The sequence below is a fragment of the Amblyomma maculatum genome, chromosome 1 (assembly GCF_055883805.1).
Source record: "Amblyomma maculatum isolate TAMU_Amacu chromosome 1, ASM5588380v1, whole genome shotgun sequence".
Taxonomy (NCBI): domain Eukaryota; kingdom Metazoa; phylum Arthropoda; class Arachnida; order Ixodida; family Ixodidae; genus Amblyomma; species Amblyomma maculatum.
In genome coordinates, this window is record NC_139344.1 from 214,923,846 (window position 1) to 215,182,911 (window position 259,066).

The 259,066-nt window shown below is 44.8% G+C and overlaps 2 protein-coding genes and 1 long non-coding RNA gene across 7 annotated transcripts; 2 read left to right on the forward strand and 1 right to left on the reverse strand.

Moving 5' to 3' along the window:
* The first annotated feature begins 11,370 nt into the window (after positions 1 to 11,370).
* On the forward strand, positions 11,371 to 207,245 carry Obsc (Obscurin). Of its 5 annotated transcripts, none has more exons than XM_084590270.1 (96): positions 11,371 to 11,486; positions 32,591 to 32,652; positions 34,185 to 34,804; positions 106,610 to 106,728; positions 106,909 to 107,049; positions 107,561 to 107,731; positions 111,406 to 111,475; positions 111,569 to 111,661; positions 111,756 to 111,848; positions 112,374 to 112,538; positions 113,832 to 113,969; positions 114,904 to 115,069; positions 115,192 to 115,407; positions 117,951 to 118,067; positions 118,965 to 119,201; positions 119,664 to 119,829; positions 122,869 to 123,044; positions 126,609 to 126,705; positions 127,029 to 127,207; positions 129,906 to 130,035; positions 130,132 to 130,307; positions 131,361 to 131,466; positions 131,699 to 131,874; positions 132,079 to 132,184; positions 132,721 to 132,899; positions 132,982 to 133,090; positions 137,718 to 137,896; positions 138,016 to 138,121; positions 140,179 to 140,357; positions 140,835 to 140,940; positions 142,890 to 143,062; positions 144,349 to 144,454; positions 145,749 to 145,921; positions 146,402 to 146,507; positions 146,634 to 146,806; positions 147,138 to 147,258; positions 147,508 to 147,680; positions 147,891 to 147,999; positions 148,155 to 148,330; positions 148,740 to 148,848; positions 149,624 to 149,796; positions 150,047 to 150,158; positions 150,632 to 150,801; positions 150,924 to 151,059; positions 151,263 to 151,432; positions 151,521 to 151,647; positions 151,804 to 151,973; positions 153,021 to 153,153; positions 153,306 to 153,475; positions 154,510 to 154,645; positions 155,498 to 155,667; positions 156,149 to 156,287; positions 156,756 to 156,925; positions 157,294 to 157,429; positions 158,336 to 158,505; positions 158,584 to 158,719; positions 159,794 to 159,963; positions 160,311 to 160,443; positions 161,524 to 161,699; positions 162,321 to 162,438; positions 163,273 to 163,448; positions 163,557 to 163,662; positions 164,615 to 164,793; positions 165,237 to 165,430; positions 165,523 to 165,675; positions 166,006 to 166,244; positions 168,560 to 168,676; positions 169,383 to 169,558; positions 173,283 to 173,354; positions 174,762 to 175,196; positions 176,821 to 177,027; positions 178,043 to 178,173; positions 178,470 to 178,626; positions 180,412 to 180,693; positions 181,619 to 181,724; positions 184,233 to 184,433; positions 186,742 to 186,880; positions 187,565 to 187,737; positions 187,842 to 187,868; positions 188,955 to 189,107; positions 189,341 to 189,386; positions 189,508 to 189,588; positions 189,886 to 190,097; positions 190,354 to 190,498; positions 192,343 to 192,574; positions 193,026 to 193,177; positions 194,494 to 194,626; positions 196,617 to 196,751; positions 198,588 to 198,749; positions 199,529 to 199,703; positions 201,483 to 201,765; positions 202,656 to 202,842; positions 203,839 to 203,914; positions 204,038 to 204,187; positions 204,750 to 204,941; positions 206,902 to 207,245. In XM_084590270.1, the coding sequence occupies exons 2-96, from the start codon at positions 32,604 to 32,606 to the stop codon at positions 206,939 to 206,941; spliced, it is 14,823 nt and encodes a 4,940-aa protein (XP_084446396.1). In that variant the 5' UTR covers positions 11,371 to 11,486; positions 32,591 to 32,603; the 3' UTR covers positions 206,942 to 207,245. The 5 variants fall into 5 exon arrangements, with proteins under 5 accessions (XP_084446396.1, XP_084446397.1, XP_084446398.1 ...); XM_084590271.1 differs by having other exon boundaries at positions 118,002 to 118,067; XM_084590272.1 differs by lacking the exon at positions 113,832 to 113,969.
* A 10,365-nt stretch (positions 207,246 to 217,610) lies between these two features.
* On the forward strand, positions 217,611 to 223,977 carry LOC146205585 (uncharacterized). Its single transcript, XM_084607473.1, has 3 exons — positions 217,611 to 217,835; positions 217,922 to 218,081; positions 219,163 to 223,977. The coding sequence occupies exons 1-3, from the start codon at positions 217,611 to 217,613 to the stop codon at positions 219,225 to 219,227; spliced, it is 450 nt and encodes a 149-aa protein (XP_084463599.1). The 3' UTR covers positions 219,228 to 223,977.
* Positions 223,978 to 252,244: 28,267 nt separating this feature from the next.
* LOC146205586 (uncharacterized) lies at positions 252,245 to 253,850 on the reverse strand. Its single transcript, XR_014703205.1, has 2 exons — positions 253,760 to 253,850; positions 252,245 to 252,315 (listed from the first exon to the last, which is right to left on the reverse strand). It is a non-coding gene; the product is annotated as an uncharacterized LOC146205586 (long non-coding RNA).
* Between the last annotated feature and the right edge of the window lie 5,216 nt (positions 253,851 to 259,066).

A 259,066-nucleotide genomic window follows, 5' to 3' on the forward strand; every position in this document is an offset into this window, starting at 1 on the left:
TGGCGCGCGTTTAAGTGTGGGATTGGCAGGAACGCTAGACAAGGTGCGACTTCTCAGGCTTTCGCCTTTCACTACTTTAGTCGCCGAACTGGTAGTGCTGCTAGTAGATGCACGTTATAAACTATCAGACAAATTCGTACCTTCCTCTCCTGCTTCTGTCGTCGATTCTGCTACCGAAGACATTGACCGCCTTTTCCGCCTAGCTGCTTCTTGCGCTCGTCGCTTGGAAAGCCGTTCTTCTCGCTCTTCTTCTGTCTCTGGGGCTCGCTTTTGCTTCCTCTTTGCAGCCTGCCTAAGCGCTTTGACTGTAGGCGGCATCTTATGGCTTGACGAGAGGAGCGGAGTCAGGCCGTAACTGCCACCGCGCAAGGCGACGATAAGCCCCCGCTCTTACGCAAATGGTATGACGTCACGCAGCGCGCAGCGCCACTGGTGAGAGGAGCAGAAGTCAGGCGGTAACTGCCACCGCGCAAAGCGACGGCGTGAGTTGAGCCCCGCTCTTACACAGATGGTATGACGTCACGCAGCGCGCAGCGCCACTAGTGAGAGGAACGGAGTCAGGCCGTAACTGCCACAGCGCAAGGCGACGGCGCGAGTTGAGCCTCCACTCTTACACAGATGGTATGACGTAGCCAGGTCACGCTAAAGGTCAAGCGTGGCTGCCACCGCCGCGCCTTTTGACGGGCTGAGGTGGTAGCTAAAGTAGTATTGCTTCGCAAGAAAAAAAAAACTGCCATCCGGTATGTTTGATGCAATGAAATTTTCTGGCCTTAGAGCGGTGTACCACAGAAAACGTGTGCAAAACGACATTCAGAAGAATGGTGGTTGCGTGCCGTGTTTTTCTATAATCCGCGCTCCTCTTCCACGGAATTGGCATATTCTACAGCTTTTTTTCCCCCAAATATTCTTAATCTACAAGCAGTCACCTCTAGGTCGATCTCGCGGCGAATGTCACAGCATTCTTCAACCGCAAAATCTGAACGTCAAATTCCCGGAGTAAATTAATCGTCGCATTTTGGGCAGCCGGCTCAGTCGCTCAGCGATACGGAAGAAAAGTTGCCCCGTTATCACAATGAGAGTGCTCTGTTTACGAGGAGACGTTATAAGCAGATAGGTCATGAGGGTGTTGCCTGGCGCAGAGTCAAAGGGAAAGCAGGGAGCTTTGTTTTCTTCACGATAAATGTTCGTGCACAGCATTTCTCGCATGACGTTCTTGGCTCTTTTGTTTATTTTTCGCCACCCCGCCTCTTTTGGCGGCTAGATCGCCGCCTGAGCCTCGCTGCCGCTTTTTTTCCGGCGCACGGGGGCGGGACTGCGAATGTTGCACTGTAGCCGGCGTCGCGGTGCGCAGTGCGCTGGCGGCACGCGGCTGCCAGACGCAGCCGGCTCATCTTGGCAGCAGTGCATCGGAGGCTTGCACTCAAACGCTGTCCCAAAATAAAGCGACGGCGCTCGGCGTAACGCGACGGCAGCTGGCGGCGACAGAAAGCTGCTTATGCGTCACGCGAGCTTGACGAGAACATTGTACCACAGGATGAAAGGACTAACAACGAAAACGAAGCGCATGAAGATGGGCGGGCATGGTGCGAGAGGAAAGGGAAGGAGCGTATTCAGCTGATATCACGCAGAGGCATTTTTCAATGTCCTACAAAGGGTTGACGTTCCTCTACAACATCAGCCTACCTCCTTCTCCTTGCCAGAGAAAATCGCTGCAGCGGCCGAAGAGGGGCACTCGACATCTGCATCAAACTCTTCCGTACTACCTGCCGAGTAAAGCCACTAGGAATTTAGAGTGTTGGCTGGGCGTGCGCGAACATATTCAAAGAAACCCCCGAGTTTAGGGTCAATTCTGAGTGTCGAAAAGAAGCGCCACGCAGAATCCGGTAACACTGAAGTAAGAAATAAAAAGAGAAAAAGAAACGAGCGCGCATGATGGGAGAGCCGCATAGAGCTTATCAGCCCCGACCCCTAAAAGTCGCCCGATGAAGAAACGCTTCCGTCAACCTGCCCGCTCCTCCCCTCTGAATGCTGTCTCTTCCGCTCAGCTCTCGATCGGAAAAGAGCTGTGGCAAGACGGAGAAGAGATGGAACTTGGACAGCGTCCCAATGGTTTTTAGTATAGGAAAAGTGCTCCAGTTCGTGTGCGAGTAAATATATATTTTGTTTTTGCCGCCACCACGTCGCGGCGTTAAAGGCGGATAGCAATTGCACTCCTTGATCTTTGTTTTATTTACTGAATGCTGTACTCAGTAAGCGTGCAGCGGTAGTTTCTTGCTCTAGACGCTTCAGAGCGACATGCATATTTTGAAACCGCCACCGATCGCAGAATTGCAGTGATCAGAAGGAATTATCGAAAAGGTTCATCTAGTGACGGATTAGGCTCATTTACAGCCTTTTATTTTATGTGCGCATGTGTAAGACAGCAGGCTAAACATAGAGAAACTGGACTTCCAGATTAAGCTTACGAGCATTTGTCTCCAAAGACGGTGGCATTTTTCCTCAAAGGTAGGGAATGAATGCAAAGGGAACTGATTTTGTGCAATACGACAAAGGGTGCAAAATATCGCCAGAATATTACGGAAGCCTAAAGATTATGGAAATGCATGAAAATCGCCTTGGTGAAGTGACGTTTAATTGCACTGTGTTTTAATACTTTTCCCGTGAATCAATTCGAGCAAGTTCTATATTTTCGTCCAGTTGTGTTTCGGAAACAAGCGTTAGTGCTGTTATATATCGAAAACATAAGAAATTTTCGTACAGTGCCTGGGAGGATTTGCTGGTAACTTCAGGCATACCTTATCTATGATCATTAAAATCTTAGAAAATTTTGCTACAACCAATTTCTGCACTCAAAACTAACCATGAAAGCTAGTTTGTTACTTTACCAGCAGTAGATAGGAGTAATTTGATGAGTTGTCCTCACTCCGTTACCAGCGTGTACATTTTCACACTCAGTGCGTACCTTCTTTCGGACAAAGAACACTTAAATGCCTCGTTTTGAACTCAGTGATTCCTCACATGTATACCTACATAATGGCAGTATAAGAGCCCGTTAGCTTTACCAAACGAGGCTATGCCACCACTACAAGCAAACAAGCAACGAACTGAAGCACTAGCTCTGCAGCAGCCACATGAAACTAAGCAATGCAGTGTGTTCTGGGCCGATTAACGTCACTTCATTAGGTTGCAGAATATTTATAGCTTACTTTTCACGACGCGTGCAGTGTTTAGCTCTTGTATTGGAAAACATGCGGCTATCCAACACGAAACGACCCCCCCCTTTTTTTTTTCTTTTAGCAAGGCACACTACATCTAGCCACTATTGTTAAATGAAGGCTATATTTCTTAGAAACACCCGCCATATTCTTTGAAAATATGCCGATTTATCGCTCATTATGGGTCAGTGGCAAATAACAAAGATCATCTCTTATGGAAGAGGCAACCTCCGTAATTGGGAATAGTTTTGTTCGATGCAAATAAAACAATAATTGGGAAAAGCGTTGTAAAATTTGATTTTTTTTTTTTTCCGGCCGGGGGAAAAAAAAAAAAAACGGCGTTACTTTTAAACCATTTGCGTTTAGTGGCATGCAGTAATGTTTTTAGGCAGCAATTTGAGAGCAATTAGAGAGCAATTTCACAAGGGTAGGGGCCCTTTGCCCTCGTCTGCGTTGCAGCAAAAGCTCTACTTTGTCTCCAGCTCACTGTTGACAGCCTGCCGCTGGCTGCTGGTTTACACAAACCTTTGCAAGAACTGAAACGAAACAAGCGGATTAAAACTCTATATTTCTTTAGATTGCACGCAGCTTCGGTACCAGAAACAACTCGCTTCCCTGAACAAAAGCCGTTGGTGCGCACCTCTTCGTGGCTTGCAGCCACAGATATGATGACTCGTGCGCTAGGTGTGGAACTGTCTGAGCACACTGAAAACTGGCTACGGCTTTGATGTGAACAGAAATTTGGCAGTATTCAGACTAAAAATTGATAATCGCACCATAAATGCAAAAAAACATGGCTCAAACAAAATATCTCACGCGTAATACGCTAGTACCATTTGCCAAAATATCAGGCAAACTTTATTTTGTATGCAGTTAATACGACTCCTATCCGAAAGCATCCGAAGTCACTGGCGCAAACGAAGCGTATCTACCGAACTGAAATACAACGTGAGAAATATTACATGCGATGTTATCTGCATAGATGCCGATGAAGAGTAATGCTCATGTGAAGCCGTCTCTGTCACCGCTCGTGTTTTCTAGATAGGTTAAATTGAATCAGTTCTTATGATTGCTTTCTTGTGAGGCTGGCCGAAACGAATTTTCAACCTCTGCCTGGCAACGTGGCCTAATTAAGTGATAAAAGTAATTGCTCATACCTTGCCTGACAGAGCTGTCCAGAAACTGAGATCCGGGGGTGCTTCAGCGAAATAAAAAGAAATGTCTTTCTAATACCCCTGTCACACGAGCAAGTTTAATCTCATTCGCATCTAATGACATTAGCATCTAATGTCATTATCTCCTGCTATACGAGAAAATTTCATGTCATTAGGTTCGAATGACATTCTTCATCGAATGAGTTTGGGGAACTCATTCGCATTCGATAGCGAACCGAATGTATACTCTTGACGCCGGATACACAGCAGAAACAAGTAACGCAACAACATATTCTGCGCACAGTGAAGTTTAAAAATTATAATTCTAGAGTTTTGTTTTAAAACCTGTTAATTTAGGAAATTAATGGCACTGCACGCTCTCGCGGAACGTCATTACTCCCGATCACAGCAATGGTCCAGTCATGGCAGCGACTCACGATCATTTTGGGCTCTATTCCTTGGTGGCCGCATCTCCCCGTATGTTTATCTCGGAACTATTTAAAGTTGTGACTGAGCGCCTCACAGCTTGGACATCAATTGCTTGCTCTAAGTGTCTCCGTGCGTCTCCGCACTGTGTATCCACACTCCGCAGTGTTCCGCCATATTGTTTGTTTACATTTATCGAATTTGTGAGTGACGCGTTACTTGGCTTGGACTTTTATGGCTAAAGTGCTACAGCAGAGCCAAAAGTAATGTTTTTCGCTTGAATTATTGCGCAGAAATGTTTTGATAAGCTTTAAAATGTTACACAGTGATTTCAAACGCCTTTTATGCGCACTGATGTTCCTTAAATGCAGTATTTTTTTATAGCTGATCGTAATTGCCGCCATTTGCGAATGACATTATATTTTACCGTGTAGCACCGAAAGAAACCGAATGACATTAAATCTGCTCGTGTGACAGAGCCTGCCTAAATACTCCCCCCCCCCCCCCCCCCTTTTTCTTTTTGGGCACCGTCCTTAGATGGTGTTTGGAATCAAGTACTATTAGCTTTCCAGATGCAACGCTCTGAGCTGTGGTGACGTAACCAAGTGCACGATCTAAGTGAAAATGCAAACACCTGTTTTTCTTAGCAAATACTTTGAAAGCATGCAGAATGCGCCTGCTCTTCGCGAACTTGTCATGTAATGAGGGAACCAGTAAAGCGGAGACTCGAAAGTCATCCAATATGTTTTGTAGAAGTCTGTGGATGTTCGCGAGAGAAAAATAGGCCACCAGTGTGAACCTTTCTCTACTTTTCCATTTCCCGTATTCGGTCTTTACACGCGGACATTCTGAAACCCCATCATTGCAAAATACATTTTCCTGTGTGCTGTCCAATCTCTGTGCTATCGTGTTGCCAGCAGCGGGAATGTCACACTGAATACATTCCCGAACAAAATGTGCTATGACAAGCGCCGGAGGCGACATTGGTCGAGGCTCAAGGTGAGCATCGAAATTTTCTGCTGGCTGTACTTAGTATTGAGGAGTTCTGCTTATTTGTTATATTGGAAAACTCTGTCACCGCTAAAGTAGGTGACGGCAAGCAAAGACGCATCTGTGGAGCGACGCCGGCAAGCTCACGCAGCAAACAGGTGTCCCGCACCGTGTCGTGTCGGCCCAGTTTCGCGGGGTTCGAGCACCCGTGTCGACGGAGAACAGGCGTTTCGCCCCAAGCTGCAGTACTGCGCAGGAGACTGCGCAGCAAGCGCTCTTTTGAGGTCTGTGTGATGAAGTGTTATGCGACCAAAAAAAAACATATGCAAGGGGAGCGACAAGGGCGGGCGCGAAGGCATTCCACTGGACGCATTCCAAGCCGCCGGAGGGCTGTTGCCAGAATAAGCGCAGAAAGATAAAACGCGTCGGCCGTAGTAAAATGCCACCTCAACGGTTGTGTAACACCGCGCCGCTGCGCGTCTGGAGAATCTAAGACCACGTAACGAAGGAAGTCAAACCAAATAAAGATCTCGGCTTTATTGATAGACATGAAAAGCGTCCAGCGGAAAACAAGTTCTGAAGATAAAGAAAGCTGAAAATTGAACAGTACTGTAAGCGTAGTAGAATAGTCGATAGTTACGCACAAGGAAGCTTGAGAACAGGGAGCGCAGCATGTATCTCATCACTGAACTTTAAGCGCAAAAAAAAAAAAAAAAAAATATATATATATATATATATATATATATATATATATATATATATATATATATATATATATATATATATACATTTTTTGGAGACGCACGTACAAAGATAGCCAAGCTGCGATGTCCATGTATTTATATGTGGCTTTCGAGAAAACAATGTGCGCGTCAACTTGATCTTGTGAGGATAGAAAGCGACAAGGCCTGTAAGGCCTATTGTTAAAGTTATAATAGAAAGTGATCATGAAAAATGATAAAGAAAATTATACAAACAAGGTAAAATAATTTGATTGCTTATCTAGAATTGTATTTAGTAAGCTTGACGTCAGTACTCGTAACCGTTGAAAACATTTCTAAATATTTTAACTTCTCTCAGGAAAAGAAATTTCCTTTGAAAGAAAGAACACAGTAACTCGGTTTCTAGTGAAGGCCGTTGCTGCGCAACGCGTCGCGTACACTGCACCTCATGCAAATAACATTCACTCGTCAAAAGTTGGACGTGCTCTTTGTATTCCTTTCATTGTGCTGCTTGCTCAGCTTCAATCTGAATCTACATGCCGGACGTTCTTATGCCTCACTTCCGCGGATACGGAACGGACAAGGATGTGTCCAGCTCAACTGTCGCTGCAGAACGAGCACTTTTTAAGAAGAAAAAAAGAAGGATTTCGGGCTTACAAAAAGTGTATTTTTCATACACTCAGATTTTTTTTTTTTTGACACCATTTTAGCGGTGCTTTGACTATACTTATTTCCGCGCCCGATTAGAACGTCGTTACTTTCTCTTTTCAGGAAAAAGTCGGGCAGCTTTTTATTGCCGCTTCCCGATGCCAGATCGCCTTGTCAAGGTACCAAAAGTTTGTGTGACTCCGCATACTGTACAAAAGAATGTTATAACCGGTCACCGGCAATGTGAAATGAGTTCTTGAAAAGAAACAAAGGTAAGAGAAATATACCTATATTGGACGACAGCGCTTGAATAAATCGTTAAATTAGCTGTAACGATAGGCACACTTAATAAGGTGGCGGAGCCAAAATAGCCGAGCCGTTTATTAACATCTTAGGTGTGGTTAGGTACAAGCAAACACTGATAGGAAATCACTTGTTTAACCTCCGGACCTCTGGACAAAGCACTGTTTCGGAAAACGTTTTGAATAAACTGGTATACCGCTTTCAGACAGCTGCATTACCTTCGTCTGTTGCCTTTGCCTACGCTCAAGTGGGTGTCAGTGACATACTTTTTCCCTTGTATGGAATTAGTTCGAACAGAGTGTTTTAGCTTAGCGTGGTCAGTGTTCTGATACTTTTATTCGCTTAAAGCAATGACCCGGCTGTTTCTGCTCAGACATGATTTATTACTGTTTATTTGGTGCGCAAAACTTAACACTCGAGTTTGCAGCAATTTTTCTCCGATTGATTGAAGTAACCATCTGTTGTGCGAAAGGTGGTGCTACCGAATTAAAGAAAAAGTAGCATTAAAAAGTAAACACTTCTTGCAGGAACAAGGTTAGAGCTGAATAAAAAGTTGCAATAATTCGCTGAGATATAAAGGCCCATATGTCTCAATTCGTGTTTTCTGGTAGCCCTACAAGAATTCCGCACATATGCCCATCGTCAAAAGTTATGAAAGCCCAGGAATGTAATTTATTTCTATCAATACCATATTTAATACAGATTTAACAGTGCACTATTTAATTTGTACAATCGCAGTTAGGATGCAAATATTTATTCCAAGATGGATAGAAAGAAGGTGATTAAATTAAATATTTTTGCCGAAATTGCCTTCCATAACGTTTTGGCAGTGGTTGTATGGTGCCATTTAAACTGCCTATCTTAAGTAGTAAGGTGGAAAGTTGGGCAAGTCGAATCTGATTCATTGGGATTTAGCGCCTAATCATTGAGGCTTTAAGGCTTTTTACATTTCAAGATAAGGAAATAACTAGCTTACCTAGACCACATGTGGAACTAAGTTCTTCGCTCCCTTCGGTTTTTGGTTTCTGTGATTGTGACTGGGGAGTTTCCTGCTTTCTGTATACCCATACCTCATGTTACTCAGCGCCCTCATCAGGTGTATCTTGTCTTACGCTGTTCTTGATATTATCATGTTTGCTTCTTTTTTTTTAACCTTTTATGAGCTGGATATATATATATTTTTTTATTAAAGTTATAGTTGCGAAATAGCGGTCCTGTTGGGTTTTTCTCCTGCCTTGTTACTCGTTTTTCGAGCTAACTTCACCATAAACGCCAATCTTAAGACGACACTACACGATTAGCAGTAACTATCACATTCTGATCTTCGTATTATAAGCTTAGTTGCCGATGTTAAAAAAAAAAAAAAAAGAAACGCTCAAGACGTAATGCTAAAACGCGACTCTTGAAGGAGCAGGCATGCTGGCTGTTTGCACTGGAGGTATCCAGAAGGATGGTTCATTCGCAGTCTTACTTCCGGTGGTGTTAAAGTGACAGTTTCTTGAAGTTGTCACATCTAATTTTTTGCATACTTAAAATTTTACTTTGCATCGAGTATTGGTATTATTTTCCGGAAAAAAGAATGTTTCGAGTAAAACATGCCAAAAGTAAGCTAAATGCATTAGAGGAGCGAAATTTCAAAAACAAAACAAAATCATGCTAACAGTTTAATACAGTTATGTAAGAGCAAAGCATTAGACTGTGCTCCCTTGTGGTAAGCAAACGTGAGCAAGCCCACAGATAGCATTGACAAAAATCTCATCAAGGAGGATTGCGTCGCAGGCCTATAGCGAGCTACTACCTTGTAAAATTCACTGTAAGTAGACTTTCAACTAAGAGGTGCTGTGTGCTTTGACATGGTACTTTTAACAAAATAACATTCCATATGTTAAATTAGAGATATTGGTAAATGTAATTTAATGCAGTTTTACTGCTGTTAATTTCCTTATATCCCTGGGTGCAAGCCTCTGTAGCTGCATATGGTAGGTTTAATTAGTGTTTGATTAGATTTGATTTGTGAAATTTAACGTCCCAAAGCGACTCAGGCTACGAGAGACGCCGTAGTGGAGGGTTCTGGAAGTTACGACCACCTGGGGTTCTTTAACGTGCATTTACATCGCACAGTAGACGGGCGCCTTGCTTTTCACCTCCATCGAAAAGCGGCCGTCACGTCCGGGATTCGATTCCGCATCCTTGGGCACAGTAGTCGAGCGCCCTGACCACTGCACCACCTCGGTGGGGCATGTTTGATTGTTGTGACAAATAACTGTTACCAATATGAACAGCTTCGTGAGATGTTCCTATTGAGGACCGAACAATGTTGAAGAATGCGTCCTTTATTGCACCACATAATTCGTACTTAAACAGGGACACCGTACATTAGAAGTGATTGTGAACGAGGGATCTGTAGCGATACCAAAACGCCAAGTTTCAGTTTGTTTGTTTTTTCGATTGGAATGTTTGGTATATAACGTCACTAGATAAACTTGAAAACTGAATAGTATCGTACATGGGTGTTGTACATGGATTGTGACATAAGGCAGTGAGAGCGGCCTGCTTCGACAACTGTAAGATATGTAGACCAGCAACTCGCAGGTCTGCAGTACAGGAAAAAGAGAGTACAACCTAGATGAAGCGAGAAACTACACGCCCATCCCCCTAACTCCCCAACAGCGGCCGAAAACAATCCTCTTCGTTCAAATAAAGACTTTATTCATTCATTCATTCATTTTTCTCGCGTAACAGGCTCAGTAAAAACATCAAATTTCAATAATAATTTCTCTTTAACGCGAAGCTGTCAAGTACCGAAACTAACTGGGAACTGTAGCCTTAAGACACCGCAAGGTTTGTTGTTAGCGTAGATCCGATTAGAGGTGAGAGTTTTGGATATTACAAATTGAAGCATGTGTACACACAAATTTGTTTTTTTTTTTTTTTTTCCAGTGCGCAGCCACTGCCAAAACTGCCTAGTCACAAGGTTCAGTGACGAGCCGTGTAGCAAGAAATTTTTACTGCTTCGGATTATTCAAGGGAGCGAAGACATCTCGTCCTCAACCCAGAGGGACTCGTCAAATACAGAGATGCCTAAAATATACCGCTACACGGCTCATTAAAGAACCCTGCGGGCCTGATAGTTTCGGCAAAGGCTCGTGCGTTACCGCGAGTATACATAGACGAAAACATGCAAAGAACACACATGCCTGGTCTGAACATACTATAGTGGATACACCCACGCATACAGTGTACAACCGCAGCACATGCACACAAAAACAAACATGCCTGAAAGCATTCATTCATTCGCATCGGCCATCGACGCCACGATCTCGTGCGCAGGCAAGGTGACTGTCGTAACCCAGCGAGGCTGCATCCTCTGGAAGGGAGGCGTTTTGAGAAAGCGGGGCCTATCGAGGAAGCCCCGGAAGCTCGTCGACGGAGACCTGTGCCTTCGTCGGCGGAGCGGCGGCAGGTGCGGGGAGCCACCCTCTCGCCAGCTTCGCGTACACAGTGCGGGGGCTGTTACACCGGGTGCCTGACCATTCGCCGGTGGCGGCAAATGGCTGGCCCGCCAAAGCAGCCGGCCGTGAGCCGGCGCGAGCTGCCGACCAACCAGCCGAAATCTGTTGGCTTCCCAAAATACGCGCAGAATGAAACGCAAGACCCGGCCTGTGAGGCACCACCTAAAATAGACCGCTCCAGGCCTAGACGTAAGGCTGATGTCAGGCCGTCGGAAAATAGCCGCTAGTCGGCAGAGCCGAGGGTCGTCTCTGTTTTGCCCTCCTCCGCTCTGACCCTCCTCGAGGATCCAGGGACCGCCCCGGCTGCTCCAAATCTGGCTCGAAGCGGCAAGGAAGCAGGCACCGCCGCAGACGCAGTGCCCGTCTCTGCTAAGCCTAAGTCGTGCGGCCGTCCCCGCGGCCAAAGCTCAGGACAACACCGGCGCTGCTGCGCGCCGACTGCGGCCGACTCGGTCTGCGTGCTGTGGGCTTGTCGAATGTGCTGGATTTCCTCGTGTCGCCCCAACGGAGCGCAAGGTGAGGGACGCTCTCCGCGCGCGCAGGTGCCCGCTGCTGGGCTGCTTGCCGCTGACCCGAGGTACGCTGTCAGCCACTGACAGCAGTGTCTTGGGCTGCGAGCCTTTGTGTGCTCTGCCCCCCAGGCGTCGTGGACGGTGCTGAGATGTTTGCCTTGCCTTCAGCGCTCGCTCAGCAGGCCTCTCCTCTGAGCAGCTTTCGTGTGTTTACACTGTTATGGATGAGGTGGTATTCTCGGAGCCAGTGTGCGACCAAAGGGCCCTTATATATTGACACGCGTTTTCAATGCTAGCGACGCTGCCGAGGAAAGCGATATTTTGGTGAATTTAGCTTCTGAATTTTCAAAGTTGTCTGAGTACGGTGATGACGTCTTATTTTCATTGATCTGCAAGTTGATGCACTCTTGCGGATTATGTAAGACGAATGGGGCTCACTTTTACCACAGCCATATCTAGGCCTGAGGTTATTTGCTCGCAGTTGTACGCACTAATATGGAATGAAGTGCGGTTATCGCCTGCTATCCTGTTATCGTCGTCCGCGATATAATTGTTACGAAGCCCATCATCTGTTGTTCATAAATGTTAGTCTGCATATGTGGAAAGCGTGCAGTTGTTAGCTGCCGTTTTAAAACCAGCGTCAATTCCAGCGCAGATTATGAGTGCTATTGTTTCAATGCTATCGCCTCAGAAATTAGTTAAATTGACGGTCGCAATGAATTTACACTAACGGTCATCGTTCGCCCTTTCATTCTTGCGGACCCCTTCACTTTTACCTTGGCAGGGATCACGTGAAAACATTAGTTTGTCAAGAAATAATTGCGTCCCTTTAATGGCTTTGCTCGTTAGGTTCAAATATATCTCCGAGCATCCTCACCGTCGTTTCATTGCGGTTCGAGACGAAACATTGCCTCTATTGGTAAGCTTAAAGATATTTTCCCACCCGTGCCATTCTTTTTGCTTGTCCATTTTTTTATTTAAGTGCGCAATACATAATAGCCTAGTTTTCTTTAAAGATAGCTACCCTGGCGTTCTCGAGTACGTATCAAAAAGATGCACTTATACGCGTAGTTTGTTTCTAATATACCTATATACTTGTAAACACAAAAGACTTTTATGGATTGCCGAGAGACTGCTCAAAATGTCATGAAAAATAATTGATCGTGCAGAGCTAGTGCTAAGGCCAGGCGTCCTGTTCTTCCTTGTAACACCTGAAAACTAATTAAATATATATATTTTCCACTTCGTGTCCCACTGAGATGGGAGTTGTTAGGACCAAATTCAAAATGATTAAAGCTCTGCCGTTATACTACTTTACATAGTCGTCAATATATTGCTGCTTACCAGTCAGCTAAACCGCATGTATATTTGCAACGATAAAATAAGCAAAATTTTTTTATGATCTGCATTTACCGTCTAGTATTTACTAGTCTGCCCGAAAATAAATTTGAGGCATCCACCGTCACGCCTAGTTCCCTGTTCTCAAAAATGAGCACATTTCTCGAGTCGATACACTAGCGTGCCGTTTTCGAAACTAATTGTACCATTTTACGATTCGAAACAAGCGCATTCACTCATTTTGTTTGTTTTATCATGTAGACGTGGCTAACTACCAAGTCAGATTTAGGGGCGCCTGAAGGTTCACTTGGCAATGTACCAGCTGAAATACTAACACGTCATACTTTACTGTGGGCAAAGATATGCCCTTGAATTTATTCATTTGTCATCCTAAAGATAGCGACGGGAATTCATAGCATCCACTTTCACATGAGGCCGCTACACAAGTAGCAAAATCGGTTTCCATTTATTCCCGAGGACTTTGCTTACACTCCCCCTTCCACCAGTGCAGGCTAGCAAACCGGTTTCTTTTACCGGTTAACCTCCCTGCCTTTCCTCCTCTTCATCTTCTCCTTCCTCTCGCGCTTCTAAGTTTAACTCTTTTTACTCCAAGTGGTTAGATGACGTTAAAATTCTGACCAAAGAGAGTTACTTTAACCGCATAGAGTATATCACGCTAGAATATTTATTGGAGCAAAACCGCAGTTACCGTCTTCTGGACGCACTAAGCCTACTCTCGAGAACTGGCGGCTCACTTCGGCCGCCGTGGTCAGTTCAGTGTCATGTGCAGATTTCTCGGACATCACTTGTATTTATGAAGATACTGTGGAATATTGTAAGACAGTATTATGAGGGCATTGATGGGAATGGTGTTACCTTCAGATGCATACCAGGATCAATTGCTTTTAATGTTTCTCCTGCTCTCGCATCGAGTACGATTGCCACAAAAAGCCAAATGGGTGCATTTTTTATCACACAGAGCAGAAAACTAAAGCGTCCCGAATGAAGCTCTGCGAGTATACAGATATTTATGGTGCAGTCTTACGATATGCAGAAAACTGCGTTCATAACCAACTTTCAATGTAAAAACAATGCGCTTGTCCATAAATTCTAGGCATGGTTCCTTGAAGAAGAGTTTTGAGACTTGTTTTTCGTAATGAAATTTCTTAAGCGATTTCCTCCTCCCTTTCGCTTTCATATGTTCTCGGAAATGATAGAACATAACAAACGAATGCGTACAACAGTAGCCAAATTTGTATCATATGCACATTCCACGCGCTTTAAAAATAGTTTATTTAGACCTTGTTTTCAAAGATAATCTCCAGGCTAGACGCCGAGGTGGCGCCTCATTTACTGTAACGTCACTTTGTTGCAACAAAAGCGTCCAGTAAGTTCGTGTTGCGACGTACAACTCCTCACAAGGTGACTTGGCTCTTTCTCTGTCGACCTCACAGAGAACGAGACACCCTCTTGTTGATTTTGCGTTTATATTCTACGCCTCACGAAAGCTGTAAGTTATGTTCAGAAATAGTAAATAAATGTTTGACGTTGGTTTATAGGGCCTCACTTTCCAAAGCGACTCAGGCTATGAGGGACACGCTAGTGGTGGGCTTCGGAAATTTCACAACCTGCAGTTTAACGCGCGCAGACATCGCACAGTACGGGCGCCTCGATTTTCTGCATCGAAAAACAACCGCTGCGGCCTGAATTCAATTTCGCGTCTTTGAAATCAGTAGTCGAGCACCACGACCACTGAGCCACAGCGGCGGGGTGGACTAAACGTGCGCACGTCGGCTCCGATAAACATTTCACTGACGAGTGGCTGCCAAAGCTCGCGGGCCTAAAAGAACTGTTTAAGGGTGTTTGTTTCACATGCATTTTTGTTGCGCACGTAAGCATGCACGGTAAACACAAGCGCTCTTTTTTCCTTCTCTTGTGCTTGCCGGGCATTTCTTCTCGCTATCAAGCAAAGTGTGGCAGGTATTTCTGTTCGCTCTGCCTCTTCGTCGTGTTTACGAGTTGTGTTTCCTGTTAGCGAAACCGAACACTGGCTGCTTTCTTTAACCCCGCTAGAAAAGTAGCGTGAAGCGTCAACGAGGCTGCAGCCGCGGGCGTAGCAACACGGACCGGCACACTCTCCGGGGTTAAAAAGAGATCTGGAGCGCACCCGTATTTTTGGCAGCGCCTAGTGGCGGGCCCGTGGCTGAATGCGAGGCGTGTCACGATATGAAAGACCCAGTAATAGCCCGTTCAGGCCAAGTGTTTGCGGGGGAGCCGCTGCGTGCTGAAGCTGCGGCCTTCGCCATCTGGAGCATGACCAGCTCGTGCAAAAAACCCCGCGGAGGCAGATCAGGGCGCCAAGGTTGGGCGCCTTGATAGCGGCGGCAGCGGTGCGACAGCCAATGAGCGAGCGCAACGTCAGCGGTGTTTGCCGGCTGCTCAGGTTTAGACCGCGAGATTTTGACCCGAACCGCTGAAAGCCTGAATCAGCGCTGTTCGGTAATCAACGCACTAGTTTTCTGCCAGCTGTTATTTCCAAGACTTCATTACGAAAGGAATACGACCAATACGTTATTTTTTGCTATATATCAATTTTTTTCTTACATTCCCTGCCGCTAGGAGGCGCGGTTATCACCGAGAGGTCACGAAGTCTTTCCCAATTTTTATCTTTATCTGATTGAATAGTAGCACCAGTTATACCTCCGCAGGTGAAACTGAGGTATTCACCATCGTAAACCGTACTGCTAGAATTTCACCCACTTCTCTCCCCAACTAAATACTTGTTGGTAAGGTTCAAGTATTCATAGTTACCTCATAAATTTTGAATGTTTAAGTTGACTGCCGCTCATAACGCACGGTGTTGGGCCATGTTAGTACAGCTTCTTCGGACGAAGCCAACGCTTCAGAGATTTGTCGAAATCGTATCGTGCATGCGTCCAGTTAGCTCTGCTGTTACTTGCAAGTAGTGCTCATTTTGATGCATAAGTGGCTGTGAGGTGAAGTAGTTAATGAAATGACTTGCTGAAAAATAGGTCCGCTCGCACGCAACCAACTTATTTTCTTTGCCTGCTCTGTTCAAGTCTCCAGTACTTCACTAGAGTCTAAGTTTAGGGCTTAAGGATCAGTAAGGGCAGAAAATGACTTCAAGAAGTTCGCACTTTATATCATGTTAACTGTGTTGGGTGGGAGATAGTGCGAAATAGATAAGTATGACCAGTGTCATCGCGTAGTAGCTAGCGCTCACAAAATGCAGCGGAAGGTGTCCCCTGCGGCGTAAGTGAATTTACTATCCTACACAAAACCCACAACTATTCGAACATTAAGGGCAAGAGGAAGTCGAATACATGTTTCAACAGTGTTATTTCATTGTTTATTATTGATTTTTAAATAAATAAATAAATAAATAAATAAATAAATAAATAAATAAATAAATAAATAAATAAATAAATAAATAAATAAATAAATAAATAAATAAATAAATAAATAAATAAACGAATGAATGAACGAATGAAGCAGGATTCCAGCAAGAAAGTAAAGTTGAACATGCCCGCCAAGGCAGAAGAAGGCGCGCGTGTTAGTTATTTCAGGCTAACAATGTCTCAACGTAACGCAGTGCATGGATGCGCGCTAAAAACATCAGCTGGCCTGCCATTATTCCCCTATAGAGCCTGGCATTAGTACGTACGATTTCATCAAGGAGCCTTAGTGGTCAAAATTATGATATGCAATTCTAAAAAATTCCGAGAGCACTGTGGAATGTATACACTGCAAAAATGCGAAATCCTGAGCGTTGCTAGTGCACATGGTGCATCACGTTTGCTCTCGTTATTATTATTAACAAAATGCACCGTCATTATAATTGCTAATGCCATCATTGTCATTTTCACTAACTGGTGCGTCATTGTCATCGCTAGTATCATCCTCACTGTAGACAAGGAGAATTATGACGTGCGTTTCACGACCCCAGGCGTTGCGTAGTTGGTTAAAGCGCTCTTCTGGAGATCCGAGGAATGGAGGTTCGATTCCTGGTGTTGAATTTTTCTGATGACGTTAGTTTCAGTTTTTGGGCGATGACGTCATTTGGCCGACAACATGACCGAACGAAACCGACAGTAAGAGCCATTAAAGACTTTCGCCTTAATAGCTGTGGCGATGAATGCTGTCTATTTTCTACATTACATCGGCATGTTACTGTTCTTCTCCAGCGTACGAAAGACAGGGATGGTGCCTGCGAGTGCAGTTCTACTGCGGGGCTCCTTGGTTTGGGGCAGATTTTGACTTGCTAAATTTTCAAGCTATCAATTAAGGATAGAATATAGTGCGCCATTCCTGTGGTACTATACTGTTCCGAGGTGGCCTGGATTAGGAGTGAGGCAGCAACCTTGCAAGGGAACAAGGCAGTTTTTCGTCCGCAGCGGTGTGCCTTAATAAGTTGACTACCGATTAGGAGAAAGACAATGCATTAGCTTTACAAAGGTTGGATAGAAAGAGTAAGGTTTCAAACTTCTATTAAATTGCTTCTCTGTCGAGATAGAGAGAAGAAAGGAGAAACAAGGAGATTTAGCAGGTGTTCATCTATTTAATGCTTTACATATGGGGATTAGGCAAGGGTAACTAAAGATAAAAAGGACAGCATAAGTGTCATTATCTATGCGCATACAGTCGTCCGAACAAGCATGTTAAATTTCCAATCAAGAACTGCCTTTGACGACCTACACGGCGAATGAAAGGCGAGGCGCTTCCAAAAGTGCTGTGAGTGTAAATGAGTCCACATATTACGATACTGTCTCCACTTGAGCAATCTATCCAAACTGCGTTTACACGTCGAAAAGAGATCGAGGAATACCAACCAGCTATTGCCTTCTTTGCTTTGTAGTTATTTCGTGTTCTTTTTCTCTGCGCAGCCCTCGTATGATGATGCAAAAAAAAAAAAAAAAAAAAAACTCTACTTTTTCATTTTGATTTCTCTTAAAAAAGATATCTTGCGCATCGTAGCGGACGCAAAAAGATGCGGGTAAATATTTTTCCGCGCAAGAATTTCGAAATGAGATCTTCTCCGCATTCAATTGTACGCGTTTACCTTGACGGTGCCATGGAACCGCGGTCGGCGACCGTGCGCTTCGAGTTCTCCAACGCCGAGTGTAGCTAACGAATAACCACGTAACTTAGCCGAGCTCTACAAGAATATTCAGTGCGAGAGCTCCTTTATCCAGCTGTGTTCGCTCGAAGAAGCTTACTTCTTCTTTCGCATTAGCGTATGAACCATATCAAGCCTCATTTTCACCACGAAGATGATTGGGTCGAAATGGCATGTGCGCTGGTCGATGGTGACCGCTGTTTTGATGCTTCTATACGCAAACACTGAAAGGAGTGTGTCCCTCTGCCAATTATTTGCTTGCTGCGACACCCCAGAATCGCATAGGCGAAAAAGAGGCGTGAAGACGGCCTTTTTTGTATATTCATTTAATGGCCGTTAACGGAGACGACACGATGTTGGAAACAGGCCAAGTTATGTAAGCATTGACGCTCCTTCTGTGCCTGAGAAATGAAGGGCAATAGAAAGTCCCTTGAAGCCACTTGAAATGCGATAGAGTTCGAATCTTTCGTTGAATTTCCTTTGTATGTTTGCGTCATTTTTATTGCTGCTTTCGTCAGCACATCACCTGACACTCATCGGTGGCCGAGGTAGGTCGCCGAACTATTTGGGTGGGCCAAGAGACCACTTCTAAATTTGACCTGAGTTCTCTTTTTTTTTTTTTTTCATTAAATACAGACTACATGATTCCGAGGCATGAGGAAAAAACAGCCAGAAAAAGGCAGCTGGACAGAGCCTTACGCCACCGTCTCGGCATTCGTGAAGCAGAAGCACCGACTTGGTATGCGTGATGTTTTTAAAGGAAAAACAAATTCGTCGGTACAAATTTAGCAGTTTATTCTCACAGCAAAAGAAAATTACAGCCAGATTTCACTTAAAATTGCACAAAATGAAATAGTGTAATCATGATCGTACAGGACATTTTCTTAAGCATTAAATAACTGGTAAAATTGAGAAAGAGTACATAAGGATACCTGGACACATCAGGCAAAATAATTTGCATTCAGCATTGATTTTAGCCTTTATCAAAGGTGAGTGAAAGATGAGCCTTGAAGGTGATGTTAGTTTTCAATGTCGTGGCCATCGAACCACTTTGACATTCTGGGTAATCTGTTTTTCGGCATTTGTTGACCCCATGTCGTCCTATACGGGACATTCCAAGACCTTTATTGCATGTTCAATAGGCTGGAATCGCCCTTTCTGTCATTCCGAATTCCTTAGGAAAAGTAGAACCGTTATTTACTTTTTGCCTTAAGGCTTTCCACAGTCGGCAGTGATATAATGGTTTAATCGGGGACACATCATAGTTCTGAAACATGTGATGTGTATGAAAATAGCTGAGAACATGTTCAACAATTCTTAGGAACCTTTTCTGTAACACATGCATTTTCTTCTGGATTCTCCCGAGTTGCTGATGCCCAGACTATATGACCATAGCTAAGTATGGAAGAAAACAGGGCGTTATATATAGGCGCCATAATACTTCGTGGCGTTATTTGGCGATTTTGGTAAACTACATAGACGACTTTAAAAAGCTTGGCTGCTGCTGCAGCGATGTGTATATTCCAAGACATAGTTTCTTGGATGACTACACTTAATATAAAATTTGGTACAAAATCCACGGCAGTGGAAATAAACTCTATCAGCTGTTCTAGAATAACGTTTTTACGTTTACTACGAAATAACATGGTTTCTGTCTTACATGGATTTATTTTTGGACCATTTCATTTCTCCCAAAGATGCAGTAAAGACTGAATCTTTGGGAGATATCTCCCAAAGATTCAGTCTTTACTGCAAGATGTTGTTATCGTTTCCAAATTTATTACTCCTTTTCACCACTTGAAAGAATGCTGGGGCCATCAACGTAAATAAAAAAAATGTGTCGGCGAGTACGATAGGTACTAGATCATTAGTGCATACCCTTTGTCAAAAGAATTGTTTGTTTCTGAGCCTTCCCAGTATTGAAAATATAATGAAGGTAAGAAGATTGCCAAAGCGACAGACTTATGGCTCCCACTCAGAAAAAACGCCGTTTTCTCTCGGCTTCCGGCTTCCTGTCGCGAAAATCTTGATTGATCTACATGGTCATGACGTCACAGCCACATAACCTTGCGCGGGGAATTTCAAACACACACACACACACACACACACACACACACGCACACGCACACGCGCGCGCACACACACACACACACACACACACACACACACACACACACACACACACACACACACACACACACACACACACACACACACACACACACACACACACACACACACACACACACACACACACACACACACACACACACACACACACACACACACACACACACACACACACACACACACACACACACACACACACACACACACACACACACACACACACACACACACACACACACACACACACACACACACACACACACACACACACACACACACACACACACACACACACACACACACACACACACACACACACACACACACACACACACACACACACACACACACACACACACACACACACACACACACACACACACACACACACACACACACACACACACACACACACACACACACACACACACACACACACACACACACACACACACACACACACACACACACACACACACACACACACACACACACACACACACACACACACACACACACACACACACACACACACACACACACACACACACACACACACACACACACACACACACACACACACACACACACACACACACACACACACACACACACACACACACACACACACACACACACACACACACACACACACACACACACACACACACACACACACACACACACACACACACACACACACACACACACACACACACACACACACACACACACACACACACACACACACACACACACACACACACACACACACACACACACACACACACACACACACACACACACACACACACACACACACACACACACACACACACACACACACACACACACACACACACACAGACACACACACACACACACACACACACACGCGCGCGCGAAACGTGGCGTCTTATGCGGAACGAACGTGGTTAAAACGTGACATGTATAACGAATTAAGAGTCGCCGCATGTCTCAAATGATTTAATTTGATAAATACAATTATGTCACTTAAATAAAAATTGCAGGTACATTGCGTTTCACGCAAACTCTGAATCCACGTCTCTATGCTTCGCCTCACAAGATGTTTGCAGCACTGCGAGAGGCAGGGGCACCTCGGTCCAATCAAGATCACGCGCACTGCAATAGGCAATTGTGCTCCTACGCGCCTCTCGCCCCCCAAATTGGGGGGGGGGGGGTGACAGTAGGAGTACAATTCGTTATTATAGTGCACAGGGGCGAGAGGCACTTAGGAGCACAATTTCAGGGGCTCCTCTGCCTTTCGCAGTGCTGCAGATATCTTGTGAGACGAAGTATATTTCCGTGCCAGGCACGCTGCCGATTAGGCCACGCACGGCCCGCTTGAACGGATTCTGAACAAGCGGGGATTTTTACATGTATGCCGTGCGGTCTTTCATGTAAAGTAGTGCGTTACGACTATGTGCTAATGAGTATAGGCGTAATTAGAGAGGACCACAGACCAGTATCGATATCATCCCCCGAAGGCGGAACTTATTTTTCTCCCTTATTTTTGGTACTGCCCCCCTCAGGAGTGTAACACTTTCACGAATGCTGGAGGCGCCGCATTACATGATTTAGAACACCCCCCCCCCCCTTTCTCCCTCGGCTTTACATGTACGAAAGGTATAGTCTTAAAAATCACGGGCCCGAGAAAGCTTCCCTGTGGTTTGCTACAATATAAATGCAATGGATCTGAAATTGAATCATCGGTATTCCCTGTTTGCATTCGGTACTGCTAATAGGACTGAATGCGACAAGCAGGTTTCCCTCGATAACCTTAATATTCAATTTATTTTTCATTTGCAGAAATTCAGTGGCTCATGTGTCTAATGCTTTCGTGTAATCGACAAGTATTTCCATACCTAGCTTCGCACTCCGGTCAATGATGCTCTGTGAAGGGTGCTTTGTGGTCGCGTGACCTCTACGGCGTCACCATCATCTCAGCTCAATCAGGGAATGTCTCCTTTTAGGGCGAGATGTTTTGGTGCGCGAAGAACTCTAATGCTCTCGCCTTAAAAAGCGCGGCATAGGAGTGCGTTTCGTAAGCTAGAAACTATACCGACAGAAAGATCGGTAAAGGCCTCCTGGTATTACAGAATATGCGAGAAAATGTTTGCTTGGTTTATGGTTTATGGATTTTAACGTCCTATAGCAACTCAGACTTCGGGACTTGGGGTATTTTAATGCGCACTGATATAACACAGTACACGAGCGCCTTGCGGTTCGCCTCTACCGAAACGCTGCCCCCCGTGACCAGGATAGAACCCTGGTTCCTTGGCTGAGTAGTCGAGCGCCCTAACCAACTGAGCCACCGTGGCGGGTCGCGAGAAAGTGTGGCCAGTATAAATGTGTCGGCGTTATGTCATTGTAGCGTCATATTCTTGCATGAAAAGATATGCTTTCAGAAAGCATAAAACTAATGTAGACATCCAAAACGCGATATCCTATTCATGGCACGTATAATAGTGTGTGTCGAGACGAAGTCCTTTTTATAGCACTGCTGTAGCTTATCATTTATGTGGTGTCATCATTATATTAATTGTTGTGACGAACTAATTCTTTGAAGATAATTGCCATCAAATGAGTGAATTTCTACGGAAGCTTAATTACATACATCTCTTTCAATAACTTGAGATATGAAAGGGTATTGTCCCCATTTGGTCTATTGCAATTCTAATTTCAGCACTGGAGTTGCTTCATGATTCGGCGCTTAGTAGCTTTCACAAATTGTTTTTAAGTTCCAGAAATTCAATAAAACGGCCTGGAAGGCCGACCAGATCAGACATGTCTTGCTGATGCGACCTGTACTCTTCCATTTCATATTCACTTGAGCAGCTAAATTTACATTTCAGCACCTCTTCACTAACTGAGAAGTGTCTAGCGACAGCTGATGCCAGTTATGCTAAGTATGGCAGCCAATATTTATGCACTGCGACTGCGAAAATAGAACATGTGCATTTAACTATGTGCGGAGTCTGCTCGGTTGCAACGCACCTTCTGGCGTGGGAGACTGATCGGTTGACGTTCGCTAAATGTCCTGGGTATTGACACTACGAGTCCTGGGTATTGACACTACGACGTTGTGTCTGTGGCCTCTGATAAGATGGAAGACTAGGGAAGTATGTTGGAAGAGCGCCCCGCATTTGTGAAATTGGTACTATCAAATTCTCAGTAAGCTACATATCTACATTCGCAGTAATAGGTCGGCAAGCCTGAAGTTGCATGTCAATAAATTTGTTGTGTAACAGTTTACATAACCTATGTAGCACAAAGTTGTCTATGAAGTAGGGGCTCGTGCTGGGCCAATGAAGGCAGCCCAGAAGGGTCCCGTCTGGTCTTCCCACTTGCGCCTTAACCGGTCTCAATTCGTACCCGCGTAGGCAGCTTAAGTAGGGCTGCCCACATTCGGCCCATATATCCGAATGTGGACAGCATATCAAAATCACTAATGGGTCTTACTCTGTACATGCCGGTGCCATCCTTGATCAACGTACGTTTTAATGCTCCTTTTGGTCAACTCCTCCAATATCTCAATAGCACCAGCGTGGGCTCTACAGAGGTCACCCCAATTTAGGCTGGCCCACGTGTTGCCCTCATGGGTAGAAGCTGACATTTTCGGGTCCCACTAACCACCAAGTGTGAAACATTAAGTGCTATTTCTGTACTGGTATTCTGTACTGAGCAACATAGCAGAAGTTTATTCCCTAAACTAGAATAATGTAGGCTGGCGCTCTTTGCCTCCTAAATGTTGACGTGAAAATTTTATTTTTGCGCTCTGTGTCGAATAATAATGCTACAGGGAAGATTCGGAGGTAGTCCAATACATACTTATAAAGCGGAACAGTCACTGCCGCATAATGTCTGGCAATGCGTAATTGACAGGTGCAAGAGTGAATTAAAGATGTAGTATTTAGCAATGACATAAGTATGCTTAGAACTCTTATGGGACACCCCCAGAAGAGGCAGTTACCGGCGCATATGTTGCATAAAAGTTTACCCTTCAATATAGGATGGAGGTGTTTCGGAGGGTTAAGCCCGTCTACGGTCAATTTGGGGCTCATTGTGGCCTTCCATGTGCCGCCCCAATTGGGCTTATGTTATTTTTACCATATAAAACCTTAATATATGTTGCACTTGCACGCAAATACACCTTTTGTAAAAAGATTGGAGCCCAAGGGGTCTGTTTCTAATCTGTCTAGTGGCGCCTCTAGCATTCGTGGAAGTCGTTCACGTTGGAGAGAATAGAACAAAAAATTCTTCTTACCTTTCATAAAGTTGGAACTCAGAGAAGGCATTACGAACCACGCGGTGTAGCTCAGAAGCAAACCCCATTGGCTCTAAACTTTTGACAAAGACTATACCTCAAAAATAAAGGCCCATATGGACAACGTCCAGGTATGCCCGCGTTTCAGCCCCGCCGCGGCCCATGCGGGACCTATTCAGTTTGTTAGTGGGCAGCTCCATTGGGCTAGCCCATCTCCTATCTTCTTAATGCCCCTTCCCCGCAAGAGATCGATGTGGGAAGGAAGTGAGTATGACCGCTTTCTAGCTCCGCCACAGACCAAGGGGCAGCCGCATTTGGGGTAGCCCAGTATTTTTATGAGTAAAGCTCAGCCACAGTTCCGTCAAACCTTCCATCCAGTACCCATAAAGGACCCGCGTAGGCAACCTGCGGGCATGTCCCTTTCTACAGCCCATGCGGGACTTATTAAGCTTTTTAGTGGGCAGCCAAATTTAGGTTAACCCATGTTTTTTTTTTACATAATGCTCGAATTGGCTTTGCATCTGCCCTAAAGTTCCTCACGAGGAATCCTTGAGGGCCCGATGTGGGAATATGTGCTCAGTTAGCTCGTGGCATGCCTATATATTATTCCCAAATGGGATAAACAAGGGCAAGCCCAATTTCGCCCGCTTGCTCCCTAAACGGGGCCCTTATGGGTATTATAGTGTTTGCCACAGCTCAACTGGCCCGTATGAGCCCCAGGGGGGCCCCGGTTTGTGTTGTTCTTGGGAAGTTCATTCAATGAAAGAGGTAGTTTTAAACCCCTATATGCGCTCAACCATGCTTCAAACATCACATATGGGCTGGTTAATTACTTGCGCTTTTGTTACGGGTAGTCAGAACCTTTTGTAATTTCTCGCAGCTAAATGGGAGGCTGACAGTGTCCAGAAGGGAGCACAGGCATATTACTCAGGAATTTAGGTTGTCTGGCTCAACCGCTGTTATTTTCAGCGTCATGCCGGCAAGGTGTCATACTTTAATACTTCTTACTTGTAAAAGAAAAAGAAAACAAACATTATGGAAAACAGAGTTGCATGGAGGAAGGCTCTGTGGAAAGAAGTAACCAACAACACCCATAACAAACGCGTTCGTATGCAAGAGCAACGAGAACACCGAGGAAAAGGCTGATGATTCACTGATTATTAAAAGTAACACCGCCGGCTGTGAGGTAAGTCGAAGCTGAGGACTCAGCATTCAATTTGATCATCTCGACTTTTTTAGCGCGCACTCAAAACTCTTCCCCCTAGCATTTTGGCATTTCGCCTGCCCCAAAGGGCCGCCTCTTCCGGGACTGAGTAAGTGAACTTGCGCTAGCCAGCTAAACGATGCAGGCACTTAGTCACCACCATGAGCTCAAATGGAAGCAAGCACGCTGAATGTTATTTAATTTCCCAGCTTTTCATTTCTGAAAGTTTGGTGCCATGTTGTTTTAGTGATTGGAGCAGCGTTCTTAAGGCATGCAAATGAAAGCCAAAGAGCAGGCGTATTTCGCACCACGGAGGTGTAAAGTGTCCAGCCTGTAGCAGCCACTTACGTAGGAACTCAGCACTCCACTCTTTTCATTGAGACCTCGACATGGTGCCAGTTGCAGAATATACTTCTACGAAGCGAAACTCCCAGAACGAATCAGGTACGCGATGGGAAAGCAAGAAAGAAAGGACAACAAATGGATCATATTGCGATATGGAGATATTATTTTAATCATCTCTAATACAACACCGACGTCCTAAGTGCATGTATCCCGGCTTAAAACTACGTGTTGCGAAAAACATGTTGATACGGGGTTTATTGGGTCAGTTGTGGAGGTTCTCGCGGGGCTCGGGCTCCGCTCTAAGAGCCAAACGCCTCGCCGCTAGCTCTGACCACGTCTGTGGCAGGGAAGACCGAAACACCGAGGCACAGCCAGCGGGCCAAGCTGTTTATTGGGAGTGCCTAATTTTCATCCTCGGCGTCGTAGCAGCCCCACGCGCTCCGGCGATGCGGCGTCGTCTCTCTGGATGCAGATGCTGTCAGCAGAGATGAGAGGAGATGAGGAAGGAGGGGCCGCCCGGCGCGCTACGCCAGTTATCTCATCCCCAACCTCCTCCGCCACAGCACCGGGGGAAGGATGCTAGGAGGGGAAAGATGAGGGGAATGTTGAATTCCCACACAGTACTAACTGACATAACGTCGCGTTATAAAATGACGCTGGGAATTTATTTAGATTGTTGCCAGGCATTTGATATGTTAAAGCACGAACTGGTGCTCAATAGGTTAGGAAGGCATGGTCTCTGAGGAACTCTAATTACGCATGTATACGATTGTATGTTTTGTCACGCTATCGCTTTGCAGAAATTAATGACAAGAGATCGCTAGCCATGCAAAATAAAACAGACCTACCGGAAAATAGTATTCTATGATCAGTTCTTTTCTTAAATCAAGGAAATGACATAGTACTAACTAGAAGCCTGTGTAAATTTATTCGTGCCGACGACTGCAGCGTGTTTCTAGCTTGACAGGACGCGACACGAATACTGAGTGATGCTTGATCTGCATACTATGAAATTATTGAATGGTGTTTGTGAAACTTCTGTTTATTAAGCCGATTTGTAGCAGTGTTAGAACTGATGTTTGGGCGAATTGTATGTTACTTTAAGAAGAACAGCGTGACATAGACAAGGACGGGAGGAACGTGGATGCCTTCATTCCGTTATTGTCTAAGTCACAATGTTCTTGAAACTGAAACAAAGCTTGTTTTTTTTTTTTTTTTTTGCAATTAAGGGATGGTTATTGAGAACGGAGACGGCATTATGTTAGTTAACTTTAAATGGCAAATGAAAAACCTGATAGGACTCTGGCCCCAGCACTTTCGCGACATTTGACCTTAATCTAGTCGGCTCAAAAGTGATAAAGCGACCAGTATTTCAATTAGGACCCGCAGTCCTTTTCCATTCAGTTCAAAAGGTTCCTGTAGGGTTCTAATTTTATTCACATCTCAATCACCCTGCCATGGGTGCTTAGTGGTTCGGGCGCTCGACTGCAAAACAAGGACAGGGGATCATATCCCGGCCACCGCGGCCGCTTTTAGATGGAGGCGAAAAGCAAAGAGCCTGTGTACTGTGCGATTTGAGTGCGCGTTAAAGAACCCCAGATGGTCGAAATGTTGGGTGACCTTCACTACGGCATCCTTCACATTCTGAGTCGAGTCGGGGTGTTAAACCCTATAAACCAAATCAATCCACACCCCAGTTACTGCACACTATCTGTGGAAGCACAACAGCACACAATCTTCTTATGCTCACCTTGTTGCAAAAGAAAGCGATCCGGGCCATAGAAATTGTTTCCTTTCTAGAGCACACAGTCACTCTTTCATAAACACATGGTAAGGCTACTCTTACAAACTAACCAAGAGCATTAGAACTGCAGTGCGGAGTTGTCAAGAAGTCTTGTTAATTTACTCGTACTTGCGGACATCACACTTGTATCGCTATCGTCATCAAATGTTCTGGAAGACTCCATTTCCGCGGACAGAGGATGAGTGGAAACGCATTTCATACGAATACCTATCGTGCTTAATGATGCCCCGCCGCGGTGCAGTAGTTAGGGCGCTCGACAGTGGTTAGGAGGGAGATCGAATCCCGGCCGCGGCGGCCGCTTTCCGACTAAGGCGAAAAGCAAGGCACCCGTGTGATGAGATGTCAGTGTACGTTAAAGAACCACAGGTGATTGAAATTTCCGGAGCCTTCCACTATGGCGTCTCTATAGCCTGAGTCGCTGCGGGACGTTAAGGCCATAAACCAAAACCAACCAACCATGCTTAATAATGCCATTTTTAGGGAGCATAAATGTGACATATTTTAGTAAACAATGTGTTTTCAATAACATTTGCAGCAACTGAATACTTTTTGGGGTCGTTCGATGTGTCCTTAAGTTATTGTATCGCCCATTGATGTAATGCATGAATGACGTTTCAGTTGTAATACTTTATTTGCACCAAAATTATGCATGTGTATCATTGTGGTTTGGCGATTATATAATCTGTCTGCTCTGATATAAAATATATTCTTTGTCGATGCTGTCTCGGCAACAGGAGGCTTGGTCATACTGTGTTTGCATTTCCCCATTTCCCCATTTCCTCCATCTTCCCTTTTCACTTTTGGCAAATAAATATTATTTGATTGGTAATATTGTCTTCATAGTTGACGTTGATGATTGAATTTGCGGTAAATGTTGAAGTTTGGTTTACAGCGACTGTGTTGAAGAAATAAGAAAGAGAAAATTCAAGCTCCAGCTTTAAACCTGGCCCCAACGTTTCCCGCAATCTCCAACTGTTTTATTTGTTGTTGTGGTGAACAAATGCACTTTGAGATGGACCAGGCCTTCCCATCATAAACATGATAGTGTGTACGGAAGAAAGCTAATAACGAAGAAGACGTCAACGAGCTAGCGGCATGGGAGAAATTATAGGAATTTAGGGTCTCGCTGCATAGCAGATATGTATTCCGGTTTTACCGGAAGACCTTAGAGTTCAACAGATCAATGATAACTCACGATTACCATCACAGTACGCAAAGGGAAATTAGGTGGTTGGGGATAGCTAGACAGTGCACTGATGAGCTTTCTCGGAATGCAGACTGCATAAAGAAACATGCGCGTGGATAGAAGTGGCAGAACAGGCGATCTAATTAATAATCCCTAGGTAATTGGAATAAAGAAGAGACCATATTTATTTAGAGAATCGAGCAGGCTCTAAATAATGTAATAGCCTAAAAGCGCTGGAGAAGAGACTAGTAATCTGCAAAAATCAGGTCCACACGCTGAGAGACAAGGACATCATTGTCATTGGCAATATAGAAAATATTGTTACTTTAAGCGTGGTATTATGCGCATACCTGCGCATATTCTGCGGTAGCCGAAAATCATAGCGATTATAACGGAGGTAGCGCTGCGAAAGAGGTGCTCAGCCTACTAGTAAACGCGAGTAGAGAGTGTTGCAAGAAATGCAAAGGGAGAAAATGACCGTTGAGGTTCAGGTAACTGCGGAACTCATGAAAGGCGGAAGGAAATATCGTGTTAGAAAAACTTGTTACTGCGTAACTTCAGAGGATCTCAAAGGAACCGGAATCTTTGAAGAACGGTAGCACTATCTTAATACATGGAAAAGGGGGAGGTCAAGAACTTGAAAATCTACATACCGAGAAACTTATTTTCCGCAGCCTAGATGATATTTCCTGGGGTAAATGCTAATCAAGTTACAGCAATGAGAAATTGCTGTCAATCAAAATATCATACTGGCTTTAGGAAAGGCTATACTCGTCAGTAGACCGTATTCACACAATCAGTCAGGTGGCAGACAAGTGCGCAGAATAAAACCGGCCCTTATATACAGCCTTCATAGGTTATGAGAAAGCATTTCAGTCATCGAAAGCTCAGCCATCATGCAGACAAAGCAGAACCAGGGTGTAGAAGAGGCATATGTCAAAGCACTCGAAAGTAACTATAGCGGCTGCACACCCGTCATAATAGTCCTGCAGAGAGAAAGTGATGAAATTCCAATCGAAAACATTATTACGAAAGGAAACAGTATGTTTACAATACCACTTGTTTAGAGGAAGGATTATCGTGCATTCGTCGGGGAGAGTTCGCAATAAAATGTAATGTAGAATGCCTTAGTAATCTATGGCACTTCCACGTTGATGGCATTGCATCGCTAAGGCATGCATTGCAAATCACTGTCGATGACGTAGACATGCAGACGGAACGGTAGACTTAGAAATCAATATGAAAAAATCTAATGTTGAATAGTCTTGGAATGGTACAAACTTTTACGACGGGGAGAAAAGCATTGGAAGCTGTCAGGGTGTACATGTGCTCAAGGAAGGTGGCGAATTGTATGTAGATCAACAGGATGAAATAAATAGAAGCCTAAGAATGGACGGTGAAGCATATTTGTCAAGTGATCTCAGACCATGAAGAGCAGCTTACCCCCAAATGAAAGTACAGAGTGCTTATATTATTTTACCTATGTGATGGGAGCTTGATGAGTAACGCAGACGCTTGAAATAAAAGTGACAGCGCAGCGATCTCTTAAAGGAAAATGAGAGTTACAGTGTTAAGAGACAAGAAGAGAATAAAGCGGGACAGGTAGCAAACGCAATATCATGTTGTCTAGTCAAAATCAGCTTGACCTCGCCACTGGTGAACAAAGCGGCGGCACTGTAGTCCCCTATTCTTGAACGCTTTGCTAGGCCGTTTCTGAGTGCGTCTACGAACAGAATTGTTAGAGTGCGTTGTGCCTTGGCGCTAATGAATAATACAAATACATATTTGCAGTACTGCGACAATGCTTTAGGCGAAAAATATTATTACTGAAAAATACTCGAACTCCATGACGACTGAACCGTTTCTGGGGGCGCTGCCACCGGAGACTTCAGAGGGTCGCTCCTGGCGAGGCTGCTGTGAACCGGTGGAGACTCTCACCGACTCACAGTAACAGGGTTAATTACACCGATATCAGAGAGGCCTTCGTCCTGCAATAAATAGGCTTATACTCTCATTATGATTTTGATAAGTGTATCAAGGTAGCGCAAAGAAACGCGCACCAGCGCCACATAACGCAGCAGCATTTCTCTTCAATTCCTCTTCTCAAGGAGATGTGGTATTATGGTTAATGCTAAAATTCACCAAGTACAGGGCCCTGAAACTTCAACTGAACCGTTTTAAAAAAGTCTCCCTCCTCAAACGAGGACTCGTTTTGCGGTGAAACATTGACCATAGTGCTTACCTATGGTTTGGCCGCGTATATTGAGAAATCAGAACCGCTTGTGAGGAAGCAAAAGACGCCAACGCAGACTTTCCGGCGAAGTGCAGTGCTGTCGCCATCTGGATAGCCGCGCGCATTGCAATGCTCGCCTCGGCAGTTCTCTGTCGTGACGCTTTCCTCTACCCACGCCAGATGGTGCCACCAGTGCCCTTTGCCAGAAAGTCTGCGTTGGTGTGTTTTTTCACCAATCTCATCCCAGAAGGTTGTGGTTTCTTATCATGCGTGGCCAAACCAGGTAAGCGTCATTTTTAAGCTCACACGCTACTAAAGGCTCCACAACGCGCACAGTTTCACCGCAAAGGAGCCTCCGGTTTCAGAACGGTTCCGATAAACTGCACAAAAACTGCATTGCTTTTAGATGATTGAAACGAATTAAATTGGCTTTCTAACTTCCATCATTTACTGGCAACATTACGAGAAAAATAAGACAGTGTCGTCTGCTGAGTTGTCCAGTGCAAACCTATGGCTCGTTGTCTCGTGGTAAAAATGTCGACTGCATACTCTGTTTTTCATCTAAGTATATGTTTAGCGGTCATTTCTGAAGTGTTTATTCTGTCGAGGTTTATTTCCTCCAAGACTGGCTGGTTTGAGATGGCGGACCCTGCTCCTTTTAATGTGATAGCATAAGACTCCACATGAAAAGAAACACCCAGCGGTGTGAGAACATTCCCTGCTTCGTCAAGAGGTTGGGGACGTCGCAGGGTCACGTGACTTATAACCGAACTATGTCTGTTTGGCGGTGTGCGATTTCATGATACTTCGTGACTTGGCAGAGTTTGCAGGTACGCTGGTAGCGTGTAGATGAGCGGTGGCGGGCTCGGCTATAGTTAGCAGCTGTGCTTGATAGTGTGCAGACATATCTAGACAGCTCCCCATATCAGACTGAAACGGAGTCAGAATTAAAGCCGCCAGTGGAAAAACAGTCCGAAGTCGCTGAGTTGGATCCGCAATCTACTATAAGTGCGTTAAAAGTGCAACGACACAAAAAAGTGACGACGAGCTCGTCGGGCTGCAATGAGAGTATCCTGTAGGAGCAGCGACATTTTTAATGCAGTCACATTTACTATCGAGGTGACTTAAGCATCGAGAGGCGGCAGCTTTTCGAGGGAGGCAAAAAGCAAGGCGCCCGTGTGTTGTGCGAAGTTAGTGCAAGTTATTGAACCCCAGGTGGTTGAAATTTTCGGAGACTAATCCACTACGGCGTCCCTCGTAGCCTCATTCGCTTTGGGACGTTAAAACCCTACAAATCTAATCAACATAATTTGTTCTGCACATTTAACTCATGCTTATAGTTTCCACATATATTTAAATGTATACGAATTGTTGGCACAAGTAAGCTGCATGGCGCTGCAAGTTTTATTTCATCAGCATTTGGTTACTCATTCATACTTCCAGATAGGTGCTGAAGATGTCTTACTCAAGGTCATCATACTCAAGATCTTCGAAGTTCAGCGAAGGTGAGTGAACATGCCAGTGCAGTATTTAGTCAGTACCATTTCCTGCTTAGTTCAGAGACACGCGAAGTGCAGTTTGTGCAAAGTAGAATGTAGTCTTCGTAATGCAAATGAAAACAGAAATTGCTATGGCCATTACGAACTTGGTAAAACGAGGAGATTCTGGATTAGTGAAGTTATATTGGTAATAATGCGCATTCACAATACAATATATATTATACCCAGATTTATAATGTGTAGCATTAATATTTACGTATGACTAAATTACCTACTTAGTTACGCTTTGCGAGCTGCCATTCTTACATTACCTTAGTTTACATAGATGTTTGTCGAGAGGTTCATGAGCCAGTATAATGATATATTTATTGTCGAATTTTGTTTTTGTAGCATATATTTATCTATTTTATCCAACACAAACAAGAATGTATTTTCGTAGTGTTCAAGCGTGACGCAACACAAATGACGAGGGTAAAAAAGGCAGCACGGGAGCCGGAACCATAGTACGACCGATCATCAGCTTATCTAATTCTCTGTGGTGTTAAAATATCTGCTGATGGTGTTACCATTAGCTTTCAAATACTGCATTCTGGGCTATCACATTTAATAGTGAGGCAGCTGTGGAATATTGTAAGATACTATTTTTACCACTTTTGGGAATAGTCCACTGCTCTAATACGTAGAAAAATTCTGCTTTTAAACCTTGTCCTGTGCTTTTACCCAGTAGTTAAGACTACCATGAGAAACAATGGGGGTCGTTTCTGATAATAAAAAGCAGAAAGCTGGAAGCGTCCCGAGTGAGGATTTGCAGAATTATTGATTGTTATGGTGAAGTCTTGCGATCTACGAAAAAAGAAAATGTGGCCATAAACAGCTTTCCATCGAAAAATATGCGCTTTGCCAGAATTTCTAGGTGCGAATACGTGTTAGATTGTCAGTTAAGCTTCCGAGTATTCGTCATCCACCCGGGGACAGGGAAGCGGCGGAAAACGACGAATCCTTGAGGACTTCTCCAATATGCACCTGTGCATATCAGGTGGGGAAGAAAAGGCCCAGACGTTTCCTCGATGGAAAGTAATCATAATTTGATAATTACCCCAAAACGTCGTCGCATGCTTTCTGTACAATCTTAATGAGTTGATAGCCTGCGATGTCTTCCCATTGAGTTTCACGGAGTCACCAACAGCTTGCAAACGGAGTGCGAAAGAGTCTCATAGCACGCCAGGCTTCTATGTAGCAGGTGTCAAGTTCGCATTTTGTTTTACTGATACTGTACGCGACTACGCCATACTTACAGTACTAGATTCTTAGATTTTTTTGCTATTATACGGGCAAGAATGCAGGCAAGTATCTTCTTGTGGGCAGCCTCAGTCGTAATAGCTGCTCACCATTGGTGCCTATCATGCCATGTTCTTACTCTTTATTCTTCGTCGCCGTGTCATGAAATATCGAGATGCCGGTCGAAGGCGGTTATACATGCCAACCCTTTTCCACTTGAGCACGCTTACAAACTGCAATTCTGTCACCCTTCGGCGCAGGGCTGTCGGACGAGAGATCCAGCCGGGCCTCCGCACGCAGCTCTTCGCTGCTGGACTCGGACATCAGCAGCAGCATGACGTCGTCGCGGCGCGTGATGCGCGCCACGTCGTACGGTGACGAGGGCGGTACCAGCTTCTCGTCGTCCACGGTGCGCCGGAGCTCGCGTCTCTCGGCTCTCGAGGACGACGACATCGGGTCAAGGATGCAGAGCAGCAGCGTGCGCACTTCGAGGCTGAGCTCCCGAAACGACGACGACTTTGGATCCACCGCGATCTCCCGACGGCCTTTCGCCATATCGAGCGGCGACTCTTTCGATAGCAGCCGCAAATCCTCGCTCTCGTCCAGCATCCTCGGCGAGTCGGTCGACAGCTCGGCGTCGCGAGCCCTGCGGCGCCTGAGCAAGGACGACGACAAGGAGATCTTCACCAGCAAGCGCTCTAAGCTCACCTCCAAGTCGTCCTTCGACGTCGATGAGTCGAGCGCGTCCGTGCGCTACAGCAGCACCAAGATCACCAGCAGCATCGAGTCCAGTGACCTTGGGGGTGCCGCCTACTCGGCCACCAAGAGCAGCTACAGCTACAAGGACTCGGCTGGCTCGGCTACCGAACCAGAAGCTGGGGTAAGTCATTTGCTCCGTCAGAAAGCATCGTTTAATACAGTAGGCAGTGAGTTACACGTCACGGCGCACCTTGCGTGAGCTAAAGTCCTCAACCTGAACCAAGCCGGGGCCCAAGCACGCGGGAGTGAAAGTGAATTTTTACTATGGGCAGTCACTGGAGCCCCTAAAGAACATTGTTTGCAACATAATAACATTTAGTGCGTTACATTTGTTTCCCGAAGCCTTTACCTGCTGGAGAGGAGGGAAACATTTCGAAGAATGTTTCGGAGTGTCCAGACATATTTGTAGCAGTAGCGGCAGCGCAACTGATCATAAAATTTTGACCATGGCAAATTTGACAGTTGTGGCTTGAAAAGAGGGAAAAAAAGGAAGCAGTGAGGCAGCAGTAGGGAACTTCTTATCGCCAATGTTTCTTAAAAGACATTTACGTAAAAAATGCCGTACGTTTTGTTGTTGCAGTTTTATTGGGTAAATATTTTCCACATGGACTAAAACGCTCGAAATTAGGTCCTCGAGAAAGAGAGACCAACGAAAAAGAGCGTGTTAGAGGTTCACTCATCGCGTTGCTATGCATCGGCTCATCCTTGCTCCTAAATCGCGAGCAGCCATACGCACTGCTCGTACGTTTTGCAGGCACATGCAAAAATATCGTTCGGATCGAGTAAGCACGTATTAAAAAACATTCTGCCATTTTCAATTTCTTGCGACGTTATTTAAATACCTAAGTCATTTCGCGTACCTCAATGTGTTATTTGGAAACAAAGTAATGTATTTTACTAGTTAAATACTGTATCAGTAGGAAACATAAATGTGCCCTGGCATATTAGAGGTGACCGTCCGAAATAGTGGTGAAGCTTTTTTACGATCGCCCGTAACAGTAAGTGCTTGGAACAGATTGAACAACATAGTCGTGCATGCGCACATTCATGGCTGCCGCACAGAAGTTCATTAACGTGCGCTTGCATCTCGCAGCACACGGGCGCCTAGCTTCTCGCCTCCATCGAAAAGCGGCCTCCGCGTCCGGGATTCGATCTCGCATCTTTGGGCGCAGTAGTAGAGCGCCCTAAGCACTACACCACTGCACCGGGATGGTACCTTCTCCTAATCAACTTCCCCGCCTTCTTTCTTTCATCTCCTAAGTACGCGGGATCGAATCCCGGCCTCGGCGGCAGCTTTTCGATGGAGGCGAAAAGCAAGGGGCCCGTGTGCTGTGCGACGCCAGTGCAGGTTAAAGAACCCCAGGTGGTCGAAATTTCCGGAGTCCTCCACTACGGCGTCTCTCATAGCCTGAGTTGCTTTGGGACGTTAAACCCCACAAACCAACCTTCTTTCTCTCATTGCTTTTTGACAGCACAAGTTTCAGTGAGACACATGGAATCCGGCTTGTGTCCTCGCCTTAGATGCCTGTAGTTGCCAGTTCGGGAGAGCATTCCTTTCGTCATTTTGCTTCGCGTTATGTTTGCATGTGTTGATAACATGAGTTGTTGGGCGTCTAGAAACGCGTCGGACACTTAGCATGAAATGCTTTCGCTTTATTTCTACACTTATCTTTGCTCTGCGCGTAGGTGCCGCTCGGCTCGCCTCCTCTAAATCACACGGCGAGCGCAGCGCGATGCTATGTATGCGTTGCCCTGCACTCGTCCCACCACTAATTCTATGCAGCCCATAAAATTTAAAAAAAAAACGAGGCATGCACAAAATAAACCGATCCTGCAATTTGTATTGCTCATGCCATCGCCCGCAAAAGTCGCCAAGTGCGCACAAGTTCCATACACTAGAATGTTTAGGCTTAGGTTGTTGCCCAAGGGAACGGCGGAAGTTACTTATATTATAGAAACGCAAAGCTTTCGTGTCGTGCAGTGGTTATATGCATATAACTGACAAAGTGCAACATGACTGAACATTTTGCAAAGACTACATCAATAGAGCTTAAAAATTCGCACATGGCGTATTTGACTGTCGCGACACCATCTCCGAGTTCCTTTGGGGCTTTTCATGAGGCCGAGGCAGTGATCAAACTAGTGAAACTAGAGGCGCCATTATTACATCCTAACTTTTAAACAAACCACTTCTCTCACGAAGTTTCAATTGTCAATCTTGCCACGTAAGCATGTCGTAGACGCATTCATCTCCATAAAACTTCTTGAGCTTGGCATATTCGTTGAATTATGCGTACAAAAAGGCATCAAGATTGTGTATAAATATTTTTATACCACCTATATTCTTATGCATGACCTATTTTATAATGACTCGTTTGTCAAATAAAGCTGCTAGGAAAACATGCGCTCTACGTTGCACTTGCCTTGTACAAAATGGTACCTTTCTCACGAGCTGTAAGGCGTTGCGTCAAAGATGGTCAGCTTTTCTGTGAAGGTCGACGCAAATGGATAACTCTTCATAGCCCTTGCTGAGTGTGAACTCGTTCCAGCGATGCAGTCGCGTAGACAAACCAAAGAGTTGCGAACTTGGTTTACACTTCGCATCGCTTACCTCAGTGATGGCAAAGCTACTTTTGCAGCAGTGCAAGGAAGAGTTCAAAAGCTGGGCAAAGCTACTTTTGCAGCAGTGCAAGGAAGAGTTCAAAAGCTGAAAACCCGACGAGGTAGGACTCGATCGCTGTGGCGCATGAGGTAAAAATGCAAACTCCCGCCTGTTAAGCTGCTCCAAGAAAGCGCTCTAACTGAGTCAAATATTCCCCACTCTTGGAGGTCGGTACAACAACTAGCGGAATGCTGAAGTATATTTCCTGAAGCAACTGGGTAAAAAAGCTTTAAGCGAAGATGTGCGCGGATTTATTCCTGTATGGAGTATGTACCTGTATGGATGGAGTGTGTACCTAAATGTACCTGGTTCGCTCCCGGGTTTCGGTACCATAAATTGCAGAAGAAGGAAGGCACACCACTCGTTGCTAGCCGTTTTTTTACTGCGGTCCCAATATGGCGCTCACTTTGCTTCTCGAGCTCCACGTCCTTGCGCTTCCCCTTCCTTTTCGTCCTTCTCAACCATCAGGCTCAAATCTTTAACAGTTATCGCACTTTTAGCATAGTTCATTTGAATGAAGTCAATAGTCCCCGAAACCAAGAAAGTCATAAGGCAATGGTTTATTTATTATTTGTGGTGTCGATAAATGACAAATTGTGCAAGCATTTTGACACGAAAGATAATTCATTAGAAAGTAAAAGAAAAACAACTTGCTTGTGGTAATGGGATCCGAATGCACGACCAACTTTAACCCCAAGACCTCCTTCCGTGGCCTCAACGTGTGGGGTCGGAAAATTCGGGGGCACTAAGGCCCCGTTTAGATGTGACGCGATAGTGCTAATGGGTCTTGTCAGGAGCCTGGGGTCCTGTGTGCATATCACATCGCAGACACCGATACCCATTCAATTTTTGTTTATTTACCGCAATTCACACAAGGCCTGCCTTCAGCCAAGATGAACGAAAGTGCCTCGATGGCCTTTAAACGATAAAAAGGGAAAGCCTCGATGACCTTGAGATGGCATCTCTGACTCTAACCCAAAGGAAACATGTTCGATTTCCATCTCATTATCCCAACTTTATTTTCAGCGCAATTCTTTAATTTATATTATTACAGGTGATGTTTGAGTCGTACTTTTAATACCAGTTTATCTGATGTTTTATTCACTTCAAATTTCGTGCGATGTCATGACCCTCTCGACAAATTTAGATTTCATGGACAGAACAACGCCGACAATTACGCCGAGTTTTTTCTATGAACGAGTATCGCGTTAAAATTCATTTCGAACACTACACGTGGTTGGGTATGGGATGGTTTGGAATGCCACTAATAAGGAGAATGATTAAATAAAGCAGAAATCTGGGCGAGTTGGTGAACGTTCATGATGCAAAAAATAGCGCGAAGAACACACGGACAGAAAGGACGACGCAGACAAGCGCTAACTCGCAACTAAGGTTTATTGCTGATAACACGCAATATGTACATGACACACGGAAAAACACAGATCAAAACAGGTTCCCTCGGGAACTAGTCACGGGTAAAAAACCAACGCAGCAACACGTGTCACTCACCAAGGAAAGAACCGGGAAGAAAACATTTGTCATTAATGCTGCAACGCGGAAGCTAAAAAATCATACTCACAATCGACCAAGTTTACTGACGGCTGGCTGATAACAGATCGGGACTGATACGTATGTGGTAGGCCTCCACAATTTCGCTAAAAGACAGGTTTGGCAATCTCCCAGAGCATTGCCGTGCGTGTGGGGATTGTCCGGGTAAAGATAGAACACAAGCGATTAGTTGCAAACCTATCTTTGAATGCGCATGCATACTTTTCAAACACCCTGATCAGCTGGTCCGAGAAATTGTGGATGCCTCAGTTCAGTTCAATCGTTCAGTCGTGTCCGACTCTTCGTGACCCTGTGGACCATGTCACGCCACGCTTTCCGGTCTCTCACTATCTTCCTAACATCACATAACTTCATCTGCAGTGCCTCGAGGATGCCATCTAACCATCGCGTTCGCTGCCTACCCCTTCTCCGGTGACCCTCAACCTTTCCCAACATCAAATCTTTCTCCAGCGACTCCTCTCTTCTCATCAGATGACCAAAGTAGCTGAGCTTTAACTTTAGAATGTGGAGGCCTACCACATACGTATCAGTCCCGATCTGGTATCAGCCAGCCGTCGGTAAACTTGGCAGATTGTGAGCATGATTTTTTAGCTTCCGCCATGCAGCATTAATGACAAATGTTTTCTTCCCGGTTCTTTCCTTGATGAGTGACACATGTTGCTGCATTGGTATTTTACCCGTGACTAGTTCCCGAGGGAACCTGTTTTGATCTGTGTTTTTCCGTGTGTCATGTACATATTGCGTGTTATCAGCAATAAACCTTAGTTGCGAGTTAGTGCTTGTCTGCGTCGTCCTTTTTGTCCGTGAGTTCTTCGCGCTATACTTTACATCATAAGCAGAATGAAGCTCACATAAATTCTTTGGCGCTGTCTGCCCGATAACATACAGCGACGGATGCTTCCTGCAATAATTGGCAACACGCCGTCATTCTGCGGTGGTCAAAGCTGTCAGGATCCGTGGCATTAGGCTCGAGCAGCAAGCTGTGCTGAAGTGTGCGCCTATTTTATGACAGCGACTCGGCAGTACTGGTGATCAAACCCAGCACATCCTGCGTGCCAGCCTGATGCTCAAAGCACTCCAATGGAAAGCAGAATCCGGAGCCACCTACGTTTCTGTCGTCGCGTTGCTATAATTCTCAAGGAAACGTCTCCATGCCTGTAAATGTAGCTTCTCAGCATAATGAGGCTTGATGCGGAAAAGCCATTCTGAAAGCTCTTACTCGGAGGCGTTCTTTCCTGGCTAATGGGCTATTTTGCTCTTATGCATTGTCACTAACAGCTCGTAATAAGTGAAAGTACATATATATTTATAAACAAATAACCTGAATTAAACATAATTGGAGCTATACAGTCTAGAGGAGATCCTGCAATGCTGCAGCTGCAGAGACCCGCTCAACCATACAAACTATGAAGACAGACTGATTTTTTATATTCGTACCATTTTATACGAGTGCTTTATTCACAGATAATGTGTTGTTTTATCACAGGATAGTGTAAGGTGCTCTGTAGTCAGCATGCTAATAAAGCCAGCACTTGTAATGAAACCATAAACCCAGCAGCATAGAAAGTATGGCTGGAGTTGCCGATTTATTATTTTCTTCTCAAGCTAGAAATATGGACGCAAAAATGATAGCGCGCTATGTATGAAAGCAAACTGAACAAGTGCTGTGGGAGGTGTCAGGCCGAAAAGCAAGCCAACTTTTTGACGAGCGAACTCGTCTTCGTTTGGACGAAACATGTAATGCGAGAAGGAGGTTTCCTTTCGCTCGCTATTTAATCATAACCACCGCTCATGCTTCTCACTCAAAATGCGCCTGCAAATTTCGTTACTGTATTCCCACATTTTGTTTCCCGGGCCCGTATTCTGCAACTTCACATTCGTAATTTATGCCTGGCAATTACTGTAATTCAACTTCAATCTGCGATGCCGTGTCCGACAGCTGTGGCCATCATCCCACTTAAACTCACGTCCCAGTCCACATCCCCAGCCTTCAAGCAATGCCCCTTTTTAAGAGTAGAAAACATTATCCTCCTCCACATTCCGCTATTCTCCTTAGAGTAAAAAAAGAAAAAAAATGCTACCACCTCCTTTGCATAGGTGGGGATGTGTCAGCATGACGTAAACATAATTAACACGTTCATGACGGGTCTTGAACTAGTTGAATTTGAAGTCTTCACTGATGGTTATACAGATAATCAAGAAATATTAGTGGTTGATGTCAGTGTGGAGGAAGTGGCTGATGAAAGGAAGAGGTTGATGTTCACGCTGACTTCTGTCGTCCGGCGCATCCTGCGCTCTCCACCGTAGCGTTATTTCCATTGAAAATTTTGGTCACGGAAAAGTAAATAGAAAAGTAAATAGCTCAGCCAATGGGTAGATGTTTTTGTATCGATCCGTAAGTTCATTAGCAAAATGAAAGCAACAGCGTTGATGGTTTGGTGATGTTTCACTGACAGCAACGGGTTTCAGTGAACCGTAACTAAACGTCCCACCTCGCGATTACTAGACCTGAATTTTAAGAACAGGTCTACTAGTCGCGAGATGACGACTTCTATTTCAGCTCAGTGATTTAGACGGGAACATAGTTCGGCTCTATGTGAGAAAGATTGCGGTGAAATGGACTAGTTGGTGTAGAACACACCATGGACAACGACGTGGATGATATGAAATGCACGAGACAGAACGCATAATAACAAATGTAAAAGAACTGCAAGTTTTCAAATTTATCGTTCCAAAGCCACACGTAGGATAACTACACAATAACAGCTGGTGGTGTATATTGGCAAGATAACAACCAATCAAAGAGGAAGTATGCAGAAAGAAATGTTGGCCCCCAAGTTAGCTCACTGAAAAAATAAACACTAAAATTTTCAATTTCAAAACATGTGGTTGCTGCTTTGTTGTTTCTGTGTAATTTATCTCTGTTTATGGATCTAGCTCACCAATCATCACTGTCATGACTGGCCATCATCGAACGCCGCACAGAACGGTAACATTCATACAGCAATATGCCTTCATTTTTTTATATATTTTGCAAGTGACTAGATTTCTCAGTTGAATGGACATTTATCTTTCTTAATGTCGCAGGATGTTTTTTTTTTTTTTTAAGGTTGACCATTCTGAGGCGCTTATTTATTGGTTCTTACGCAAAAGTGGTGCCCAGAATATTGTTGGCTTTCTTCTAAAGGAGACGCATTTTACTGAGCTTTCTTAGGTCGCGACAATTTCTGCTTATGGACGTTCTGAAAACATGTAACGGGCACTGGCCCAGAAGGGGAGGACAATGGAAGACGACAGATTATACGATCATCTAAAACAGGTCTAATGAGCGCGCAGAACTACAAGATAGTCACACCCGAAAGAAATGACAAGGATCAAGTCAGAGTGAACGCTTAAATTATAAAAGGGCATCTAATAGCGCGAGTTAACTTGAAGTTGCGTTAACATGCTACTCTGAAGTACAAACGGTGGTTCGCTTAGAATACAGGACCTCATCGTTCGAATACAAAAAAAAAAAAAAAAGAAAGAACAACACATCACAGCATCTTCTGATTTTTCAGTGTTTCTTTAGGTTTGCTTGTCGGACATAAACAACAATGCGGCCGGTGTGAGCGCGCTCCAGACTACGGAATTCGCCAATGTGAAATCCAGAAGTTGTTTAAAATCAAACAAAAACTAGTGCAGCAAAGCAAGCACCTCGCTGTGCATTATATACCTTATACAAACAATTCGCTGCGCCCGCTTCGTACGCTACCATTGTGTTTACTGTCAGCGGAAGGATAAATGAGCACATATCAAATAGCGTGACAGACTAGGTCAAGAGGATTTTCTGAGCATTTGCTGCAGCTGGGAAAGGGAAGCACAGGTGAGGAATTTGTTTGCATTCTGAGGCATTATGGATCTTCTATATTCCTTTTGCGCAGGTATCGCTAATGCGGTCGTTGTTAAGCATAACGATAGAAACTAAACAGCTGGACACAATTCGTTTATTCGGTTCACGCCCTAAGCAGGGCTTATTCCGGCTGTTAGTCCCAGGCCTGTCTTCTTCAGGTGCTTCTTCACTAACCAATTTTTATCCCGTCCTATTAACGCGGCGAAGAAAACGCTGAAAGTGCGCCACCAAATTCTTTATGGGTAGCGTGATGAAAAAACAGCCAGAACTAACGCCTTTTTTATTTCGATGTTTACATACCACCTAATGGGTATTTAGGGAAGGCAAGGGGAGGGAAAAATGCTGTCAGCTACAAATAGTGTCCACACAAAGGAAGCTGCATGTACAGACAATAGATAAATGAAGCAAGCAACGAGAAAAGGCACGCCTATCAAGCGATCATTGGGCCTTGTATGCCTGAAACACTCTAGAAACGAGATGAAAAAAGTAGCAGAAGAGACGCTAGGAATTGTGACCGCAACGTGGCCGCTACAAAAAACAAAATCAACAACGCGAAAAGACAGCAGAAAAATAGACGACCCAAAAGAGCCACAAGCAAGACAAGCATTATTGTAATCAGAAAAAGGATTATATATATATATCGGGTCTTGAATATTTGGGGGCTGGGATTTAAAAAATTCCTATGCAAAATCTACTACCCCATTCGAGCTGAAATAACGTTCACAAAGTAGCAAAAGATAGTCTACGTTATCTGATAAATGATTCAACATCGGTACTTGCCTAGATTTTCCGAAATCGAGAAAAAACTGCTCTCGGCGGCGTGCACAATTTTTGCAGAAGAGAGTCGAAAAGCTATTTTAACATGACGCGCCATCTGTCGGGCAGCGAGGCAAGCGCGCCAACGGCCGGGATGGAACTTGTCTCACTGTTCGACAGATGGCGCATCATGTTAAAATAGCTTTTCGACTGTCTTCTGCGAAAATTGTGCACGCCACCGAGAGCAGTTTTTTCTCGATTTCGAGAAATCTAGGCAAGTACCGATGTTGACTCACTTATCAGATAACGTAGACGATATTTTGCTACTTTGTGAACGTTATTTCAGCTCGAATGGTGTAGTAGATTTTGCATAGGAATGTTTTAAATCCCAGCCCCCAAATATTCAAAACCCTGTATATATATATATATATATATATATATATATATATATATATATATATATATATATATATATATATATATATATATATATATATACACGAGTCGCTCATGGAGTAATATATATATATATATATATATATATATATATATATATATATATATATATATATTACTCGAATATAATAATCTTTTTCTGACCTGAAAAATATGCACAAACTTGGTTTTGCGCCATAAACTGTAGCACGTAACGTTGTAGTTTGGTAGGGAAGACAATGTCTGAATGGCAGCATAACAGCTGCGTCACAATTCTGCCCTAAAGAAGGTGGGCGTTTGGAGGTACAAACTGTCTAATTCGGGGATTTCTTCGGTTTAATCAGTTACAGGAACAACTGTTCTGAAACCTTTGGAAACAAGAATATGAAAGAAAGACTACGTCTTGGTCGAAAGTGGGTGCAAGTATGAATACATCAGAGAAAACACGCAGACCATTCGAGGGCGGCACATGATGGCAGTTGCTGCGCTCGAGTCCTTGGCTGCTGGACGTTTCCTTGACTAGCTTCGTGGTTTGCGAAGCTGAGGCCGCCACTTTCCCTTAGAACTGGAAAGCATGCGTGGATATTCCCCGCAAAGCTCCTCCAGACACAGACGCTACTATCGCATTTTCTCGCCATTGCAGGCTCGCGTGTCAGGATACCAAACTTTCTCGCAGCCATCGCTTGGGATCGCTTTCGTACTAAAATGCTACAATGAGGATGACGCATGTGCTGTATGTGGTAACTCCAGTGAAACAATTGACCATGTTATACTCGAATGTAATGGAATCCATCCGGAAGTCAATGCAGGCGCAGTCACTCTTCCTGAAGCTCTTGGGTTATGAGATACCAGTGGCCGGGTGAATAAACTGGCGGTGGAAACTAGCAAAAAACGACTGGAAGATTGGTGGCTTAAAAGCAGAAAAGGGACATAACGTTAATAATGTAGAAACAAAAATTCAATAAATAGAATGATGGTATAGTTAACCAAAACAATAATTAAGATATAGGGAGAAAAATGAGCATGATAGCTACTGCTACCACCCCGTTCCAAAGGGGACGCTCCTATATTCCATCCATCCCAGCTATGCATATCTTAATGACTGCAAAGTGACACTGTGTAATATCGGTAAGCAATGGCTCAAAAACTCAAATTAATCCTCATTCAAGAAATTGTTGGGATCCATGGCTCTGTGCGACGAATGCAATACATTCTATGGTTGGTATGAGATCATGTGCGGCTGCATTGCGGGGGAGAATTTATATTTCAGACTTAGCTCTGACTAATTCTTTTCTCAATTAGATTTCGATCAACGAAAGGATCAAGCAAGTTTTTGTAAAGGGTACTCAATGTCGATGATGTCCATATATCAATCAGGGGATAGAAAAATGCTCGGAATGTAACCAACTCCTATGCATGACGTTCATTGATAACGAAAAGGCATTTGACTCGGTCGAAACCTCGGCAGCCATACGGGCGTTGCGAAATCAGTGGGTAGATTAGCCGTATGTGAAAGCACTGAAATATACAGTGGCGGCATGGTAAATATATAGTTATGCATAAAGGAAGTAATATATTCCCTATAAGGAAAGGTGTTAGGCATGAAGACACGATCTCCGTTGTACTGTTCGCAGCTTGCTTAGAGGAAGTATTCAGAGATTTGGAAGGGGGAAGTTAGGGATAAGGAATGGTGGAGAATACCTCAGTAATCTGCGATTTGCTGATGACATTGCGTTGTCAAGTAACTCAGGGGGTTATTTGCAAAGAATGACTGATGACCTAGACAGGAAAAGTAGAAAGGTAGGCTTGAAAATCAATATGCGGAATGTTAAGGTAACGCGCTCAACAGCCTCGGGAAGGATCAGCACTTAACAATAGGTGTCGATGCACTCAATTAACTTTATGAGATAGGAAGTGCGCAGAGTGTGTCAGAGAAATGACAAGTGTGAATGATAGTCTAGTGGAAATCAAGAAGAAATGCGCATGGGCAGGGTATGTAGTGCGAAGAGAGGTCAACTGGTAGTCGCTAAGGGTAGCAAATTGGATTCCAAGGGAAGGAAAGCGTAGCAGGGGACGGCAGTAACTTGGGTGGGCGAGGTTAAGAAGTTCGCAGGGGTCAAGTGAATGCAGATAGCACAGGACCGGTTTAATTGGAGAAATATGGAAGAGGCCTTTGCCCTGCAGTGGGCATAGTCAGGCTGCGGCTGCTGCTGCTGCTGCTGCTGCTGCTGCTGCTGATGATGATGATGGTGGTGATGATGATGATCATAATTATTGTCTTGAACTCTTTCCTTCTTGCAAATGAGAGCTATTGGTTCTTTTTGGAAAACTCCGGGGCCCTATTCTTGTTTTGTTGATTCTGCTCCTCGCCTTACATTTGGTGAATAAAGTATTTTACTAAACTTCCATACCTATAGGCGTGAAAGATGCACCAACAGATGCAGAAACATTACAGAAAATTGTTATATGCCTTCAAAACCACCGAATGTTTTATGCATTTGATTTGTTTTGTTCTTGCAGCTGAAAACATCTATTCGTCTTGTACGTAGCAATCTCAATAAAGCCTACACATCACTGCCAGAGCACCCGGAATTTTCGTTGTGGTGAACACTTTGTCAATCGCCAAGCGTATACGCGGCGAAAATTCCTTCAGGGTGCCTTCCTGACATACCTGTTTGTTCACGGGTTGGTACTGCGCCAGGTGGAGGTCGAAAGTGGCGATACAATTTCTCAGACTGTGTAGAGACGAAGCTGACTCCAGCGCCTTTTTAAACCCATGAGGATTACCAAGTGTGCATTTCATGTTCATTCTCAGTCTGTCATTTAGGTTAGAATGATTATTTTAAGTCATATTGATACCAAAAAACATTCAGTCCTGACACCAACAAAATGATTTCGCTTACATAGTGCTCGATCCCGTAGCAGTGCACGCTTCGCACCGACGATAGAGCGACCTCATTCACGAAAGGTATGGGCAGCCTGATCGCTTATTGTGTCCATCTGTCGAAACCCTGCTAGTATGTTCATGTATAATTTTACGAATGTCTGTGATTTTCACCTCACACGTAGCGTGAGCTGAAAGTCACGAATGAAAAAGTGCGGTTGCAGCATTCATCAGGCACTTCTGATTAATCATTCCAGCATTAGGGGGAATTTTTCCTCCTTCTATAGCTTCAAGAATAAATATTTGATTGTTCCACTTAAAACTGGCGTCTTCGGCAAAATGCACTGGGGTGTAGCGCACTGCAGGGCGAGTTGGTCCTGCATAATCGCAACAAGGACAGGACAATATGTTTAAGGAACGTCGTCGGCGAGCATCGCATCTTTTCTTCTTTTGTCCTCTCCTTGTTGCGCCAAGACTATTCTAAGAGAGGAAAGCAATTCTGTTTAGAAACGACAAGTTACTTTGGCTGAAGTGGGTAAAGAAATGAAATGGCCTGGAATCTACGAAAACTATATGTCGCTTATGGAACCAACTTCCGTGCTTCATGTTTGTCCCTGCTGATTTTTTGAATGCTAGTTGGAGCATACACATATAAATTTACCTCGACCTCGTAGCAGGCACCAATTTACTGGTAGCTTGCTAATTTTGCTTTAAAGCTCACACATAGTTGCGCACAAGATGATGGCCCCGACGTCACGTGATCATTTGAAGATTGCAACACTTTCAAGTCGTCGTGCGGACGCCAGTCGGTAAACACATTGTTTATCGTAAAGAATGAAGAGCTGGTAAAAAAAAAAAAAAATTCAGTACCCCATACGTACCTTACGGTGTTTACATAAATATCTTGTGTTCACACATAACGCCTTATATTTATGTTTCTGCTTCCACCGCCTGCCACCCTCGATTACGGGGTCATATAACCACCTCTTTGTTGCCGAGTTCAAACTGGTGTAATTTGGGAAATGATGATACTTCGGTGAAGAAATTCCACAAGCGAAATTATACGTGAATTTCAGGTTGGGAGCTGAAAATAAAAAGAAGGCAGGAAGAGAAAGATGAACCTTACCCACGGGTTTGGCAGCGCAAGCTTCTTGCAGTTAGTACTGGACTGGCAATCCAGTGACACTGTTCTGGCACTGAAAGGAGGGCCCTAGTTCATTTCACTTGGGAACTGAGAGTAACGACATCTCACAAATTGATTTTTAGGACAGGTCTATGGCAGTTCGTCAAAGCGTGTTGCCCAGTATAAGAATGACAATACCTATTTGTGTAAAAAAGAAAAGCGCAGAATTTAGCTGCATATTCTTTCTTACATTAAAATTTTCACGAAAAGAAAGTTTGTATTGTGCTCTTGGTCGGCTTTTACAAGCACACGCTGCTGTGAGAAATGATAACAAGCAAATAGTTAATTTGTTACCGCGAACATGAAAGAATTGTCCTTCCGCTTCACATTGATGATGAAAGTTTAGCAGAGGAATTCTGAATCAGTATAGACGGTAAAAACGAAAACGGTGTGATTCAGAATATGATGGACAGTAATGAATATGAGTTTCCAACAACGCACTGAAACCTAAAAACATCTAAAATATTACCGTTTTCAGCATCAGTCAGGAGTGCTTAAGCACATATAACCTTGTCAAAATTTACCCAGAAGTGTCACGTTCGTACTTTACTTGGCTGGCGTCTCGCCGAAAGCATGGGCTAGGCGGCATGCAGTGAAATTATCCATAGAGTGAAGTTCAGAAGTTTATATCTGCCAAATGATATTAATTGAAAATTAAGATACAATATTTCTGCTATCGTTAAACCTCTAAACTATTGATGCAGGGCCCTGAATTTGAGAAAGATAAAACTCTATTCCCATTGTGAGCGAATAAAATTAGTTAAAATCGTACGGTTTCTTTCACTTTGTGCATAAAATCTCGCGGCGCTTGGCGTTATTTAAAGCGAATAGAGCAGCACACTGGGAGGTTGTGAACTGATGAGGAACTGATAACTTTCAGAGGACAAGTATACTTTTGTGAGAAAGCCTTAGTATAAGGTTCTTGCTTCCCAGCATTCCCGCGGTGGTTGAACGATTGCAGGGACAGTTTCACGGTGTAACTAAAAACTGACGTAAAAAAATAAAGAAAAAAAACGCTCGCCGGCTGTTTATGTCACAGCCACGGTCGCAATTCTAACTCTCCCTAGCTGGTGCTGCCACCTGTCAGGTCCTCGATGAGACAGGCACTGCGCGGGACCCATGACGTCATGAGTTGAGGCAGGACCACTACGGCTTCTGGCGCCGCTTCCCGATTCGCGGCGCAGCAAGGGTGCCTAATTTTAGCCGTGGACGCATGAAGACAAATAAACCTTACCTCTTCCAAAAGCACCGCAAGAAAGAGGTGGCCGCCTCGAACTGTTTCTCTGTTTGCTCCATAGGTGTCGCACGAGCACCGCGCAAAGTGGATCAGAAAGCCGGAAACGCTATTACAGAACTATGCAAACATTTTGTGCATCCGTTATGCCAAGCTTTTATTTAATTTGGCACTGCTCGGAGTGCAGTTTTGTTTCCTTTTCTCTTGTGGCTATTTAACTAAATCGCCATGCCATTGAAATACCGATGCGGGCCGCAGCCTTTTCTTAAATCTGCTGCATTTGTTTTTTAATTATCCGTCGTATTATCCGATTACATTTAAACATAATTCTAACACGGTAAATTGAACCTCAAAAACAGATGAAGTGCTAGATTTCAAATGCGGCTTCGAAGTATGCATGTCCTGTTATGTGAGGAGTAGTCTCAAAACTTTCACGAAATTACATGTTTAGAGGCATGCATAAAACTCGGAACCTTTTTGTATCACCAAAGGCACAGCGAAAATCTTGACGGAGTCTATTGGCCCTCAATCGCTTTATTAAAAAATAAACTATCAAGAAGAGCCATTTTAATCTTAATACCTCACGAAATCGATGCTCAGTTTTTTTTTCTATATAAATATTACATGTAATTAACCACCCAAAAAGCTCAGCGAAAAAAAAAAATCAATTTACCGCGGACATAATTTCTCTGCATGCATGCGTGCCTGGCGCGAGATTAAAAAAAAAAATGTTATTAGCTCCACCCGCAGGTAAATTTTTGGTAAGCAAAATCTATGTGTTTGAGTTTTGCTTCTTCTCTTTCGAACATATTTGCCTTTCAAGCCTAGTAAATGACCTTTGGGAACACGTCCAGCTGTATATTTGTTAGTAATGCACTATACGGATATATTTTTGGGATCGTGTTTCCATAACTTTTCTCGTGGGAGGGGTCTGCGTAATTAGTCGGAGTATAAGCTCTAGCCAATCATGAAAGTCACTGAAATAAAAGTGCAGTCATGAAGACAAGCTAGCAGCATATCTTATGAATATGGCCTCTATTCTAGCTTAATACACCCGTTCTTATTAACTGCTGCTTTAGCTTCCGGCTCTCACCATTGAGGTGTGCTTGGCCTGTCATTTTTTTTTTTTTTTTCACAACACAGTAACTTAGCTTTTTTGTCGTCTTATTCTCTATTTCCAACCACGTTCACCCAGTCTGCTTCACGGCAGATAACCACAACATTGACCTACAAGCCTCGGCATGTCACCTGTTGCGCTTCATTGAGCGGGCGCTACGTCTGTCCTTTGCAGCCGCCGATAAGTCTCCAAAGCTCTGCAAATAATGAAAAAAAAAAAAAAAAAACGCAAGTCAGTGAAAAGCAGGGTCATTGGGAGTAACATATGTTGCCTGCTTCCGTGCAGTATCCGTCAGTACACCACGGTCAAAAGCAATGTGATACCTTCTTCGAAATATTAGGCCTAACAGTAGAAGAGACTTTCCCGATGGACTCGTATAACTGTGTTCAGAGTAGCGCTGGTCAATCGGGCAACTTTGAGCCTCTAAAAATATTTTGATGAAAAATGTTTTTAGTGACATCGTATCGACCTCATCGGGGTTATCGCATGTTTATTTGCTAAATGGAGCCGGAAATGTGCCGCAGTGCAGATTGGCGGCTACTGTCTACATTAAATCTTTCTAGTGAAGACACACGCACATCGTGCATGAAAACGCAACTTGAAAGTAAAATATAAATTGCGCCGTGAGCTGTTCAATGAGGACACTTGAGCTTCTACATTTGGCTCAACCAGTTGAGCTCGAAATATTTTCTGATGTGGAAAAAAAAATCGGTTTTGCTGGTTTGCTTGAAAACTTCTATGTTGGATTGAGGTCATAATCGTCAGCCTTGTCGTGTGCTGTCAGCTTTGTTATAGGAGTGTTTGATTACAGCTTTAATGCATTCGATGGGGAAAGAAAGAAAGCTGCCCGAGAAGCAAAACACAGTTTCTTCTCTCGAAAATGTTTTGCGTTGATGTGCTGCATTGATAAAAATACTGTGAACCTTGCCGAACTTAGAAGCGTTGCTAAAGAACTGATCTTTATTGAAAAAATAAATAATCTAACCTCCCCTTTTCTTTACCTTCGTGATCTTATTTCTGGAACGCTGTATGGTATTTCCCGTTGAAATTATTAGACAACCATTATTCATTATACTGGACGTCTTTCTTGTTCTTTATAAGGACAGAAAGTTAAAAAAAAAAAGGCAACGGACTTTAGATTAATTGTAGCCCCGTGGCTATATTGCGGGCTAAGGTGGACACCAGATAGAATGCACAATGCTTCAATGAGTTGGCAAACACTGAATACCTCAATTAACTTTCCAATTTGCAGTTTAGAAGATATGTTGTCTTGGCAGAATTGGAGCACGAACACAGAAAAAGAAAAAGGCAGGGACAGACGCTGTACGTGTGTCTCGTCTTTTTCTCTGTCCGTGTCTTGTAGCGTTGTTGAACCGCTAATAATCAACCTCAACTAGCCCAATGTGCCGTCCTTCTTTTTCATCGAAAGAAAGGTTGCTTGAACGGATGTGTTGCGTGCTTTTCGTTGTATATTTCATTTCACTAAACATTCACCTAGCGTCTGGTATTCAGTCCTATAAGTTCCTTCTTCTTTTGGAATGTGCTACTTGTTTTTCTCGGGCTATTTAGAATGTCTCAACCCTAATTGTTGCGATGAGACAGCGTCAGTTGATTTAGTACGCACTGTTATTGTGTGTTTGTCAGGAAAAGTTTCTTGCAGCATTCATAGCAGCTACCACTACCAGGTGAGATTCTGCACACGATTGCGCACGATCCCCTTTTTCCGATTGTTCATTTCTAAATAAAATTCAACTAATGTTATTGGGGAGTATTTTCCGCTTTTGGGGGGCCACTGTATTTCGGTTGCATTTCTATCCAGTAAAACGGTAACACCAGTGACTACTATTGAGAGGTAAAAAAATGCACTTAGGTATTTATTGCTATGTGCGCTGAATACCAAAGTTATGTATGGAGGCGGAGAAAAAAGGGAGGGTAGCTTTGTGTTGCGCTGGTTTTTCCTTTTTTTAGGCGAAATGTTTTATTCGGAGTCTTCCCTGAGGGGATAAGAGTTTAGATGGTCACTTCAGGTCACACGTCATCACGTGACCTTTTTACGCGAAACGTATACAGCGCCGAAAAGCGATCGCCGTTGCTGTTGCCGTCTCCGTAACCCATTATTAAGAAAAACGGTGGAGAGAAAATACACATGAAAATTCGTCTCAAATTTATGACGCAACCTTTCTTTGCGCAGCGTTCAGGGTGACGTCATACCATTTCGCCTCTCATTTAGCCTCCATGTGGGAGTCGACGTGGACGCTATAGCTCGCAATAGGAATTCGAACCCACGACACGTGTACCGTGGACATGTGTACGTGTCCGCTTAGAAATGAGATAGTGAGCATTCCTTTCCCCCAAAAGCAGCGCAATAATTTAGAAGCATTCGCGGAATAAAAAGAAGGTGTTCAAAGTGTTTCGCATCTACTCTAAAGGCGAAGCTTTTGCGTCTCCTTAATTTTTTTAACTCTTTATATTTCGTAATGGGGTGCACTATTTTGCCTTCAGAGACCAATTTTATCACATTTATTATTGCAAGAAACATAAAAACGACGAGCCATTAAGGGTCGGACGTCAGTTTAAACGAGAAGATAATTTCAATCACACTTTTTTATTTTTGCGATTGCTGCACTGTAAAAGCCAACTTTAGTTAAGAGGAGATACCGTCGAACAATAATGGCTGGAAAGCGAGTGACATCTCGTTACAAATTGTGCAATGACTTGCTTGCTGCTAGTGCAATCACGATTCGCTCTTTGCGGTTTCATTAATGTCCGAAAAGCTAATCTCAAAGACGACTAGTAAAACGTTTTTTAATACGCAACAATATTAATAGCGCATAAGTATCGTTTGTTTCTTGTTTAGATGAGTGCATGCTGCGCATTTTACGACCACAGTGTTCGTAACAACAATGTAAAGCATGTTGTTATTTTTTGCCAGAGGAAACCTGGGGGGGAGGGGGGGGGGGGGGAGATGATCTTCGTTCGGAGCCAAAAACAAGGCAACCATAAATATCTTAGACGCACATAGCAGGCTCGTTACCTCTAGAGTTATTCATAAGACTAGCAAATACAACGAACGCCTTAGCTGCAATTAATAAACTAAAAGCTCTGGAGTTTGTTTAGCAAGTTAACCGCTTGCCTTCAGCGCCGAAAATTCAGTAGAAATTCGCTGTCACGACTGTGTCCAGCAGAAAAATAAAACTCAACGACCAAAATTCACGCAAGCAGTGATAATTTAATGGATAATCTTGTTTTGTAGTTGGAATCAAGCGAGCACAAAAACCCTGAAGCATTCTGAATAGTCATGCGCATATCGAGAAAGGCGCCATTGTGATTCGCTAGTTAACCAAGTTTGCGACTACTGTGAATCTAATTACATTATTTGTAGCCCAAAATAGTTACAGTGAGCACCTTTAGATACCCATCTATAGAACTGATAAGAAATAAAATCAAAAGCCCAAGAAATATCCATAACGGTTTAGCAGGTCCAGCTTGCTGGCTCGCCACTTTTAATTCTGAGGCGACTGAGGGATACTGTAAGACATTGTTATATAGTTAAGCACATATGTTTCCGATGCATGGCAAAAATTTGCTTTTAGATTTTCTTCGCTCGCAATGAATAATTGAAATTGCCATAGAAAACCAAGGAGATGAGTTTTTGAACATAACTGCGAGGAAAGTGTGGAATATTGAAAGATAATGTTGTGAAATTAATCACGGGAATGATCTACTTTTCCGATGTGTAGCAGAATTTTGCTCCTGAAGTTTGTCCTGAGCTCACGACGAGTAAACTACGACTCTCACAAAAAACCAATCGGCCGCGTTTGTGCACAATAATAGCAACAAACTACAAGCCTGCCGAAGGAAGATCTGGTAATATATTGGTTGTTATGATGAACGTTTATAATATATGAAAAACAAAACCTGTGTTCAAAAACGCTTTTATACAATTTGTGTAAAATTTCTGGATAATATTCCCAATCCGCTAAGGAGCAAACGAGGTGGACCAGAAATGCCTGCAATAAAACTACAACGCTGATCATAACTTCACAACCCTCAAAGACGCCAATTCATGCGAACTGAAGTTATGTCATAAAAAGGCTCAGTACAAACAGCACTGCAAGACGGGAGACATGAAAGAGACAACATGCAAGGCCGCCGCAGAGTTGTTCGTGCGTAAGGTCAGTTCGCGGTTCTCCTGCACTTGCCCATTCACGGTGTTCAACCCACACAAAAACAACCCAACCATATGCGCTAAAAACATGTGAAATTTGGAGGCTAATGAAAGGACTTGAAATTAAAGTCATGACAGCGCAAGGAGCTTCGCAAAGAGAATGATTAATGAGAACGAGAATGAGTAAAGAGAGAAGGAGTAATGAAGAGGCAGGAAGTGAGCGTGGTGGGTGTACGAAGAAGCGTGAGTAACTGATGCCCCAGCTCAGGTACAGAGAAGGGAAATGCAGAGATGTGCGAATAGTACTCTTTTCAAATTCGGTTTTTCCGTACCTAATCGAATACGAATCAAATATTGTAGCGAATATTCGTTACTTTTACGACTATTTGCCCAAAATTAATAATCGTGCGAAACAGCGTAGCGCTAGCGAAAGCTCTACGGTATGGCGCTGCTCGCTATGAAGTTGTTGGTGATTTTAACAAAATGGATGCCACACAGTCTTTGCTACTCTGAGACTACTTCGCCGGCATGCTCAGGCGCCATTGTCTAGTTCTCCTATAAAAATATACCCCAAAATTCATTTTACGAAGACAGCTAAATAAGCCGCTAAGTGCCATAGCGCAATTTTCCTGGTGCCCGCTATTCAGAGAAAGAGAGAGCAGGAGAACAAGAAGTGTCTCAACTATAGTATATTCTTGCATGATCCTGACGCCGCAGTACTTATCAGGCACTGAACATACATGTTTCTAAAAAGATGGCTTCTCTGGAATAGAAGGGCGTATGTGAATGCGAGGCGCTATTAGTTTAGAAACACTGCGGAGCACGCATGACTAACATACACTTTTCAAGGTGCGAAGGGTTTTGCCTGAATGTCTCTCTATGACAATTATTACTACGTCATGTCTGTATAGTGATACGATGCTCTAAGGAAAAAGTGGTGGAGGTGAGTCGAATTCTATCTATTCTGATTCTTTTTGACTTAGTTGTTGCCCAACACTTCGCTCTGACTGGAATCAGTAAGAAGTTCGGTTCGTATGAATGGAATAAAGTCGAACAAAAATAATTATGCCATTGTAGCATTGCATTCATTACGTGCCTGCCACCCCCTTCTCACAAAACAGTGCTATGTGAATGCGAACAAGCCTTTGCGAATGCGAACCTTCCCGTTATTTCGTACTTTCTCTTGATTTTTCTGCTTTTTTTAAGAGGCCGCACGAAAGCAATATTTTTGCTCATGCCAATGCTTCAGGTACATTAAAGTCAACAGCGTGAGACACGGGGACAGATAAGGAGACGACCGGCGCTCGTGTCAGCTTCTTGTTTCTCGCTGTGCATAGCGCTGCCCACTCCAACGGCACAACAGTTTCACACACACACACACACACACACACACACACACACACACACACACACACACACACACACACACACACACACACACACACACACACACACACACACACACACACACACACACACACACACACACACACACACACACACACACACACACACACACACACACACACACACACACACACACACACACACACACACACACACACACACACACACACACACACACACACACACACACACACACACACACACACACACACACACACACACACACACACACACACACACACACACACACACACACACACACACACACACACACACACACACACACACACACACACACACACACACACACACACACACACACACACACACACACACACACACACACACACACACACACACACACACACACACACACACACACACACACACACACACACACACACACACACACACACACACACACACACACACACACACACACACACACACACACACACACACACACACACACACACACACACACACACACACACACACACACACACACACACACACACACACACACACACACACACACACACACACACACACACACACACACACACACACACACACACACACACACACACACACACACACACACACACACACACACACACACACACACACACACACACACACACACACACACACACACACACACACACACACACACACACACACACACACACACACACACACACACACACACACACACACACACACACACACACACACACACACACACACACACACACACACACACACACACACACACACACACACACACACACACACACACACACACACACACACACACACACACACACACACACACACACACACACACACACACACACACACACACACACACACACACACACACACACACACACACACACACACACACACACACACACACACACACACACACACACACACACACACACACACACACACACACACACACACACACACACACACACACACACACACACACACACACACACACACACACACACACACACACACACACACACACACACACACACACACACACACACACACACACACACACACACACACACACACACACACACACACACACACACACACACACACACACACACACACACACACACACACACACACACACACACACACACACACACACACACACACACACACACACACACACACACACACACACACACACACACACACACACACACACACACACACACACACACACACACACACACACACACACATATATATATATATATATATATATATATATATATATATATATATATATATATATATATACCCCTCGGCGGCAGCTTTCCGGCGGAGGCGAAAAGCAAGGCGCCCGTGTGCTGTGCGATGTCAGTGCACGTTAAAGAACCCCAGGTGGTCGAAATTTCCGGAGTCCTCCACTACGGCGTCTCTCATAGCCTGAGTTGCTTTGGGACGTTAAACCCCACAAACCAACCTTCTTTCTCTCATTGCTTTTTGACAGCACAAGTTTCAGTGAGACACATGGAATCCGGCTTGTGTCCTCGCCTTAGATGCCTGTAGTTGCCAGTTCGGGAGAGCATTCCTTTCGTCATTTTGCTTCGCGTTATGTTTGCATGTGTTGATAACATGAGTTGTTGGGCGTCTAGAAACGCGTCGGACACTTAGCATGAAATGCTTTCGCTTTATTTCTACACTTATCTTTGCTCTGCGCGTAGGTGCCGCTCGGCTCGCCTCCTCTAAATCACACGGCGAGCGCAGCGCGATGCTATGTATGCGTTGCCCTGCACTCGTCCCACCACTAATTCTATGCAGCCCATAAAATTTAAAAAAAAAACGAGGCATGCACAAAATAAACCGATCCTGCAATTTGTATTGCTCATGCCATCGCCCGCAAAAGTCGCCAAGTGCGCACAAGTTCCATACACTAGAATGTTTAGGCTTAGGTTGTTGCCCAAGGGAACGGCGGAAGTTACTTATATTATAGAAACGCAAAGCTTTCGTGTCGTGCAGTGGTTATATGCATATAACTGACAAAGTGCAACATGACTGAACATTTTGCAAAGACTACATCAATAGAGCTTAAAAATTCGCACATGGCGTATTTGACTGTCGCGACACCATCTCCGAGTTCCTTTGGGGCTTTTCATGAGGCCGAGGCAGTGATCAAACTAGTGAAACTAGAGGCGCCATTATTACATCCTAACTTTTAAACAAACCACTTCTCTCACGAAGTTTCAATTGTCAATCTTGCCACGTAAGCATGTCGTAGACGCATTCATCTCCATAAAACTTCTTGAGCTTGGCATATTCGTTGAATTATGCGTACAAAAAGGCATCAAGATTGTGTATAAATATTTTTATACCACCTATATTCTTATGCATGACCTATTTTATAATGACTCGTTTGTCAAATAAAGCTGCTAGGAAAACATGCGCTCTACGTTGCACTTGCCTTGTACAAAATGGTACCTTTCTCACGAGCTGTAAGGCGTTGCGTCAAAGATGGTCAGCTTTTCTGTGAAGGTCGACGCAAATGGATAACTCTTCATAGCCCTTGCTGAGTGTGAACTCGTTCCAGCGATGCAGTCGCGTAGACAAACCAAAGAGTTGCGAACTTGGTTTACACTTCGCATCGCTTACCTCAGTGATGGCAAAGCTACTTTTGCAGCAGTGCAAGGAAGAGTTCAAAAGCTGGGCAAAGCTACTTTTGCAGCAGTGCAAGGAAGAGTTCAAAAGCTGAAAACCCGACGAGGTAGGACTCGATCGCTGTGGCGCATGAGGTAAAAATGCAAACTCCCGCCTGTTAAGCTGCTCCAAGAAAGCGCTCTAACTGAGTCAAATATTCCCCACTCTTGGAGGTCGGTACAACAACTAGCGGAATGCTGAAGTATATTTCCTGAAGCAACTGGGTAAAAAAGCTTTAAGCGAAGATGTGCGCGGATTTATTCCTGTATGGAGTATGTACCTGTATGGATGGAGTGTGTACCTAAATGTACCTGGTTCGCTCCCGGGTTTCGGTACCATAAATTGCAGAAGAAGGAAGGCACACCACTCGTTGCTAGCCGTTTTTTTACTGCGGTCCCAATATGGCGCTCACTTTGCTTCTCGAGCTCCACGTCCTTGCGCTTCCCCTTCCTTTTCGTCCTTCTCAACCATCAGGCTCAAATCTTTAACAGTTATCGCACTTTTAGCATAGTTCATTTGAATGAAGTCAATAGTCCCCGAAACCAAGAAAGTCATAAGGCAATGGTTTATTTATTATTTGTGGTGTCGATAAATGACAAATTGTGCAAGCATTTTGACACGAAAGATAATTCATTAGAAAGTAAAAGAAAAACAACTTGCTTGTGGTAATGGGATCCGAATGCACGACCAACTTTAACCCCAAGACCTCCTTCCGTGGCCTCAACGTGTGGGGTCGGAAAATTCGGGGGCACTAAGGCCCCGTTTAGATGTGACGCGATAGTGCTAATGGGTCTTGTCAGGAGCCTGGGGTCCTGTGTGCATATCACATCGCAGACACCGATACCCATTCAATTTTTGTTTATTTACCGCAATTCACACAAGGCCTGCCTTCAGCCAAGATGAACGAAAGTGCCTCGATGGCCTTTAAACGATAAAAAGGGAAAGCCTCGATGACCTTGAGATGGCATCTCTGACTCTAACCCAAAGGAAACATGTTCGATTTCCATCTCATTATCCCAACTTTATTTTCAGCGCAATTCTTTAATTTATATTATTACAGGTGATGTTTGAGTCGTACTTTTAATACCAGTTTATCTGATGTTTTATTCACTTCAAATTTCGTGCGATGTCATGACCCTCTCGACAAATTTAGATTTCATGGACAGAACAACGCCGACAATTACGCCGAGTTTTTTCTATGAACGAGTATCGCGTTAAAATTCATTTCGAACACTACACGTGGTTGGGTATGGGATGGTTTGGAATGCCACTAATAAGGAGAATGATTAAATAAAGCAGAAATCTGGGCGAGTTGGTGAACGTTCATGATGCAAAAAATAGCGCGAAGAACACACGGACAGAAAGGACGACGCAGACAAGCGCTAACTCGCAACTAAGGTTTATTGCTGATAACACGCAATATGTACATGACACACGGAAAAACACAGATCAAAACAGGTTCCCTCGGGAACTAGTCACGGGTAAAAAACCAACGCAGCAACACGTGTCACTCACCAAGGAAAGAACCGGGAAGAAAACATTTGTCATTAATGCTGCAACGCGGAAGCTAAAAAATCATACTCACAATCGACCAAGTTTACTGACGGCTGGCTGATAACAGATCGGGACTGATACGTATGTGGTAGGCCTCCACAATTTCGCTAAAAGACAGGTTTGGCAATCTCCCAGAGCATTGCCGTGCGTGTGGGGATTGTCCGGGTAAAGATAGAACACAAGCGATTAGTTGCAAACCTATCTTTGAATGCGCATGCATACTTTTCAAACACCCTGATCAGCTGGTCCGAGAAATTGTGGATGCCTCAGTTCAGTTCAATCGTTCAGTCGTGTCCGACTCTTCGTGACCCTGTGGACCATGTCACGCCACGCTTTCCGGTCTCTCACTATCTTCCTAACATCACATAACTTCATCTGCAGTGCCTCGAGGATGCCATCTAACCATCGCGTTCGCTGCCTACCCCTTCTCCGGTGACCCTCAACCTTTCCCAACATCAAATCTTTCTCCAGCGACTCCTCTCTTCTCATCAGATGACCAAAGTAGCTGAGCTTTAACTTTAGAATGTGGAGGCCTACCACATACGTATCAGTCCCGATCTGGTATCAGCCAGCCGTCGGTAAACTTGGCAGATTGTGAGCATGATTTTTTAGCTTCCGCCATGCAGCATTAATGACAAATGTTTTCTTCCCGGTTCTTTCCTTGATGAGTGACACATGTTGCTGCATTGGTATTTTACCCGTGACTAGTTCCCGAGGGAACCTGTTTTGATCTGTGTTTTTCCGTGTGTCATGTACATATTGCGTGTTATCAGCAATAAACCTTAGTTGCGAGTTAGTGCTTGTCTGCGTCGTCCTTTTTGTCCGTGAGTTCTTCGCGCTATACTTTACATCATAAGCAGAATGAAGCTCACATAAATTCTTTGGCGCTGTCTGCCCGATAACATACAGCGACGGATGCTTCCTGCAATAATTGGCAACACGCCGTCATTCTGCGGTGGTCAAAGCTGTCAGGATCCGTGGCATTAGGCTCGAGCAGCAAGCTGTGCTGAAGTGTGCGCCTATTTTATGACAGCGACTCGGCAGTACTGGTGATCAAACCCAGCACATCCTGCGTGCCAGCCTGATGCTCAAAGCACTCCAATGGAAAGCAGAATCCGGAGCCACCTACGTTTCTGTCGTCGCGTTGCTATAATTCTCAAGGAAACGTCTCCATGCCTGTAAATGTAGCTTCTCAGCATAATGAGGCTTGATGCGGAAAAGCCATTCTGAAAGCTCTTACTCGGAGGCGTTCTTTCCTGGCTAATGGGCTATTTTGCTCTTATGCATTGTCACTAACAGCTCGTAATAAGTGAAAGTACATATATATTTATAAACAAATAACCTGAATTAAACATAATTGGAGCTATACAGTCTAGAGGAGATCCTGCAATGCTGCAGCTGCAGAGACCCGCTCAACCATACAAACTATGAAGACAGACTGATTTTTTATATTCGTACCATTTTATACGAGTGCTTTATTCACAGATAATGTGTTGTTTTATCACAGGATAGTGTAAGGTGCTCTGTAGTCAGCATGCTAATAAAGCCAGCACTTGTAATGAAACCATAAACCCAGCAGCATAGAAAGTATGGCTGGAGTTGCCGATTTATTATTTTCTTCTCAAGCTAGAAATATGGACGCAAAAATGATAGCGCGCTATGTATGAAAGCAAACTGAACAAGTGCTGTGGGAGGTGTCAGGCCGAAAAGCAAGCCAACTTTTTGACGAGCGAACTCGTCTTCGTTTGGACGAAACATGTAATGCGAGAAGGAGGTTTCCTTTCGCTCGCTATTTAATCATAACCACCGCTCATGCTTCTCACTCAAAATGCGCCTGCAAATTTCGTTACTGTATTCCCACATTTTGTTTCCCGGGCCCGTATTCTGCAACTTCACATTCGTAATTTATGCCTGGCAATTACTGTAATTCAACTTCAATCTGCGATGCCGTGTCCGACAGCTGTGGCCATCATCCCACTTAAACTCACGTCCCAGTCCACATCCCCAGCCTTCAAGCAATGCCCCTTTTTAAGAGTAGAAAACATTATCCTCCTCCACATTCCGCTATTCTCCTTAGAGTAAAAAAAGAAAAAAAATGCTACCACCTCCTTTGCATAGGTGGGGATGTGTCAGCATGACGTAAACATAATTAACACGTTCATGACGGGTCTTGAACTAGTTGAATTTGAAGTCTTCACTGATGGTTATACAGATAATCAAGAAATATTAGTGGTTGATGTCAGTGTGGAGGAAGTGGCTGATGAAAGGAAGAGGTTGATGTTCACGCTGACTTCTGTCGTCCGGCGCATCCTGCGCTCTCCACCGTAGCGTTATTTCCATTGAAAATTTTGGTCACGGAAAAGTAAATAGAAAAGTAAATAGCTCAGCCAATGGGTAGATGTTTTTGTATCGATCCGTAAGTTCATTAGCAAAATGAAAGCAACAGCGTTGATGGTTTGGTGATGTTTCACTGACAGCAACGGGTTTCAGTGAACCGTAACTAAACGTCCCACCTCGCGATTACTAGACCTGAATTTTAAGAACAGGTCTACTAGTCGCGAGATGACGACTTCTATTTCAGCTCAGTGATTTAGACGGGAACATAGTTCGGCTCTATGTGAGAAAGATTGCGGTGAAATGGACTAGTTGGTGTAGAACACACCATGGACAACGACGTGGATGATATGAAATGCACGAGACAGAACGCATAATAACAAATGTAAAAGAACTGCAAGTTTTCAAATTTATCGTTCCAAAGCCACACGTAGGATAACTACACAATAACAGCTGGTGGTGTATATTGGCAAGATAACAACCAATCAAAGAGGAAGTATGCAGAAAGAAATGTTGGCCCCCAAGTTAGCTCACTGAAAAAATAAACACTAAAATTTTCAATTTGAAAACATGTGGTTGCTGCTTTGTTGTTTCTGTGTAATTTATCTCTGTTTATGGATCTAGCTCACCAATCATCACTGTCATGACTGGCCATCATCGAACGCCGCACAGAACGGTAACATTCATACAGCAATATGCCTTCATTTTTTTATATATTTTGCAAGTGACTAGATTTCTCAGTTGAATGGACATTTATCTTTCTTAATGTCGCAGGATGTTTTTTTTTTTTTTTTAAGGTTGACCATTCTGAGGCGCTTATTTATTGGTTCTTACGCAAAAGTGGTGCCCAGAATATTGTTGGCTTTCTTCTAAAGGAGACGCATTTTACTGAGCTTTCTTAGGTCGCGACAATTTCTGCTTATGGACGTTCTGAAAACATGTAACGGGCACTGGCCCAGAAGGGGAGGACAATGGAAGACGACAGATTATACGATCATCTAAAACAGGTCTAATGAGCGCGCAGAACTACAAGATAGTCACACCCGAAAGAAATGACAAGGATCAAGTCAGAGTGAACGCTTAAATTATAAAAGGGCATCTAATAGCGCGAGTTAACTTGAAGTTGCGTTAACATGCTACTCTGAAGTACAAACGGTGGTTCGCTTAGAATACAGGACCTCATCGTTCGAATACAAAAAAAAAAAAAAAAGAAAGAACAACACATCACAGCATCTTCTGATTTTTCAGTGTTTCTTTAGGTTTGCTTGTCGGACATAAACAACAATGCGGCCGGTGTGAGCGCGCTCCAGACTACGGAATTCGCCAATGTGAAATCCAGAAGTTGTTTAAAATCAAACAAAAACTAGTGCAGCAAAGCAAGCACCTCGCTGTGCATTATATACCTTATACAAACAATTCGCTGCGCCCGCTTCGTACGCTACCATTGTGTTTACTGTCAGCGGAAGGATAAATGAGCACATATCAAATAGCGTGACAGACTAGGTCAAGAGGATTTTCTGAGCATTTGCTGCAGCTGGGAAAGGGAAGCACAGGTGAGGAATTTGTTTGCATTCTGAGGCATTATGGATCTTCTATATTCCTTTTGCGCAGGTATCGCTAATGCGGTCGTTGTTAAGCATAACGATAGAAACTAAACAGCTGGACACAATTCGTTTATTCGGTTCACGCCCTAAGCAGGGCTTATTCCGGCTGTTAGTCCCAGGCCTGTCTTCTTCAGGTGCTTCTTCACTAACCAATTTTTATCCCGTCCTATTAACGCGGCGAAGAAAACGCTGAAAGTGCGCCACCAAATTCTTTATGGGTAGCGTGATGAAAAAACAGCCAGAACTAACGCCTTTTTTATTTCGATGTTTACATACCACCTAATGGGTATTTAGGGAAGGCAAGGGGAGGGAAAAATGCTGTCAGCTACAAATAGTGTCCACACAAAGGAAGCTGCATGTACAGACAATAGATAAATGAAGCAAGCAACGAGAAAAGGCACGCCTATCAAGCGATCATTGGGCCTTGTATGCCTGAAACACTCTAGAAACGAGATGAAAAAAGTAGCAGAAGAGACGCTAGGAATTGTGACCGCAACGTGGCCGCTACAAAAAACAAAATCAACAACGCGAAAAGACAGCAGAAAAATAGACGACCCAAAAGAGCCACAAGCAAGACAAGCATTATTGTAATCAGAAAAAGGATTATATATATATATCGGGTCTTGAATATTTGGGGGCTGGGATTTAAAAAATTCCTATGCAAAATCTACTACCCCATTCGAGCTGAAATAACGTTCACAAAGTAGCAAAAGATAGTCTACGTTATCTGATAAATGATTCAACATCGGTACTTGCCTAGATTTTCCGAAATCGAGAAAAAACTGCTCTCGGCGGCGTGCACAATTTTTGCAGAAGAGAGTCGAAAAGCTATTTTAACATGACGCGCCATCTGTCGGGCAGCGAGGCAAGCGCGCCAACGGCCGGGATGGAACTTGTCTCACTGTTCGACAGATGGCGCATCATGTTAAAATAGCTTTTCGACTGTCTTCTGCGAAAATTGTGCACGCCACCGAGAGCAGTTTTTTCTCGATTTCGAGAAATCTAGGCAAGTACCGATGTTGACTCACTTATCAGATAACGTAGACGATATTTTGCTACTTTGTGAACGTTATTTCAGCTCGAATGGTGTAGTAGATTTTGCATAGGAATGTTTTAAATCCCAGCCCCCAAATATTCAAAACCCTGTATATATATATATATATATATATATATATATATATATATATACACGAGTCGCTCATGGAGTAATATATATATATATATATATATATATATATATATATATATATATATTACTCGAATATAATAATCTTTTTCTGACCTGAAAAATATGCACAAACTTGGTTTTGCGCCATAAACTGTAGCACGTAACGTTGTAGTTTGGTAGGGAAGACAATGTCTGAATGGCAGCATAACAGCTGCGTCACAATTCTGCCCTAAAGAAGGTGGGCGTTTGGAGGTACAAACTGTCTAATTCGGGGATTTCTTCGGTTTAATCAGTTACAGGAACAACTGTTCTGAAACCTTTGGAAACAAGAATATGAAAGAAAGACTACGTCTTGGTCGAAAGTGGGTGCAAGTATGAATACATCAGAGAAAACACGCAGACCATTCGAGGGCGGCACATGATGGCAGTTGCTGCGCTCGAGTCCTTGGCTGCTGGACGTTTCCTTGACTAGCTTCGTGGTTTGCGAAGCTGAGGCCGCCACTTTCCCTTAGAACTGGAAAGCATGCGTGGATATTCCCCGCAAAGCTCCTCCAGACACAGACGCTACTATCGCATTTTCTCGCCATTGCAGGCTCGCGTGTCAGGATACCAAACTTTCTCGCAGCCATCGCTTGGGATCGCTTTCGTACTAAAATGCTACAATGAGGATGACGCATGTGCTGTATGTGGTAACTCCAGTGAAACAATTGACCATGTTATACTCGAATGTAATGGAATCCATCCGGAAGTCAATGCAGGCGCAGTCACTCTTCCTGAAGCTCTTGGGTTATGAGATACCAGTGGCCGGGTGAATAAACTGGCGGTGGAAACTAGCAAAAAACGACTGGAAGATTGGTGGCTTAAAAGCAGAAAAGGGACATAACGTTAATAATGTAGAAACAAAAATTCAATAAATAGAATGATGGTATAGTTAACCAAAACAATAATTAAGATATAGGGAGAAAAATGAGCATGATAGCTACTGCTACCACCCCGTTCCAAAGGGGACGCTCCTATATTCCATCCATCCCAGCTATGCATATCTTAATGACTGCAAAGTGACACTGTGTAATATCGGTAAGCAATGGCTCAAAAACTCAAATTAATCCTCATTCAAGAAATTGTTGGGATCCATGGCTCTGTGCGACGAATGCAATACATTCTATGGTTGGTATGAGATCATGTGCGGCTGCATTGCGGGGGAGAATTTATATTTCAGACTTAGCTCTGACTAATTCTTTTCTCAATTAGATTTCGATCAACGAAAGGATCAAGCAAGTTTTTGTAAAGGGTACTCAATGTCGATGATGTCCATATATCAATCAGGGGATAGAAAAATGCTCGGAATGTAACCAACTCCTATGCATGACGTTCATTGATAACGAAAAGGCATTTGACTCGGTCGAAACCTCGGCAGCCATACGGGCGTTGCGAAATCAGTGGGTAGATTAGCCGTATGTGAAAGCACTGAAATATACAGTGGCGGCATGGTAAATATATAGTTATGCATAAAGGAAGTAATATATTCCCTATAAGGAAAGGTGTTAGGCATGAAGACACGATCTCCGTTGTACTGTTCGCAGCTTGCTTAGAGGAAGTATTCAGAGATTTGGAAGGGGGAAGTTAGGGATAAGGAATGGTGGAGAATACCTCAGTAATCTGCGATTTGCTGATGACATTGCGTTGTCAAGTAACTCAGGGGGTTATTTGCAAAGAATGACTGATGACCTAGACAGGAAAAGTAGAAAGGTAGGCTTGAAAATCAATATGCGGAATGTTAAGGTAACGCGCTCAACAGCCTCGGGAAGGATCAGCACTTAACAATAGGTGTCGATGCACTCAATTAACTTTATGAGATAGGAAGTGCGCAGAGTGTGTCAGAGAAATGACAAGTGTGAATGATAGTCTAGTGGAAATCAAGAAGAAATGCGCATGGGCAGGGTATGTAGTGCGAAGAGAGGTCAACTGGTAGTCGCTAAGGGTAGCAAATTGGATTCCAAGGGAAGGAAAGCGTAGCAGGGGACGGCAGTAACTTGGGTGGGCGAGGTTAAGAAGTTCGCAGGGGTCAAGTGAATGCAGATAGCACAGGACCGGTTTAATTGGAGAAATATGGAAGAGGCCTTTGCCCTGCAGTGGGCATAGTCAGGCTGCGGCTGCTGCTGCTGCTGCTGCTGCTGCTGCTGCTGATGATGATGATGGTGGTGATGATGATGATCATAATTATTGTCTTGAACTCTTTCCTTCTTGCAAATGAGAGCTATTGGTTCTTTTTGGAAAACTCCGGGGCCCTATTCTTGTTTTGTTGATTCTGCTCCTCGCCTTACATTTGGTGAATAAAGTATTTTACTAAACTTCCATACCTATAGGCGTGAAAGATGCACCAACAGATGCAGAAACATTACAGAAAATTGTTATATGCCTTCAAAACCACCGAATGTTTTATGCATTTGATTTGTTTTGTTCTTGCAGCTGAAAACATCTATTCGTCTTGTACGTAGCAATCTCAATAAAGCCTACACATCACTGCCAGAGCACCCGGAATTTTCGTTGTGGTGAACACTTTGTCAATCGCCAAGCGTATACGCGGCGAAAATTCCTTCAGGGTGCCTTCCTGACATACCTGTTTGTTCACGGGTTGGTACTGCGCCAGGTGGAGGTCGAAAGTGGCGATACAATTTCTCAGACTGTGTAGAGACGAAGCTGACTCCAGCGCCTTTTTAAACCCATGAGGATTACCAAGTGTGCATTTCATGTTCATTCTCAGTCTGTCATTTAGGTTAGAATGATTATTTTAAGTCATATTGATACCAAAAAACATTCAGTCCTGACACCAACAAAATGATTTCGCTTACATAGTGCTCGATCCCGTAGCAGTGCACGCTTCGCACCGACGATAGAGCGACCTCATTCACGAAAGGTATGGGCAGCCTGATCGCTTATTGTGTCCATCTGTCGAAACCCTGCTAGTATGTTCATGTATAATTTTACGAATGTCTGTGATTTTCACCTCACACGTAGCGTGAGCTGAAAGTCACGAATGAAAAAGTGCGGTTGCAGCATTCATCAGGCACTTCTGATTAATCATTCCAGCATTAGGGGGAATTTTTCCTCCTTCTATAGCTTCAAGAATAAATATTTGATTGTTCCACTTAAAACTGGCGTCTTCGGCAAAATGCACTGGGGTGTAGCGCACTGCAGGGCGAGTTGGTCCTGCATAATCGCAACAAGGACAGGACAATATGTTTAAGGAACGTCGTCGGCGAGCATCGCATCTTTTCTTCTTTTGTCCTCTCCTTGTTGCGCCAAGACTATTCTAAGAGAGGAAAGCAATTCTGTTTAGAAACGACAAGTTACTTTGGCTGAAGTGGGTAAAGAAATGAAATGGCCTGGAATCTACGAAAACTATATGTCGCTTATGGAACCAACTTCCGTGCTTCATGTTTGTCCCTGCTGATTTTTTGAATGCTAGTTGGAGCATACACATATAAATTTACCTCGACCTCGTAGCAGGCACCAATTTACTGGTAGCTTGCTAATTTTGCTTTAAAGCTCACACATAGTTGCGCACAAGATGATGGCCCCGACGTCACGTGATCATTTGAAGATTGCAACACTTTCAAGTCGTCGTGCGGACGCCAGTCGGTAAACACATTGTTTATCGTAAAGAATGAAGAGCTGGTAAAAAAAAAAAAAAATTCAGTACCCCATACGTACCTTACGGTGTTTACATAAATATCTTGTGTTCACACATAACGCCTTATATTTATGTTTCTGCTTCCACCGCCTGCCACCCTCGATTACGGGGTCATATAACCACCTCTTTGTTGCCGAGTTCAAACTGGTGTAATTTGGGAAATGATGATACTTCGGTGAAGAAATTCCACAAGCGAAATTATACGTGAATTTCAGGTTGGGAGCTGAAAATAAAAAGAAGGCAGGAAGAGAAAGATGAACCTTACCCACGGGTTTGGCAGCGCAAGCTTCTTGCAGTTAGTACTGGACTGGCAATCCAGTGACACTGTTCTGGCACTGAAAGGAGGGCCCTAGTTCATTTCACTTGGGAACTGAGAGTAACGACATCTCACAAATTGATTTTTAGGACAGGTCTATGGCAGTTCGTCAAAGCGTGTTGCCCAGTATAAGAATGACAATACCTATTTGTGTAAAAAAGAAAAGCGCAGAATTTAGCTGCATATTCTTTCTTACATTAAAATTTTCACGAAAAGAAAGTTTGTATTGTGCTCTTGGTCGGCTTTTACAAGCACACGCTGCTGTGAGAAATGATAACAAGCAAATAGTTAATTTGTTACCGCGAACATGAAAGAATTGTCCTTCCGCTTCACATTGATGATGAAAGTTTAGCAGAGGAATTCTGAATCAGTATAGACGGTAAAAACGAAAACGGTGTGATTCAGAATATGATGGACAGTAATGAATATGAGTTTCCAACAACGCACTGAAACCTAAAAACATCTAAAATATTACCGTTTTCAGCATCAGTCAGGAGTGCTTAAGCACATATAACCTTGTCAAAATTTACCCAGAAGTGTCACGTTCGTACTTTACTTGGCTGGCGTCTCGCCGAAAGCATGGGCTAGGCGGCATGCAGTGAAATTATCCATAGAGTGAAGTTCAGAAGTTTATATCTGCCAAATGATATTAATTGAAAATTAAGATACAATATTTCTGCTATCGTTAAACCTCTAAACTATTGATGCAGGGCCCTGAATTTGAGAAAGATAAAACTCTATTCCCATTGTGAGCGAATAAAATTAGTTAAAATCGTACGGTTTCTTTCACTTTGTGCATAAAATCTCGCGGCGCTTGGCGTTATTTAAAGCGAATAGAGCAGCACACTGGGAGGTTGTGAACTGATGAGGAACTGATAACTTTCAGAGGACAAGTATACTTTTGTGAGAAAGCCTTAGTATAAGGTTCTTGCTTCCCAGCATTCCCGCGGTGGTTGAACGATTGCAGGGACAGTTTCACGGTGTAACTAAAAACTGACGTAAAAAAATAAAGAAAAAAAACGCTCGCCGGCTGTTTATGTCACAGCCACGGTCGCAATTCTAACTCTCCCTAGCTGGTGCTGCCACCTGTCAGGTCCTCGATGAGACAGGCACTGCGCGGGACCCATGACGTCATGAGTTGAGGCAGGACCACTACGGCTTCTGGCGCCGCTTCCCGATTCGCGGCGCAGCAAGGGTGCCTAATTTTAGCCGTGGACGCATGAAGACAAATAAACCTTACCTCTTCCAAAAGCACCGCAAGAAAGAGGTGGCCGCCTCGAACTGTTTCTCTGTTTGCTCCATAGGTGTCGCACGAGCACCGCGCAAAGTGGATCAGAAAGCCGGAAACGCTATTACAGAACTATGCAAACATTTTGTGCATCCGTTATGCCAAGCTTTTATTTAATTTGGCACTGCTCGGAGTGCAGTTTTGTTTCCTTTTCTCTTGTGGCTATTTAACTAAATCGCCATGCCATTGAAATACCGATGCGGGCCGCAGCCTTTTCTTAAATCTGCTGCATTTGTTTTTTAATTATCCGTCGTATTATCCGATTACATTTAAACATAATTCTAACACGGTAAATTGAACCTCAAAAACAGATGAAGTGCTAGATTTCAAATGCGGCTTCGAAGTATGCATGTCCTGTTATGTGAGGAGTAGTCTCAAAACTTTCACGAAATTACATGTTTAGAGGCATGCATAAAACTCGGAACCTTTTTGTATCACCAAAGGCACAGCGAAAATCTTGACGGAGTCTATTGGCCCTCAATCGCTTTATTAAAAAATAAACTATCAAGAAGAGCCATTTTAATCTTAATACCTCACGAAATCGATGCTCAGTTTTTTTTTCTATATAAATATTACATGTAATTAACCACCCAAAAAGCTCAGCGAAAAAAAAAAATCAATTTACCGCGGACATAATTTCTCTGCATGCATGCGTGCCTGGCGCGAGATTAAAAAAAAAAATGTTATTAGCTCCACCCGCAGGTAAATTTTTGGTAAGCAAAATCTATGTGTTTGAGTTTTGCTTCTTCTCTTTCGAACATATTTGCCTTTCAAGCCTAGTAAATGACCTTTGGGAACACGTCCAGCTGTATATTTGTTAGTAATGCACTATACGGATATATTTTTGGGATCGTGTTTCCATAACTTTTCTCGTGGGAGGGGTCTGCGTAATTAGTCGGAGTATAAGCTCTAGCCAATCATGAAAGTCACTGAAATAAAAGTGCAGTCATGAAGACAAGCTAGCAGCATATCTTATGAATATGGCCTCTATTCTAGCTTAATACACCCGTTCTTATTAACTGCTGCTTTAGCTTCCGGCTCTCACCATTGAGGTGTGCTTGGCCTGTCATTTTTTTTTTTTTTTTTTCACAACACAGTAACTTAGCTTTTTTGTCGTCTTATTCTCTATTTCCAACCACGTTCACCCAGTCTGCTTCACGGCAGATAACCACAACATTGACCTACAAGCCTCGGCATGTCACCTGTTGCGCTTCATTGAGCGGGCGCTACGTCTGTCCTTTGCAGCCGCCGATAAGTCTCCAAAGCTCTGCAAATAATGAAAAAAAAAAAAAAAAAACGCAAGTCAGTGAAAAGCAGGGTCATTGGGAGTAACATATGTTGCCTGCTTCCGTGCAGTATCCGTCAGTACACCACGGTCAAAAGCAATGTGATACCTTCTTCGAAATATTAGGCCTAACAGTAGAAGAGACTTTCCCGATGGACTCGTATAACTGTGTTCAGAGTAGCGCTGGTCAATCGGGCAACTTTGAGCCTCTAAAAATATTTTGATGAAAAATGTTTTTAGTGACATCGTATCGACCTCATCGGGGTTATCGCATGTTTATTTGCTAAATGGAGCCGGAAATGTGCCGCAGTGCAGATTGGCGGCTACTGTCTACATTAAATCTTTCTAGTGAAGACACACGCACATCGTGCATGAAAACGCAACTTGAAAGTAAAATATAAATTGCGCCGTGAGCTGTTCAATGAGGACACTTGAGCTTCTACATTTGGCTCAACCAGTTGAGCTCGAAATATTTTCTGATGTGGAAAAAAAAATCGGTTTTGCTGGTTTGCTTGAAAACTTCTATGTTGGATTGAGGTCATAATCGTCAGCCTTGTCGTGTGCTGTCAGCTTTGTTATAGGAGTGTTTGATTACAGCTTTAATGCATTCGATGGGGAAAGAAAGAAAGCTGCCCGAGAAGCAAAACACAGTTTCTTCTCTCGAAAATGTTTTGCGTTGATGTGCTGCATTGATAAAAATACTGTGAACCTTGCCGAACTTAGAAGCGTTGCTAAAGAACTGATCTTTATTGAAAAAATAAATAATCTAACCTCCCCTTTTCTTTACCTTCGTGATCTTATTTCTGGAACGCTGTATGGTATTTCCCGTTGAAATTATTAGACAACCATTATTCATTATACTGGACGTCTTTCTTGTTCTTTATAAGGACAGAAAGTTAAAAAAAAAAAGGCAACGGACTTTAGATTAATTGTAGCCCCGTGGCTATATTGCGGGCTAAGGTGGACACCAGATAGAATGCACAATGCTTCAATGAGTTGGCAAACACTGAATACCTCAATTAACTTTCCAATTTGCAGTTTAGAAGATATGTTGTCTTGGCAGAATTGGAGCACGAACACAGAAAAAGAAAAAGGCAGGGACAGACGCTGTACGTGTGTCTCGTCTTTTTCTCTGTCCGTGTCTTGTAGCGTTGTTGAACCGCTAATAATCAACCTCAACTAGCCCAATGTGCCGTCCTTCTTTTTCATCGAAAGAAAGGTTGCTTGAACGGATGTGTTGCGTGCTTTTCGTTGTATATTTCATTTCACTAAACATTCACCTAGCGTCTGGTATTCAGTCCTATAAGTTCCTTCTTCTTTTGGAATGTGCTACTTGTTTTTCTCGGGCTATTTAGAATGTCTCAACCCTAATTGTTGCGATGAGACAGCGTCAGTTGATTTAGTACGCACTGTTATTGTGTGTTTGTCAGGAAAAGTTTCTTGCAGCATTCATAGCAGCTACCACTACCAGGTGAGATTCTGCACACGATTGCGCACGATCCCCTTTTTCCGATTGTTCATTTCTAAATAAAATTCAACTAATGTTATTGGGGAGTATTTTCCGCTTTTGGGGGGCCACTGTATTTCGGTTGCATTTCTATCCAGTAAAACGGTAACACCAGTGACTACTATTGAGAGGTAAAAAAATGCACTTAGGTATTTATTGCTATGTGCGCTGAATACCAAAGTTATGTATGGAGGCGGAGAAAAAAGGGAGGGTAGCTTTGTGTTGCGCTGGTTTTTCCTTTTTTTAGGCGAAATGTTTTATTCGGAGTCTTCCCTGAGGGGATAAGAGTTTAGATGGTCACTTCAGGTCACACGTCATCACGTGACCTTTTTACGCGAAACGTATACAGCGCCGAAAAGCGATCGCCGTTGCTGTTGCCGTCTCCGTAACCCATTATTAAGAAAAACGGTGGAGAGAAAATACACATGAAAATTCGTCTCAAATTTATGACGCAACCTTTCTTTGCGCAGCGTTCAGGGTGACGTCATACCATTTCGCCTCTCATTTAGCCTCCATGTGGGAGTCGACGTGGACGCTATAGCTCGCAATAGGAATTCGAACCCACGACACGTGTACCGTGGACATGTGTACGTGTCCGCTTAGAAATGAGATAGTGAGCATTCCTTTCCCCCAAAAGCAGCGCAATAATTTAGAAGCATTCGCGGAATAAAAAGAAGGTGTTCAAAGTGTTTCGCATCTACTCTAAAGGCGAAGCTTTTGCGTCTCCTTAATTTTTTTAACTCTTTATATTTCGTAATGGGGTGCACTATTTTGCCTTCAGAGACCAATTTTATCACATTTATTATTGCAAGAAACATAAAAACGACGAGCCATTAAGGGTCGGACGTCAGTTTAAACGAGAAGATAATTTCAATCACACTTTTTTATTTTTGCGATTGCTGCACTGTAAAAGCCAACTTTAGTTAAGAGGAGATACCGTCGAACAATAATGGCTGGAAAGCGAGTGACATCTCGTTACAAATTGTGCAATGACTTGCTTGCTGCTAGTGCAATCACGATTCGCTCTTTGCGGTTTCATTAATGTCCGAAAAGCTAATCTCAAAGACGACTAGTAAAACGTTTTTTAATACGCAACAATATTAATAGCGCATAAGTATCGTTTGTTTCTTGTTTAGATGAGTGCATGCTGTGCATTTTACGACCACAGTGTTCGTAACAACAATGTAAAGCATGTTGTTATTTTTTGCCAGAGGAAACCTGGGGGGGAGGGGGGGGGGGGAGATGATCTTCGTTCGGAGCCAAAAACAAGGCAACCATAAATATCTTAGACGCACATAGCAGGCTCGTTACCTCTAGAGTTATTCATAAGACTAGCAAATACAACGAACGCCTTAGCTGCAATTAATAAACTAAAAGCTCTGGAGTTTGTTTAGCAAGTTAACCGCTTGCCTTCAGCGCCGAAAATTCAGTAGAAATTCGCTGTCACGACTGTGTCCAGCAGAAAAATAAAACTCAACGACCAAAATTCACGCAAGCAGTGATAATTTAATGGATAATCTTGTTTTGTAGTTGGAATCAAGCGAGCACAAAAACCCTGAAGCATTCTGAATAGTCATGCGCATATCGAGAAAGGCGCCATTGTGATTCGCTAGTTAACCAAGTTTGCGACTACTGTGAATCTAATTACATTATTTGTAGCCCAAAATAGTTACAGTGAGCACCTTTAGATACCCATCTATAGAACTGATAAGAAATAAAATCAAAAGCCCAAGAAATATCCATAACGGTTTAGCAGGTCCAGCTTGCTGGCTCGCCACTTTTAATTCTGAGGCGACTGAGGGATACTGTAAGACATTGTTATATAGTTAAGCACATATGTTTCCGATGCATGGCAAAAATTTGCTTTTAGATTTTCTTCGCTCGCAATGAATAATTGAAATTGCCATAGAAAACCAAGGAGATGAGTTTTTGAACATAACTGCGAGGAAAGTGTGGAATATTGAAAGATAATGTTGTGAAATTAATCACGGGAATGATCTACTTTTCCGATGTGTAGCAGAATTTTGCTCCTGAAGTTTGTCCTGAGCTCACGACGAGTAAACTACGACTCTCACAAAAAACCAATCGGCCGCGTTTGTGCACAATAATAGCAACAAACTACAAGCCTGCCGAAGGAAGATCTGGTAATATATTGGTTGTTATGATGAACGTTTATAATATATGAAAAACAAAACCTGTGTTCAAAAACGCTTTTATACAATTTGTGTAAAATTTCTGGATAATATTCCCAATCCGCTAAGGAGCAAACGAGGTGGACCAGAAATGCCTGCAATAAAACTACAACGCTGATCATAACTTCACAACCCTCAAAGACGCCAATTCATGCGAACTGAAGTTATGTCATAAAAAGGCTCAGTACAAACAGCACTGCAAGACGGGAGACATGAAAGAGACAACATGCAAGGCCGCCGCAGAGTTGTTCGTGCGTAAGGTCAGTTCGCGGTTCTCCTGCACTTGCCCATTCACGGTGTTCAACCCACACAAAAACAACCCAACCATATGCGCTAAAAACATGTGAAATTTGGAGGCTAATGAAAGGACTTGAAATTAAAGTCATGACAGCGCAAGGAGCTTCGCAAAGAGAATGATTAATGAGAACGAGAATGAGTAAAGAGAGAAGGAGTAATGAAGAGGCAGGAAGTGAGCGTGGTGGGTGTACGAAGAAGCGTGAGTAACTGATGCCCCAGCTCAGGTACAGAGAAGGGAAATGCAGAGATGTGCGAATAGTACTCTTTTCAAATTCGGTTTTTCCGTACCTAATCGAATACGAATCAAATATTGTAGCGAATATTCGTTACTTTTACGACTATTTGCCCAAAATTAATAATCGTGCGAAACAGCGTAGCGCTAGCGAAAGCTCTACGGTATGGCGCTGCTCGCTATGAAGTTGTTGGTGATTTTAACAAAATGGATGCCACACAGTCTTTGCTACTCTGAGACTACTTCGCCGGCATGCTCAGGCGCCATTGTCTAGTTCTCCTATAAAAATATACCCCAAAATTCATTTTACGAAGACAGCTAAATAAGCCGCTAAGTGCCATAGCGCAATTTTCCTGGTGCCCGCTATTCAGAGAAAGAGAGAGCAGGAGAACAAGAAGTGTCTCAACTATAGTATATTCTTGCATGATCCTGACGCCGCAGTACTTATCAGGCACTGAACATACATGTTTCTAAAAAGATGGCTTCTCTGGAATAGAAGGGCGTATGTGAATGCGAGGCGCTATTAGTTTAGAAACACTGCGGAGCACGCATGACTAACATACACTTTTCAAGGTGCGAAGGGTTTTGCCTGAATGTCTCTCTATGACAATTATTACTACGTCATGTCTGTATAGTGATACGATGCTCTAAGGAAAAAGTGGTGGAGGTGAGTCGAATTCTATCTATTCTGATTCTTTTTGACTTAGTTGTTGCCCAACACTTCGCTCTGACTGGAATCAGTAAGAAGTTCGGTTCGTATGAATGGAATAAAGTCGAACAAAAATAATTATGCCATTGTAGCATTGCATTCATTACGTGCCTGCCACCCCCTTCTCACAAAACAGTGCTATGTGAATGCGAACAAGCCTTTGCGAATGCGAACCTTCCCGTTATTTCGTACTTTCTCTTGATTTTTCTGCTTTTTTTAAGAGGCCGCACGAAAGCAATATTTTTGCTCATGCCAATGCTTCAGGTACATTAAAGTCAACAGCGTGAGACACGGGGACAGATAAGGAGACGACCGGCGCTCGTGTCAGCTTCTTGTTTCTCGCTGTGCATAGCGCTGCCCACTCCAACGGCACAACAGTTTCACACACACACACACACACACACACACACACACACACACACACACACACACACACACACACACACACACACACACACACACACACACACACACACACACACACACACACACACACACACACACACACACACACACACACACACACACACACACACACACACACACACACACACACACACACACACACACACACACACACACACACACACACACACACACACACACACACACACACACACACACACACACACACACACACACACACACACACACACACACACACACACACACACACACACACACACACACACACACACACACACACACACACACACACACACACACACACACACACACACACACACACACACACACACACACACACACACACACACACACACACACACACACACACACACACACACACACACACACACACACACACACACACACACACACACACACACACACACACACACACACACACACACACACACACACACACACACACACACACACACACACACACACACACACACACACACACACACACACACACACACACACACACACACACACACACACACACACACACACACACACACACACACACACACACACACACACACACACACACACACACACACACACACACACACACACACACACACACACACACACACACACACACACACACACACACACACACACACACACACACACACACACACACACACACACACACACACACACACACACACACACACACACACACACACACACACACACACACACACACACACACACACACACACACACACACACACACACACACACACACACACACACACACACACACACACACACACACACACACACACACACACACACACACACACACACACACACACACACACACACACACACACACACACACACACACACACACACACACACACACACACACACACACACACACACACACACACACACACACACACACACACACACACACACACACACACACACACACACACACACACACACACACACACACACACACACACACACACACACACACACACACACACACACACACACACACACACACACACACACACACACACACACACACACACACACACACACACACACACACACACACACACACACACACACACACACACACACACACACACACACACACACACACACACACACACACACACACACACACACACACACACACACACACACACACACACACACACACACACACACACACACACACACACACACATATATATATATATATATATATATATATATATATATATATATATATATATATATATACCCCTCGGCGGCAGCTTTCCGGCGGAGGCGAAAAGCAAGGCGCCCGTGTGCTGTGCGATGTCAGTGCACGTTAAAGAACCCCAGGTGGTCGAAATTTCCGGAGTCCTCCACTACGGCGTCTCTCATAGCCTGAGTTGCTTTGGGACGTTAAACCCTACAAACCAACCAAGCATATATATATATATATATATATATATATATATATATATATATGTGCGTGTGTGTGTGAAGGAAAGAAGCCAACAGTCGGCGAGGCCAGGGAAAGCATTGGGGATTGTACTTTGTCTTCTTTTTTTTTTAATTTTTACTTCGATAATCACATAAATTAGTATTGCAATCTGTTTAGGGGAAAGATGATATTAAACACAAAGTAGAAGAAAAAACAACGTGCCAATTGTGGGAACCGAACCCACGACCTCCGAATATCGCGTCCGGTGCTCTTCCAATACATCGGCCGCTGTTCCCCCTGCTACTTTCTTGGGTATTTATGTTGTCTGTATACGAACCTTTGAGAGTGTTCACCAGCGCCACCCTCAACCATAGCGGCGGACGTGGTACGTCCTGTATATAATGCCGCGAAACCTTCAAAACTGTATTTGTTGTTTTTTAACAGCCGCCGGCATACAGGCTTATCACTCTGATTCTGGACCGCGTATCAGTTCCGTAATCTTTGTTTGTTAATGCTCGATGTCGCGAGTCACACCTTTATCACTTTCTTTGTCGCGAACGATGCGCCGAGATCTGTCTCGAAGATTCCGATCACTCGTGTATGTTTCTACATAGTTCCAGGTTGGGCTACTAACACTTTGCGACGTTATCTAGATTGTTAAGCAGCCTTTAAATTGAGCGTTGACGAGTGCGACGGGCATTCTTTGTTCGACGATCGACGAGCACGGTCGTTGCTATCGCCGCCGCCGAGCTGCTTAGTTCTTTTGCGGGCGCAAGTCAGCCCAATAAAGAGTTAATTTCAGTACCATCAAGCCTGCGTCTTCATTTGTGTCATCGACCCTGGTCACCACCACGTGACAATATATATATTCTTCAGCAAATTTCCTAAGCTATAGCGCGCTTGAAGCATTGACTTCTTTTTCATGCCATAGCTTTCCGCATCCGGGACCAGTGTTAACGATGGCGGCAGTGCAAAGTCGCATGCGTCCTCTGGTGCAACGAAATGCATCAGAAGAGCAGTTTGTGCCAATCTCTCCGGTCAAAGCGTGTCCACTTACCGCCCCGTAAAGAAGGCGTGCCTGTCAGCGCTCGCAGGTGTCCTGTCATGCGGTTGTGGATTGGGCCGCAACCTTGGTAGGCCGTCGCGAATCAATCTGTCTCTGCTGCATGTGTCGACTGGCAAGAAATTTGAGCGGTTGCTCGCCGCTGCGCTTGGTGGCCTAAGGAGGCCCGTGAAGCAGCTCCGCCGCTCTGCCGCGGGGGTGCATGGTTAGCACCTCTGCGTCTGTGAGGTTCGCGGGCCGCCCGCGTTGAGTCCTGGCACCACCGCGGTATGTCCGCTGCGAGCTTGCCAACTGCACCACGCCATTCTCAGCTGCCGTGCCAATGGGAGTCCCTCCAAGAACGTGTCACTTTGCCGCCCTTATGAATTCTACCTTCTGCACGGCTCAGAGCTGGGACACTTCAACCTAACGGTCTTGCCGCTTGAAAGTTACAATACGCTGTTTAAGACTTCTTGATGCGCATTTCGTCTAGTACTGAGACGTCCGCGATTAAACATTGCTTTTAGAAAAAGGAAAGGTTTTGGCATACTGCCCAGTCGACTCGACCCGTCGATGCCCGCGCGAGATAGCGTGCCAACATTTTGCTTCCATTTCAATGGTATTAATTGGTGTCACATAGCTAAAAGGTTTTGTGACCATCATACAAGGTGTTAAGGAAGCTAAAGCTTCCTTAATGCTTTGTAATTGGACCGAAGTTTTCATTTCATAATTAATATTGGTTTGGGGGGCTCCATCATGCTTCACAAGCTCGCGTGACAGATAGTGTGTTCAGATAAGCGCAGTTAATACAGAACGCACTCGCAGGGTGCCTCCAAAAGCACGACACAGACTGAAAAGCCGTGGTGATCATAAAACACTTAATCATTGTCTGGCACTTGCATGGCGCATCAAAGAGACTCAGAGATGTTGACGGCAGCGAAACTAGCACCCAGCGTCTGATTTCCCTGTTTGCAGGGAAGCGCCTGTGCACGAAAGCTGCAGAGCAGTCAACGGTAGTTGCAAATTACTGTGACGATAATATGCAACAGAGTGCCAATAATGATACCGATGCGTCTTGGCCAGGTGCTGAACGCAATTCAGCCTTTGGTGACATAGCGTGATTCTTTTGTTCAAATGGCACGAAAAAAAAAAAAAAGCTTTTGAGTAGTGACGATGTGGGCTGGCTCTTTCTTAATCTGGTACACGTTCAAAAGAGTTGAAACACGATGCAGAATCACAAGAAGAAACAAGAGGCTGTTTTCCCCTCTCCGTTGTGCTTTACCACGTTGTATCATTCTTCTGTATTCTCAGCAACGTTTAGCCCTTTGTTCCATTCCGCTTGTGTAACAACGACTTGTTCGTTCTTTCCGCAGTGTATTATCCGTGGGTCGTTTTTGCCGTGACCTGAGCATTTCAAATCGTATTGTTCTAATGTTGGTAGCGCGCGAGGCTCAGTGTCAGCAAACAACCTTACGAGTAGTTTTTGAAAAGGAGTTCCGAGGTTATTTCGCTTCCATGGTTAGTGCGAAATGTATAAATTAATACCAAACTGATGCACTAAGCTTACAAGTCGTCGTAATGTTCTACTCGCATCAAGCTAAAGTGTCGTAATTAAGGTCATTAAGCATTCGTGCAGAGGCATCGCCTGTCCCGCCGGTTACTGTTAGAAACATTGCATCTAGTGGCAAACCATTGAGTTCGATTACGCAGTTTATCTTCGCGCAGTCAGAAGCGCAACAAAATATAAGGTATATATTTAAGCCCAGCTTTAAGGGTATAAGAAGCGATAGCGGCCTGTGCTTGTCTCTAATTGCAGACACATTTATTAGCGAACGGTCGTAACGCACCGCTTTAGGTGAAAAGCCACGCGGCATACATGTAAGCTTCCGCTTCTTCCCAGTCGTGCGAGCGGGCCTTGCGTGGCATCACGAGCAGTGCCTCTGGCTCGTCGATTCGAAGTTTGCGTCAAACGTAATAAACTTGAGATTTTTCTTTGAGTGGCATAATTGTCTTTTTAAAGTTAGATCATTTGAGACATGCGGAGACCTTCAATTCACTACACATGTCAGCTTTTACTCGCATTCGTTCCACACGTGTCACGTGACGTCACGTTTCACCTGAGCGTTGTGGGTTGCTTGAAATTCCCGCTTGAGGGCACGTGCTGTGACATCATGACCCTGCCGACCAATCGGGATCTTCGCTACACAGCGTCTGACGGTGACGGGACAATACGGACTTTTCTGCTGGAAGGAAGCCGTAAGGCTTTCAGTTTAAAAACTTATAGAAGCTTGTCGCACTGGTCCATCGGAATTCAATATCGTTGAATACGCAGCCTGTTAAGTTTCGATAACAACTTCACTTCAAACGACAGCTGAATATGCATGCCGCGAAAGTGCACAGTTGCTCGGCTGATCAAAAAATGACAAATAGTAACAAAGCAAATTTCGTGATGTATTGTGTCCTCTTGGACGACATATGAAGACATCTATTCGGTAGGTTTGTTTCAACTTCGCCAAGTTAGGACTACATTAACGTCGTATTCTTAAAATGATGTTCTGCAAAGCAACCATAGGGACAAAATATTCGGTGGAAGGCTAGACGGGGACGAGGCACAAAATATAGATCCACTTTTATTTTTATCAAATCCATGGCGACAAACTGTGTTTAGCACATAAACGACTTTCATGTAGCACTTGGTGCAGAAATAGAGGGCATAACTTCGTGATGGGCAACAGTGTGTGACAGTCGCTTGTTTCGGGTTTTTATGCCGACGCGTGAAATTAATAGTGTGCCAAAACACTGTCGTAAGAGCAGAACTTTTCTCAGCCGCGCAAACTTCAGGCAACATGCTTCAATGACGTCAACGCCTCTGTCGCATTCATGGGTTACTAAGGCCTTTGCCAACGACGCGCGAATTCTTAATTCTATGTTTAAACCATGCTTGCGGCATTGTTTTTCGAAGACTGAGACTTCAAAAGTTTTTAGTGCTAGCTCGCTGCGTAGTGTTACTCCGTCTCACAAGCTGCTTTTAGCGCCGCAAAATGTATGGGTGACATGTGCCAACTAGGGAGTCCCGCACTATGCATGGTTGTATTCCTACTGTATTTCTGCACCGCGGTCGAAACCGCCCGTATTAATACAGTCATGTAGTGCGCGCCGTTCTTATTGACCTAGGCTGCCCTCATCTTGTGAAACAGTACACACGGTTTTGACCAACGCTTTTTGCTTTGGCAACAACACTGCGAATTAGCTTCGAGTCACTTCCTGCTTGATGAATTCAGGGTGGAGGCTGTTTTTAGTTTCAGAAAGCCAAGCGCCGGCGCCTTGCACTCTGTAGGATGCCTTATCGAATACGCATCGTCCGCAGTATAGGGCTACCGGCGCCTTTTCAAACACCGTGTCAGTGATACCGACAGCGCCTTGGGGCTCACTATTATCACCAGCATCCACTTAGCTTGCAAATGTCGAAACCGCACATAGATATCCATTCTCAGCGCCTATACCTCATAAGTCTGTGATAAGCCGAGAACAAGAATTACACTGCTTTCAAAGAGGTGCGCAAAAGCAGCTGATGGTAAGGAGCGCTCTATAAGGTATACAGGAGCAAACGCACTGGGGGACATTGTACGCTATTTCTCTCACTTCTACATGGCGCAGGACATCAAATATGAAGGCATCAATTCTTGGCGAGAGGCGCAAATGCTGCAAAACTTCTTCAGAAACAATATATTGAACCGGGCACAAACTGTTCCGACATTACACTTGCTTCGAAAAACGAAAAATAAATAACCCCGCCGGGGTGGAGTAGTGGTCACGGCGCTCGACTACTGTTCCCAAGGACGCGGGATCGAATCCCGGCCTCGGCGGCCGCTTTTTGATGGAGGCGAAAAGCAAGGCGCCCGTGTGCTATGCGATGTCAGTGCACGTTAAAGAACCAGGTGGTCGAAATTTCTGGAGTCCTCCACTACGGCGTCTCTCATAGCCTGAGTTGCTTTGGGACGTTAAACCCCACCAAACCAAACCAAACCAAACCAAACCACCAAAAAATAAATAAGCGGAGGGTATATCCTTCCAGCGCTTTGGCGTACAGGTAAGCACGAAGAGCAATGACTAGTCAGTGTTGTGGGAAGATATATACTTGTCACCAATATGTTTATCTATTCGGTTTGTGTGATGAATTCGTCGCTGGCGCATTCACGCATTAGTACAAACACGGTTTCGTATCACGCAGGCACACTGAACTAGATAGAAACGAATCTTGTACAGCGTTAGCGGACTGAACTTTGGTTTTTCGCGAGACGAGAGAAGAACGGGTGACGTGTTTGCAGCTTTGAATAACCGTAACATACGAGTCTATATTCGTGTGCTTCATGATGCTATTCGGTCAGGAATGTAATGTGAGCTTGCAAATAAGAACATGAAGGAAGCTCATCCCCATGAATAAGTTGCACATTCTTAGGGCCTGATGCTAGTAAAACATCTTCTCCAGGGTTGTTCGAAATGTCGCCGGTGAGGGGACTCAACGCAGTGTGCGCCGTATCTGCACCACCAATCCCGGTACTCGCGTCAAGCTAATGGTGCTGCATGACAAGGCCAAGGTCCCTATTTACCTCGGCGGGAGGCGCACAAGAAAAGAAGCGCACTGGCCGTAACTGGAGTCCCTTGTTCTCGAGGACCTGTTTGCTACGGCGCCCGTCTCCGTCGTGCCCCTCGTCGACACTTTTCTTTTTCTACCACGTGGAACTCACCCAACTTTTTCTTTGCATTAGCATTTTCTCTCCCTCTTAATAGCTACTTTCGCAAAAGTTATAACTGGTAAACGTGTTGTGCAAGCGTGACTCATATGTTCTGTATTAAAACGCACAATGCATCTCTCCTTTTCTACGCGTTGCATGTTAAGAGCGGAATCAGTCGTCCTTATATCATAGCCTATATGTGATGCGCTGCGTATAAGGAGGGTGAGACATAGCCTTATTCAATTCACAAGCCTTTCCATTAGGAAGTTCTGAAGCTGCAAACACGGTACCTAGTCGAGAGCCCAATCGAGAGCAGAGGACAGGCGGCGTTGTGCCCTGTTCGGGCTGTTCAGTTGGAAATAGAGTGAGATATCACTACCCGTTTCAGTGTTTGGGACCTATTTGAATGTCACGACAGTCTCTTTAAAGGCTTCCGTGTGCGTAACACAGTTAATGTCCTCTGCTATATCTTAAAAGTCATGTGCGTGTTTAGACCACCCAGTGACGTTAACCGATAGTTCCAATTTCATTTAGGTATCAAGAACGGAGTTTTTAGAATCTTAAAACTCGATGAGTGTTAATATTCTCGAAACAACAACAAAAAAAAAAAAAAAAAAAAAGAAACTGATCTCTGCTGTCTCGCGCAGAAACAAATGCCTAGAGTTCGCCAGCCATAATTCTGGTTCTATGGTGTAGCTGTTGCTTTGTGGAACGCCCTTTATTTGACTGGGTTCATGCACTGAGGTCAGAGTCGACATTTATTAATTTACGGCGTAACTATGTTTATTTAAGAGACCAGGTTTTAATAATTCTTCGACACTTACCTTTAGCCTGTTGTGTATTTTCTTCAGCCCCGCATGAGATGAAGACAGCTACAACAGCGTAAGCCTAACTTTATTTTTTGTTTTTAAATTAAGGCCACAACAGGATATTTGAAGTTTTGAGTAATCATTACTTCTATGCCCTTTTCACCCTGCTACGTACCAATGTTTTTTTCCTTCTGTCGTAGGTAAGCTCTTGCGTGCTCTCGAACCTGAGACCCCGTACACAGTCGACACAAAAATCTTGTTGAGCCCAATGCACCACGCGGCGGAAAATCCCCCAGACCACTGCACCTGTACTCGTCGTGGCGGCGCGACGGAACAGTTTACGGTGTGCGGCCCGTTGATTTGCAGACATAAGCGCAGCCAGGAAGCAATTACTGCTCACCATTTGGTGTGCAAAAAAGACGCGGCTGCTGCACCATGACGAGATCGCTTCCGCACTATCTGTGAACTACGCAAGGTTTCTTGGACAGATAGCACATCGAAGATGTGGGTATCGCCAAATTTTACTACCACCATACTCCATTACAACAGAGGTCTACGTCGCCGATTCTGTGAATAGCAGCAGGAAGCGAAATAACGCTCATCTGTTCGAATTTACACGACACAGTAAAAACAAAATAGAGACCTCACAGTGTCATCATATGACTAAATGCACCCAGTGATATACCTCTCCCATTCTCTCCTGCGTTTGAATAGTTGCTTACTTTTCGTATAGCTGTTACACCAGCACACTGTTCGCTTCGTCTCCGAATGTAGGCTGTTAGAATCGACCGGATCCCTTGCACAAGCAGCAAAGGGAACGAATTCATTGGTTTTATTGCGACAGCAATACTACTCTAGGTTTCGAGCCTTCAGCGTAGCGCGGCCGGTAGCCACGTCTTACCCACGTGATGCTGTGACGTCACACTCCACGTGGGCTGGCAGGAGCTGCCAACTTGTGTCTCTCGTTTCACACGGGACGGTAATGTCAGAATCAGCCTGCTAGGGCCCGGTCATTCCGTTACCCCTATAGGCCACTAAGGCACGTTCATACGGCTTGGTTAAAGCGGGGCTTTATATGTGAGCTGAGGAAGAAGAAAAAGAGAAGAACGCTCGGAAAACCGCAGCTAATGCTTTCGCTCAGTATTTGGTTCAGCAGCGTTGAACCCTTGTAATTTTTATTGTCAAGAGAGAGAAAAACCTCGGTGTGGGCAGGCCTATGGCAACTCTCAGAATCATTTGTGTTGTACGTATTGCACTCGGTAGTGTTTAAAAGCTGCTGGCTTTCAGTTTGTTATTCGCACCTATGGTTTGAAATGATGTAAGTTTACACTCAGCTAGGACAAACTGGGGTTTGCATGAATCTATGATATAAGCGTTTTAACGGAAAATAATGATACTTCCACTGGGAATGGGGCCTTTGGTAGCTAGAAGAAGCGAAAAAATTAAACACAGGTGTCGCCGCCACAGGCCGCATTCGCAAATCGTTCTGCATCAAGTCAGTACTTTCTTTTTTTCTTTTTTTTTTACGCGAATCTCTGAGTCTGGGCTACACTGCAGTTCATTTCCAGACGATGATCACGGGCTATTTCTTGGTACTGATATCAAGGGTTCAAATCGAGGAAGGTGGGATTTTCAAACCCAACTTTCTGGACAGTAAATGCGTTCTTTGCTGATGAATCAATGTCAACATAACTGAAAGAGCCACTCAGACGATGTTTGCTTAGAACCAAATATATATGTGGTTTTACTCGGTTGCCATTTAAGGAGTAAATAAGTACATGTAGATATCAAATCAAAGAGGAGCATATCAGAATAGTCTTGCGCACTTGCCACCAATACGGGTGGCACAGCAACCAGTTCTCGCAGGGAAAGTCACATTGTTCGAATGACCCGCTGCCGTATCTTGACAGCGCTTGACGTGCGCCAACAGGTGCGCGCCCAAAGTGGTGCCAGCCACGCAGCCAGGCGGCCGCCATCCGTCAGGGAAATGACGCCACGGCGGCCGCCGGGGAGCGGCTGGCGCATTTTTCTCATCCCGCTGCCGCACGGCACGTGGCAGGAAGGCGCGCGATAGCGCCTAATGCCAGCTGTTCGCAGCGATTCCATCAAGCTTACCAGGCGCAAACAGATCATCACTCTTCATGACCCAACCACTGGCCGGTCTTTGCCAAGGCGAAAGTAGTTACCGCGAGCACTTCTGGCGTCTGGCCTCCTGGCTCCTCCATCCCCACTGACCCGCACCAACATCCCTGGCTCACTCTGATGGCACACAGAAGATTAAAGAGTGCACATCCGGTCCCTTTAGAATTGTTAGGCATCACGCAGTCTGTCTGGTCGGTGTCAGTGTACGCTTCGCGAAGGCACACACGCACACAAAAAGCAAGCAGCTGACAGACGTGTTTGTCGAGAAATCGCGGCGTCCTAATTAGCAGTCTCTGCAAAAAGGAACAGGGGGTTATACTAGAGTATCTGCTCAGGAGTCAAATATAGACACCCGTACAGAGGGAAGTGGAGTAGAGTAGAGGGCGCGTGGTCTTGTCGTAAAAGTATTTTTACCCCAGTTCATGCAGCTCCTGTGGATACCCCGCTTCTTTTTCGCATTCCTGTCAGCATAAGCACGGCCCATTGAGCCCCCTTTTAAAACGATAAAAGTACTCACTGTGTGTCAAGCGCGTCATCTCGGTTTCAAGCAACGTTTGAACTAATTCTTTTGCATGCGTCCTCCCCAGTGCGCAGATACATATTTTTAAACTGCACAACTTCGTAAACAGCCGTGTCGAGGCATCCGCAACTTAAACGGACATTAGACAAAGCGGAATTGCTGTGTGTTATTCTAAGACACTGTTTGATATACTTAGCTTAATGAAAAGCTTCTGTTCTCTTCTGTGTGTCTTCTCGTTGGGTTTTTTTTTTTTTTTGAAAGTTTGAAAGTGAAAGTTTATTAGATTGAACATATTTACAAAATGCATAAAAATACAGACAAATCCTTGCGCAAATCTTTTTAGAAACTTTCTTGCGTTCTCGACACCTTGTGCCGTAACGTGAGCTTATTGAAGTTTTGAGGTGCCCATCCTATGAAAGAAAGCCTAATATGCCGCGTAGGCTAGCTATAGTGTTTCATAAAATGGTGCAAAAGTTCCTTGATCTCGACAAGACGACATGTGTACCGTACGAATATACACCAGAACAAAAACATACACGGAAAAGGGCATTTAAAGCTGCTGACGGGCTGTCGAGGGGAAAGCATTGAGGTCCCATCGTGCGTTTGTATGTCGACGGTTGGAATCCCTGTCATCAGGTAGCCTCAAACATGACTGGCAGATGTATGCTATGTCTTATTGAAATTGTATTACATCACTCGGAACGCGGTACGACGAACGCTTGCGCCACAACGTTGACACGAAATTCCGCTGTATATACAACGAACGGGGCCGTCACAGTCGGAGCTACTGTCTCTGGAACGCGAGTCTGGCAATTTTCAACTAGAATCATAATGTGATCAAATCATTGCCTTATAGCACACACGAGAGACCTCAAGCCAAACTTTCGCATGCGCTTCTGAAACTATACTGGCTGATAAGAAAACTACGCGCTTAGGCTGCCGCTCGCGGGTCGAAGGGACATTTGTCTCTGGTAATACACATGGTGTCGGTTCGCATCCCTGTCGCAAACTAGCCTCCAACTTGACTAACAGATGGATGCTAAATGGGAAGCGAAATGGTGTGCCACTATACACTGAACGCTGCACAATGCACGGGATTTTTCGCTCGCATGCTCTGCTCTCCCTGCTCATGCCACTCATGTTGCAAGTAAAGGTTTCTCCTTAATAGGGAGGGAGTGAACTTGCGCCTCAAAGGAGAAGTCAGTGGGATAAGAAACGCGATAGCCGCCTGTGTCGGTTTGTTAAACTATAACGCGATGAAATTATGCGTAACATACAAAAATATAATAAACTGTACGGCCGTAGGTTCACACCAAACCGGTATCAGTTGCGCTTTCACGAAATTAGCAAGAGCTCCGCTCATAACACTGTCCCTTTTGTTTGTATAATCACTCCACGTCTGCGTGTACAAAATGAACCATTTATATACCCGATATTATGAATATCCAATATATCCTGAATATCTGAAAAGGATGTTCGCCCGATATCCTGCGCAAAGAAAGACATGAATGCATGTTTGTCGGCTGTCCTGCTTCAATGATACTTCGATTGCCATTCGTCGCTGCGAGACTGAGCTGATGGATAATAAAGTTTATGTGCTAGAACTGCTTGCTTACTATGTGGCATACAGTATCCAAGGTTTCCGACTGGATTTCCAGCCCGTGCAGTTTCTTAAAGTGCACCCACTGGCGAATATCTCTCAAACAAACAAGCAGGCTAAGCTTGCCGGGCTCATCGCACCATCCCTCCCTTATCTCGAGACGACTGAGAAGCCACACATTGCAACGGAAATTTTTCTTTGCCATTTCTGCGTCTAGACAAAGCGGATGGCAGCCTAGTTTCGTTTAATATTATCCCATATCTGCTAACTGCACTGAAAACGATGTCACCCTAACAAGTTTTTATTCAACAGTGTATGCGATGATAATTGAATTGGTATTATTTTTTTTGTGGAAGACGCGCCAAAGAAGACGTTGAAGAGGTTCATGTAAATAATTTTGATTACATGGCCGCACCGTAATATGTTGTGTATTAATTTCCTTTCCCTTTAGCATTTTCATTATTCTCGTCAGACATACCTCTATACGCATTGCAGGCAAACTCCTGAGTCCAGAAGATTCATCTCGTAAAATGACTGCTCAAGCAGATGAAAATAAAGGTGAAACTTTTAAAACTTCGGATAAAAATTAAGCATAAAAAAAAAGCGATGGGAGCTTCCAATGGCTATCAACTCCGTTCGTCGCGAACTCGCGCTCTTCTTCCGAAAACGTGCCGGCCGGCTCTCACTTTTGCCGCGTGCCGCCCGCATTGCAGAAAATACGAGAAGTGAACGCGACGAGTATTTAGACACTTCAAATACTCGTGAATGTCTTTCTCCGTAACAGTCTGCTATGCCTCGCACTCTTAAGTTGCGATGAACAAGGTTTGTGTGCAGTCCTGTACTTAAATGTCTTCCTTTCGAAATCTCGCAGTGGATGGAGTCAGCTGCCAGCCATTGTTAGGGACACCAACCGCTTTCGTAGAAAACTTCTAGAGGGCACTTTGGACCACCAAAGCGCGATGAGGTGAAAACCATTATAGCGCGGTGGATCGTAGCCCTCCACTACGGCACCTCTATCTCCTTCTCTTCTTTCACTCCCACCTTCCTCCCTTCCCTTACGGCGTGGTACATGTGTCCGCGGAGAATTGTGACAGACACTGCACTGCGCCTTGTACATCCTGTAAATCAATTTCAAACGCCTGCTGTACAAACGCCTCATAGATCCGGGTCTGCTTGTGTTTGCTGTGTGGTATGGCGTACGAGGAAGAGGCAAATGAAAGGCGCCGCACGGACGCCTGGATTGGACGCCTGGATTGGACGCCCGGCGGGGTCAGCTTCACATATGCATGAATTGCCTGGTGACGTCATGGCCTGCCGTGAAGGTACAGTGGTGAGCAGCCTCGTCTAGAGCGCTCCGACGGCGCTGTGCGGAGCAAGTCAGCGACATCTAACGTTAGCCTCTGGGTTTGAGTAATGCGTCCAGTGCGCATGCGCGGCAAATCAAAGCGATGCCTGCTCACCGCTTCCTTATCCAGCCACTCCGTTGCGATCATCTTTTGCGCCGTTAGGGCCGCGCTGCCTGCATTTGTGAGGCTGTAACGGTCGCCAGCGTGTAGCGATGCCGCACTGTTCCTCGAGTATCAAAACGGCCAGATAAGCAAACGCGAGCAATAGCGGATTAACGCACGTTCCTGCATACACAGCACTCGCCGCCCCGGTGATTTCCCTTTGGAGGATGTCAAGTTCCTAGATCTGTACGGATGCCAAATGCGGTATCCCATGTATAGGATAGGTCAATGCAAAGACGTGATAAAACATTACGCCTGCAACGCATTACGCAACCAACTAGGCCCAATTCTCGAACTCTTAGCCTGGTGCGTGTCTAAAACGTACGATCATCCTTTATCACTTGCACTTGCTTTTGAACGTAGCGACTACCAGATATCACTTGCTCTTGCTTGCCCAGCTGCTTCGTGATTCGCGCGAAACGCGTTGGTTTTCCGACCGCTGTTACTTATCAGGCGCGTACCTGGCGGCATGATGCGTAATCACTGAGCGGAAATGAGGCCGTCAACACGCGAGCAGGCACCGCCTTAATTTGCCCACGCATGCGCACGGGACGCATAACTCAAAACCAGGGCCTAACGTTAGATGGCGCTGACTTGCTCCGCGGAAGTTAGAGGGGCTTTACCGCGGAGCACCGTCGGCGCGCTCTAGGCAAGGCTGCTCACCACTGTACATCGCGCGCCCGTTGTCAAACACAGCCAGCATTTCATTGAACGCAATAAAGTTCACCGGCGTTCTATAATTCGTTTACAGGAAAGGAAAGTCGCAGCATCTGTCACTCGCTGAATCCCGCTATCATCCTCACGGTAGACAAGGGAAATTATGAAGAGCGTTTCACGATCCGGAGCGTGGGCAGTGGTAAAGCGCTCGACCGGGGATCCAAGGGCTGGAGGTTCGATTCCCGGCGGAATCAAGGTTTATTAGTTTTTTTTAACTCTCGCTCTCGAAAGCGTGACACTCTCTGCCGACAGCCTCTGCTGACAACGATGAGAGCTTAAAGGCTTCCGCCTTAAAATCCGCTGACCGCATCTCTCCGACAGTACACAAGCCCGACAATAAAAGGAAGCTTTCGCGCATTGTTGTATTGTTACTTGCCAATGTCTGTATTTATTTTTGGCCTCCGTTCTTTTTTTTTTTTTTTTTCGTAGTCTTTCTTTCGTTCTGTATATTCTTTCGCCGCCGAATGCAATGCACACATTTGTTTTACATTCCCTTCCTATTTTGCCTCTTTTATGGTACTGGCTCTCTGAAAATACTGGAACAAGCAAATAAACAAATGAAGTTCCTGGGAAAAGTAATGTCAATTTCAGATACCGTAGAAGTACGGTAACGTATACGGCTGTAAGAGCACGTGTGAGACTACACAATGGAGAGTTTTAGCACAGCACTGTGGCCATTATGGCAGCGCATTGACATTGCTATACCATTGCCGATGCCGGGCTTTCCCAGCCGCCGCGTTTTCCGTTATGTCACAGTGAGCGTTTACCGTGATTCGGTGCCAAATCTTTCTCGCGTTAGAGGCGTTCCACTTCATGCTGTTTATTGCGACTCAGTTGGTTGTGAACTGCATGCGCAGAACGTTCGTACCCGTTAAACGTCCACAAAATTGACCAAAAGCTGAAGGAATTCGTTAGCATTCTTATTCAGCTGCTTGAGTTTTAGGACCTTTTAAGTTTTCGTGGTCAGTTCTTGGTGCTCATGCGGATGTAGTCTTGCAACATTTGGTGTTTGCTAATATATCTACACAGCCAAGAAAAATGAAGCAAACCATTTAATCCTCACCTCGACGTGAGCACAACGTGCAATTGAAAGCAATGGACTAAGCAGGTCATCCGTTATATTGCTCTGATTAAGATCTCATCACCAAAACAAAATTAAAACAGCACAATGATACCGCTAATAAGTCGGCAACAATCAAATGAAGAAGTAAGCTTAGGCATTACAAAAGCTATAGTGTCACGAATGTTAAATTAGATTCTTCAGTACACTGTTCACCGCTGGCCAGTCCAAGCAAGCGCAGATGCGAGGAGATGCAACAAACAGCCCGGGATACACTTGCCTTCTCTGTCGGCGGCGTGTTGTTTAGGCTGGGGTGCGCTTCCGCGAGCGAAGGAAGGCACACGCGCGGCGGAAGCGGCAGCAGCTTGGGACGAACCTAAGAGCTGCGCCAGACACCTGTCTATTGCTGGGAGAGCCTGCTTTTGTTGCTCCCCAGCCCGGCGCCAAGAGTTATTTTGTACGGTCTTTCTTGCTGCTGCTCTACGGGCACTCTTCCCCAGCTTCTCACCTGAGGCCGGCGTGGCGGACTAGCGACTTCGCCAATGTCTAGGCCAACAATAGCTTGAAAGGGACGCATGTATACAGAGAGCTGGTGCCTTTACTGACAACCCTATACAAGATGAACACGCTAGTTCGGGAAGTCACGTTTTTGTCATGGGCTCCCCTATTCGTGCTAAACTTATCGGGACGCTGCTAATGAAAGGGCTTTATGATGGACAAGCAGAAACAAATTTTATTGAGCCGAAGCTGCGAAAGCAACAGCCTACTCTTACCAGAAGAAAGCTGCGCGAAATTAACGTCACTGGCTTTTGCAGCAGTTCGGGCGTCGCAGAAAAATAAAGATGCAATTACCTCTACGTTAACCCAGAAATGCGGCGTTATAGACGTCACAACTTGCTTTTCACGTTTCACGTAGAAAATTGCCAGCCTTCGTCTGTTATCCTTCGAAATATGGATTTTTGTCATTCGAACGGGGGAGGAAAAAAAAAGAGGGGGGGGGGGGGTAGTATTTGAGTATTTTGGCGAGCGTTTAATACCTTTCAGCAAAACACCACTGACAATTACGGCACTACTTTGTAAGTCTTAACAACTCGTACACAGGTGAATTTTAAAGACTACGCCAAGTGACCCAGCGAGATCTGAACGCTACTTTGCGAGTCCCATCTATATCGCCAGCCTGTAGCCATACTTAAAGAATGGCGCGTTAAAATTTTGCGGCTGTTGAAATCAGGATCGCATAACTGACTTTTTGATGTGATCTGTCCTGATGGGCGACTTCAAGTTATGCCCGCTCAAGGAGCCGCTTCATGGATTCTTACTGTTGAACTGGGCGAAAGCAACCGCAGCTACCTTCAATAAAGCGCATAGCGCTGAGAATTAACAATCCATTACGCAGTAAGCAGACCGCCGGATGAACATAAAACGGCTGCCACTTTACTGCGTAAGTTTCCACCGCGGGGAGGGAGAGGGATGAGGCGTAGCGCTAAAGTAATAGCTGGCAATAGCCTTGCCCCTTCGTCCTTCGTTCGTTATTTTCGAAAGAGCGTCAACCCACGGCGCGCGGGAAATGGCATGCGGTTATGAAACGACCACAACGGTTATACATATTTATAGGTCTGTATACAATATATCACGGCAGTTAGCAATGCTGAAACTCGACGTATTTAGGCGCGATTATCGCTGCTTCGAAACTAAAACCCCAAGTTAGATTGCATGTAGTTTTGAAACGTTGCCCAATATTATCTCGTTCGCACCGTGTGGCGCTTTTTTAAACTCCCTGCACGTTCCCCTGCTTTCCCTTGTTTCTGTAGCCAGCTAGAGGTGCCCTAACATTTTCTGAAGCTAGCATGGGAAGATAATTTGCAAATATCCGTGCGCCGGCTGGCTCCAGAGCTCCGTCGAACTTGTTTTGGTCTTCCTAGAAAGGAGCGATACAGTTTCAGTGTAATTATCTTTTTTTTTTTTTTTGTTGGCACTGAAAACTGCGTCCATGTATTCCGCCTTCAAGTGACTCAAAGTCTAATAGCAGGCTAGTCCTTCCGCGTCCAACATAACCAGGAACCTTTGGAGTTAATCCGCAAAGTCACAAATTATATTTTTTTCTGTCTATTTATATGGAGCAATAAAACAAATGAAACGTGTACGGTTGATTCATGAGCAGGAAAACCGCTGAGCGCACGTCGCTATGAAGAGGTTTAATCTGGGGAGCAGTCGCTCGCTCGGTCCTAATTAGGTGCCCCTGGTATGCCGGACCATCCTGCGCACTGTCAAGGACGGGTCGCCACAGTATAATTGTGCTGCGGGCGATTCTTCTGGGGACAAAACGCACCCCTTGGCGTATGCTAAATAAAGTGGCGCCTGGCCTGTGCCAAGCTCACGCATCGAGGTGTGAAGCGGCGCCCCAGACAGAGTGTCGCTGGGACAGGAGCCAGGAATAATGCGTTGCATGTATATGCAGTGGTTACCGCGCTTGTTTGGCAATTTGGCGCGCCGTCTGTCATGGTTCCCGGCGCTGGATCACAGCCGAATGGCAGCCACGGCGCTTTATCACGCTACAGTCGGTTTCCTCTCAATTTCAGGACACCTTTTTGAGAGGCGGTGTCAACGACCGTCAAGGGGAGATGAATGTTTTCGCTTTTCTGAATGAGATCCTCTCGAGTGGGATATGAAGCTGTTCCAACTAACTTTTCCCGCGTATCAGTGCGGAAGTCTAAGCTCAAGGATTCGACTGATCACGTGAGGTAGTAATAAACTCACGAATATGTGTCGTAAATGTCCTTTTCGAGGTGGTCCGCACTGTAAATGACACCGACGTACAGACTGTGCTATTATAGCCTTGCGAGTTTGCGTCCACCCACTTGGTGCCCTTAAGCAGCGGGTAGCGTAGAAAATGGAAGTTGCAAGGTGCCCCATGGGCTTAGTGTTTGTTTTCAGAGACAAACTAATCGACTGCTGTTTCTAACCTGCGGTTGTGATCGGAGGTCATATTTTTTACAGCGTTTCGGGCGTGAAGGAGATGCCAACACTTCCTTTCGGAGGCATCTTTTCGCCGAGTACTTCTATGAAGTCGCCAGCGCAAGGCCGAGACCTGTTTCACTCAACTTAACGCAACCACTTCGCTCTGACCAGCTCCGCATCTTCCTAAAAATGCCTCCACGACGTTGTGTGCGGTACTAGGAGGTGTAGCGAAGATTCCTCGCACGGGGCTGCGTTGCAACACTTGAGCCGCGAACGCGCGATAAATAATCGCTTATTCCGCGCAGCCAATTAACGCGACTGTGAATTAGAGGGAGTGAAAAACGGAGCCGATAGGCGACGGAGTGCCATGTAAGCAGCGTTGGACGGGCTGTTCTATTTGAAGGATGGCGCATGACTTGAGCTAACGGCATCTGAGGAATGCTTCTTCCGAGTTTTCAAGGCTGATGCAGCGGCGATAGATGGTTGCGGAGGGGAAGCGCCCCGTCGGAACCCAGCCTCGTTTGGAGGCCGGTTAAATTTGGCCGAATAAGAATTGCTATCTCGCGCTGTTTGTCCCGCAGGGTGAGTAAGCTGGCAAGATCCAATTTGTCGTTGTTCTTTTTTGCACCAGAACAGAGATGCGGTGGAGCTAAATTTAATCCCCGCTTCGCGGGCCAATAGGGTGCGCCGAAATAAGATTGTAAAATCTAGGGAGGAGCACCCTAGGGACTTGAGACCAGCGTTCCCTGTTTGTCGCGGGGCCCGACTGAATTCTTGAGCTTTGGAGAGCGTCCATCTGCGCCAGAGCAGCTGCCCGGCTCCGATTGGCTGAGACGGAGCGCACGCCTCGTGACGGGCCGCCACCTCCCTTGATTTGCTTGTGCTTTCAAGCCCGAGTCACGCTATATGAGGCAGCGTGGTGTTTTGCCCCTTCGAACTTTGCATTCAAGAGCCGAGCCTAAGCACAGGTAGCCGTACTCGTCCCAGTGCCGCTACCGGCCCCCCTCGCCTTACCCTCGTCCTGAAAGCCTCGCAAGCCCACCGCCATGAGTGTGGAACTGCCGCTTGACGAAGAGGCCAAGAAGAGGCTGCAGCAGCGGCGCAGCAGCAACGTGCGCAGGGTGTCCGGCGTGGACCTTTCCGTTCACCACTACGTGCCTTTCATCCCCAAGCGGAAGGCGTCCGTCAGCAGCGGCTGCAGGATCACAGCCAACAGCGAGGTGTTCGCCGACTACAAGCACATCTTCCCCTACATCACGGAAGACGGCAAAACGACGCTGGTGACCGAATATGACTTCCACAACAAGATGTGTCGTAAGTACAAGGCGCTTTTTGGTGACACATACATCTACCCCGTCTTGGGCATGAACTTGACAGTACAAGAGGATGCTCTTTGCGAGCTCACCAGGGAAGACAAGAAGTTCCTGGAGTTTCTTGTCCTCCCTGAGGTTGAGATCATGATACCCGGTGGCATAGCCACTATACGCACTAACAACAAAAGAATTGGCCTTTTTATTGTTGGCAAGAGGAAAGACATCTTTCCCGCAGGCCTCAAAGTGATCAAGAACAGGGAGATAAAGCAGCTTGAAGAGAAGTTTGAGACGTGGTCACCGATGAAAAATTTTGCTGTTCCCGATATTGGTGAATCGACAACAAGTGATCACGTCGTAGAGCAGTGCGTTCTAGGCATGGACAAGCCAAATGTGAGGCGCATTCGCGACGTCCTCGGTATCGTCGAAAGTGAAGAAGAATTTCTCGCCAGGATGGAAGCTTACGGCATCTTCCAGACGTACGTCGAGCAGCAGCTCGACTTGGCCACGTACTACGAGAATGTCAGAAACCGAAAGACCCGCTTCGTCGACACAGGTGACTGGAGAGAATACAAAGACGACGAGCCATTCGATTGGAGCGAGTGGGACGCCCAGAACGAGCGCCGAAACACTGAGACCAGCGAAGACAGCGGCATCGCGCACGATGACGTTCCCGGCTCGCCGAATGCGGTCGTCATCTGCGACCTACCGAAGTGCAGCTCGAACGGCGTGCCTGATCGAAAAGGCTCCCAGCAGGATGACGAGATGCCTCCGCTCGTCAGAGCTAGGGACGACGACGATGTCTTCATCAACCACAACGGTGCAAACTAACCTCAACTGCGAAAGCTTCTGTGTGCAGCTTGCGGTGGCTGTCAGTGAGAATTGCCCGCAGAATGGATACACTTCGCTTCATAGAACAAAGCCCCTACGCTCGTGCCAGCCTCGTGAATGGGGACTCTAGCTCGGGACGCTTGAAACTTTCGCTCGGTGTTTCTCTGTGTCTGCTTTTAACTCGATTCGCAGCTTCGCACCTCTGCGATCATTGTACAATCATTATGCATTGTCTTTGTGCCATACGTGACGCTTTGTCAGTTTTCGAATAAATTTTCTTTCATTCCTTCAATATTTCACTTATTTCGCCTTTAAGTTGTGAAAAGCTACGCAACACGTGAATCGCGCAGGAAGCGTCGCTACAATGTCCCATATTGCGAGAGCCTTATTCTGAGGTGTTCAGCTCCGCAAACACAACAGCAAAAGAATGAAGTTCTGATCAGTTTTTTCAATATATATAGCGAAAATGGAGGAAATTACACATTACCGGCATCTTTTCGAAGTGTCTCAAAAGCGATCGAAAAGTGGATACTGCCTTCATTTATTTGTAACGCTACAACCACAGCCCGCAGCCAACTTTGCCGCTGCGTATATATGCAAACATACCAGCTGTTAAGAATCTGAAGAAGGAGTGAAGAAGGGATGCATCGTAAGGCCAACATTTAGCTGTTTACTCGTTGTGAGCAGCGCAGTCCGCCCAAAGGGTTGCATCATTAAACACGGCGAAGAAAGACGGCCGCCTCCGAGCGAGGTGTGGTGCTCCGCCACCCAGCGCAGCCCAAACAATTACTTGGGGTTGACACCTGGAGCGGTACCTGCCCACTCCCGACTGGCTACAGTCGATGTTTTCGCTTGGCAAAAAAGCGCGGAACACAAACCAGGGGGCCCGGAACCTGGATTTATGCCAGAAACGCGGCTTGTCTCCGTTCTCCTGACTCGGCTGGCGCCAGACTCCTGGCGCGATGAGTGTCGCGGGGAAGCGCGTCTTTTCCAAGCACATGCCTTTGTCCGCGACCGTCTGCATTCCGCCCTTGTGCGCGGACTCGGGCCGTGTCCCGCTCCGTGTGCGGTCGCACAGATGTCGCCCGGTGGATCCCATATGCTAAGAGTACGGTACTCACCCTCTCCGGCAGCGAGGACTTGCCATTTCTCAGCGCTTTACATCAAACCGGAACGGCGCCGCGGAAGCACTGCAGTCAGCTCGCAACTCTCGCTCGCGGTGTCTCGCCTCAGCTCGTCCTTGTGGGTGCTCATAATACTCCGGCAAATGAAGCCCTTGGAGCAATTTAGAGTCGTGAGTCATACTTCTTAAAAACGGTAACTCTCCAACTTGAGCAGGTCTCACCATTCATGGTTATAACTGCGGAATATAGCGAAACGATTGCCGCTGAGAACGTCTGGCGCCAGGGTAGACCGTGCTTGGAGCACATGTGCCGACTCGCTTCGACTTTTGCCGCTCCCGCCCTTTGATACTGGGGCGGTGCCAAGTGTTGGAGTCAGACTCCGTTGACGACTGACGCACCTTTGATTGAGGTGCTCGGCCTTTTCACGCTGGGAACGCAGCACACACACAAAAAAAAAGATGGATGGCACAGTTGTAGACAGGACAGGAGCCTGCCCAGCTTAAATCTGTGCTTCTTTTTTTTTCGGCGCTGTTTTCAAAAATATTTTATCAACTAGCCCAAACTAAGCTTCTGTTTTCACGTTGGACTTTCTCATAATGAGGAGTACTCTCATCTTTGTCAACTTCGTACACTTTGAAGGGGCAAGTTTTATTCACTACACAGAAGATGCGAAAGAAAGCTGTCATGCACGATGACTTTGATACAATGGTTTACAGCGCCAGCTATAGTATAACGCCTTCCGTATCATGAAGCGCTTCGGCGTGAGTTACTAGTTAGCAGGTCTGCTTTCTTTCCTCTTCTTTTTGGTTGTATAGGGAGCTTGTATAAAGCGATGCATACTGGGTAATCCGCCATGATCTTGTCGTTGGAAGCAGATGATGAAGCACGGTACTACCACTGCATGGTCGCGTAGTGCGCGCAGACGATGCTGGCGCGATAGGAGAGGCCGACTTCGGGTTCTTCACAATTCCAACAATACGCCTGCATGAGGGCGAGAAGGCAAGTGATTCCTCTAGCGACGCCGACGCGAATGGCTCTCACGGGCCAACACACGTACGCGAGAACGACACCAATTCGGGCAAGTATAAAACTACTCGCTAGAACTAGAAATCATGAATGCCGGCGATGTCGACGGGCGGCCAGGTCCAGACGCATAGGGCAGTCAGTCGTCGCGTAGCTTGAACAGGTCCGCGTCGCACTGCAATTGCATTTCTTTGCACGCACGTAAGGGCAGCGCACGAAAAGCCGAGTATTTGCTCGGTGGACCATCGAAAATACAAGGCACTTGCTCAATTCACCCTGGCTGCGCTGCTCGCCGTCTGCTGCCAGCGACATCATCATGGCGGATTACCCGGCATGCATCGCTTCATGCAAGCTCCCTATACCGGACAGCGGAGAAAAAGTGTGCACTTGCGCATCAACGCAAAGTCTTATTTCATTTTCTTAATCAGCGAAATTTTTCTCTTGATGAGAAACGTGCACGACACACGTAGAGCACCGGAAGACAAACTAGGCATAAGAAAACATTTTGCTATCCCTAATTCAGCATTGCAATGCCGAAAAGTGTCGCCTAGAATCATGCCTGACTTTTCTGTGAGTAAATTTATAAAATTAACACTTTAAAGCACCTAAGTGCTATTTGTGAAAGAAAGTGCCTAAAATTATGTTGAAATTATGGCACACATTTTTATTATTGTTTGTTATCCTGCGGTACATGATTCCACGTATTAGCATGGATGACAAAAAGGACATGTTGACCGCGCAGAATGTCAGTCTGAGCTAATTATGTTTTCAATCTGCCTGAATGGCTGGTTTGTAATTTAACGAAAGTAGATTATGGTAATGGTTGTTTGTATTCGATGTCAAGCTGTTCAATGCATCCCCTTTAGGTAGTTTAACCAGCTGAGGCTATGCAACTATACAAAAGTGGTTTTCTTATTTCACCCGACCCTAGAGCTCAGTCCAATCAGTTTTTTGTAGAAGCTATTCCATTTAGCAATTTGCTAGCTCACGTCTTCTGCGCCATGCCGGGCAAGCTATACTGTCCAGCCCTTATTTGGGAGTCATCTGCTGCGCCGTCTGTGTCCCGAGATTAAAACTCATAGAACCACAATTCCCGAGTACAGTTGTACAAATTCAGTGTCATATGAGCGCAGAAACATGAATGAGTCACTCGAGTCTCTTACAGTTGTGCGGCTGTAGTCTAAAAGCCTTGAGCGTGTGCCGATAATTGCGTCCATGGTTTCTTCGTCGCCGTATTTTAATTTCTCATTTATTTTTATTTTGTGAGATATAAAAATCAAGTCATCGGTTGGCATTGGCCTCAAGCTCGAACAGAGTCGCCACCTTGCGACACAGCAGCAAAACCTACTCAGTGTGGCACGGCCGGTCTCGAGGGAGAGAGCGCTTCTCTTCTCTCGCGGCCTCTCCAATGGGGTCTGTTTCCACCGCCCGCCGCGTCTCGGTGGGGTCGCCACCGCCCCACTGCTGCTTCTCCGCTACAGCCGTTCACGCGCAAAGGAAACGCGCGCTCGCTTTTAGCTTCGACCGCGTCGGCTGCAACCGGCAGGCCCTGACATTTCGCCCCTTATGGTTTATACAAAGTCCGTAATCAACATAGAACATTTATCGTGTACGAGGAATAAAATACAGTCAACAATCCGCTCAAGCGCGCGCGCCTTCGTCAGAGCGGCCGTGCACGGTCGAATGAAGCTTCGGGTACACTTCAACATTCTTTACCCCTAAGGTTTGTACAAAACTAAATTTACCAGGCTATGCAATGTGCCTTTGAATGTTTTAAGCAGGCGTAGAGTGACCTGACGTGAGTGCATGCATGGTGAACTGTTTGGTGGAAATTCTGTCAACCGCTACCGTTTTCGTTTAGATCAAAAGAGGCACCGGCAAAAATTCATGGCGGGTCTCAGATTCAGAGTAAATAATAAAAATTTACTCATATAGTAAAAATTTCACTTGTCTAGTGGAGTGGGCTGTTCTAGCTTCGTTAAAAACATATCAGTTGGTTGAAAGACCGAAGATGTATATGTAGTCTCGCGACTACTTTTAATCAAGGAAATGGGCATAAACAGTTAAGCAGAATTGAAAAGAGCGGCAAACAATAAAAAATTTGTCCTTCAACGATACATTGCACTATATATTCATCAATTCATCAAAATGCGACCTGCGTCTAGAAAATTCAGTCTCAAAATCTTCCTGCACGGCTTCTGCACATAATGGGTTGGCCTCTCGGTCTTTCCTGTCACTTTCCTGGTATAATTAATTGAGAAGAAGAATTCTGAGAAATTTTTCAAATGTCAAAGAAGCGGACCTAATAACATAGCTGTTGTCAATTCCTTTTCGGGCAACTCAGTGTTGAATTCTGAAATGCTGACTGAATCAGGATCTTAAGTACTTCGAGAACATTTGTGTGTAGTAGGTGCACGGCAACGTTTTCGAAAACAAAAAAAAAAAGCCTGTCCAATAAGGCAACAAGCTCTGGTTTCGGATAATGCAGTCCACTAGAATATTGTCCTCGTAGAAGAGTGTACTACATGGGGCTGCTTCTTTCTCTAGTTTAAAGAAGAATAGCGCAAGCGTCACACCCGAAGTTGATTAACTAAACGATATATCCAGCGACGTAAGGTAAACCGGAATATGTGACAGCGGGAAATGTGATGGTAGGAGATGCCATCACTTCCTTCAGTGCCTTGATTTTGCTCTCAGATGAAACGTCCGTCTTGACAATGTAGTCATGTAGTCATGTGCCGCTAGCTGTGCAGCGGCACATGACTCGCGAGCGACAGTGCAGAACCAGGCAAGAGCCACCCGCCGCCGCTGAAGCAGACGCGGAGCGAACAGTGAGCAGGTCGCGCCCCTTGCGGTGGCGGAGAGCGCAACTCAAGGAGAAACGTTCCCGTTGTTCCCGCGGCGATTGAGAAGGCCGTAAGAAAGAGCGCGCGCTCTCCCCCGAGACCGGCCGTGAGTGTGGATGCGCGCTCGCGTCGTTTGCCAGCAGTGTTTGTTTCGCGATTCCGGAGAGATTTTATTTACCTGCCTGCCTCTCACGACTGAAAGATGAGCAGGCTGTCATCCCACGCTACAGTGAAGGCAATAATTGTTCTCATCGAGTATTTATTATTGCATAATGACATTCACAGTCGGTCTTCGGCGCTCGAGGTTCTTTGTCGCACGGCGTCTCAAACCCAGCGACGGTGTCGGTAGGTGCCGTGTCAAAACAAAACGAGCGGCTTGCCGACGTCCATACAATTTAATGCAACCGCCTAGAAATTGTAGACTGTAGCTTCATTTGGAATCCGGGAGCTATTAAAGCATGAGCCGGCCTGAACACGCTTGCGACCAGACGCAGATTTGCAGGCCATTTTGTGCCCTGCGTGCGATCAAGTGGTTTGAGTGCTCCTCCCTGGCCACTTTGGTCAAATCGCTATTCGGCCAAGCGTCGCTGCTTTCTTCCGTGCCAAGATATTGTTTATGATAAGCACCAAATTTCAAACGGGCTGAACTATCTCTCTTCCGTAGCTCCTTGCTTGCTCATGTTTACTTCGAGGGTAAACGGACTTGATAGTCGGAAGAATAAGTAGAAAATCCATTTCTTTCAAAACTGATTTATATCCAGCCCCTGTTGTAATAATGATCCTACAATGTTTCTTTGAATAATTAGGTGACTGCTGGATATTTACAGTTCCAAAGAAATCATTCCCTTAAAGCCCTTTGTCCAAGCAAAGCAGCTCTCATGCATGCCCTTATTATTTGCAATGTCTTCGCAGCGACTGGTATTCGTAGCTTGCATTTCAACTAAAGCTATATTTGCAGAAGGCGGTAAATTTTTGCGATTTCGTATTTTACTCTCATATGGCCAAATACAGCAGAATTTTTCTCAATCATTACACTGCTAATTTACCATTTATCAACGCCACACAGATTAAAATTTCTCACGTGCTTTCTTTCGGATGTTCTTTCTTCAGTCACTGACATTAAGTGCAAAAAGTACACTTCTCGTAGTGAGTTCACCGAACGTACTTACTCCACTTGGCGTACTACACGTGCCCAGTCAGCTTTCGTGTGCGACCAGAGTTTCTGTACTGTATCGGCGTGACGTCATTTTGGCGTGACCTCATTTTGGGGTAATAGCTCTCAGCAGGGCCGGCTTTGCATAACCAAAGTTGGTGTGCAGTCGTAGCAAACCCACCGGGGTAGTATACGCTGTCTGTGCTATACATTTAATCAGCTTAATTTTTGAGTTCTAGGCTACGTGACGAACCAGGCTGTGTCTCCTTTTTTAAGACATGCCAGAGCAGGAACCCTGCATCTGCGTAGGCTTGGAAGATGCTAGCATAGCACCTATTACCGTCCCGGATTTCGACGTGCCCTGCAGGGCTACAGTCGTTGAAGACAGGCGCAGCGGCTTCGTCTCAATAAAATAAACGTGGAGGAGGAAAAGCGCATAAGTAGTACAAAGTAGATTTCAGATGGCAAATTTACGCACAGTGTAGCAGCGTGTCAGAACAGTGACACTTCTTGACGAGGCAAAATGCATTCGCTGTAACTGACTCTAAATTGCCTCTCTTACATCCGTACATCGTCTTACACACGCGCACACTGGTGAAAAACCGAACAGAAAAACAAAACTTCATTGGTAAAGTGTAACGCAATGAAAATATCACGCCAAGGAGCTCTTCACAGCAAAAAAAAAAAAAAAAAAAAAGCGTGCAAAAAAAGGCCGGGAAAGTAAAAGACGGGTGGTTGTTCGCCTTCTACAATCCGTGTTTCCTTTCAGCAGCATTCACCAAGTCTACGCTTTCTTTTTCTAGAACTTTTTTCTATATTCCCTCCCTATCCGCGGCACATATAGTCGCCAGAAAAACTTGTAAACACTAGTAAAAAAGAAAGAAACATGCTACTATTTGCTACTTTCTTTGGACAAAAGAAGACCGTAGCCCCTTCCAGAGCTTATATTGAGAAATGATGACAAAAACAACACGCGCAAATGATGGACGCATGATCGACCTTAAATATCGCGTGTTTCCTGTAGACCACTAGGTATGCTTCTGCGACTTCCACGGGAGCGTGATAGAAGTTCCGAAAGGAACAGAAAGATCTCAGAGACAAGGACGCTGTACCGTCAGTGAAGTGTACTGCAAGACTGTTAAACCGATTTTGTTTTTCAACAACAGGCTGTACGTTGCACCCTGCTCTTCGCGTTAGCCTTCCTGCTAGTTCATTCTTTAACTCGTCAACTCAGTTGCGTTTTTACATGTCGTGTAGTGGCACTCACCGTCTTACCAACCTGGCGCATCACGAAACACCGCCCTTGAATTCTCGGATACCTCCTTCAGAAGGCGTAATACAGGCAATTACTTTTATTTTCATAGCTGACATCGCATCCCCCGCTTCCCGCGCTATCCTACCCACGCTGCAGGTTTTTCTTTAAGGGTTGGCCAGCTATAACTTCCTCCACTTCGATGCTTTTTTTTTTTTTTTTCACCGGCATTTTCCTGAGATCTTTCATAAAAGCGGCTGACATCCGCGCTTTTATTTTCTTTTTTTTGACATCACGCTCCTTTACAGCTAGCTACTCGGGTTAATTTTCGTGCTTGCGTACACTTGTCAATACTGAGCTTGAATGCTGGCGGGAAGGATGATAAACTTTACGGAGCCATCACAACCGTTCTTCGCTAAGGATTCCTTCGCTCGCGGCGTTATTCATCGAGGCTTTGCGTACACGCTCAGATATTCAAGCAGGAAAAAGTGACCACCGCGAGCATATTTCGCTTGCTTATTGAAGGGGATCGCATATCGAGGTTGATTTCGCGTTGTCGTTCAGAAACATATCGGGTAAAATCTCGCATGCACCTTTTTTATTACTACTATGACAGCCAGTCAGTCTTCTTTTGCTCTGAAACTCATCTTAAACAATTAAATGATACATTTATGTTATTTACGTCTTTATGCTTTATGGGATTTATGCTTTTATGTGATGTGCGATGTCTGTGCACGCTAAAGAACCCCAGGTGGTCGAAATTTCAGGAGCCCTCCACTACGGCGTCTCTCGTAGCCTGAGTCGCTTTGGGACGTTGAGCCCCATAAATTAAGCCAAGCCAAACCTAAAACTGATTGTATGGCTTACAGTCTGCAGCTTTACAGCCATTTCAATCTGTATAGACAGCTAATGATAACTGTCTGGCTATTGGTCTACAGCTTCAGGAGCATATGGTTTTCTAACTCGATAAAGAGATTTTGTATAGTTCAGAAGCTATAACCAAACTGGTATAGAAATTTCTATACCTGCTTGTAGATATGTTAACTTTGGGGTGGAATATAAAATCTATAGATAGACATAACCGGCCATAAACGTTTTCACTGTAGCGCACGAACCATTTTTCTATGGGGCTGCAGATATTTAAAAGAGCATTACTGGTCAGGTGGCTAATTAATTTATGCACTTTCCTCTCGCAGATAATCGGTGGAATCTACGAGGCCATCCTCGACTACAAGCCCCTTTCAAGTGACGAGGAAGGACTTCCGCTGAAAGAAGGCCAAGAGGTGGAAGTAATAGATACTTCGAAACCTCGAAAGTAAGTTGCACATTGTTACGGATAATGCATCACCTTGATGTGCAATTCAGCTAGTGTCTCTCTCACACGAGGACAATGGTGATGCTCGTAATATGCCAAGCCCGCACTTTAGAAATAAACGAGGCAGGACTTACACGGGATCACAATCTTGAAATAATTAAAATTGACTTCGTTTCACAGATGGCGCGTACGGACGAGATCGAGCCGAACCGGAATATCTCAGGAAGGCTGGGTACCCTGCTGTTACTTGGAGAAGAAACAAGGCGCTGTGATCGAGGAACAGGTTGCTCCCAAAGACAGGGAGTCGTATGCGAAAAGAGAGTAAGCTCACTATTATCTACCAGGACATATTTTAGTCCAAGTCCGTTATAGTACAGATTTAATTCAGCAACAGCGCTATTAGCTAGTATTATTACTGTAGCTGCTTTTTTTTTTTTTTTTTTTTTTTTGCTGATTAAACTGTCACTTAAAAGCGTACGAAACTTCTTATTCCGCTGTTGCTTTCGAGGCTCTGAGAAGTTTATGCATCGTGTTGTTCTGCATGTAGGGTTCTTCAGTGCATAAACAGCCCATGCATTAGATGCACAGTTCAGTCCATAAAATAATATGCTTGTAAAGGGATGTTATGAAATCGGAATGATGATTCGAAAGCAATTGTCCGCCTAATGACGTAATGCGTGTTATACACGAAGTATACGAAATACGGGTCTGATTAAAACCTAACGGCAATGTCCCCAGAAAGATTCCAGCTTGAAGACCTGCAACTTTTTTGAACAGGAACCAGCTACGTGGGGGTCTTTACTAGGCATCTAATATTCACTCTCCTCTTTAGGGCGGTAGTGAAGGAACTCGTTGAAACCGAGGAAGACTTCTCAAGGGACATGCAGCGTGTTGTAAATAATTATTTGAAAGAGATGGAAAACCCAGTGATGCCAAAGGAACTGAGAGACCAGAAGGACGTCCTGTTCAGCAACTTCAAGGACATTTGTGACTTTCACAATACGTGAGTAGCTTACTTTACGTTAGTAGCTTCGTCCATAGCACCCTCGAAATCGAGCCATTCAGGGAACTGGATGCAAAAAAAATGGTTGTCATTTCATAATGAAGAGTTAAATATTCTATAAAAAGACAGACCTGCACAGCACCCTGTCACTGTCGCCACTGCATGCCTGCTTTTAATGCAGCTTCACAGAGGGATTATAAGGATACAACTTTATTTCCAACGTTATATATAATTTTAAATGTGTTTTTCTCTAAAATGCGCATACATTATTACTTTGTCTACTTAAAAAAAAAAAAAATGAACGGGAATGAAACGCGGAAATAAAAACGCCACAGCTCTCAATCGAATACAGGCTGGCCAACGACTAGTATTCCTAACCGGCAATGTCAAACAAAAATTGTACATTCAAGTGGAACAGCATATACAAGTGGGCGATCCCGTACGATAACTATACGGTGCTACTGGTTGCTTTTCAATTAAACTATGGCTTCTGTATTGATGAGTCCCAGATGTTCCCGGTGCGACACTCTTACTGTCGCAGTTAAGGGGGTGGGTTTTTATCGATATTTTTTTTTTTTTAATCTTTTGCTACCAAACGTTCTGCGCCTTACGTTAATTATATTTTCCGCATCGCTTCTTTAGCGCGGCTGTGACGCTAGCTGCAATGGTGAGCTTCAGGTTAGTTCGATCCCAATGGGATCTTCAAATTGCGCCAAAATCTCGGCACACGGATATTTCAGAGTAAAAGCTCTACATCATAGGGAAATAATACAAACACGATGTATGTCTAAAGCCTCGACTTTTAACCTTAGGCCCATGAGGATGCCTTAGCAGGTGGTAGTTTCCAGGTGACATTGCTCTGCGCCCATTGGTCGGCTGTTTGAGCGACTTCACCTGTCTTAAAGTAACTAGTCTTTGTATTTGCTTGCATTAAACGTGTGCGACGTCAGCAGTGACGTATGCGTGCTGTTATTTAACCGTATAAACGCACGTGATGAGCCGGCTGAATCCATTCTGCTTTAAAAGGGTAGCGAGCCTGGTCTTTGGCGGCAGTTGTCCTATAGCTGAGATACGCCTCGCCAAGCGGCGTGAAGATTCAATGGGCCAGAAGGCAGTAGCAATGTCGTCTACATATACCATATACCATGATAAATTATACCAAACTATCGTTTTCGCACGTTAGGGTAGGTTTAGGCACGTTGAACTTCTGCAATTTGTTTTTTTTTTTTTCTCATCTCGCCTTCATCAAAATGAAACCACTGCAGCCGATATCCAACTTGAAAACCGTGATCAGTAACACATTGTCATAGCCCCTGAGTGAGCGCCGCGAGCATGCGCACGATGCAGTTTTGCTCAGCGCAATCACATGCGCGCCAAATTCAATCAAGCACATTCAGAAATGAAAAAGACGTGGTCACTCGCAAATGATTTAAGAGGTGTACCCAAACATGGTGGCCATCAGCCATTACTTATTTCCCAGTTTTCTGCAGATGGCGCAGCTGTCTAAAACGAATTTAACACATTCTTTTCGCGCGTTTCTGGTACTAGTAAACCACACCCTGATTTCTGCACATTTAGAAACAGTGCATGCAAATATGCTCATCTGCCACTTCTCTCAGAATATGATCTCAGTTCAATCCTTTTTTTATTCAAAATTTAATAAATCACGTGGCGTAGACGGCATTACTGTAGACTAGTTACGAATAAATGTTGATGCTGTTAAGTGCGTGCTTTTAACATTGCTGAACCATATTCTAGTTAGTGGTGTTATCCCCTTAGTAATGAAAAAAGCCAAAAGTAATTCCTCTCTTCAAGGGAGGCGCACGAAACAAACACGAAAATTATCGTCTAGTTTCAGTTTTGCCGTATATCTCTCAAATATTAGAAAAACATCTGCTGCTAGTCATGTCCAAGTATCTCGATGCTAATAACATTATTTCAAGTGCGCAATACGGCTTTATACCAGGCAAAGGCACACAGGCTCTCTTAGAGAATATTTCGGACCTTATAATTTCAACTTTCGACGCTAACCAGGTTGTATGCGCTCTCTTTCTTAATGCTAGCAAAGCTTTAGACAGTGTATGCCACAGCCTTTTATTAACTAAGCTCTCACTGATAGGATTTCGTGGGTCTTTTCTAAAACTTCTCACTAACTTTTTGAAAAACAGAACTCAGTATATCTCTATTTGGCAGTATGACAGTAATAGAACTCCAATTAAAGCCGGAGTACCTCAGGGATCAGTATTAAGTCCACTTCTCTTTAATCTATACGTCAATGACCTCGCCGCTGCTATTTCTGCCTATACCTTTGAGTATGCTGACGACACAGTTATCCTGTCCCAAGGTTCCCGCTTTTCAAATGCAATGTCCCGTTTGCAAGATGAACGATTAGTGTCATGAACTGGTTCGATAATAATGTAATTAAAGTAAATGTCTCCAAAACGAAGCTTATTTGTTTCCACAATTCCTTGAAGAGAGTCAGCTTAAACCTTCCACTACTGGTTCACCCTTCTTGCTCTCCTAGTAGCTGTTCGCCTGTTTCTTGTGTGTCTTGTGTAAAATACCTGGGTGTCTTTTTTGACAGTGACTTGCCTTGAATTCCCATTTGGCTTACCTATGCTCAAGGCTTCGTGCTGCTTCAGAAACCTTATACAATATTAGATATTACATGCCACTGTCCGTTCGTAAAATGATTTTACATTCCTTTGGTTATAGCATACTTCGTTACGGAATTGCGGTGTTTGGTCACTGCGTGTTTCGATGGGAAAAATGGGAAAATAGTATAAATTGCATCCTTCGAAATATTTTGAAAATTATTAGTTATGATTTAGAATTATCTGCCGGAACTGACCTTTTCAAAGGCTTAAGGTGCTTACATTTTCGTTCCCTTCTTACAGAAATGGTCATCCTTCGATATTTCTGGTTACACAAGAATAAAGTGGAATATGTTCCTTCACGTTGTCTCCGGCATAAATACCGTTATCAGGTGCCTCGCAGTTCCACCAGATACGGCCAGCGCACTCGCAGTTTCTACATACCATCATGCCTCAATCAACTGCCACCAAGTGTCTTCCGCGTGAAAACAAAGTTTAATTTAAAACAAATCATTCGTCATATTAATCTTTAATACTTTAGTCTCCGACCTTTTTAAAGTTCACCTTTGTCCTACATAACTGCATAAATACATAGCTAGGCTAAGCAAGCTAATCACGAATAATGTTTGTTTTGTCGTCCTGTACTCTGCTGATATTTGAATATATCATGTTCCATTTATTTGTTTCATTTTGAATTGTTACTGCTGCCGAAAATCAGTTTTTTTCTTGCCTTCGTTACTGTGTACTAGAAGTGCTACTTCATATTTTATTTTAGCTCAGGTTACGTGCCTTGTTTGATTTGTTTTTTTTCTCTTCATTGCTGTCAGTTCTTTTCTTGCATGTTCCTACTTAAGTTATTTCAAGTTATACTGTAATTTACAGATAGTATAGTTTTTTGCCGCTGCCTGTCGGCCCGCCCTTCAAGCCTACTGTGGCTTTGGCAGGCCAATGGTGTAATGCTGGTAAAACTCTGTAATAAAGTGTATTATTTAATATTATTATTTCTTTCAAAGCAATCATTACTAGGAAATCAGCGAGCATACATTTGAGCTTTCGCACTCTTTTCTTTCTTTCTTTCAGGGAACTGATTAAAGGTGTTCAGTTCAATGCCAGCGAGCCCGCCAAGCTCGGTGTTACATTTCTGAGGCTGGTAAAAATCACGTAATTCATATTAGCGCAGACTTTTAGTTCCAGTTCAACCGTGAAATACTTTGACAAGCATCCAATTTTTATTCTCCTCCAGGAGCGTGACTTCGATAAGCACGTGAAGTATTGTGAAGATTTTCCCCGTGCACAAGAACTGTTACAATCGGGACCGCTTAAAGAGTACTTCGATGTAAGTACGCGCATACAGACGCCGAGCCAGCACTAGGGGGGAAGTATCCGTGAAATGAAAATAACAGCTTCTTCTCCGTCTGTCTTTGCTGTAGGATTACAGCGTCAAGATAAACGATGATAAGACTCTCTCGGATCATTTGAAGCTACCAATTCAACGCATTAACGATTACCAGCTGCTCCTGAAAGTAAGTTCTCACATGAGTTGGTGTATGCAAACCATTTTTATACGTCTCTTTCTATTTATCCCTGAGGGTGGGACTTGCTTAGTTTTCAGTTTACGTCGTGCCTACTTAGCTGTGTGCAAAGGTTACGGCATCCATGCGGAAATCTAGAACGTTAGGCCTTTCCATGCTTAAATGGAACATTACTGGCGTCTGTTACACCCTGGATACAAAGAAGTCAAATGCCTGTGTAGCTAATGAAGCTATAGCGACATTGGAAGCGGTATAGTTTAAATTTTGTTGTTGGGCGAGACAGTAGGTAAGAGTAAGTCCTCTTGTTTTTTACCGTTGCTGTATCTACTGTTATTGAATATTCAATTCATGAAGCACCAGAGCGAAAATTAGACGCAATGTCGCATAGTGAACACGAACGTCGAGATCACGAGACACTGGTTGTACGCACAGATAACACGAGTGCCAGTGCATGTTTGCTCATTTCCTCTTGCTTGATCACAGTGTAAGGATGCGCAATTTTTTCCCACTCTGCAGGAACTTATCAAGTACACAGCGCGCCTCCACGAAGACTACACAGACTTACAGAGAGCATTAGATTTCATGCAGGCCATTCCTCAGAGGGCATCTGACCTTCAGTACATAAATGCCATCGAAGGTTATCACGGAAACATCCACAACTGGGGAAGAGTCATCAAACACGTCAGTACAATTTTACTTGAACTAAACCTTTAACGCCTGACTTGCTAGTAAAAAGGACTTGAAATGATTGCTACAAGGAGAAAACGAAATTATTGCTGCTGTAACTGACTCATACATGTCGTGGTGGCTGTATTCTATTTTGCGAGCCTTCACGTGTGTTTTTGCCGGATAATATGGCAGACACATTAAACAGATGCGAGCAGTACTTTCAGCGTTTTTTTTGGTGGCGCATAGATGAATGACGAGTACATATTAAGGCCTGCAAGCTTGGAGTACAGCCTTTTCAAATGGCATGTACTTAGTGGCAGTAACATGTCTGGCGAAAGTTTGGTGATGCCTCAAAAGACAGACTGGCACCGAGCGCACGGCCTTTATAACATCTCTGATCCAAGCTTGCAGCAGTTAATATCTACATGTCGTTATCTCGTCTTTCTATACGAACATCAGTTTACTGGGTGGTATAAGGCTAAGAAACCTGCCGCGTTCTGCCCACGCGCGACATTGCAACAAGAGTCGACTAATATGTGGTCCGCATTGACGATCTTTCATTTATATCTTGTCTCTCTTAAACTTCATTTTTGTTTTGCATGCGAAACTACGCTGCAGCTCATTGAAATCGACTCTGCATCTAACAGATATAATTTTCAGACGTGCTATAGGAATGCGCGCGCCTGCTAATGCTTTTCTTACATAGTGTCCTTTGCAGAATTATCTCAGCAACAATGGCTTCTAACGCAAATAAGGAAACTGTATTCATGTTATAGTAAAATCTTCCTAAACTGTGCGCTTCGGTGCCACAAAAATGCTCACATATATTTTGCTTTGCACGGTGTGGAAACTCCTATAATGTTGCCACAGACAAACGAGACAACGACATGCTTATTCCCGATATGGCTAGGGCGCATTTGATAAGCTTAAAAAACAAAGCATTTGAGAGGTGAATATCGCTTGTGGGAACTGTTACACGACACCGCATTTCTGGCATGTCTCACATTAGTCTAGAAGTTTCACATCTTACAATTGCAGCAAATTCTTGTTCCAAGACTGTGCGATTAAGAAAAAAAAAATAAGGATCCCTTGAAGGCCTCACTGCTTTGTAAGACCAGAGATCATAATAAAACACACAAGAAAGATGAGCGTAAACTCCATCCATTCGAGACAAAAATAAGGATGCAGTATTATTTCATACACTTGTACGCGTAAGCTACCTTTTAGACAAGAGCCGAGTATGCAGCCATGTGCTGCCATTCTAATATTTCTAGCGCCAACCTTGTTTATTGTGTTTCGGCACAGGGATGGTTTGATATTATCGACGCAAAAAACCGAGAACAGCTGCGCTATCTTTTCCTCTTCAAAGGAAGGTTGTGCATAACTGAAGTGAAGAAAATTAGAGCCAACCGAAATATCTACCTTGTCAAGAATGTGCTCAAGGTGAGGACGCGCTGTGAAACACATTGGCGTTGCGTCCGTCCGTTGTGAGAACCCTTCCCAGGTGACACGTGTTCCGAAAATGAACTGCCTCCTGCATTCACCCTTCTCAGTGTTGCCAACACACAGGCGCAGTCGCTTGACTCCTGCATGGGAACGGAAACCGTGTGTGTCGACTGTGTTCTGTCCTGTAGTGCTCGCCGTCAGCTTCCTGACATGCTTATCAGGTGCGTTGAAGCGTACTGCCTTTATGCGCTGCGGCTGGTACAGTCAGCAAGCTGTAGGGACCGTCAGCGTATCAACTACCTCTCAGTACTATCGCTTTATTATCTGGATGCTATGTGTAGCGGTTACTTCCTGGTAACAGGAGGCGCTGTTTTTGCATGCTACGTAACATTCGGAGAACTGATTCTTTCTTCTTTTTAACAGCATGTGCTCCGTGCGGCATGACGAAAAAAAATTGTGTTCTGTGGCATTTTCGCAATTTTATGCATAGTGGAGATTATGCTTGAACCTACGAGCTTGCATAAAGGAGGATTTCGACCTGGGCGGGTTACTCACTCCCTGTGTAACGTTATTAGCCGACTACTTTGTAGTCTTCACTTTAGCTCGTAGCCACTAGTTCTATAAAAGCATAAAAGAGCCCTTACTAATGTTGCTTCAGGAACTATTACTAGATGACAAATGAGCCTTAATTAGGTGTTTTAGTTAAAGCGCGTTCATATGAAAATCGCGCATTTTTTGCTCTCGCGGCGTTAAAACAGCACGCGTTACTCTTCATCTAACTTCATTTTCAAAAGAATAAAGCCGTGGATTAGGCTCACACAAAATTTCTGGAAAATGGGCCTTTCAGTAGTTTTGCCACTCTAGCGCGAAAAACGTACATTTGGCGCAACAAACGCTGTCATGGACGCCCCCTTCCATTTTTCTTCTTTAGACTTCAGAGTCAGAAATTGTCGACACTGGAGATGATGACGCTACGCTCAAGATCTTACAAAAAGACTCTTCAGGTCAAGATGTGCCTATCACGCTCCGAGCCAAAGATATCGAACAGAAAAAGGAGTGGGCGCGAGAACTGCAGGCCTCCAGAGTTGCCAGCGAAGGTAGGGTTCCCGTTTCACTCAGACGGAGCATATTTTCATATCGGGTGGCTGTCGAAGCCACGTGCAGCGTCATGATGGAGCAGAAATTCACTCAACTGTGCCCGTGTCTCATTTGAACGCAGTGGTCGAAGAGATGCAACTTGACGACACGTCCGAGCGCCAGCAGGAAAAGAGCAGCTACAGCCGCACGACCTCGCTATCCGAGTCAACAGCGGTGCCCGTGAGCCCCGACCCTGCGTCGGCTTCTATGCCCAGGGCCGAGATCTTCGAAGCCAGCAAGGAAGCCACAAGTGCCGCCACTCATAGCATCCGATCGGGCTCCGTCACTTCGATTGACGGTACGTACGCGAATTCTTTTGTCACCATATTACTGGGGCAGCCGTTTTGAGGCGTCAACTATTTGAGAACCAAGTTTGCAGGGACTGAGGGGGCCGAGGGAAACAAAAAGGGAAGGGGAGGGGGGGATGGAGAGATGGTTGCTTTCAGCTTCCAGCACCTTCTGTTGAGAGCTGAGGTCCAAGAATCATCCCGCCGCTTCTCTCCTCGCCCTATAAATTCCCCTCGAGATAGACTTCCGGTGTTGCTGGAACCTTGCCAACCAATTGAGTGGAGAGCTGGGCCAGTTGGTACATATTGGTAAAGATTACAACCAGCGGAAAGACGCGCGTCTTTCCGCTGGTTAATTTTTGCTCTTGCCAACAAAGAGAGCTGTTTTTTTTTTTTTTTATGAACAAAGGTAAGCCTTAAGCTGTCGTGGCATCATTCACAATTTTTCCTGCTCCGTAGCATCTCTGTCATGCTTCCTGATGCCTTCACTGTCTGTGGGAATGACAGGATAAGCTCAAAAGCGTGGAATGTGGAAACAGCTAGTGCGAGCAGTAATAAAGGCTTGACATAATTTAGTCACAAATCATGTTGTCTCAGCGTGCCGCAGGCACTCTAAGGCACATAATGTTATTTTACTGCGGGTTACGTACAGGTATTACTCCTAAGGCTATAATAACACATCATCCCAACCTTCTGTTGTTCTTCCCAGTGAGACCTAAGATACTAAGTTCTACATCCATACTACCGTCCTTACCTGTGGAGCTAAGTGCATTGTAGGGGACTTTGTTGCGTGATTAAAATGGCGTTAACGGGAATTGAAAGTTCGTTTATTGGCACGCCCCCCTTCACGTTATTCGTTTGTGATGTTGCTTCGCTCCGGTGTGCAACATTATACGAGCTCGCAGACCTTGCATTCATGTTCAAGCTTGTTTAACTTGTGTTCGGGCTAGTTGGTTAACTAACTAATGGAAGCATATGTGGGCGCTTTGTAGTGAAAACTGGCACAAGACACAAGATAAGAGCCGTGCTGATAGTTTTTACTTGTCCGTTCCTGTGTGTCCAGTCGTCTCTATGCAGCGCCCGCAAATGTTTCCTTCCATCCCTAGGAACAGACTTGCATTCGAATTAAAAAAAGGTGGCAGTGTTCTTAGAAAACTTTTGATGCTCCGAGCTTTGAGCCGAAGCCGAGAAAGGGCAGAGCAAATGGACGAAGAAGCAGCAGTGAACGAGCGGAACAGCCGGGCTTTTACGAGCGTAGAAAGAAGCGTGTTAACCAGTGCGTCACAAAAGAAAAACGTGCTTAGCAGAAATGCCGAAAGGATGGAGAAAGCCGAGCAGGTAGAGAAACGCACGAAGGATAACATCTAGTTTCGGCGAGAACCATCGTCGAGCGCGATGTTGTCGAGCCCAAGCGTAAATAGGCGCTGCGACAAGGACTCCGTCAACGACGTGGGCCGAATTTGTGTACAGTTGGAGAGGCAAAACGTAACCCGACTACTCGCCGAGCTGCTGGTAAGGCAACTTTGTACTGAACGCTATATGCGTGCGATGGTTAAGGCGAGCATAAACGTCAAAAACGCTTCACATTTCGGAAATAGGTGCTGCAGAATTAACGCCACACTCATCGGCAATCAAGTATTGCCATTACCGCCAAACGTCATCATCGAAAAAATTCTTGAAGTTCGCCAAGTGGTTTGGTTTGTGGGGTTTAACGTTCCAAAGCGACTCAGGCTATAAGAGATGCCGTAGTGGAGGACTGCGGAAATTTCGACCACCTGGAGTTCTTTAACGGGCACTGACAACGCACAACACACGGGCGCCCTGCTTTTCGCCTCGACCGAAAAGCGGCCGCTGAGGCCGGGATTCGATTCCGCTTCCTTGGGAACAGTAATCGAGCGCCGTAACCATCGCGCCACCCCGGTGGGGTAGAGAGCTTCGCAATGGGGTGACTAATGCTGCCACATTTCAACTAAAATTAACGCTGCGATTTCAGTAATGTTATTTACGGAGGTCTGCTCTAGTGGTCTTACTGCAGATAGACGTCTGACCTGCTAATCGTCGATTCTGAATGTATCTGCTTTAGTGCTCGATGTTGAATGAATGTCATGTAATAGCTTTGTATCTTCTGTGATATTTTCATTGCTCCAACGCTTTTAACAGGGTGATAAGAAGTACATGCAATGTCATGATTACTAGCGCTGTCGACTCTTGTTTCTGAACTTCGCGCTATATACCGCTAAAACTGTTTAGAGGACCAGTCCCGAAGTAGCGCCATGTTTTTCACTCCGCCCAGTGCGCACATGGTCACTAAACAGCACAGTAAAAGTAATAAAATTTAAGCGTGCACTGAGCCACTCCAAAATGTAAGCGTTCTATTTGACCTCAGCTGTATCCAACTTTAATTACCTGTTTCAATATGCATTAACTCTCCAAACGACTGTTCTTGAAACGAGAGCCAACAGCCGTTGCCGAAGGTATCTATTTGAGTAGGTGCCTTCGCCAAGTGTTAGTTTAATGCATTGAAATGTACTTCTGGTGTTCTGGTGCTTTTCAGAAATTCAATCTCTGAATTCTTTTGCTGAAGACGAATCTGTTTATTTAACAGCATCCAAGAAGGATGCCACAGGAAAGCCGCAGTTCCGCAAGGCTCTTCGTGGCCTCACCTGCTCACGTTAGTTTCTTCTCTTTTTTTTTTCCTAATCGTCTGTGGGCATTTGTGACGTGTGTTCTCTGTGTTTGTCTTTCTGGCGTTTCTTGTTTGTAGTAGCCATAGCAACGTGAGATGACGTTTCTGAAGTCCCTTTGTTTTAACGCTAATTATCCTGCTTCTGTAGTCCATAGTCCCTAATTACGATAATAAACAACCTAGTTTTTGAGTTTTTAACAATCTGCATGATACAATAGACTGATCTTTGGGTTTGCTTAACATTGAGGTTACTTCCTGAAGGATTGCTTTTTGGCTCTTTTATTGCGGTCCTCTTCCTCTACAATAATGAAATTATTTTTTGTGCGGTTTGCCTACAACAAAAGAAATGACAATAAACTGTTGAGAAGCATGTTGACATTCTTATCTAAAGCATGACAACAAAGAAAAGCTAACCATACGCTTGTGTTTTGTCTGAGAATACATATGTCTTTTTTCATGTAGAGATAAAAAAAATACGATGCTGTGTAATTAAATAATGACCGTATACTATACAACGAGCGTAACGCTGAAAATTTTATCCCAGCTTAAGTCAGCTAAAGGGGAAGTGAAATATATCGCTGTTACCGTCTGCTAAATTGTTGTATACATTTCTAGTTGGACACCACTTAATCGTATAGTTGTTCATGCCTCGTGCATTGCTTATGTCCCATTTTTCCACTTTATTTATCATAGCATTCAGCGCATACTGTCTATTTTCGAACATGCAATGTAGGTAACTAAATTTCTTCATCAGTTTTACAGAAGTTTTCGCACATAATTTTTGTCATTGACTGAACAAAACGCAGTTCCTCTTTGCTCATTTTTTTTTCTTTCTCATGAACGCTGCCTTAACAACGTTTCTATTTTGCCGCTTTTGTGCAGAAAATGACAACACCTTTTTGGAGTGTGAGGTGTCTTCCCCAGAAAAACCAACCATTCAGTGGCTGAAAGACAACATTCCCCTGAAAAAAACGTCGCGTGTTCAGCTAAGTGAGGAAGACGGCAAGTACAAACTGTATATCAATGATGCGTCCTCTGAAGACTCTGGAATGTACACCATTATTGCGTCCAACTCTGAAGGAACAACTTCGTGCAGCGCTCCCCTCTACGTGAAACCAGGTGAGGCCGTTCTGTTTTCATATGCAGTGTAGAGGTGGTCGCCCGTTGAATTTTGGGGCTCTCGGGGCCGCCTCTTCCACAAAATTGTACAATGTCCACAAGATAAATCAATTCGCTTTTAGGGAACCTGTAAGCCAAACTATTACGTCGCGCGTTGATGCTCCGTGTCAGTCTGTTAAGGAATTACGTACCGTATTTCTTTCTGTTTAGTTTCGACAGGATTGTGGCCTGCAATTTTTTTTTTTTTTTGTACTGTGTAGCACACCACTGAAATGTTGTGGGTGGCGATTTTGTGTCGTAGCTTCCCACGGACTACAACAACGTTTAGTTGACCTAATGCAAGCACATATCATAAATGTTTCTTTCAGTCCGTCATCTGCAGTACTTCATCAGTGCAGTAATTTTCATGGGGATTCCTACATTTTTTATTGACACTTCCTGATGTCCTTTGTTCTTCGCCAGCACTCAGCGTTGCTAAACCTGACTCGAGACCTACAAGTCCCGGTGGCACGATACTACCTCACGCCCCGGTCTTTAAGGTCAAACTGAAGGACACGGAGCTCTTGGAAGGCACCTCTGTCCGGTTTGAACTGGTCGTACGAGGATGTCCAGAACCCGAAGTGACATTGTAAGTCAGTTTCCCTTGGTTTTGGCAAAAGCAGCTCGAATGACATCTAAAACACATTAAGGTCAGCAGTGACTGAATATGTCAGACTGAGTATGTTTTTTTTTTTTCTTTTTTATCAGCGACACATGGTTCAGTTGCTTCTCATAGTCTTCACTTAAGGGGTTAACTGCATCAAGAACGAAAACGTCTTTTTTTTTTTTTTTTACAACGATAGCTTTATGACCTACATTATTCGGGTTTCGTGTCGGTCGTCTTAACGCAAAACCGCAGCGCTTCCTAGCGACCACGCCGCTAACTAGCTGACCAGGATGAACTGAGTCTCATCGACTGGCACAGCTGAGGCGTTCGGAAATGGAACGCGATGAGTAAAAATTACAAGAAGAAAACAAGGAGGAGAAAAGAAATAAGCATCGCCTTGGGCGACCGAAGTGATTATGTTGGCTGTGTGCAAGCCACCGTACACGAAACCTTGTCCAATAACGAATGCGTTCCACTCCATATGCTCTCGCGGAGAACGCGCACGTTGTGCACGATATATCTTAAGTTGTCTTTACCAGTTACATTAGTCGAGGTTTGCGTGAGAAATCAGGTTGTTATGAACGCTTGATAGTGAATATTAAGGTTCTTTTGCTGAAGGTGTTTTCATGGTTATTTTGTTGCCTTACTGCTTGCCACCTCTGCTTGAGCACTCCCGTAGCAGTACCTTTTAAGCAGATAAAATTGATATATTGAGAGCAACAGCTGGCATCAGGTACATATTTTTCCAATCTGGCATCGAGAGGGGACGAGTTCAATGCTCTGAAGAAAAAAAAAAAGGAAAAAGAAATAACTCGTGAGCTACGGGTACGCGCCGTATACAGTGACGCCTCCGCCCGAGCGTTTGAGAGGTGGTACTGAAGGAGGTAGTCCATTCTATAAGGACCACGATCCCCTTTTCATTTCGGATCCATTTGGTCGTCTGGCATTAGTGACTTGCTCCGTGATGTAAACGAGCCTTTCAAGTATCCGTGGGAAATGACCCAATCAGTGGCTGGCTGGCGACCGGGTCTCATCACTGGCTGGATATTGTCGCCAATGATTACCCGACGCATGTGACGAGTGGAAAATGCTATCGTCTACGTAATGACCTTGTGGTTTCTAAGACCGGTCGTTTGCTGCTTTCTCTTGACGCTGGCATCAAGCTGACGTCTCTTCAAATGAAATGGAAGATATATAATCGCTCCTTATCGAATACGGCCTCATGCTTCACGTGGCGTTTACTGCGCTTTCCGTTCTCTTTTAAGGGGTGTTCCACACCATTTACCAAAGCGGGCCCAAAAGAAGCCTCCTTAGCTATCACACCACAGCACATAACATATCACACAGCGACACTATTAATGTTTTCACAGCATAAGCCTGGTCTCACGTATTTCTCAGTTTTAATTTTTGCAGCTTTCTGATTCAAAAAACACACGCTCTTGAATTCTGTGTTATGAGCTGTATAAATATAAAATACATCAGTTATCAAGCCCTATATTACGCAGAATTCCGGACAAATTAACTAGGTGTAAAAATAACACAATAATCTATTGACGAGTATGGCAGCGTAAGAAAGCAACAAATCTCCAACTGAGAACCAATCGTTGACGTTCCAGGTGCCTAGCAGGAGTAGCTCATTGGAAAACTCCACTTCCAGCTCCATAAAGGTCTCACAGTGGCTGATGAGGTCCCGAAGCACGTCAGATTTGAGAATAAGTGACCGACGATGTGAGCAGGAACGCCAGAGAAGCGAAATTTCTCGATAATGGGGACAGTGTAGAGACTGGTACCATCGTGGGTCCAAATGCTTACGCGAACACTTCCGGTAAATCCGGGATCCAGGTGACAGTAGAATCTACGGCCCAGCTGTCATATGAGATGTGTGGAGTGACGTAACTCCCATGGAGGGTACTATGTTTAGAACGGTGCAGTTAAAAAATAGGAATGAAAGAAAAACACGACGGAGATTTTTTTTTTTTTTCTTTTCAGAAAACAATTTTTAATCTACGTGGCGCGGAAATATGTTTTATGAGTTCACAAATATTTTGACATTACGAACTATTTCGTGGTCCCCATGAACTTCGAGTAATCAGGTGAAAAGCTTCAAATGCTTAGTTTAAGAATAAGAATAATGTTTATTTAACATCTTGAGAATGTTAGGTGCACCGGCAAAAAGCCAGTGGAAAGGCTTGACGAGGCCGACACACCCTGCAGAGGCATTGCAATGGTACATAGCATAATATCTCTTTTACAAACAAGAACAAACATAAAACAACCAATTTTTCATTATCTATACATGAGTTCAGACTATTTATTAGTTGATGCGGGAGAGTATAGCTCAGCATTTGGCAGCCGTAATTTGTTCGGATCTTAGGTATAAGCCATTTGGCTGTCGTTCGTGTAGCGTAAATTGACTATTTGCGTTGCAATCCTGACAGCTTTATCCTCAGGCAGTTGTTATTGTGAATACCGGTTTCATACCGCGGCAAGAGTAGAGTTTCGTATAATTGTGGAAAGCGGAAAATTCGAAGTTCACAGAAAATTGCTGCAGTGTGTCCAAGTCGGGGAGCATTCATAACATTTCGAACGGCTTTCTTTAGAAGGCGATATAAGCGGTTAATATTAGTAACAGACGTGGTATCACACTAAAAAGCACCGCACATCAAAAACGTTTGGTAACAAACTCTCATTTCGTACAAAATGCGCACGAATACTGGAAAAAGTAAAAGCGAGACTTAATAAATGTAGCAGGAGAAAACAAAGGCGCATTATTGAAGCATATTTTAAATGCGCAAAAAAAAAAAAGGAGCCAGATGACACCAGCGCAGCATTTTTGGCAAAATACTTATATCTAACTTGTTGGCAGACTTCCAGATGTCAATCATCGTTCAAAATATGTAGTGGCGTACTTGCTGGTCAGAGAAACAGTCATTTCCAGAGAAGGCTGCACTCGAAGCAGATGTCAACATTTCGTTTCGGCTTTGAAGACCCATGTTCATGACATGTGCCGTTTCTTCTCAGCTACAAGAATGGGAAGAAGCTCGTAGAAGATGACCGAGTCAGAGTTGTGTTTGAAAGCAAGGAAGTATTCGAACTCATCATCGACCACATTTCTTTCGAAGACATGGGAAAATACACGTGCGTAGCTGTGAACTCGGAGGGCAAAGATGAGTCATCAGGAACGATAACCGTCACAAGTAAGTATGCGTCTGCGTCTGAGCAGGACGTGCCACTGTAAATATTTATTTGTCCCGCAATGGTTCCACGTATTTCACTGTTGCTCACTGTGAATGTCATTTCATTGTCGTTGTGTACGTAGACTTATTCATAAGAATATTCTAGTTCTCTCTTCAAAGACAAGCAATTAATTTTTGTGAAAGTAAACAAAATCAAGCAAATTTGTATTCAGCTATGGCTTCATCGTCAGTTCAGACCGTGCCGCAGCTAAATCCTATCAGAACGCTTACATAAAATGGCATAAACATATGACGTGACCTTTTGCCTCCCTGTTGAACGAGTGTCTCATATATAATAATGAGTGACTTTAAAGTCTGTCATTTGTGAACGACAATGAGTATTTATTGCTCATCTTATGATTATTTTTTGTCTGCTGCATGGTAATACTACCGAGAGAATTGCACACTGGATATGTTTTGACATACTGCCATAAGCAACGCTCTAGTTGTAGAAGGACTGTAAGAAGGGCATTCCGGTGAGTTCTCACCACATCATTTTGTATCAGAACTGTGTGAATGTTCCTGGAATAAAATTCCCTTGCGCGCTTTCGTCCTTTAAAGGACGTACTAAGACGCTGGAGTTCAACCGATTTTCTGCTCCATTGAGTAGGTTCTGTATGAAAAGTGAGCTATGAACTTATGGAGGGCTTTTCTATTTCATGGTCAATTAACAAGTTCAGAATAACTCGAGATTCATCGTAAATATTTAGCATCAGCTACATTTGTATCCGATTTTGTTTATGGCTGTTTGCCCAATTTCTTTTTCTGTAGATCTGCAGTGCCTAGCATCATAAATATTTACTCACTCATATACAGAAGGGCGCATTTCTCATCACAAGTAACGGAGCGCAAGAGGCACCATAGAAGATTGGAGACTGCTCCCAGCACTCTTCGATTGGTTGGAAGCAATTTTTAAACGAACTTTATCTAAGCAACACTGTTTTTTTAAGAGTACTTCAGTAAAACGAGAGCGATATTGCCCGCTATAGTCGACTACTGACGGCTACGAGAATAGATGCAGTTACAACAGCATGCCCTGACAGCTATGATGGCAATTGGTTTTTATGCTTCAGAAATCAAGGACAACCATCGGGCGGCTTTACGAATAATGTGTGGCTAGGTGGTCCAAAAAGGAATAAAAAGCGAAAGCAAATTCAAACAGTAAATGAAGAAAGTAAAGACATCCCACCTTGACACAGAGCGAGAGTCAGGCGGAATGTTATATTCCTTGGAATTTCTTCCATTGAGCCATGACAGTAGCTATGCATTTCCTCGACCTGTACTGCGACGCGTGCGCGAGAATATGTAATGAGTTTATCATGTTAACCATAATATTTTTGATGGAATCATTTTGGGACATTCACGGTAATGAAATGTGCCTGTATGGTGACCTTTCCATACCAGTGAAAGTGAAAGGAGACAGAAGCAGTTGTCGTAGCATCGATTCATATGGCATCACAAACGACATAAGAACGCGGCTCGTTCTTCTGCTCCTGCCTCCTTGTCTATGAGAAACCTTCATTACAAGCACCACGTGCGCTGCCGTACGAGGGGTGCTCAAGAAGTTGTCTGTCCTTGGCTGGCCCTATCATATTAGCGATGGAAGTGAAACGTGTTGCATTTACACTAAAGATTTCGGTGTCTTCCTCCTACGCAGTGCACCACATTTCAATAGTATCCAGCAGTGATGACGCATTACCGCCACCCCTGCAGGTACTGGTCCCTGCATGGCATGACACGCGAATGGAGGCGCAGATATTTCACTTTTTCCTCCTTACAGCGTTAATCGGGCGCTATCGGACAACTGGCTGTTTTTTGAAGATGAAAGAAGATATGGAGTTGACGTGCTTCGCGTCGCAAGAAGAACTCACCAATGCAGTTGAGGACACCAATTGGTGTCCTAAACAGCCGCCCTCGTTTTGCATCGACAGCTGTTAAAGCCATTTGTTTCCCGAGATCTTAGCTTTGCCAGAAGGAAGGATTTACAAGCGGGCAATGCGTGCCACAAGGACAGGAACAAAGTGGCGAGGACTGAAGCAAGTTGCGATGAGGCGAGAACAACCAGCAGATGTGGAGCACAGTTCGGTGTGATGGCGTGTCGCTATAAGAACAAAATAAGCTGCTTGACACTGACGCGATACTTATACGGCGCATTAGGTGGAAAAGCGAAGTAAACTGCCGATTGAGATGATATAAAAGTAGCGATTTCCAGCCGTATCACACTAGTATTCTCTATTCACGACCTACATGTACCACTCATAACTGTCGTTGAGCTTCGAGCTACAGGTTGTAACTGTAAAATGAAATTTATTTTTTAGCAATGACATGCACAGACCAGAGCACCGGTCTAGGAGTGGTATTAACGCTGATAGACATTAGATAAGCCAAGTCGTTCATTGAAATAAAAGGATGCTTTCCAAACTTTCAGTTAAAAGAAAGCTTTTAGTTCCATCGCTTAAAAAAAAAAAAAAATCGGCGGAACAGGCGGTGAAACCTCCTGAACACTCCTCGTACAGTGAACTTCCGGCCATACTGACGTCGACGATTGTCCACGTGTTCCTCATGAGTCTACGCATTGCTTTTCTCCTTGCAAGTGAACTCGTGCACATGCTGGCATGGCACTGCTTTTCATTTTTCATATACGCATTTTTTTGCACAAAGAAAGCAAAGCTAATCGGCCGGATGACCGCTACTAAAGACAAAGCATGCATGAACCACCAGAACAAGGTAACATTTCTGTCGCTTTTTAAAATGAGATCACAGCTCGACATAAGATTTGTGGTTGAGCTTTAACGAATATGTTGTCCTGTGTTTATCGCGCCAGAGACAATTATTGCACCTGGCGTGGACAGTGACAGAAATGAACTTGTTTAGTGGCTTTCCTTTGCTTCATCGCTTTCGAACGCCTTTTTTTTTTTTTTTTTTTTTTTTGAGAGCTAATCGTTGCATTCAACAAGGCGTCGCACTTTTTTTTTTTTTTTTTGTGCCGAAGCAACGAAAATAGTAACACCTTTGCCTCAACAAACGCTTGCGAGCTGTTTTTTGCTTCTTTAAAAATTTATGCGTGGTTTTGCGTACATGCGCACGCATAACCAAGTCAGTTAGCGCTTTTATAATCTTCGCTCTTCTAGAGCTCCAAAAATGTTCTTGAAAGAATATTGAGCAGACAAGAAGGCACAAGTCCCGCTCCAAAATTTAGTTCAATGCATACCGACAGTAGTGCACATATTAGGCTCCTTTAAAATGCGTGCTTTTCACAAGCATTTTTGCGAAGCAATACATACTTATCCAGGCTTATAGAAGAGCTTGCAGTATAAAATCTGCAATTTATTTACTAACGTAGTGTGCGATGCTTAAAATGGAAGATACCTAGCTTCTTGAATATGTGCGCTTTACTCCTAGTCTATGTTGCCTTACCCCGCAAAGCTGTGAGATTGGTGTCTTTTGTTAGCCATTTGGTTACGAGAGTAAACGTTTTAAGGAATTGTTTATTCAATGCGCTGTGCATAATTTTGACCCCCACAGAAGACAAGATATTATTCCAAGGGCTAACCGCAGATGATAGCGCTGCTGAAGGATCAGGTCCCCTAACACCTCCACCGAAGTCACCCCTGTTTAGATGGTAAGGTGGATTCTTTGAAAATAAAAATTTCTAAATCTATGGTTTGGACAGCTGCATAGCAGTTGTCATAAGCTCGGATTGTAAAAAGTTCCAGATATTAAAGTAATGATCAGTTTGTTGATATTGGACTCCTTTTGTCTTGATATCACGATTGGTGCCGAAAAAAAAAAAAAACATGAGCTAGAAAGCACTATTACAATTAAGCAGTCATGCTTTCTTGCCTAATTTCAGAGACTGTACGACATAATATAGACGATATTATTGTTATTACATTTCTAGTGACTCGGCTGCATCACCAGATTCGGTTTTAATTATCATTCTAGGTTCAAGGATGGTCAAGAGTTTGAAGCCAGTGAACGGTTTCAAGTCACATTTGACGATATCGAGGACACGCTATCGTTGGTCTTTCAACATGTCACGCCAGATGATGCTGGTCTCTACACGTGCGTTGCCAGCACATCCAGTGGGAAAATTTCCTGTAGTGCCGAACTAACAGTTCAAGGTTTGGCAGTTTTCATTCCCGAACTTTTAACTCATAGGCTTTCCAAGCACTTCACGTGTTGGTTTGGTGTGCCTAAAATTTTTACACCTTTCCTCCCTTCAAAATATATTGACGTTTACAAGCCCAACTGATTCAGAACTGCTCCCCTCCAAGAAGGAAAAGAATATAAACACATTCACAGATTGCGTACTGCATATAGGAAGTGAGGTGCAGCAAAATGAGCCCTTTTACCAACCTGCCATGAGCTGTGTAACCTTGATTGATGTGTACGTTTTAAACAATTGCTATGAATAGAAAGTCTTTCTCATCAACATGCCGACCGGTCCTCACTGTATGTGTTGATAAGGAGTATGCTTGGTTCTTTACGTCACCTTGTTGTCGTCACCTCACCATAACTTATTTCCTTCTGCATTTTAGCACGTTTATGTGTTTGTGCATGGTTGTTGACTGTACTGAATTAACAAGATCACTAGTACAGGGTGCTTATTTTAAACAAATTTATCAGGATATCAAGCAGAGGGACCAGAGGGCGAGAAATGCTTAGTTAAGACTTGCCGCAAAAAAAAAAAACAAAAAAGAAAAGAAAACTTCTTGTAGTCAACGCCTTGCGGGGATCGACAGTATGTATTTTCTAATAACCAAGTTGGTGTCAAGCGCTTGGATGTCGCCATTTACTTTGGCACACAAATACAATTTTTAAGTCTAGAAGGTTGATCCTAGAAAATTATCATCTTTCGAGGGCGCTTACATCCAGCACTTTTGAATTGTATGTGTTAAAATAAACACCCTACCCGCTGCTTACATGTGGTGCAGTCTGTTGGCATGAAAATAATACCTGCGATCACATTCACCTCACTGTCCACAGACCATTGCTTTCGGTGTTGTTGCTGTTGTTTACACTGCGTGTAGTTTTGAATCGCGCGTTGTTCGCTCATGTTAGAGCCGCATGGTAGTCGTGTAAACTAGAATTTAAAAGAAGCGTCTGGTGTGTTGTCTGTAGAAAGCACAGACCGCAACAGTGCTACCGGGCCCGTTCTATAAGTTGTCGCCAATATCATCACCTGATTACAACCAAGTGGAAGCTGGTCACACTTGTGGAATGCGCATGGATTAGCTACATGCGGATCTTCTGGGGATAACCGTTTTGGTCATTATTATTATCATTCCTATGTTGGTCACGAGATAGCGTGGAACGATTTGTGTTCCTCAATTGTTCGGGCGCAAGTCCGTTAAAAAATTTTTTATTTCCTAATAATTCATTAGTGAATATCTCTAAGAAAACGCCCGTAATCTTGCGGCCTTCATCACTATCCTGAAGCCATTAAAAGTAAAAATAATTAGGTTAGCGTGAACCTTCAACATCAGAAACGTTTTCCTTTTTCTTGCGGAAGCTTTCAACTTGCAATCGTCATTTTAATATCAGAAGATGCCAAAATGATATAATGAAGAAACAATGAGCGATTAATTTTCAATGCATTGACCTCAAACGACAAAAATGCATTCGCCTTGTGAAACATCATCACGGGTAGCAAAGCAGCTGAGAAATGTGTTGCATCTTCAAACTGACTTTCGGACCGTGGGACAGTGAACTATACCACTCATCTCGTAGGCCCTCAGGGCAAAATTCCGTGAATAACGACATCAACTTATACTGTAAGTAGCTGTATATATTATCTCATCGGAAGCAAGTGCGGGCCCTGGTAGTACTTTGCTCTCTGTCAAAAAGTTACAGATCGATAGCCAAGATGCGAGCGTAAGCTGTCGCTCCCAGATTAACTGAATCCGTGGCACTGCGCCTGCGTTTACAGATACGGCTTTCGACTGGCCTTACCCTAAACTGATTCGTATATGTAGAGCAATGTTTGTTATCTGTTGTAAGCATGGTAGTTTAGAGAAATAGTGAACTTTCCCGCCGTTGTCCTTGCTGTCGGCAACATGCTTAATTAGAGCCGGGTAGTTTACATGCTAAAACATGTTCAGTAAAGTAGTTTTTGATCTGAACCATACTACAAGATCTTTACAGTTCTTTGGGAGTTCTATAAAGACTTAAATCAGCTAGTCTCTCATATGAAGCCTCTCACAAAGAATATTTTTTACGACGCAATTTCCAGCCTCAGTGCCTTCTTTTTTTCTGCTCACACATTATGTATGCTGCATACTGTATGAGAGAGATAGAGAGAAAATAAACTTTATTAATATTAGGTAGTTACTACAAATGGTTCACCCAGGTCCCCGAAACCATTGGCGAATTCGGCCGCCCAGGCCTGTTCGATCCGCTGGCGCCTAAGGCAGAGTTCTGTGTGAGCCAAAGCCACCTTCCACTGCTCATGGCTGAGTTCCTGTAAACGGGGAGCAACCGCGATGCGAGAGGCTATCTATGGAGTTTTTCGAAAACGTATACGAGGAATGGATAACGTTCCGGCTTAAAATAGTTATTTTTACTCTATTATAGCTGGTATTCCGTAATTTTGCATCTATTCAAGATTTGCCCTTTTTATCTCTAAAGACTGACACTTTTTCGAACAGAATGTAAAATTTTCAGTGGCTAGTCCAGGCACAAGATTTTGCAGCCAGATGAGTCCACTATCGCCGTCTAGCGGCCGATATTTGCGGTCAGCACTGTGAAGTATATTCTGGCTTACCTGTATGCCCAGCGTCGCCCTGAAAGCCCGATTTCCCTCCTACTTTCTACACACAGGTTCCGTGATTAAAAAGGCTCCGGAGGCTCCTACAATAACTGCCAGTCTTTCCGACGTTGAAGTTAATGAAGGCGCCTCTGCGATGCTGGAGCTCAAAGTGAAAGGATATCCGAAGCCGAAAGTAACGTGGTAAGGTGTCTTGCACTTGGTGCACAGATCTACACGAGCCATTTCCCTCTGTTTTGGAATGTGTGTTTTTGACGCAGAAATGCATATTATTCACAGGAAGCACGAGGGAAAGGTGATCGAAGCAGGCGGGCGATACCGGTTTTTGTTTGAGGACGAAGAATCTATGACTTTGGTCATAAAGAACACGAAGAAGACCGACGCTGGCATATACAGCGTAGTGGCTGAAAACGAGTCCGGAACCGCCAACACTGAATGCAGGCTGACTGTCAACTGTGAGTGAATAGGAGTAGCTTGTGCATTCGTACTGAATTGAAGATAATTGAAATAGTTCGAGTCAGTGTCAAACGTCGGATATATTCGCATGGTGACGAATTCCAATGGAGACACACATACTCAGAAAAATGACACCATACAAGACTACTTGTTTCGTTTCGAAATGAAAGAGCAACATTTACAACCCGGTCTCCCTCTTTTAGTTCTCAGGCACTGTCTTTAATATCAGACGTAAAGTGGCTATCTCACACAATGCGTTACCGAAGGTGCGTTGGCACCCATGTCACCCATACTGTTTTTCCATATTTTTCTTTAGTAGGTCAATAATGTTTCTGAATTTTAATGTCTTTGTTTACACAAGCACACACGCACACACACACGCACGCACGCACACGCGCGCACACACACACACACACACACACACACACACACACACACACACACACACACACACACACACACACACACACACAAAATCTCTTCGCCAGATTAGTATTAGATCATGAGAACTGTAAAAAAGCACGAAATGCGGTACCCTTTTAGACCAGTTTAAAACTAAACTTCCACGCGACAATGGTGAAATGTACTGAAGTTGGCAGATGACACTGAATTATGCTGGTGTTCTCGCATCTTTTTACCTTTTGCAAATCTAAGGATCCTTAGCCGTCGCAAGATTTCGTGCTCGAACACTATAGTTCAGTCTCAAATAAGAGACATCTCTAACATAAAACTCGGCAGTTAATAAAACATTCAGCGAATTTACTCAGACATCGTTAATGCAGACGGTCCTTGAATTTCACCACAGGGTCTAGAAATTTCATTTCTGTTTCCTTTTCGATGAATAAGCGGCAGGAGATTGAGGAGAGAAATTTAAGGACTTAGCAGAAAGATTGTACAGTCACGTATTCCACGCTTTTGCTTCTAACTCCGAAACAAATACGTCTTAATCTAAAAAATGGCTTCGTGTTCAGTCGTCTTGAAGAAAAAAAGTGTCGCTTACGTATGTACATTTTGAAAGTTACTTCATAATCGATGCCTTTTTTTTTTTTCAGCAACTCCGACGTTTAAAAAAGAGCTGAAGGACGTTTCGGTCATGACCGATGATGTGCTGAAGCTTGACGTTGAAGTACAAGGAACCCCGGCTCCAGATGTGAAATGGTGAGATACCATAGCCGGCAATATACTGATCTCTGTACCAGAGTACTACGGCAGTTACGTTCAGGTTAAATTATAGTTTTGTCTTCCCAATCCTGGTGACTGGTTGAAGCCACGTCACGCCCCTTACCGGCGTTGGCTCACGTGACCCGGTGGCCGAGCGCGAAAAAAAATGGAATTCAATCACATGAGCAGAAGATAATCAAGTCTGATTGCTGGGTCTCGTCTTGTACAGGTACAAGGACGGACAAGCAGTGGTAGAGGATGACCGCATTAAGATAACTCAGCCGGCCGAAGATGCCCATCAGCTCATCATTAAGCAAGCCAAGGTGGAGGATTCAGGAAATTATTCTTGCGTCATCAGCAACACCATGGGAACACAGACAGGATTCTCAGCTGTTTCTGTCAATGGTACGCATTTTTTAGTGTTCAAGGAAAGCTGCCTTTTTGTGTCAGTTGTATAAAGAAACTGAATGCTTCGCATAGTCGGGACAAGTCTTTTATTTTTATGGATATTTATTTATCTTTCCTGGGTGTTGCTACACGCATCATACACCCCATAAAACTTTATATTCAGCACGTATATCTAACTGAACTCTCGTCGGTTTCGTTCAGCGCCACCGAAGTTTTTGCAGAAACTGAAGGACTACGAGGCTTCTGAGACGGAAAATGTGACGTTCCGAGTGAAGATTTCAGGAAATCCAAAGCCGAACGTAAGCTGGTGAGTGCTAAGGTGTAAACCGTGTGATACGTAGGCTTCTAAGGTCCTTAAGTACGTATGGCATCCATGAGCTTCAAGTAGGCCTGTTTTTATTCTATTCAGCGCTTCCTATGAATTGCTTTGACGTCGTGTTCTGGAAAAAAAGAAAGAAAAGAAACGAAAACATTAAAAAAAAACCTATTAGGATTTGAAAGGAAACATATATGCATACTGCAAGCTGCCTTTTTCTTCTGCTCCGCTCAAGGAAAATTAAGTGTGATGATACAATGCACCTCCTTGGTCCGTTGGGTATACCCACCCATCTCTAGCACTACCATTGGCGACTTGAATGAGCCGAACGTTCGAATGATCTTATCCTTATTTGCAAGCAATCGTTGTTGCCAAAGCGATGAACCGTGTATTGCTTCGGACGGCTTGCAGATATTTACTCTCACGTAGTTCTTAAAATAAAAGTTGCGGGTTGAGACGCTCTTAGGTGTTTACGTGTTAGAGCGCGTTCTTCGTGCCGCAGACTCTAATCATACCCGTCTCCGCAGGAAGAAAGACGGTAAACCTCTGAAACCAGACGGGCACAGATATCAGACGCTGGAGGAGACTGAAAACGTGCACTGCCTCATCATAGACGACGTGCACCAAGAGGATGCGGCGCAATACACTGTCGAAATTGCGAACGAGTACGGAGTTGAAACTGACAGTGCAGCTTTGACAATCACATGTGAGTTATCACAGAATATGCTCTCTTTGTGGCATCTTCCACCCTCTCGCCTCAAAAAATTATGAGTACTATTTGCTTTCAGGCAAGCCGAAATTCAAGAAACCACTTTCTGACGTCGAGTGCTGCGAAGGGGAGACAAACATTAAAATCACAGTGGAAGTCGAGGGCACTCCTGCTCCGAAAGTTAAATGGTAAGGCAGCTGAATATTTTGTCACATACAAGTCTTCTGCATATGCATAAAATCGATGTCATTTTAGGAACACAGCGTGAGTGCATAATTCGAAAGAGAAACTACATCCATGTGCCTCACACAACAATGCAGAGGAACAATTGGCGAAGTGAAAAATCGCACATGAAATCCTTATGGGAGAGCAGTAGGGGAGTTAAGGTAGTGTTAAATCTGGCTTTTCAATTTTTTTTTCATTGTAATTTTCCTGATCAGCAGTGCCAGCAACAGAAACATTTATTTAGCCCTAAAGGAAAGGGTTATTTATGGCTTCCATGCTGGGTGGAGTCCTTGTTCTAGGACCCCGATTGCCTACGCGATCCGGCACGTCCCCATCAATCAGCGATTGTTGGTCGCTCGGGTCTGCGCTGGACAGGGCAGCCTCCTGGGAGGAGAGTGAAGGGTGGGAGATGGGTTAGTGGAGATGAACGCCTTGGACGACTAGGCTCCTAGTTGACATGAGGCAGAACCGCATACTGGATTCTGAAACGAGCCTAGTCATTCAAGGCGTCTCTTGCCGCGATCCACCACTCCGGCTCCTCCAGGCGCACAGCACAGTTCCCGGCCCCTGGTCCAGCGTACTTACCGAGTATCTGGATGTCTTTCGACCCTCGTCCCTTCAAGCACCGGTCATTCGCAGCGTGACTCGTCATATTGTGACGACTGGGCCTCCCGTGTTTTCTCGCGCTCGTCGCCTTGCACCGCATCGCCTCGCTGTCGTCAAACAAGAATTCGAGCATATGCTGGAGCTTGGCTTCATCCCTCCCTCCTCCTGTCCTTAGGCATGGTGCCCAAAAAGAACGGCGACTGGCGCTCGTGCTGCCATTACCGGGCACTCAACAAGGCCACAGTCCCTGACCGCTACCCGATTCCCTATATCCAGGATTTTACATCGGCACAAGGACTGCAAAATCATCAGCAAGATTGATCACGTGAAGGCATATCCCCAGATTCCTGTGGAGCCCTCGAATATTCTGAGGACCGCCATTATTACGCCTTTTGGCATGTTTGAATATCTGAGGATGCCTTTCGGCCTTCACAATGCAGCCCAGACCTTTCAGCGTTTTGTTGACCAAGTCCTACGCGGTTTGACGTGCTGCTTTGCCTATCTTAATGTCATTCTCGCTTTCAGCCCTACGGCAGAGGCCCACAAGCTCCACCTGCGTCAAGTCCTCGCAAGTCTCGGCCGCTTTGGTCTCGTAGTCAATGGACCGAAAAGCGAGTTTGGCGTTGCAGAGTTGAACTTTCTCGGCCATCGCGTGAACGCCCATGGCATCCGCCCGTTACCGGCCCGTGTCACCGCCATTACTCAGGTTTCCCGAACCACCATCACCAGGCAACTGCGTGAATTTCTTGGCCTCGCCAACTATTACCGGCGCTTCATTCCTCGCTGCGCTGCAATACTGCAGCCTCTTCACGACCTTCTTTCGGGCCACAGCAAGCCGGCAGCTCTTGTCGCTTGGAGCGTTACCGCTGACCGCGCATTCAACGACATCAAAGCTGCCATCACCGGCACCACGCTCATCGTCCATCCCAAATGTGATGCGCCCACATCTCTCATGGTTGACGCATTGGACACTGCTCTCGGCGCGGTCTTGCAACAGTTTGTGGCTGGTGTTTGGCAGCCAATCGCCTTCTTTTCCAAGAAGTTTGCGCCCCCTGAGCGCCGCTACGGCACCTTTGGCCGAGAGCTGCTAGCAATATTCAGCCATGAAGTACTTCCGCCATTTTTTTTTTTTTTTTTGAGGGATGCACTTTTCATGTACTCACTGACCACAAAACCCCTGAAGTCTGCGCTGGCATCCAGTTCCTCCTACGCTCCTCGCGAAATCAAACCTGAGCGCACGCCTATATTTCCGAGTTTACCTGCGAGATTCGTCACCTCAGCGGCAAGTCGAACATAGTCGCTGACGCTCTTTCTTGTGCTAAAGTCACTACGACGCACAATGAACGGCCAGTCATTGACTTCACGGCTATGGCTGCTGCTCAAATAGCCGACACCGAGATGCAACGGCTTCGCACGCGCGACACCTCTCTGGTATTGGAGGACGCCTTGCTTCCTTATTGCGCCGTTCCTGTCGTGTGTGATACGCTGGCCGTTCGCCCTCGCCCCTACGTTCCTACATCGCACCGCCTAACCGTTTTTGGTGCCCTCTATTCTTTGGCCCATCCTGGCATTCGCGCACTTCACCGCCTTGTTACGGCTCGTTATGTCATGCGTCGCTCAACGTCGACATTCGCCGCTGGTCGCGCACGTGCCTGAGCTGTCAGCAAAGTAAACTGCACCGACACACTGCGACTCTTTTGTATCCTTCGCGTCTCCGGACGTCCGCTTCAGCCATCTGCACGTCGATACTGTCGGTCCTTTTCCCCCCTGGGGGAACCACTGCTACCCGTTAACCTGCTTTGACAGGTTCACAAGATGGCCTGAAGCGATGCCCCTTCTGGACATTACGGCAGAGTCGATCGCAAGAGGACCCATCACACTCTGAATAAGCCGCTACGGTGTCCCTTGTATCATTACGACTGATCGTGGTCGTCAATTTGACTCAACATTATTTGCCAACCTCTCTCGGCTCCTCGCCGTCAATCACATTAAGACGACTTCTTACCACCCGATTTCCAACGGTATCATTGAGCGTTTTCACCGGCAGTTGAAAGCTTCACTTAGGGCTTCCGCTTTCCATGCACCATGGATTGAGCGCCTACCCCTCGTCCTGCTTGGTCTCCGCACCGCACTTCGCAGTTACTCTTCTACCTGTGAAGCAGAGCTAACGTTTTACTACTCTTCGTATCCCTGGCGAGTTCTGCGAGCCCTCGTCACCCACGCCTGCTGACGTCACAGATTACGCCTGGCGTCTACGTAGCGCTATTAGCACTGTCGTTCCATCATGTGAGCGCCAGTATTGTCGTCGTATCCACGTCCCCCCCCCCCCCCCTCCCCGACCTTCAGCGCTGCACTCACGTCTTTGTTCGCCCACGACGCCGTAGATCGACCCTTACGGCCACATTACGATGATCCGTTCTATGTGCTCCGGCGTGCTCGTAAGCACTCTCTACTGCGCATCAACGGCCGAGAGTATATGATATCCGTTGATCGTCTTATACCCGCCACCTTGACTCAGGCGTCATCGACAACTGTGCCACAGTACCTCCTCCCGAACGTGCCAGTTCTCGCCGCGTACGATTCGCACCCACAGTATCCGCACTTCGCCATTCCCCTTGGCTCATGGCTTCTTCGCGAGAAAAAAGGGGGGGGGGGGGGGGGGGGTTGTAGCATGCCATTGTGGTCCGGCCGCAGAAGACGACAGCCTCAGCACGCATGCCAAGCACGCGCAGATTGTTTTTCGTGGCTGCAGGACTGAATGCCGGCGGTTTGCTGTCCAGTTCCCGCCTCGCTCAGCGGGTCCTGTTAAATATATTTGTGGAGACCCAACAATGAGTGTCTGTGGTTCATTTTGGTTTTGTGGTGGTTTCTGGCACTCACAGAGGAATACAGAGTTGAATTCAGGTAGTTGCTTTGCGGACATTACTTGGGGTACTGTCTGGGTAAGAAAGGGCGCTCATGAAAAAGGCTAAGATACGTGAGAGTTTGGAGCTGGCGCCAGACGATGGCTATGGCCCCGCTGAGTGGTGAGGCAGTGGAAGTGCCATGTCATTGTGTGTGTGTGTGTGTGCGTGCGCGTGTGCGTGCGTGCGTGCGTGTGTGTGTGTGTGTGTGTGTGTGTGTGTGTGTGTGTGTGTGTGTGTGTGTGTGTGTGTGTGTGTGTGTGTGTGTGTGTGTGTGTGTGTGTGTGTGTGTGTGTGTGTGTGTGTGTGTGTGTGTGTGTGTGTGTGTGTGTGTGTGTGTGTGTGTGTGTGTGTGTGTGTGTGTGTGTGTGTGTGTGTGTGTGTGTGTGTGTGTGTGTGTGTGTGTGTGTGTGTGTGTGTGTGTGTGTGTGTGTGTGTGTGTGTGTGTGTGTGTGTGTGTGTGTGTGTGTGTGTGTGTGTGTGTGTGTGTGTGTGTGTGTGTGTGTGTGTGTGTGTGTGTGTGTGTGTGTGTGTGTGTGTGTGTGTGTGTGTGTGTGTGTGTGTGTGTGTGTGTGTGTGTGTGTGTGTGTGTGTGTGTATGTGTGTGTGTGTGTGTGTGTGTGTGTGTGTGTGTGTGTGTGTGTGTGTGTGTGTGTGTGTGTGTGTCTTTTCAATACTCTGTTATGTTCGTGTAGGTTAGCAGTCCTGAGCTTGCAGTCCACACAAATGTTCCTGTGCCTTCTCATCAATTTCTTTGCCTGCCTTCTCCGCTAGGGCGGTGACCTAGCCTCTTCCTGCTCTGAAGCCCAGCGTATAAAATCTTGGGCGAGCCGCGCTCAGTGGCAAGGAGAGGGGCATGGCATGGGGCCCGTCCGAATGAAGGGAAGGTTGCTTGCATGGCAGTGTTGTGGAACGTGTCTCTCCTATGCAGATAGGATGCCAGTATTCTCGACATGCTCTGATCAGTGTACGAAACGTGGCAGCATATTTCCTCCCCTTTTACATCCATAACTCTCCACTTTGAACTACGTTGCTTCATATTTTATACAAATCTGTAAATTTGTGATGTCGTTTTTTCTAGGTCTCTTAATGACTCTGTCATATGTGAGGACAATTCCTTCAAATTTGAGTCCGTCGAGGAAAGCGGAAAGTATACGCTGATAATCAAGGAAGCGAAATCTGACATGACTGGTGAAATGGTTTGCGAAGCGGCAAACGTCAAGGGCAAGGACAAATGCTCTGGGACATTCACAGTTAAATGTGAGCCAACCTTTATGCCTTAGTAATCACTTTTCTCCGTGTAAAGCTTCACTACAGTTCGTACACCTTACTGAATTTGTGTGCATGATAAGCCTAACGAGTGATCTCCTGTCTTTTAGCGAAGCCAAAGATTGTAAAAGGATTAGACGACGTAAACGTCGAAGTCGGGGAGTCGGCGACATTTAGTGTCAAAGTGGTCAACGCAAAGGACTCAAAGGTGAAATGGTGAGTACAAGTTAATAAACTTGTAATCTTTGAACGTGGTTATCGTTAAAGTCCTATCCTACTCTGGATGCCTGCATCTGCATTTCGTAGGCCAAAATAGAAAATTTGGAGGGCATCCAAAATGACCCTGAATAAAGCAAACTGTAACTATTATCGCTGAAAAGCCGACACTAAGTTAAATTCATCTCATATGTTGCACAAAGCATTTCGTGTAAGTTTAGAAAGTGACAGAGTCACGTCACTTAACATGGTATAAGAAGATAATACGAAAAGGCAACATGACTTCGCAGACTAGCAGCTGGTGCCGTCCCTTTTAAGGGGAACAAATGATCCGGTTGGTGTTCAATAACGATAAACAATAGCTCTCAAGACGATCAAAAAATAGAGATGTAAAGTCCTGTTCTCGTCTCTTTCTGCCTGATTTGTTGCTGTTTTTGTTGGCCTCCTGAAGAATGGCACATACTCGCCACGGGGGATTGGCCATTTTAGGTATATGCCATTTTTTCTTATTTTTCCCCTTATTTTTCTTCTCTTCTTCTTCTTCCTTTTCTTTTTCTCTTTTTATTTTTATTTTTCCTTTTCTTTATCTTTTTCTTTTCCTTTCTCTTTGCCTCTTTCTTTTCCTTTCCTTTATTTTCTTTTCCTTGTTTTTGTTCTTGTTCTTCTGCTTCTTCTTCTGCTGCTTCTTTTTCTTGTTCTTCTTCTTTTTCTCCTTGTCCTTATGAAACATGGCATCCACCCATATGGGGGTTTCGCTTTTTCTTTAAGTTCATTTCTTTTCCTCTTCTTCCATCCAGTTCTTCATCTTTGAACCCAAATTGCATGGCGTTATTAAAGACCCAACGTTTCAAACACTACACTTTGATGAATGAGAGTGTTCCTCCCATAACCACTTTAGTATGATATTGCTACGAAGATGACGAAGCAGGCAGTAACGCGGGGCGGAGCGCTCGCGGCAGGCCCGCTGGCCATTAAAGCATATTTCATCGTCATGTCATCACGTCTTTCTCTTTCTTGTTGTGTGACCGTGTTCCATCGCTTGTCATACCACCACGTAACATTTGGTTGGAGGTGCGGTTCATCCCCTTCCTCGCCTTGCACCGTTGAAACCAACCGTACGCTGGGTCCATCGGCCGAAAGCCCGTGGAGATCGCCGCCCAGCTCTTCCCCAGCCCTTTTTGCTCAGACCCGACCAGCCGCTGTCCCCAGCCTCGTCCCCAGCCCTGACCAGAACACACGACGACCAGGAAGAGCCCAAAGCCGACCCTACAGACCCTACCGACCCCACGACGAAGCGACCTCACGACCACTCGAGCGAAGACAGCACCCCCGCCCAAGCCGTTCGGCGTGTCCATGAGCCTTGGCCTTCGGCAAACGGTGAAGACTGGATTTGATGCTCCATTGCAAGCATTCTTCCCATCTTCGCATTCATTGTGGTGTCCAGCGTTTCATGTCCCAATCCTGTGTCTGTGTTCATCGTCACGTCATGCATTGGATTTCTAGCAATCGATCGGGACGATCGCTCGGTGGCCCCGGGTAATGCTAGGAAGATGACGAAGCGGGCAGTGGCGCGGGGCGGAGCGCTCGCGCCAGGCCCGCTAGCCAGTAAAGCATATTTCATCGTAATGTCATCACGTCGTTCTGTTTCTGTTGTGTCGCCGTGTTCCATCGCTTGTCATGCCACCACGTAACAATATTCTTCATGTGGTTAGCACAGTGCCCTAAGCAGAAAAAAAAAAAAAAGCACAGACGCCCAATTAATATACGTTAATGCTATGACGCGCACTTTAATTTAAGGGCGAAAAATTACGCACAGAGAGCGGTAACGGGCTTGTCATTATTAAGAAGTCCCTTTGAAAATACATTACTGTTTAATATAGGTGCGAATACAAAAATGAACTCTTAAACTGCAAATCGCTAGGTATGAACTGCTAGGCAATCACAACTTGGAACCACACATAAGTGCTCGGACACTGCACTTCATGATGCTTTAAATATTTTAGCTCCTAGTTTTAATATTTACTTTTAATTAATACACCTTATTATTCATTGTTCAGGCTAAAGGACGACTGCGAAGTCATTATTGATAACAAGAACATCTACGCCAAAGAAGAAGCGGACGCCTCTTTCACGTTAGTCATCAAGTCTGTCACGCCCGAAGACGCTGGAAAATACACATTCAAGATCAAAAATGAACTCGGGGAAGACTCGAGCACAGGACGCCTCAGCACGCAAAGTATGTATTTCATATGCATAACTGAACTTCTGCACTGAATACCGCGCACGCGGGTCGCCGATGGCGGTAAGCATACACGAAGTTAGTGCCGGCATCAGCAGGGCTGTGCTTACTTTTGAAGGCCACTCATGGGCTTAGAATATGCTAATGTAAACGACAAATATGCATGTAGTCATTATTGCTACTACTTGTACTTTCCACCTTTCTTACTTTGTATCAATAAATTTCTAGTCAAAGGTTTTCCGCAGGCCCCACCGGTCGCTGATAAGAAACCTTTACCCTCCGACATTTTGCTCAAGGCTCCTCCCTTTGCAGTTCATGTTCTCACTTTTTAATAATCGAGCTTTTTTTATTCAGGGTGATGAACATCGTCTTACTTCGTGCATCGTTCCTGATATCAATTTTTTTTCGGAAAATTTAAACTAAAGATCTAGATTTTTTAGTGAAGCTGACGTGATGGTGCATTTTTCTTTCCAGAGAAGCCAGAGTTCAAAAAGAAGCTGCAAGACCAAGAGATTTCCGAAGAAGACGTCGCAGAATTTACAGTGATAGTCACCGGGGAACCAAAACCGAACATAAAATGGTTAGTCCTTTTGCGAGACTTATTGCAGCTTTAGGTTCTATTAACGTGTAGGTTAATGTTTTATATCTCGTTACTATTTTTGACAAAGCATCAGGCTCGAGAGGTGCCATTTCTGAAACCGGTGATTTTTTTTTTTTTTTTTTTTTTTTTTGCCATGCATTTACGCCATTCCGTAACTAAGTTTTTAAGCTCTGGAGCGTTTAATCGGTGTCTTTTGAGCTAGCGACAGTCGCGGCTATATCGGCGGCGTAAAGTAAAACGCAAATACAATATTTTTCCTTGCACCAAACGTTTCATAAAAAGACTCCTCATATTATCATATTCTTTTATCCCGCTGTCAGCATGCAGGGTATGGAGACCACTTGAAACGCGGGAGCTTTACACCGAGGTGGCTAATCAGCAGGAGTCTTAATGACTTTTTAAAAGGTGAAAGTCTTTAATGCCTCATACTCATGGCCGCGTCCAGCGTCCTGTCCTAATATAGCTGTCAATTATCCTGACAGCCACGCCGGGCTCGTGAGAAACATATCTTAGTTCTCCTTGTCTAGCATCATGCCAGCGCGGTTGCCATGAAGACCGCCACCACTAGTTAGTGGTAGATAGTGATCGATAATGATAGTTAGGGGTAGTTAGTGATAGTGACAGTGATAATGGTTATGACAGAGATGACTGATTATGACGTCCTCACCTGATGACGTCATGACCGTATGGGACGTCATAATGACGTCACATCCGACCATGTCTAATAAGCGGAACTGACGTCATACTGGCATCACATCCAGTCATGACGTCACGACTGGCCATGACGTCGCCAGGTGATTCACGCATATACGAAGCTGACCCCGCCGGACGTCCGATCCAGGCGTCCCTGCGGCACCTTTCATTTGCCGCTTCCTCGAACGCCGCACCACACAGCATGTATAAAAATAGACGCAGTACAGCAGACATCGGCGGCGTTTGAAATTAGTTTATAGGATAGAAAAGGCGCAGGTATCTGTCACAATTCTCCGTAGACACCTTAACCTATACGTAAGGAAAAAGTGGAAGGTGGGAGTGAAAAAAAAAAGAGAGAAAGAGGTGCCGTAGTGGAAGTCTTCGCCCCACGGCGCAATAGACGCTTTCGCCTCATCGCACTCTAGTGGTCCAAAGTGCCCCCTATAATTTTTAATGATTGCTTTTAAAGTGCATATTGCAATTTCTAAATTAAAGGGAATCCACGCGCCAGCTGCATCTTGAAACGAGAGGGAAAGAAATCATTGCGAGTTCCACGAACAGAATTACTTTTCCTTGCCACCTGACCTCATTCCAAAACTGGGCGGCAAAGGAGCGACGCTAACGTCGGTGTCTCCACCTTCACTGGTGACGCGGCACGTCGTCATTGAAGGATCTATCACCAAGAGTTTCTCTCTCTTCTCTTTTCTGGGTAGGATAATTTCGCATGTGGAAACCTGCAGTAGTTCTTCCCCCCTCTCATTTCAACGTGCAGCCGGTGTATACGTATGCATGCTTCCCTTTAATTTCGCTATTGGTATGCACACAGTAATGTCCACAATTAAAAAGCTCATATAAAATATTTTGTTAATCCTCAAGTGTACAAGCACCCACATTTCAATTGAATCCCACGTCTTGCAAGCTAACTGCAAAATGAACAAAATAATTTGTCACTGTGAGCCCCCTTGCCCCCCCCCCCCCCTTTTCCGCCCTCTTTTTTTGTTTTTATAGGAAAATGTTGTGCGCGTTAAAAAAAAATACCCTTTCTTTATTCAAAGGAGTCAATTTAAGGGCACGATACACATTTCAGTGGGCTTTATCACGCTCTTGGTGAGAAAAATAAAAATAAAACTGGTCATTAAAATTATAGCCTATTTCTCTCCAGACCGTTTGTATGGAGAGAAAACCATAAATTCATGCTCCTCGTGCTTATGACCAGGGCTTCTTTGTTTCTTCAGGCTGCACGGAAAGCGTGAGATCAAGGAAAATGACGTCTATCAGATCACGTCCGACGGAGACACGTACACGCTTAAGGTGAAGCAACCCAACAAAGAACTCGCCGGAGAGTATACGTGCGAGGCTCAGAACACGTGCGGAAAGGAATCCTGCTCCGCGAGCCTGACAATTCACAGTAAGTGGACACTGCGCATAGCCTTGTTGACTGCAAGTACAACTCGCAAAATGGCAGTTATTCGATGTCGAGCAAGTTGCATTTGCAAAATACTTGCTTGTGAAAAGTACGCTTTTGATTTTGGTTCCTCTTGGGAATCCGTTAATGTGATCTGTTTATACAGAAACCCAGCTGCGCCTAAGCAGTGACAGGTGTGCTATGTGCGCATGCGCAGGTGAATCGCGGAACACGTTGAGCTAAAATTCTCTTCAGCAGGAGCACCACGACGCACGAAGTCATCTGCGTGCAGCGATTATTCTAGTTCCTGTAGCGGTCAGGGGGGAAAGCGTCACTAACCAGTTTCATTATGGTGTAGTGGAGCAAGCCTCCCGTAATTATTTGGTCAATTCTGATCGAACCAGTTGGCATTTGGCTTCCCCAAATATGGATGATTTTTATTTCTTTATTCGATGTGAAATTAAAGGGCAGCGGAAGGTAGACCTAGCAAAACTGTTTTCTTTTCCTTTTTTTTTTTTATTTTAAAAGCACAAAGGTAAGTTTGAAATGACAACGCAATTCCGGCTTTCTGGGACACCTCTTGATTGCGAAAAACGGTGGGATATTGAAATATATTTTTAGCGCATGTCGATGGGAATGGTCTAAGCTTCCGAGGTGTAGCAAGAATTTTGTTTTAAAGATTTTCCTGAGCTTGCTCCTAATGATGTCATCTGCCGTAGAAGACCAATGGGCAGCGTTTTTATATAATTGGAAAGTAAATTTAGAATGTGGTAGGATAGTCTGTGAATATATTGATAGAAATGGTCTAAGCTTCCGATGCATAGAAAAATTTTACTACTGAAGTTTGTCCTGCGGTCACAGCGATCGAGTGATTAAGGCTGCCATAGGAAAACAATGTAGAGCGTTTTTCAAAATTAACGGCAAAGCAAACTACGATCCTGTATAGGGAGAATCTGCAGCTATATTTATTGCTACGGTGAAGACATACAATATGTGAAAAACATTTAGTAAAAAAAAAAAATTTGCTACCATTTCTGGCTACAATTGAGATAATTGCACGTATAATGCGCGTATCTTTTTCTTAACACGACGTTGTTTTATCTAGCGAAGTAAAGTGTGTTATTGGTAAGTTAATTTTTCCATATAAATTTTTCCATTAATGCTGTAGTTGTACGTATTAGATGTATGGTTGTGCGAGTAATTACTGTCACAGGATATCAAGAGAAAAGCCGCGTTTACCTCGCAGCTCCATGAAAATAGAAATTTGACATCAAGCATTTCTCTTTTAGGCAAGCCGGAAATTATTGAAGGGCTGAAGGACATCGAGGGTGAAGTTGGCGACGCCGCCTTCTTCACAGTGAAGATTGCAGGCTCTCCGACTCCAACAGTCGTATGGTGAGGCACATCGTCATAACCTATGACCGAGTTTGTTAAATACAGGAAGCACGTAACGTACTGATAATGCGAGACTTGCGCTGAAATATTACATTTGGTCTTCTGGTAAAATTACTGCCAACTTTCTTTGCAGTTTAAAACACACGTTCTCGTCACGCGCGTAACCGAGTGCTGGCATTTGTGCTGTCCGAGCTTCTGATGTTATGGCTTTGGTAGCGCACTACTGTTATTAGTTAAAGTCGTTAAAGAAACGCCGTGATGCTTAGTCGTTAGGGCGCTCGACTACTGTGCCCAAGGATGCAGTATCAAATCCCGGCCGAGGCGGCCGCTTTTTGATGAAGGCGAAAGCAAGGCGCCTGTGTTCTGTGCGATGTCAGTGCACGTTAAAGAACCAGGTGGTCGATATTACTCTGAATCCTCCACTAAATTCATCATCATAATCATCATCATCAGCCTGACTATACCCACTGCCGGGCGAAGGCCTCTTCCATATTTCTCCAATTAACTCGGTTCTGTGCTAGCTGCATCCACCTGACCCCTGCGAACTTCTTAACCTCATCCGCCCACCTAACTTTCTGCCGCCCCCTGCTACGCTTACCTACTCTGGAATACAGTTTGTCACCCTAAGCGACCATCGGTTATCCTCTCTTCGCACTACATGTTCTGCCCATGCCCATTTCTTATTCTTGATTTCCACTAGAATGCCAGTAACTTGATTTATTTCTCTAAATTACCCATGCCTCATAGCCTGAGTCGCTTTGGGACATTAACTCCTGTAAACCAAATTGATGTGAAATTAGTTTCGCTATCATGAAAGCATCATCGCGGAAGCGCTCGAAGAAAAATTCCTATAACCATACTTGTCGGACAGCAAAGTACTTAGACTGCATCCTTCTCGCACTCAAAAGGACACCACCTCCCGCACTTTAGCAGTCTTTGCAGTGCCCCCAGGCTGCTGGAAACAAATGTCCACAAGCTTATTCTAAACGGTTAACTTCTTTTTGCGGGTGAACGCACTATCACGAGACGAAAATTCTTAAGCTTGCTCTGATGATAGAGGAAATGCAGACAGTGGAGCTTAGTCAGGTTTGCACGCAGATTTTCTCATTTTTCTTCTTACTTTGCCAACTTCTCATTCTGTTGCCGCTTCGCGCTTTTCATCGCTCTATGCTGGCCCATTGCGAGAGTGCTCATCACTATAGGCTTGTGCAGTGACTGATAGCCGGACGTAAGGTGGTTTTGAAGCGTAGTTTTCGACGGCAAGCTGTTTGAATGTATGTTACTCTTATTTCAGGAAAAAAGACGACGAAGTAATCACAGTGGAAGCCACGATTAAAGAAATTCCTCAAGGAAAGTCTTACAAAGTGGAATTCGATGAATTGACGTTGCTGCTTGCTGGAAACTACGAATGTGTTGCGACCAACAAGTACGGCTCTGCGTCGACGAGCGGGAAGTTGACTGTTCAAAGTAAATCTCATTTAGCTATTTTAATTCACTGTATCGTCCGCGAGGGCGCAAGTTATTTGGAGGTATAGTACTGAACCAGTATAAAAGAAAATAAATCTTCGTATAAAAATGAATGCGCCGAGGAAGACACATATTAGTTCATCATCTTAATTCAGAAATTTTGAAGGCTATATAAGCCGTCCTTTGTGAACGAAGGTTCTATGTAGAATACTAAAGGGCAATCGTTTTTCTTTCAATTAGATCAGTGATGTCTTTCACCATTCTTTACGGCGTGGTCCGTTTTTTACTCTAAAAATGTCAACTGAATGACAAGTTCTCTTAACAGTAAATGTTATCTTTATCATTGTTAATATAAATTCCTGTAACCTTTCTTTCGCACGTTTTATGCACAGCCGCGAATCTAAAGATATTTACTTACTATAATACTGTATGCAATGAAAGAAAAAAAAATGCAGATGGTGGTTATCCCTCCTTTTTCAGGCAAGCCAAAGTTTGAGAAGAAGCCCGAAAACCAATGCGTTTATTCGGGGGAGGAATGCGTGTTTGAAGCAAAAGTATCCGGTTTTCCCACACCCACCGTCACCTGGTAATAATTTTGAAATTGTGCTGAGCATGCAGTTTCTTGTCATTTGCATTAAGGCTCACGGACGAGTCTTAGCTATCGACCTTTTCGCGCAATAAACCTTGCTTGCGACTGCTCAAACCATTCCAGGTCAAGAGACGGTGAAACCATTGAAGAGAGCGAAAAATTCACTCTAACGTCTCATAACGGCACTCATCGCCTCACTGTTAAGGACGCCAAGAAAGATGACGAGTGTTTCTACACATGCACTGCCAAGAACAGCCTCGGACGGGTATCGCAGCAAGCGGAGCTTACGATCAAACGTACGTCACCTTTGTGTGCTGTACAAGGAAAGAATAAGAATTCTGTTCTGGTAGAGGGGCGACGTATGATTAGTTTTCAAATGCTTGAAAATGCGAGGATTCCGCCCAAAACAGCGGAAAATAGATAGCTTGTTGTTGTTCGCTTGGAAGCTATAAATCGATAATTACGACACATTTGGCCTTTCATATACAATGGTATAATAAGCATGCCTAATTGTCGCATTTTAACACACATACCTAAATTATGGCACCAGGTCACTGGTGTAAGATACATATTAGCTCTAAAATGATACGTGTCCATGATAACATATGTTCTCTTTTCTGTTCTCAGTTCCCGACGACGCAGAGGCGCCGACATTTATTCGAGGCATGGCAGACACTGTGGCAGTTATCGGAGACAAGGTTCGCTTCGAAGTCAGAGTAGCAGGAAAGCCAACACCAAAGGTTACATGGTAAGTGCCAGCATCTAAAAACTCTGAGAAGTAATGCAGCAACTGATCAAAAGGCAATCGTCCCAGGTCTTCTTTTATCAATGCTTGCTAAATATTCATGTGGCGTAATTTGTGTACTGAGCTTTCTTTGTCGAAACTGCAACCAATACACAATTTCTGCCGGAAGTATAAGCTCCATGTACATGACTGCTTGAAAGCAAGAGGACTATGCTTGCATGGAATAACGCTCACCTTTTGGTATCTTCTCAGGTACAAAGACGGAGAAGAATTGTTTGAAGGCAGAAGGGTGGAAATCGAGGAGGATGGCGACACGCACACTGTAACGTTAAAGGACCTAGTGATGCGAGACGAAGCGAAGTACTCGTGCAAGGCAGTGAATGAAAAGGGCGAGGCAACAGACAAAGCTCAACTGACAGTGAAAGGTGAGAGAGAGAGAGAGAGAGAGAGAGAGAGAGAGAGAGAGAGAGAGAGAGAGAGAGAGAGAGAGAGAGAGAGAGAGAGAGAGAGAAAAATACTTTTGTATTATTATGTCTTTCACTCATTTCTAACTAGGCTCCTACTAACATGGATGTACTCCATCCATCCAATCTGGCTTATTGCACTTCATTTTTTTTTTTTTCTGTCCTTGCCAGAGCCTGTTGCTCCAGCGATAAAGGGGCTCAAGGACCAAGAAGCTAGTACAGGCTCCACCGTAAAGTTCCAGGCAACTATTACTGGAATTCCAGCTCCTGACGTTATTTGGTAGGCCTGTCTTCCCTACAGCCACATTGCACATTGGCGAATAAAGATACTAAGCCACCGCCTTACGATATAAAATGAATGGTTTGAAGTTTTAGCCATGGCGAGTGTTTCATCATGTTACTAGATTTTCTGAAAGTTTTCACTTCCATTTTTAGGAAGAAAGACGGCAAGGAGCTTTCACCCTCTCATAAGATCACGATTTCGTGTGATGTGGAAGCGGAGTCTTACACGCTTATTATTCAAGACGTCGATGACGATTTCGGCCAATACACGTGTAAGGCGTCTAACAGCGCTGGAGAGACGGAAGCAGATGCAATGCTGACACTCAAAGGTGAGTGAGTGCTACTCACTCCGATTCTTTTTGTGCCCCTAGTGAGCCGTGAGCTTTCTACTTATCAGGTTTTGTCAAACAGAAAGACTGTGAAGAAAAAATAATCAACTTTACGAGCAAGCTAGATTAATGTTTTCGTACAAAAACAACAAAAGGTGTAACAAGTGCATTGCGATACAATCAAACTTCTATATATTTCTGTTCCGTTTATCATCCTACATTCAATAAACAAGTTAAGCTGCTGATAGGCATCTTTCCTGAAGCACTCTTTACGGATTATTACTCTCGTGGGATTGTTTTTCTTTTCTTGAAGCTAGCAGTCTTTCATATGTAACACAACAGTTCTGATTTACTGTTATTGACCATGGTTGATTTATTTGCTTATGGTACTGTTCTTAAATTTGCACAGGTGAGCCACCAGTGTTTATTAAGGAGCTCGAAGATGTAAAAGTCACCATAAACGAAGAAGCGGTGTTCCACGCCAGGATTAAAGGAAACCCGACGCCGTCAGCAACTTGGTGAGTGCCGCCAAGAAGACAAGTTCAGTTTGTATTGCGGTGCCGTTGAACGTCGTTTTAAAGGAAATGTGACTGAGAGTTACCCAAACTGAACTCAAAACTCCATCGCATTAAGAATTGCTTAGACGTATTAGTTGTCATATTTCGGACCAGATGTTTTTCCACACATGTGCGGTCGCTGAATCATGTTTGCATAAGAGAGTGAGGAAAACCACATAACGTAAAGCTGCATTACAGAATACGGAATAAACTACCTTTCTGGCTACTATCACTACTAACGCATTAAAACGTGTTGTCTATCCTTATTAGGACGCTGAATTCTACCGATAAGAAGGGCATATGCCAACAAATCTCTATTAATGGGAAACTAGCCTATCGTGACGTCATACCCGAGAACGCGATCGCTTGTACTACAGTTGACAAGCATGCATTTCTCATAGTCACAAAAAAAAAAAAAAAAAAGCCGAGTCATGGATTGTCATCACATATGGAATAGCACCTAGCAGTGCAGCAAAGGCGAACGATCCTTCGCAGAAGTTGTTTCATTAAGGATGGATAAATGAAACAGAATGATAAGCGTGAGAGTACTCTCCTTACTGCATTTCATAAAGGCGCATGCTCCCGCGAACACTTTCTCATCAAAAACAAGGCTTTATTCGTTTCCCACGATGTGCTTGAATGCCACTAATATTTTGTTGTCTCTGTTCTCTATTCATCATACAATATTTCATAAAATTATCTAATATAGCTTTGTAAATCTCTTTTTACTTTCTAGGCTGTTGAACGGAAGCATTCTGACTGAATCAGAGGAGTTCACGATTACACAACAAGGTGACTCTTATACTCTTAAGATAACGAAGGTGACCTCCCATGATATTGGCGAAGTGGTGTGCAAAGCCAAAAATACTGCTGGGCAAGCTTCATCGAAGGCTGGGCTTTCGCTAAAAGGTATTTTCCTCACTTTCTTTATATATATATATATCCTGCCACCTGAATAAGTTATATATGTTTATATCCTGCCACCTGAATAAGTGTCGTTTCATCGGCTTAGAAACGACAAGATTCTCATTGTATGGTTCATGATGATCAGCCCCATATCATCAGTAAAGACAGAAAACCTAAACAATGCTTTGTTACTTTTGTTAGAACGCACAAACCATTTCCTTCCAATGTTATTTTTCTTGTTTGGCACATGCAGAAACTGCTCCTACGGTTGCACAGAGCTTGCCAAGCAAGGTCCGTGTAGAAGACGGCGAACCACTCAAGCTGGAAGCGAAAGTGCCTGGGCATCCGGAACCCGAAGTTCAGTGGTACGTACTGTGCCGCACTGCTTTCTTGGAGGCGATAGGCATCGAGGCACCCTATTAGACATTCAGAAACTAGCGCCATCTGGCAGCCGCCAGTAGCAGATACCGCATAACTAAAGGCGGATATTTAAAACTTGTAATCTTGAGAAAACTAGCGTGCAAAATTCTTTTCTTGCGAATGATGTACCCAAGCAGGCGTTAATATGCCTCTTTTATTGTGAACTGAAATAACGAGGTTGACCATATTTCGAGCGCGAGCAATGTCGAAGCAAAAGCCAATAAGTGACTCCTGAAATGTTGTTTCCCAGTATTTTCTACGGAATGAACTAAGACCATTGATTTCTGAAAAGTAGCAGTGGATTCGCTCGAGTTTTAAATAAAAGATATTCATAACTTTGTTATTCTTTTGGCGTCATCACTACTCTTTTGTATCTCATTGATCTCTTCAAGAGCGCGCATTCTGGCATGAATTACAGGCTGAAAGATGGCGAGCCCATTGTGCCCTCTGACCACGTAAAGCTGACACAAGAGCCAGATGGTACAGTAGCCCTGGAAGTGGATGAAATCGTTCCCGATGACGCTGGACACTACGCCGTGGTTGCAAACAACGAGAAAGGAAAGGCAGTCACGGAATCTGACGTGGAGAGTGAGTGTCAAAAGGAAGAGTGCTTGATGCTTTGTAAGCATCAAGCGCCTCTCAATCTATTTCTCGTGCATTTTCTGGCTTCATGTGTTCTAATTTCATGCTACATGTGGTTTCTTGCACAGCGAAGCCAAAGGGCGACGACAGTGTGACGAGTCCAGCTTTCTCTGAGGGTCTCAAAGATGCCACGCTCACCGAGGGCGGACCTGGACACTTGGAGGCAAAACTGGCCAAAGGAAGTGCTCCTTCCGATGTACAATGGTGAGAGTAGCATCTTTCATTTACGGTGGTTGACCTGCTTGCGGTTGCGCTTGTTTGTTGTTGTTTTTTTCGTGTTGCTGCTGATGTTGCTGCTGCTGTCGTAAACCGTTCTCCCGCAGTAAATATTTTGTTTGTTGTTTTGTTTGACTTTTTCGGGAGTTCGTTGCCTAAAATTTTCGGCTCCCTTCTATTCTTTCGCACAGGTTAAAAGACGGCGAGCCGCTCAAACCGTCTGACCACGTGAAGATGGTGGAGAAACCAGATGGGACCATCGCGTTGGATATCGACAAAGTCACTCCGAGCGACGCCGGTCATTACAGCGTTTTAGCCGAAAACGACGAGGGTAAAGCCGCAAGCGACGCGGATGTTAAAAGTACGCCAAACTTTTCTTCTACACTTGCGGTAGTATATTAATACACGTGAGCTTACTGTAATACGCTGTTCCACTCTTTCCATTAAAGCCAAGCCATCAGATTCTGAAGGAAAACCGGTCTTTGAAGAAGGACTCAAGCCGACAACTCTTACGGAAGGCGAACCCGGACGCTTGGAAGCAAAGATGCCTGCCGAGACTGCTGCCCCTGTAGAATGGTAAAAGACTGTTCCTCCCTTGATTGTTTTGCTTTCGAAAGTTTTCCCGCGCAATATTTAGCATAAGCTATCCCAGTTTTCCTAAGGTGAGGTGCTCGAAGCTGAGTATCCTATTCCAGAGTGTGAGGCGGCCTTCTGTCGTCATTCTGAACGCAGGACGAAAGACGGCGAACCGGTCAAACCAACAGACCACGTCAAATTGGTTGAAGAGCCCGACGGGACTGTAGCTCTGGAACTCGACGAAGTCATTCCTGACGACGCGGGTCATTACGCAGTTAAGGCTACCAACGACAAGGGATCAACTCAGTCCGAGGCCGATGTTAAAAGTAAGTTCACTCACCGCAGGATCTAGAAGAGAAATATTTAGAGGGCGCTTCGAACTACAGCTGCAACGTCCTGACAGGGGATTTAGAGACAATCAGACGAGAAAGGATGTGGGCTAGCTTTGGAGTGGAGCGACAAAAAAACAACAATAAAGATATATATATATATATATATATATATATATATATATATATATATATATATATATATATATATATATATATATATATATATATATATATATTAAGGGGAAATGAGAGTACTCGTTATAATACATGAAGGAAACAAGCCAACAGTCGGCGAGGCCAAGGAAAGCGTTGGGGATGGTACTTTGTCTTTTTTTTTATTGTTTACTTGGATAAGCGCAGAAATTAGTAATGTAATCTGTTTAGGGGAAAGATAATTAAACACAAAGTAGAAGAAAAAACAACGTGCCGATGGTGGGAACCGAACCCACGACCTCTGGTTCGGTTCCCACCATCGGCACGTTGTTTTTTCTTCTACTTTGTGTTTAATTATCTTTCCCCTAAACAGATTACATTACTAATTTCTGCGCTTATCCAAGTAAACAATAAAAAAAAGACAAAGTACCATCCCCAACGCTTTCCTTGGCCTCGCCGACTGTTGGCTTGTTTCCTTCACACATATATATATATATATATATATATATATATATATATATATATATATATATATATATATATATATATATATATATATATATATATATATAAGAACAAGGGGAGCACAATAAACGAAGTAGTTGGGATTAGTCCGGATTACGAACTCTTGATGTTGCATACGTATATTCATACAAGCAACGTGCAATAAGAACTCTTTGTTGAAGCGAAAAAAAAAAAAGCTAAGAATCGTTGGGTGTTCTAAACGTTCGCAAACATTTACCATTGTTTCATTCAAGGCATGTTTCTTACTCTGACGGTGAATGTTATTACTGGGATAGCTATATGACATCGCAGAATTATTGGTGGGGCCACACAGCAGAAGGTCACCGCATACTTTATTTTATGAACTCCGTTGTCTTTTTCTAGCGCAACCTAAAGGTGCGGAGCCAAGCAAGCCACGCTTTGAAAGAGGACTTCAACCGGCGACACTGCCCGAGGGCAAACCGGCTCGACTTGAGGCCAAGGTGGCTCCAGACACTGCGCCCACCAAAGTCGAATGGTAGGCCCGTAGGATTCAAAAGCGTATCAAAACAAGTTCAACTTAAACTTCGCTAGTTAATAAAAAAAAAATGAAGTAGAGTACTTACGCTTTGCTTGCTTGTTCGTGATGCCACGTTTCGAAACTGTTTCTGCCTTTTTTTTTTATTTAAGGCTTAAAGATGGAAAGCCAATCAAGCTGGACGACCGAATACAAGCAGAACAGAAACCCGACGGCACCTTGGCACTTGTCATTGACAACGTCAAGCCTCAGGACGCCGGTCATTACGCTGTTGTTGCTTCGAACGACGCTGGAAAGACGCCGTCTGAAGCGGACGTGGACAGTAAGCAGCCTCCTTGGCTTCCTTTCCTGCGTGCCAGTGACTTACTGATTGTCTCCAGAAAGTCAAACCTTTGCACTTTCGCACTGTATGTCCGGTGTTCAATATGACCTCGTTAGAGAGGTTCATGCTGACACCCCTCAACCTTCTATCCGTGGACAACCACGAGACATGCCACTGCATGCATTCGTATAGGTTCGCTACTTTCAGCGTAAAACTTGGTGAGTTGACTTTCCCGACAAACGCACATAATAAGGAACTTCTGCTAATGCTGCAGTTCTCGTGTTAGCTTCTGTTGCATGATTTTCTAGAAGAACGACAAAAAAAAAAGGGGGGGGGGGGTGTTAAATTGTCAGCGCCAGAGAAGCGACGAGTAATGCTACAGAGTGTACAACCCGGACTACTGGTTTCTGATTTCTGTGGTTCGCCTGTCCCCAAAAAAACAAAAACTTATTCGGGCTTGTGGGGCGTGTGTTCTACGGAATCGAAGCTTCCATGGTCTTAGTGCAAGGCTGCGGTTCTTGGCCAAATTTAATGCCTATCAAAGAGTCTCCTCAAAAGCCTGAAGCCATGGAATGCTAAGCATTTGAACGCCTTTCTGTCTTTCTGTCTCCCTAAATAAAATCACAACTGTAGTAACACCTTTCCGCATTTTCGAAGCCTCTGTTTAGAGTCACTGGCCGCGGAATAGTATTGTACAGGTTACGCGCAGATATATCTGATTTATACCGCGTTTTATTTACACTAAGGCGTAGAACGGGCGCAAGACCTTTCATGTACAGGTAATCAGTTGCAGATCCATTATAACGGGTCCACCGCGAACTAAAGGAGCACCGATAAAATTTACGAAAATACGTCAATTTTTAAGGTTCAGTAGCATAATGCAAAGGCTGCGTTTAGTGCTCCTTTCGCGTAGAAACATTTGCGGTATTAAATTTTTGTGCTATACGTCTTAAGATACAAAAGTGGAATGCATAATCGACCAGGTTCGAGGTGGTTCAGTGGCTTAAGCGACATTCTGTCTCATCTTCTCTCAGCCGTTCCCAAAAAGGCCGCGAAAGATCAAAAACCGGTCTTTGAGAAAGGTCTTGCACCAACTGAGCTGACCGAAGGAAAGCCGGGAAAACTGGAAGCGAAACTGCAGCCAGGAGACAAGCCATTGGAAATCCAGTGGTAAGTTGACTACTAATATGTTCGGAAATATGGCACTGGGATACATTAGCACAACATGAACACTTACGCTTTGCCGTTCCAGGCTCGCTCAGTGTGTCACCAAGTGTAGTTACGTGCCGGGAATTAAATCAGCCAGTCGTCAGACAAAAGGAAATAACAAATTTCTTGACCAAGTCACTAAGCACTAGCTCGCAACTAAGAGCAGAGGTTCACTAGACATAGTTAATCTATTGTCGGAGAAAGACTCTCCAGGACAGACTGAAAAGCTTTAATAATACGTAGGAATTCAGGTACACAGCCCCCGGCTGCCCGCACGACTCCAGTGCAATTCAAGTCCCTAAGGCTCATAACACTGGCAGCCCGGCCGGTGGCAGTGATCTGCACGGCCAGGTCTTCCGAGCGCAGCAGGGTCTCCTAGTCCTCCTAGGTCTTCAATCTGAAAGAGTGGATATCTCTGTTAGTGAGAGGGGCTTATAGCTGAAGATCGAATTAAAGCTCTTTAAAATGTGATAGCCGAATGACATGAACATGGCACCTATATATTATGTGCGTATATTTTTTACACATGCTGGCAACTTTTGTCTCGAATAGTATTTTTGTCTCTTGAGTGGAAGATGTGTTTTTATTGGCGGTCGTGGCCGGGAGTCAGCTCATCAGCCTTTACTGCCGTTCAGCCCTCCTACCCCGCAAAGCCAAGGAGTGCTCACATAACATTGCTTGCGGCGCTTGGTACCCTTCAACACCTCCCTTTTTTCATCACGCACAGTAGAAATCAGGTGTCACATATGAAAAGTTGGTGTATACAGCAGTTAATTTTGATAGTACTGCTGCGTTTCCGCTGTCGTTCCACAGGCTCAAGGATGGCAGACCGATAAGGCCCAGCGACAGGGTGAGACCCGAACAAAAACCCGACGGCACCGTGTGCCTTTCAATCGACGATGTCAAACCCGAAGATGCTGGCCGGTATTCAGTGGTTGCCAAGAACCCCGACGGGGAGACCGCTTCCGAAGCAGACGTGACAAGTAAGTGCTCAAGAGTTTTAGAACTCTGCTCTACGCGCCCCTTTCGGCAGTTGTGCCGCGTCGCCGTTGTCGGTGTAACCGAGCGAGAGGGAGTCACGAGCCAAAAAGAATTTCTCAGAAGAAGAGAAAGAACAGCCATGGAGCTCTGCGCCGCTCGCTCGAGGCTCTTCTTGATTTTCTCCTCGAAAATCCTCTCTGGCTTGTGAGGAAAATTAATTGTTTTGTAACTGCACATACATACATGAAAGCATCTCAAATTATTGGCCGAGTATGTCACAAAAAAAAAAAAACAAAGCTTAAATAGCTGCGCTCGAATCCGTATTAGGGAGTATCGTAATCGTCCTTAGAATTGTTTCTATGGTTAGTAGTATAGAAGGGGGAAAGAGAGGAGGAGTTGTGCTACTGGGCGATTTTTTTTTTAATTACGAAGATGAAGCTAATGCTGAGATACTGTAAACATCATGCATCATTTTCTCCGCAGCAAAGCCAGATAAGGCCGCCGCCAAGCCGAAAAAGCCCGCCTTCGAGAAAGAACTTGAACCCACGACGCTGACCGAAGGAAAGCCCGCCAGGCTGGAAGCCAAGCTTGCTCCAGGCAGCAATCCCACCAACGTGAAGTGGTAGGCGATTCACGCGCTTTTGCACCACCTGTTGATAATTGATGTGCTGCGTCATTCTCTTCTGCCAGGAGACTAGCGTCTTCTTTGTGGCGGTGAAGTGCAAGTTACGCATGAAATTCGCGTAGTTACTCAGATTTATTCACTTTATCTGTTGGAATTTAAATAATCTGTAACCAAAGCATTGCACATGATGTCTGCTTTTGGATGAGTCTCAGGGAACATGAATACCATTATAGGTCGAATAAACATGTTTGGCAGGCAGTTAATATAACCCCGCCGATATTCTAATAACAACAGTGACTTTGGTATGGGCGGATCTATGTAGCCCTTGTTCATCTCTCTACAAGCAGCTATTACACTGCGACAGATCACGGCTCACTCCTTTTGTAGAAATGGCAGAATGTTGGAACGCGGCGAGCACTGCGCACCGTTTGACAGGCGGAGTGTGAACTCTGCTTTGCCCCGCAGGCTCAAGGACGGCAGGCCCATCCGCCAAAGCAGCCGGGTGAAGCCGGAGGAGAAACCCGATGGCACGCTGGCGCTTGTGATAGATGATGTGCGACCGGAAGATGCCGGAAATTACTCCGTGGTCGCTGAAAACGATGCGGGTGAAGCGGAATCGGAGGCTGACATCAAAAGTAAGAATACTTAAAGCTCGTATCATTTCATAAGGTTACTAAAGATAAGAAATGCATTCACATTTTGTTGTATTCAATGCATGGAAATTGCGCTTGCGTGCCCTATAATTCTTCAAAATGCGCTCCGTTTTCACAGAGTTAAGGACCTCCGAACTCGTTATATCTAGGCTTCGCCATTCATTTCTGAGTCACTATAAATCAACCCTTGATAAGCCACGGCGGGCTTCATTGTTACGTACATGGCTATTTTCTCTTATTTCTAAAATTTTTGCTGATGCAGCGGTTATTGTAAGCTTATTGCGGATATTTGCTGACACGACTGTTACGCGTATTTAAGGCTACAGCAATGCCATTTTTTTTTTCTACAGCTCAGCCTGAAAAATACCGTAAGCAACGCAAGCCGGCATTCGAGAAGGAGCTCGCACCAACGACACTTACGGAAGGCAAGCCAGCTAGGCTAGAAGCCAAGCTTGAGCCTGACAGCAATCCTACAAGTGTTAAATGGTGAGCACTCGAGTATCCTGGTTACCACTAGCAGTGCCGGCACACGGGGCACTCGTTAAGGCAGTCACGTGTCTAATATTTCTAAGGTGTGTACGCATGAAGCGAGAAGTGTTGAAAGAAGAGAAAAAGGTGCCCTGGGAAGGGGGGGGGGGGGGGGGAAGGAGGGAGGGGGGGGGGGGGCTAGACGTTAGAGATGATCGAACCGAGATAAGTTTTTCATCGGCCGCAGCTGCATTGAAGAGTGGTTATGTCAGTTGCTGATGTTGATTCTGAGGATGGCGCGAAAGGGACGAGGACAAAGAAGGAACACGAAAACAACAGGACGCCTGTAGCTGTTTCGTGTTCCTTCGTTTCCCTCAGAATCAACATCAGCTATGAACCAACTAGCCCAAACCAAAGTACTTCTGGAGCGTCAGTCGTAAACGACAGAGCAGGTTGCAGAGCTGTTACTGTTCATCTTTAATAACGAAAAAATTAGGTCCAGTTTTAGGAGCAAATTCTCTCTCGCAGGTTTATATAAACAGTGCTGCCAGCCTCTTTGTGGAAGAAATTTTGGTAGTGAACGTGAGCAGGTTTACGTATACTTTAAGTTTGTTCACTGCAAACAATAACGCTAGAGCAACGTTCAAAGACATTTCTGTCTGCCGTTCGCGTTTCGTTTTCTTCTGCCACTTTTCTGTGCGCCATAAAAAAAAAAATAAACGCAGCAGTGAAACTGAGCCGGAGACTGCGGGTCTTGGAGCACAGAGTTCACACCAAGATCATGCCAGGCTGCGTAAAAATTGGAAGATAGACTTTAAACCTGCAGTTCTGCTTGCTCTGCAGCTATATGCAGAGTCTTCAGGCTACACATTGTAAAGTAACAATGAAACAATTCGTTTTTCGCTTACTAATGTTATTTTGTAGGATGAAAGACGGCCGCCCGCTTCGCCCCAGTGATAGGATCAAGATGGAAGAAAAGCCTGACGGCACGTTGGCGTTGCTGATAGATGACGTGCAGCCCGAAGACGCCGGAAATTATTCCGTCGTTGCAGCCAACGACGCGGGTGAAGCAGAGTCAGAGGCAGACATAAAAAGTGAGAGCTCGAACGCTTGAGAGTCAATCAGTTTTGGTTCCTGAGCGTTGCCGATTGGTTTCTATCGCTCTGATGCAGCCCAGCCCGACAAGTACCGCAAGCAACGAAGGCCTGCATTCGAGAAGGAGCTGGAGCCGGCGACTCTGCCCGAAGGCAAGCCTGCGAGACTCGAGGCCAAGCTTGAGCCAGACAGTAATCCTACCAGCATCAAGTGGTAAGCGGTCATGCGGTACCATTATATAACGAGCTTCGAGCAACAAAATGGGCACTAAGGTCTTCAGCTGTTCACAACAAATTTGCATCATGTCCGAGGTGGGAGAATGGAATCTGACTAATTTGTGCCCTGCGAAGCTGCAACACAAAGTCGGCGCTGTGCTTCTGAAGTTTGATTTTAAAACGGTATAAATGGCGCATTTCAAGTGTTGCGAACTGCTTGCATGCGCATGGAAGGGTAAATGACCCATAGCTACATCGGATTTAGGTACAAGAAGCGAAAAATTCAAACCAAATTGGTCGAATTGAAGTCCACATCAGCGAAATTGCTTTCAAAATCATCGCTTTATTCAAATCCTCTCTATAGCATTCTATGTAAAAACATTTTCTAGAAAAGCCTATCAACACACAGTTTGCCCCAAAACTTTCCACCATCCAGCTACTTCATTTTGATGGGGAAGCACTAAATTTGGTGAATAGTTTCTCAAAAAGGTTTAAGAAATATGACGACGCAAAAGGGGCATTTCGATCACTTTACACAAGAAATTAAACATCACTACTGCATCCCTCCTTGAACTGATCTCTTCTCAAAAAAAAAGAAAAACATTTTTACGTTTTGAACGTCTTTAAACATATTAATTGCGTTTCTTGCAAAATATGTCCGAGGTGAGCGTTTGCATGAAATGGCAGAGGAATTATATTTTTTAGCTTTTCATATTTGTGTAAAACAAAACGCTTGCTCACACGCACGCCGCTGAAAAACATAATAAACTATGGCGGAAAAATATATTGCAAAAGTGAAATTCCTTCTTCCCAGCAAGCCCGTATGATCTATTGTTTCTTTATAGTGACGGTGACCATCCGTATCATCTCTCTGAGCTGCTGGTCTTATATGAAAAACACAAAATGCGAATATCAGAGTGGAATCTACGCTTAGTGATGCGTAGGAAGTCGTAAAGCCAGTCATTTTACTAGCTGCACATCTGTTGGTGATTTTAGAGAAACAGAGTGCATAGCTGTCCGCAGACTGTGCGGCCCGCTCATAGGCCATGGCTAACATTTGTTTTTGACTCAGGTTGAAGGACGGGCGGCCCATTCGCCCCAGCGACCGCATCAAGACTGAAGAGAAGCCTGATGGCACGCTGGCCCTTATCATCGACGACGTGAGGCCAGAAGACGCTGGTCACTACTCGGTGGTGGCAGCCAACGACGCCGGAGAGGCTGCTTCAGACGCCGATGTGAAGAGTAAGCGGCTTTTTATGTTGTCAATGACAAACTTTTATGAGAAGGGGTTTCCCACAAGCGCACGCTCTGATCTGTTCACTGGCGATCCCTGATTCCACGTCACGTACGTTCTTCGACACTCACCCCGAAATAAAAAGAACACCTGAGTTAGGAAAATAAAGTATCTAATTTTATTTGACTGTATCAAAACTATGTTGCTGAAAGTATTTCGGCAGGCCAATGTTAATCAAGCTGCTGTTATCAAGGAAAAGGCATAGGCACTGAAGAAGTTTCGCATCTCTAAGTGTGGTACACTGATTTCTTGTAAGCGCTAGATTTTAATCGCTGCGTTCACTTCTACCCTGCAGCCAAACCCGAAGCCCGCGTCCCCGGCGAAAAGCCTGAATTCGTCGTCGAGCTCAAGAACGCGGATCTTCTTGAAGGGCAACCGCTGCATCTCGTGGGAAAAGTTAAGAGTGACAGCCCCTTCACAACGGAATGGTGCGGAAGTCTTAAGTCTTTCATTCTGCATTTATTTTGGCAGCAGAGATTACTGTAAATTATGTATTTTACGTACCTTGCAGTTTTCTGAAGCCGAAAAAAGAAAACGATGAATGCTTTCGAAGCGCTTGCTTGTTGATAAATAGCACGTAACTAAACGAACTATGAATAGATCGGACCATACAGGCGAACCAGGCTTGCAGGACCAACGTGAAATTTAAGATCACTCAAAAACAAATTTGGCCGAATCTTGTTTTCGAGATATGACATAGCACAGTGCGAGGAATGTCCACGGGAAAATAATTTTGCGCTAAATAGAGTTGTAGCGGTCCATGCTGCTCTTCTTTCTTCCCACACGTCTTGCTTCCTCAACCTGGTGCGACGCTACGCTCCACGCTTCTTACCACTTGCGACAGATGTGACGTAATTGCATTTTTATTTCTTAATCCCAACCACCCTTTTTATACTTTTTCATTATCCTATGGTGTATGCCTGTTCTCTCCCTGCCATTCGTTCACCTTTACTCACGACGACACACCGATCGGCCAGACAATATAGTATGCGTGAATTTCTGACACGGCACACGCACTTGAATGATGCGTCGACACGTTGCAGCACGCAGTAAATGAATTATTTAGCGTTTCATTTAGGGTTCACTTCGTGACTTCAATGGCGACGCTAAATGTTCAGCACAGTTGTGACCGAATATCTCAATCGAGGATAGCGCCCATGTGTTGTGCTCGACGTGTGGCTTCGAACAACCTATAAAATATCTGTCTGTATCAGTTTCCTTTCTTGTCATATAGGACCGTAGCAGCAAAGCGCTGATGCACAGTTTTGCTGTTTCAGCTTTGAACGCCTTGCGATGGCAGCATATGGTAAAATAAAATGAATATAATCCCCCACTATCCAGCCCTTAACCTTACCACTTCTGGTGTTAGCAGCTTAGCTAGCAGCGCTGGCAGCACTGGTTCGTGAAGCCAAGAGTTTCTTCGTGTTCTCATCATTTTGCCTCGAGTCCATCAGTTTTCTGCCCATAGTTGTTAATATTAAAAGGCACTTCTCTCCCACCATTTACAGGCTCAAGGATGGCAAGAAAGTGGAACCTTCCTCAAGGCTAGCGCTTTCTCAAGAGCCAGACGGCACAGTTCTTTTGTCGATAGACCACGCAACGCCAGACGATGCCGGCAAGTATGTCTGCGTCGCCAAGAACGCGGAAGGCAAGGCAGAAAGTTCGAGCGCAGTGAAAGTGGCTGGTAAGCATTGCAGACTGTTCTACATTTCCTCAGAGTGAGAAGCATGGGAGAATTGGGGGCTGTAAAAGTGGTCCTGGAATTCTGTCTCATTAGCTCCGTTTAGCTCGTCCTTCAAACCAGCTTCATGCACGTCCGAGTGCATGCACTGCTGCGAGCTCACCGCAAGCGCTCCGTCCCGTGAAACTACGCCCGTTTCGTCCCCTTTTCAGCGTCAGTGCTAACGGGTTCTGGGGAAAACGACCGGGCCTAAACCACGTCTTATCTCATGCGGCGGCAAGCGACATAACAAGACTGCATAATGACACGATGAAAGAGATTCAATAGATGCTAGCATAACTCGAGCGCTGCATGCCGCTGCGGGACTAGCTAGTTACGGTGCAGCGCGCTTCTGTAAATATATTTGCTTCCACCTCAAAGCTAACGCTCAAACATTCGCGTTACGCACTCGTAACCGTCCTGTGAGTTGTTGTTTTTCACCTGAAAAATAAATTTAATTAACCCTAGGATACAACTGACAGCCACATTGTGTTTTTCTTTCGAAGAATAGTGTTCAGGGCCGATGTTTGGAGCATAATCATTCACGGCGTAATTCAAGCGCCCTTTTCGTACTTTATCTTCCAGAGCTGCCTAAATACGAGCCTAAAATCGTAGAGGAGCTCAAGCCGGCGGTCTTCACTGAAGGCGAGCCTGGAAAATTGGAGGCTAAGGTATCTGGAGACCCCATGCCAGATGTCAAATGGTAAACATCTTTGTTTCTATACGTACTGTGCGAAAAGCGAGTCTCTCAAGCGGACACTTGCGATGACTGTCACCTTGGAAGTAGCGCTATTCGAACATCCTTCGACCAACATATAACACTGCGTTCGCAAATCTATTCAGAGCAGCGGCCCGGTGGCTATGGTATCGTACCGTTGAGCACGATTACCCACGCAATTGCTTCATTTCAACGGAAGCAAATCCAAGGACGCTGATGGGCTGAAGTTTCGCCGAATGTGAAAGGAATCTCATGTGCTTTCGAAATTTACCCGAAACCTTCCACTACCGACTTGCCTCAGTGTCACTAACTCGACTATGGAGCTCAAATATCGGTCTATTGTCGCTGTTACAAAGCTTCCTAGGAATTGGGAAATTTCATTCTAAATTGATTCGTCGCGAATACTCACTGAATTTAGAACAGGCTCCCCAGCAATATGCCAGCAGAAATGGTCCTGAAAGAGGCACGCGTAGAAGGCGCGCGGTACCGCGCTTATCTGGGGATGGCGCAATGGCCGAGTTGTGTTTATGTCTGATAGCCATCCTGGGAAATTTGTCAGGGTCGGAGAGGAAGCCTCAAGAAGATGAGAAAATATTTTTCTTCTTTTTCAGCCCTAATAAATTTGATTGCTTGGCACAGTGTATGGCATAGTAAATTGCGTATCCACCTGTAGAGTTCTAGGTGCTTAAAAATGCGACGACATATATAGTGCACGCTGAACGTTTACTACAACAGGAGAATTTTAGCCTTTGCATTCTTCTGGGTCGTGGAGAAAGCTTTGACAATGGTTCCTCAAATGATACACCTCATGACTTCCAGGATCAAAGATGGCAAAGAGCTTCCCGAAGACAGCCGCGTTCGTTCGACCACTTCGCCTGGCGGAGACGTGGCACTGACGATTGATCCTGTGAAGCCCGAAGATGCCGGAAAGTACGACCTTGTTGCAGCCAATGACGAGGGCGAGTGCAGGACCTCTGCCCCGGTTACAGTAAACCGTAAGATTTCAGTTTAATATCTCGAGGGCTGCTTCCCACCTGCTTTATTTCCCCTCCCTCTCCATTAATTGCTTGGCCTGATTTGTCCATGTGTTCGGCACTCCTTAGACCCGCCGAAATTCGTGAAGCCGCTCGAGCCTGTTGAAGTTGTTGAAGGCTACCCGGCCAGGCTTGAGACGACAGTCGCTGGCCAGCCCACTCCTGATACAGAATGGTAAGTTGTTTAGATGTAGCTTATTTCATTTATTTTTCATTCGCTCTTACATACTGGTTCAATGACTAGTTTTTCGTTCATTAAAACACGCAACTAACTTCTTAGGCTCTTATTTAGACAACTCCAGGAATTAGGCGCCTTTGCGTACTATTTTCTAATAAATAAATGAAATGAAAAGCAAGAGGGGGGTCAGAATTGTTAAATTGCATTTTGTTGACAGAGCGAAGTTATTCAGTTGAGGTCATTAAAAGTGTTCTCCGCATTTTCCTTGTTTATACTTATACTGTTGGTGATTTTTGGGCAAAATATGTGTACACTCGAATTACTTCAAACAAGTCAACTTGCGGTCAAGTGAAATCTAACACTGCTTTCCTGGCCGCAAACGGCGTCATGAAAGCATTGAGGGGAGGGGGACGCAGTGAGGCAGGGGAGAGGAAAGACTACATAAAAAAAAAAAAAAAAAAAAAAAAAAAAAAAAAAAAAAAAAGCAGAGGTAAAACGGAAGGTTTGAAGCTTCTCCAAGAGAAGGCTGGGATTTGCAGATTACAAGGAAAGAAAGCAGAATCAGACCCTGGGGTCTCTTTAGAGCTTTTCTTTTTAGCAAGCATGCCCATGAAAGGGCTCAGGGTTGTGCATACAAAGCTCTACGAGGAGGTAGCTGCCAGTAAAGTATTTATGATATAACGACACTCGATACATCAGGACAAAAAAAAAAAAATAAATAAGGCTGGCTGGGGCAGTTGCACACAAACCTCAAAACTTTGCGATTTCACTAAAATTTTGAACGCCCTATGCGCCATTTCTGTCTTCGTGAATTTACGGTACGTCGAGCTTCGCATGGTTTCGTTTTTTTTTTGCATTTTTTTTTGTGCATAAAAATGTCCTGTAATTCAGTTCCAACCTTTACCCCGTAAGTCAAACTTCTCCGCCCACATTCTCTGCGCGCACACAGGCAGAAGGATGGAAAGCCGTTGATTCCGGACGGAAAGAAAATAAAAGAAACCAAGACGCCTGCCGGCGATGTAGCCCTTGATATCCCGAAAGCAACACCGGGCGACGCTGGAGTTTACACTTGCAAGGCGAAGAATCCTCTCGGAGAACAAGAAACCAAAGCTCCTCTCACCGTGGCTGGTAAAGATGTGCCTCTGCTTCGTTCCTACATGAGACAAATTCAAGTTGAATACGACAATATTAGAGAATACAATATGGATGCCACGAAATGAAGTAACGACTAAACGATAAAGGGTGAAAAGGCCCTAGAGAACTTGACAAATGATTTTTTTTTTGTTAGTGCTTATTGCTAGACAAACCCGACAAATTTCATTTAACCTTCATCATGAATTGCATCTAATTTGACTATACGATCGTACTTTGGGCGCAGAAAAAGCCATCAGCTGCTACTTCGTTCGACAATTATGATTTCCATAATGGATATTAAACGTACAATTTGACTGAACTGGCGATTGCACATGAAACAAAAGTGTTTGATATATAATTATTTTTCTATGTGCTGAGTGGCGGTAGCCAGAACAATTTTCGGCTACGTCGTGTACGATGGTCCGTTCTTTTTGCAGCAAGTGACGCTGGTGATAAGGTCGAAGAAAAGCCAACCGTTTCTCCTCTCGATGACGTCGATGTGATGGAAAGCGAGCCCTTCACTTTGGAAGCCAAGATTACCGGAAACCCAACCCCAGAGGTGGAATGGTTCTTCGGCGGGAAGCCAATTCCGCGTGCCGCAGAGCTTGAGACGACTTTCGACGGTCGCAAGGTCCGCTAGTTCTTTTTGGCGCTTTCGACGCTTTTTGAGTGTCTGGCTCATGACCTGTAACAGGGCCATAATGCCCTTTCTTTTCTCTACAGGCGAGACTCTCTTCAAAACACAGCCTTCCGAGTCACGCTGGTCGATACGAGTGCAAAGCAACGAACAGTGCTGGGAAGGCTTCGTCCAGAGCTACAGTTGGCGTCACGGCAATGAGCAAGCCATACTTTACCAAGCGGCTCAGTGACATGGAGGTAATTCTAGGCGTAATGCTACACTCGCTTGAACTATACGCTGCCGAACTCTGCCTCACATTCATTGTTTCATGTAGCCTAAGACAAGGCTGGTGTAAAAAAAAAAAATGTTCCTTTGCTTTGATTCAATTTCAATATTATCATCCACTCCTCAAAGTGGCCGTTCCAGGCCATAGCTGAGAAATAGCGGTGTTTTTGCCAACGGCTAATTAAAAAAGACTGATTTAGGAATGTACCTGCAACAAGACTGTTTTCCCCCATCGCCCATACAGCGTACAAAGGGCGACATTTTGTTGAACTTACTCACTGGTCTTGATGGCTGTCCTCTAGGCGTCTCCAAATGAACCCCTGAAGCTGGTGACCAAGGTCAAGGGCTATCCCGAACCGGAGATAACGTGGCGCTTCAATGGAAAAGTAATCGAACCAAGCATGAGGTACACCATGAGCAAGGACGGAGACGTCTGCACGCTCACCGTTCCTTGGCCCGAAAACAAGGATTGTGGAATGTACGAATGCCTGGCGAAAAACCCCGTCGGCGAAGACAAGTGCAGTGGCCGGATCACAATTCGGTAAGTGCATCCGATCATCGGCTTAAGGAAAACACAATCATTATAAAGTGTGCGTCATTCACTAACTGCGTCAGGCAATGAGGGGAAAAGAACATAAATATGCTGATTCCCGCCACAATGCGTTTTATGACAACGCAGGCGACGTGTTGTTTAAGTGTACAATACTTCACTGTGACTAAGAACGCTCCCAAATGTCAGTGCTATTCGAGCTGTTTGCGGTGTCACTTGATAAATGATAAAACATTGGGGACGGGAGGGGGTTAAGCAAAGTTTGAACCAACTTATACGGGTGAAAGCTCTGTTAAACATGGTTTGCGTGGTTTAGCAAGGTTGTACACGGTTTGACGGTTTGAATTAGGAGGCCGCTCAAGCTTCTTCTTAAGAATTGACAAATAGCGCTTTTAAAACCGCGTTTTCAGTAAACTGTTTTTTAAAACATTTTTTGTTTGGGTCGTTTTTTTTTTTTTTTTTTTTTTTTTTTTTTTTTTTTTTTGAGAAAGGAAGGTGCGGTATTTGCCTCGCTTTTCAATGGACACGTACATTTAAGCTGTAAATTGGTTTATAAGAAAGAAAATGGGTAGCATCTGTCACAGGTCTCGCGCCATAAGGGAATGGAATGGAAGGGTTTGAAGTCAAATATAAACTAGTCAAAGGTCAAGGTCAGTCGGTCCAAGCGAAGCGGAATCCGAAGCGGTGCCCGAGTAGCGGAGCTTGCATTCTAAAAGTTCGCAGATTTATTTTGTTTTGTGAGACTATCGCTGCCACTTTCTTTGACTGTCTACCTCACGCGTATGAAATTTAAAATTCCTTTATCGCAATATCCTTCCTAAGGCAGCGTTCAGATATTGGAAATGTTATTCATGTTAAATGTCCCAGCTCAATATACACAAGACAGTACACCAATGTAATCAACTCTCTGTGTTGCTATGTTGTCTCAGATGTAATTATTCAGCCATAAGCCTAGTTAATCAATCAGAAGTCAAGCAAATGATTTATTTTGTTTTTATTTATTTATTTATTTATTTATTTATTTATTTATTTATTTATTTATTTATTTATTTATTTATTTATTTATTTATTTATTTATTTATTTATTTATTTATTTATTTATTTATTTATCTTAACTTTGAATGACGCTCCTTCAGATCGAAAGAAGTATGCTAAATGTATAACACAGTTCTCGGGAATGATGGCTGTACTCCAGTGGCTTGGTGGTATGTGAACCCGCCTCGCGTGCGTGCACATACCACCCGGTACCTACCAGTTTTTTAATGGGCACGAGCTTTGAGCCAGGCTTACTGCTCAGTTTTTCGTGGGTGAAATGCTTGGGAAAAGGGTTCTACCTCCATTTTACAGGTCGGCAATGGGTCGAAGCTTTAAATCCGGAATGTGCGGAGAAGCCCATTTGCTAACCACTTTTCAAGCGCAAACCTCTGGGGAAGCCGGGATGATTGTACACATTTTACCAGTTGGCATCCGCCTGTGCGCTTCTAACCAACCACTTCCCCAAGTCGAAGCGGGCGTCCAAGCCGCTAGGCTAGCGGTCATCTATACGCGGCATGGTATATGAAACGGGCCATGCAAGCGCTCTTTTCAAACCAATAAAAAGTTTTAGCTGTAGCATAACGCAATCCGCGACCTGCTACTGTGATCTGCTTCTGCAGAGACCCAGTTGAGCGTGTGTAATGGCGGGTGTGTGCCCATTGGAGACATCTTGACATGATCAGCTCACGCCTCAAGGAAGCGCTTCGCGATAGCGGATAGCGGGTCGCGCTGTGCTAAATCTCAACTTCGCATACTGCACGGAAGCACTCTCGCAGATCAATTTTTAGTGTCTCTTGCAACTTTCTAACTTAAATACTTTAGTCCACTGAGAATTAATTATTAAATATTCAACTATATTCAGCAATTCCAACAAGGCAGTTTGTTTCGTTGATTTAGAACCTGCAGTCATTTTTATGCTTTGTACACTAGGGTTGAACACACTTAGCATGTTCGTTTACACAATATTTACATCTTTTATTTCAGTGGCGAGAGCAACACTGAACCTGCCTTAGCAAAAGTCAGCTTCACCATAATATATATTATCAAGGTAAACTATAAAATACCTTCCCACTCCAGCCAGCTGCTTTGATTGTGGCTCTGCGCAGGGTATTTCCATACACCCTTTGAAAAGCAAGCACTTTGCGCTTCAGTTTCGAACTCAATAGAAAAATATTGAATCGGTTGTATTCTGCAGACTCTGTTTATGTGAAAAGTCTCACTTTTAACCATGCCAGCTATGCTTATTAAGCTACACGATTGCCATTCTGCAGAGAAAAAGGAGAGCCCCCATCGTTCATAAAGCGGCTTGAAAACTTGAGGATACCTGAGGGTGACACGGCCACGTTCACCGCGCGCATCGCCGGTACTCCGCTACCCGAAGTGAAATGGTAAGTGTCATGAGTGTTCTCACCTCAACACATCAGCGGTTTTCAGAAAAAAAAAAAGAACTTCACAATAGACTTTCTTCTCATATAGGAATCGAAATACAACAATATAAAATATCGATCCTCCGCGGAGCTCTCGTCGTGATTTTGCACTAAGTGTAGCTAGTCGCGTCCAGTTTTTCATGCGCCCAATGCATATTTAGTGTCAGGCAACGACATCTCTATAAAAATTGCTTATTTTGTTTCGCACATTTGTCATAAGTTCATGGCCCTACACAGGACCTTGTTGTCACGTTGTTGCCTGCCATGGCTGGCAAGCATACTTACAGTAGTCTGTCCCTCCGAGATGGCTCAGCGGGTAGGGCGCTCGACTTCAGAACTCAAGAACACGGGATCAAATCCCGGCCGCGGGGGCCGCTTTTCGATAGAGGCGTGGAGCAAGGCGCCCGTGTGCTGTGCAATGTCAGTGCACGTGTTAAAGAACCACAGGTGGTCGATATTTTCGGGAGCCCTCCACTACGGTATCCAGCATAGCATGAATCGCTTTGTGACGTTAAACTCTATATAAACCAAACCAAACAAAATTTAAGGTAGTCTCTTACTATCTGCCTTTTAATGGGAAGATCGAAGTCGTGAATTCGTATTCGAACGGCACCAAGTCGATGAAGAAGAGAAGGCAGCGGTCCGTCTATCGTACTTCTGCTCTCAGGTTTAAAGACGGCGAGGAACTGGAGCTCACACGTCGTCACAAAATGGAGCTCGAACCCAACGGAAACCTGCGCCTGACCATCCGCGACTGCAAGCCGGAGGACATCGGAGAGTACCGAGCGTCCATCTACAACCCGTACGGAAGTGACACCTGCATGGCCACCCTGAGGGTCGAGAGTAAGGAATTACTTCTGTGGCATTCGCAGCTGCTGCCAATGGATCCGCTTGTGCCGTGCCTTGTTGTCGTGGGCATTGTCGTCTCCATGCTTGTGGTCATACTTTCACAGAGGGAAAGCCCTGCGCCGTGCGAAGATGTCCCTTTCTTTGATGGCCTCAACCAATTTGTGTTCACATGCGCGAGAAAGGAGTGCGATCTCTGAGAACCTAGCTAAGCAGCTGGGACCAATCCTCGGAGCTTGGTGGGCGCGGGCATCCGCTGTTTGTTTTAGCCTGTATGGCTTGGACGGCCTTGTTTCCTCAAAGTTCCTCTTAACCAAGACATGAGCTGATGCATTCCCAAATGCACACTGAAAGGTGGACTGTTTACTTGTTTGTGTACATACCTTGCATATGTATCTACTTTCTTCTTGTGATAGATCGGCACCTGAAGTACATGAAGCGGCTGCTCTTTGTAGTTCTTCTAAAACTGAAACAAACGAAGAAAACTATACGGGTTTCCCAGTTCACAAGCTCCTATCAACCTTAGGATACCCGTTACTCACGTTCAGAGAGAACTTCCACCCTGCATCTAATACCAAAACTAACGCTGCCCGGGTCCTTATCCTGAAAGCGTCGACGTCAAAGATGCATTCTGCCTAACACCAATAACGCAGCAGTCTGTAGATTACACCTAAAATTATATGCCCTAACTATGTGCTTACCGTGCTTACCGAGGAAACAACGCCGAACACTGATGGTGAACAACACATGGCAATGTGCCATCGAAGCAACAAAACGATCACGCGTTAATATGACGTGTTCAAGCATATTAAAGAAGCACAACAACAGTCTTTGTTAATCATTTTTTGCGCATTAATGCTAGTATTGCGTGTGCTGATTCTTCCTTTTTCTGTGTGAAAACTATCAGTCGGCGCATTCGCGAGTACTTTCAGTGTTGCAGCTAGAGTCGCAGAGATAAAATAGCTGTAATTTCCAGTTGTCAGTCATGACTAAATTAAACGGTTGCTGCAGAAGCTCAAGCAATATTTTCAAGATTCATTATGCCAAAATAACAGCTGAAGGCCCTGTTGTCCTACGGGTAATCTTGCTACTGAATGCAGACTCAACAAGCAAGCATTTTGCCATGCCCACTTCTTATGTTTCTGCTTGGCATGGCTCAGAAACAGGTCCACTCAAATCGACCTCTTGGGAAATTTGCTCTGCCAAAAAAAAAAAAAAAAAAAAATCTTATTTTGTCACCAAGCACTTTAAGAGAACTTCTCAATAGGCATGAACTAATTAGGAATGTTTTCTTTAGCCGTATCAGGCAATAATATTTGCTGTCTTTTTCTTTACTTGATCCCTGATCCCATTGCGCACCGCAAAATATATTTTCCCAAAGCATATTTTTAATATGAAGCTCTTTTTTGTGTTAATATCGGTCTTTCAACGTAGCCCTTCAGTGTAACACTAGTAGCCTTGCAGCAACCCTAACAGCTTGCGCTTATTCAGAAAAAGAAACGATGGCTTTCCGCCACCAAGATTTACACTCAGAGAAATCAAAATGTTTGAGTGGACCTTCTGAGGTAACGTTGTTTGATTCTATTCTTGTCCTGAGACCTTGTATGTATGTAAACTTCTATTTTTTCAGTTGTATAAATCATAAAAACAATACTAACTTCTCGAGCTCACCGAGGCATGCCAACAGTGCCAGTGTGTAGTTAAAGTCTAAGTGTGTACAGAGCCATGTATCAAGTAATCGAATGTATATTCTACTGTCTTGTTCACGACATAATTGCCATTAAAGGTGGTCTTCTGTACCCATTCTGGCTTCTGGATTCTCTACTGAAAAAAGCAGTGTTACCTTACACAAAAGTTACTTCCACTGCCAAAAAGAGAAGCGATTATTCGAAAGGCGATTCCTTTCTACCATAAAAAAAAAAAAAAAAAAAAAAGACAATGTTGGCACGGCGGTATGCCATATTGTTGGGCTGTGTCGGGAGCTCGCTGTCCTGAAACTTTTGTGTAGGCAACACTCCAGCTTATGAAAGAGTAGCCGTAGCTGCTTTATAAGTAACCACTGCACGCCGTTTACGCCATAACTCTGCTATAATTTGATGACAGATTTCCTGCATACTTATAGTTTAGGCTAAATATTGATATATATATATATATATATATATATATATATATATATATATATATATATATATATATATATATATATACTTCGCATATCTCTTCATGAAGTAGTAACACGAACACCGTAATCTCGTCTCAGATATTGCTAACTTAGTGATTTAAAGGAAATCATTTGCTTTTTTTTTTCTGAAGCACGTTTAGCATTTAGCCCAATCAAGGAGGCAGAACTCCAAAATTATGAAAGAGGTTTAGGAATGGCTTGCAGTGGAGTGCACACGAGCACTGATTTTCTTCCCGCTGAAGAAAGAATTCTCATAAAATGCTTCCAGAAAATCGACATATAATATGAAGCTCATAAGACAATCTTCGATGATGCATACGTTACGCTAATTTCCAGCATATTAGCAGAGTACACCTGCAGCTGTGGACTTAGAACTCTTAGTTGTCCACAAAAAAAACTTTTTTGAAACAAACTTGGAGTTCAGCCGCATTAAGCGTTAAAGGTTGTAAAACACCAGAAACAGTACACATCAATAACAAGATAGTTACACGGAATAGTAGTCTGGGCCGGATATTTGTTTTTTTTTTTTTTTTTTTTTGCAAAATATCAAAGGTGCTTCTCGTTAATAGATTCCACTTTTAAATACGTTCCTGGGTTCTTTAATCAACTAACTTCTATATTGAATTAGTGCCATCCTGCTACGAAGCTGAAAAGCTACTGTACTTTCAGTTTCATGCTTGCTAGAACGCGACATACTGCAACATGGGCAGTGTCGCTCAGAGAAATTTCCTTGTGAAGGAAGTCGGTGACAAAATTTTAATCACTCGAGCTACGAATTTCGTCTTGACATTCACAATGAGCGTTGCCACCACGTCTCTCAACACAACCCGTGAAAAGGTAAGTGTAATTTTGACGACAAAACCTGTAGTAGCACCCTGCAACTGAACCCTGTAGTATTTAAACATAATTTGGAACGCACATCACACTTGTCTATGTCTATGTAGTATGTAGCAGGGCCATTCAGTTGTAGTGGCCATGCTGCACCGTATGTGACTGATATCATTACCTAATGTCTACAAGATTTGAACAATGATACGCCGCGCTTTACTATGTACGCCCACAGTTCGCCCATAATATGTGCATCATTTTGAACTTAATTGATCAATAAAAACGTTGTGATTGTGATCAAGCATATACATTAGGGATGATCAAGCATATCAATTGTTAAGCTCGAGGTTGTCCTAATACTTAATAATCAAACGCTAACAAGAAAGCGACGATTAGGCGGACTAGCAGATAATCATCCGTTAGTTCGCCGTTCTTGGTATAATTCACTGGCGTGGTTTACGTTTGGTGCTGAAAAAGACTGTTTCTAAACCACTACAGCACACCGCCGCATGATCAGTACTACCTACGTGCATGGTGTGGCGAATGGTTTCTCGAGTTCCTGTAGATCTGTAAGTACGGAAGAATACGGTATTGATATCTCACTGTGGTTTGAAATAGAGGATATTTCGCATTCACAATAATCTGTTTGTTTAATACTATTTCAATTCAAGACTCTGCGAAAATTTTTCTTCACGAAGTTGTGATTTTCAGGTCCATACGACGCTGGAAAGAGACGGCCGTCGACTGACAAGTACCCAAGCCGCGACATTCCGGAAAAGACTGGTAAGATCCCTGCTAGACTCCGATGCTAGGGAGGGTCTTAATTAGCTTTGTGACGCTTGTGACGCAGTATAAACCGCGAAAAAGTGAAACCAACTAGTCTCCAGTCACGCATCTTGTAAGTCCCCACTACTAACAGGAGCAGAGGTTGAAGAAAGAGAGACAAAACGATGCACACCATCTAAGTAGACCGCGTTACTCGGCGCTTATTGATCTGCTGGTGCTCCTGGACAGTGTACCACTTCGAGAAGCACACTTTGTTCTTCGTACTTTGTCACAATATCTTCTCGTGTGTATAAGCTGCCGCCTTCATCTTGCAGCTTCTGCAGCACTGATTAGTTGCGCGCAATTTGCCGGTCTGGTTGCCTGCCCAACGAAAGTAGATGAATCTTAAAGGAACGTCTTCGTCATCTACCCTGCATGACGGCACCTTTAGCGTACCTTCATTTGTTACACGCACGCAGAACAATAGCCAACGTAGCGATAGAAATGCAACGTAGTATAGTAATACTTCGCTGCCACAGTGCTCTGATATATCTGTATAACCCTGCATTTGCCGCGTCTTTTTATCAATTTTTTTCCAGCACTCTTTAAAATAAAAGGTCGAAACGATAAAGATGCACTCATAACATTAACAAAATACCTTTACAAGGTATAGAGTGGCTGTTTTTGGCCCGGTAATGATATGGCGCAGTTTGGTTACCGTACCAATATGGCGTTCGAGCAATCTGGACATTGCCACATGATGGCGTGCTCCACTCAGTGCTGTGGATAAAGGAATTGAGGGATACAAAAGAAAATGGGCGCTGTATTAAACTAATCAAGATATTTTCTCAAGAAAAAAATAGTGACATTCAAATCTGGAGGCGCGGGTGCTTTTTGTCTCAAGTTAGCCGCGTACAGTACTAAAACACTGGTGGAGAGAAAGTCCGGAAAAATAATATGTTTATTTTCTCGTTGCGATTCGTCGATTTCTTAATACCTGTGAAGTACGGTCAACTAACAAACCATATCCTCTGCTCCGGCTGCATTAAGTGCACAACGACTGAAGTTCTATAGCATGAACAAATTTGGCTCATGTGGACGACAGGATTGGAAGTTTAATCATCATAAGGTAAGCAGGCCCCATTACATTATTTTCTATGGAGAGCGGCCGTTCTACATGCTCTAAGACACACGTTTCGTTTCTATGCGGAAGTGAGGCGCTTCAGGGCTACAGTTAATTTTCTGTTCATGTGCACAAAAGCAGGCGACGAGACTAGCAACCTACAAACACGAATGCAAGGCCAAACGTGCAATGCCTCCTTTGCGCGCAGTGCACGCGGTTGGTAGTGGCGTTGTTGCATGCGTGACACCTGCGTAGTGTGAGCAGAGTCCCTGCACTGTGCATGTGTTCTCTGTATGTTGCAGACATGCGGCGCGGTAGATCTCCCTCCCCACGCCAGTACCCTGAAGTGAACGGCTATAGGGCGCCGCCGCGAGACGAGCGCCGGCGCGAACCCTACGGTGGGCCGTACTCGCATGAGCTGCCGCCCACGTCGCCCCTCCCGACCCGGGATTTTGACCGGCCCGATTACGACCCAAAGTCTCGCCACCCACCCCACCCTCATTACGACGACCTGGATAGGCCGTACGACCGCATCACGCGGCCCGACCTTGAGCCCGAGCCGTACTACGCAGGCGTGCCGGACCCACTCACCGACAAGCCCTACATCCGGCGCATGACGGACCGCGACCTCACGCTGGGCTGGAAGCCGTCGCCGCCCTCAAAGTCCCGCATCCCGGTCTCATACACGGTCGAGATGGCGCCACTGCCCGACGGAAACTGGTCGCCCTACAAGTCCGGTGAGTCTTCTGCTTCCGCTCACTGCGTCCAGCCAAAGAGCGAACTCTTGTGGTTGCAGGGCTTTAAGTTGTACTCGGGTGGAAGCGAAGGCAGGGCACCCGCCATGTGCTATGCTGACATCATTCCTTTTGGCAGCGTCTTAGGCCGCTAGTCAGTCATTACAATGCTGGATGTAACAAAGCTTGCAGACTAAGTATTGTTAAACAAAGTTGTTTATCGCAACACGTAATTTGACAATGACAGCATTTAATTATTATCACGAATAGCCGCAAGGAAAAAATACAAATACCACACTATCCTTTGTCACAGCCGTTCAACTTTCCCATGACGGCGATCTATGCCATCACGTAATAGTGTCTTGTAAATGATACAACTTCAAGCCAGTTATGTCAGCCTTCACACACATAACGTTTCGATTGACGTGGTTACTGTTATAATACACGCTCGTTATATCGGTGTCCGTGCGGCCGGCAGGCGAAATGTTTGCCCTTAGTGAGATGGCATTGCCGTTATTGTCGAATTTCGCATTTGTTTTCCTTACCCAATTCTTACGAAGTAAGCTCTCGGTTGGAAGGTGTATTGGAGACGTGAGCTTAAACACGAGCCCTGTTCATCATTTTCATCATAGAGCTAAGTTCATGTTCTTAGCTGTCGCTAGGAAAACACTAAAATATTTCCAACGACAATGCGTTTCGTTTCTTCTTTTCTTGCGTCATGTGTCCTGTGTCCTGTAATCGATAACCGCGAAGCAAGAATGATAGAGACCTCAAGCATTTAGCATTTCTCTTGATGCTGTAGCTTTGTATTTCCTTTTCGTCGTTTTCTATATTTAGCGTTTTCCTCCCTACTCCTCCTCATCCTCATCCTTTTCCCTCCCTACTACAAGTAGTAGTCACAAAAGGAAGCGCTGGCGCCTAATGTGGTGCTCGTTTTGCCATAGGACTGCCACAAACGATCGCATGTGCTCCAGTGCGCAATTGCGACGAGAAACTGGCTTTTCCTGAAGACCGGCTCAAATTGCGCAAATCAAGCCAGTTCGCTTAAAGTCTCGAGCCCGCCGCAATGCTGCCAAATACAATAAATGCAATACATGCAAATTTTAAAGCACATCTTACCCGCTATGTTCATCGGGCTCGCACAAAGAAGTAACATGTATACCTGTTTATACAAGCACCGCTTTTTTCGTTGCCCTCTCCTTTCACCACATGCTGATACCAAATTTTCTATTTCCTTTCACATATGCATACAAATAGTTTCGTTCCTGCTTAGTTCTAATAGCATTCGTCGTTTTCATTGTCTTATTTTCGAGGCATGTTTGTTCGCAGTTCTGGCCAATGTCAAAGCACACTGTGTTGTACTGCAGTCCAGATGCCTGCCCCTTTATCACCAAAAGCCGCATATGTGCGACACCAGTCCCCTTCAAGCTGTCGACAAATTTATCCTTTTCTCTTTCTGCATAACTTGTATTAATTACATTAATTAAGAAATAACCCTCAACTTCTTAAACGCTAACACTGCAGTGCGAAGCAGCATTTCAAACTCGCCTATAGAAATATATCTTGATGAGAATACGATAATTTGCCAAGGCCCCGCGTCGTTTTTAACGTCGCGTTATTTCAACAGGTGTTAGGGACACGCAGCTTGACGTCCGTGGCCTGGAACCTTTCAAGGACTATCGCTTCCGTGTGCGTGTCGGCAACAAGCACGGTCTCAGCGACCCCTCGCCTTACGTGACTGCTCACCGAAGCCGCCTTGGAGGATCTCCGCCCGTCCCCAAAGAATTCAAGCCGAAGGACTTCGATATTCCGCACCCTCCGCTAGATAAGCCAGGTAGTATTTCTTTTTCTTGGTTATCTAACCCATATTGCTCACAAAATATTTAGCAGCTTTGCTCTCTCGTAGCGCAGAAGATGCTGGGAAAATCGTTCTTTCTTTTTTTTTTATTCTGTCTGCCCTCACCTCGCTTTTTCTTCAATGCTCTTTATTCGTCAATATATTGCAGTCTATAAGCTTTTTTTCTTTTCTGGCGGCTTGAAGTACTTTAGTAGAACTATTATTTTCATGCTCAAAAATATACCGCAGATAATTTCGAACGAGTACCAAAGGAGTGTCATATACAAGGCGTATAGCTCATTACGCAAATGTTTATTTTGTTGCTGTTGTGTTGATTTGGTTGGCGTTTTTACTACACATCGAGGACAGAAGTTTACTACACGTCAAGGCCACTTCTTTGTTTGTCCAAATTCATATCGAAGGCTGTCAAAGCCAACCAGATGCATTACTTTTAACAGCACTTCAGTGAGCTATATAACGCAAGCATAACTGGGTTTCCGTTAAAGTTGCTAAACGCACGTTTGTAGCCTTCCCTTCAGAGGGTCAAGTGCAAAATGCTGTAATGCCTTCGCCAAAGTGTTCGGCCCGAGGCCTTCAACAACGACACGTGTCAATTTGCAGTCTCCTCCATTCTGGGTGACTGATGAACACATGTATGGTAAAGATTACCTTGAACTGTAGTATTTCAACGCGTACAAGCAGATGGCGGTCGGTTCCAGGAACGTAGCCCATCGGCATCATCTGCACATGCCCACTTCGGTTAGCGGTGCGGTTAGAGTTGACGATGCGCGGTATTCCAAAAGGTTCTAACAGCGGCGGTGCGCGCGTGCGCATTGTCGGTTGGCGACCTCGTAGTCGGGGAAGCTCAGCGCTTGAGGCTATGCTGAATGTCCTGATAATAATGGCACGTTATCGGATGTGTTTCAACCTTCGGTAGGCTGTAGGTGTATATATTTGTGAAAAAGAGATAATGACAGATTTCATCGCAATGCATTTGTTTCCATTTCTCCAGGTGAAGCACCTGTATTCGTTCGCCATGAAGAGGATGTCATGTATGGAATACGTGGCCATCCTGTCAGCATTGAGTTTTGGGTATACGGCAACCCGCAGCCAGATATCACCTGGACATTCAAGGGAACCAAGGTAAGCTGTATTTATTTAGCTCATATATACTGTATGACTACACGAATATTTCCTTCTGTCACATATTTCGCGCAGCAGAGTACATCTCTAGTCTAGGAGTCAGTGTCACAAGTGAATATATATTTTGCTCATCACCACCATTAAGCGCGCGAAAAAAAGCTCGGCCTTGTCGTGAATCAGCTGTTGTTTGCATGGTCCCAATACAACCGGACCCAAACGGACGCACTCTTCTCGCTTACCAACTGTTGACGTCAGTGTGAGTCTTTGCTCATCTGCATGGTGGGTTTTCGTTCCAGTTGGAAATGGGCGGACGATACAACAGCATGCAGGACCGCAACGGCCAGGTTACGCTGTTTATTTCCCGCATGACGGAGGACAACGTTGGCGCTTACACGTGCACTGCGGTCAACGAACACGGACAGGCTACGAAAACTATTTACCTCGAACTCGCAGGTAAGTGCAAGCGCAACTACACTGGCTCGATTTGCGTCATCGAATTAAAGTATAAATAATATTGGCTGAACAATATATTCGAGACGTTCAACCGCACAAGCACTTTTGATAATTGAAAATTACTGGCTTGGTAGACAGTAGTGAAGCCCTTCTGTGAAAAATGTAGCCTTCATATTTCCTTCCACGCTGTTTCTCTCTACGAGAAGATGGCCCTCTATATGTAAATTGGGAAATGATGCTTGCAATGGCTTCCGTATACACGGAAGGAAGGGGAGGGGGAATATTTTTTACCGCTTACAAAAATATATTTTTAAATCTACAAGATAAGTCCTTGCGGTCTGTGCAAGCGCGTTTTACAACAAGGCGCACATCATGTACGTGATAGAACTTGATTACTAAATGATTACTTAAATATAAATGACTCGACATTTTTTTTTTTTTTTTAAGGGCCATTGTTTCATTCAGAAAGTGAAGACCGTCAACAGGATTAAGCTTCGTTTTTAAATTTTCGTAATTGGCAGTGTTTTTCGTTATTATCCAAAGTAAAAAAAAAAAAGGCATTTGAAAGCTCGTTGAGATGCATGGCTTTCCGAATTTCACAATCACAAAATGGCGTCTATTCCATTTCTTACGCATCAAACGCAGGAACAGTTTGTGTATTTTATAACGTTGAAAATGTCAACATGGTTCTGACTATATTAACACGCTTACCGATGGTCGCTAACAAACTGGATTCCAAAAAAATGAAAGCGCAGCAAGGGGCGGCAGAAAATTAGGCGATTGAAAAAGTTGCAGGGGTCATGTGGATGCAGCTAGCACGAGGCTGGAGTAATTGGAGAAATATAGGAAAGGCATTCGGCCTTCAGTGGGCATATTCCGATTGGTTATTATTATTATTATTATTATTATTATTATTATTATTATTATTATTATTATTATTATTATTATTATTATTATTATTATTATTATTATTATTATTATTATTATTATTATTATTATTATTATTATTATTATTATTATTATTATTATGACCACGTATAACAACGTCATTGTGTAATTATGCAACAAAGGAAGATCAACTCAACGTGCTATCAAATGTGCATTTTTGACATTTATATTTTGAACCGCGCTGCCGATTTAAAAAAAAAAAGAATTAAAGCTTGCCTCACCTTTGATGTTTACAGCCTTCAATTTTCGGGGAAAAAATTTCCCCTTAAAGTAATAAAAAAATTGCTTAGCTAGTCGTAGGTAATTGTCTAATCGTCAAGGTGTATTATGTGCATGATGTCGGTCTTGCTGCAAAGCCTACCTGCACAAACCGCCGCGCAGATGCCTCTTACGTAATTTGTGAAATAAAAGCTTCAAACGGTAAAAAAAAGTTCACCTGGTAGTAAACCACTGTAAGCTCCCCTTAATTCCGCCATCACAGAGTGAAAAGCACAAAAGTTTCGTGCATTTCTTACGTGATAAAGAAAATCGCAGGTTTTATGAGCTGCGAAAAGAGCTACTCGAAATGTTAGATGCTGTGAGCTCCGCCCTTGAAAAAATTTCTCCTGTTACTAGGTTACTAGCTGCTTTGGGTGGACACCACCTGCTTGGGGAAAGAACCCCGTCGTTTTTTCTAATGGCATCCCATTAGAGCCCGTTGTGAAGAGAGTGAATACACAGTATGAATATGTCTTGGGTGTCTGAAAGAACCTCGCAGTATTATGTAAGAAAACACGAGTGAGTACACTGCTGTCGCTCACATCTTGACAAGCAGCGAACAACCTGTCTTACTTACAGAGGAGCCAGTCTTCACTAAAAGGCTGGAGCCAACAACTATCATGCTCCGTCGCGGTGGAGAGCTTCAGTGCCGAGTCATCGGAAAGCCGTATCCCAAAATCAAATGGTTCAAAGACTGGCAACCCATCTGCAACACATCCCGCGTGAACATCATCTGGGAGGCACCTGACTTGTGCACCTTGGCGCTGAACGGCTCCATAGCTGCCGATGCCGGCCTATATTCGTGCTCCGCTTCTAACATTGCTGGCACGGCCTCCTGCTCGGCTATGCTGAGCATCGAAGGTAAGAGGGCCACGTTCACCTCCTGCGCGGTATTGAGAGCCTTTCAGTCCATTCGAAAATGGTACGCATGATGCCAGTCATACTACGCGGCCGTAGCAATTAGCGATAGTTCTGCAGGAGCTGCTAGCCTCACAACCGATCATAAAGGGAAAGAAACTTTATTCTAAATAGGCTGTGTAGCACCTATATAAGAGGCTGTAACGAATGACCTTCAGGTTTTTTTCGTCTGGCTTGGCCTCCTGCCCTTCCATTTCATATTTCCTCCTCCCCGTAAGCGGTTGCAGTGAGCACACCGTTCCGAACAGCCTTTTGCTTCTATTTCCACCTTTCCGTCATTTCTCCGAATCGCAGTGAGAATTACAACAGCCTGCGACGTAATCGTAATCGCATTCACAAAGCTAACGTATTGGATTTTATGTATCCACAACTATGGAAGAAAGAATAACCTGTTCCGAAACATATATATGTAAAGCACCGAACCGAAGTGCAGTGTCCTTTCATTGATAATTTTTTCAGTAAGTGAATAGGAAGATTCCTCAGGAGACACACACTTCAACATTGACTTTGGAGGCAGTAGGCTACTACAGACAGAAAACGTCAATGCAGAGACAATAAAGCTTTCTCGTACTATCACCGCAACAATTTTCAGTCTTATTTGAAGCAGATTTATATTCTTGTCTATTGGTTTTTCAGTCACTGAAGGCCTATTTACCAGCCCGCGTTGCTGAATCCTTTCTCAGAATATACGTTGTTCTCATTTAATATCGCAAAATTGTATCATCCCATCAGTGCTGGCGATAAGAAGCTTGCTACAAATTATTTTTTGTTAGTCCGGTTGTTGTGAAACCTTGTCATGCGTTTGTTGGGTTCCTACCTACAACGCCTTAGTGTCGTTAAAATAACGGCGCTTTCGATTGCCTTCCAGAATCTGAATCCGAATTTGACTGGAGGACGTATCGCCAACCAAAGATTATTAGGCCCAAGTCAACGCATCTCGAAGACTACTACAATCTTGGGGACGAACTTGGAAGGTATGTGGTGTCTTATTGTAGCGAGATCTACAATTAGCTACCAGCCGCGCATTTCGCGGTGGCAGGGAGATGCCAATTGAGCGCATGCGCCGTTACCATGGCAACTGGCGAGGAGCAGCAGGTGCGGCGTGGGCTTCACCGTCGCCGCGGTCGCGCGCCCGCTCCACCATCGGAGCCACGCGTGACGTCACGCGGATGAGCAGTTGTGCGCATGCGTCGACATCATGGTAACCAGAGAGACCATTAGGTGTGCCGCACACTTCGTCGCCTCCTCTCAGCACGCGATCTGTTACCCGAACCGTGCGCCGTATGCGCAGCATTGCGTATAAAAGGCTTAGATGAAATAGGCGGCTGTATCAGAACGTTTGATATATATGCAAAGAAGGAGAGTCCAGCGGCTGCTACACGGGGATATGGAGGACTTGCGCTGCTCAGGGGGTGCCACGAAAACGGTGCTAAAAGCGCCCTCTAGGCGTCTGCTGGGTTTTACATATCCCCGGCGTCATGCAGTCAGTATGGATCCACCGCTTTAATTTGCGTTATGTGCAAGTTACAAACAACTTATAGCACTGAAAATGTTTTCAGTGTTGCCACGATGTGAAAAAAGCCATAAATAAACCAATGTCAGGTAATATACGACGTGCAGAAATTGGAGACGAAGTCTCAGCACGCTGCCAGCCTGCCGGGTGTAGCGCGAATTCGTGGAGTTATTCGAAAGCTTTGCATGCAACTAAACCTAGGTACGTGAATACACGTAGCCGCAACGGGGATAGGCCGCTTAAATAACCCTTCTGAGGCACGAACAGTCTTTCCGATAGGCACCATGCGCGGGCCGGGCATGGGCCACTGGGGATTCGTTCATGCAATGCGTGCTTGTCCATGAACTTGTAAGTTGATCCTGCACTGGTTTTTCGCTTTTTGCGCCCTGTTTCGCTGATAAGTCGCGCTCTAATGTTTGGAAATACAAAGTCCACGTACTGGAAAATCACACAGAAAGCTGAAGCTGGGACTGCAGAAACATTCAAATTTGCCGCGGCATGAGTTTCGGTGTTCGTAATTAGGTGCAGATATCAGCGCAGGCACGCTGACCTCGTTCTGCTGCTCAAATTCCAATCGCCTTTAACTTATGTGAATGCAGCTCTCGATCCAGATGCGTTTCCCTGTTGACGCAGTGGGGACATCGCACATTAGAAGCGCACTGTCAGTTCACGAACGTGCGGTGTATAACGACCGAAATGCTATTGTCGGCTGCTTATTGATTATTAATCTGCGCCAAATGTCGTCTATTGCTGTTTCCTTTTGAAAGCGAATGGCTGTTTTCATTGAAATAGCAAACGTTATAAGTGAGCTCGAGTTTGCCGTCCTCACCTTTTGTTGCTTACGTAGCATAACGGACGGTTTCTCTAGCGATCACAAATAAACACGCGCACATAGCTGGCTGTACTTTATATATTTCACCAGATCGCCCGTACCAATCATACTGTAGCCCCGTTTCGTGCGGCTATGAAAGAGGTCATGTAGAGTCGAACAATGAAATTGTTAACTTGTCTGTGGCACCCTACGACGCAATCGGCAATATAGCGGCGGGGATGATGTTTCGAGACGGAGGGGTAGGCGGCAAGATCGATGCCGCATGCTTTGAACATTTCGCAGGAAGGCAGCCACAGCATTTTCTTGTTTTTTTTTTCTTTTGTTAAGCTACTGCTGGTTCACAGTGATGTCCATGATACATAACGAATATTTTCATGCTCACGAAGGGGCAGAAAGAAGCGCGAGTCGACGTAGAAAGCCTGCGAGATACGCGCTGCAGCATAGGCAGAGCCGCCATTGTACCACCCCGTGGCCACGGCGCGCCGCCGGAGCCCATCGCGGCGGCCACGACTACCCAGTCAGGCTTTTCTTGGCTGCCACGAGGCAGCGCCGCGCTATTGAAAACTCTAGTACAACGTTCCTATAGAGAGGAGAAGATCAACTCTTCCGATCCTGAGGTTGTCACCTGGCACTTGCAAGGCTACCCAATGGGGCACTACTATAGACCTTGTATACCAAAGAGACTCTACCAAATTGAAATACTGTACAGACAAAATTGAGACCCCTGCATGCTACTTCACAGATGAACGGGCAGTCTTCGCATCTGTCAAGGAAACTCAATGTCTCTCATTGCTGAATATATAGTGATTACAATATGCTCGGCCAGAGAAACGTAACTCTCACTACGTATATCCTGGCGTTATAGCTAAGCTAAACCACTGCCTGCCTGCCTTTCTTTCTTTCTTTCTTTCTTTCTTTCTTTCTTTCTTTCTTTCTTTCTTTCTTTCTTTCCTTCTTTCTTTCTTTCTTTCTTTCTTTCTTTCTTTCTTTCTTTCTTTCTTTCTTTCTTTCTTTCTTTCTTTCTTTCTTTCTTTCTTTCTTTCTTTCTTTCCTTCTTTCTTTCTTGCTGCCACTGCTTGTGTACCCGCCCATTAATATTTTAAATTCAGCTAAAACTCATTCTGTGTTTTTACGCAGGGGAACACAAGGCGTAACGTATCATGCCGTGGAGCGCTCGACAGGCAGAAGTTTCGGCGCGAAAACCATGCACGGGAGAGGTCAGTTCAAGGACTGGATGAAGAGTGAGCTGGATATGATGAATCAGCTTTGCCATCCTCGACTTCTGCGGCTCTGGGACGCATTTGAAACAAAGAATTCCATGTCACTGATCACTGACTTGTATCCTTTTCACTGCTTAGTTTACGTTAAACAAGGCAACAGCGGGGCTTCACCGTAATTAAACCGATTAGGACATGCGGAGCCTTTAGCGCACAGATGAGCGTTGATGTAGACGGCAACGTGCAATGCGCGACGTACGTGCAATGCGCAACGCGAGAATGTGTTGCAGTCGACGCACAGGATGGCCGGCTTACGACTTTTCGTACCCGCTTCCCACGAGAAATTCCGGGCTTCGAATCGACTGCTCTCCGAAGTATTCTTTTTTTGTTTTTTTTGTTTTTTCAGTGTGAAAGCACTATAAGCCGACATTCAAATTGTAGAAGAATTTTCTAGGCTCTGAACCTCCAGATTAGAGCTTTAGCACTAAACTCTAAAGGCAACAGGCTTTGCGTAACTCTTGTCACTAATTTTTGTAGAGGAAAATAGCGGATTTTGTGTGTTCCCTTCGCAGTTAACGCAATAGGCTATACGCGTTGAGTAGATTTACCCTCATCGTCACAACAAAAGATATAGCTCTTTGTGTTTTGTTTTTTTCAGAACACTCGATTTCTTTCTGTCTCAAGGTGCCACTTTCGTGACTTGGGCATTTTACGTGATAGCGTATGCAGCTCGTTCGGTCGAAAAGGCGTCGCCGTAATCCAGAGTTGAGGAAAACGTGTCGGAAAAACCTGCGCGTGATTTCGTATCAGAACAGTGACGTAACCGTCGTTTTTGCAGCGTTCAGGTTGGTGTCATACCATTTCGCTTCCCATTTATCATTCATCTGATAATCAAGTTGAGGGCTAGTTTGCGATGGGGATTCGAACCGACGACATATGGAACCCCAATTGTATGCCGTTCATTGTAAGTGTAGGTGTCCACCGAGAAGTGAGACGTACACTGCGCCTTCCTTTTCCAGGAATCTAAACTAACAACAAAACAAAAATCGCGCAATGAAACGAAGCTGTTAAAGGTGCTGTCGCATCTACTCCTACGGCGAAGCTTGAACACCATTCTATCTTTCTTTTTTATTTTTTTTTTTTTTTTTGCGCTGTCTTGTAAAGGGTGCTTTGCCACAAAAGCATTTTAAATGCGGCGAAGCTACTCAGCAGAGTTGGCCGCAAAAGCTATGCGCTTTTGCTTAACATTATCGCAAGTAGGAAAACGCCTCCACTTTTCGTCTGGAAACCACTCTAACGGAGGATCATATGGGAACTTATCTTTCATCTCACAAACGGTCTGCAGCACTGCAGAAGCTACGGCGATCTGAGTCAGTCAGAACGGCGTGCGCTGCATAAATGAGGTCCTCCGCGTCCGTCGCCGTGCGACTGACGTGTGCTGCACTTAGGAGACATCAACCGACTGGGCGGACGCCTTTCGTAGCGTAGCGTTTCGCAGCAGGCTTCCGCTGTGCTGTGCTAGTGCGGACTTTGCTAACTGAATCAGGAGAAACGCTCGTTTTGCTTATCAAAGAAAAAGGCAGGACCACATTTCCATTTACTGCGATAACTGTTTGAAAAATAGCCCAGCCTGCTCAAGTATTTAAAAAACTATTCGCGGTGCCCCTGCGACCTGCATGGACGAGAGTGCCGTAGCCTCCACAGTGCTGCAAACAACTCGCGAGATGGCAGATTAACGGCGGAAGGTCTTACTTGCGGCTTTGCGAAATTCCGTTGCTCGCCAAAGTCTGTAGATCAGTACAGTGCCTAGGACACTGCGGCGTAAATAATTTAAAATTAGGAGATGGGAAACGTACATGGTTCAAATGCGCTCCCGATTATAACTGCAAAGGGACATTGCTTTTTATTTCTAGACCTATTTGGAGAAAAAAAAAAAAAAAAAGGTGCGCTATGTATGTCAAAGGAATTTAAAACTGTTTTTGTTTTTATCGTTGGGAACGATTTGCTCTTATTCGCGGTCATATTGTGCAATACGCAATGAATGAGGAGCACTTCACTTTTCATGAGTAAATGTCTTATTTTCAGTTCACTTCACACGTCGAAAACAAGCATCGACGCCTCCGTCTACCAGTGTGCATAGCTATAGAGTACCAGCCTCGTGGAAAGCAGTAACAGACACTTATTTGTGGCCGCATCTCTTTGAAAATAGAGGGGGGGGCAGTTGCACGCTACGCGAAAGCTCCTAAGATTAAGATCAGGAGCCTTAGACGGGTTAATGTTCAGACTGCACCTAATTCACATGTACAAGGGTTATGCAAGCTGCAGCCAGAATTCCTTCGTTTCTGTACTCAACCTGAAATGCAATAGTCTCAATTCACTTGTCTTCTTCTAAGATTAAGCCTAGACTTTACCTTGACAATGGCTTTCAGCTGTGGTGGTGGTCCGCTCCTGGACAATATCATTAGTCAAGACAGGGTGTCGGAACATCAAATCGCAAACTACATTAAGCAGATCCTTGAGGGCCTCAACTATATGCATGCCCAAAACATTGCACACCTTGGTCTAACTGTAAGTAGCCTCATTTTTATTATCATGTGCTGTTATACTGCCCTACCCATATGAAAAGGATTTGTTTACATCGTTTATAGTGCAAAATATAGGAAAACTGCATAAGCAAGGCTAATCCCACCGGTAGCATACAACTCAACTCAACTGCAGTTTCTGAGTCCACTACCAGAGTAAACAAGTCCTATTTTCATCTATCGGCCAACATTTTGTCTGACATTAGAGTCGGCACAGTTACACAGTTACTGTTTGCCTTGCCATGTTTTTGACTGCATCACAGTGCAATCATCATAGCGATGTGGTGAGGTCTTGTTTCCTTGGTTCGTTAAAATGTGTGCAGTTTAATTAAATAATGCGCAGACTTTCTGGCTGTCATTCTAGAAGTAATTTCTGCCCAAGCGTCATTGTCTAGTTTGCCAAATTGAGTTCTAAATAAAAACAGACTGCTCAGAGAGGAGAACAGCAAGATAGAAATGTAGCGTTTTACGGAGTGGCAGATTTTCTGGCACCTCGTTTCTTTTTCTTTTTTTTTTACTTCTTGGCAAGACGCTCGAATCCTAGCTAAATTACAAGTTCTCACCGATACTCACAGAGTACGTGTTGATTTCTCTCGTTTTTTGGCGCGCTGTGAATTAATAGTGAATATGGTGTTCGGTAATATTCTTGTCCATTTATTATTTCTACTAGCTCGGCGATGCTCTCGTGGCTCGCGAGAACAGCGACGACATCAAAATTGGCGACTTTTCGCTCTCCACGAGGCTTCCGAGAGGAAAAGTAGTCATTCAGGAGTACGGACATCCCGAGTTTGTGGCTCCCGAAATAGCCAACAAGAAGCCAGCTAGCCTTGCTTCAGATATGTGGTACGTTACTGCCTCGAGAAAAACGCTGTGGAGTGTTTAAGCGTCATCGTTACATGCTCACGTCCGTCAAACTCCCCCCTCTTTTTTTTTTTTTTCATTTGCAGGAGCGTTGGAGTCATCTCGTACATTCTGTAAGTACTAACAACACCTCCTCATTGTCTTTCTGCAGGAACACTGCAGTTAAAATGCCGTGAATACGATTGTCGAAATTTGATATATTGATAACAAAAAAAAAAAAAGACGTTAGCAGATATTGTCTACAAGTTAACTTCTCGTGTTTTGCGGCTAGCAGTGCGCAGTACGCGCAAGAATATATGGTCTGTTAATCAAGAGAGCACCTAAAGGGCAGGCGCAACTCCAGAGGCAACCAAACGATTTCCACGCTTGTTAAATGTCAGTGAATGCACTAAAGACGAGCGAATACAGCTTTACAGCTTGGTAGTGAAGACTGCTCAAAGCTGCTTTCTCAGAAAGTGTTCTTTTATGCACGAGCAGATTATAAATAACTCCCCTCCCGTATTGTTCCTAACAAAATCTGCAAGACTTGAACAGTCGGATAAGTGTTTTACAGCCGTGTAGTGCCGCTTACGGTAGCGATCAACATCAGTCAAGTGGGCAGTAAATTAAACGAGTCGTATCCAAGATTCAGCTTGCAAATTCTCTCGGATAGAAGATGTCTGCATAATACGCAGTACAATTTTTTAGGCCAGTTACTCTAGCGCTTCATCTCGTCGCTTAGTCTTCAGTGACGTCTGCAGTGTAATATCATGTTGATGGTATACGGTATACATATCGGCATTATTTTAGGCATTGCAAAAGTTTGGTTAAAACGAGACTGAACGATAAATGCTGCAGCAGCTTTATTCGCATAAAGAGATGCCTAGCTTTTTTTTTTTTTCGTTGGCTATTACGCGTGACCATGCTACTTAAATTAACGCCCCAACTACCGTAATTTGTAAGGCAAGCCGCCTGCTCATTCTTACCGTATATCTGTGGACATGCGTAAGACTGCATTATTAATTTTTCGACGTGGTTTTGCTTCAGTGTCCTGCAGAAGACTCTCTTCCTTGTTCACGGGGGAAATTGCGAGTAATTTATTGAAATAACACATGTGGCAAAAGTCAGGAAAACTTTTCGGTTTCCCAATGCTGAACTTTTCGGATTCTTTTTCTTTCCTTTTTTTTTTTTTTTTTTTTTTTTTTTTTTGTTTACTCCAGGCTTAGCGGAATTTCGCCATTCCTTGGACTCAATGACCGAGAAACTCTGAAGAATGTCCAGAACGGCAAGATTAACTTCCTACATGATGGCTTTGCTAAAGTTTCCGACGATGCGCGCGACTTCATCTCCAAGTTATTAGTATTTGAACCAAGGTATGTTCACCACAACTTTTCTGGCTCTGCATTTATCCCAAATACCATCTGTGGAGAAATGATTAAGACTAGCCAACAGCTCAAACTACTGCGTCTTTTGTGCTATGAGTGGAGCAAGCTATGTTTAACTATCTCGACATTCGACATGCATGTGCATTAAGATTCTGTTAATGGTGCGAGTGCAAGAAGTGTGCACTAAGAAAACCATAACATTTCTTCTTATTTTATCTCAGTGAAAGAATGGACGTGAAGACAGCTCTTGAGCACCCGTGGCTTAAGGTGGGTACATCCGAAAGCTTATTTTGTCACTGGCATTCTCGAACCTTGCGGATATTTCGAAGGACTAACATAAGCCTAATAAGACATCTGGGGGTTAACTGAACAATCGCCATTTCCACAGATAACAGAACGTCCAGACAGGGGTGAGGGCCTCTCCAACATTGACAGGCTGCGAGAGTACCAAAGGCACTGGAGAAACTGGGTAAGTTAATGCTTTCTTGTAGATAAAGCAGCTCCTTCATAGTGTGTCGGGAGGTAGAGCTGCGAAAAGATACCTAATTAAAAATACGTGTTACAAAATATGCCTATGTTGAAGACGTAGGTTTTATACCTGCTAACGTTTTTTTCTGTCATCTTGCTCCTCAAGGTTTCTATTCTCCTGCTGCATGGCTATTGATTGTGCGCATCACTGCTTTTTCTTAAGCGTAAATTCTCTGGCTACTACTACTGACGTCTATCAGCGAAGTGCTCAACTTGTACGCCCTCTTGCTTACCGCAGTACGCCAATGCCTCCTGCCGGAACACGTACAGGAGAAGGACGATGGAATCATGCTTTACGCACCCAAGCAAGATGATATATCCGCCCGATGAGGTTTACACGCCACCAATGAGTCCTGACCGAGAGATCTCCCGTTCGAAGGTCAAGTCTGCACCCATCGAGGGACCCGGAAAGGGCCCCAACGACCGCATGGACATATCTTCTGAGAGCAGGTACACTTTTATTTCGTTACAGCTTTTGTGCCTTGGATAGCAATTTTCCGGCATGGGCGTACTCTAGAGAATCAAAATCTCAACGGTGGTTCTTAGGGGTAGCATGCCAGTCCTGCTCTTTCAGAGATAACTGATTTCTGGAGCAACTGTCACAAAATAACTGGACCAGCGTTGCATGTGCGCATTTTGCTTAATATATTTCGCGTATTTACGGACTGTTCTGCACTTTTTCCATAATTGTTTGTTAACCACGCAGCTACCAGAGCGGACCCGATACATATCTGCTTCAGCTCAGAGACGTTGACTTCCCGCTAAGAATTCGCCAGTACCTGAGGGTCGGCGCATCCCGAAGCCCAAGCCTCGCTGCCAGTCTCCGCGAAAGGCACTGGGGTGGATTCGACGTGAGTGCTTTACGTCAAACTTGTTCACTTTGTTTTGTGCTTTAGTTTATACAGCTCGTAAAAGATTCGTACCAAAAAATATGTTCGGAACTTAGATTCGGTCCTCTTGTAAATTTTTTTTTCTCATGTCATTAGGGCTGTCGTCGGTCCTCTCAGGACAAATTTCTTATTTTCTCCTATTTCTGCAACTACCGTTTGTTCTAGATATTTAGACAGCTTTGTGGTGCGAAATCCCCGCGTTGAAAGACGATAAATTTTAGTTCCTCAGCAAGTTCCAGCAAATTCTGAAGTGTTAGGCAAGTGTGAATTTCCTCTGACGCGCAATGTTCACAAATACTGGTTGTAAATTCCTCGCATCAAGTACTATTCTATAGAGCAGGGGTGTCAAACACGCGGCTCGCTGGCTCCAAAAATTTAATCATTTGTTCCGAAAGCACCAGCCAGCTTCAAGTCAGCTTTACCACCAGACTTGTTTCCCAATTAAAGCCAACTAAATGATCTTGCCCCCAGCCCAGACGGTACGTGTTCTTAGCAGAAATGATAAGAAGCACTGGCCCCTTAGTCTGCGTGTACTTCGGGCAGATACTAACTGGCTTCATGAGCAAGGGCCAGGCAAGGCGCCCTTTCTTTCATCTATGAACCTGCTTTTTTTTTTTCTCCTCAGAATAATCGAGTACTATATTTATTAGGCGTTGTACTCTATCAGTAGTCCTCATCGAGTCATACTAAAATGGCGGCCTTCCGGCGTTCAGGCACAATCTAGCACGGGCCACTTTTCTGTTCAAAAAAAAAAAAGAAAAATAGGCGGTTGCGGTCAAGGAACGAGGCGTTTGGTTTATTTTTGCTTTTTATAGCTTTGTATATAGCATTTTAAATGCCTTTTTTTTTTATTGCGTTTTGCAGATTTTTATTTTCTTTTTTTTTTATTTTGTTTTCTTTACTTATTTTTTGTTATTTTTTTTTTCTACTTCAAGCCCGCTATGGATGAAATTTCCTTAATGTCTTCCATTTCAATAAGAATTTCAGACCCCTGCTATGCAGCTTGGACATGTAGTTGAAAAAGCTCGACAAGATTTACTACTACTCAGTTTTTCTTCGACCCCCCTTCTCACTTGGCTTCATTGTCACGTTCATTGTCACTTATCTTTCTTGTGCGACATTATAGCCTACATTCAAATTTCTTAAACCTTTCTGCGTATTTGCGCCATCATAATTTATGGATCACCAACTAACCCGCCCCTTTACTTCAGTGAATGTTCTCTGTCGCAGGGGGCTTGGTATTCGTGAGTTCGATTTTTGGCAGCAAAGTAACAAAAACCCCCGAACAGAATGACTTTGGTTCACTTTTAGCAACCCTTCCAGATGACCGCACTGAGCTGCAGCAGCCAACCATTGCTGCAGCTTTGTTCGGAAACTAAGCATTCAATGCGGAACAGCCTGCATTAATCCTTTTTTGCTCCTAGTATTTTTCTGGGCTTGAGAAAAGCGGCAGATTCAAATTATTAGTGTTTTTTTTTTATTTACACTTTTGTTTCGAGCTTTTTTCGTTTCCTGTGTTTAATAAATGCACAACTTGTGCCACTTCGGAGCTAATACTAAGGCATTCTTCAACAACTGCGCAGAACACTGCCTATCTTTCATATTGCCGGTTGTAAGAAAGAAAAAAAAGCCTCCTTTCTTTGTTTGCATTAGTGATTGCACATATACATCCATCACGCAATGAAGGCGCTAGTGCTAACGTGTACTCTGCTGAATGAATCACATTGATCATCATCCACTTGCGAATAACTGCCTTCTGCTGCTGAACAACCTAAAGAAACGCTATTTTCGTCTGATACGGGCAGATCAACGAGCGTGGAACAAGGAACGTGTACCCTCAAGTGGTCGTCCGAGAGCGCAGGAAGTTCGTGGACGTCATGGACGAAGAGATCGACGACGAGAAGAAAGGTCTCGGCACGCGGAGCCTGCCGCTGAGGTTGCAGCGAGAAGTGGGCAGCCTGGGCTACGCCCACCACCAGATGGAACACCTCAAGCACGAAGCCTGGAAAGACAAGACGTCCCGGGAGAAAAGCATTGGTGGGTCTATATTTTTGCCCGCGGTCGACTTTTTCTCGAAGTCTGCAGCCACGCGCGCTTTATATACGAAACTGGAACTAAAATGTCTCCCAGAGGGATATGGCAAGATTTTAATTACCTCTAAAAACTTGCGTGGAAGAATTAATAAATTTTGTTGGACCCCAGTAGCGCAACATAATTGCTCCAAGCTTAACCAAGACCTTAAATTGCGAACACCTTGTCTACAAAGCTGGACTGGTACGACGGTCATGAAAATAGCATGCGGACAACGTACATATAGATTGAGAAACATATATTAGCGAGAAATTCAAGAAAAACATAAAAGGTAATAGCAAACGTGCACATTTTGAGCTACTATTTTGTTTGCAGTGATACACTGCTGAATGAACTGAATGAACAGCAAAACGTCTACCAGTCTCGTCTCTGTTTTCTTCTTACTTCGTTTTTGCAGGAATGGCGCCATTCTTCAGGGAGAAAATAGAGGACTGCGTCATCCAGGAAAATGACGAGGTGGTCTTCAGGTGCCTGGCTGTTGGAAATCCAACGCCTCAGTATTCATGGTTTAGGAACGACAGTATTCTAATTGAGAGCAGTAGGGTTCAGGTGAGTATCCCCGGTTCTTGTTTCACTCGGCATGGTCTTAATCGCCAGACTTCTATTATTGCATATGTCATGGGCTGTGTCACGTAGCAGTGAAGACAATCCGCAGGCGTCCGAGTTTCGATGGAGGCGATATTAAAAAAAAAAAAAAAAAAGCGCCCTCGTTTTGTGTGATGCGATGTTAGTAGACGTGAAAAAAATCCCTCGTGGTATAAATTAATGCAGAGCCTTCCACTACGGTTTTCACCAGAGCGAATATGTCGTTTCGAGACTTTAAACTCTGCCATTAACAATTTTCAGCTTCAGTAGGACATGCAAACCTGCTGAAAACCGCGGTATTTATTGGGCCAATATCTGCCCATAAAAGCAAGGAGTATGGTGGCAGCGATGTGTAAGTCTAGCATTCAGCATTCGTTGGCCAAGATATCTACGGCTCCCGACTTCGTGCCATTTTACCGCTGCGCACAAGTTTCCGTATCAGGAAGTTCGCGTACATGATGACTGTTTTGTAAGAGACGGCAAGGCGCGTTCAACAGGCTGTGCAACCCGCCCCGGGACGAAAAAAGTTACAGGACCCTGTATCTGCGCCGATAAATAAAACGCACTGAAAAAAGTGAAGGGAAACATGACACCCAAAGTCGGCGCGAAAAGAAAAAAGTAAATGGGGATTTTAAAACAATAGTGCGTTTTTGGGAACTATACAACCAGTGACCTTGCATCGCGTGGCGTGACAGTTTTTAGTGCGTAGCACTACTAGCCGCAGTCACAGATTTCGCCATTGTCTGTCCGAAGCCCCCCCCCCCCTCTCTCTCTCTCTCTCTCTCTCTACGTGAACTTGAAGTCGAGAAAGACAAGGAGGGGATGCGCGTCGCTCGGCTTAGCGAATCCGACCGCCGACGGCTGCGTTTTGATGGGGGTGAAACGGAGAGGCTTCCGTGTGCTGTGCGCTTTCACTCCTCCCACCTTCCTCCTTTCTCTTAAGTCGTTGTTCAGGTGTCCACGGAAAAAGTATGACAGATACTGCGCCTTTCGTTTCCTGTAAAGCAATTTATTATCATTTAAATAAACAAAGTACAGTGTTGAATCATATGCATGAGAACATTTTTTATCAAAGCAAAACGAAGGAATAACAAACTATAAAATGCATAGAAAAGTATAAAAGGGATAAGAAGTGCTGCGTACATACTTCACATTTGATAAAGTGTGCAAATCGGCTGTAACTTCTATTTTTTCTTTCTTTTTTTTTTTTTTTGTAGTTGTGGCTCTTATGCATTTCGTAGATATGCGTTTAGTGCATTTTTTCTCTGTCTTCTCCTCAGATCACGCAAGACGCCGATGGCAGGTCTGAACTACGACTAAAGCCCGGAAAAGCCTACGACGTTGGCTTGTTCAAGTGCGCCGCTAGGAACAGCCATGGCGTTGCCCTGTGCCACGCTAGGCTAAAGATTGGTGGTTAGTGCAATTTATGATGAGCTAATGGTTACAATCAGTGTGCCTCCTTATACCTCGCACATTTTTTTCAAAAAGAAGCTGTCCCCTATGACATTTAAAACTTCAATCGCACCACACATAACCCCAGGTGGTCTAAATTTCCGGAGTCCTCCACTACGGCGTCTCTCATAGCCTGAGTTGCTTTGGGACGTTAAACCCCCCAAACCAACCAACCAACCAAAGCCATTGATGATCATATATACCGGGTGTCCCAGCTAACTTGAACCAAGGGGTACAAAATAATATATTTGAGGTAGGTCAGTGCAACCAATTGCATTCAACTGCCAGCCTCCTTGGGCACTACAGGCAATTTTTTTGTTTTGCAATTGCTTAATTAGCTAATTATGTTAATTTATCTAATTTATTAAATATCGACTTTAGACCAAACATGTAAATTGGAAAGTTGTAGAGCACCTTCAGAAACACCCATTTCATTAATTGCGATAAAGAAAGTCTCACGTGTATCGTTTTTTCCGGGCTCAGAAGAAAGCCCGCGAAATACAAATAATACCACGTGACTAGTGCATTTGTGCGCCGCGATTGTGGTGCTCTCAGTCGTGGTTTGAGCGAACGAAATCAGCTGCGGCCGTGTCTTCTTGGCCCCGTTAAAGCGGCAGGCTGATATGCCTGCGATGGCTTCTTCGCCCGCGTCAGACAGCCGGCCCACGTGACGGTGCAGTAGCAGCGAGAGCGGCGAGCCGACACCACCGACATTCTAACAAGGCATCCTTCTCTCCCATCAGCGAACGTCACGACAAACGAATGAGCGATAAGGTATCAGCCACTGAATCTGCGCATACAGGCTTGGGTAAAGGGGCGAGATGTCATCATGTGACGCGACTAAATTAGCGCTGCACCTTCATTTGCCGGTTATTTACCGCCATCCGCCTGTCGTGATGTAGGCTGCTGCGGTGCGCAGGCCTGGCCAAAATCGCGGTGGCGACGGGCGAGCTCGAGCTCGCTCGAACCATCGCCAACATTTCTGCCTGCCGCTGCAACGCGACCATCGGGTCACAGCCGCAGCTTATGTCGTTCGCTCAAACCACGACTGAGAGCACCACAATCGGGGCGCACAAATGCGCTAGTCACGTGGTATTATTTGTATTTCGCGCGCTTTCTTCTGAGCCCGGAAAAAAAGATACACGTGAGACTTTCTTTATCGAAGTTAATGGAATGGGGGTTTCTGAAGGTGCTCTACAACTTTCCAATTCACATGTTTGGTCTAAAGTCAATATTTCAAAAATTAGAGAAATTAACATAATTAGCTAATTACGTAAATGCAAAACAAAAAATTGCCTGTAGTGCGCAAACAGGCTGGCAGTTGTATGCATTTGGTTTCACTGACCTACCTCAAATACATTATTTTGTAACCCTTGGTTCAAGTTAGCTGGGACACCCGGTATAGCCTTGCTTGTCCCGTGCGCGGGTGATAAGAGAAATGATGTTGAAGACAGTGGTGAAATATATATATATATATATATATATATATATATATATATATATATATATATATATATATATATATATATATATATATATATATATATATATATATATATATATATATATATATATATATATATATATATATATATATCCCCGGGAAGTTATTTTTTCTGAGGCAGGTTTTTGCTTCGGCAGCAGCGTACTGCATAATACCCCTCTTTAGGAATACTGCGTACGTGAATGCTGGTTTTCTGTAAATAGTTGTCAAATCTGGACTGAAACGTTTGAAGTATTCATCCTGTCTCGCAATGCCAGCACCCCTAATAAGCTGGTAGATTTGGTAGATGGGGAAACTTGTCCCATAGTGCGAGGATCATGACCAAGGTGAAAATTTGCAGTTTCTTAAAGCATACGCAGAACAATCAGTCCGCTGTGTAAGCTCATTTCTGGAGTTTTTATTGCCATTCTATACCGTGCCCTCAATTTTTGTTTTTTTCATACACAGAAAAGCCGTCCCGGCCTGAGCCTCCCACCTGTAAACAATGCTCGTCCCACCAAGCATACGTCCAATGGTACAGTCCTAAGTACGACGGAAACGCACGAATTTTCTGCTTCTGCTTGGAATACAAGGAAACCTTGGGTAAGGTCTACCAGCTAATAAAAACCTTAAAAATGCTTCACTTGTTTTACAGTTCAGTAAGGTCCAGTCTGCGTATCAACAAAACATGCATGATTCATTTGAATACAACTTTCGTCTCCGATAGTATAGTTTCAATATACGCAGAAGCTCGGCATAGCGATCAGAGACAAAAAAAAAAAAAGAAAGAAAGAAAGAAAGAAAGAAAGAAAGAAAGAAAGAAAGAAAGAAAGAAAGAAAGAAAGAAAGAAAGAAAGAAAGAAAGAAAGAAAGAAAGAAAGAAAGAAAGAAAGAAAGAAAGAAAGAAAAAAAAACACGTCGACATAGGACTCCCACTAAATTCACGGGTTTTATTTTATGTGTTAGCCTGTCTTTACAGTTGTCGGAAGGTCATATCACTAAGGAAATATATAGCTCAGATAATATGGAGAAGACAAAAAAGAAGGCAATATTGCATTCACATCCGCAATAAGGAGAAATAAAAAGCCTCGCCTCATTTCGTCCAAACTGTGTACATGTTCCCTGTAGCTACATTATTTACCGTGAGGAGGGAGGTGGCAGTAGAAATGAGAGAGAATCACGATACCAGGACGAATATTTGGTTCTACAGAAGAAGATGCCTTTGCGCTGCCACATTTATGCATTAGAGCCAAAGTATATTAATCAAAGAAGAACTTATTTCGTAACCTTCCTTGAACGCGTATTGAAATGAAATAAATGTGCAACCTGATTTTGCTTGCGCGAATTACAGAATTCAGCTCGAAACCTCAAGCAATTGGCCATAAATAATTTTCTATTCAAAGTCACATGCCGTAAACTTGCGACGACTGTGTGTATGTTACGCGGTATTTAACACAAGTAGTAACATGACCGTATCATGAGTAAAAACTGCATGCCCATATCTTAAAATTTCTACAAAAAATAACTGCTGACAAATCTACGTCAGTAATCGTCACTCGCAGCCAGTTACTTGCTCACTCGGAATATAGATGAGACTGCTTCCCTCTACGCCACATAGTAACATAGCTATTTAATATACGTGCTTAAAAGGCGTCAGTTCTAACATTGTGGGTGCTACGCCGCAGCGAAATAAGGTATCTTAACCCATTACTTTTAACAGAACGATACAGCATGCACCGATAAGCATGTTATGGGTGGCGCTGCTCACTAAAGAATCTTTAAAGAGAGCAAGGAAATAGACATATAAGAAAGGCGATCGAAACAATGCCCGGAAAAACATATCATCATGGGCCTCCTGAATAGCTGTGTGCACCTGCTAAGAGAAAGAGCCGGCTACAAGCTTCATTAAAGAAGCCTAGGTGGAAAGGAATTACAGGAGACTTCGGCTGCGCTAGCTTCGGCTGATTGTTCATGTAGCCGCTGTTAACTTTGTAGCTAAATTTATAAAGCAGAAATCACGCTCGCAAACACTGAAGTGCGGCATTCAGTCGTCACAATATTGCGGCATATAGCATTTAGACCCGGGCCTTAAATATTTAGTGCTCCAGATTTCTAGAGCAGTAGAGTAGTTCGAACCGATTCTAAACTTACCATCTGCTTCCCCGTGTAACCGTTCCCAACTCTAAGAACAAGCATTTCATTTATATTTTCACCACGGCCTAGTGCCATGTCTTGGCCGTTAGCAGTTTGGCTGGCACAGCGACTTTCAGGATGAGGTACTCTTATCCACAAGTGGTGAAATCGACTTCATTTTTAACAAATAAAATATTTACCTTTTACCTAACACTTTGCTCTTAGCGCTTTTTATATAAAAAATGTTTTGCCCAATGGATGAACCACTTTCACTATTTGACAACACTGTTTCTGTTCATTTCCTAGGAGCGGAATGGACGAAAGTGTCAGACACAATAACGCAAGAGTTCTGGGTGATTCCTGACTTAAAGCCATCGACGTCATACATGTTCCGTGTCTGCGCTAAGAATAAATACGGATGGAGTGATTCGAGCCTGTCATCCGACCCTTGCACTACGGCAGACGAAGGTAGGGGCAGGCCTTTCTACAGTTGAGCAAAATTCACCTTAAAGCAAAGGATCTAAGAGAATGGTTTTCGTGAAGTGGGTAACAGCTGTTTGTGATTTACAGATCTAGAAACTTGGTATGGGCGTTTGGATCATCTACCTAAACATAAATAAACCCGTCCCCATCACATTTGCATGAAAACGCGTTACAAACTGGTGTAACTACATATTTATTTATATTACGGTGTACGCAAGGCATTTCAATAGCTAGCGCCATGTTTACATCTTACGATGGAATAAACACGTGAACTACATGGATAATAAGAGCAGCATCAATTTTTGCTTTATTACGCCAGAATTTCAGCCATTGTCGAATAACTTAAAATATAAGAGCTCTATTTTAGTCAAGAGTGATCTATAGTTTAATACGGATGTGTTTATCGGGATCATTATACATCATACCTTATTAGTAAAATACAAGTTTCGAATAGTGCAGTCAGATTTCTTCAAGTAGCTTATAGCCGGAAGCAGCAGCCAGAAAACAGACGTTAACCTAAATGTCAATATCGAAAGAACCGTAGAAAAAAATCTCACATTAAATGTTTCCGCAAAATTCCAAGATTTGAATTAAATTGCTTACGTCAGTATTTAGCATCTGCAGCCCCCTGCGGTAATAGCCTATTGGGCGATGCAGGTATTTAATAAATAAGTGAATAAATAAATAAATAATTATTAGCAATTCCAAACGCAGCAAGCTAATCATGTTCGATCTAATAATTCAAGCTCATACTTCTTTTTTAGGGTCAGCACAAAAGATCCAGCTTTCTCGAGAGCACAAGCACCAAGAAGAAATATTCGAAGGAGAATATGAGATGGAAACTAGAGTTCCTCTTGACTACGCCCAAGAAACCTCACCAGTTCAGCTGGAATCGGGCTCGCTCAACGAATTGTACACATTCAGCTCGGAGCTTGCTGTGTAAGCATTTCGATTTATATGCTCCCCTCACACTAAAGAATAGTTGTACGGGCTAAATGCACATTGTTCGTGCTGTTTCAGTCGAAAATGAGAGCAGAACATACACGAGCCTTTAGCGTCTCTGCTGGGGCCCCGAACCCCCCTGAATAGGAATGCATTGTGCAGGGGCAACTGCTATTAATTGGCACAGTTTTATGTTTCCTCTGAAGCAATTTTTCCGTCTCTTTCAGGAGAGCTTTTCTTCAACTACAGCCACTTTTTGAGAGTAACGAATAAAATTTTCACTTAGGTCCCGATGACTTCTGTCAGGAGAGAGAGAGAGTAGAACGTTTTATTTAGACCAGCGGATGAAGAAGCTCCGGCGCTCAGCCACTTGGGACGGGTGGCGGGGGTCCCGCCTGTCAGGACAACGTACATCGAAAAAAAATTGGCAGTGGCTTAGCTTGGTTAAGCCTGGTAATTGCGAAAGCAATAGCTATGGCTACGCCTAGGTTCAGCTGGTGGTGTAGCATGGTTGTGGTGCTTGTGTTTATGCTTATGGTTATACAGTGATTCACTCTGGCCCCGGCATATGGTTTAACTATTGTTTATTGCGGGGTGCTACCTGGTTATTCTATGTATAACTATAGTAGCGAGGCAAGGGGTGCCGCGGCTGCAACGATATACTTGGTTGTGGGTGGGGTTAAGGCAGAATGTACAACTGCCGCTCCGGCACCGGCTGCAACGGCATTCTTTACGCCAGCAGAAATGAAAGCATCCCTGGAGACTGCGTTGGTTCCACCTGCCGCTAGGCCACCTCTTATAGTATCCAACGTTGCACCTCCGGCGGTAGCTGCGGCTGCAGTCCCATAATTCTTCTTAGCTTTAGGAGCATGTGGCACAACTGTAGCTCCGCCCGGCCGTAGATCAACGTTGGGCTTAACTCTCGGTGTGTGAGGACGTACCCGAACCGGCGCCCCAAACGCCGTTCTAAACGGTCTCACAACAGTCTCGGGGATGGCGATGGTTGGATGGAAGGATGGAATATAGGAGCGTCCCCTTTGAAACGGGGTGGTAGCAGTAGCTATCATGCTCATTTGATAGCTATCATGCTATTATGCTCATGACGTCACTCCGGCTGTAGCGCTCCCTCACGGAGGGAGCGGGAGTTAGGCCGCGGTTGGTAGCTACCGCCTCGCGAGTTGACGGCGCGAGTTGGGGCCCCTGTTTTTTCGCAGCTGTGCTTGGCGGCGCGCCAAAGGTCACGCTAAAGGTCAATGGTAGCTATCGCCTCGCTACGCGAAAGGCTGAAAAGAGAAAGCAGTATTGCTTTCGCAATAAAAGGTTTCAACCAAGAAAAAACCGTGTGGGCTTGGTCGTTTGAGACTATGCCTTGTCGTACCTTCAAATAAATGACATTTGGCATACTATATTCGCAGTGTAATAAAAACATAAAAGCAAGTACAGTGCAGGTTATTTAAGAGTGCCAATGCATCATACAGTTTACAGGAAGAAGCATGGATAGTGTGCTCCTCTGGCGCACTCTGTGAAGCACGCACTGACGATGCCGAGACGAGAGATTTCGTTTCCATAAGGCTGGACACTGAATCCAACTTCGTCTTTTTTTTTTTTTTTGCTGACGCTTTCTGCACTTAATGTTTCTCCTCCTCACGTCATTGCACGTTAAGCGCTTATAAATTCTACGCACTGTGAAGAAGCCTCAGTTTGAACTCGCCTTTTGACTTTCAAACAACCGACCGCAGGAAAAAAGAGGTGTCTCCGTTTTCTTTTTGCTTTTAGTGGAAGGTTTGGAGCCGTCGTCAGTGGCACGTCGAAGAAGCTTGGCTGCGGTCTTGCCCTAAAGGTCGTCCTAACTAACACCGACCCCGAGACATCGGCCCACCGAGAATACGAGGTTCTGAAGAGCCTCCGGCACGAACGAATTATTGGCCTGAAAACGGCCAGCATCCACGACGACGTGGTCGTTCTCGGCCTGGAGAAGTTGTGCGGCATGGATGTTCTTACCTTCCTTTCGACGCGCCACACATACAACGAGGACATGGTGTCACGAATCATCAAGCAGGTAGCTGCGGATGTTGTTTCGCAACGTAAAAGAAGCACGTGAACCAAAAATTTCTACAATGTATACATCTAAGTTTCTTTTCGTTCGGTAATATTATGGGGACAGAGCAAAATCCTTATCGATGGCGCTGTGGAAAACAAAACACAGTTTTTTTGTTGTTGTTTTACGAATACAAAAAAAATTCGGCTAGTGAAACGGGTTCGGCTAATGAATAATCGTGTGTCGGCGAAACAAGCTAGTTATACTGCCGTTTTGTGCAGAAATATTAAACTCGCATAAAGCAACCTGGTTCTGACAACTGCGTATTCAGCTTGGTAGATTCCTCTACTTTTGAAGCTTTTGCTTTATCGTTTAATTACGGCCGTAAAATTATGTTGCCTCGCGTAAAACATTCTTGTAGTATATTATGATATAATCTTTCTAAAAGCATAAGCAGTTCCAGGTGTACCAGTTGCGTTAAGGCGTGTAATGGTTTTAAGGAATGTTCATGCAGTGAGAAAAGCCGAACGGTCACAATAGGAACATATATAGACATACCGCGCACATGCTCCTTTTTTGACCGTTCGGTTTTTTGTCTCTATGAAAATTGCATAAGCAGAAAGCAGCGTACTTCAGAATAGGAGAGTCGGCCCATCATTGCATGCCATTTGGGCTCATATTGAAATCTTTGGAGCTAGCGTTAATAACATTTATATTTGAAGTGAATTTAAATCTCAATACATGACTTCTTGAGTCAGTGAACGTTATTGCGCATGTGTATGCAAATAAAGAGCGCCTAGTGGCCTCAAAACAACCAACCAGTAGAAAGTAAGACCAAGTATTTAAACTGCCTGGCCCCGATTGTTTGTACCATTCACTAAATCACTGTACTGTCCATCGTCTGTTCGTAGGTTCTGGACGGTTTGGAGTACCTCCATTTCCGCAGCATCTGTTACATCGAACTACAGCCTGACAACGTGGTGCTGACTGACGCTCACAGTTGCAATATCAAACTGGTGGACTTTGGTTCGGCGAATTTCGTTCCAAGAACAGGAAAGATTCTTCCGCTGGATACGAGTGCCTGCCTAGAGTACATCGGTCAGTATCAGTGCTTGTGTACCAAAAGGAAACCAGACCAAAGAAAGCATTTAGCCAGAGTGCGTAACTAGGGAGATCATTTTTTGCTCTTGGACTCTATTCAGCACGGATGGGGTGATATGTGGTGCGTTGGGTTTACATTCCGGAAGCGATACATTGTAAATGGGGGACGCCATAGAGGAGAACTCCGAATAATTCAGACCCCTTGAGCTTTTAACCTTATCTGAGATCGCACAACACGGGAGCGTTTTAACATTTCGCCGCCATCGAAATGCGGCCCGGCGTCACTAGGATTTGATCCCGTGTCCGTGGAATTAGCAGCCGAAAGCCAAATCCACTGAGTTACTGAGTCCATGCGGCGAGTTTCATGGAAAAGTTGTTTTGTGCGACGTTATTAGCCTCTTCTTGGGGGCGTCTTTGCAAATATAACTGAAAAGTAGCAACAACTGTCTGGCAGGACCAAGTGCATATGATAAGAGCTTTCCTGCGGTATAAGCCTTCTTCCTAGATCAAGAATAGGCCAAAACACGCGCCAGTCGTAAGCGTTACCGGTAACGCACGCACCACGCAGCGGCTTCGCACTCTGCTTTCGTTCTGACTGTTGAAGCGTGAAGTTAATGAACTAAACTTTATTGAGAACTTACTACATCGCACCACCAATTTTTCTGCGTTTTCAATAAGCAGAAGCGCCATGAATCGAAAGAACTAAACAAGCATCCCTATTTGCATAACAACGCTTAACTCTTCGCCTGTCCCGGCACTGGGCACAGTCTCAGTAGGATGCATTTCAGCGGAACTTCAGCATGCTACACACCATTTTGCTCTCGACAGTACGCCTAAAGTTCAGAGGCACTTTTTTTTATTGTTCTTTGTTTTTGCTTTTTGCGCAATAGTGCATTCATCACGCAAGCCTGATATTTAGCGGCGGATACTCGAAGGCTTATATGTGGATTAGTCATCACAGAGACAAAATTCTTTTTCTTTCTACCTTCACAGCACCGGAGGTGCTAAAAGGAAACGAGGTCTGCCATGCCACGGACGTTTGGGGAGTAGGCATCCTCACGTACATACTGTAAGTACTCGAATCTGAACGCTAGCGCCTCATTGTCGCTCTTTACTTTTGAACGCGTTGACTCCATAAGTCCCGAGTTCGTCAAAACCTTCGGTAACCAGTGCCCCTTTCCAACTTGCGCAGGCTAAGCGGCCACTCTCCATTCCTTGGTGCGAACGAAGAGGACACGAAGACCAACATTCTCTACGTACGCTACCACTTCGACAAGCTGTACAAAGAAGCTTCTACGGAGGCGACGCGGTTCCTCATGCAGCTTTTCAAGAGGACTCCTGAGTAAGAGTTCCACAGGCTGCGGCGACCACTGGAGCTTTGTGGTCGCTTTCGTTGTTTAACTGAAAGCATAGAACGCAACAGTCATTTTTTTTTTCTTTTCATCTTAACAAACGGTCGATTACTAAAACCGCCGGAAAAAATTTATTCATCCAAACTGGGAACCATAACAACCAAATTCTTAGAAATAAGTCTAGAAGCATGCACGTAGCCAGATTTTAGGTTTCCGAAACACATTTTGGAGACTGGGCCAGCTAGCCACAGCGAAGTGTGCAACAGATGAGTAACCTCGAATGAGGCTCTTTCGAGGGCAATTTGTTCTTACTTCTTTCTCGACGATTGGTCTGGCTAGGGAAGAGGGCTTGTAATTATTTGTTAACTCCCTTTGTCTTCATACCCTACGCATCCATCGCTCAGAAAGATCATGAGTAGCATGATAGAGTAATCAGTCTCTTGGATAGCACGTCGCCGCTGCGGCGTCACCTGCTGCAGCAACCAATGGTGGCGTCGCACGCGAGCAACGACAAAGGCGACCCTTCTTAACGCCAGTGATGTCCACTCGCAGGAAGCGGCCTGCCATTTCGGAGTGCCTCGAGAACAAGTGGATGCTGCCCAGTGAATTCATGCTGAGAAAACGCGAGAATTCTGTGTTCCTGTCGCACAAGCTCCAGGAGTTCGCCGCCAATTTCCACATGAAGAAGAAGAACGCCAGCACATCGGAAAGACTCTCCAAGCTTATTGGCCTTCAGCTTTCAAGGTATCAAGCGCGGTCTTTTACATGGGCTATGCAAATGCCGTTTGCACGTTCAGGCTCATGCACATTTATCTAAACGTTTAAACGTAAAGTAGAGTACATTTCATACGGTTCGTTTAAGGTATGTACACCTGACCTCAGTGACCACATGCACAAGCTCAATATATAAATGGTGTAATCTTAACCTTATCCCATCATTTCGTGTCTGCACCGGAAGCGGCAAAGCTGATTTACGATGGCAGCTGCGCATCTTTTCAAGACATCGCATAGCACATTCCTCATTACATTTATCACAGCTTACACTGGCGCTCGTGCTAATTATTACGTATGTCTATAACATGTAGCTTTCTTATTTTCGAAAATGAAAGTATGAAAAAACTGACTTAACTGCGTTAAGGTGACGCGCAATTTTCGTCTTATTTTTGTTTTACCATAACATCACTACATGCGGGACGTGTCAAGAGGCATTGATCATGTGTCGTAACCATAAATACGAATTCTATCTTGAATTATTAGTGAGTCACTGAGACAATTTAGCCCCCATATCACTTCTCCAGCGCGCGACCTATGTGTTTTTGCGCCTGCGCGGTGGTGTAGTGCATCAACTTCCAGTTTTCGCCTCCAGGATCGTCTGCAGTTGTGGGTCGGAACGATCACTGAATGAAACGTAAAACGGAGCAAAGGACACGGTGGGTTTTCGCACCAATGTTTTCGTATTTTCGCGCATGCGCAGAACGAAAGGTCGCGAGCCGGCGAATACAATCTCTGGGGGCACCTGAGGCACTGAAGTCACTCTGCCGTCATCACAGTGTGACGTCCATACACCACGTGATGGATGAATAATAATAAAACACGACAGAGAATAGCATACGGCTGCGAACATGATTCGAACTCACTGCAAAGCGCGTAGGTCAACTTCCCTGTCCGCTGCATTAGGAAAATAAGTCGTAGGTGTAATCTTTATTTTTTTTAGCATGGTATTTATTGCATTCAAACAATGTTCTGTGTACAGTCGTGAGCAAAAGTAGTATACTCCACGCGCTGCGAGAAAACTGTCCGCCAGATTTTTCCGACAGAGAAGCAGTTATTTCTGAGATATGCATAAGGTACCCTCCTTGATATACTTGCCATCTTGTCCAAGCAATTTTGTCTGGCCCATCTTTTTATACAAAAAAGAATGCAATCGTTGCAGCTCCCGTGGAGTATACCACGTTTGCTCATGGGTGTACATGTACTATGTACATAGAATATTAGGAAAATCTCATCAGGTCAACACGATGCGCAATAGGACGTACCAAGTCAGCAAAGCTTTAAACAAGAGGCAATGCAGAGTACATCACTAAGAGTGAGTGCCACTCCGGTTCGAACTCTGCCTGTGCGTACAATACCCTTAACTAAGCAGCAATCATTATGCGGAAATGGTCCTTTGCAGAAACAACACATTCACAATGTCGGTCCATCAAGCGCGTTTTCCAGAGGCTATGTATTTAATCCAATCAGAAGGAAGATGTTCTTTGGGCGTGTTCTTTCTAAGTGGATTACAAAGCCATCGGCACAGCCTAACGTAGCAGGTCTTAACCAGCCACTTTCCCGCTTTGTGCATCACAGTCTTCATAAGCTTCCATTCGTAGGCGATTCAGTCCCAGAGCAAGACCACGTAGGCACGTGCAAGCCAACACCTGAATTCGTGGCCGCATCTGCTTGGCTAGCCGCGCAGCGCTGCAGGCCCTAACGACTTTTCTGACTGTTCTACGTTGTTGTTGTGGGGAAAAGGAGAGACAGGGAGCAGAGCCTGGCGTCTGCGCTCCAGGCTTATATTCTAAACCTTCTAGCACTCCACACATCTTGGTGGCAAATGCCGATCGGCTCGCACTGATTAATGTGCTAAGCCGATAAGCTTAACTTTAGCAATTTTTTTTTGTACTTGTTTTTAACGGTGTCCTTGTTTCTGTTTTCTTTCCAGGAGCTCCTTATCCAGCACTGAAACAAGCGGGGATGCTTGAATGAACACGATGGTTCTTGACACGCAGCAGTGAAGAGGCTTGATTATTTCTGAAACTCGAATGGCTGTTACATGTTGATTTTATCATTACACATGCGCACATGGTTCGGCAAACTGTTCGCCACAGAGACGACGTCGTCTGTCGGACATATCATGAGACTGCGCTCGGTTGCAAATATTTGTTCAAGCGCTGTTAGCAAAAAAAAAAAAAAAACGAGAGAAAATGAAACAAGCCATTTTTCTCATACTCGTCAGTTTTGTTGAGTTTTTGGACTGTTGAGAATAAAGATATTTATATGTGTACAGAGTTTTGAAGCCAAACACCTTGACTGAAGACATTTTCGCTGAAATGAAGCTCTCAATAAAAACTAGCTGTGAGCTCTCAAAAGAGCTGTACAAATGAAATACCCGGTTGAACAGTTGAGCGTATTGCTTTCGCTGTGCTTCTGATCTCCACAACTTTGTTAAGGGTGCAAAAATATCGTGATTGCATAAGAAGTTTTCAAAGATTTGACTCGTCTTGTGACCTAGTTTTGCATAAACAACTGAAACCCTGGCGATACAGCAAAGAATCCAGCTCACGCAGAAATGCTCCTGAACAATGTGCAGCATCAGTGGCAATCACTGTGTATGATGGAAAGTGCTCGGAGTGATCATCCAAAATGGAAGCCAAGGTAGACGCTGGCAAAGAGCTGCCATGGTTTGGATAAATGTCATCATAGACCCAGTTAAACTCAGATAGGCGAGTACAGGCTTGTGAGAGAGAACACACACCTACTAACGACGGAAATCATCATCATCATCAGCCTGACTATACCCACTGCAGGGCGAAGGACTCTCCCATATTTCTCCACTTAACCCGATTCTGCGCTAGCTGCATCCACTTGACCCCTGCGAACTTCTTAATCTCATCCGCCCACCTAACTTTCTGCCGCCCCCTCCTGCGCTTTCCTTCCCTTGAAATCCAGTTTGTTACCCTAAGCGACCATCGGTTATCCTCTCTTCGCACTACATGTCCTGCCCATGTCCATTTCTTCTTCTTAATTTCCACTAGAATGTCGGTAACTTGAGTTATTTCTCTGACCCACTCTGCACGCTTCCTATCTCTTAATGTTACCCCTACCATTTTTCGTTCCATAGCCCTCTGGGTTGTCCTCAACTTAAGTAGAACTCTCTTGGTTAGCCTCCACGTTTCAGCGCCATAGGTGAGTACAGGTAAGATGCAATTGTTATATACTTTCCTCTTTAGCGATACCGGTAAGCTGCTAGTCATAATCTGCGAGTGCTTGCCAAATGCGCTCCATCCCAATCTTATTCTTCTTGTTATTTCCTTTTCATGGCCCGGATCGGCGGTTATTACCTGTCCTAAGTGGACATATTCGCCTACTACTTTCAGTGCTTCGCTACCTAACGTAAACTGCTGTTCCTTCTCTAGGCTGTTGAACATTACCTTAGTATTCTGCATATTGATTTTCAAGCCTACCTTTCTACTTTTCCTGTCTAGGTCATCAATCATCATTTGCAGTTCATCTCCCGAGTTACTTAGCAAGGCAATGTCATCAGCAAATCGCAGATTACTGAGGTATTCTCCATCTACCCTTATCCCTAACTGCTCCCATTCCAAGTCTCTGAATACTTCCTCTAAGCAAGCTGTGAATAGTACTGGGGAGATTGTGTCTCCTTGCCTAACACCTTTCTTTATGGGAATTTTGTTACTTTCTTTATGCAGAACTATGGTTGCTGTGCAGCCACTGTATATATCTTCCAGCACTTTCACGTACGGCTCGTCTACCCCCTGATTTCGCAATGCCTGCATCACCGCCGAGGTTTCAACTGAGTCAAATGCTTTTTCGTAATCAATGAATGCTATGTATAAGGGCTGGTTATATTCCGAGCATTTTTCTATCACCTGATTGATGGTATGGATATGATCGATAGTAGAGTACCATTTCCGAAAGCCTGCTTGATCCTTTGCTTGATTGAAGTCTAAGGTTGTCCTGATTCTATTAGCGATTACTTTAGTAAATACCTTATACGTAACAGACAGTAAGCTGATTGGTCTGTAATTTTTAAGGTCCTTAGAGTCCCCTTTCTTATGAATGAGGATAATGTTTGCATTCTTCCATGGTTCCGGTACCGTCGATGACACCAGGCACTGCGTATACAAGGTGGCCAGTTTTTCTAACACGATATCCCCCCCGTCCTTCAGCAAATCCGTAGTTATCTGATCCTCTCCAGCTGATTTCCCCCTTTTCATAGTTTCTAATGCTTTCTTGACCTCGTCCTTCGTCACTGGTGGAACGTCTGAATGTTTTTCCCTACCGCCAATCTCATTACGGTCCAGACTACTTTGGCTACTGTAGAGATTTGTATAGAACTCCTCGGCAACTTTGACTATCTTATCCATATTCGTGATGACGTTTCCCGCCTTGTCCCTTATCGCATACATCTGATTTTTGCCTATGCCCAATTTCTTCTTTACCGCTTTAAGGCTTCCCCCGTTCTTTACAGCATGCTCAATTTTCTCCATGTTATACTTCCTTATATCGGCCACCTTGCGCTTGTTGATTAGCTTTAATATCTCGGCCAATTCGATCCGGTCTGTTGGATTGGAAGCTTTCATTATCTTGCGTTTCTTAATCAAATCTTTCGTCTCCTTAGACAGCTTACCGGTATCCTCTCTAACTGTCCTACCTGTCTAACTGTCCTACAGAAGTAAAAGCGACTAAAGAATAAGACCTGCGGACTTTGATAGCGAGACAAACAAATACAACAAAAAATTACGTGAAGTAATGAAAATAGTTTTGAACACGACAGGAAACAATCAAATAATTTTAGAATGATCTGTACTGTAAGTTGCTGAAATCGAAAATCCAAAAGAAGTACCCGAGCCTCAGAGTACAGAACGTTTATAGCCATAAAACTAGGTGAGCCAAGGCAAAGCCGCAATGCTTGCCGTTCGATCAAGAGAAGTAGTCGAAGCTGGAATGTAAGTAGCGCAGCCAGTAAACAGGGCGCAGTCGTGTTAGAGAATAGGGCGCACATAAAGTTTGTAGACCCTAAAAAGAGCAGATCTTTTCATTTCATACCTGCTGTAGCATATGCGACGCAGCAAAACCAAGGTGCGCTCCCCTTTACGCTTAATGGGCTCAATATGAGGTCGCCAACTGATTGAAGAATCATACAAAACGCCCAGGTACTTAAGAGAAGGCTCTTAATGGTATGAGAGAGAAATAGAAACATATTGATTGACCGGAAATGCTAGAATGAGATTCAGTGGCATTTAGTGTAAAGGAAAGTGTATCTAGCCAGGATTCAAGGCCGGCTCTGTAATTCTGCGAGATATGATATAAAGTATGGATATCTGTGGACGACGAGAAGGCAATATCGTCTGCGTTTATCTAGGTGAGCGTCGCTTCGCATGGGTATTGAACAAAAGAAGATATTGAATAAAAGAGCGGATATGACCGAACCTTGAGCAAAACTATTAGAATGTGTTTATCTGCGAGATGAAAGACCAACCTGATAACAATAAAAAATCATCCTCTAAGAAATTGCTGAATACACGCAACTATGTAATTTCGAATTTGACAAGTTATCAAATGAGAGGTCAGAAGTCGGTTATCAACACTATCATAAGTTTTTGAAATAATCAAACTAAGTAGAGAGGAAATTTCACGATACCGGCTAGCCAAACGAATCCTGCTCTTCCTGGCAATGTGCACCGGCCATATAGAGCATTCTGGGTGGAAGCTACTATGTTTGGAGAAAGGAATTTATTTTATTAAATAAACTGAGATAAGCGCATGTAAATTGTGGGCTTTATTGTTTTCACAAGAATAAAAGTTAGAGATCGGTCTGATGTCGATGGCATAGCCAAGGCTGTCATTCTTTGGTAATAGAACAATTTTGACAAACTTCTAGCAGCTAGGTATCCAAAAGTACTTTAGGGAGCAGTTAATAATATTCAGTAGTTCCTGTAAGAAATACGGGAAAGGATTTTGAACATGCCAGGTGTAATACCGTCAGGGCGAGGGAAAGGGCAGGGTTTGAGATAACAGTTAAATTTGTCGCAACGATCGGGAATGCGAGCGTCCTTGGCAATGGTATTACCAAGGACCATGGTATTGCCAAGGACCATGGTATTGCCAAGGACCATGGTATTGCCAAGGACCATGGTATTGCCATGGTATTGTCATATTGCCGCGAATCATTCGAATCTGTTTTTTTAGACAGCCCCCTATCTTCACTTTTCCTTCCGCCTCTCATTTTCTCCTTCTCCTATTTGTCTGGAGAAATGTTGCAGGTCAGTGTGGTAAGAATAGTTTTGTGTCGCTCGTCAGGCATGCAATTTGATGTTTGAGGATGATGATTTGATGATGCAATTTGGATGCCACTTGTAAAGTTCAAGTTTTCACATTAGAAATCGAGCACCTCGTGTTTTATATCTTTTAGACTTCTATTTATGCTGAAATTTTTATGACCAGTAATGTTCTAGTCATTTAAACTGTTTTCAACTGCGTTAGTTTACACATATCATTTAGCGCCTCTACACTCTTAAGCGACTGCAGTTAAGTCTCTTCGGCGCCATATTTTGAGCGCAACTCGTCGAAGGAGTTTTTCTGTTTTGCTCAATAATTGCTTTGCAGTATAAGTATTTTTTGGAGGCGCATCATTTTTTTTTCTTTTATTCCATTTTACTTTTATTCTCAGGCCCCAGAGTGCATTATGTAAGAGTATAAAGAAGGCTATGGTAGTGTTTGGCAGATCCCAACAGTGTATATGTAGCTTTTTTTTTCGAAGAGTTTGCCACAAGGCATAAGTTGAGAAAGGGGGAATGGGATGCAGGAGATAGAAAGTTAAAAGAAGGAGTGAAGTCCAGTTGTGCTTATGTATTCGAGAAGGTTGGCAGTATAGCGATTGTCCATTGTCCATTTCTCATAATCACTATCGCGATTCCACCGCAGGCCCACCTTCATGATTATCCGTTGCCTAATGTGCGTCGTTGATGGACACGTCCACAAAAAGTGACGCACATCGCAGACGTCAGGTGGAGTCTCACAGTGAGGGTACCTGTCAGTCAGTGGTAGATCTTTTTCCCGCCATCGATGTCGAACAGATGGGGTCAGAGCCGCCCCTGCCCGGATCCGGCGCACTGTCACCTCCTCCTGCCGAGTAAGACTACGGGGGAGAGGGTGCGAACACGGAGGAATGAGAGCGCGTGTTCGCTGGCGCAGAACTTGCGAATCGGAAACGTGGGACAGGAACGGATCTGGGAGAAGAGGGGAAGGTGGTGAATCGTCTGATGTGTTTATATGCGTCATAGCATCTGCTTGTATGTTATGTGGATCGCGAGCATGTCCGCGAATCCAGTGTATGCGAATAGGACATGGGTACATTGAACATAGCAAATGTATGGACTGTGTTATTTGGAATGTGCGTCGAACGGCCTTAAGCTGTTTAAGGGCAGTGAGAGAGTCTGTGTAAAGATGGACTGCATTGAATGTAGGAACTGGTGGAAGGGAATGTATGGCATTGTAAATTGCTTGAAGTTACAGTGCCAGAAGAGTGCACGTATCCGCGGTATATGTCACGTGAGTGCTGAGATGCGGATGAGAGGGACTATACACAGAAGTAACTCCTCGCTCTGCAGTATGTGATGCATCGGTATATAATATGCACCCTTCAGGCAGATGTGCGGATGATACCGACGGGGAAGCAGTGGGGCGATTGTCCGTGAGCTGGCAGTACGACCATGGAGGTAACGTCTTTAAATGATGTAGTTGTAAAGACTGTTTGCGAGCTCTGTTTGCCATCCGCTGATCAACGAGTTCAGTGAGCGTATTTAGCTGGGCATACTCCTGAAGTACTGGTATGGGAGTTAGGCGGGGAAGATATGTAATTGCACGCATAGCCTCACGATTTATGGCCTCAAGGGAGTCCCACTGTCTGCGGGTGAGACGTTTAAACTGGGCCTGGTATATTATACGTGGCTGGAGGACAGAGCGAACAAGCTGGCGGGCCGTGTGAGCACGCGCGCCGCCAGAGCGCATAGCTATGCGACGAATGAAACCTAAAGTAACGTGAGCGGTCTTACGGATGGCTGTCAGCCACGGGGTGCCAGTCCCAGAGGAATGAAGAAGAAAACCAAGAATGCGAACGGTTTGTACCTGAGGAATTGGGGTATTATGTATCATAAAATTTATAGTGGGAGCTTTCCGTAAGCCAGCGTTATTTCCAATTCGAATGAAACAGGATTTTGTATGCGAAAGAGTTAGGCCCAAAGGAGGGAGGCGAAATGTCAATACATCCAGCGCATGCTGGAGGGCCGCCTGATGGACAGACGCATCTGGATGACAGCACCATAAGGTTATATCATCGGCATACGCAAGCACGCGTATAGAAGGGATGGCCTCTAGGGCTCGAACAAGTGGAATGAAGGCCACATTAAATAATGTAGGGGCGAGAACGGAGCCCTGGGGCACCCCTCTGTTTGAGGGGAAGTGACCAAAGGGCTTTCCATGGACACACACACTGAATGTTCTATTTGTTAGAAAGGCGTGAATGGCGAGGAGAAACCTGTGAGGAATACCAAGAGTTTCTAGGGAGGCAAGAATGGCTGAGTGAAGGATGTTATCATATGCCTTTGTTATATCTGTAGCGATCACAGTTCTAACAAGATGACTGTGCGGAGAGTGGTGAAGCACGTCAGCAGCCAAAGTAGCAAGACCGTCCTCCGTTCCTATTTGCGGGCAGAAGTCAATTTGGGATTCTGGATAACAATCATGGGATTCCAACCACCACGATAAGCGAGTGGCGAGAATGTTTTCTTAAAGCTTGCAGATTGTTGGCGTCAGGGAAATTGGACGAAGGGCCGAGAGAGATACTGGAGGATGACCTGACTTCGGTATTGGAACAACAATAGAATGCTTCCACTCGTCCGGCATGACACCAGAATGCCACACGTCATTGAATGCATCAAGCAGGGCCTGCAAAGCAATCCCTTCCAAGTTGCGGAATAAGGAGTTAGGTATGAAGTCGTGCCCGGGAGCAGAGTTCGATTTGAGGCGTTCAATGGAGGCCAGCAGCTCTGCCATGGTTAGGTCAGAAGTAATCGCATCGGGGGGTTCGGTAACCGGTAAGCAAGGTGGAGAAGTTGAGGTGGAATCATAGTGGGGAAAAAACTGTCTGGCCGCCTGTTTTGCAAATGTTTCCTCATCTACATTTATAGCAAGTCGAATGCTCTCTTTGTAATTAGAAACTTGAGAAGAGCGCTCCATGGCGTGAAACACTTTCCAAAGTTGTCGATTACTCTGCTTGGAGGACAGGCGCTCACACCATGAAGCCCAACGTTGCCTTCCTAGACGCTTTTCATACCGCCTCGCACGCGCGGTAGCCCGGTGAAGAGCGGGGATAGCCGATGGGTCATCGGGGTTACGAGCAGCATAATGATCTGCCTGGCGACGCAGAGCCCAAAGATTCAGGAGGTGGATGTCCAGGTTTGGCTCGTCTTCATTTACAGTGGTGGTAATCGTGTGGGACGCAAGAACAGCAGAGAGAGTAGACAATGCTGATGATGGGGTGAAATCAGATAAGCGATTGTCTGCGCGTACAGAGTCCCATGATGTTATTCGTACGCTACGGCGTATTTTACGTATCCGCGAAGGAGTCAGAGAGATAACGATAGGACTGTGATCACTACCCCAGGTATCTGGTTCAACAGCCCAACGAGGGCTACCAGGGCCTAACCACCAAGTCAAATCAGGTGAATAAGGCCTACCTCGTGGACGGATAGATGTATGCGGGTGGTTTAAAAGATATGTAGTTCATGTTGGCATCATTAAGCATCATTCTGGAAAAAGGTGCCTATGCTCGTGTCAAAAAAAAAAGTATCCAAATATAGAATACGATGCCAGCATTTGGCATAGTTCGTTAAAATCGTCCGAGGTTCAACAGATTAACAAAAGATCTGGAAATCGTTGTACAAGTCGGTTTTGGGTGGCGGTTCGTTTCATTCACGGAGACCTCCGTGGTTTTATTTGATCTTACACAGCCGCTCGTGTACAAGTACATGCAATAAAAAGAGACTCCCGGCTGCAATGTATGAGAAGAAGATGCGCGAGCCAGTCTAAATGGTCTTCTTTATGATCATCTAGAATAATACCCCCATCATACTGCTCTCTCTACAGGTGCCTCCGTCCTCCAGAAAAAAGCTACAGTTAGCATATTTTCGCGGGATTTGACATGGACCTATTCCTCCAGCATCCCGGATTATATTCCCGAATTATTTGCGGAATTTGTATTTATTAGACAGGCTCTGAACAAAATTCCATGCTGTACATCACGAGTTAAAATCCTCGTTGATTTTTATGACTGCTGAACTTGCTTGAAATGTCACAAAAATATTATTTGAGTCAGTTCTTGTTTTTGTTTGTTTTTTTTTTTTTTGTTCTGCATACTTTTAAAAAAGTCCGTTTTTTTTTTGGGTCCCTGGCCACGCGGGTATTCATTCAAACGGAGTGGCTGATTTATCAGCAAAATCGGTGCTAAAAGGGTCATGACAGCTAATATTTGAGCATGAACTGATTATTGCATTTCACTTCACATACACGAAATTATAATTCCTCGAAATTTGAGCTCGTTCTGTGCAGCAGATATATTTAAAATGAGTCTTGTTTATTGGCATAAATTGGTCGTTGACGTCACAATGGCATATAAAGCCCCCGTCGTCTGCTATTCGCAGTGTCGGCTGCACTCTAGCATGTACGCCGTGGATGGTTGCTGAGTTTGATTTTTTCTTCAAAAAGATTTTATTTGCATATCTTCTTTTTTCGTTGAGAAATTTTCACTATAATATGCGGCCTTAGTGATTCTTGAAGAACTGAACTTATTGTGGGTTTCCGTCTTGAGATTGTCCACGAGGCCGAAATCTAAGGGATTAATCATGCTGTATTATTTAAGCATAAAATCAGAATCATATTATTCGAATGTTATGAGAGTTAGCTTGTTTTAGCAACAAGCGCTCCAGCATATAAAAAGCGACATTTCCAATGTTTCCTTCCGCCGTGTGTGCCACGAAAGGGGGGAGAGGTTAGCGGGGGGTTGCTGGTATTGTTGATCAATCAATCAATCATTTTGTTTTCAAACCCGAGGTTGGGGGGCACCTCAGCGAAAAAGCAGCTGCACACCTCTACTTGAGAGTGCCGAGAGTGCACTGCTGCATACATCAGCAGGTGACAGATCAACAGGGAGCTACTTTACATGGTACACATTACAGGCATAAATAAACACAGGCGTAAGCACAGGCATAAACATTGCAGACATTACAAAGATGAATGGCATCAAAAGCAAAAAAAAAAAAAGGAGAATAGATATGTGTTTACCGAATAACAGCGCAATTTCATGGTATATTACCGAAGTGATGTCATCAATACAGCCAAAATGATGGCTTCAAAGTTTCACGAAATATTCACGAAGTTGTCTCCGAGTGAGTGTAAAGAAATCATACTCAGTTTTTCGTGTTTATTTAGCAAAAAGGGAACCTGGTATGTAAGCGATTGCAGTAAGCATCCCGTACGACGATGCAGTAAAAACCACCTGTTGGGAGCACGGGTTCGAGGATTACTTCTTTGACTAGTTAAATAAGAAGGGGTTAAATATTCTTTGAAATGTTCATTTGGAAAAAAAACAATGATTACACTAAGCGGAATTCAAAAACATTTATCACATTTATAATGCCAGAATCTGTAAATAACTGGCCGGTTGCGTGTAGTCGTAGAAAATTATCTATGTGACGCAATGCTTTCTTTTGCAAATGATAACGCACAGATTTTGAACTGTATAGCGGTAGCCCACGCAAGCGTGCAATAGTTTATTCGAGATGCAAAAAGAGCGTGGTAAATTTGAAGTTTGGCTTTTCCTGGTAGGAACTGCCGGCATTGTAATATTGCACCAGCTGCTGCTGATAGGTGTTTTGATAATAATTCGATATGGCTAGTCTATGCCATATCAGCTGAGAAGATTACACCCAATATTTTAAGTTTATCAACTATTTCTAACTTCAGGACCAAGCAAAAGAGGGTGGTTTATGGCCGCATGTTTGTCTCTGGCTTTGAACAGTACACCTTTAGATTTAATTGTAATTTTTTAGTCCATTAAGATTAGACCAATCCCAAATTTTCAGTAATTCAGATTGAGTTTCCGCTTAAACTTCACTCATTTGCTTGCCTTGAACAAATATGCTCATGTCATTAGCATAAAGCACAAATTATGCAGTATTTCTATTTTTGATAGCATCATTAATATAAACATCAAACAAAAACGACCCAAGAACACTACCTTGGGGAACGCTGGAGGTAACTGTTTGGAAAAACGAGCTACATTGACAATAGAAACACACTGCTGACGGTCACATAAGCCCTGTATACATGGACTCGACAGAGTCGGGTCGAGTAAGGCTGTCGAGTAAAAAACCAGTTGTCGGGTTCATGTATACGCGGTCGGATCGAGTAAAATAGGCGGCGAAGCGAGTCGAGTTAACTCGCCTGCAGGGGGTAGGTTAACTCGCTTGACCCGCTTGTCTAGAAGCATGTAGACGCTGTCGAGCCAAGCGTCGAGTTATGGGCAACTCTGGGATACAAAACTTCAGGTCATGTGATCAGCAATCTAAAATGGCGACCGCTATGAGTTCGCGTGCATCTTGGACTGATAACGAAATAGAGTCGTTTCTCGCTCTTATCAACGAGAGAAATGTTAGCGAAGCTCTGGACAGTAAAAGACAGCGCAACCAGACCGTCTTCAAAGAATTAGAAGCGGGAATGGCAAGCCTCGGATTTTTTTGGACGTTGCAACAGCTTAGGAACCTGTGGAAAAACTTGAAAAAGAGATTCACGGCCGTGAGTATACACAAGTCCTCAATCGAATTGCGATCTCATTACCGAATGATATGATGTTGCAGTAGCACATTATAATTTCGCAACAGGAGCGTCTCGAGCAAGAGAGAAGTGGCGCAGCACCGTCTACGTGGAAATGGTATGGGCACATGAGTACGCTCCTGAGCCACAGGCCGATGGTGCAAACACGAATATACGGCGTTGAGTCCGTCGAAGACGACGGAGACCACGGGGACAACTCGCAGCTGGGCGAGTATACTTCTTGACGCATGTGTTCTTACGCTTTTATCTTTCGATGCCGTGCAGCATGTCAATAGTGCCGAAGTCGCACATTGCAGCGTTGTTATGACGAAGTTCAGGTTGGATACCGCAGGGTTCAGTCGTTCGTTTTCGCATTTGTAATATTTACGTTTCTAGCGGCAGTGTGTTGAGTGCCCAAAGCATGCTTGTAACAATGCTTGACAAATGGAGGACGCATATGCGGTGGTGTCGACTGATTTTTTTTTTTTTTTTTTTTTTTACCATGCTGCTACTTGACAGACAGAAGTTACCAACCTGAACACTTCCATGACATTAAGGTTTATAATTGTCTCAGCCGGAATAATAATAATAGTAATAATAATAATAATAATAATAATAATAATTAATAATGTACTACTTGTGCTCTGCACCTTGCTCCGTCATGATTTTCTTTTCTCCCAGATGATGTGAATGTTTGTATTGAAGTACGCCACAGCAGTGAGAAACTGTATCAAGTTCAATTCAATTACATTCTGCAGCACAGCTCATCATAAAATACTGTTAAAAATTTATTTTGGCGCTTGTCTTTTTGTCTTAACGTCACTACTTCAATTTCTTCTTTAACAAATAGCCCACTTTGCTGTGCTCAGTTTTATTCCCTGCATCTAGTTATTCTCTGGGGTTTGGTCCCATAGCTGAGTACTGGAAAAATACACTTATGTACTTCAAAGATATGTAAACAGTGTTGAAAAACTAATGTCTAAAAAAGGAAAGTTTATATTTCTTACTAGTCACACTCATGGGGCTGAAACTTGGAAACTAAGAAAGTAGCATAGCAACTGCTGGTGATTTGGAGTGTGCAGAAAGGTGTCATTGAGTGACTTTCAAAGCAAGACATGAGTAATGAATATTTGGAGGGTATGGCGTAGTAAGGTGAGTAAGTTTACTAGGAACATACCTTGCTAGTTGTGAAAAAAAGACAATTGGGGTTTAAAAGGCATCTTACAACCCTTAGATTGTAAGTTGTGCAAGCTGAGCCCTTTGGGAGGCCTGCAAACAGTCAAATAAATTTTGTTCTTTTGTTTTGCAGACATCAGTGACAGCGAGGCCAGAAATGAGGAGGATGGAGCTGATGGCCTTCAGGAGCATAGCTAACGTAAGCATGGGCAAACTGAATGTTATATCATAGGTCAGCTGCATGAGAAAGGTAAGGGGGCAGAATTGTCTACCTGGGAATAAATTACGCACCGATCACATAAAAAAAAACTCACAAAACGATCAATTAACCGTGCTCCTGTTGGTTGGTTTTGGCAAGTACACCAATACGAGCGGGGGCCGACAGGTTTGTGACAGCTTTAATTTGATGTGATTGGTGCCTAATTCGCCCCCTTGGCGCACACATAGCCTTGATCTCTTAAGGTATTAATCCTTTAACATACCTTTCACTGACTGGATGAAGCAGTCCAAGCAGGTGTGCTGCCCAGCTGCACTGCTAAGACCATTGGACCACCTTGAAGATGGTGGGGTACGCTTTATTGCCAAAATGGACCTAATGCGGCAACCCTGTTTTTGCCGCACAGTCTAGGACGCTGTAGATGCGGCTACAGTGTCAGTGGTCAGGAAGCCATGTTTATTATTTAACAAGTGTTCCTAGCACGTGTTTAGGCCAGGTTTGTACAACTGCTGCTTCAACCTCTGTGACTGCTTGTGAATCTCTGAAGAGATCAGAATTAGAATATTGTCTTTGCTTTATGGTTCCTTATAGTAATTATTGCAAAGCCCTATACCATTAAGGCACAATATTATTCTTTGATTGTGCTGAGGCTGGTTTTTGATCTGGTCTGCACATCTCCTGCTATGAAGTATTATCTACGATGGACCACCTCACAGAACCATGCCACTACATAGCATATGCTGATACCCATGGTGCCTTGAGAAGCCTTGAGGTATATTGAAGCAGTTTACTTTGCACCATGCGGCCTTAAGTCAATGTGAGCATTGCATCTCGGAAGGTTATTCAGACAGGTGCACTGTAAAGAAGGCGTTTTTTGGTGTGCATTCATAGACATGCTTAAGTGACTGGTAGCTATTTCGGTACTACTTGTAGAGACTTTTTCCAAAGGCTTTGGCTGCGCTACTTGCTGGTGAGCAGGCTGTGTGGTTTGTATTTATTTGTGCATTCTGCACGAACAGCCTATTCATCATTGTGTTACTTTTCCACACAGCAATTGTCATTTTTAGAATGGCACCTTACAAGCATTGCTGTTGGTAGGCAACATATCAAAATACCGTGGCCAAACAGATTTTCGGTGCAAAAATGCAAGTGGATGCAAGCTCTGAAGGAATTCACTATGAAAAAGAGGCTGTTCTGAGTAATAAATGGGCAGGGAACCATATGAGACATTGAATGTCGTTCAGGAAGGTTCTTGGATTTGGTATTGTAAGAAAACAGGAATCGAATTGTTTCCTCATTTTAGCCCAATGTTCATCCTTAAAGAACCTCAGGTGATCCAAATTAATCCAGAACCTTCTGCTATGGCATCTGTCGGCGCACATTTTTTGCTTTGGGATATGAAGCCCAAACACCATATCATTCCAAAGCTACTATATGCTTTCCTGCCTTCCCTTTATGGAATATTAAGTCATGATTCAACTCTGCAGTCATATTTTGCCCAAGACAGACTTAATGCTCTCACAGTTTTCAGTACTCTGCTGCTTATTATTCACTCCTCTTTCCTTGCCAAGGTGCATGATATAGCTGAAGTTTTCATGTTGAATTGTAGCCTCACGATTAAGCTTTGCATGTTTAAGTCCTCAGTCCTGTCCTAGAGCTCTTCCCGAGATATTTAGCAGGGCAGCTTCCTGAGCAAATCCGAAGGGTTCAGAAGTCAACTGTAAATTTTTATCTCTAGCTTTTCCCAGTGAAATGCACAGATTACTGGGAGGCTTAGCGCGGAACAGACAAGTAATCATTAGGGGTGTGCGAATAGTACTTTTTCCAAACCGAATCGAATGCGAATAGTGCACTCTTGTTATCGAATCGAATACGAATAATGTAGCTAAAAAGCGAATCGAATACGAATCGAATAGTGAAAGCAGCGAATCGAATACGAATCGAATAGTGAAAGCAGCAAATCGAATACGAATCGAATACTCTGCAAGTTATGTTCATATCATTTGTACGTTGATTACAAAACATTAAAAAGTGTCTGAAATTCAATATTCAAAATGCTGTTTGATATATAGTTCACAACAATGTACAGCTGCGTCAACCATGACTACAGGCGAGATAAAGTCTAAATATTTTTAAAGCAAAAAGATCGCACAGAGCCATAAGCAAAAGAAAATAGCACTCAGTAAAGTCAAGTGGAGATGGCAGGAGTTAATAAAATTACTAGATGCAACTTGGCTAGAAGTACAGCCTGGTACTACTAGAATGCACAACTAGAAATTGAGTACTGTCAACATGGCATCAGTCAAACAACATCACATCAACTAAGACAAAACTTTCTCAGACTAGTCATCAAAAATTTTAAAAATACTTGACTAGATTAAGGCTCTAACACTGCGGGGAAATCACACAGAAAATGCAGATACATGTCTAGATTAATCTGCAGTTTTTATTTGCGCCTTTAATGACTAGGACTGAAACTTGTGACTTTTCAGTGACTTTCGTTGCTTTCGTTCTTTCTCAATTAGCTCTCGTGCTCCCCTCTACCTGGCGCTAGGCGATTACAACTGGCGCTAGGCGACCTGAGATATATAGTGGAGAGATGTATGAGCATGAGCTGACAACATTCATGCAACTCTCATGTCATGCGCCACTCGCATAAACATGTAGCGTTACTTCTCGGCAGATTAGAAACGTGTGAACTGTGATACGACTACGAGAAGTTGCCTCCGCGATTCGTGATATGTCCAATCTTTAGGAATGTTTCCATGCGAATGGACCATGTCGCGGCCACGCTGAAGCTCCCTAAAACGGTGATCTCTGCTTCTCGCGTAGGTTTATTGCGGCAGGAAGCTGTGCCTGCTCGGAGCTGACGCTGCCTTCGCGAGGATGGTCGGAGGTAACCGAGACGTTAATTCGTGCCAGTTATTCGAAAAGTATTCGAAAATTATTGGAAAATTTGCGAAGATATTCGAACAGTTTCGAATAATTTTCAATTTCCACTATTTGATTCGTTTAACGAATCGAATATTATGATATTCGATTCGATATTCGAAAATTTCGAATATTCGCACACCCCTAGTAATCATGTCTTACCAACTAGCCCAGAACTCTACTTTGCTCAAGTGCACAGAATACTGCTTTTAAACATGCAGTTAATAGCATTGAAGAGGTGTGCGTCAACTTGCCCAGTACCTTTTCCGATAGGTCTTTTTCTGTCATCATGCAGTATTGCTCACCTTGATTTTCAATTCTCTCAACACTCATTCTTTATTTCTTTCCGGAGGAGAATCCTGTTGGCACTGGGATTTAAACCATGGGCCTCCTGCACACGAGGCGGATGCTCTCCTGCACATGAGGCGGATGCTCTACCACCACTGCATCCATTGAACTGGCCACTGTAGTGGCCACTGTTCTGAGCCCTGAACGTCTGGTGACGTTGCTGATGCTCAGCTATATTACAGCATTAATAAGAGAATGAGTGTAGCAAACAAGTTTTATTCAAGACAGGCAGACATTCAGACACAGCATAAAACTATTATATACCTGTGCTATCAGCAAATGGTGTCAGTATAAACTGATATCATTTGCTGTTTTAGGTGTGGCTGTTTGCAAAATACTGTAGTCTTGTACTGCCAGGAATGTTCAGGCAGTTAAAACTGAAATTCACTGCTGCCAATGTTTGAAGAAAAATATTTTATATACCTATTGCTGAAGAGGCCAGAAATAAACCATAAATATTGCACTTTGATATTTTGGTAACTTTAATTCTCTCATTAAACTGTCTGTAACTTTTTTGCCACTAGATATTCTGAGAGTAAAGGGTGAGTATGTGCCTACAGTCTTTCTTTTTCACATTATCACATTCTGGACTGAACTGAACAGCTGAACTGAAATAACTGAACAGCTGAATCTGCTAGGCCAAGCTCAAGGTTGAGCAGCAGCGCTGCAGTCCCCAGCACTGGCTTTTGCTTTACCTTCCGGTTAAAACTGTAAACTGTCTCATGTAAGCTTTTGTCCTTGCTCAGCTTCAAAGGCAAGAAATTGCACATCACACTTGCTATCTGCTTTCTTGTATAAAGAAGGAGAGCAAGAGTGAAGGCCTAAATCAGCCAGGTTACACTTGTAGCAAGGGATCAAGGACCAGCGCTGGGGAGCGCAGCAAATGGCTACTTGGCTTAGAACTTGTTTCAGCGGGAAACGCAGCTGCTCAGTTGCGTTTGTCAAAGATGAGACCATGATGTACAATATAAATATACAGAACTGAAGTGCAATATGGTCAGAATTTAAATTTGAGCGCGGCCCTCCCTCCTCGAGCTTCTTTCGGCAGCAAACATAGCTGCTCAGTTACTTTTGGCAAAGGTGGCAATGATGTGCAATATAAATATATAAACAAGTGCAATATAGTCAGAATTTAAATTTGTTACACATTAACGAGATAAAAGCCAGTTTCATTTATTTTCAACCCTACAGTTAACCTACTTCCAGAAACTGCCTCATGGTGCCCTATATATTTTTCATTGTACTTACTGTGTTTTCTCAGTATCGTTCCCGACTAAAGAGTGAGTTCTAACCTGCCCATTTCATTTCCACCTACCATTACATTTCAAATTAGCATACTGACGTGCATATTTTCTGGTAAATATATTGTGGTCTTTATATCATTCCTTGCTTCATATTTAGTCTTCATGACACTCATTTGTGATGTCTTATTAGTACCTGATGTTATGTCTTATTAGTACCCAAGACCAAGTTGCTTTCAGCATCTCAGTTCCTAATTTGTTGACATTGACTGTTTATATGATCTTGCATTTTATGACACCTTCTTTTTGGTTGGTGTCTCTTTAGTGAACTATATTTATGCATGCTTCTTTTTATTGCCTAACCAGACTGGTGCAAAACTGTGATGCGATGTGTTGATTTTGCCTGGCTGTTTCCTTTTTTTATTTTCTCGAAACCTCATTCAAAGTTCTGTATGTGGTTATTGAGATAAATCTCAATAAAGAAGAAAACTTCCATTTGAAAATTTGCTGGATTATGTATTCCTTGTTGAATGCATGCATGACAGGGCTCTTCAAGATACATATAAAAAATGCTGGCATTATTAGTAAGTTGTTCTGCCTCAAAGTGTAAAAGGTAATAACACTTTAATATGAGATAGGTGATGTATTGCATGTTACAAAAAGAAAAATGGCTTTTAGTGCAAAAGATGATAAAACACTGACACAGAGCAGGTCCTAACTGCCGAGTGGAGTTTGCAAGGCATACCCTGTGTGATGCCTGAGCATTAAAGCATGCAAGTCGTGCCTTGAGGTATTAGGCAGCATGCAAATCTAATTGGTAGCTCACACCTATCCTTTCTTGTTGTGCTCATCATTCCAGCCTTTTGCACACGCACACACACAAAAAAAAAACGATTTTCTTGGAATTCAAGAAAGTTCAAGAAATGCTGCTGGTGCGAATCGGGAAATTTCGAGCGAGGTAGTTGCTAAGGCAGTCCCTTATTTCTGATTGCTGTGTGCTTGCATAAGGCCTGCTGACAGGCTGCGGGAAATCTTCTGTTTCAGTTGACGAAACAATGGCACCCCAGGACTCTTCATACGACTCTGAGTGCTGTTCACAAAAGTTGTGTAGCACACAAGCTGTAAGGGCAATGGTAGGCACAAACTTGTAACTTATGTCTGTGCGCTTTACCAAAACACGCCAACGCCCCTTTAACCTCCCAAATGCCTGTTCCACAACATTCCTGCCAGTGCTGTGGTACACATTGAAAGACTCCGCTTCTTTTGACAGCCTGCCTGTATAGCCTTTCAAGATCCATGGCAAGGACGGGTATGCAGGGTCGGCAAGAAGCATGAAGGGAAGAAGTTTCCCCTCAAAGAGACGGTTGCCCTTTGGCATCAGTTGATCACTGCTCTTGTAGAGTTTTGCCATTTTAAGCGCCGTGGAGTCATGAGCGCTGCCTGGCGCAAGGCATGAAATGCAGCGAAACCTGAGGTCACAAAAATAGGGTACAATTAGAGGCAAAGACGCTGTTGAAGGCTATCATTTGCACCATCTTATTAGGTGATGGAGCACTGCGGCAAAGTCAAAATATTCAGTTCGTATCACTGTCAGTGGCACAACAGGAAAGAAAAACTAGCATGCAAAGTAATGTCACAAAAGGAAGAAGTTGAGAAACGTCCTGAAAAAAGAAAACAGTCTCCAAACTATTCTAATTTAACAGAACTAGTACACGCGCAAGATGATGCATAGCTTTTGAAAGGTAGAATGGTACAAAAAAGACAAAGCCAGGAGTCCTGTGTCTTTCTTGACTTTCCAGGTGTCTTTTTAGTGCTAATATTCCTTTCAAAACAATGCTAGGTTGCATTTGATAAATTTGGTGGTATCAGTGGCATATTTCCAGTAGTCTTACAATATATCAGCATCATGATGTGTACACATTGGTGCAGCTAAGGTTTCTTTTTTTTTCTTTTAGCTGTGTTCGATGCAGACTAATACTGTCAACCTTACTGTACTGCAACCTTCCATCTAATTGCACATGTTCCAAAGAAGTATTGAGGTAGTTGCTATTATACACTTAATAGTCATAGAGCTAAGACAGATGATGCAAACGGCAAGCCATACAAGCTACCTTGAGCTCCTTTCTACATCTGTTTGTGCTTTACTTGACCTAAGTGCAAATTATAAATACACAACATTTATCAAGATTTTTGCTATTTCAATAAAAGAAAACCGGGTATAAAAGTAGTTGACCAGCGGAACAATGCAGGAAATCTGCAGAATTCGCAGTTTTTAAAGAAAACACTGTCTGTAATGGACGTCCCAAAGTTTAAATGAAATACGATACATTCGTTATCATTATAGTTAATCACAATAATCATACTTTGTGAGGGTTGCTATCAAACAATGTTTTGTTTGAAAATTCACTGTGGCTCTTTTTGTACATCAACATGACCGCTAAATACCTAGCTTGGAAGAGTACCGATTGCACAAAGCAAAACCAGCATGATTTGATATTTTCCAGAAGCTTTGAGTCAATATTAATTGTGTGCTACCAGCAAGCAAGCTTTTACTCCCAGTAATGAATGAAGAAATGCACTTACATGCCACGGTCGTCCACAACTGCTTGCATGTTGTATGACGCCCACATTTTGCGATTGATAAAATCTCTGTAGCCTTTTTTAGGAGCAGTGCTTGGTATGTGGGTGCCATCGATGGCACCACATATCTGTGGGATGTGGCACTTTTCGCTAAAATTTCCCGATATTACTGCAGCCTCTTCGCTTGTAGGCATGTAGATGTATTGTTTGGCGAGATGCCTTTTTACAGTGCTGCAGAAAAGATACACGAATTTTTGTACAGTGCTTTTGTGGACTCCAAACTTGTTTGCCACTACCCTGTACTCACAGCAGCTAGCCAGTTTGTACAGGGCAATGGCAATCCGCTTGTCAACAGGCACTGGCTCTCGAACAAAATTACTCTCCGGAGACATGAATGGAGCAAGGGCGGCAACCAATTCTCAAAAATTTGCCCTTGACATTCTGAAATTTTGCTTCCATTCACTGTCATCAAAATTATTGCATACAATGTTATCCCACCAATCACTGCTCCTTTTTCTTGTCCATGCTCGGCGTTTTGGTGATGGTGCCATGGTTTCCAGTCCTGAAAGATGCGTCGTGTTACCAGTTTAGCACAGTTTTTACTACCCTTTCCCAAATATGCTGAAAACGGACTGTAGTGCGCGGCATCACAGCCATAATCCTAAATTAGTGGTCCAAAGTGTTGCTAGAGCAGTACGCCTAGTTATGTCGCCATGCCACAGAAGGTACTGATCAGGAGAAGAATATTGCTTCATTTTGAGTATAATATTTAATATTCACTTCCCCTATATATACTGCGAGAAGCATTTGTCAAAGAGCAGTAATATATACTGAATGCGTGTGACGAAGCGCCATAAAATAAAAACGCGATATTCGCTGATGCAAGGCGAAGCCCGGCATATGTCCGCCTTGCGCGTACGCGCGGGGTTCGACGTGCCACCGAAAAATGTTTGCAAGGTTTTGGTCCCTCACGCATAGATTAAGGTACAGCTGAGGCGACCAAAGACCTCTTTCCAGGAATTTCACCCGAGAAAAGCCGAGCACCAAGCCGAGCAAAATCTTGTGAATTCGTTAAAGAGAAAAGAAACTGTGTGAAATTGGCGGTACTGAGATAAACACAGGACCTCGAGATTGCGATGCGAACGCTCTGATCGTTAGTCCACCGCATAGCGCTGTTAAATAGTAGTAAATAAAATACAGGAGAGTGGATTCCCGCAGTGCGGTACGCGCGCTGCTTTGTTTTTTTTTTTTTTTTTTTTTTTTTTTTTTTTTTTTTTTGTCTGCTCCTACTGTTCAAACGCATATCTACCAGTATTGGTGAACATATGTAGCTTGATCCTTTCGGCACACCGCATAAACCGCTCTATTACAGTCTCTGCACACGAAGATTAAAAACAGACATAGAAAAATGGTTACTAACCATGCAAAACGGCGACTTCATGGTCGGACCAACCGGCGGTGAGCGTGGCTCGGCTATGCGACGTGATGGTTCGTATATGTTGAGGACGAGCCCGGTGCCGAAACATCACGACAGATATAAGGATGTTATACACACTTATCCACGACACCAAGATCGTCATAAAATAAAGTTGGTGAAGGGACAGAAAAATGATTAAGATCGAAGCAGACGACGCAGCCATCGCGAAAGCGCGAGAAACGGCCAGAAAAGCGAACCGGAAGTGCCGGAAGCTTGCGCGGTAACTACTTGTCCCGACGCTAGGGGCCGCTGCGATACTTACTCGCTATACTCGCTAGGAAGCGAGATCATGTAGACACCTACAGGGTCGAGTAAGTGGTGACGTCACTTACTCGACGCTTACCCGACTCTGTACTGTCGAGTCCATGTATACAGGGCTATAGGCAAGATACAAGCAACGAATGGCATACATCACGTAAGCCGTACGCAAATAGTTTGTGTAATAATATTTTTTAATTTAAGCTATCAAAAGCCTTGCTATAGTCAATAAATATGCCAAGTGTAAGGTTGTTGTTGTCAGTGTTATAACTATGAGTTATTTCATTGTCAATAAAGCCTTTTCAGTAGACTTTCCCTTCCGGAAGCCGTGCTGGCAGTCGGTTAGTAAGCTATGCTTCAAGAAAAAGTTGTTCACACGTGAAATATTATTTTTTCTAGTAATTTTGAAAACAGAGGGAGTATAGATATCGGTCGATAGTTGTTAATATAATTCTTTCCATCCCCTTTATGTATTACTGAAACTCTTGCCTTCTTCATAGCACTCGGGAAGCAGCTGATTCAAGCACTAAGTTAAATACATACGATAAGCAGGGCGCGATGATATCGACTACGTATTTAAGCGGCTTTATCTGCAAGTCGTCAGCGTCTTTCGTATTGCTGTTATGTAGGTTCAAAAATGTGGAACACATTTCTGCCTCATTGATTGACTGAAGAAAAAAAATTACCGACGATTACATTACTTCCTAATGCGAAATTTGAGCGCAGCAAATAAGCTGTTTCATCTTTTCGATAGATTGAGGCAAAGAAATCGAGCAACACATGTATGCGCTATCACAGAATTTTTTTTTTTTTTTTTGTTTTTCACACGTATTCCTTTAACAAAGACTCCCTTCTCGGCGGCGGCGATGAGCTTCTGCTTCAGCCTCGCTTACACCTGGTTGCTCTCGACGGTGGCGATGAGCTTCCGCTTCGGCGGTGCGAACGGCAGGGTCTTCTCGACGGCGGCGATGAGCTTCTGCTTCAGCCTCGCTTACTGCTCTGGATTCTGGCGGCGACGGCGCTGGGCCTCTGCTCTGGCAGCTCGTTTAGCAGCAGCAGCAGCAAACGGAGGACTTCCACCGGTCGTCTCGCTCATGGCTCAGAAAGAACTGGCAGATAATTTCGCAGTGGCGAACGGCAGCGGCAATTTCGGCTCGGGCGGTGCACATATACAGATCCGCCGCCACCGATCTGGCTCTCTGATTGCCACTGCACAGGGGTTGCATTGGAAGAGGAGCGAAGAAAGGAATTAAGTTGAGCCGGCGCTTTGACAACCGGAGACTCGCAGGAAGAGGGGGGAGGGGGGCGGCGTGTACACCCAGCGGCAAACGATGGGGGCAGAAGCGCGCGCAGCAAGCGGACAACGCGATAAAGGGAGGAGGGAAGAGATAGCAGCGACTGACTGATGCTGCTGACGCCGATAGTGAGTCAACCCCAGCTGCGGAGTTGGTTTCAGGGACAACGCCGCTGATGCCGACGCAAACAATATGATACCCTCGCTTCCGCAGCGCCAAGAACCAGGTCTAGCCGTGGGAAGGTGGTCACGTATTCGTCGACGTGCCGGGGCCTACGTGAAATAACCGGCGCGTCGGCAACTGAAGAGCACCCTATCCGCCACACAAGAACAGGGGGGGGGGGGGGGGGGGGGACCCTCCCCTCCTCTTTCTGCATGGCAGCGACGGTGTTCTATGCTGTCACGTTATCTTGACTCTCTAGCGGCGTCAGCGGCATCCAGCGGTATCAGTCGGTCGCTGCTAGCGCTGGGGGGATGAAATGGGGGCGGAGCTGGTTACGAGGCCGACGACGACGCCGACGCCGACGAGAAACCCAGGAACGGACGCCAAAGCGCTGCGCTCTAAAAGTGTCTCAGTGCAGCGAAATGGAAAGGTGAAATCTGCTTCCAGACTATCTTGCGTATTCGCCATGTTGACAAAATGGGTGTTGAAGTATTCCGCTAAGCCAACACCGGAGAGGTTTGTATTACGGAGTAATTCTGGCACTGAAAACCTTGAATTTCCGCCCTTCAGCACCATGTTTGTAGCATTCCATGCTTTACGAAGGCGACTTTTCAACGTATCTGTAAAAAGGTTATTATAATACAATTTCTTTGCTTTTCTTGGCTCTGCATTCAACTTATTTCTGCATTTTATGAATGATAACAAAGCAGATGGCTCTCTGGTGTCTAGAAAGTTTTTGAAAAGTTTGTTTTTCTTCTTTATATCATTTTCAGGTGTTCAGACCTAATCCAAGGCTTTCGTATATTCCCGTTCAATTTCACGTGGCGTCGCTCCTTTGGTCTAAAAACTTAGAGGAAAACCCAAACAAGCATGTATTGACGCGAGAGCACACCTTGCGACATTATAGGAGCAGACAAAACGTTTTAAGGAAGCAGTACTTCTTGAGATGCTGTTATATGCGCGTGTTAGTGAAACTTATTTTCAGCTGGTCAAGCCTCTTTGCAAAATTATGTTTAATCTGGCCACAGCCAGCGCACGAAAGCATGCGCAGCCGCCGTCGCTTTACTCCCATCATCAGACAACATTTATTTGTTTTAAAGCTACAACAGCGCTGAAAGAAGCGTCAATGATGCTACGCTCCCTGCCTGCGGCGGGTACCCACAAGTGGCGCCGACAGTTGCCGGCTGCTCTCAGCATTGCTCGCCAGACAGGTTCCCATCATCACTTCCCGCTTAATGTGCGCGAGCTTTGTGATGTAAGCAGTCGTCGATTTGGGGTCACTATTGCCAGAACTACACTCGATGACCACATGCAACCGTTAAAGCTTGTGAATGAGCACTCCGTAATCGCCGAAACTGCAGACCCGAACCCCGCGTACTCGCACTAGGCTTACCCGTCACAGAACGGGCTGGCGGCGCCGACTGACACCTCTGGACAAGGTCATTGCTGGCGAGAAGTGGAAACATATAAAGTGTATCTGCTCGTTTTTGTTTTTGTTTTGCTAACCCGGTTAAGCTACAGACATGCGCAGCTGTTCAGGCGTTTACTAATCGGACGTAAAGTTCTTGTTCGGACTCCGATCTGACCAAAAAAAAAATCGAGTGACCGTCCGCTGATCAGTTCGGCGTCGCAGGGCCGAAAGCCCCACGCTACGAAGATAGGCTACCTTTGGTCGTGCTGGCGTCATCGCCTGTGTAATGCGACAGATCAGTGCGTTCATATAAGCCGAATAACTTAACCGCGCAGCCCACTCTGTGACCGTGCCTTAACAATGTTGAAAAAAACATACCTTACTCTAAATAATTTCTGTGCAATAACATATGTTTATCAAGCCCTCAAGCATGAAGGACGACCACTGCGTGAATCGTCCGCGAAAAAAAAGAGACATGTCCTTTGATATTGCAGGCTACATTGTAGACGACGATCCACTGTTTATTTGGTTTATTTACTTGTGACGTCACACAGACATTTTAAAATGGCAGTTGCTTTCGATGCAAGGAGTTTCCCGATTCAATTTTTACCGCGTTCTCTTTTTTTTTTTTTTCGTAGTATGGGTCTTGTGCAAAGCACTAAAACTTTGCGTCTACAATCACAGACTTGTATATTATTCACAGAAGTATAAAACGGCAATACATCGAACTATCTTATCATCGCCCCTTTAATGCTTTAATGCGTCTGCAATATGTCCTGTCCCTAATTTTAGTATATTGGCGGTTTCTTAGCCCTAGCAGTTCCAGCATATATCAGCCAGGCTATTCAATTCCTTACTGAATGCTGCGGAGTGTGAGCACTTCTGATATAATTGTCATGTCCGTTCATGTAAAGCCAAGCAGATTTAGGTATCAATGACGCTGCTGCGGTGCAGAATTGCAAGCATGATTTTATATCTATGCAGATGGGGGTGGCTGAACACCTACAAACCAATGTGCATCATGCGGGGAAATGGAATCTATAGAGGAGTTTCTCCTCCCTTGCCGGCGGCTGGCACTTCAGTGGTCCCTCTCTCTGGGTTATGATTCCCATTGTCACTAGCCGTTTTACTGTCGTTCGGTGCGAGTGCCAAAAGATTTTTGTTACACCACCTGCCTGCCTGCCTGCCTGCCTGCCTGCCTGCCTGCCTGCCTGCCTGCCTGCCTTGTTCAAGGCACACTGTCCACTCTCCGGTCAAAAATATTTTCTTCCCCGGTGACTGTGAGAATTCGCCCCCAGAATGAAGGCCGCAAAATGTTTTTGAAAAGAGTAACTAACACCGCAGTTACAGCCATCGCAATCACCCGATTCTGTCTTGTTTCTCTCCTCCCGTTCTCTCGCAAAGGTTTTTCGCTCTCCTGCCCTGTCGTCTAGCCTCCGCAAGACGAATTGCCCTTCCTCCTCCGCGTTTGGCGGGAGGTGAGGCATGGCACTCCGCCTGCGCGAAAAAAAAACGGGTGAGGGAGCGCGCCGTTGGATTCAGTCCGGCCGTGGCGAGGGAAAAGTGCGCAGCGAGCGATAGACACCCATCCTTCACCCTGAGGCAGCGAGACGGGCCAATGGACGTCGTTTTCGACAAATACGTTATAGCCGCGGCTCGACGAGCCAGCGGAGGGAAGGGGGAAGCTGGCTTCCCGATGGAGAACTTGAGAGAGCTTTGATTTGTATTTTCGTTGCTTTGCGGCGCGCGTGTCACTGTAGCATTTTGCACAGACTATCTCCGGTACCTGATCGAAACACTGGGCTCCTTTGCTTAAAAGGTCCTTCCCTGGACAGTGGTCCTTTAAAGTCCCAAAGCAGCTCAGGCTATGAGAGACGTCCGTCCGTCCGTCCGTCCGTCCGTCCGTCTGTCTGTCTGTCTGTCTGTCTGTCTGTCTGTCTGTCTGTCTGTCTGTCTGTCTGTCTGTCTGTCTGTCTGTCTGTCTGTCTGTCCGTCCGTCCGTCCGTCCGTCCGTCTGTCTGTCTGTCTGTCTGTCTGTCTGTCTGTCTGTCTGTCTGTCTGTCTGTCTGTCTGTCTGTCTGTCTGTCTGTCTGTCTGTCTGTCTGTCTGTCTGTCTGTCTGTGCGATTTAACATCCCAAAGCAGCTCAGGCTTGAGAGACGCTGTATTCTAGGATTCCGGAAATTTCGATCACCTGGGGTTCAAAGAACCCACGTCACTGCACTTTAAAACGTGCACTGATATCGCACAGCCCACGAACGCTACTCCGTTTCGACTCCATCGAAACGCAGCCACTGGTGGTCGGGATTGGGATATGGGACACTATTTGTGGGATTATCCATGACTACATTATTGCAACTGGTAGGTTGACTATTTAACCCTTCTCGAAACTCTTCCAGGTTTTTCCTTCAAAATTATTATGATTGTTATTAAATTCTAACCAGAAATATTTATACCTATCTTGGTACGCTTTTTTGCATTCTCGCTTGGCGCCAATAACTTGCCTGTAATCACCTATACTAATTCCCGTGTGTGCCTCGGCCAATCACCCATAGTTGGTACGTGTCGAGAGGAACAAGCCTATTTTTTACTCAGGACTGCGGGTACGCTGCTGCGGACATGAACCTCACTGCTGCTCCTGTTTAGTGACATCGTTACGCTACAACCTACATTGGACTGCTCGCCACCGGAGGCCGTCGAGGCGCCGAACAGCCGAGAGGACCGCGGTGCATTCCTAAATTTCGCAGATTTTCAATGACGGTATTTAACGCAGTCTTTTCTACATAGTTATTGTGGCTGCCATGATGAATGCGTTTGTTCTGCTGGCCTCGCCTCCCCACTAGGCTGGAGCTGTGCCTTACTCGGCGTGGCTCTGCCGCAGAGCCCTGGCGGTGGCACTAACCATTTTGCGTTGAGCCTGACGAGCTCACAGAGTCGTGATTTTGGTAAGAGGCACCTCCTCTATTCTCGTTAGGTTAAAGGGATACTAAAGAGAAAAATGAAGTGGGCTTGCATCGATAGAATGCCAGTTCCTGATTACAAAAAGACCACTCTTACTGAAAACAGAGCTGTTATAGGGTATAGTAAAGAGGAAGAACAGAAATACAGGTATCGCCGCCACAGCCGAAAAGGCCGAGACTCGCAACTAGAAATCACGTGACGCGCAAGGGATCCCGGAGGCTGACAAATGTGAATTACGTTGCCCGTTTGAATGCGGTAGTAGGTTTTGTCTCGAACATGATAACTTGCTTTTATCACACGTAAGCGACGGCAAAACGACAACGTAAGTGTTGCAAGGCAAATATAAAAATATACGTGGCGACGCCACAGGCACCCACTTCAGTTTCGGTTATGTTCCGGCATGGAGGAGGATGGTATTCTGTAGTGACTGTGGATGCCCCAGCGGAAATCCTACCGGAGTGGACTACCGAAAGTTGCGCGTCTCGTTGTAACACATAAGTTACTTTATTTACAAATGTTGCATTGTACTCGCGTGCTTATAGGCACACTGGTGAGAACCGCTGGTAGGTTTTTCAAACACGGATTCGTCAGGAAGACTACGGATTCGAAATAACGTATGTTGCATGCTGGCTGCAAAAGTACATGTATTTGAGGTCTGCGTTTCATAAATGAAGTAGACGATTATCGTCTCGAACAATACGTGCATATACCCTAACAAGCAAACGTCTCGTTTCTCGAAGAGTGCGCGTAACAGGATACCCACCGTTGAAGCGACAGCCCCGGGCGGTATATCCGTCCAGCATCCCGGCACGCAGCATTTCATATGACAGCTTTTGTTGCTGGGCTAGTTGTTTTGATTCCATGCTTGCGAAACTCAGCGCACAAAGGCGAATTCCTTGTTCTTGACTTTGTGCGCCGATCCCCGCACTTCGCGAAATACACGTATGTACTGTGGCTGTGGCAGCGGCAGCTTCTAGGGCATCGGCCCGTCTAAAGGTCCACAGTTCCATCTACCCTCTGCGCTCAGCGCGCGCCTCAGATTTCTAGAGCAGGCGTCGCGTAGCGAAGGCGTTCCTCCAGAGCGGAGCGTGCGAAACCCCAACCGAAACCAGCTACCGTCTGCCGGTTGCCGTGTCACGTGACAGCTAAATTGCCATGATGCTTTCCATTACATTTTTTATGACTAGGCTTTCCTCCCAGCCCGCGGCGCTCCCTTCTTCCTCCATGCTCGGCACGCACCTGCGCGCGCCAGCAATCACGGAGTCCCCTCTTGCGTCATAGTGTGCGTCATTTCACCCTACTACGTAGTCGGAGAAAACCAGTTTGAATTCTACCGAGTAATGTATACGGTACCGGAGTAATGTATACGGTACCGAATTCTACCGGTAATGTATACATTCCAGCGAGTAATGTATACGGTAATGGCTAGCTTGAAATGGCAAATTTGTCGGGTATACTTTACTGGCTGGCTTGAAATGGCACATTTGTCTAGTATGCTTAGACGACGTTGTTGTCTTCTCTTCGAACTTTGAAGACCATCTGAGAAGTGCTTGACGCGATCAAAATGTCAGGTCTAACGTTGAAAGCGGAGAAGTGTCACTTTGCCTACGAGGAGATGTTGTTTCAGATCATATCGTCAGCAAGGAGGGAGTTCGCCCCAAACCACAAAAAACTGCTCCGATCGCACAGGTTCCACAGCCCGGTGACAAGAAAGCTGTGAGCTGATTCCTGGGACTGTGCGCGTATTACCGATGATTCGTCAAGAACTTTTCTCGCCTCCCCGAACCTTTGACGCCGCTTACAAACACATACGTGCCATTTCAAATGGGAAGCACCGCAAGCGGAAACCTTTGAGGAACTGAAGCGCCACCTACAGTCCCCTCCTGTACTAGGCCACTTTGATAAGAACGCCGAGACTGAAATGCATACAGACGCGAGCAGTCTGGCCCTAGCCGCCGTTCTCATTCAGAAGAATGCCGGACAGGAGAACGTGATCGCCTACGCTAGCAGGTCCCTCTCGAAAGCCGAAGCCAATTACTCGACGACCGAAAAGGTGTGCCTCACGATCGTCAGGGACACTTCAAAGTTTCGTCCGTACCCATACGGTCGAACATTCAAGCTGGTAAGCGACCATCACGCGCTCTGCTGGCTGGGAAATTTGAAAGACTCCTCCGGCCGCCTTGCCCTATGGAGCTAACATCTTCAAGGACTTGACATAAACATAGTATATAGGTCGGGCGGCAAGCATTCCGAAGCAGACTACTCATCCCGCGCTCCCGTCGACGCTCCCCCGAACGACGATGAAGACGACGCCTTCTGGGAAGTGGCTGTGCCCAGCAGCAAAATAACCCCTCACGACTCCCTGCGGCGAAGACTGTTGTTAAATGCCATCGAGGGCAAGGTACAGACTTCCGAGAGGAACAGGAGCCAATAAGTAAGTGTGCTGGAGGAAGAGAATTGTCCGACGCCCATGCCTATAGCAATATGTTCGATTTGCATTGGGAGCCGCACACGCTTGAGCCAGGACTTGAGTCCGACATCGAGCGCACATTGCTCTCCCCCATCTGTCGCCAGGCGAGGACCGTTTCTCTTTTACTTGCCACCGCTCAGCAACGGGACAGTCCCAGACTGTCCCAGTTCAGAGTCGCTGCCGTCCACTGAACAAGATGACAACAGCAGCAGTACCAACGACAGCATGCCACCTCCTGCTGGAGACATCACGGTGTTGACGGCCGGTGACGGGTCGAACTGAATGACGCTCAGAACTTGCGCGACTGAGTTCAGAGAGCGCGAGTCAGTCACACCGGCCACATCTTACTGTGAAAATAATGAAAAACGTCGTGTCCGCTAGAGTGGACCGCAATCTCCTTTGCGTATCGCTCTTAGACACCAGCAGCAAAGTCATTAGAAGAGTGGCTGGCTTTAAAAGGAGGCTTCTTTCAAACTGTAAGAGATCACATTTCTAAACAGTGAAACTCGTCAGAAAAGCTCAAGTTTTCTTTTTTACGATTTCAGAAAACTTGTATTGATCCTGCAAAATTTGCTATGCTGGAGCAATGTGCCGAATAAAAAGATTATTTCGGCACTGAAGATACCAGTATTTACTGTTTGCTGCTCAATCTGCATTACGGCTTCATAATTCGAAGTGTCAATTTTTTTTGTGGTAGTCGCTGGGCATCTGGGCTCCCCAATGAATGCAGCAATGTGCACGAGGGTCGGACCTTTGGAGACGACAATATACACAATGGGGTGAAACTAGACATTTCCTTGTCCTATTCCCGCGGAAGGTTTTACCATTGAGTCAAATACAGAGAATCAATGTTTTATTGCAGAAGAACAAAGAGTGGAATCTTTGCTGAGTACCTCTGCTGTTGTTGTTGTTGTCCTCTAAACTGATAGCACATGCCCAGACAAGGGGACCGGCCTAGAAATTGAAGGTGCAGAGCGATTTTTAGAGGTGTATATTTACATAACCAAGAATAAAATTGCTGCGTGGGAAGCGAAAAGGAAACGAAACTTTGAAACACCGAAATAAAAACGAGAAATCATAATGCACTACTCCTGTCTTTATTTTTCGTTGGTTGGTTGGTTCATAGGAAGGGAAAGGCGCAGTATCTGTCACACTTGCTCTGTGGACACCTGAACCGCGCCGTAAGGGAAGGGATGAAGGTGGGAGTGAAAGTGGATAGAGAGAAAGGGGAGCCGTAGTGGAGGGCTACGGAGTAATTTCGACCACCTGGGGATCTTTAACGTGCGCTGACATCGCACAGCACACGGACGCCACTTCGTTTCGCCTCCATCGAAACGCAGCCGCCGAGGCCGGGATTCGATCCCGGGAACTCCGGCACAGTAGTCGGGCGTCTTACCACTGCACCACCCCGGCGGGGCTATTTTTCGTTCCACTTCTCCATTTTTCTTTCCCCTTCATCGCTGAAGAAATGTTGAAGATCGGTGTGGTAAGAATAGGTTGTGATACTCGCCAGACATTGGGCTGGATTTCGCTCTTAAATTTCAGGTTTTCAAACTAGAGGTCCCGAACCCCTCATACTTTATATTTAGACATTTACGTATGCTGAAATTTTTATGAGCTGTAGTTTTCTACAAATTTAAACAGTTTTTAACTACATGAGTTTATACATATTATATATCGCCTCTACACTCTTGTGCGACTGAATTTCATTCTGTCTTTCTGGCCATAATTTGTCAGCACGTCATCGAAGGCCGTTTTTCTTTTTTCCTCAGATAGTATTTTGCAGTATAATTATTTTGAGGATGAGAGTAACGGTTTGTCTGTCATGTTAATTAACGCTACCTCAGGGGCCCAGACAGCATTATGTAGCGGTCGGCAGATCACACTAGTGTATATGTAGTTCATGTTTGCAACTCCATCATCATGGAAGGAAAGGAAGGAGTTATCTTTGTATCCAACCCCCGCCCCCACCTCCCTCCAAAAAAAAAAAAAGAATCTGATTACTCACTACGACGGCACCAATTAGAAGTTTGCTGAAACTGTCCTGGCACAACAAATCAACAAATGATCAGGCACTCTTTATACACGTCGTTTTTGACCGGCAGTTCGTTTGGTTCGAACTTATACAGCCGCTTGTGTGCAACTGCACCATATGAAAAAAAAAAAAAAAAAAGACGTGCGGCATCAGCGCGTTTGAAGAAGAAGATGCTCGAGCCAGACTATTTTTTTTTTTACTGCGACCTGTCATGCCACTGCTGCAGCCATGAACACTTCTGCGGTACCTCTTTGGTGACATCATCGAAATACGACCACCCTCAGCCTGCTCGTCGCTGGCACTCATCGGGGAGCGGGACAGCTGAGACGACTTTGGTGCGTGTCTACATCTCGCAGCTTTACAATGAGTGAATTCACGCAGTCGTTTTCACGTACTGATCTTGCCAGTCATGATGAGCGCTTTTTTTTTTTTCTTTATTAACAGTCATGATGAGCGCAGCTCTTCCTGCCCTTACTCCCCACTGACCCGGAGACGGCCAACATCGAGCGTGACTCTACCGGGGAGCCCTCTGGACGGCAGTAGCATTAATCCATTTGAACTTGAACCCGACCAGCTTACAAACTCGATCTGCACACCATCAATGTTCCGTTGTAAGAGCTGGCGGACGCGGGAATCGTACCGCTCATTGAGGCTGTAGATTGAAGAGTCAGCTGCCCTATTTCCAGTTAACATCGGTGAACAGGAACCCGGCATGCCTACTAAAAGAGACTCACAGTGCGAGGAAAAGTACCAGCATGCAACTGACTGCTGCTTCTTGCAACCCGAGACCATCCCCTCTCCGTGGGAACCGACCGGGAGAGTCACGGGACGCTTGCGAGACTCCAGTGGTCTACATGACGGCATCAACACCCTCCCCTCATTACAGCCTGATAAAGTCAGCGTTACGAGCCAGACTGCGCTGTCGATACCTCCAAATGCTGAACTCAGCTCGGTTCTTGGAGAATACTTTACATTCAACGCTGCCCAGAACCAGCAGGTGGCTGTGCCTAGCCGCAGAAGCACCACGCATGTCTCCCATCGGCGAAAGCTGTTCTTCAATGTCATCGAAGGCAAGATACAGACCCCAGGGAAGAGAAGGAACGAACGAGTAAGCTGGCTGGAGGAACAACATTATCCGACGCCAATTCCTATGGCATTGTGTTCGATTTCCATTGGGGGCCACACGATCTTGAGCCAGGACTGGAGTCCTGACATCGAGCGCACGCTGCTCTCCCCCATCTGTCGCCAGGCGAAGACCGGTCCTCTTCTACTTGTGACATCTGAGCAACGGGGGAGTGCCAGACTGTCCGAACTCAAACAGTCGCCGCCATCCACTAAAGAAGGTGACAGCAGCAGCAGCGCCAACGACAACATGGTAACTCTTACGGAAGGCATCACAGTGTTGACGGCCGGCGAAGGGTCGAACTGAATGCCACTCAGCCCTGTTCAGAGAGCGCGAGTCACTCGCACCGGCCACATCTTACTCTCCAGAAAGAGTGGAAAAACTCGTGGACACTAGAATGGACCACAACCACCTTAACGTATCACTCTTAGCCACCAGCAGCAAAGTCATTAGACAACGTGGCTGGCGTTAAAAGAAGGCTTCTTTCAAACTGCAAGGGATCGCCGTGTCATAAGCAGTGAAACTCGCCGGAAGAGTTCAATTTTTTTTTTTTTTTAGGATTTGATAAAACTTGCATTGATGCTGTAAAATTTGCCATTCCGGAGTAATGTGAAGAATAAAAGGATTATCTCGGCACTGCAGATATCAGCATTTACTGTTTTCTTTTCAATCTGTATTACGGCTTCATCATTCGAAGTATTTTTATGTGGTAGACGTTGGGCACCTGGGCCCCCCAATGAACACAGCAATATGCACGAGGGTCCGACCTTTGGAAGCGACAATATACACAATGGGGTGAAACTATACATTTTTTTTGTCGTATCCCCGTGGAAGGTTTTGCCATTCAGTCAAATACAGAGAATCAATGTTTGATTCCAGAAGAGCCAAGAGCGGAATCTTTGCTGAGTACTGCTGTTGTTGTTGTTTTTCTCTAAACTGATGGCACATACACAGGGGGACGGGCCAAGTATATGGAGCACACAGGGACTTTTAGAAGTGCATATTTACCTAACCAAGAATAAAATTGTTGCTAGGGAAGAAAGAAGGAAACGAAACTTTTAAACACCAAATTAAAAACGAGAAATCAGAATGCCCTCCTCTTGTCTTCATTTTTTGTTCAGCCTCTCCATTTTTCTTCTCTTTGTCTGGAAAAATGTTGCAGATCGGTGTGGTAAGAATAGTTTTGTGTTACTCGTCAGACATGCAATTTGATGTTTAAGGCTGGATGCCGCTCGTAAATTTCAAGTGTTCAAGCTAGAGGATCGAACGCCTCACACTTTATATTTTTAGACATTTTACGTGTGGTGAAATTTTTATGAGCGGTAGTTTTCTGCAAATTTACTGTTTTAACAGCATGAGTTTATACGTACTACATATTATATGTCACCTCTACACTCGTGCGACTGAATTTCAGCCTGTCTTTGGCGCCATAATTTGTCAGCTCGTCATCGAAGGCCTTTTTGTTTTTTCCACAGATAGTGTATTGCAGTGTAATTATTTTTAGGATCAGAAAGGAGGTAGGACGAGCCAGGTCAGATCAAAAATCAAGGACATGATCCCTAGCGTGCAGAGTACCATCGAGAGCTTGCACGCGAAGGTGCTTGGCTTAGCGTAGAGGGTCACGAGCCTCGAAGGTATTACGACCAGCATTGTGCCAACGGTATACCAGCAGTACCTGCAGCAATTCCCAGATACAGAATGGAAAAATGTCCCTCACGCTGCCCATTCACAGATACGCGCCTCTCCCCTCAATCAACATGGCTCTCAATAAACAAGGAGTCATCATATGGCAATAGAACTGTCGAGGACGGCTCGGTAAAAAGCCGGTCCTACAAAAGCACACTAGAAACGCAACAAGTAAACCCGACGTCATTTTACTGCAAGAAACGTTACACACACCGGCATCCGTCCCTGGCTACCAGGAACTGTTCTCCAAGGCTGAAGGCAGGGGTTTATCCACTCTAGTTGGCAAAAAGATGACGACCATGGTTATATTTGTCCTCAATCTGTATAGCCCTGCACGACCTTCACGGTAGGTCGGCTCCCGGACCGGATGAGGTTACAAATAAGACTAGAGAAACTTCGAACACGACTCCGTGGACAAACTCACGGAATATATAAACGAACGATGAAGGGCGGGCTCCATACCAAAGCAATGGAAGACCGCGAAGACGGTACTCATCCACAAACCCGGCAAGGCTCCTAGCTTGGAGAATCTAAGGGCAATTGTGCTTAATTCATGTTTGGGGTAAGTAGTGGAGCATGCATTCTTAAATCGAGTAAACACCCATCTCAAACTGACAGGGGCCTACACACACACCATCATCGGGTTTTGACCTCGCCTCTCGACGCAGGACGCTATGCTCCCGCTGAAACGTCAAATGTTCCACCAAAGCCATCCTCGGACTCCATCTCGAAAGCGCGTTCGACAGGGTCACACATTCAGAGATCCTGGCCCAAATCTCGCGCATGAACCTCGTCGAAAGAGCCAATAATTGCGTAAAAGACTTTCTCACCGACAGAAGGACGCTCATCGTGGCGGGAGAGATCAGGTTTGAGGAGCAAACACTGGGAACCACCGGTACCCCGCAAGGATCGGTCATTGCGCCCATTGTTTGAAGCCAGACTGTGCTGTCAATACCTCCGGATACTAATATCAGCTCGGTTCTTGGAGCATACTTCACATTCAACGCTGCCCAGAGCCACCAAGTGGCTGTCGCCAGCCGCAGAAGCACCACGCATGGCTCCCTGCGGCGAAAGCTGTTCTTCAATGCCATCGAGGACAAGACACAGGCCCCCGAGTGTAGCAGGACCCAACGGTAAGTTTGCTGGAGGAAGAGCATTGTCCGACGCCAATTCCTACGGCATTGTGTTTGAGCTGCATTAGGGGCCGCACGATCTTGAGCCAGGACTTGAGTCCCGACATCAAACGCACGCTGTTCTCTCCCATCTGTCGCCGGGCGAAGATCGTTCCTATTACACTTGTGGCATCTGAGCAACGGGGGGTGCCATTGTGTCCGTAGTCAAAGAGTCACTGCCATCCACTAAAGAAGGTGACTGCAGCAGCAGCGCCAACGACATGGCACCGCTTACTGGACACATCACGGTGTAAGGCTACGGGTCGAACTGAATGCCACTCAGCCCTTGCGTAACTGTGTTCAGAGAGCGCGTGTCACTCACACCTGCCACATCTTACTGTCCAGAAAGAGTGGCAAAACTCGTGGACGCTAGTGGACCGCAATCTCCTTAACGTATACCACTCTTAGCCACCAGCAGCAGTCATTAAAGTGGGTGGCATTAAAAGAAGGCTTCTTTGAAACTGCAAGAGATCGCCATGTCATAAGCAGTGAAACTCGCCAGAAGAGCTCAAGTTTCCTTGAGCTCTTCGCCATCTGGCCCTTTATTCACCTCCCCTGTACACGTGATATCCTACGTAGCATGCAAATGACCGGAAGTTGAAGGTGCCTGGGAATATGTCAAACGAAACTGAAACTTACAGTTACATGAGAGACACAACATATTCTCCCCCTTTAAAAAATTACGGTCAAAGGCCGGCACATTGTTGCCAGTATGTTTCTGATATTGGTCATGCCATTCTATAAGCTGATAACAGCGGGCCAGGTATGACATTGCTTGCTAACATTGATGCTATGTTTTGAAACCAGTGGTAAACATTGTCCAGCTATACGTGTGGCTTGCCAATATTTCACATATGCTGGTTTGACCTCGGCAACATCATCCATGAGATCGATCGGTCTTTCAATATTTCATATACGCTCGTTTACGCTGAGAAATATTGATCGCTCGTTTAATAGGAATACGAACATCTGATATACGTTCGTGTACGTTTGCAAATATTGTTCGCTCATTCAGGTATGACTGCCAACATCTGATATACGTTTATACATGCTGGCAAATATTATTCGCTCATTAAGATCACGCTGCAAACATAACGTACATCTTGCCATATATTGACCAATATTACCTGGTCAATTAGTCAGACTGCTAGCGAGCGTTGGTCAACATTTTCCTCTAGACTGCTAACACCCCACGTATTTTGCGATGCACTTGTTTACAACACTGTTCCCTTTGTTAAGATATGGGTTTTAAGAATGAGACCTTCCTCTACGATCTTCGGTGCTCCAAATTAGTCTTTACAGTTTTTGAGTAAACAATAAGCAGCACATTGAATATGCTCGTTTGCGTAGGTTATGCAACGAGGCGTGCACAAAATGCAGAAATAATTCTTGTCAGCCTCATCTGAAAGCGGTTCATGAACATTCAGGCAACAATACCGGGCATTGTTATATTATAAAACTACAGGCATTCGCTCCCCTAGGCTACTCCATTCGATTGCATTCTCAGAGTACTTGTAGCTTTTGAGACATATACGCCCCGAACTTTACCATTATAAACATCCTAAACATCCTTGACGTGGTTAGCTTTTGATCCGAACGTTGCTTCCACTTCGGCACGCAAAAGCGAAAGGTAAAGACCTGCTTAGTATGCCAATGGCACATGGAGTGTCGTTAAACACCTCGTCACAGCTGAAGCCGTTCAGGCGGCCATCGTGACACGCATGAATATGAGAACCGAAATTGAATATTTAGAGGTGAATCCTTGGTAACACACGCGCTCTAGAAAAGTTTTACAAATTTTTGCTGTCTATAAATGTGACCGTTTCCAAGTTTACAAACTGATAATATAAGAGACTAAATATTTTATTACTGCATCGTATTTAAATAGGAGGCTGACAACAGCAATTACTTTTTTTTTCTGTCCGCCTGTCCGCATAGCGTACTTGCGAAACAGCTTTGATGTACTTGTGATTATTTATTGTTAAAATCTGCAAACTGTGTAGATGAGCCACGCCAAACTGTTTTACTTTTTGATTTGCATATTTTTCCAAGCTGACAAACCGCAGCAGCCTACATTTGACGAAGCACTTTACAAGAATGGCGCCGGACTACAAACAAAAAAAAAAAAAACGGGTGGTGCAGTCGAGTGCCTTAACCACTGCGCCACCCCGGCGGGGTGTCGCTGTGGTTAAGGCACTCGACTACTGTTCCCAAGGATATGGGATCGAATCCCGGTCTCGGCGGCCGCTTTTCGATCGAGGCGAAAAGCAAGGCGCGCCGTGTGCTGTGTGATGTCAGTGCGCGTAAAAGAACCCCAGGTGGTCGAAATTTTGCAGAGCCCTCCACTACGGCGTCTCTCATAGCCTGAGTCGCTTTGGGACGTTAAACCCCACAAACCAGCCAACCAACCATCACAGGCATCTATTATTTTATTGCTCACTGCTTCAGCTAAGAGCTAAGATAACGATAAGCCCATTCGCGAGGATTATGTCAGAATCTTATTCTCGTTACTCGTTAGCAGATGGGTGTATGTAGAATGAAAAGACAAACGAAACTAAACTGTGCTCTAGCCCATTCTTTTATATTTAAGCCTCACAAGCTCGCTGAAATATATCTGAGCTCAAATTTCTTCAAGTTAACTTAATGCGCTCTGCAGCGGTGACGTAACAGCTTCCCAAGGATACAATTATTTTATTAAATATATTTTCTTATTCCCAAGCACAGTTGAACCAAGAAGCTTGCCCGGTTCCGGGCGCTCTGTGCTGGTCATCCCCAGCAAAAGCTATCCGCCAAGACAAATGTGACGCATACACTTGAAAGCGACACGAAACATCTTGTCGCGAATTCTTAGAAAGGGGTGGGGTGCAAACAATGCACTCACCGCCAATGAACAATGGACACCTCCTTTTTCTCTGCCTCCACCCCCCCCCCCCCCCCCTAACTCCCATCCAACCTCAAGCTGTTGAATGTTGAAGCAATTAAGACACCTGACAGCAGTACTGGCTCCACAAAAACCCCTCCTTTGTCCGTGTTACTGCTCACGGAAGGCGCTTGCCTTGTTCAACGGTTTACTGACCCTTGCTACTTTTTTGCTCCTTTCACCCCTCTCATCCTCTACGAACGAGCGCCACGCTGCGCGCTCCCTCTGTGCCCCCCGCCAGCACTCGTGCACTCCGCGGCCGACTGAAAAATGGATGGTGGAACACACCACGGATGTGCCTTTTCGATCCAAGAGTTTCCTCACATAGCCCAACCAAATGTTTACATTCCATCAATACGATTATCAGCACTAGCTGCCAAATGAGTAAGTATATTTCTTGGTTCTGTTCAAAAAGTTATATTTTGTACGCACATTCATGGCCTAAAGTTATGCAAGCTGCAGAATGCAAAACAAAAACTAATTTATCCCTGCTATAGCCTCCAAGGCTACATAAAAGTTCGCTTATTATTTCAGCAGCTGAAACTCTCATTTCTAATTATTAGGTTCTGCTTTTCATCAAGCTCTTCGCCTGATTGGAACAGGTTTTGAATTTATTGTTTAGATCCCGAGCATATCTTTTTTTTTTTTTTCGTACGCGTAGATATGTTCTTAAGCTTGAATAGATGAAATTTTCCCAGGGAAGACCCTCATATATGCTATTTGCTTCTACTAAATTTTCGTGCTCCACGCTATTGTACACCATGTCTGAGGGGCCGCATACAAAAGCAAGCGATCGGTAGTTAACATTGAGCAGTTTTTCTTTTTTGCACCATTACCGTAAAGGTCATCGCTAACGATGGTCGACAAGTAGCTTTTCACTCAGCCTCAGCCGACTTAAGTTCGGAGTACTTTACTTTTGATGCCAAAACTAGGGCTCCATTTGCTGTACACAATACTATTGTGTACTGCTTTTACTGCTTTACTGCATTTAGATCTATAAGGCTAATAAGCCGAATTGAAATACACAATGGGATGAAACTTTGCGCACCTAGTCGTCTCTGTATCTTAATGTTGTATCATTGATAAATGAGTTGACGTTTCGAACAACGCGTACTAAGCACGCAATACATGATATCAGCAGTCAGTCAGGTGATAGCTACTGATTTTAGCGTACTACTTTGCTCAAGCTACAGAGGGAGTTTTCCTCACTGCCATTATTATTGCAATACGCGTTTAGGCACGGAGAAGGGTATATTGGATCAGTGATGTGAAAAAATTCAAGACTATGCAGTATGTCACAAGATAGAACAATGCAAATTCCTGCGTTCTTTGATGAAGTATTTCCTACCTTCCCTGCCGACTCGATGATATAGTAAATCTTTTCTGTGTAAATCATTGCACTCTTGCAGAAGTTTTATTAATATGCCCCTGAAGGTGTTTTTTGCTTCTCTGCAATGTTTTCGACTTGTTCAGTTCAGTCGTTCAGTCGTGTCCGACTCTTCGTGACCCCTGTGGACCATGTCACGCCACGCTTTCCAGTCTCTCACTATCTTCCTAACATCACATAACTTAATCTGCAGCGCATCGAGGATGCCATCTAACCATCGCGTTCGCTGCCTACCCCTTCTCCGGTGACCCTCAACCTTTCCAAACATCAAATCTTTCTCCAGCGACTCCTCCCTTCTCATCAGATGACCAAAGTAGCTGCGCTTTAACTTTAGAATTTGGCCCTCCAATGAGCAGTCAGGGTTTATGGTCGACAATATCGACTGATTTGATCTTCTGGCAGTCCAAGGAACTCTCAAGAGTCTCCGCCAGCACCACAATTCAAACGCGTCAATTCTTCGGCGGTCAGCCTTCCTCACAGTCCAACTCTTGCATCCATACATCACAACTGGAAAGACCATAGCACGAGTTATACGGATCTTGGTTGGCAGACTAATGTAGGCGGTCAAGGCTAGCCATAGCTCTCTTTCCCAGAAGCAGGCGTCTCCTAATTGCATGGCTACAGTCTCCTCCCGGGGTAATCTTGGAGCCCAAGAAGAGAAAATCTGTCACAGCTTCCACTTCTTGTCCCTTGATGCTCCAGGACTTGATAGGGCAAAACGCCATGATCTTTGTCTTTTTAATGTTCAGTTTAAGCTCAAACTTCTTACTCTATTCTTGTACGCGCATCAGAAGTCTCTTGAGTTCCACTTCACTTTCTGCCATTAAAGTGGTATCATCCGCATATCTAAGGTTGTTGATACGTTTTCCAGCAATCTTCACTCCAGCTGAAGACTCGTCCAGACCGGCCTTCCTCATTATGCAGTCTGCATATAGGTTAAATAGGCAGGGCGACAGTATGCAGCCTTGTCTTACTCCTTTCTCAATCGGAAACCAATCAGTAAGAACATACCCAGTTCTGACTGTGGTCTCTTGCCCTTCATACAGGTTCTTGAGGAGACAGATGAGGTGAATTGGTACTCACATCTCTTGGAGAGCTTGCCACAATCTGCTGTGATCTACGCAGTCAAATGCTTTCGCATAATCAATAAAGCAGAAGTAGATGGGTTTCTGGAACTCTCTTGCTTTTTCCATGATCCAGCGAAGGTTGGCAATCTGGTCTCTAGTTCCTCTGCCCTTGCGAAACCCAGCTTGCACGTCCGGAAGCTCCCGATCCACATACTGCTACAGCCTACCTTGGAGGATTTTCAACATCACCTTGCTAGCATGCGAAATAAGCACGATCGTGCGGTAGTTGGAACAATCTTTGGCACTGCCTTTCTTTGGAATAGAGATGTAAACTGACCTCCTCCAATCCTGTGGCCACTGCAGGGTTGTCCAAATTTGCTGACATAATGTATACAGAACGTTAACAGCGTCATGGTTGAGGTTTTGAAGCAACTCAGCTGGAATGCCATCAATTCCGCTAGCTTTGTTCTTAGCAAGGCTGGCTAGCAAAGTATTTATTGAGCAAAGATTGTGAAGTAGTTACCAGATATTATTTTGATTATTTTGTTCATTTTGGTATATTGTTACGGTGCGCAATATCGAGATGACGACGACGCGCTGGTATGGTGTTGTGAAGAAGACGACGCTCAGGCTAAGCTGGGTTCATCTGGTGGTGTGTGCATCTGACAGTTAATTACATTTACCGCTGTGTACGTTTCCCTTAACAATATTTTCGTCTGATGTTGCAGCACGTTTGGATTGCTTGCCTTGTACAGCACTTCGCTTTATTTCTAGCTACACTAGTCGCCAATGGACGGGCCCACATGGTCATAGTCAGTTGACCTGCCAAACTTTTAGGCAAAAACAAGGGTTGAATTTCTTCGACCTGCAGGAAGATGAATAGATTTACGATTAGTTTTTTTTTTTTTTTTTTTTTTAATGTGTGGCGTCCTAATTTATTAAAGAGCCTGCATCTGAATTATTATTTTAGTCGTTGTTGCAATTTTTCATCTCCGAGTAGCCTTTCTTTTTTTTTTTTTTTTTACCACGAACCAATAGGCAACAGCACACAACCGCACATATTGAACGAGTGTTTGGAGCTATTTTAGAGAAACAGCTGGCTGAGCTGTGCGTTCTTCGCTGGAATGTAGTAGCAGCAAGAGGTTATATTATTATAAAAATAAGACAAAAAGGTAGGGAAACATTGTGCGAGCCGCGGCCTGAAAGCACGAGATCCGCGTCTTTAAGAAACATTGAGCGAGTAGACACTAAGATGAATTAAAAAAGAGGAAAGAAAGAAAAAGTGGGCAGGGTATACGTTAAGGAAAACATTAATAACAATAGAGTCGATACAAGAATGTGACCCCCAGCCACAGCACTGCTCTTCATGCTAGTAGTGCTAGTAGGCCCCAAGAGCACGGCGCATCGGAGTTCTCCCGCCGCCGCCGCCGCCCAGAAACGCAGCGGGGATGGGTGGGAGAGGCGCGCGCCACGTATGCGTTGCCTCTGACAGAACAATCCCATCTTTTCCCCCATCTTTCTTCCCGGTCTTCGTCCTTACGTAGAAGAGCTCTAGCGTCCACCATACGAGGTATTTTTTTTTTTCTTGGTGAGTTTAGTGCCATCGCATTTCGACAACACTACACGAGCGAACGCCCTACTACAGTTGTATTCGCACGCTGAACGCAGCACACTTCATGACAGTTCACAATTGAAGAAGCGTTTCGAGCAAACATTGAAGCTCACCGACGTCCGGCATAGCGAGCAATGACAAAGACTAGGCAATGACTAAAGTGACGAGGCCTAGCACTTTAACAACGGCGTTGAAGAAATGAAAAACACAAAGTGCATTAAGTTTCTGTTCCAATTTCACTGGCATAAACACATCCAGACCTTTTGCTTTACATTTTACTTTTACACTTGGCTACAATGTCGCCTCAATGCACATAAAAATCACACTGATTTTTATATGTGGTGAAGCTTCCTCAAAAAGCAATGGTTCAGCGTTGTTGTGCCTGGCCAAAGCCGCCCAGAAATTCAGCCGGACGCCAAACTTCTTCGGCGAACGCCTCCTTCACAAACTTTGGATACTTCTCTGCAAAGCACCAGTGCACTGGAGGCGAGCCGTACCAAAGGGAGAGAAGCGACGTGTTTCAACATGAGCTGAACGTCCAGACAGCACGGCGCGCCGTGGCCCTGACGGTGAACCCCTTCTCGCCCCGCGGCATATTTGAAGCGAGAGCGCAGCAAGCTCTCCCATTGGCCCTGCGAAAGTGCTGCCGTCGGATTGGACCATTTTGAGCGTCAACGGTTCTCGGCGACGGAGTCTCAAGTGCTTCCGTTCGAGACTCCGAGTGTGAGTTCGTCACGAGCGTCCATCGGGAGCAGTTCGCCCCCTGACAGTGCGGACGCGGCGGAATCTCCCCGGCCGTCGCTGCGCGAGAACAGTCGCGTATGGCTATGTTAGCTTTCGGCCACAGAGCCGATCTTGTTGTGTAAATGCATGTAAATAGTGTATAAAGCCTTTTCTTCATCTCACCAACGCCGACTTGGATTCATCGCTACCGCCCAGGGAGCTGACAGCCCTCGTTCACGAAACGGGTGACGAGCGCTGCGTTACCAACTCCTTGGCACAACCCTGTTGACGGTGGGCTACTGTGTGATAACCCCACCGGCACAACATTGGTGGCAGTTGCGGGATCCACTGGCACAACCCTGTTGACGGTGGGCTACTGTGTGATAACCCCACCGGCACAACAGCGTATAAGCGGAAATGTATAGGTTAACGACCTGTTGTTTTCACTGTTCACGAAAGTTGGGCGAAAATAGCCCCATCTGAATGTTGTGGTGCATAATTACATGGTGGCTGTCTATGTGTTCTTTTGTGTGTGTGTGTGTGTGTGTGTGTGTGTGTGTGTGTGTGTGTGTGTGTGTGTGTGTGTGTGTGTGTGTGTGTGTGTGTGTGTGTGTGTGTGTGTGTGTGTGTGTGTGTGTGTGTGTGTGTGTGTGTGTGTGTGTGTGTGTGTGTGTGTGTGTGTGTGTGTGTGTGTGTGTGTGTGTGTGTGTGTGTGTGTGTGTGTGTGTGTGTGTGTGTTTTTATGCCCGCAAACCTGCTTCATTGAATTTGCACAGTTTTAACAAATATACAGCTGATGGAAGGAAGGTCTGTCTGGGGGGGATGTGCCTCCATGGTTGCATAGCCCTAATTTTTAAAAACCCGGAACGGGAACACTCGGTAACTTCGTAAAAAGGAGGACATATAAAGACAGATACGGTTGCGTATCAGCCCTTAAGAGAGGTAGGCAGCGCCGCCGCGACCCGTACGCATCGCATTTGTGAATTTGGGGGCTTGTCAAAAGCAGATCTATATTATTTCGCGAATTCAAACAACAGCACAACATAATCCAGCACTTTGTTTGCAGCGTTTCGGTCTCAAGTGAATTTTGTCGACATCATAGCAACCACCTTCACGGATGCATTATTGCCGTTCTGTCCGTTTTAGGTCGAACAGAGCAGCTGTAAGCTCTTTTATTGAAGGTTCCTATATATTTTACGGATTAAGCAGTGCTCAGACTACGTGCGCAACGCACGTATCATTCGTAAGGATCGTAAGTGTAAGCGCAATAAACGTAATGTGTCTGTTCAGACTGCTGTCGCATTGAGCGTAAGATGCGTAACGTCCGCAGCTAGCGAGAGCGTAAATGTCGGAGGACCCGCGACTTTTACGACTAGCACCGATACATCTGTTACGTGCGACCAATGCGCACAGCCGTTTCGGTTTTTCCTTTCCGGTCACGGTGCTTCCGGTCCTCCCAGATTTCGCGCGAACCAGCTTGTAGGCGACATCATCCAAAGATCCAAAGCTCCTATACTCTGCTACAGTGTCTCGGCTCGCCGGTGCTATTGGTGTTGTGTCAGTAATTGTGTCTGTCCGCAGCTTGATCATGTGCATTGCGGAATCTTCTTCGCTGTGGTATTATCAGCCTCTCATAAAAAAAGCTCGGCAGCGGCCGGCTCTCTACTACCAGTAGCTGAAATCGCACAGAGAGAAGTGCAAAACGATGCCTGGCTGCAAATTGCCAGTGCGCTGAGTCAAAGCAGGAAGTGGTTTTTCAATAACTTTTTTCATGTGCGAACAAGCTCTCAACAAGCAATTGCTTCCTCTGGTTTAGAAAAGTGAGATTATGGAGGCGGGGGATGCCCGCTTCATCCCAGTGCATTCTCGCAGCCCATCGGCTCCGTTAACAAGTGAGGGAACAGTTGGCCTGCAGCGTAAGGCCGATGCGGGGCGACGTTTATTTATTTATTTATTTATTTATTTATTTATTTATTTATTTATTTATTTATTTATTTATTTATTTATTCCTCAAAGGTCTCTGATGAGACATTACATGAGGGAGTGGGCGTTACAGGGCATATAAGTATAACAAAAATCTTAATGAGATGTTTTCGATGATGCGCTTGAAAATTTTGGGGTCGATGATCAATATGAGATGTTTTCAATGAGCCGTTTGAATATTTTGGGGTCGATGACTGTAGCGACTTCGGTGGGCAGGCCATTCCAGTCCTGTGCGGTGCGCAAGAAAAAAGACTGCTGAAAAGTAGTAGTGTGAGCTTGAGGGGGATACACTGCATTAATGTGGCTGGAGCGGGAGATACGGTGGGCTCTCTTTATGTACGTGTTATCAGATGGCAAAGAATAAAAAAAATTTATGAAAAAGGTTAAGACGCCGTGAGGCTAGGGAGGGTAAGTTTAATTGTGTTTTTAGTGCCGAAATACTCGAATAGTAGGAATAATTTGACAAAATTAATCTTGTTGCTCTGTTCTGAACTGATTCGAGGGCATTAATTAGTAAGGTTATTTTGGTATGGGTCAAAAATAGCATTAGCATACTCTAGTTTAGGACGCACAAACGTTTGGAAAGCAAGTTGTTTAATAGGGGGAGAAGCGATAGAAAGGTTACGTCGTATATAACCTAGAGCGCGGTTAGAGGAATTTATTATCTGGTTAGTATGCTGTATCCATGTTAGGTTGGTTGGTTGGTTTGTGGGGTTTAACGTCCCAAAGCGACTCAGGCTATGAGAGACGCCGTAGTGGAGGACTCCGGAAATTTCGACCACCTGGGGTTCTTTAACGTGCACTGACATCGCACAGCACACGGGCGCCTTGCTTTTCGCCGCCATCGAAAAGCTGCCGCCGAGGCCGGGATTCGATACCGCGTCCTTGGGAACAGTAGTCTAGCGCCGTAACCACTGCGCCACCCCGGCGGGGTTGTATCCGTGTTAGGTCACATGAAATATGTACACCGAGGTATTTCACTGATTCAGTTTTTGCAATCTGCATGTTATTGATGCAGTAATCGGGAGCAATGTAGTTACGACGGCGGTGAATGGGCAAGTGAACAGTTTTAGAGGCATTTAAAGACATGAGCCAAGTGTTACACCAGTCCTGTATGCGAGAAAGATCCCTTTGTAACGAGAGAGAGTCAGCGGAACTTGTTATTGCTCAGTAAACGACGCAGTCATCAGCGAAGAGGCGAATATGAGAAGAAATATTGTTAGGCAGGTAATTAATGTATATCAAAAAAAAAGAAGAGGCCCAAGCACCGTACCTTGCGGTACGCCTGAAAGCACTGGGATTAAGGAGGAAGAATGTGAGTTAGCATACACGAACTGTTGACGGTTAGCCAAAAATCCTCGCATCCAGCTCAGAACGCACGGATGAATGTTAAGACGTGATAATTTCAACAAAAGACGACAATGGGGAACCTTATCAAACGCTTTTTCAAAATCTAAAAATATCGCGTCAGTCGGGATGTTGCTGTCCAGGTTTAAATGTAGGTCGTGCAGGAAAAGAGCAAGCTGAGTGTCACAAGAATGATTTTTGCGGAAACCATGCTGATTAGGATTAAAGAAATTTACGGACGTTAAAAATTTGGCAATCTGAGAATATAAAATATGTTCCATTATTTTACAAGAAACGCTTGTTATTGAAATTGGGCGGTAGTTACTCGGTGATGAACGGCTTCCTTTCTTGAAGACTGGGATGACCTTGCCCACCTGCCAGTCACGTGGGATTGAACCGGTTTCGAGTGAATCCTGAAAGATGAGTGATAAAAACAGGCTACATGGATGTTTAGTATTTTTTTTTTTTAAACTTTGGCGTTAATACCATCTATACCAGTAGGTGACGAGTTCTTCAAGGATTCAATGACTTTAACAATGCCCATGGGATGAAATGTGACGTTTTGCCTCAGTGGGTGCGTAAGGTATGGTGTATCTGGAAAAGTGTCATGCGGTTCGTTAGTGAAGACTGAACTAAATGTTTTATTCAAAATATCTGCGACCTCGTTCTCAGGTATAGGAAGCTCGGAGCTGTTAAGAAGTGAAATCTGAGTAATTTGATTAGGGTTAATGGTCTTCCAAAAGCGTTTAGGGTTATTTTGCAACATAGAGGGTAAAGTGGTAGAAAAAAAACTGACGTTTAGCTTGAGCAGTTGACTTGTCGTATTCTTTTAGGACTGCGTAATATTTCTGCCTTGCGTTTGGGGTGTTAGATCGTTTAGCTGAACGGAAAAGGCGTTTTTTCTTGTTGTTTAGACGTTTGAGGGATGCGGTAAACCATGGTGATGTTACTTTTTCTGCTATTGTAATTGTGGGAATGTAAAGATGCATAACCTGATGCATCTCTGCTTTGAAAAGTAGCCAGTTTGTCTCGACAGAATTCAGAGGAAAGTTAGCGGCGAAGGTGACGAAATAGTCAGATAATGCTCTGTTCATGCTGGCATAGTCCCCTCTATCATATAAAGTAAGTGTATTTTTGTTTTTTTGTTTCTTTTGTATGTTGCAATGAAAGGAAGTGTGTACAGCGATCAGGCCTGATATGATCGGAGGACCGGGGTTGAGGAAGGCATATGACGGGAAGAGTTGTTAAGAGAAGAGTAAACTGAAGATTTATTTCACATATTTACAACGCAAACGTGCAAGCACGTGAAAGGGAGCGAGGTAGCTCTTAATGAACTGGGAGCACAGGCGAGTCCCACTGAAGCAGCCCTCGGAGGCTGCTTAAATAATTTTCCAGTCCAACTGTGGAACCTGCAGCTTCCCAAACGTCCAATGGGCGCTGAGCCGCTTCTTTTGGCTCCACCCATGGCTTCTTTGGCTCCGCCCGGTTGTTCCACCAGCATCTCACGCACAAACGCGCACACATATACACGCCTCCTCGCACTTGTACAGGGAATGCTGCAGACCGCTGCCGTCCCCGTGGCTCTCTATGATGCGGCGATGTCTCATCTGGTTCCAGGCATCTTCAATGGCGCCGGCCAGGCGATGGTGTACTCCTCCTCAGCAGCACAATGCCTCGTCTTAATGGCCATCGAGCAGCACGTGCAGCAGCTCCTTTGAATTCACCGCCGCCTCCCTAAGATCAATTAAAGAAGCAATCTTCCGCAGTGAAGTCCCTGTACGTTGTCTTGCTGCAACGAGGCCAGCCAGGCGATAGGGCACCCATCTCCCCGCCGCCAAACTGGAGCCTGAGGGAACTACACCCTGGCCTAAGCCAGTATGTCTTAATGATCACGTGTTGACACAACCAGCCGCTGCTGGGTCACAACACGACGGCGTGCCGCGGCTCTTGGTTCGCCCCGCCGCCGTGGTCCATTGTTCAGAAAAAGGGTCAAAGGACGCCTGTTTCGGTTGCCGACAAAAGCGCTTGACTTCACTTAGCTTGTACAAGACGCGCCTCTCCATGTCGGGAAGATAAGGATCCGTGCTCCTTTGTCCTCATGTCCCCCGTTAACACGCCTCAGCCCGATGTCGCACTCTCGAAAAACCACATCCGGTTCTCCAGCGGCTCTCTCCGAATGTGCTGACTCTCCGGGACGATTTATAGCCGATTGCTCGGGCATAACAGGTATCAGAATGGAGCTGGCGTGGACTCGTCGAAATTTTAGAAAAGCTCACCGTAAACAAGAAAAGGAAAACAGTGTTTTCTGAGGTGGGACGAGATTCCGCGGACGTTTCCGTGTCTGCCGCGCGCGCCGACACATTGTTTGGAGGCAGTAGTACGACCTTCGAGCCACCACCCCAGCCCGTCTCCAAGATCGCTCCGAGGCACTGGTAAAATCGCTAGAAGGGTGCAGGCGGACCGCACGCCGGAACTATGTGTGAGCGGGGGCTGTTAAAAAAAAGAAAAAAAAAGAAAAATAAATATGCTGCTTTGTTCCTTTGACCGAGTGTTGCGGGGTGGTGGTGGGGGTGGTGAAAACGTTTATTGCATATTTGGAGGTTTGTTTGATGGGGAGCATTAAGGGCCTCGGCCTTACAATACTGGGTGGAGACCCTAGCCAGGGACCCCATTGGCGGTTACCGCCGCCCGCGCACGCCGCGTTAAGGCCCTTTGGGCCTGTACGTAGCAGCAGCCGAGCAGGATCGCCTCCCAGTCCTCCCGGGAAGGGTTAGGGATGGGGGAAGGGATGGGCTTCGTTGGCAGGCCCATACCATGTGGTAGGTGTCAGCCACCTCCCACAGTACTGGCACTGGCCAATGAATTGGGAGTCAAAATGTTTAAGTACTGCGGGCACAGCATCGTGTTAGTGAAGAGGCGCAGGAGCAGCCTTTCGTTCGCTTTTCCTGACCTTTTGCAGGAGTTAGGGTATTTGCGATGCGAGTTTTGATAAAAAATTACAATATCTTTGAATGTGTAGGCCGGATTGGAATCGATGTCCTCAGCCGATTCGAGTCGTGAGGAAACTGCCCGGAGAGAAAGTGCGCGGGCGGCTGCGTCAGCTGCCTCGTTCTCTGTAACTCTGGTGGCTAGAAGCCCAGGCGAGATATCGGAACGCGGGATTCGTGTCCCGACTGCAATTTTGATATATTCTATAGGCTAAGGGGGTGTTCCACTCTTGGGCGACGTTCCGACAAGCCCTTCGTGAGTCGGTGATGATATATTTAGAAGTGTGGTCTGAGGCGGCGAGTGCAATGGCTACCTCTTCAGCGTGTGTTATAGATTTGCGGGGTGGCGGCATCAGGCGTTTGCAAAACGAGTATTGGGGAAGCACGAGGACGGAAGCTGGCGTGCAAGACCACTGTCGGACCATGAAGACAGGCATGCGCTATCGAAGATTTGACGAACCCATTATCTTCTATTATTCGTCGTCTACGTAGGTTGAGCGCGCAGACATTTGTTAGCGGCTGACTTATTGCGCCGGGAATTCCCTCCTGGGCGGCGACCGTGTGAACCTTGAACAACACGTGAGCGTCCCGTGAGTGCGCCTTTGGAACATGTAAACTGACAACCCCCACCTGCAGCGTGCCTCCGACGAGTCGGCGCCGCGGTGGCTGGCGCCATGCCGTCGGTGTTTACCTTGTTTTGGTTGTGGTGTTTTATTTTGCAATGGGCCTAGTGCACAGCGAAAACAGTGTCCATGTTTTGGTGCGAGAGAGTGCGATCACGGGACACCGAGCAGGAGTGCGCGGTGCGTCCGGGCGCATGAAGAAATGTGCGAAGTGAGCGATGCGTCAGCACGGAGAGCGGACGTTTGAAAACTGTGTGCGAAAGTGCATGTGCGAAACGAAGAAATGTATTTGTAATTGAGTGGTTAATTGAATATACCCATTGTTATTTTTCGGATTTTATTTGTGTGTCGAGCCTTTTCTTTCACATCTCTTTTTTTTTTTCGTTCTATTGCTAACAAGATGATAAGCTCATTTTGAGCTTGAAGAGCCCCGACCTCCGCTATCAGCCGCTTGCTAACCGGTGCCATGTTGAGAGCGGTGATTGGCCGGTCGTAAAGGACGTATCTTACCGAACGGCGCAGTGTGAACATTCGCGGTCGCAAGCTACGTAAACGAGAGTTCCAGCCGCTATGAGCACTGCAATAAATACGATACAATTACGACGGATGCGCACGTAGTCTGAACGCGGCTTTATGCGTGCCTTACAGCAGCCGCCCTGACTCGCGGCGAGGTGCCCAGAAAGCGACGAGTTCTTAGATAATGTCAAGACTCAAGAAACCAATCGTCAAGTTAAAAAAAAAAGACCAATAGCATCCAACTCTAAATCAAAAACCTCTACCGCGTGCTTTCCTCGGGTGCGATTCAAGAATCTGCAGTGCTATGAAATTCACGACTATGACGGCAGCTGCATTTGCCTCTAGCTAGCGCACAAATTAACATAAAAACTCACATTTGAAAGGTCGTGCATATTCATACCCCGGTAAAACACGTTGTTGGGCTAGTTGGTGCATTGCGTGAAGAAAGACTAACAGCCAAGAAGACGCACACATGAAAAAACAGAGACGCGGAAAGAAAGAGGCTGGCGTGTTCGTCCTGTGTGCGTCTTCTTGGCTGGTTAGTCTTTCTTCATGCATGATCCGGCTCTCTCACGACCACCGTACAGCAACTACCGCAAGCACGACTCGCTCAGCGCGATCCGTGCATGCCCGCCATGTTTAGAAAGCAAAGTAGCCTGCATTGATGTTGTCTCCGCCGAAGACGTCTTCGTGAGACTGCTTCGTAAGAATTGGAATGCGTCCCAAGATGGTGGCTACCCGGCAGCCGTCTAAGTAGGCGTCTACTAGGGGGTATTGGAACGTACCCAGAGTTAATCCTCCATGAAGTTAATACTACTACCCCCAGGCACCCCTCGCGGCCGGTCTCGAGGAAGAGCGCGCGGCGCGCTCTCCCTTGAGACCGGCCGTGGCTCTCCCTCGAGACCGGCCGTGCTGCCCCAAACCGGTCGCAAGCGCGCACCGCTACTCCGTTTCATACATCAAGTGCAACACTGCCAAAGCTACAGCTCTTGTTTGCGCTTTCCGCATCCGCGATAAAAAATAGTGCCTTCTCTTGACGAGTGGAAATAATAGTTATTTTGTCTGCAAGCTTAATACGTCTTATATTTGCCATCAACTTCATAAGGAGCACCCTTTTCAGGGACAAAAGATCAGATTCGGTGAATTTGTATGTTTTGTTTGTCGTTTTTGTTCGTGTCGCGTTTTCGCTGCCCCGCAACCTTACCAGCGGTGCCACTAGATGGCGCTGGCTGTGCCCTCCGCATTGTGCATCTCTTTTCGAGAAAATGGTTCTTCGGTGCGCATCCACACTGCGAAGATGTCTAGGCATGCGAAGCAAGTTATTGCAAACGTGTATGCTCGGAATAGAGTCCCGTTTCCGCAGGAACCACTCGGCCACAAAACGAGCGCGTAGTGATACGCCTCCTTTATTTTTCTTGCGGACTACTTGCGTAGCTTTCGCTGCGTTGCACCTGATGTATGAAACGGAGTTATAGGCGCCGCAGAAGCCGTCGCCGATTGGCCGGA

Coding starts and splice junctions, on each gene's coding strand:
- LOC146205585 (XM_084607473.1), top strand. CDS start 217,611: ATGGCGACCGCTATGAGTTCGCGTGCATCTTGGACTGATAACGAAATA. Junction 217,836..217,921: donor TGAAAAAGAGATTCACGGCC/GTGAGTATACAC, acceptor ATTTCGCAACAG/GAGCGTCTCGAGCAAGAGAG. Junction 218,082..219,162: donor CGGGGACAACTCGCAGCTGG/GCGAGTATACTT, acceptor TTTGTTTTGCAG/ACATCAGTGACAGCGAGGCC.
- Obsc (XM_084590270.1), top strand. CDS start 32,604: ATGTCTTACTCAAGGTCATCATACTCAAGATCTTCGAAGTTCAGCGAA. Junction 107,732..111,405: donor ATTTGTGACTTTCACAATAC/GTGAGTAGCTTA, acceptor TCTTTCTTTCAG/GGAACTGATTAAAGGTGTTC. Junction 111,849..112,373: donor ATTACCAGCTGCTCCTGAAA/GTAAGTTCTCAC, acceptor CCCACTCTGCAG/GAACTTATCAAGTACACAGC.